Raw genomic sequence first — 243,793 nt, forward strand, 5'->3', positions numbered from 1 at the left:
ACAATATGGCACTTATGCCATGCTTCTGATACATAAAGTGACCTGGACTGTCCCTAGGCGGGACAGGAACCGCTGCTTCTAACAGACCTTTTCTGGTTTTTAACTGACGTAGTTTGGAAAACAAAGGCATGACTGAACTGTAATCTAGACACAAAACAATACACAATGAACACGATAATTACACCACTTTCATACCACGACATTAAAATACATGAATGACATTTAAAATAACAGTTCTGACAAAATACTACCTGGAATACTGTAAACAGAATACATGAATTTTCTCGAGAACAGAACTGACTAGAACAGAGACTAGATGCACTGCTGAAACAGTACGAAACTTACCGGTCTCATGAAGAGACACGTCAGGACCCGCATCCACCGGAGTGGACGCTTCGTGTTGGGTCTGTGTACCACCAAACCCACGGACCAGAGTCAATTAGATTGACCCTGTCTAGATACTACCCCAGCAACGGTACTCACCGGGCAGCAAGAACGGAAGGCCTCGGACTGGACTGGACTGCTTCGACGCCGGACGGACACACTTCGGACTTCTGTTACGGGTGGGCCTCCGGATACCTCGGACCTTGGACTCTCGGCTTGGGCTCTGGTCGGGACTCGCCGCGTTCCTCCACCGCCTCGTCTGGATGCTGGACCGCAACCTCCGTCTCCTCCGTGGGCCTGAGGGATACTTGAAGCAGAAATATCTGCACGTGCACGGTATGGTTCCGTCACGGCTGCAGAGGGTCAGGGGGCATACGTGGCTTCACCGGCGCGTGGGGAAAGGGCAAGTCCCTATTCGGGCGCCATTATGTGCCTTGACGCCCACTGGGCTAAGTTTGCGCATGACAAAACCCCCTTTACTTACTTACTTACTATATAAATAAATAATACCGGATCTATTTTTGACTGGACATAGTAATAACAGATAGCTCAATAAATAAGAGTCAAGATTCGAGGTAGTAGGAGTTTGCAGGTTTAATACAGCATAAGGACAGGAACAGGACAGCCTGCACAGGAATAGGATGGCAGCGCTGCCGGGGGCAGGATCGGAATCGGGACAACGGCGCTGGCGTAACATTTAATAACAGTGCACAAGTATATATACTAAAATAATTGCATTACAATACATACAATAGGCGGAGCAGTGGGTGTGGTCAATAGCAGTCGCGAAAGATAAGGGTGAAAAGAGGTGTAACAGAAGGCGTTTACATAGACATGTGATGTAAACGTAACAGAATATGTCATAAATGGGGCGGAAACATGGAGGGGGCTTATCTGAGGAGCCGGGACCTCTAACCTAGTGGTGCGCGCAAACTGACAATGACGTGTTACTAGGAGAAGCTGGGGGCTATGACTTCTGCGCTAGGAGCAGAGACTGAAGTCTGGAGAGTCAGGGCGACATGTACCTAAACACTATCTAGTATCTGATGTTTAGAGAACATGTTGATAGAATCCAGAAGTTATCGGGGTAAAGGCTAGCAGACTCTAAGACTGGTGCATGCATTATTCTACATGTAGTGCGTGTTGAAGAATATGAAATGACCATTAATACAGTATTTCTCTTACATGGAGACGTAAAGGCTAGACGATGACTGAAACTATTGATGCGATTCAGTAGCTTAGGAATGCAGAGAAGGAGGGCTGGACTGATAACTAGAATCATAACATACTCTTGGCAGACTGAGAGGCAGGGCCAGGCCGAGCCGGGCACTGTGAGGCAGGAAGTAAGTGAAGGGTCAGGAATACAGGTGGGGGCTGTATCGCTCCTTAGCGAGGGCTCAGGAGACAGGAGCTGAATCTGGTGTCCGGGCCCTTTTGAGGCCTAGAAACGGGGACTTTGCAATGAAATAATGAGCACACTGAGAAACGTGGCAACGTAACTTTACATAGGCCTAATACTCGTAGCTTTCACGAGAACTGGAAACTGGCATATTAGAGATGGACACAACTGTAATTGCGTCTTTAATCAAACATGGGGAATACATATGCATATTAATCATGCACACATAACATAAGATGGGGGACACGTAGGGACACAGAACATGGCAAAATTTACTTTTCCACAGAGGAGGTTGTGTCGGAGATGAGCGAAGCTGAGGTGATGGCGGCATAGAGGAGGTTGTGTCGGAGATGACCCATGCTGAGGTGATAGCCGGCATAGAGGAGATGTGTCGGAGATGACCCATGCTAAGGTGATAGCCGGCATAGAGGAGGTTGTGTCGGAGATGACCCATGCTGAGGTGATAGCGGCATAGAGGAGGTTGTGTCGGAGATGACCCATGCGAAGGTGATAGCGGCATAGAGGAGGTTGTGTCGTAGATGACCCATGCTGAGGTGATAGCCGGCATAGAGGAGGTTGTGTCAGAGATTACCCATGCTGAGGTGATAGCGGCATAGAGGAGGTTGTGTCGGAGATGACCCATGCTGAGGTGATAGCCGGCATAGAGGAGGTTGTGTCAGAGATGACCCATGCTGAGGTGATAGCCGGCATAGAGGAGGTTGTGTCGGAGATGACCCATGCTGAGGTGATAGCGGCATAGAGGAGGTTGTGTCGGAGATGACCCATGCTGAGGTGATAGCCGGCATAGAGGAGGTTGTGTCAGAGATGACCCATGCTGAGGTGATAGCCGGCATGGAGGAGGTTGTGTCGGAGATGACCCATGCTGAGGTGATAGCCGGCATAGAGGAGGTTGTGTCAGGTAGATTTGGGAGTATTACTGAGAAGGCCTGGAGGGGTGACCTGGAGAGTGATTCCTTGTTGAAATATGTTGGAAGAGGATGGCTGAAATTGATTCCTTATCGGAAGATTTCAGGAGAATTGGAAATTGAGGGAGATTTGATCTTTAGGCAGGGGAAGTGTAAACCTCTTGTGCATTTGAGAGATCACATTTTGTCAGTTGCGGGACATCTGGGTATGTCGTCTATGAAGAGACTTAAAAGGACTGTGTTCCGGTGGCCAGGTTTGGACAGGGTCGTGGACAGGGTAGTTAGGAAGTGTGTTGAGTGTGCCGATAGTGAATAGATGTTGACTTTGAACTCTGCACCTTTGGTTCCAGTGGACTGGCCTGAATTCTCATGGCAGAAAGTCGGATTTTACATCTCAGGTCCTTTTAACTTCCTGCCATGAGAGTGCAGGGTTGCCATGGGGCTCTTCGATTTTCACTCAAAATGGTCCAAGGTGAAGTTTGTGCCACAAGTCACCACTTCAAGTGTTATTGAGTTCTTCAAGGAACTATGGGTCATATTATCAAGGAGGTTTAATGCCGCTTTTTTGGCTTTAAAAGCCAAGAAAGCGGAGATAAAATAATCTCCCTATTACCTAGCTGTCGCTAACACCAGTTAGCGACAGCTAGTAGGAGATAGCGACCATCTTGGGCCCCACTTTGCATGTCAGTGATATTTATCACTAATGACATGCAAAGTGGGCGTGCCAAGATGTTAGCGACTGGAAACAGTCGCTAACATCGCTATCTCCTATTACCAACTTTTGGAGATATTCGTGCTTACCTGCCCCTGAGCAGTTCTTAGCCATGTTATCCAATGGGAGGTGGATAACATGGCTAAGAGCATTAGCTCGGTAATGCTTGAATATCGCTGACTTTTCAGCAATATTCATGCATTGCGGCCGATTTTTATCGCATTTGCGATAAACCTTGGTAATACCAAGGTTTTTCTGCAATAAAAATCCCCGCAGCTCAGCAGTAAATTTTTGTCTCTAACCAAGCAATAGCGATAATTATCGCTATTGCTTGATAATATGCCCCTAATTGCTAGAGAGGGGTATCCTTAAGTTCTCCTTACTGACAATGGGGTGCAATTGAAGTCTAAGGTGATGGGGCCTTTCCCCAAGTACTCCAACATTTGTCACAGACACGGGTGTGGCCGTGACGAGCTGAACTCGTCACGAGCACAGGGGTGCTGTGCGCGCACCCCCCAGCACAGCGGGGGAATCCGCCCCACAGGCAAGGGGTTAAAAGGAAGCAAAGTGAGCAGGATTGTGAAGAGGTTAGAAAAGAGTTAGCTGTGAGAGTAGAACAGAAACAATGTAAAGTTGAACATGTCTCTGAGGCCAGAGTGGGAGTCAAGCGCCTCGTTGGGTTGTAGGGGATTGGGTCATGATGCGTAGATCTGGTATAGTAGCCAAAGAGTTTCCAGGTATGGCAAACCTGTAGGGGACATCAAGGTTAATCTTACCAGTGTTGTCACGCAGGATGGTGAGATGTGGAATGTCCGGAACATGGCCAGGAGTGAGAGGTACTGAACAGCGCATCCAGGGTTAACATTGAAGCTCGCATGACATGGTGCCCTTGCAAGATCATGGATTATGTGCGACTGTCCTTGCGTTCTTCCTTCCTATATTGGTTCCGGTTGTATTTTGATATTATTGTTAGGAAGGGAGATGTGTTGCATTATGTATTATGTTGTGTTCCTTCCCTTTTCCATTCTGGCCCATGCCAGCTAATGCCAGCCCATGCCGGCCCATGTCAGCCCATGCCGGCCCATGCAGACCCATGCCGGCCCATGTTAGCCCATGCCGGCCCATGCAGGCCCATGCTTGCCCAGGTCAGCCCATGCCAGCTAATGCCAGCTAATGCCAGCCCATGCCGGCCCTTGTTACCCCATGCCGGCCCATGCAGGCCCATGCTTGCCCAGGTCAGCCCATGCCAGCTAATGCCAGCTAATGCCAGCCCATGCCGGCCCTTGTTACCCCATGCCGGCCATGCAGACCCATGCCAGCCCATGCTTGCCCAGGTCAGCCCATGCCGGCCCATGCCAGCTAATGCCAGCCCATGCCGTCTCATGCCAGCACATGCCGGCCCATGCAGACCCATGCCAGCCCATGCTTGCCCAGGTCAGCCCATGCCGGCCCATGCCAGCTAATGCCAGCCCATGCCGTCTCATGCCAGCACATGCTAGCCCATGCAGACCCATGCCGGCCCATGTTAGCCCATGCCGGCCCATGCTTGCCCAGGTCAGCCCATGCCAGCTAATGCCAGCTCATGCCGGCCCTTGTTACCCCATGCTAGCCCATGCAGACCCATGCCAGCCCATGCTTGCCCAGGTCAGCCCATGCCGGCCCATGCCAGCTAATGTCAGCCCATGCCGGCCCATGTCAGCCCATGCCGGCCCATGCAGACCCATGCCAGCCCATGCTTGCCCAGGTCAGCCCATGCCGGCCCATGCCAGCTAATGCCAGCCCATGCCGTCTCATGCCAGCACATGCCGTGCCCATGCTGGCCCATGCCGGCCCATGTTAGCCCATGCCGGCCCATGCTTGCCCAGGTCAGCCCATGTCAGCCCATGCCAGCTAATGCCAGCCCATGCCGGCCCTTGTTACCCCATGCTAGCCCATGCAGACCCATGCCGGCCCATGTCAGCCCATGCAGACCCATGCCGGCCCATGCTTGCCCAGGTCAGCCCATGCCGGCCCATGCCAGCTAATGCCAGCCCATGCCGGCCCATGTCAGCCCATGCCGGCCCATGCAGACCCATGCTTGCCCAGGTCAGCCCATGCCGGCCCATGCCGGCCCATGCCAGCTAATGCCAGCCCATGCCGGCCCTCGTCATCCCATGCTAGCCCATGCAGACCCATGCCGGCCCATGTTAGCCCATGCCGGCCCATGCAGGCCCATGCTTGCCCATGTCAGCCCATGCCAGCTAATGCCAGCTAATGCCAGCCAATGCCGGCCCTTGTTACCCCATGCCGGCCCATGCAGACCCATGCCAGCCCATGCTTGCCCAGGTCAGCCCATGTCAGCCCATGCCAGCTAATGCCAGCCCATGCCGGCCCTTGTCATCCCATGCTAGCCCATGCAGACCCATGCCGGCCCATGTTAGCCCATGCCGGCCCATGCAGGCCCATGCTTGCCCAGGTCAGCCCATGCCAGCTAATGCCAGCCCATGCCGGCCCTTGTTACCCATGCTAGCCCATGCAGACCCATGCCAGCCCATGCTTGCCCAGGTCAGCCCATGCCGGCCCATGCCAGCTAATGTCAGCCCATGCCGGCCCATGTCAGCCCATGCCGGCCCATGCAGACCCATGCCAGCCCATGCTTGCCCAGGTCAGCCCATGCCGGCCCATGCCAGCTAATGCCAGCCCATGCCGTCTCATGCCAGCACATGCCGTGCCCATGCTGGCCCATGCCGGCCCATGTTAGCCCATGCCGGCCCATGCTTGCCCAGGTCAGCCCATGTCAGCCCATGCCAGCTAATGCCAGCCCATGCCGGCCCTTGTTACCCCATGCTAGCCCATGCAGACCCATGCCGGCCCATGCTTGCCCAGGTCAGCCCATGCCGGCCCATGCCAGCTAATGCCAGCCCATGCCGGCCCATGTCAGCCCATGCCGGCCCATGCAGACCCATGCTTGCCCAGGTCAGCCCATGCCGGCCCATGCCAGCTAATGCCAGCCCATGCCGGCCCATGTCAGCCCATGCCGGCCCATGCAGACCCATGCTTGCCCAGGTCAGCCCATGCCGGCCCATGCCAGCTAATGCCAGCCCATGCCGGCCCATGTCAGCCCATGCAGGCCCATGCAGACCCATGCTTGCCCAGGTCAGCCCATGCCGGCCCATGCCAGCTAATGCCAGCCCATGCCGGCCCATGTCAGCCCATGCAGGCCCATGCAGACCCATGCTTGCCCAGGTCAGCCCATGCCGGCCCATGCCAGCTAATGCCAGCCCATGCCGGCCCATGTCAGCCCATGCCGGCCCATGCAGACCCATGCTTGCCCAGGTCAGCCCATACTCTGGGTACAGTTGCTGAGCTGCCTGGCTGCATGGGCCAGTTGTGTCCTAAAGACAGCCGTGGGACAGACAGACAGCTGGCTGCCTGGACACACCATTGGAGTAAACACTTCTGAACACGTATTCTTTACATATTGTAACTACTTTTAAAGAAACCACCTGGAATTCGTGACCAGAACCCAACAAATGACTCCGGTGGGTTCGCCCGAAGCACGTGGCCCTGCCTCTAACTTGAAGCCCTTGTTCTGTGAACGGGCACAGCGCTGATGCTTCCAGAAAGTTTTAATGGGACATAGATGCCTTCTGACGTCACCTGCATTAGTCATTTGCTAAACCCGCTCCGAGTTGCTAAGTGGTCACGTGGCCGCATTGTTTTCCGAGATCAAAGACGCCTGAAACTTAGGGTGACCAACCGTCCGTAAATTTCACGGACTGCCCGTTATTTGGGCCTCTTGTCCGTTGTCCGTCAGGAAGTCTTTCACGGACGCCTTATGTCCGTAATTCTGGGCGTTGGTGCAAGCTGTCCCCCCTGCAAGCGGCCTGAGAGTTCTCTAACTCTCCCTGCAGGGGGCCAGCTCGCACTGCTGTGAACTGAAAGACCTCCAAAAGCCCCTTGCGGCACAGATTGCTATCGGCCATTATCATTCTGTTGTCTGCCTGATTATCAAACACAGAATGATAATGGGACCGACCCTCTGTGCAGATACAGCATTTGCTGGGCAGTCTCCTGCCAGAGTAATTCATACAGTGAGTGCGCGCACCCCCTGGAGGTCTGTGACTGCAGTCCCAGGGGGGTGCAAATGCCTTAGCAAAGAAGTGTAAATGAAGAGGGCCTGGAAGTGTGGCCTTCTTTATTGGCGCAATTCCAGGCGTTTTTCATTTACAGACTTGAAGTGTAAAATATACAAATCGTGCTATGGGGTCTGGGTTCATTTGAAGTGGTGGCAGGGTCAAAGAGGTGGCTGAGAAGAACAAACTATTCTGTGAGGACTTTATTTCATATGCAGTTAGGAACGCAAAAAAGTAACACACTCACACAATGAAATAAAAAATAAATTCGGGTTTAAACCATGTTATTCTGGTAAATCCCTTAATCTCGGGTGCCTGCAAACTAATGTGACCTCGTGTAATGTAAGAGGTGCTCACGGCATCTGCTTTTGTTCAGAAACTAGTGATAAATGAAGGCGTCCAAAGGTATTAATGTAAGACGTCTGATATTTATCAGAAGATACTTCTACTATGTCACACCAGTAGGTACACTGAAAACACCTGGAAGAGTCCAGAAATATGCAAATGAAAAAATCCAAATTGGTATAACGTACATTATATTTGTGAACAGTGTGGCAAATTCAACAAATGCATATGCCAGGGTCAGTTCACCCAAACTGATTTAAGTGTTCCAGAGCGTCTGCATGATGCTGGTGTCTCATCTCTGCACAAGGGACAGGATTCCTCTCCGTTCATAACAAGTTGTGCCGCCGCCAATGGATGTACTCAAAACACAGCTTTGATAGACCTGGCTCTGGTCTAATACCACTGAGGTAGTTGAGCCTATGGATGAGTGTTCTCAAGTACATTTAAGAAACTTAGAATATTGGGTCAGTTTTCATTATTCGCCATAGTCCTTTCCAGATGCTGCAAAAGCGCTCCATTTTCCAAAGTCTTTTACCTTCATTTTATTAGGGACTTTTTCCGAAGTGTACACCACACCCAGAGCGGGGAAGGTGTCTTATTTTTGCTTTTACACTAGGTGGGCTGCCTGCTCTTCTGCCACTGTAAAATGCTGCCTCAGCAAATATAGGAGTCAATAACAAAGGTCCATTTTCACATGTTTTAAGCATATATGAATTTAATTTATGGTTTGCGACGGTGAGAGGTATGTGTGTTTGTGTTATTTTAGCAACTTGTGATGTCATTGGATTTATGTGAGTTCCTACTCTGTGCATATGATGTGGCATGTGTGCGTGATAGTCTGTGTGTGTATGTGAGGGTGCATCTTTATGTGATTATGTATGATGTAGGGTGACTAACCATCCATACATTTCTTGGTCCGTCCGTAATTTGGACATCACGTCCGTTGTCTGTGAGGATCCCTTTTACGGACGCCTTTTGTCCGCAATTTTGGCCGTCACAGCGAGCAGCACAGCTCCCTGCATGAAGCCTCAACTCCTTGATGCTGCCGCCTTGCACTCCTCCTCGGAGCACAAAAGCAGCCCCACCTGCCCATTGTCATTTTGATTGCTGGCTGATTGTCACATACAGAATGACAATAGTCCAGTCTAAGCTGGTAAAGCATGTGGTGGGCCTCCCCTAGGCTCTGTCTAGGGCAGGGCATTCTGTCAGACAGAAGAAATGTGCAAAAACGCCAATGTTTCTACATGAGAATTCACCTCAACAAAAGGAGCTGGTGAAAGAAGTTAAAAAGAAGTTGCTAGAGTTCTTTTCATTTTAGAACTGATGCATTTTCAATATTATATTCAAGGAAGCCAGATTGCTACTTTTTTATTTTATGCAACTAACAACCCTTGACAAAGCCAATCGTGCTGGCTTGTTGCAGGTGTAACGTTACTTGTTGTTATATATCTGGATACATTGACAGAAGAGGCAAAATACCAGTCAGGCAGCACACTATATCAAGCAAAGATTTTTAGCTTACTTGTTTTAAGCCACGCCCTTAATTACATTCAACACCCCCTTTGGAGAAACCCCCCGGTATTTTCATCCCACTTAAAGCCCTGGAAACAACACCATCTCAGTCACCTCAGGGCCTGGCACTGTGCATCATGCATGACCCATGAATTTCATGTTTTCAGATTTCCTATGTGCAGGGCATAGGGAACCCTACCCCCACCCAAGGCTTTAGGAACTACAACAAGGGTGGAATACTTGATGGGTCTCTTCTGTCTGCAATTCTGCAGACAAAGGCTCAGCTCATAATTAATATGAAAAGGTGGGCAAGTGAGTAAATGAAGGGATGGCTGGATAGATTAGTGAAAGGGTGAATGGATGAATGAAAGGGTGAATGGATGGATAATGATAGAAAGAATGTATAGATGTATGGATGAGTGAGTGGAAGGATGGATGCGAGAAACTAAAAATATTATTGTATGGGTGGAAGGGTAGATCAATGGCTAAAAGGGTGGATGGATGAGTGAAAGGATGGATGGATGAGTGAACGGGTGGGTGATGGGTGAGTTAATGGGTGGATGGATGAGTGAAATTATGGATGGATTGTTAAATTGATAAGTACAAGGGGTGAATGGCTGGATAGATGAGTGAGCTGGTGGATGTAAGGATGGATGAGGGAGGGTAGATGGACAAATGGATGGATAGATGAGTGAAGGAGTGAAAGGGTGGATGGATGACTGGTCAATGGATGGATTCATAAGTGGATGAGTAGATGGAGGGGTGGAAGGAAGGATGGCTAAGGGAACGGTCGGTGGAAGAAAGGGAGGATAGATTGATGACTGAAAGGGTGAATGGGTGGAAGGATGAGCGAATGGGTGGATGGAGGAGTGAGTGAAAGGATGGCTGGATGGGAGAAATGATAAAAGGCTGGATGGATGAGTGAATGGATGGGTGGATTGATTAAAGAGTGGAGTGTACTGTTGAATAGTATGAAAGGATGGATGGATGGATGAGTGAAAGGGTGGATGGAGGGATGGATGAGTGAAATGATGGATAGAAGAATACAAGAGGGATAGGTTTGCAAATGATTGAATATGTTTGGATATGGGTGGGCTTAATTATATTCTATTGCTCGACCTCCTGTGATGTGTCTGTAAAACGTACCTTTTTCCCCGGAGTTTTGTCCTGAATTTTGACCTCCTGTCCTGAATTTTTGTCCCGAATTTTGACCCTTTGTCCTGAATTTTTACACTCACTGTCCTGAATTTGCACCCATGTCAGTTGGTCACCCTACCTGAAACGTTTCGGCGGGAATGGAGCGGGCGAGGGAAGAGAGTAAGAATGAAACAAACAAGTCTTAAACCGGGAAGATCCCGCGCGAGGCTAATGGATGACTTGGAGCGGAGGCGGATCTGATCTCAGGGGCCCGATGCACCCCGGGGGGGCGTTCTGGCAAGAAAGGGGAGAGGCCTCATTCTTAAGGGTGTAAGCAAGCGCCTCCTGGTTTGAGGAAGGAGTTGGTGCAAAAAGAATAACAATTTGAGAAGAAAATCTTAAAGACGATATTGAAATAATTTTCAATTTTATTTGGAAGAACGAGGAGCCTTGCAGGGCTTGTAACGAGCTGTGTCTGAGGAGGACTGAAGGTAAAGATGCTGGGGACCTTCAGGGGGATATTCAGCACTTTTTTACCAATAAAGAAAATGCAAAGAAAACCAAAGCATTGAAACTTTCCTACCTAAAGTCACACAAAGGTCTTCAGAAGACCCAGGCTTGACTTAGATCTCGGCAGACGGACCACTCTGTCCCAACGGTGACGGATATCCCGTCCGCTGAAATATAAATCCCATCGGATAGAATTGGAGTTATATTTCGGCAGACGGGATATCCGTCTGTCCGCCGAGAGCTAAATCAGGCCCAGAGGGCCTCAGTCTTGGCAGATGGTTACTCCATCGCAAACGTGACGTATATCCCGTCCACCGTATTGTAAGTTCCGTAGGACATAATATTCTTCAGAACCAGTGGTGGAAGTGGGCAGGAACGGCAGGGCACGGCGTGCCCCTAGTTCTTTAATTCTGTAGATTCCGTTCCCCTACTTTTTTATTATAAACATGCGTCCCTGCACGTCAGAAATATTCTGTTCGTGGACAAGTGGAAGCTCTGCCTCCAGGCAGGAAACTCCGCCGACGTAAAGTTAGTAGTCCTAAAGAAAGCTATCCTAGTGGTAGCTGTGGAGAGCAGCCTTCAGGCTAAGTCTAGATGGAATGTAAAGCAGCTTCTTTTACCAGTCTATAATCTCTTGAATGATCAAATGAAAGGAGAACCACACCAGGTATATATATAAAATATATGTATTTATTCTAAACACATCCCTCTAGTCTCTTTATGAGGCTAGAGGCCAAAGTACAACACAAGGACTTAAATAGCACACAGTAAACTAGCACAGTATACGTTTTGCTCTAGGGCCATCACAAACCATATACTAAGAAAGTAGTATAAGAACCACATGAGGGATAGAAGTGAGGCCTAAGGCCTGTAGAACCACTGGGGCAACCAGGAACCACCCAAGGTAGGGACGCAGGAGACCCACGTGAGACGCATGCCGTGTCTAAACACAGCCGCGAATCACCATTGACTTCTTTGGAGAAAGTTTAAGTTACAAAGTTAAAGATTTAGGACACTTAGGAGTGGAATGTGAGGGAACCCCTTCAGTACTAGACACTTCAAGAGTCAAGACCCATGGGAGCACCGAAGTACTCGTGTTACCTCACCCAGGGAACCCGGGTGCATAGGTGTCTTTTCGTGTCGGGGTTTGTCGTCGATTCCTATGGAGAGCTGTAAAGAAGTGCTGCAGGCGACCAGGAGCAAAGTGTCCGGATGGATCCAAGGGTGGATCGGAGATCTGAAGAACCTGAAAGCAGAGGGGACAGAGTCTGGGTCACTAGCCAGTGACCAGGAAGGAACCAGGATGGAACCAGGCGATGTCGGGTGCTTTAAGGTGAAGTCGGTGAAGCTTGACTCTTCAGTCACGAGGTCCAGGAGGCGTCGACAATGACCAGGAGCTGGATTCGAGCTGTCCCACGTTGGATATCGAGTGCTGTGGTGTCGGTATCTGGATTGGACCCAACAAGCCTTGGCAACAGCAACACATGCAAAATGACAAGATTGGCTTCGGTGCAGACCAGCAAGGTCTGAAGGACTCACCCTTTGGAGGGGAGTCAGGGCACATCTGGCGCAACCAGGAAACTCCAAGAAACAAAAGATTGTCCTTCGTGGAGACCCACTATCCAATTGACTAGAGATCGCAAAGGAGCTCCAGCTGCGGTGAAGAAAGCGGCCCCACGGAACACTCGTGGAGTGTACGCCTCTCAGCTTCGGTGCAAAAGGTGCTAGGGGCAAGGGCAAAAAATAGCCCAGTGCACAACTTCAGCAAACCTTGGGAAGTAGGTGCACTTGCAAACTTGCAGGATATCCAGGAGTTCCGATCCCACGTCTCTCGTGATAGCTACAGGTCTCTTGTTTTGCTGGGAACTCGTGTCAGCCACTTAGCAGACAAGTCTAACAATCACTTTCTGTATAGAGTCTATGAGGCTTATTGGCCTATAATTACCTTTGTCACCTTTTTTATATATGGGAATTATCTCCGCCCGTGCCAGGTAGCTGGTAGTGGTGCACCTTGGGCTATAGCCTTAGCAAACAGTAATATATAATTAGTCCATCTTTGTCTATCATACAGAAAAACATCAGCAGAAATGCAATCTAGACCTGTTAAAGCAGTAAGTGCACCACTAACACCTGCCTCATTGAATACCCCACCAGCCGGGAAACAAAAGAAATTGGGAAAGGTGAGTTATCATCAGCTTCAGCATCGGGTTAGGTATGATTTTCCTGTGGGTGTTTAGGAGTTCAATGTGATTGACTATCCTGTTTACATGCTTATTCAGTCCTGATTACTATGAGTTATCGAGCAGATTGTAACACAATCCACAGATCACGTTTAAAGTCGATATGAGGCATAGCAATGTGATGTTGACTTACAGAGTATATTGTGTTGTTTTACATGATAGAGAGTGACTAATCTGGTCCTGTCTGATTTTCCTTCACAGACCCCTGACGAAGGGTCACGTTTGTTGGTTTGACCCGAAATGCATTGGGTGTATTGAAAAATGGATTATACATTGATTGTATGCATGACATAAGAAGGTTATTATGTCTGTTATAAACATCATGGATTATTTCACCAGAAAATTCGTTTCAAAATGAACATAAATCAATCAAATAAACTGAAGTAAACCAATCAGAAAACGTTGTTTTTCGTTGCAAATTTGGCGCCAAGTCTTGAGGCTAGTTCTCTAACCTCCACATTCACTTGTTATACTAGGCACGTTCTTTGACTACGTGCGACGGCTGAGGCACCAACCTCTAGAATCATAAAAACGGATAAACTCCACAGAAAACAGAGTGCTTAGGATAACAGTCCTTCTTTCCTGTGGGTGTGCCATCCCACCACTACCCCATTTTTCCACATTCCAGAACCATTTAGGGTTGTTACTATCACTGGTGCAGTTTAATTCCTGCCACCTTCTCTCATCCCGGACTTTTCTGACCCTATGTAGGGTAGCCTTATAGGTAGTCCGTGACCATACTCTCTCCACAGCACCGGTCTTCATTGCTTCTCCTAGCACCTTTCGAGCACGCCTACACTCATGTTTGTACCAATGATTTACGTTGGGCGTGGGAGCTTTCACCCTGGGCCTGCTCTGTTTCTTTCTCTCGCTTACTTTTATGTTCTCTCTTGAATTAAATCCTTTATTCCATTCATTCTCTCGCTTACCTTTATGTTCTCTCTCTTCTCTTTCATTAGATCCTTTATTCCTTCATTCTTTGTGTTGCTTACCTTTGTGTTCTCTCTCATCTCTTTCATTAGATCCTTTACTCTGTTCTTTTTCTCTCGCTTACCTTTATGTTCTCTCTTCTCTCTTTCAATAAATCATTTATTCTGTGCTTTTAATCTCTCGCTTACCTTTATGTTCTCTCTCTTCTCTATTTCATTAGATCCTTTATTCAATCATTCTTTGTCTTGCTTACCTTTATGTTATCTCTCTTCTCTCTCTCAATAATTCCTCAGGTCAGTACATGCTTTCTCTCGCTTATTTATTTATTTCCTTTATTTTCTCTCTCTTCTCTCTTTCATTAGATCCTTTATTCAATCATTCCTTCTCTGGCATATCTTTATGTTCTCTCTTCAATTTCAATACATAATTTATTCCGGTCTGTCTTTCCCTTGCATTACCTTTGTCTTCTCTCGCTTCTCTTTCAATAAATCCTGTATTCCTTCCATTCTTTCTCTTGCTCACCTTTATGCTCTTTCTATGCTGTAATTCTTTATCTTTTCTCTCGAATACTTTCACTTTCTTTCAACTCTTCCTGTTCTTTCTCTCCTCCTCCTAGATTCCATTGTCTCTCTTCATCTCATTATTTCATTTACTCAAGGTCTCCAAAGGAGCCATAAACTATAAAATGTTTCTGCCTCTCTTCCTTTCGTTCACATGTGCTCCTCCACAGACATCTTGCAAAACCAGGGCCAGCCACTGTTTTGAGTTTCCTGAAAATAAACCTTGACGAGGGCCAGATATATTAAGGACTTGCGTTGCCCTTGCATCACGCAAGGTGGCACAACCTTTAAATCAAGGGGCAGATCTACTAATACCGGATGTATGTTGTTACAACGCATGCTTTTTCCACGCATGCCTTTACAACGCAGGTTTTACAACGCAGGTTACAACGACTTGCGTTTGGGGGCGCTCGATAGTGAATAGTTTAATTTACTATTTCAACTCCAGTAGGGAAGGTGTTGGATAGTAAATTAAACTATTACCTATCCTACAGCGCCCCCCAGCATAATTCGTTGTAACGAATTGTGTTGTAAAAGTTGCGTGGTAAAGGTAGTGCGTGGTAAAAGTTGCGTTGTAAAGGCTGTTTACCACTAATACCAGGCCCAATTCAATGCAGCAAGACAACTGGCTGCGCTGCATCAAATGGAGAGGGCAGACTTATATCTACTAAGATACGGCACAATCCTGCTCTCCCTCTGCGCTGGTGCCTGAGTGCTGCCTAGCCCCAACGCAGGCACCCGTGCACCATGGTGCAAGGCGGCCTGCGTTGTAAGCAGGATTGTTTTTGTGCAGCAAGGGGCACCTTCCTGCACCAAACCCTCCTAAGAGGTGTTTTTCTTTTTCCGTGCGTGCTGCACAATGCAGCACATGTGGAAGAGGAACACATGAGGTGAAATAAACATGTTGCTACTCCTTGCGCCGCACCTGGGGAGGCGTAGCATTTTGTCGCATTCCCAGAATTCCCTGGAGGTTGACTCCATGGTCAATCTATATTCAGCCCAAGTCTCTGTCTCTCAATCAATATTCAGTCCATGCGTCCCTCTCTCTGGCATGTGATCTCAGCCTGTATTCATTCAGTGTCCTTCAAAGGTTCTTGCCAGTCACCAATGCCCTTCCAGTTATCCCAGGACACGATGACTGACAGCCTTTGTATAGAGCCGAGTGCCGCGTTTCAGGCTCTTGGCGCTGTATTCTCCCTTCCTCCTGGACAATCATGAATAAGAGTAGGGGGCTTAGGGGCCGACTTCCATCCAGCTCTGAGCTTGGCCCGAGCAGTGCTTTGAAGTTGAGGGTCAGGTGTCCAGCTTTTGAAAAACAGTGTGCGCCCGCTTTCTGTGCCCAAGGGTACTGTAGTATTACACAAGATGGCGACAGGCATGGCTCGCGGGGGAGGGAGGTTGCGGTATAGGAAATGTTACTTAAGATAATGGGTGCTACAAGGTGTAATTCTTTCATCCATCATTCAGTCTTTCACCATTCATTCTGTCCTTCCATCTGTGTGCCCATCTATATCCAAACATATTCAACCATTTGCAAACATATCCACCATGTATCCTTCCATCCATCATTTCACTCATCCATCCTCTCATCCACCCCTTCACTCATCCGTCCATATTTCATCCATCTACCCATTTCACCCCCTCCATCTGTACATTCATCCATCCACTCTTCCACCCATCCTTCTATTCACTCATCCATCCAGCCATTTACCCGCTCACCCATCCAGCCACCCTTTCACTAACTCATTCATCCACCCAGTCACTTATCCTTCCACCCATTCACCCTTTCAGTCATTTATCCTCCCTTTCTCTCTCCATCCCCTTTTTACTTGTCCTTCCACCCACACACCCACCTACTTATCCATTCATTAATCCATCAATTGACCCTATCACTCATCCATCCTTTCATTCATCCATCCATCCATCCGTTCTCTCATCCATCCACCCTTTCATTTCTTCACTCATCTATCCATCCTTTTGTCTGTCTACCCCTTTCACTCACTCCACAATCCTTACATCCACTGTTTCACTCATCCATCCATGCATTCATCCTTTCACTTATCAATTCATCAATCCATCCATCCTTTCACTCATCCCTAAATCCATTTATCCTTTCACTCATCCATCCACCCTTTCACTCATCCAGCCATCCTTTCACTCACTCTTCCACCCATACGTCCATCTATTTATCTTTTCTCTCATCCATCCATCCTTTTTCATTATCTATCCATTCACCCTTTCATTCATCCGTTCACTAATCCATCCAGCCATTCACCCATTCCTTCACTTATTCACTCACCCACATTTTCACATTATGAGCTGAGCCTTTGTCTGCAGAGTTGCAGACAGAAGAGGCCCATCTAGAACTTCACCCCTGCTGTAGTTCCTAAAGCAAGGGGTGGGGTGGGGTAGGGTGGGGGAGGGTTTACTATGCCCTGCACATAAACAACCTGAAAACGAGTCATGCATGATGCAAACCGCCAGGACGTGAGGTGACTGTGACATGGTGTTGTTTCCAGGACTTTAAGTGGGGTACAAAAACCTGGGGGTTTCTTCAAAGGGGTTGTTCGATGTAATAAAGTCATGGCTTATAACACCTGGCTTCCGGTGAAACAGCGCATTGACTTCAAAGTATGTTGTATAATGCATAAATGTATTTACGGATCCGGCCCTCAATACCTAAAAGACATATTTGTCCCCTACTTACCAGGTCGTGTCCTACGCTCCAGCAGCACTATGCTGCTTCAGGTTCCTAGGGTGACGAGAGCAAGACAGGGAGGACGTGCTATCTCACTTAAAGGCCCGATGCTCTGGAATTCTTTGCCCTCATTGCTGAGACACACCCCTAACCATCTGTCCTTTAGAAGAAAGTTAAAAACATTCCTTTTCTCACAAGATTGATGCTCCCCTTTGCACTCATTATAGTCTTATGTCCCTGGTTGTTCTATGATACCTATTCAGAAGCTACGCGCGGAGATACCCCTTCGGGGCTGATTCAGGCGCGAAATAAGCATATAAATAAATAAAAATAGGCTAAACATCTGTGCTTAGTATAGTGTTCCGCCTGATTGGTATTATGCTGTTTCGGTCATTGCATCCAGATATATAAGACAGCAAGTATCATTACACCAACAACAAGCCAGCACTTCGTCAATGGTTGTTAGTTGCTTAAAATAAAAAAGCAGCAAACATGGCTTTGTTGAATATAATATTGATTTTGACTTGTTTCACATGCTTCTTTATATTAACTGTATTCTCACGTTGTAACATGGGCGTTTTACCTTTTATCTATCTTACACAATACCCTGCTGTACGCTGAGGCAGGAGGAGGCCACCACAACAGCCCAGACTGCCCCATTGTCTTTCTGTATGGGGCAATCATCAGCCCCATACAGAATGACAATGGGCGGGTGGGGCTACTCATGTGCTCTTGTGCTCGGGGAGGAGTGCGAGGCGCCCCCATCACGGGGCTGAGGCTTCTCGCAGGGGAGCAGTGCTGCTCGCTGTGACGGCCATAATTACGGACAAAAGGCGTCCGTAAAAGGGATCCTCACGGACAACGGACATGAGATCCAATTTACGGACAGTCCGTGAAATTTACGGATGGTTGGTCACCCTACCCAGACACTCACGCACACACAGGCCCTTAAAGTTTATGGCGGGAACCCCAAAACAGCCACCTCCATTTTGTAGCCCCAGCTTCACTGTACCCTAAACAGCCCAGTGAGCAAATAATAAACAAGGTGGTAAGAACACAGACTTTGTATTTTGTATTCTTGAAACTTTAAAACTGATTTTTTCCTTTACCAGTTGCTGTTTAAATTTACCTTCTAGTTTCTGTGCAATTGCCAATTTGTACTTTAACACGGCAGATTTTTGTCTACGCGTGACTGTTTACGTTTCTCTTTTAGTTTTCCCCTATACTGTGGTAAGGTCTTTAGAATGCGCCCTCCCCCCTTTTTTGTACAAGGTAAAAAGGCAAATACACCTCAGAGGCTAGCCCTAGTGTGTTTATGAGACTCCGTCCTCAGTCTGCCTTATGGTTTAAACTGTGTTTGAAAAGTGCATGTAGCACTCATTTTTGGCTACAAACAGTGATTTGTTTAAGTGCGCAAAAAGGAGTATTTTCGGTGGTTTTAGATTTGGGGGGTCGAAGAGGAGCTGCAAAGTGTGCATTGAGCCGGTCTGTATCCAAGAAGATTCTGACTTCAGGAGTACTCCTTCCCCCTGCCCACCAGTTTGTGTTTAAGATGACATGCCCCTTAAATAGTTTCTTCCTGGTTGTTGTATCTGTTCTCTGGTTGGTTCCTAGATCTAGGGTTTCTATTGGACTAGGGCTTAGGCTTGGAGTTCTGATTGGTTAATAGGTCTGGTGTTCTGATTTGTTCATAGGGCTAGGCTTTCTATTGGACTTAGGGCTTAGGGTTAGAGTTCTGATTGTCTGATAGGTCTGGAGTTCTGATTGGTTCCTAGCGCTATGGGTTTCTATTGGACATAGGGCTTAGGGTTAAGCTTTTGATTGGTTTCTAGGGCTGTGATTGGTGGAAAGGGCCAGGTCTCCCATGGGTCCTAGGGCTGAAGTTCTGATTGATTAGGGTTAAGACTAGGGTTCTTATTAACCAAAGGTCACCTGGCCTTGGTTATTTAATCTTAGGGCTCAGGGCATATTTGCCTGGGCGGTGAGGCAAAAGGCAGGACAAGTGCAGTTTTCTGCTTCAGCCTGTTCATGCTAGGTCAGGCCTAGGGCCAGATATGTTGCCCTTTTTTTACTAGCAACCACCTTAAGCCATACTCATCCTAAAACATAATGACACAGTCTCAGCAAATGCACACTACTTGTTTACTACAAACAAACCCTATCCACATTTCAGTGTCTCAACAACTACTGCAAAACCCCACAAACAACACACAACACAAATAGCACACAACAACTACTGACAAACCCCACAAACAACACCTGTACACACTTCTACCCCAACTATCACACAATGGAACCTTCACTCTCACACAAAACACCACTTTGTCCTATCCTACTAACAAATCCGCAGATCACGAACACAATGTCACATTGTACATACCGTTAATCTAACTTTAATCTATCCAGACACACACACCCTGTTCATACAAGACACCAGCTCTGCCCTCTACGTACTCCTAACAGCCCCCTCTCTGTCACCACCAAACCTATACTCAGCCCTCCATTTCATCCACCTACACCCTCCTCCTCTTTTCACCAAAAACACAACAAACAATCCTTACACTCCCCTCCACCACACATATTACCTCCTCCAGACATCAAATCCAACACAAACACTCATCCCCTCTCACGCACCGCATACACTCTTTTCCATAACACATCGCCATTCACCACCCCTTTACCATTTAACTTCCACTCTCCAACAGTACTTTACATACAAATCCTTCTCTGAAAACTACCAGATCAACTTCTCCTTTCACAACCCCACAAAAACAAAACATAACACACACACGCTAGCACATCAAAATCTCACACGCATAGTTTCATAACATATTCCGTCACAAATTAGAAACATACACCCACTCCCACCCTCAAGACTAAACAAATAATACAGATCCTAAATTGTCTTTACTCACAAATGTTCTATCTTCACCAACACCTACCACAAATATGCCAACCAACAACTCTCATTCACCCACCTCTCGTCCAATGCACAATTTAGAGCCTTGAAACATAACCTACAAACTCCACTACCACCCCTAACCCATACACCTTCCACCCTAAACAGACACAAATTAAATAAACATCAAAAAAAGAGAGAGGGGTCCTACTCGCCAAAGGGACAGGACACCAAATGACACTAAGTCAGAAACAATTTCCCTTTGGAATTACTCAATAGCATACCACTGCTCACTACCGCATTCAAACTGTCACTCATTCATCAGAGAAAATTGTTAAAGCCAAAAATTTACCAATATACAAATGTTTATTAAATAAATCTGTTCAATACATTAAAATGTGTTTAAAATATGCAGTATTTCCTGTGACTAATAAAAACAACAATCTATACAAGTTCATAACATGTTATACATGAATTCAAGAACAGACATCACTATCTTCATTAACACATGATCAGAACAATTGCAACCACTGTTTATAACAGGTTCACCAAATATTCGTTTTTTTGTTCACAAGAACCCCTAAATAGTGGTGGGTCAACAATGGACCAAAAAGATAAACGTTTCAGTGGTATCAAGGGTCCAACCACCTTCTTCGGGCTTAATAAGTGATGTCTCCCAGCAGTCTTATCAAAAGCCGGGATTGTTGGATATTAAAAGTGGGGAGCTTGTTCCACCACTCAATATATCTCTAAGCTCCTCTCAATGTTTCAGGGAGCAGGACTGACATGTGTTCCAGATGTCGCCCCTATGTTGCTTAAAATTAAGACGGGACGGTCTGTGTCTCGAGGGTACACTGATCGCCCATAAATCTTAAAGATCTTCGGTGTCCAACTCTAATATCCGGACTGACATCAGAGAATTGTCATGCAGTAATGTCCTGATTTAGGAAGAAACCTCTACAACTTCCAAATGGTTCGCCTCAGATTAGCTGTAGCCAATGTGTGGAATCTCTTAGTAAACTTCAATCGGTGCCCCTCAGTCTTTGAGCCTCCTCAGATGGAGAAAGGAGAAAGCCAGGAGGCTGATTAGTCCCAGCAGTAAACTCCGCAGAAAGCCTGAGGGGCACCGAGCGAGTGAAGTCTACTAAGAGATTCAACACGATTGCTATCACCATACAGCTAATACCAGCGCTAATGACTCACCTCAAACAAAAATACTGCTCACTCTTCTAGAAAACAAAGTCACACAACCAGCAAAACACAATCTCTAAACTGCCAACTAATAAATGCTCAATCACTCTATAAAAGCAAGCACAACATCTATGACTTACCCACAGACACACAACTTGCTCTTCATAAGTGAATCATGGTTGGGAGAGGATATGGCTCGAGTGTTGCATGAAGCCATTCCTCGTGGCTATCAAACTCCTATACCAAATCTATAGGCAAAAGAGAGGGTGGCTTAGCTGTTGTATTCAAGGAAACATTCATTATCACTAAAGCTGACGACAACTCCGTTCAAGATTGTGAGGTCCTCTTCACCAGATGCTATCCTACACCGTCTTCCTCCTGTAACTTCCTGCTCCCTTACAGACCTCCACCTAGCAAGGCAAGGTTCCCAGACACACTTCTAGCCACAGTTTCAAACCTTATGACGCTACACTCCAACCTATGCGTTCTATGGGACCTCAACATTTGGTTGGACAAACCCAATATGCCCCATCTAAGAACTGGCCTTTCATCACTGGCCTAGACGCACTGAACATATATCCCATCATCCACAAACCTACAATTGTTGCTGGACAGATCCTAGATGTCATTTTTGCAAATCCAGAATCAATTACATTTCAAGGGATTGCTCCAATCACATGGCCAGACCACCATCTGGTAGCTTTAAAGCACAAAACACCACAACTCACTACACGTAATGCCAACTTACATGCAAACACAAATCGACCATGGAACAAACTCAATTTTGAATACTTAGAAACACACCACATAGAACACAGATCTAGACAAAATGAATCCAGTTTAAAAGCTCTATGCGGGGCTCCTGGGAGCACTTGATGTCAGAATAACACTAACACAACAACACAGGACAAAAGACAACAAGCACCTTGGATGAACGCAGAACTAAACAAGCATTTGCATTTACGCAAGACCTACTGCATTGCAAATGCTAGGCATCACGGACAATGGGAGGGAGGACGGGCAGTGGTGAGAAAGCACGAGTAATGGGAGGCAGGGTGGGTCGGGGGGGAGAAAGCACTGACAATGGGATGGCGGGGGGGAGAAGGCACTGACAATGGGAGGGGGGGAGTAAAGAAGGCACCAAAGCATGTCGGATCTGCAGTAAGAGAACCTCATTAAAGAAAATGGTGCTCACAGTTTAAATAACACATACCGTGTAACAACCAAAGTAAAGAGGCGAGTCGCCATGGGAGGAGACAAATGAAGAGGAGGTGGCACTAGGAGGGACTCACAAGCCGATTGACGGATCAGAAGCAAGCATTTAGGACGGAAAATGACACAAGCCAATGGCAAATATGGGCGGTGAGTGGGCGGGGCTTCTATTCACTACTCCTCTACAATAAGTCTCGTAGAGCAGAGCATGTTCGCTGGATCCAGGATTGACCTAAAAAGACAAAACAACCAATTGCAAAGCTGCAGCGCACCTGGCTCAAAACAAATAACACTTGACAAACTTCACCTCCTTAAGCGTAACAGGATATACAAGTCAACAATTAAATATGATTCTTTTAAAGTTACTATTCCAAAAAAATTCTAAATTCTAAATGTGCAAATAAAGAATTTGATAAAATTCTCACAGAATTCCATCAAACTAAATGCACAGAATTAATTTATCCAATTACTCCTAAATTTATTGACAAACTGGTCTATCATTACACAACCAAAGCAGACATGTTAGCATCCGATCTGAAACAAAGGAAAACCATCAGCACCAATCCATTTCCATCAATCCCCTCCAAGGAAAGGCTAACCCAGCCTCTGTATTCCTTCAAACAACCATCAGAACCTCAATTTATGGATCTTGTCAAAACAAGCAGGCCAGTCGGCTGCCCTTCTGACCCTTGTCCACCACAAATCTTCAAGAAGATTCTTTTCACTACCACTGCTGCCACACTAGTCAGAACAATCATCAATAATTCGTTAACAACAGGAGTCTGTCTAGAAGACTTAAAAAAGGCATTCATACGCCAATTATTAAAGAAAACAAATCTGGACCCATAAGACTTAAAGAACCACAGACCAATTACAAATGGATCTTTCCTGAGCAAACTGAGAAAGAGCAGCATTCGGCCAGATGACACAATTGATTGAAGATAATGCCATACTTTCCAACTTCCAAACAGGATTCCGCATGAGGAGATACACAGAATCAGCCCTCATCGACATTTGAGATTACTTTAAAAACAAAGTAGACCACAACGGGATTGCTGTACTACTTCTCTTGGACCTTTCAGCTGCCTATCACACAGTTCATCCTGACACTCTAATCCAGGGGTCTTCAAACTGGGGGCCTCAAGTGATCCCAAGGGGGGGCACCAGGTTATAGCAAATAGAAGCATTATGCTCATAACAGTGCTTCGTTTCAAGCAGAAAAAATGAGCGACAGTGAGTCGCTCTGTAATGGTCCATCACTAACATCTTTTGTCATTTATAACCTGGATGGGAGAAGGCGTCAAAAGGGAAAGGACTCCAAATATTCTTCTAAACCCCCAAACACATTTCTAATAATCACACTGTGGATACTTTTACATGTTAGTAAGGCCTGTCTGACCAGAACAATATGTTTGGCAATCATTTTTAAAACAGTAACTGAACTTCACTGCAATGTTTAAATAAGTCTAGACATATTTAAACATTGCCAGTATAATAGAATTGTGAAAACTTCCAAGGGGGGCCTGGCTGCTTTTTTTCCCCACTGTGGGGGGGCACAGCATTACAAAGTTTGAAGTTTGAAGGCATAGTGGGGACTGCCGTCAACTGGATCACATCCTACCTTCAAAACAGAACTAACATCGTCCATTCTCCACCTTTCTCATCCAAACCGTACTTCACAAAAGCAGGGGTCCCTCAAGGCTCTATCATCTCACCCATTCATTTCAGCATCTACATGAAGTCATTACTGGCACTGATCAATGAATTTCACCTCACGTGCTATAACTATGCAGATAGCACACAAATACTCCTGAAGACATTGGTTACTCAAAAAATCTTCAGTTGCCTCAGAGCCATTGATCAATGGATGACATGGAGCAATCTCAAACTGAATTCTTCCAAAACAGAAATACTCATGTGTGGCGATTGGAAACATTATGACCCTCTTCGCACCTGGCCTGACGATCTGGGCACACCCCCTAAAGTATCTACGGAAGTAACAAACATTGGTGTTACTATGGACTCTGAGCTATCAATGAATGCCCAAGTGGACAAACTAGCAAGATCCAGCTTTGTTACTATAAAAACTCTGTGATGCATCTTCCTCCACCTTACCAGGGTTTTGTAAAGAGCGCTCCGTTGGGGTTATTCGAAGAGCCAGGTCTTGAGGTCTTTCCTGAATTGGTGCAGTGTCGGGCTTCGCCGGAGGTGAAGGGGGAGGTCGTTCAGGTCTTGGCAGTGAGGTAGGAGAAGGACCTTCCACCAGCCTTGGTCCTGTAGAAGCGTGGGATGGTGGCTAGGGAGAGGTCAGCTGAGCGGAGGTTTCACTTGGGGGCATGGAAGGAGATGCGGTTGTTGAGGTATTGGGGACCGGTGTTGTGGAGGGCCCTGTAGGAGTGAGTGAGCAGCTTGAAGGTTATTCTTTTTGGATGGGGAGCCAGTGGAGGTTGCGGAGGTGTTGGGAGATGTGGCTGTCATGGGATGTTGAGGATTAGTCTGGCTGCGGTGTTCTGGACGGACTGGAGTTTGCGTAGGAGTTTTTTCTTGATTCAGGCATAGAGAGCGTTGCCGTAGTCTAGTCTGCTGGTGACAAATGCATGAGGAACTGTTTTCCTGGAGTCGGGGGAGGAGGATCCACTTGAATGTTTTGCATAGTATGCAAATGGTGTTGAAGCATGCAGAGGAGATGGTGTTGATCTGGCGATTTATGGTGAGTGGTGAGTCAAGTATGATTCCCAGGTTGCATGCATAGTCCATCTGGGAGGGTGGGTTTCCAAGGGTAGCGGGCCACCATGCGGAGGAGATGTAGCCGGGCAGGAGGACTTGAGTTTTCTCTGCTTTGAGTTTCAGGCCGCTCAGGTTGCGAATGCTTTCATCCCTTCTTGGAAGTTGTGCCTGGTGATGTCCGATTCCTTGGTCCGAGATAGGATAAGGTGGGTGTCATTGGCGTAGGAGACGATGTTGAGCCTGTGGTTTCTGGCAAAGATTGCAAGGGGGACATGTAGACGTTGAAGAGGGTGGGGCTGAGGGAGGATCCTTGAGGTACTCCGCATTTGGTGTCTTTTGTTTCTGACAGGAAGGGCGGGAATCTTATTCTATGTGTTCTGCATGTGAGTAATTAGCTTATCCAGTCCTGGGCCTTTCCTTAGAAGCGCAATTGTGGAGTCTGGTGGCTAGTGTACCATGGAAGACGGTGTTGAAAGCTGCTGACAGGTCCAGGAGGATGAGGGCTGCCGTTTGGCCTTGGTCGAGGAAGGCACAGATGTAGTCTGTGGCAGCGAGGAGGGCGGACTCGGTGCCGTGATTGCTGTGGAATCTGGATCGAGAGGTGTCTAGGATGTTGTTGGCTTCGATAAAGTGTGCTAGTTGGATGTTGACGGAATTTTCAATGACCTTGGCTGCTAAAGGAAGCAGTAAGAGGGGCCTGAAATTGGTGAGGACCATCAGGTTTTGCGGAGGGCTTGCTTAGGAGAGGGTTGGCTTCGGTGCACTTCCAGTTGTCGGGGAATGTGGCGGTCTCTAGGGAACAGTTGATGGTTAGACGTAGCTTGAGTGTGATGGATGTGGCCGCCCTGTGGAATATGTGTGGCGGGCAGGAGTCAAGAGGTGCTCCGGAGTGAATGCTCTCCATGGTCTTTAGGGTGTCTTCTGTCGTGAGTGGGGTCCAGGTGAGAAGGATCTGTTGGGTGGCAACCCTGGGGGTAGAGGTTGCAGCGGTGGCAAAGTCTTGGTGTTCATGGAAGTTGTTGTAGAGCGTCTTGATTTTGAGGTGTGTTAGAAAGGCGACCCCGGGGGAGGCAGAAGATGTCTGACTGACCACCCCTAGGTCCACCTCTCTGTCAAGAAGTAGCCGAGCGTTACTGAGAGGCCTCCTGGGTGAGGGCCCTCTCCTAGGATCGTACAGCAGAGTAACCACAACACTACAAATGGACACCACACCAGAGGTCGAGTTCGTAAGCTTTATCAGGAAATAAAGGTTGCTGGTTCTCAGCGATATGTACAAGTAGATCGAGGGGTCTGTAAAGTCTCGTAAAAGGGGGTCAGGGTAGCGGGACAGTCTCGGTTGGGGTGCAGGAAGGGATACCCTGCGCACAGCTCTCAATCCTTAGAGCCGGGGGTTCCGAGAGGTCGAGCCGCGGCAGCGCCAGCAGGCTCTCAAGATGGTTCGGCAAAGGTGGGCCGCGGCAGCGCCAGCAGGCTCTCAAGATGGTTCGGCAAAGGTGGGCCGCGGCAGCGCCAGCAGGCTCTCAAGATGGTTCGGCAAAGGTGGGCCGCGGCAGCGCCAGCAGGCTCTCAAGATGGTTCGGCAAAGGTGGGCCGCAGCAGCGCCAGCAGGCTCTCAGGGTATCCTCGGGTTACAGGGACAATGAGTTCTTCTGGTGTCTGCCGTGACAGCGTCAGTAGGGCTTTCCAGTCCAGGATACAACTGCCGTCCTACTCCGGGGCTGGCCCAGATATAGGACTGGAGTACTTTGATGTCCGGACCCTCGTGCCTGGGGGCCAGAGGGGCTGGGAAGATGGTGTCCAGACACCCAGCAGGGGGGTGGAGCCAGCACCCAGGGATGCCGGGGCGATCGATACCAGGCGTCCGGGGACGGCTGGAGGCCCATCGAAACTCCCCTTCCTCCGGGATCTGTCGAGTGGCCACTCGACCACCTGGGTAGATCTTGGCACCTCGATGTCGGGGCTTTGCTGGGGCCTGGGCCGGGGCCGAGGCCACGTGTCCGTGACGTGGTGGGCCCAAGATGGAGTCGGGCGAGGCCTCGGGCTCAGGACATGATGGGCCCATGATGGAGTCAGGCCGGTGTGGTGGCCCGTGGTGGTAACCGGACCGGTAGTGTTGGTGCGTGCAGGATCGGGCGGAAGGGGCCGCCCGGGGCTCTGTGGAGGGCCGATGTCATCCGGGGCCCGCCACGCGGGAGGGGTAGGACCACGCCACGAGGCCGGGTCCAACAAGGTGAAAGAAGGAGCTGAGTCTGTTGCAGAAGTCTTGGGATGGAGGACCTTCAGTTATTTCGCTGATGGGTTTGGCAAATTCCTGTATGATGGTGAAGAGTTCCTCGGAGTTATGGGCATTGGAAAAGATTTTGTCTTTGAGGAAGTTTTTCTTTGTGGTTTTGATGAGTTGGTGGTGTGCCATGGTGGCTGGTTTGTAGGCAGAGCTTCTGGAGTTTTGCTGTTTCTCCACGTCTTTTCCAGTCATCGGCAGGAGAGCTTGGATTCTTGGAGAGCCATTGTGAACCAGTTAGCTTTCTTGTTGTGGCGTCTCGTGGTGTTCTGGGGGTGGGGGCGAGTGTGTTGGCATAGTTGGCGATCCATGGGTGGAGGTTTCTTGCTGAGGTGTTGGCATCTGTTGTAATTGAGGATGGAGTGCAGGAGAGTGCAGAGGAGAGGTGTTTTTCAGAGACTTTGTTCCAGGTTCTGCGTGGGAGTTGCACGGATGCTTGTGTGCGGTGTGGTTACTAAAGAAGAAGTGGATGCAGTGGTGGTCAGTCCAGAACAGTTCTGTGGTGTGGCTGAAGAAGATGCTGTTTCTCCTGCTAAGACAGGTTGAGTGTGTGTCCCATTGTGTGAGTGGGGGTGGAGATGAGTTGCTTCAACCCTATGTTGATAAGGTTCTCTAGGATGGCGGTGGTGTTGGGGTCATTGAGATTGTCCAGGTGAAAGTTTAAGTCTCTGAGCACTACGTACTCTGTGGAGGCGAGGGCGTGGGGTGCGATGAGGTCAGCAATGATGTTGGTGAACAGAGTGCGGGGCCAGGCGGTCTGTAGGCAAGTGTTCTGTAGAGCGTCATTCTGGGGTTGGTCTGGATCCGGAAGTGGATGTGTTCCATGCGGGGCGAGGCACCATCCTAGTCAGTGGTTGTCAATGGGAGGGAGCTTTTGTGGATGATGGCGAGGCCTCCTCCAGGGTGGGTGAGGCGGTCTTTACTCAGGATCTTGCATCCGTCGGAGATGGCAGGTGTGATGTCGGGCACAGAGCTGGCGTTGGTCCAGGTCTTTGTGAGGAATGTGACGTCGGCCATGTGAGTGTTGAGGAGGTCCCTGATTTCTACGGCGTGTCTGTGCAGGGTGCGTACGTTGAGGAGGATGCAGTTTAGTTGCTTGTGTCAGCTGGCATCCGGTGGGCTGGGGGCTGCTGCTGGGCTCTAGCGGTGGGTGAAGTTATAGCGGCAGTGACGGCAGGAGCTCTGTCCATGGGTATTGCTCGGCACCTGGAGCTGGCAATTGTTACGTGGTGGGTGCTGGGGTAGTAACCGCGAGGTTTGGGGGACCAGGGTCCCTGGTGCTGGTCGAGGTTAGGTCACGGATGGGTGCAGACGGGCTTAGCCATGGCGCACCAGCAACACGCCCGCTGCACGCAGCTGCTGTCATTAAGTAGGGGTCAGGGGGAGGGCGATCTACTGGGAGGCAGGAGCGGGAGCGACACACTGAGGGGGAGGGTCCATGGGGGCAGCGGAGGGAAGAGGGGGAAGGCAGAGGGAAAAGAGAAAGCAAAAAGAGCAGGCTCTTCCACTAGACTACTGGGAATGAGACTCAGGCAAGAGTCTGCGGGTCGAGGAGGGCCTCAAACACCTACCTGAGAGGAGCTCGGACTGGAGCTTAAGGGCAGGCCCTTAATGGTGGAGCTGCGCGGGGAGAGCTGTTATTCTGATCAGATATGTATGTATTTAGATATGTGCATTTCTTTGTACAAACTTATATATTAATGGGTTAAAAATATATAGATATTCTTATAGGTCTGCTTAACAATGGATTCATTACTTATGATATATATATATATATATATATATATATATGTAAGCTAAGCAGTGACCTATATATATGTTAGGCATAAAATATATATAGATATTGGCATACATGTATATAGGTCACTGCTCAGCTTACATATAAGTTATTTGATCATATGCTTATTAGTCTCTGTTTTTATTTTATTATCACAATGTGTAATACGTTATATAAGTTAATTGAATATATGGTTATGGGTCTCTGTTTTATTTTATCTATCACAATGTGTAAATATGATCATAACAATTGTATTTAGAAGTGCTTCACTATTGAGGTATTGGGGAAAAATATAAAATATAAATAAATAAATAAATAAACTAAATTACCCCAGAAAAATTAATAAATATAAATACATTTTACCTTTATGTAGAGCAACACTTGAAAGTATGTGTTACTAAATATGTATCCATACATGTACATATGAGATTTTAAAGAATACAACTTCATAACTCTTTATTATTTCCACATACATATATACCTTTTTATGTAGTTATGCATCTATATATTTACTAGTTTACTCCCACTGTAGAAAGGAAAAAAATCTTCAACTCTCTCAAGCTCACTACTCTATGTCTCACCCTATATCTCTTTCAATATATCCTCTACCTCCACTCTCCAACTCACCCCAAACCTCATTTTATTATTATGACCTGGCAAATAACATCTTCTCAACACTTCCCTCTTCTATCCCTCCATTATCCTATTTAGGTCAACTAACAGACTCACTCGTCCAACGCTCCAATTAATACCTTCTATTTAAACACAATAATCCAGCACCAATCCACACTAGGTTTGAGAGTAGCGTGGTACTCGCCGAACAGCGCGTCAACGCCTTGTCTGGGGCAGTAAGCGCTATTGTTAGACTTGGCATCTTTTGGCGTGTTTACCCTGAGTTTTTGCTTTCTGACCTATGGGTTTTGACTCTGTTTTTGCTGGCGTAGTGTTTCGACGCACTTTTCTCACTGCTGATCAGTGGTAAAGTGCAAGTGCTCCTGTGGTAAATTGTGTTATGGATTGGTTTTTCCATGATTGGATATTTGATTTACTTGTTAGTCCCTAGTAAAGTGCACTGAGTGTACCAGGGCCTGTGAATCAAATGCTACTAGCGGGCCTGCTGCACTGATTGTGCCACCCACGTGAGTAGCCCTGAAAAGGTCATTCAGACCCGCCATTGCGGAGTCTGCGCGCAGTTTGTAACTGCTATGTCGACTTGGCCAGTGCACACACTTGCCAGTCCCTCCCCTTCCCTTTTCTTACATGTCAGCCACCCCTAAGGTAGGCCCAAGGTACCCCTGTGGGCCGGGTGCAGTGTATGTAAAAGGTTAGACATGCCTGGTGTGTGTGGCATGTCCTGATAGTGAATTACGGCCAATTTAGTTTTTCGTTATTGCAAGGCTACCTGCTCCCCATAGGACAGAATGGGGCATTTGTTTATAACATCCTATAAACATAACTGGCGCAGGAAATTATGATGGAAATAAAGTTTTGAATCCCTGAACTCAGAATCTAAAGATGCATCTTTTAGTGTAGGTGATTTTTACATTGCGTGTTTGAAAATACCACTTTTAGAAAGTAGGTATTTTCTTCCTCAGTCATCCCGTGTGCCTCTGCTGGAATGTGGATTGCCTGTCTGGGTTTTGGATGACAGAAGGCCGGGGAGCTAGAGTGGCTCCAGACAGTCCAAGGGGGTCAGGAAAGGGATGAATAGATTTGGGCTGCAATTGGGGAAGGTGGAGGTGATTTCCTTGCACCTCAAAGGGCCTGGTCTGCCTCTGACCATGCCGGCTCCACCTCCTGCCGGGAAGCCACACCAGAGAAGGCAGAACTGGTTCTGGCTGGGCACAGAGATCAAAGGATTTTGGGATATAAACACTGGGGCCCAGACCCCTGAACTTCAGAACTCTTTTGGATCAAGAAGACTGCCAAGAAGAAGAGCTGTAGAAGCTGTGAGGAGGAACTACCACTTTGCCGTGTTGGCCTGCAGTGGCTGCTTCTGTCTTGGCAGTGAAAGTACTGGATTGAACTTTCTGCAATCAACTTTTGTGAGTTTCTCCAAGGGCTTGAGGTAGAGCTTGCCCCCTGTTCACGAAGTCTCAGGAGCAGCAAAGACTTCAAGCTCTTCTGCCCTCAGCACTGGGCACTGTGTGTTTTGTGCTGCAACAGAGGAAAAATCTACCTGACGCCGTCTACGATGCCGCTGCGACTCCGTATTTTGAAGGCACCGCACGAGACACCGCCGCAACGCAGCACCTCGACCTTGTTCTCACCGATGATGCCTGCTTATGCCGCCACCGAGCCTCTGCTCGCACCGCGACCTGTGGGTACCACACTCCGCACCGCCTCGCTTCACGACGACGCCTTGGCCTCCGCGGCGACGACGCTCCACATTGAAATCGACACCACTGCTTGCGCCGTGGTTCGAGGGCACCACTTGTAAAGTTACAAGATGCACTGCCCTCATCCCGCACCGCAGCCTTGGCCTACCAACGCCGGTGCCATCGACTCCAGACGACTGCGCTCCAGCAACAAAGACGCCGCTGCTTGCACAGCGACCTGCCAGCACCGCAACGAGCACCCCATTCACTTCACACTGCGACCCTGGTCTCACCAACGACGCCATCTGACGCTGCCACTGAACCGCTGCTTGCACTGCTACCTGAGGGCACCACACGCCGCACGGCAGCACTTCGCCCCGCAGCACCCGACGCCTGTCAACGCGAGCGCTCCTGACTTCAACAGAGAGGAGTTCGATCTGCAACGCGTGTGACTTCGAGAGCCCCTAAGACTCCTGCACCGATCTCCGGAACAGACGCCTGCAGACACCGTGCTTTCAGAAGTTCAACAAGAGGTCGCAGCACCCTGCATTTCTAAAAGGCACTGTTTGTGGGTCTTCCAGACACCGTAGCTGGGATTGGACATATGCAAAAAGTTTACAAGCGTTGGGCAAAGTACAGTAGCTAGGATAGAACATATGAAGGAGTTTATAGGGGGTAGGCCAGGCATAGAGGATGGGATTTGACATATACATGGTGTTTACAAGGGGAGGGCGAGGACCAAGGAATGGTATTGGACAAATGGGGAGTTTAGAGGGAGTGTGGCTGTCTGTCTGGCTGTGTCTGCCTGTCCTGTATTGTACATGCTCCATGCCTGTCATGTCGCTCTAAGATCCATGTTTACAGGCTCACTTCAGATCTGTAACCCTGGCTTTATGAACCGTTGGAGGTCTTGCCTGGACAGGCTGGCCCTCGTTGTGTTGTATGTTTAACATTGCATCCGGGGCCTTGAGTACTTAAATAAACCGCCCTCCCGTTTATAAGTAGCGGGGCAAGGTACACAGGCTGGGATTGGACATCTGAAGGAGTTTGTAAGGGGCCGGGCAAGATTCAGAGAATAATTGGCCATATGGTGGAGTTTACAAGGGGTGTGGCAAGTTACAGAGGCTGGGATTAGACGCATGCAGGGAGTTTACAAGGGGCGGGGCAAGGTACACAGGCTGGAATTGGACATGTGGGTAGTTTTCAAGGGGTGGGGCAAGGTACAGAGGCTAGGATTGAACATATGAAGGAGTTTAAAAGGGGCAGGGCAAGGTACACAGGCTAGGATTGGACACAAGGAGAGTTCTTAAGGGGCGGGGCAAGGTACAGAGGCTGGGATTGAACATGTGAAGGAGTTTACAAGCTTGGGGCAAGGTACAGAGGCTGGGATTGGACATGTGGGGAGTTTACAAGGGGCGGGACAAGGTACAGAGGCTGGGATTGGACATGTGGGGATTTTACACGGGGCGGGGCAAGGTACAGAGGCTGGGATTGGACATGTGGGGAGTTTACACGGGGCGGGGCAAGGTACAGAGGATGGGATTGGACACATGAAGGAGTATACAAGGGCCGTAAGAAGTTACAAAGGCTGGGATTTGACATATGCAGGGAGGGAGTTTTGACAAGCTTGGGGCAAGGTACAGAGGCTGGGATTGGACACATGAGGAGTGTAGAAGTCTGTGTGTCTGTCTGTCTGTCCTGTCTTGTACATGCTGCATGCCTTTCATGTCACTCTAATATCAATGTTTACAGGCTCACTTCAGATCTGTGCTCTGAGCTTCATGAACTGTTGGAGGTCCTGCATAGACAGCTTGGCCCTGTTTGTGTTGTATTTTTAGGTCCCGCCTAGCATTGCAGCGCGCATGCACTGTTCGCTCGGCGAGACATATTATTAATGAGGAAATTTCAGAAGGGGACTTGAAGCCCTGCCCCTCTTTTCCATTGGCTGGCGTCACCGCTCATGCTAAATGGTAGCCTGCCATTGGAAATGAGGTTTTTTCCGCTTCTCATCCGGCCCATCCGAACAGGATCGTCTGCTTTGCGGCTGTCGCGAAGCACTTTCTTATCTTTAGGGGGGAGCATCTGGCCTTAGCACGGCCATGCTAATTAGAAACAGATGGCCCTGCGTGGCTCTCCACCGCTGAGCGTGCCTCGACTGGAGATGAGGTTCTGCAAATTACGAATTCGTTCGTGCTCAGCCTCCATTTTGTAATCGCCGCCATTTTGTGCTGCCCTCACTCAGGCAGCGCGGCGAACGCGATGTTTTTGTCGTTTCTGAATTCACGTGTCAGGTGGCTTCTTCGCTTATGTTTACCAACGAGTGTCAGGGTCTGGCCGAGTACACTAATTCCTGTCTGAGCTGATTAATCCCCGTCCGGACTATTTGTTGGCTCACACCATTCTTTCCTCTAGGTTATCTTATCTGCTGTCCTTCGCTACATGTCTCATGTATTCTCCTGTTTCACGACTATTCTAACACATACAGCTGTGTTTTCTCTGCTTGTAAACCGAATTGTGTGGATTCACTCGATATTTTACTTAAGGGGTCGAGTAACAAACACAACCGGGAAACTTGAGTTACTTTGGACTTAAGGCATTGTTTATAACATTTGTTTATGTCTCCTGCTCTCGTGTGATTGCATTTTGCATTGTATTGTACCATATATAAACTTGTGCGCCACGGAGGTAAGTGGCAGTCTCTTTTGAACCTCGTTGTACTGACGACTTCTAAGACCACTGTACTAGCTGCAGCTAATAAATATCATCTTCTACGCCAGATGAAGCGTCCGTGTCTCTCTATTTGACAAGGCAGGTGAATCCCGGGGATCTTAGGCGTACCCTGCGCCACCGGGCCTTAAGGCTGCGGTTCTCCAACTGGCGCCCAACGTTGGGCGACTTCAGAGGTAGCGGTTAAGCCCGAGGGTCGTGAGGAGCCCCGCAAGAAAATTCTGGAGGACGAGCACCACGTGATCGACCCCTGTATGTCGTAAGTGGACTGAAGGTCTTTGACAGCGCGGCTACTCCTTTCCAACGGCTACTGAAGACTGCTGCCCTGACTGTCGCCCTGCCTTGGACCCTTCTGATGATGTTTGGTAAAGCGAGACGATAGACGGACCTTCGCTGGTGTAGGACGATCCTTAGTTAAGTATTTGGTGGGTCGCTTCCACGATCCTTTGTTTTGCTTTGTTTTTGGGTTTTTTGATTCAGTTATTGCAATAACTGAAGCCAAGGGGTAAGTGCGTTTGTACTGTTTTTTTATTGATCTATACCCCTTGTTGTTTGTGATTAGCCTAGAGAAGTAACGATGCCTGGGTTAAGTAAGTTCAAAAGAATTTGCTGTTTAGGTTGTACGAGGGATTCCCAGTTGGAGGATTCATGTCTGATTCCTCCAGTTGGAACTCCCACTTATGAGCTCTATTCTAAACATGGTATTGGTCCCATTACCTTTAATGAGACATGGGTCCGATATACGAAAAATAGTGGAGTTTTGAAATGGCCCCAAAATGGTAGTTTTGACTCCGCCATACTAGATAATTTGGAAACGATTCTGTTAAGACGAAAAGCCCGGCCGGCAATGTTTGACTCTTTTCGCCTTTGGCGTAAGGAAGCCAAACAGAAAGAAATTAAGCAAGCGAAAAAGGATGAGAAAGACCAAAATATGTCGATTATAGAGGCTGCTCAGCAGTTTAAAAATAATGAAACGGATGGTGCGAATGATATATCAGGAAGACAACATTGCATGGCGATAGATAGATGCTATCCGGTGTTGCCTACTTCCTCCTCAGATAAAAGTAAGGAATTAGAAGAAGATTCTTTAATGTCTTGTTTATTGAATTCACCTCCGCCCTATGCCCAAAATCCTACTGCACCTTTGTTGCCCCCTCCTATTGCTCAACCAGTGGTTGCTCAATTGCCGATTATTCAACAACCGGTTCAGCCCATTAATGCTTCCCTGCCTGTTTCTGCTCTGTCTTTTCAGCCTACAATTCAGCCCCATCTCTACAAATCCTCACTCCTGTCCCTCAGTCGGCTCCATTTCAGTCTCCGTTACCTTCTGCGTCTGTATTGCCTCCCATTCTCTCGAGGGATTGCCCTACATCGCACAGGAGATTAGCTGATGCTGTCTCCAATTACTTTTCTCCTCTTCTCGGTTCTTTGAATCGGTCTCCAGCTTTCTCTAGATGACAATCTCGTTGTCAACTTCCTATGACAGACGAGAAAGTAGTTTTGGGTTCCCTCGCTCGTAAATGGATTGAGAGAGGATTAGACTATAGTACAGAAGATATTATGAGTTCTTTTCACCAATAGGTAGAGCCCACACAGAGATATGGTTTTAATGTCATGTGTCAGACTCTTATTAAAGGTTGGGAAGATATGGAGTTAGATATAGTCCCTTCTGAGCTATTGAAGTTGCAAGCCGACTTTGATAAAGGTTTTATTGTAGGGCCACGAGTCAAAGACGCGGTGAATAAACTCATTGCGTTTCGAACAATGTTTTTGTCTTTATCCCTCTCCGACACTGGTCCTGCCAAAACTAAATGCGTTAAGAATTATCCGATGCGTGAAGTTCCTCCCGTATGGAGGGACGCAATAGTTGGTCCACCTGCTATCCCTGCTCATTTCTAGCGTATATGGGTCCACGAACCCTGGAAAAGGTCTGAAGTATTGGCGCTTAAACAAACTCTTCCGGACCCTCGTAAAAATCCGGCTGGATATTATAAGGAACTGGCTCAATCAGTTGACGCTTGTATTATGAATTTGGCCGATATTGATATGTTGTTTGGGAATGTTGTTCCACAAGCACTGTGGGCACGAATTCGTAAGGAAAATCATAATGCTGAGTTAGGTGGTGATTGGGCTGCTATTAGAGCCGCTGATGCAGGTCAAGTGGGTGGTGCGAAACCCGACGATCTGATTACGGCCCTACCAGTCAGAATAATTGAATTGATTAAAACTATGATGCCCGCGGTACGAGTTAATTGGGATAAGCTAGCCACGTGCAAGCAAAAGAAAGACGAAAGTGTTTCGGATTTCTTCACCCGTTTTGAAGAGAAGTTTATTGATCATAGTGGTCAGGATTTGAGTACAGAGGGTGGCCAGCGGTTGTTTGTGGACAAGTTTGTATACAACTTGCTTCCTGAATTGTCGAATAAATTAAAGATTTCTGAGAGTGCATGGGCTGTCTCTTCCCCTGCTAAAATACTGGCTACTGCACAGTATTATGAGAACAGAGATAAGGAGGAGAAAGAGAAACAAGAGAAGAAAAATAAAGATTTGAAAACAACGGTTCTTTTACAGCAAGCTTATCCTCCGCGTTCTGCACAGCTTCAGTTTTCTTAACCCCCCCAGTTTCAGAAAGTGTTTCAGAAACCTGAGTACTTTACGCCACGTCTTCCGTTGGGCCCTAATCAATGTGCGTAATGTAGAGAAGAGGGACATTTCAAGAATAATTGTCCGGTTTTATTACAGCGTAATAATGGGATGTCTGCTCCGGAGGACGTGGAAATTCTCAGCCAGGATCTAGAGGTAGAGGACGAGGTGTGTCCTCTCAGGAACAGCGTTCTACTGTTCCATCTACTACGAATTATTTTGATCAACAGAGAGTTCAGTCCGCACAGTATTATAATGACGATTATTGTGAAGACAGGGCTGATGATTTTCAGATTAAATAGGACAGCCATGGACGAAGTGAGGGAGTTGTGTCGATTCCAGTAGATCAAAATGGGCCATATGTCATGATCAATACTATGGGTGTTTCAGAACCGTTTCTTTTGAATACTGGTGCGATGAGAAGTTCTATTATGCATACTAAACTCCCTGGGGCACCTTTGTCTGGCTTAATAAATACTTCTGTAGGATTTTCTGGCACCCCAGTTCGTAACCCGGTTTCTTGTCCTTTGCCTGTTTCGATTAGTCCCTATGATTTAAATGCTCCGCTTATTCTGACAACTGGTTGCGGCGAGAACCTGCTGGTTTTGGATTTGTTGAAAAGATTACATGCAACATTGTACTGTTCCCCTTCGGGTGTGCATCTTACATTGGGAAAGAAAATGACATCTTCCGTGTATCTGTCCCGGGACGAATTCCCATCTGAGTTGCTTTCTCTTCCTGAAAGTCTTTGGGCTACAGGCCCGAATGACGTGGGTTGTCTTGCTATCCCACCGTATGTTGTCACAATTAAAGAGAATGTGAGGATGCCACGCATTCCCCAATACCGTATCACCAGTGATGGAGAGAGAGCACTACTGGCTATTGTCGATGATTTCATTCAGAAAGGTGTGGTTGAAGAGACGAGAGGCAATACTTGTAACAGTCCTATCCTTCCGATCCTTAAAAGAACTGATCCTTCACAACCTCCTGTCTATCGATTTGTTATTGACCTTAGAGAGGTCAATAAAATTGTTGTGCCACAGTTTCCTGTTGTTCCGAAAATTACAGCTTTGTTGACGATGATTCCTGCTTCGGCAGTCTGGTTTTCAGTTATATGCTTTCTTTAGCATTCCTATTGCTGAAGAGAGTAGGGATATCTTTGGTTTCTCTCTAGGTGGCCGAAGTTTTAGATTTAAGAGAGCTCCCCAAGGCTGTTGTGAAAGTCCCTCTATCTATAGTAAGGTCCTTAAGTCACAACTGGATGCTTTTTCCTTGCCTCCTGGCGCTACGCTTATTCAGTATGTGGATGATTTGTTGGTGGCTGCTGATACGGAAGAGGTGTGTAAGGAAGTAACTGTTGCATTGTTGCATCATTTGTCTGCTCTACATCATAAGGTGTCTCCCTCTAAGTTGCAATATGCCCGCCAAGAGGTTACCTATTTAGGTAATCTCTTGTCGAAGGAGGGAAGGCGACCCCAGAACGTATTCACGCTATTTCACAGATGTCTGTACCCACTACACAGAGAGAAGCGAGTGCCGTTTTGGGTATCACTTCCTACTGTAGACAATGGATTCCTAATTTTTTCACTTTTGGCTAAACCATTGTTAGCATTAACGTTGAAAGATACGCCACATCCGCTCCCGTGGACGGATGAATGTCAGAAAAGCTTTGTCGACCTACGTGCTGCTCTATGTTCGGCTCCAGTGTTGGGTAACCCAGATTATAGCAAGTCCTTTACATTGTACGTTCATGAGAGAGAGGGTTGCGCATTGTGAGTTTTGACACAATTATTTGGAGATAAGCAGAGACCATGTGCCTACTTTTCTGCTACACTAGACCCAGTAGCTACAGCTTTGCCCAGTTGTCTCAGAGCCACAGCAGCTGCAGCAACTTCTATCAGACAATCTGCCGGATTAGTGTTGGATAACACACTCATTGTTATGGTTCCACACGCAGTGGATACCTTGTTGAACAGAACTAGAACACAGCATCTTATGAGTGCTCGTTTGTCTGGATACGAGCTGACACTTCTAGCGAGTCATGTACACATCAGACGATGTAACACGTTAAATCCAGCTACATTGTTGCCACTGCCAGATGAGAAAGATGTTCAGGAAAAACATGATTGTTTTCTTCGAACGGAAGAAGAAACGAAGGGTAGGATTGACTTGAAGGACACTCCGCTCAAGGACCCAGATGGGATCCTATGGGTAGACGGTTCCTGTTTCAAGCTTCCTAATTGAAGGACTGGGCTATTTAAGGCCCAGCGGTGCCAGGGAATAACACCTATAACCTTCGTGGGATACCTGTTTCGGCGCACAAATGACAGAGACACGGGAGACTTCCTTCGGCGCCAAAGATCAGAGTTTATTACTGCAGGGAGGCAAAAGTCACTAGAAGTACAACAGCGTGTAGGTTCTACGAGTCTTCTTCGAATTGCATATGTGGGTCGCTCTCTTTTATACAAGATTTTTCCATTGCACAACATGTGAACAAAAGGTTACAACCCAGTTCCCACAATAAACTTCAAGAAAGGGTCGCTTTCATGCTTTCAGAACCCCGGAACATAATCACAGTAACATTACCGGTTCCCAACTGTAAAAGCACATCTTCCCATCGTTAGGCACATTCCACTTGAGTTGTAAATGAGCAAGAGAAAAGAGACAAGGACAGCTGCTAGGAAGTCAGGCACACCTAGAGAAAAGAGTGTGGGGGTAATATTGGAAACATGATCATAGGATCAAAGAGCTTGATCCCAGCACATGCACGGCTGAAACAATAGGCCGGCACGGCAAGATTACCCTCAAGCTGAGCCATTTGCCTCTGCAGTGTCATTCCTCCGGTCATAAAGACGCATGAAAGGAATATGCGTCTTCCGTATGGCTTGGGAACTAAAGGGGTCATGAGGCGAACAGTTGCCTGCTCGCTGACTACGTGAGGGCAAGAAACAAAATGGATGCCGTATCTAAAATGGAACCCGAGGGTTCAGGTAAGAAACACGTAATTTAGGCGACCCGTGTCAAGTAGTGTAGCGAAAACGCGTACACTTACCGAACTCGCCATTTACGGTTCATAGATACCAAACTCGTCCATATTCGGCAATGCTCAAAACACCGTAACGATTTTCACGGAACCTCAGAATGGGGAGACTACTTCTGCTTATGCTGTTACCACCTTATGCACAATTGTTGAGGCGGCACGTATCGGACATAATTCAGCCCAAGCAGCTGAATTGATAGCCTTGACTAGAGCATGTGTGTTGGCAAAGGGAAAGAGACTGAATGTGTACACAGATAGTCAGTATGCTTTTGGCGTTGCACATAGCTTTGGTAGGTTATGGAGGGAGAGAGGATTCTTTACCTCTCACGGCACGAAGATTCAGCATGGCCAGTTTGTGACTGATCTTCTTGAGTCACTTACTTTACCTGCGCAAATAGCGATCATAAAGTGCAGCGCACGCAAGAAAGTTACAGATGATGTGGGTCGTGGAAATGCGTTTGCAGACGAAGTAGCAAGAGCTACAGCTAGAGATACAGCCAGTCGAATGTACGTGGCAGGTCCAGCAAACGGGGTTAGGGAAATTGGAATGTGTGAAGACACGATTGAAAGTGTGAAAACGATTCAGGGAGAAGCAACTGAGACAGAATTAAGAACGTGGAAAGAAAGTACGGGAATGTTAGACTCGGCGGGTTGTTGGACGGAATAGTCAGAACATCAGCGATGGTTATTACCGGATGCTTATGTATTGCCGGTTGTAACTATGGCTCATGGTCCAGCTCACATCAGTGCGAAAGGCATTTGTAAGCTCCTGGCTCCTGTATGGCAGAATGAGGGAATTCCAAAATGTGCAGAGAACGTGGTTAGGCATTATATTGTTTGTCTAATGCATAACCCAGGAAAGGGTACCCCAACTCCGGCAGGTCATTTTTCTCCCCCGTCATATCCTTTTGAAGTGTTGCAAATCGACTACATTCATATGGATCGATGTAACAACCTCAAGTATGTTCTGGTGGTGGTGTGTGCCTTTTCCCGATGGATAGAGGCCTACCTCTTGAAAGATAACACCGCTCTGTCAACTGCTAAGGTGTTACTTAAAGAGTTCTTCCCTAGATTTGGTTTGCCACGAATTGTCTGGAGTGACAATCGAAGTGAATTTGAGAGTCAAATTATGCAGAAAGTATGTTCTGGTCTTGGGATCAGACAAAAATTTCATGCGGCAAACCATCCACAGTCAGCAGGTTTGGTTGAGTGCTATAATGGTACACTCAAACTTAAACTAGCCAAGATTCCAGCCAGTACGGGTCTTGCTTGGCCAGACACCCTGCCTTTAGCTATCTTGTCAACCAGAACTACTGTACACTCTCGTATGGGACTTAGCCCATTTGAAGTGGTATTTGGAAGCCCAGCTAATGTTTGGGGTGTCCCCCCGCCCCAAGAGATATTCTGACATACCATATCCTTTGCTAGTTGACTATTTGCATGATTTGACTACTAAATTAAGTGTCATTCGTCAACAGGTACAGAGTGCTTTGCCAGAGGCCTCCACGGACCCAGGTCACACCATTCTGCCCGGTGACTGGGTCTGCAATAAGAACTTTCAACGGACTAAGAATCTGGAGCCTCGTTGGTCTACGCCTACGCAAGTTTTGCTCGTCACCCGCACGGCTGTGAAAGTGGTCGGCAAGCGAAATTGGGTGCCTGGCGTGCATGTAGGAAATTGCCATTGCCATTACCCTTTGACCAATGGATTTGCAGTGGTATAAGAGAATCGGATACTGCAGCAGTCCCTTGTTTTGTGCCCTTCAGTGATGCTCAAATCTATGGAACTCAGTTTGAGAAAGCAGATGACGACATTCTTCAAGCCGCTGTCACTGCGCACCTTCGAATAGACACTACGGATCCAAAAATATTGTTTAAGGACCAGACAGTGCCGAGCAAAACTCGCTACAACCTATGGTCGAGAGCTGACCAGAAGAACTGAATATTTTTAACACTTTTTCTCTTTGTTACTCAAAGATATATATGTATTTTTTTTAAATGAACAGATCTCTTGCCTCCTTGTTTTTGTGTGATATTTAGCATTAGATGTGCCATCCGTCTCCGTCGCAGGGTCACGGTAGGAGACTCAGACTGTAACCTGGTTTTTGTTCTTTTAGTAAGTGGCTAGCGCCTCAGGATATACAGAAGTACATAGCTGAGTGATTGAGGAAGATTGCCGTGAGCGAAATTTTTTTTAGATAAAGATGGATGGTACAACAACCATAGGTAGGGAAAATAGGAAACAAGAAATGAGATTGAAATACTGCAAATCATTGTGTAGTCGATTTGGCGTAACTTTGTGTATTTTTATGTTTTTGTGTATTTTATTAGCTTGCATAGGTTGGGTTATCCATGTTCTACACCCAAGAAATAATGCTAACTCTACAATTTATTTGCCCTCTCGTCTTTCTGTCTTTTCACATAAAATGCATGCTTTACCCCTTCACAAACAAATAAGGAGAGTTGAATACATGAATAATACATTCATTCAGTTGTTACACCAACATCAGTTGGCCATCAATATGACTGACTTTTGGGTGTGCGGTCTTATGCCACATAATACACAGAAGGGAATGCCTTATTTGGTCCTCCCTTTCTCATATGAAGGTTCAGCTTGGGCCTATCTGACTATGTTTTCGGCCGCATACCACAACAAGCTTAGAAATCCTGTAAAAACTTCTGGGACTGGATTGGATTTCAGCCACAGTTCCTTGATAAAAGGTATAGTGGTGATGGCTAAGATTGTAGAAAAGGGCAAAATTCCGTTAGATGAGAAGAGAGCTTATGATGGATGGAATGTCACCACTATGTTTCGAGTCTTGGTGACAAAACTAAAAAGGGTGAGTCCTCTCCAGTATGGACTGTACCCCATCAAGGTAATCGTTGTCTCCAAGTCAACAGTAAGAAAGCTGACAATAAGTAGAGTTGTTTACACACTTACATTTTCTCGTCCTCTGATTTCCCTCCATTGGTTCCATCTCAAGGAACATATTTTGTCTGTAAAGACAGAGCTTATACCTGGCTCCCTTCCAACTTTTCTGGAACCTGTTATGTAGCTTTCCTTCTTCCCCCTACATATTCTGCTCTGTTAGACCACCACAGAAGCAGATATAGCCGAGGTATATTTGATACCAAGGACACGTCAGCCCAAGAAGGAGGGGATTTCCTTAAAGGATTCCTCCCCTTTTGGGGTCCGATGATTAACAGCAGACACATCAGACAATTGGTTTGTGTGGTCGAGACCACTATCAATGTTACTGCAGGCGCAATAGGTAACATCACAGCAGAGCTTCAGGCTGATCGTCTTATGATGCTGCAAAATCGAATTGCGTTAGATGTGATCCTAGCAGACCGAGGAGGTGTCTGTAAATTGATCGGATCTAGTTGCTGTATTTATATTCCAGACGACGCTCCGGCAGTATATCAAGCCATTTCTAAATTGCATACCATATCCGAGTTGATTCATCAGGACGAAGGGGATTGGTCTTTCATGGGATGGTTTTGGAGAATATTGTGAACATGGGGATGGAAGATTTTGACGTTCCTGGGAGCAATTTTGGTCATCATATTCTCTTGTTGTCTGTGCATTCAATGTGGTCCCACAGTGTGTGGCCTGCTGGCTACTTTATGCGTCCCACGTCCTGCAACACAGAGGACAGAGAATATTAGGATGATGGTGCAGCAACAGCTTAAAGACTTTATGAACACCGATGCCGATTCCGACTCAGATTAGCATGAGTTGGTTTGTTCTTGCCTGAGTAATGGCAAAAGGAGGGTCTGAGGTTCTGTAAATTATGAATTCGTTCGTGCTCAGCCTCCATTTTGTAATCGCCGCCATTTTGTGTTGCCCTCACTCAGGCAGCGCGGCGAACGCGATGTTTTTGTCGTTTCTGCATTCACGTGTCAGGTGGCTTCTTCGCTTATGTTTACCAACGAGTGTCAGGGTCTGGTCGAGTACACTAATTCCTGTCTGAGCTGATTAATCCCCGTCCGGACTATTTGTTGGCTCACACCATTCTTTCCTCTAGGTTATCTTATCTGCTGTCCTTCGCTACATGTCTCATGTATTCTCCTGTTTCACGACTATTCTCCTAACACATACAGCTGTGTTTTCTCTGCTTGTAAACCGAATTGTGTGGAGTCACTCGATATTTTACTTAAGGGGTCGAGTAACAAACACAACCGGGAAACTTGAGTTACTTTGGGCTTAAGGCATTGTTTATAACATTTGTTTATGTCTCTTGCTCTTGTGTGATTGCATTTTGCATTGTATTGTACCATATATAAACTTGTGCGCCACGGAGGTAAGTGGCAGTTTCTTTTGAACCTCGTTGTACTGACGACTTCTAAGACCACTGTACTAGCTGCAGCTAATAAATATCATCTTCTACGCCAGACGAAGAGTCTGTGTCTCTGTATTTGACAAGGCAGGTGAATCCCGGGGATCTTAGGCGTACCCTGCGCCACCGGGCCTTAAGGCTGCGGTTCTCCAGAGACAAAGGCCTCCACAGCGTGATGCGTTCCACGGGAAGCAATCTCTCCAATCTACGACACTCCATTTTTATCATGATGCATGCACAGTTAAGAGTCTGAGAGTAGTGCTTGCACTTTGGAAAGTCCATGGAAAACAATGTCGAAAAGACGTATAGAAGCGACAAGGCGGCGCTAAACCAATGCCCTTGCCTCACCGGAAGATAAACTAAAAACTCAGGAACTGGCACATGTGCGGAAACCAATCTGCTGCAGATGGGCTCGCACCCCTGGAGAGACCGCCAATACATGCTATATTTTCGTGCTTGAGAGAGCATCGAGCAGGAAGACAGTAGATTATATGTCCTCGTTGCTTTGCATCACAATGAGCTGTATTATATGAGGAAAGTGCAATAGAAAGTTAAGAACCTTAGTTCTTAGATTTAAACATTTAACTAACAATTCTGGTGTCTGTGCCTTAGAGCTGGTCCGTGAATCAGTACCACACTGGGAGGCTTCCACCGCCCGAGGAACCAAAGCTGCCGGAGAGGCATCCACCACAGGTAGGCGTGCCCCCTGTTGCCTGTGCCCACCAGAGGTACACCCTCCCGCCTCACCAAGAGATCCTCACGCCGAGAGGCCATATTCACCAGGCCACTATTCTAAGGAGGCGTTTGAAACAACAGTTATGTATTTCAGAGGAAGAACCAGGTTCGAGTCTCTGCGCCGCTCAACATCCTGTGATTCTGGAAAAATCACTATCTCCCCCTGCCTCAAAAAACGATTGTGACCTCGTGTAATACAACTGGTGCTCATGTAAAGCGCTCCAGTACCTTCGGGTCCAGTTAGCGCTATATAAAACTACAAAAAAAAACAGAAGGAGAGGCAGGATGGGGTGCTGAAGGGATGGTGGGCAAAAAGTAATCTTATTACAGCGTGGAAGGATTACAGGGAGTTTTGGAGATAACCCTCCTAGTGCATCGTAATTTAAAGAAAGGTAAAAGGTGGAAATACTAAAGGGCACATTATATGGTGATTTGCTGGTATTTGCACAGGGCCTGGCTCTCATCAGGGTACACAAACAGGGAAGGATGAAGTAGCAGGCTAGCTGGCCTGCTGAAAGTCTGACGCCCACAAGGAAGGTTTGTGCATCGTGCAGCTAGGGTCCAAATGTTACTTGCGCGACAGAATGAGGAGAGTCTGGAGCTCTGGAGGTCGACGTTGTCATTATTCCATAAAGCAGCTTAAGTGCTTGAATACGAATGAGGGTGGGGTGTGGACCAGGGGTGTAACAGAGACCCCCTGCAGCTCCTGCAGGGTGGCAGCTCTTGTGGAGAAGTGTGGCTCACTGGTTAGAAGCGGCAGACCCTGAGGCAGAGGTCTGGCCCAGGACCAGGGTTCAATTCCCGACGCGGCAGGGTCTTGGGCTCAATGTCCACGGACTCAATAATTCTCGCCTCGGTGCCTACTCTAACCATGGGTCCCACTCTGCAACTATGGGCAATAGCTTGCTTAATCTCCACAACGGCCCCAACAGTGCTGGGATGCCTGGCTTCACCTTGGGGGTGCCCAGTAGGGGGCATCTCACAGGGAAAGGCAGGAAGGGTTCCACAGCGGTATACAGCGCCAGGATGCCCCGAGATGGGGCGGCAGTGCGCTTTACAAGTATACACACATTTACATTTAAGGGGGACCGAAGCCTTTCATGGGTGCCCCACTGAGGAGTCCAAGACCAATGCATTTCCTTCAGATATGGCAGACTCAGGGCCCCTTGTCTCATTCTGCAGGCGGCCCCGTTGTTTTGAGTTGTGCCCCTGGCATGGGCTACAGTCAACACCAGCTCAACGCTGCTCCCCAATTCGAAGTCTCATAAGATTGGGACCAGGGTCAATGCTGCAGGAGCTTGTAAATTGTTTCACGAAAACATTGTCTTTTAAGACACTGGAGAGATGACAAACAATAGGGATTGAAGTAGGGGTATAGAAAAGTGATGTATTAGCCACCCATTAAACAGAACACATAAATAGGACCACTTTGCTATGTTTGGAAATCTAAGTCATCTCTTTCTAATTAGCATAGCCTTAGCGCGGCCATGCTAATCAGAAACAGATGGCCCCCCTAAAGATAAGAAAGTCTGCAGGCACTACCCTGCACCCTGAGGCCCGAGCGAGCGAGCCCGCGTGGCTCTCCACCGCCGAGCGTGCCTCGACTGGACACACAGGCCTCCCCAGCGTGATGAGGTCCACGGGAAGCAATCTCTCCCATCTACGACACTCCTTTTGTATCATGATGCATGATGAATGCACAGTTCAGCGTGGAGAGTCCACAGAAAACAACGAGTAAATGAAAAGGGGTGGGGCCATGGGGGTGAGCTGTCAGAGAGAGAACGTGCACATTCGGATGTATATCTGTAAGAAAATAGTGCTCAAGTAGCTTTGAATGCAGAGTCTGAGCGACAGTGAAACCTAACGCACTGTGCAAGGTTTGCTTTTTCATGTTCAGTACATCCTATAAAGGCACTACAAATCTGGACTTATTGACAGCTAGGTTGGGCAAACACACCCTTGTGCCTTTCTTTGCTCGCCACAGCACCCCCAGTGTAGACCGAATGTTAGACGGGGACCTGGAGGGTCGGCCGAGCACAAGGGGAGAGGCCTCCGGTGAGGGCCGTCTCCAGCGATCGTACAGACAAGTAACTTCCCCCCCACAGATGGACACCACACGAAGATCAGATTAACACCTTTTATAGGCAGTTCTTGAAGTAAGGTAGTACGATACAAGGAGATCAGGACACGATGATCCTCTCAATTCTAGTCTCTAGTAGGGGAAGGGGGTAGCGGGACAGTCTTGGTACCTACGGGTACTGAGGTGAAACGGCGGTAGCTCACAATCCTCGAGCTCGGTGGTCGGACGGGTCGGACCGCGGCAGCGCCAGCAGGTCCCGAAGAGGTCGTAGGTGGCAACGGGCCGCGGCAGCGCCAGCAGGTCCCAACGAGGATGACGGTTACACCGGGCCGCAGCAGCGCCAGCAGGTCCCACGAGGATGGAAGTTACAACGGGCCGCGGCAGCGCCAGCAGGTCCCGCGAGGATGAAGGTTGCAGAAGGCCGCGGCAGCACCAGCAGGCAGGACGATGGTTCACAAGGCAGGGCTGCGGCAGCGCCAGCAGTCCGTCAAGGATGAGTTCTTCTCGGTGTCTGTCGACTCCAGGATACAACTGCCTTCCTGCTCTGGGGCTCCTCGGTTATAGGTCTGGCGCCCTTTGATGTCCGGACCCTCGCACTGGGAGGTCGGGAGGTCCGGGATGAGGGAGTCCAGACACCCAGCAGGGGGGTGGAGCCAGCACCCGGGGAGGCTGGGGGCGATCGGCACCTGGCGGGGGAGAGCCATCGACACTTCTTTCTCCCATTAGCCTGCCAAGTGGTCCGTTCACCTCCTGGATGGATGGTGGTGCCGGGATGGCGGGGCCTGGCCGGGCCCAGGGTTGGGGTCGAGCTGAGGCCACGCGGCCGCGTGGTGCAGTGTCCAAGATGGCGGCTGGGCCGGGCAATGGGGCTGACGGGGGCCCGGGCCCGTGACACAGAGATATCCGGGAGCAGGCGTCCCGGAGGGGACGGGTTGCGGGTTGCTTCTGCGGGTAGCCCCCGGAGAGCCGGTGTCTGGGCCCTGTCATGCGGGGAGGGAGCGAGCCCTTCGTGGGGCCTGTCCAACATGCGTCCCCCCCAGCTGAAGGCGGGGAGAGTCACCCATCCTCTTGGGGACTCTCCTCGTCGAGGCGGAAAAAGCGGGACAGGCCATCCGCGTTGGCGTGGTCTTGGCCAGGGCGATGCTCCACAGTGAAGTCCATCCCCTGCAGGGAGATGGACCATCGCAATAGTTTGGGGTTCTCCCCCCGCATTTGCATTAGCCATTGCAGGGGCCGATGATCTGTTTGTACCCGGAAGTGGGTTCCGAAGAGGTAAGGCCGGAGCTTCTTGAGGGCTCATACTACTGCGAAGGCCTCTCGCTCAATGGTGCTCCAGCGCTGGTTTCGGGGCAGGAGGCGTCTGCTGATGAAGGCCACTGGTTGGTCGACTCCCTCGGGGTTCAGTTGGGAGAGGACGGCCCCGATGCCATGGTCTGAGGCATCAGTCTGGACGATGAACTCACGGCTGTAGTCGGGGGCCAGGAGCACAGGAGCGGTGCACATGGCGGCCTTCAGCCTCTCGAAGGCCGCTTGACAGTCGGGAGTCCAGTTGACTGTTTTTGGGTTGGTCTTGGATGTGAGTTCCGTGAGGGGCCCCACAATGCTGCCATAGTCCTTTACGAACCGCCGATAGTATCCGGTGAGCCCCAAGAAGGCTCGGACCTCGGTTTGGGTTACGGGGGGGCGCCAGGACTGGATGGCAGTGATCTTGAGCTGGAGGGGGGCCACCAGACCGCTCCCCACTTGGTGTCCGAGGTAGGTCATGGACCCCTGGCCGATTTGGCACTTGCTGGCCTTGATTGTGAGGCCGGCCCGTTGGAGGGCCTGCAGGACCCCTCGGAGGTGGCGGAGGTGGTCTGACCAGTGGCGGCTATACACCGCGATGTCGTCCAGGTATGCGGCGCTGAACTCTTCGAGGCCCGCCAATACCTGGTTCACAAGTCGTTGAAACGTGGCTGGAGCGTTTTTCATGCCGAATGGCATCACTCTGAAATGGTAGTGTCCATCCGGGGTGGAGAAAGCGGATCGTTCTTGTGCCCTGGGGGTGAGGCCGATCTGCCAGTAGCCCGCCGTTAGGTCGAAGATGCTTAGGTAGCGGGCCGCCCCCATGCGGTCAACTAGTTCGTCGGCTCGGGGGATGGGGTGAGCGTCGGTTCGGGTGACAGCGTTCAGACCCCGATAGTCGACGCAGAACCGGAGCTCGGGTGTGGTGCCCGGGGCCGCAGCTTTGGGGACCAGTACAACCGGGCTGGCCCAGGGGCTATCCGAGGGTTCGATGACTCCGAGTGCGAGCATCTTGGAGACTTCTTCTTGGATGCAGGTGCGTACCCGATCTGGTACTCGGTACGGCCGGTGTCGGATAGGAGGACTGTCGCCAGTGTCCACGTCGTGCAGACACCAGGGGGTGACCCCGGGTGTGAGGGAGAATAGGTTTGCAAATTGCAGCAGGAGGGCCCGACAGTCTTGGCGCTGCTCCGGGGTCAGAGCCTCGGAGAGTTGGACCCCGTCCACTGAACCATCTTTTTCCCCGGCCCCCAGTAGGTCAGGGAGGGGCTCGGAGTCCTCTTCCGCCCCACTGTCTGTAGCCATCAGCAGGCTGAGCTCCGAGCGCACGAAGTGGGGTTTGAGTCTGTTGGCGTGGAGGACCCGGAGGGGGTTCCGGGGGGATCCCATGTCGATGAGGTAGGTGACGGGGCTCTTACGCTCGATCACCTTGAAGGGCCCCGTCCATTTGTCCTGTAAGGCACAAGGTTCGATGGGGGACATCACCCATACCTGCTGGCCAGGCTCGAATTCGATGGAGGAGGCATGTTGATCGTACCACTTCTTCATGTCCTCCTGACTGGCTTCAAGATTGGCTTTGGCGAGCTCTCTGAATCGCCGGGTCTGATTATGGAGGGTCAGGAGGTACTTGTAGACGTCTGGAGGGGTCTTCAGGGGGGCCATTTCCCACTCTTCTTTAACTAGGCTGAGAGGCCCGCGAACAGGGTGTCCGTACAGGAGTTCGAAAGGGCTGAAGCCGAGGGACTTCTCGGTAGGCGAAGAGGAGGCACGGTAGTAGCACGTCCCACTGGCGGCGTAGGGGTTCTTCCAGCCCCATGATCATCCCCTTGAGAGTGCGGTTGAATCGCTCGACCAGTCCGTTTCCTTGCGGGTGATAGGGGGTTGTGAATTGGTAGGTGACTCCGCACTGTTGCCATAGGGATTTCATATATTTTGAAATAAAGTTCATGCCCCTGTCGCTGACGACTTCCCTGGGGAAGCCCACTCGAGAGAAGATCCCCATTAAGGCTCGACCTACCACTGGTGCTGTTACAGTTCGAAGGGGAACCGCCTCAGGATAGCGGGTGGCGTGGTCCACCAGGACCAGGATGAATCGATGCCCTTGTGCTGTTCGGGGGTCCAGGGGCCCCACAATGTCTATTCCCACCCTTTCGAACGGGGTGGTCACAACGGGGAAGGGTTGCAGAGGTGCCTTGAGTTTGCGGCCGCTCTTCCCGCTGGCCTGGCAGGTCGGGCAGGACCGGCAGTGGGTGGAGACGTCATTTCTCATTTTCGGCCAGTAAAAGTGAGTCACCAGGCGGTTGTATGTTTTGTCTTGCCCCAAGTGTCCAGCCAGGGGGACATCATGGGCCAAGTTCAGAAGGAAGTCTCTGAAACGGAGGGGCACCACCAGCACTCGACTGGCCCCCAGCTCCGCTATTCTTTGTTCGCTGTACAGTAGGTCATTGTCCCAATAGATCCAGTGGGCCCCTGCGGGGTCTCCTGCGCCCTGGGCGAGCGCTTGCTGTCGCAGTCCCTCGAGGGAGGGACATGTCTTTTGCTCTTGCCGGAATTGTTCTTGGGTGGGCCCCCCTTCCTGACGCCACTGAGCCAGGTCCGGAAGGTCTTGGGGCTGAGCGGGCTCTTCGTGGGTTTGTTCCGGGTTGTCGGTAGGGAGGGAGTCTCCCTCTGGAGCGATCGGGGGAGGAGGTGCTGGCCATTCGGGTTCTTCAGATCTAGGGATGGTGTCGGCGGCCATGGACCGGGTTGTTACGCACGCCCATCCCGGGAGGCCTAACATCCCCAGGTGCTCTCTTCTTTCAACGGCTGCCCACGGGGAACTCTCGAGATCGTTCCCCAGGAGGCAGTCCACGGGGGCATCGTCGCGGACAGTCACTTTTAACATACCGGAGACTCCTCCCCATTCGAAGGGGACGCAGGCCATCCGACACAGGCTCTCCGAATTGTCGGCCGATCGGACGGGGCAAAGAACGTTTGGCAGAATTTGTTCTGGGGTCACCAGGTGACAACGGACGGCCGTCACACTGGCCCCTGTGTCACGCAGGGCTTCGGCCTTACGCCCATTTATGTTCACCCACTGGCTGTATTTCCTGGTGTTGGCTGGTAGGGGAGCCCGCGGGATCAGGTCTCTTCCCCCTAGGCAAGCCAGGGTCATGGCGGCAGGTTCCCACTCGGGCTGCTCCTGCTCATACTCTTCAGGCTCTTCGGAGACTTGCTCTTCTCCTAGGGCGGCGGCAGCCACCTGGCGGGGTCCGGGGGTCTGGTTCTTTGGGCAGGTCGGGTCACTGGCATAGTGGCCGACTCGCTGGCATCGATGACACGTAACGTTGGCTCGGAACCCCGGGCGCATCGGGGGGTTGCCCCGGCTGGCGGGGGGCGGGGTGTTGTTGGCGGGAGCGGCCGGGACGGCGTCTCTGCCCCGGCCCTGTCCTCCTCCTCCTCCTCGGGGACAATGATGACCTTGGTTGGTTCTGTTCTGCTCGTTTGGCCCACTCCGGGTCACTCGGGTGCTCTCCCATCGGTCAGCCGTGGGTCCGTCAATTTACTGTCGAGGAGGTGCTGCCTTAGCTCGACGAAGCAGTTGTTGGGGAGGTGCTCCCACACAATGAGGTTGAAGAGCTGTTCGTAGGTTGTTACGTTGCTACCCTTGATCCATCCCTCGAAGGCTCGGCTGAAATAGTTCACATATTCTATCCAGGTTGTACCCGGGATCCGGGTGCAGTTGCGGAACCTCTGGCGGTACATCTCGGGCGTCAGCCCATATCGACTGAGGAGGGCGGCCTTCATGTGGTCATAGGACGTCATTTGATGGTCCGGAAGCTGCAGCAGGGCATCCCGGCCTTCATTGACGAATCTCCCCCATAGACCGGCTCCCCAGTCACTTCGAGCGATCCGGTGGGCAGTCATGGCGATCTCGTAGGCCTTGAACCACTGCTGTATGTCGTCGTTCCGATAGTATTCACGGACCACATCCTTGGGGATGTGGACCTTCTGTTCGGTAGTACCTGGGGGGCGCGGTTGCTCGGGCACCCCTAGATCTTTTTTCTGTTTGCGCATTTCTATCTCCGCTAGCTTGCACTCGTGTTCGTATGCCAGTCTTTTTTCTTCGAGTTCTCTCTGTCTCTGCTTTTCCTCTCGCTCTTCTTGGAGCCGTAAGTGTTCTAAGTTCATCTTTTGTTCTGCCAGTTTCAATTCTCCGTCTAATTTGAGCCGTGCCAACTCTAACTCGTGTAGTCTATTTTTCTCTCGTTCTCGGATCTCTTGCCGGGAGAGATCCGTTCTCCTTTCTTCTGTCAGAGTGGTGTTTGTCTCCGGGGCTTCGGGGTCCCGGGGTCCGGCGATATTTGTCTCTGCCCAGGATTCTAGGGCGTGTTTGGAGTCCTCTTTCGTGCTCAGACCGGTGGTGGCAATGCCTAGTTCTATGCAAAATTGTTTTAGCTCTCGGTGGTTGTACTCTTCCAGTTTTTCCATCTGGAATTTCTCTGCAGATCCGCTCTCTCTGGTCGTCATTGTGGATTAGTCGTAGGGTGAGTTACTCTCTGTACGGTTACGCGTTGGTTCGGATCGCGCCGCTGGCCACCAATGTTAGACGGGGACCTGGAGGGTCGGCCGAGCACAAGGGGAGAGGCCTCCGGTGAGGGCCGTCTCCAGCGATCGTACAGACAAGTAACTTCCCCCCCACAGATGGACACCACACGAAGATCAGATTAACACCTTTTATAGGCAGTTCTTGAAGTAAGGTAGTACGATACAAGGAGATCAGGACACGATGATCCTCTCAATTCTAGTCTCTAGTAGGGGAAGGGGGTAGCGGGACAGTCTTGGTACCTACGGGTACTGAGGTGAAACGGCAGTAGCTCACAATCCTCGAGCTCGGTGGTCGGACGGGTCGGACCGCGACAGCGCCAGCAGGTCCCGAAGAGGTCGTAGGTGGCAACGGGCCGCGGCAGCGCCAGCAGGTCCCAACGAGGATGACGGTTACACCGGGCCGCGGCAGCGCCAGCAGGTCCCACGAGGATGGAAGTTACAACGGGCCGCGGCAGCGCCAGCAGGTCCCGCGAGGATGAAGGTTGCAGAAGGCCGCGGCAGCGCCAGCAGGCAGGACGATGGTTCACAAGGCAGGGCTGCGGCAGCGCCAGCAGTCCGTCAAGGATGAGTTCTTCTCGGTGTCTGTCGACTCCAGGATACAACTGCCTTCCTGCTCTGGGGCTCCTCGGTTATAGGTCTGGCGCCCTTTGATGTCCGGACCCTCGCACTGGGAGGTCGGGAGGTCCGGGATGAGGGAGTCCAGACACCCAGCAGGGGGGTGGAGCCAGCACCCGGGGAGGCTGGGGGCGATCGGCACCTGGCGGGGGAGAGCCATCGACACTTCTTTCTCCCATTAGCCTGCCAAGTGGTCCGTTCACCTCCTGGATGGATGGTGGTGCCGGGATGGCGGGGCCTGGCCGGGCCCAGGGTTGGGGTCGAGCTGAGGCCACGCGGCCGCGTGGTGCAGTGTCCAAGATGGCGGCTGGGCCGGGCAATGGGGCTGACGGGGGCCCGGGCCCGTGACACAGAGATATCCGGGAGCAGGCGTCCCGGAGGGGACGGGTTGCGGGTTGCTTCTGCGGGTAGCCCCCGGAGAGCCGGTGTCTGGGCCCTGTCATGCGGGGAGGGAGCGAGCCCTTCGTGGGGCCTGTCCAACACCGAAGTTAAGGGGGCGTAAGTACCTCTTCAACAGAGAAACGCAGGAGTTTGCTGCTCCCGGGGATGAAGCCAACACAGCTCTGGTTCTCGCAACGAAAGAACCGTTGAAGTTAAAAATCAATCTCCTTTTTTTTGTTTAATTTCTTTTGCTTCCAAATTAGGTTTGCACGTGAACGTGGAGCGTTTAGAGCATCCCATTGTCGGTTCATAAATGAAATAAACCCCAAACAGGTGCCCTCGCCGCGTCCACCTCACTTTGAGCAGCGCTTGTTGCTGGCTGCAGCCAGCCATATTGGGAGAATGTAAGCATTTAAATCCGATTGCATTTCCAGACTAAGGCTCTGAGGAGCAGATGCTTATCCATTGTACCCACACAGGATGCAGGGCTGTGTGCAAATGTTCTCTGTGGGCACTGCTTGTGGCATACGCAGTGGGTACTTATGTCTCTGTTGGCATAAAACACCACTCGATGGGCCTCGGCTTTCTAGACAATCAAGACTGATATTCTCTGTATAATCACTTTTATTTGCTTGATATTTCAAGACCGAACAGGGGAAATTGGAATGAATATCAAAAAAACTGAATACAATTATTCTGTGATGGAAGGACTCTTACTTATAAACAGTGCTTTAAATGGGTCGGGACTGTCCGGTATGCAGTACCGGCACTTTTTAGGTCTCGCCTAGCGATAGCAGCGCATGCGTTGCCCTCGCCATGCGAGGGCCTTTTGCGATCGATTCTGTGAAAGCTTTACATGCACGTGTAGGGATGGACAAAGATGGCTGCTCTCGCCATTCATCCAAACCTAACGACGTACGCGCATACGTACGGACAGTGGACAGTCCGACGCCATCTTGTGCCAAGCTTTCCATTGTCATGGCAACTAAGCTTCCCCTTCGCGTATGCAGCTTGCCGGAGGGCGCATTCTGTCCAGGACAACTGTGCGGCTGCGCCGGGTTCAGGGTTGCCCTGGGAGTAGTCGTCGCATGGTTCAAACTACAAAGTACACATGAAAAATAACAACCAAGGCAACAAATTCCTAACAATTGTAAAGTAAGAGACACAGGAGAAAGAAAAAAATACAATCCCAATGAACAAAAAAGGGTTCAATGGCTAGGAATTTATTAATACATCAAAACATGATTTCCTATTGCAATCAGTGAAATTACAAACATATCAATCAACACTATAAAATGCAGTAAACAAAAAACAAATATAATTTAAAAAGTGGCATATTGTTTTTTAATTTGTTTTTATTTTATTTATTTTTTATTATTTATTCCTGCTTTGCCCGAGCGCCCATCGGCTGCAGCTGGGACACATGTGCAGCTCCCTGCATGTTGAGGGGGTGGTGGTCCTTGCAGATAACGATAACTTTAGCTTACTGTAGCATACCTGCCAACTGCCTGCCTCCCCCCTCACCCCAGAAAAAACTTGCTTAACCTAGTGCCAACCTTAAAGGACATCGGCAGTTCAAAAGCTCTGAAAACGAGCTGGAAAAACACTATTTACTGTGGTTTTCAGCTCGTTTTCTCTGCCTCACAGTGACGCCTCCTCCACTAAGGCGGAGGAGCGTTGCCCCACTGCACACCAAGCATTAAAAATGCAATAGGTCTCGCCTTTCATTAAGTTACAGCCATTTGCTTTGCTTTATAATACCATTAGCAGAGCAAATGGCTTTAACTTAATCAAAGACAAGACCTATTACATTTTCAATGCTTGTTTCTTTTGGGAGGGAGAGTACCGCACTTCTCAAGAGAAATGCTATACTTTTAATTGGAGAGTACCAGTACTTCTCAGAAACAGGCAGGTACTCTGGTACAAAGTACCTGCACTTCTATTTTTCCATTTCATGCACTGCTTCTAAACAGAAAACCGTAATACTTGTAAGAGGAAAGGCCACAGCCCACTTTACCTACAATCTTAGAAATTCAACTCACACTATTTTCTTCAAAAGATGCTATAGCTTTTTAGTTGTGCTTTCATGTAACTCACCAAACAGCAATACCCCCTTTGTTCACAGAATGCGGGGGCTGACTTCACATCTCAGGCTGGCTCCAAATAACGTCTCCCCAGAAGGGGCGGTGCAGGGGGCGGTGCAGGGCGCGGTCAGGGCCAAGCAAAGGCCCGCGGCAGCTTGCCCTTCCTAGCTGGAATACATTCGAGCTTCATTGCCCTGTTTACAGAGGGCCGGTTGTTGGCCTTCTCAGGTCACCTTTAAGGCAGTCTGGGCTTCAAACAAACCTAGGCGATGAAAGCCCTCGCTCACCCACCTTCCTGCGGATGGGGTGCTAAATTCCGTCAAATGGCCACTCTCTCCTCATCGGTCTGAGAGGAGTCTGGAACAAAGGTCTGCAGGCCTCGTTCAAGAGCTCTAAGCTGAAAAGCATTGTATTTTAGACAAAAGTAGGGGTTTTAAAGGGCCCAGACACATTTCTTTCTCAGAGGGAGGTAGAAACCATAGCCATTTACAGTAGCTATCAACTGACATGAACCACGCGTTTGAGCAAAACTGTATTTTTTATTACATGAGGATTAGCTATGAGTTACAGTTTTTTTTAGTAGGTTAGTGCCCTTCCATGCCCATGTCCTCAAGTAATAGTTTTGTACAACATTATGCTTTGATATATCAACAATAGTTACTCGGCGGGGCAGGACTGGGAACAGAAACTGGACCTGGCAAACTGCTCCGCTGGCCCCCCTGGGGTGAGGGGGGAGTGCAGCTGTGCAGTTTGCAGGGCAGGTTTCGGGTGATTTTGTTACAGGGGGCCCATATTGCCGACCCCGGTAACAAAACCAGCCCCCACCCTAGCGGCCTACCGGGGAAACGCCCGATGCCCGCTATGGCCAGTCTGGCCCTGTTACTCAGAGATGAGAGCGTGAATCCAAGAGAAGGGTGTTGCGACCTCATGTTCATGTATTCCAGCATCGTCTCACTGGAATATAGAATGCTGATGTGACTCAAGTTGTAGATAATTCCATTTGTGTCAGTTACCTGTGGGCTGCAGAGGTTGTGGTTAACAAGCACAACCTAAGAAGATTTCACGTGTTAATCTCATAATTATCTTCTTTAACTACCACAATTTGGCGACGATTTAGCCCCAGCCAAGGACCTACGCTACAAGGATCCTCAGCCACTCATCTACCTTTGTTTCCACAACGGGGAGAAAACGATAATTAACTGTTTCATGGAACTACATAAGGCCAGTACCTTTAACTTTCTTTACTGAAAGGATTTTACCAACTTTTATTTAGACTCTCTACATTGCTCTACTTTGAAGTCAAGTAATCGCGTTTCACATCGGATGTTTGAAAGACGTTTAAAACCAAAAGAGAGATCAGTTTGTGAGAACGTGACTACTGAATACGCGTAGACACTTTGTCTATCCTTGTTGAATTTTGAACATTAGTCAAAATTTATAATAATCTTTCAGTCAACGTTCACATGAAGCGCTGTGTTTTCGTAGGTCAGTTTCCTACGGTCTGACTTTGAAACAAATCAAACACAGTTGGTTAAACGCGATCACAAAAAAGGTTTGTGACTGTTAACGTTGTTCTCTATTTATGTTTATTGGTGAAATTGAAGAGCGTTACTACATCGAAATACACATCATTTACAACAGAACGTTAATTCGAGCCGTGCACGTGCTTTCCCTCGCAGCTGAATCTCTCTGCCGCTCGAGCACTTTGGATGTGGATCGCAGCCTGTGACATTAAAGAATCACGCCGAGAGTGTCTTAATTGTTTGACCAGCATTCCAGCTTGTTTTTCACACGCTAGCTTTGCGTTGAGAGGGGAAGATTAATGTACTTATCCGGCAACATATCTCTGTTTCGTTCCGCATAGGTTTTCCTTCAGTTTCGAAGGGAGTGTCCAAAAACAGGAACTGAACAACTAGAACGCTAACCTGCAGTGTAACAAGTCAAGGGAAGTGCATAAATCTGGAGAGGAACAATTAGAATGCTAACCTGCATTGTTTCAAGTGAATGGGAGTGAACAAAAACTATAAAGGAACAACTGTAACTCAAACCTCCATTGAAGAAAACCCAGTGTTTACCTGAAATCGCATTTAATTTAGCAGAGGTCTCTCAGTGTCAGGTTAAAGGAAGAACCTATCTCAAGTAGTTTATTCTGCATTAAAAAACAAGTTGGATATAAGTTCCTTCAATACAATAAAGTGAATTTGCACATCCGGGATGTGCACATGCAGTCCAAGGTAACTCACTAACTAAGAGAATTCGCACGTCTGTGATGTGCACACGCAATTAATGAAGATTTGCACATCCGTGGTGTGCACACGCAGTTTAGGTCAACTGCTCACCATAGCACATTATGTATGAATCTATACTTGTTGTAAAAGAACATTTGTGACGTACACAAGCTTTAGTGTGGTATTGTTTATTTCACTGGTCTTACACGATCTATATTGATTGCACATTTATTTTCGCCATGGCTACCATGCAGATTGTGAATGCTCCATCACCTTTTCTTCAAACTCCTGGAGACCCTCCAGTATCTTGGAGAAATTGGTATAGGACGTTCACTGAGTACCTGGGAGCTATCGGCGGAAATAGGTATCGCCCAGAACGTAAGAGGTTTTTATTAAAACATAATCTTGGTTTTGAAGGGCAATCCATACATGCACATCTTCCACCATATCCCATTGTAAAGGGGCAAGATGAATTAGATGAGTATGAATTGGCAGTAAAACATTTAGAGAAGCAGTTTGACGTACAACCTAGTTTGATAGTCAACAGGCACAAGTTTTTTACTAGGGAGCAACTACGAGATGAGTCCATTGATACTTATATTGCTGTTTTACGTATGCTTGCTTCGGAGTGTCAGTTTGAGAACTTTACGGATCAACTTATACGTGACCAGATAGTGGTACGCTGTTGGGACAAAAAAGTACAAGAAAAACTCCTCACCATGAGAAATCCTAACTTATTAGAAACTATATATAGAGTACAAAGGTAGTTTTTTTCTCAAAAGAACATTTGTTTTAGGTGTGGTTATCCTAATCATGGTCTTAATGGTCGGCAATGTCCTGCAAAGAATGTAAAATGCAAGTTGTGTGGAAAAATTGGGCATTTTGCGACAGTTTGCCAGTCACATAGAGACAAGGTCAATGCAATTCCTGATGGTGATCTGTGTGATAGTTCCGATGAAGAACAAAATTGTATAAGAGGGGTGAGGGGTATGATTATTGTGGTACGAAATGGCAAATCTAATTGTATAGACCCTTATGAAAACATTGAAGTGGATGGTAAAATTCTCAAACTCCTTATTGATTCTGGTGCAAGAATGACAATGGTGACTGAAGAGTTATTTACAGAGATCTGGGGGAACTGAGAATTATTTCCACCCGACAGGTATCCAGTAACTTATGATGGGAGGAAGATAGAACTGTCTGGGTATTTTAAATGTCACCTTAAATTAAAAAACGGCACCATTTTTGGAGAAGTTTACGTTGCCAAAAAGGGAATTAATATCCTCGGATGGTACCACCATGGACTTTTTGGTATGACCATTAGCCCTGGGAAAGATGTTCAAGTTTCTCTTGCCACTGATTCTGAAGAGAGTAAGTCTTCTCAAGATACCATTAGTAACAATTCCAAATGGGTTAAGCTGTTTCCTACTGTTTTTCACGACCATCTTGGTAAAATTAAAGGGTTCAAGCACAAAAGTAAAACACAAGGTGATGTCAAACCAGTGAAACACAAATTAAGGAATGTACGTTTTAGTGTGCGTGAAGTTTTAGGCAAGGTTTTGAAGAAGATGTGTAATGATGGGGTAATAGAACCCATTGAATCCTCTTTATGGTTGTCACCTTTGGTGATTGCCAGGAAAAAGAATGGGCAATTGAGAGTCTGATTTGACCTCAGAAGCCTAAACAAGGCTATTTGGATTGACTACCACCCTCTTCCAAGAATTGATGACATCATCAGTACTTTTTCGGGTGCTAGGTTTTTCTCAAAGATCGACTTAGCATCCCCTTACCATCAGGTGGTACTTGATTAATCTTCACGGCATCTCACAGCATTCGTATAACCGATGGGCACCTATCAGTTCAAAAGGATGCCTTTCGGTCTTGCGTCTGCTGCTGCTGTTTTTCAGCGTGTACTTGAGAATGTTTTGGAAGGAATTTAGGGTGTTGTAACCTTTCAGGGTGACATTTTAATTGCGGGGGAAAATGTGTCTGTACATGACACACGTATGCGTGCAGTATTGGAAAGGTTACAAAAGTATGGAGTTGTTGCCAATCTTGGGAAATGTGAGTTCGTAAAAAACACCATTGAGTATCTAGGTCATGTAATCTCCGAAAAAGGGGTTCAACCCAGACCAGGATTAGTTGATGCTATCACCAGAGCTCCAATTCCCAAAAGTAAAGAGAATGTAGCTTCATTCTTAGGCCTTTGTGAATTTTATTCTAAATTCATCCAAAATATTTCTGCAAAAACTGTTTCTTTGCGTGAACTATTGAAGAAAGAAAAAAAATGTATCTGGGATAAAAATTGTCAAGAAAAATTTGAAGGTTAAAGAATGATATCACTTCAGCTGGTGTTCTTGCACCTTTTGAGTCTTCTAGTGAATGCATCATCACAGTTGATGCAAGTAATGATGGATTGGGAGCCACCATTGCCCAAATGAAGGGGAAGAATGAAGTTACAATTGGTTTTGCTTCAAGGTCTCTGACAACAAATGAAAAGGTTTTCTCTGTCATTGAGAAAGAACTTTTGGGTTGTTGTTGGGCAGTTGAACATTTTAATTGTTTTATTTGGGGGAGAAAATATGTTCTCAAGACAGATCATAAGCCTTTAGTTAGTATTTTAAGTGGTACTGTCATCAAAGATCATACGCCTAGGATAGCGAGATTGAGTTCTAAACACTTACAGTACAACTTTACAGTTGAACACATCCCTGGTGGTTAGAACATTAGGGCAGATTATTTTTCACGTTCACCCTGAAGCTTCACTGATTATACAGAAAACAATGATGAAAATGATGAGAAATGTCTTATTGCTAGCATTGATATTTGTCATTTTTTTTGTAAATATATTTTTATTGCAGAATCAGGAATAAACACATCCAACAGTCCAACCTATACACCAACGGCACCCAACATACAGTGCGATAGCAATACAATACACAGCCGATTAGCCCACATCCCGGAGGCTGGGCGGCGCTTCAATGAGTCAGTTCACTGGAGGTACCTCGGTGCGTGCCCTATTCGGGTCACAGGTCAAGTGTAACACTTCGTGTCTGCTTTTACCCCAGAACAACCAACCCACCCTCTCCATCTAGTCCTAGGCCATTCCAATGAGCATTGATATTTGTCATACTATTTTCTCAGAAAAGGAGTGGAATTCAGAATTAGATGTCAGATGTCGAATTAGAGGATGTGAGAAATATGTGATGAATGGGTGGCCAAAAGAAAACGGTTTACCTCAGGCCTTATAGCCTTACTTTAAAGTTTGTGACAAACTATCTATTGAGGAAAATGGGATGTTGGTACGAGGAGATAAATGTATCCCACCTGTCAGTTTGTGAGACCGGATTATCACATATGGACATGAGGGACATTTAGGCCAGACAATAAATAAGATGAAAATCAGGGACAATTATTGGTGGCCAGGGATGGATTCTGCCATTTTAGCTAGCGTCCGAGCGTGTATCATTTGTGCATCCAGTGATAAAGTGCTCAAGATCGAAGCTGTCCCTCTTCAACCTATCAGTTTACCAGAGTCCGTGTGGTCAAAACTGGCCATAAATTTCATTGGGCCTTTCAGTATTCTACCGAGGAAGTTTAAGTTTGCTATTGTGGGGGTTGACTACTATAGTAAATGGTGGGAAGTCAAATTTGTTGAAGAACCTAACACTTTTGAAGTTATCAAGTTCCTAAATAGTTTGTTTTTAAGGAAAGGTTATCCAAAAGAAATTGTCTCCGACAACGATGTCCAGTTTGTTTCTAAGGAGATGAAACGTTTTCTAGATGCCAATGATATCAAACATAAATGTGTTGCTTTATACCATCCTCAAGCTAATGGCTTAGTGGAAAAAATGAATTGGACCCTCATGGAATTCATACAATGGGCTGTTCAGAACAAGATTGAACTCTGTAAGGCTGTTGAAGAGATGCTTTGGTCTCACAGGTCATGTCCTAATGCTGTCTCCGGTCTTTCACTGTTTGAAATTCTGCGTTGACGGCCTCCTGCATCCAGATTGTGTCCTGCTTCGTTGCGAGAGTGTCAAACCAAGAATGATCGTATGTTAAGCGTGGACAGAATTGTTAGACCCAATGTTGAAAAATTTCAAGCTAAGATAAAGAGTCAGTATGACACTAAACATAGGGTCAAATCTACCGGAAGTGTTTTCCGTGTGGGTGATTGGATTTGTGTTAAAGACCCCAGTCATGTCCCAAAGGGAAAGCCAAAGTTCAAGCCACCTGTTAGAGTTGAAGTTGTGACCAAGAATGCAGTGAGTACTAGCAGGAATTAATGGTGATTTGCCTCAACGCGATCTTACTTCTCCTTCCAGTTCACACAAGCATCCTCACAATTTTCCTGCTTCTACCTCCTTTTCTGACATTTCTGAAGTGAGTCATTCCTACTCACATACTCTTGTTCCTGAACCAAGGAGAAGTGGTAGGAAAACGGTTAAGCCTCTAAGATTTCGTGATTGAATTTATTGTTTCTCTGTCCTATACGATTATATTGTAGTTCTTTATTACTTTGTTCTTTTTTTTCGCTTTTTTATTCCGTTATGCTGTTTCTTAGCCTTAGCCTTTGGTTATTATAAAGAAAGGGAGATCTTGGTGTGATCTCATGTTTCATGTATTCCAGCATCATCTCACTGGAATATAGAATGCTGATGTGACTCAAGTTGTAGATAATTCCATTTGTGTCAGTTACCTGTGGGCTGCAGAGGTTGTGGTTAATAAACACGACTTAAGTTGATTTCACATGTTAATCTCATCATTATCTTCTTTAACTACCACAAAGGGCCCAGCCTTGTCTGGCTGTAGAGCTCGGCTACCACCTTCCCCGACCAAGTTACATAATTCTGTGCACGTTGTCACCCTGCACCCCACTCCGCACCAGTGGTGGTATTTCACCCTGTTACGTTGAAACTACGTGCTCTCACCTGCACAGCACCATCCCTACTTACGAGATATGGAGAAGTGTGGCTCACTGGTTAGAGGAGGCAGACCTGGAAGCAGAGGTCAGCCCGGGACCAGGGTTCAATTCCCGGCTCGGCGGGGTCTTGAGTCCTAAAATGTCCATGGACTCAACAATTCTCGCTCCGGTGCCTACTCGATTCACGGGTTCACACTCTGCGACTCTGGGCAATAGCTTGCTTAATCTCCACAACGGCCCCTCGCGGTGGGATGCCTGGCTTTCACCTTGCGGATACCCTGCCGGGGTTATCTCACAGGGGAATACCAGGACGGGTTCCCTAAGCAAGCACTTAGAAACCGCTTGGTGATTTGCGCTATGTAAATTCCTGTACATTTACATTTACATGGTCAGTAACGGACACGCGCTATGCAATGCAATAGGTGTTGCTCTTGGTATTTTAAAAGGCACTGCCATTTACGGTGCCATAGCTCCAAAATTCGTAGTCGTGAGACCTATTGCTTGTTAACATTGCATCCGGGCGCTTGTGTATTAAATAAACATCCTTTCATTGCATGTGCTGTGTAATATTCAGTCAGACACTGAGGCCTCCACTGAGGACGGGTCAACGGCTGATGGACGCTGGAAACACGAGCCGAGGGTCAGAAACAGGCAGGAAATAAAAGAAATAAACAGGCAGCTGGGGGGGGGGGGGGGCGAGTCTGAACGCGCACACATCTGCGTGCAGTGATTTCATTAACATTAGGCGCTACACCGAGAGGGGTTTCCATGGCAACGCGAGTATATATGATTACATATCAAGGAGAACAAAACGGCGGTGTGAGCCGGGGATGGGAATGAAGGTGGCAGAGTGTGGGGGGGGGGGGGGGGGGGGGATGGGCTTCAGTGAGGACGGCAGAGCCCCCTCCCTGGCCCCCCACCTTACACACATTACAGCTGCGAGAGCGGCCGGTTACATAAACCTGCAGCTGGTAAAAGACAGGTTCTATGACCAGCTTTCGTATTACACATGAAGCCCTTTCTGTAACACCCGGGTGAGCACTGGCCTGGGGGCGGGGCCAGGAGGGGTGAATAAATATGGGGGGGCGAGGGGGGGCAGAGTGTAAGCAGTGTGAACACCCCTCATTAATCACAAGGAGCTACTTCCTTCAATCAGCCTCTACCTGTATTAACCTAAGGTGCTTAATTTCTCAGCACCGGTGATTATAGTACCAATTAAGGACACATTTATTTGGAAGGAAGGCAATTTTCTCAATCTTCAAAGGACGTTTAGCCATGCCGAGAGTCGAACCCGGTTCCCCAGCTCCGAAATCGGCAGCTCTGGTCATTACGCCAAGTCTTCTCCAGAATGTGAAATGCCAGCCATGGCTCTAGTCAGGAGGCAGTGTGCACGAGCGCATTTCTCCTGTTAGCTCCGCCTCCGGAGGAGAGCCCCAGCACCTTTTATTTTAATTATCCCGATTGTATTTGTAGCTTGTTGGTGTCAATCTCCTTTTCATAAAGTAGTTGGTTCTATTGTGAAGCGCTACGACACCTCTGGGTAAAGTCTGCGATATATAAAACTGCATTAAATAAATACATAGGGAGACAGGGAAAGGCAGACAGCATGTGTGTAGAGCCCACTAACCCAAGGGGTCCTTAACGCTTCTCTAACAAACATTGGCACAAACAACTGAGAGTCTTTATTCGAATTTGATGTGTGAGTCCCAGGCGGTGCGGTTGTGTTTATTGTGTGCATGACGCGGACAAAGTCGCGGTGCTGTGGTGAGGTGGCACACCTGGGCTTCCCCACTTGACCACACTACTTTACATCCTGGCAATGTTACGTCGCTCCCCACTACCTGTCCCCAGGTACCTTAACTCTTATATCGCCACAATCTAGAGCATTTAAATATAGGCTAGTCAGAAGCACCAGTTGAAACACTGAATGTCTGAGATGCCAAGGATGGTATGGGTGGTGTTTCCCCACACCATCTCAGTAGTGTTTGAGACAGAAATATAAAAGCGCAGGCACGCACTATTCCAGAGTACCTGTTTGCTACTGAGAAGTGCAGCTGTTTAAAGCTGAATGCAGGGAAGGCAGAGGTCTTGATGCTGAGGAAACAACCCAACACCTGGTCGATCTCCTTCGGCCATATTATGTATAGGGCGCACTTTCCATGTCTGCTCCCTGGGGGACCATAAAACAGGTGTGCAAGGCACAAACAGGGACAGTGCGCCCTATTACACAGAATGCGCTGCCCTGGGGGCAGCCGTGAGATCGTGCTGCCCTGGGGGCAGCCGTGAGATTGTGCTGCCCTGGGGGCAGCCATGAACTTGTGCTGCCCTGGGGGCAGCCATGAGATCGTGCTGCCCTGGGGGCAGCCGTGAACTCCTGCTGCCCTGGGGGCAGCCGTGAACTCCTGCTGCCCAGGGGGCAGCCGTGAACTCCTGCTGCCCTGGGGGCAGCCGTGAACTCCTGCTGCCCTGGGGGCAGCCGTGAACTCCTGCTGCCCTGGGGGCAGCCGTGAACTCGTGCTGCCCTGGGGGCAGCCGTGAGATCGTGCTGCCCTGGGGGCAGCCGTGAACTCCTGCTGCCCTGGGGGCAGCCGTGAACTCCTGCTGCCCTGGGGGCAGCCGTGAACTCCTGCTGCCCTGGGGCCAGCCATGAACTCGTGCTGCCCTGGGGGCAGCCGTGAACTCGTGCTGCCCTGGGGCCAGCCGTGAACTCATGCTGCCCTGGGGGCAGCCGTGAACTCGTGCTGCCCTGGGGGCAGCCGTGAACTCGTGCTGCCCTGGGGGCAGCCGTGAACTCCTGCTGCCCTGGGGGCAGCCGTGAACTCCTGCTGCCCTGGGGGCAGCCGTCAACTCGTGCTGCCCTGGGGGCAGCCGTGTACTCGTGCTGCCCTGGGGGCAGCCGTGTACTCGTGCTGCCCTGGGGCCAGCCATGAACTCGTGCTGCCCTGGGGGCAGCCGTGAACTCCTGCTGCCCTGGGGCCAGCCGTGAACTCATGCTGCCCTGGGGGCAGCCGTGAACTCCTGCTGCCCTGGGGGCAGCCGTGAACTCGTGTTGCCCTGGGGCCAGCCGTGAACTCGTGCTGCCCTGGGGCCAGCCGTGAACTCGTGCTGCCCTGGGGGCAGCCGTGAACTCGTGCTGCCCTGGGGGCAGCCGTGAACTCGTGCTGCCCTGGGGGCAGCCGTGAACTCCTGCTGCCCTGGGGGCAGCCGTGAACTCCTGCTGCCCTGGGGGCAGCCGTGAACTCCTGCTGCCCTGGGGGCAGCCGTTAACTCGTGCTGCCCTGGGGGCAGCCGTGTACTCGTGCTGCCCTGGGGGCAGCCGTGTACTCGTGCTGCCCTGGGGGCAGCCGTGAACTCGTGCTGCCCTGGGGGCAGCCGTGAACTCGTGCTGCCCTGGGGCCAGCCGTGAACTCGTGCTGCCCTGGGGCCAGCCGTGAACTCGTGCTGCCCTGGGGCCAGCCGTGAACTCGTGCTGCCCTGGGGGCAGCCGTGAGATCGTGCTGCCCTGGGGGCAGCCGTGAACTCCTGCTGCCCTGGGGGCAGCCGTGAACTCCTGCTGCCCTGGGGGCAGCCGTGAACTCGTGCTGCCCTGGGGGCAGCCGTGAACTCCTGCTGCCCTGGGGGCAGCCGTGAACTCGTGCTGCCCTGGGGGCAGCCGTGAACTCGTGCTGCCCTGGGGCCAGCCATGAACTCGTGCTGCCCTGGGGGCAGCCGTGAACTCGTGCTGCCCTGGGGGCAGCCGTGAACTCGTGCTGCCCTGGGGGCAGCCGTGAACTCGTGCTGCCCTGGGGGCAACCGTGAACTCGTGCTGCCCTGGGGGCAAGACAAGACAAGACGGAGGTCCTCATCCTGGGCTCCTCGCCCTCCGCCTGGGACGACTCCTGGTGGCCCCCCGCCCTGGGCACCGCACCCAAACCAACGGACCACGCACGCAACCTGGGCTTCATCCTGGACTCCTCCCTCTCCATGACCAGACAAGTAAACGCCGTCTCCTCGTCTTGCTTCAACATCCTGCGCATGCTACGTAAGATCTTCCGGTGGATCCCCACCGAGACGAGGAAGACGGTCACCCAGGCCCTCGTCACCAGCCGACTGGACTACGGCAACGCCCTCTACGCCGGAACCACCGCCAAGCTCCAGAAGAGACTCCAGCGGATCCAGAACGCCTCATCCTCGACATCCCCCGACGCAGCCACATCTCCGGACACCTGAGAGATCTGCATTGGCTCCCGGTCAACAAGAGAATCACCTTCCGTCTCCTCACCCACGCGTACAAAGCCCTACACGACCAAGGCCCGAGCTACCTCAACAACCGGATCAACTTCTACACCCCCAAGCGCCTCCTCAGATCAACCAGCCACGCCCTCGCCGCCGTCCCCCGCATCCGAAGAGCGACAACAGGAGGAAGGTCCTTCTCCCACCTGGCCGCCAAGACCTGGAACTCACTCCCGACCGACCTGCGCCTGACCCAAGACCACCTCTCCTTCAGGAAGAAGCTCAAGACCTGGCTGTTCGAGCAGTAACGGCACCCCCCCCCCACCCCAGCGCCTTGAGACCCTACGGGTGAGTAGTGCGCTCTATAAATGACCTGATTGATTGATTGATTGAACATAGGGAACACGTAGGCACATATGACATGGCAAAATTTACTTTTCCACATTCCCTCCTTGTGCCCTACGTTTCCATCAGGAAACATCTATATTCATGATACCATCTATCATTTCATACAGCATCATTTGCTCGTCTCGAATTGTCTTGGAACGGGACTTAGGACTAGGAATACAAGAGGTAGCACAAATGCCGCAAATCGCAGGGCCACATTGTATACATAGGCAGCAACTGAATATGATCATTACTGCAATACCCAGGAATGACAATACTTTCCATCCCCAGGCAGATATGATACTCCAGAGCCAACCGGACCATGTCCAGGTGCCTGGATTCTGGTGTAACTGATGGGCAATTTTATGAAGTCTGGTTATAGCTGAATAAACAGACGGCGCGTTATTAGGAATGAAAATGCAGCAACTAGATCCGATGACTCTACATGCTCCTCCTCTATCGGCCAGTATGACGTCAAGAACGAGACGATTTTGGAGCACGACAAATCTCATAGCAGATTGCTCTTCGGTTAAGTTACCTAGAGCAGAAGTAGTCTCATTCACTACTGCTTCAAGGGTTCTGGTTAACCTACGGATTGACTTACTATTCTGGACAGGGCCTATAAAGAAAAAGAAACCTCTATTGAAATCTGTATACTGTTCTAGAGCAGTTTCAGTTTGATCGACAATTGGGGACTCAATCTCCCTTCTATGTCTGACGTGTACTAGATGTGTGTTTCTGTGATAATCAGATGGGGCTAGAAAAACTGGTGGCAGTAGGAAGGCAATGTAACACGTTCCATCCCAATCGAGGGGCAGACGAACATATGCGGTCTGACCACAAACAAAATAAGAATGACGTGAAGCTTTGAAAATAGATTTCCCACTGTCACTATACTCGACAGTAGTAGTACAATCACTATGTCCTACATGTGCGGAACCATTATTTCTGACACATAATTCGCCTTTGACTGGTAGTACTGAAATAGCAGGTAAGTCTGGAGTAGTATCAGACTGAACATTCAGGACCATAAAATTCGAAGAATAATTACCTAAATTGTAAACTTCATTTTCTAGATCTAACCCTGTTCTATGGGGGAGACCTTGCTTGTCTGGAAAACATGTTCTATTCAGAAGGGACATATCATTTGAAGATGACGTTAACATGGACCATGCTCCACACGAACCATTATGTGAGAACGGATAAGGAAAGAGTGGCAGAACTCCCTTTGGTGTCTGGAAAGGGGGGAGTCGACCACACACCCAACAATTAGTAGCATTGCTGGTCTGGTGTGAATAATGTAACATTCTGATGAATGTATTATTTCTCATAGCAAGACGATAGGATAACTCGTGAGGAGGCAGATCACTAAATGTGTGCTCTACTGTAGCATTAGAAAACTTATTTACATGAGAAATTGGAAAACATAAATGCAATGCATAACTTGTGCAGGTAACCATCAAACTTAGAAATAATATAAAACTCAGAAAAACGATACATCGGATAGAGTTTTGACTAACTCTCTCACTATGGGGGTCTATCTTATACATGTCAGATACCTGTCTAAACCGAGAGGGACTTAGACAATTAAACTGGCTGACTTATTTTACTAGACCGGAGCTTTAACTTATACTCCTGTTGCGGAGTTTTCTCTAACAGAGGAACTTTCAGTTCAGGATTCAGATCAATGTCTGGTTTCAGGCAGTCTTTAGAAATGGAACAGTCTTTAGAAATGTCCTTTAAAAATGTCTTTTCTCGGACTCCATGGAACTTCTTGATATGGGACAGATGGACCCATCCCTTGCGGCCTTCCAACTTCACGGCCGTACGGGTGGTCAGGAGGACAAGTCGTGGCTCCTTCCAACGAGGCTCCAGCGGACTTGAACGATCAAAGTTCCTTACAAGGACCCCTGGAATGACCTCGTGCGGTTTCACTTCAGTATTGTCTGGAAATGCGGCGGCAACCTGTGAACGACAAGAGTGTAGGGCAGACATCAAGGAAGCTAGGTAATCTGTCAACATATTACTGGAAACATCTGTAATACTGCGGGGTCTAGGTGTACCCCACATGTTTGGGGGCGGCCGAATACGACCTCATAAGGGGACAGACCTGATCTGGAATGTGCGACCATTCGCATAAAGAATAAAGCAACTGGCAGGGCAACTAGCCAGTCTACACCTTTCTCTTTACATGTCTTGGCAATACGGATTTTCAGGGTCTGATTATGTCTCTCTACGAGACCGGCTGCTTCAGGATGGCGCACACAATGGAACTTCCACTGGTACCCTAACAAAAGGGAAACATGTTTCATTAACTCGGATGAGAATGGCTGGCCGTTATCAGAATACACGACCCTAGGGAGTCCATAACGGGGAAAGAATTCAAGAACCAACTGCTTGGCAGTGGTCGCTGCTGTGTAATCTGGAACTGGATATGCTTCTGTCCACCTGGACAAAGCGCATACAACTACAAGAACATACTTGAAACCTCAACATCGCTCCATCTGAATATAATCCATCTGGAGGACTTCGAAAGGGTGGTCAGGAGGTTGGAATCCACCTTGTTCCACCGGGACACTTTTACCTGGATTGAATTGACAACATATCATACAAGTACGAACTTTCTGCTTGGCTGCAGCTCGTAAGTGCTTGTTAAACCAAAGGTTCTGTATACTGTCTAACATGGCTTTTTCTACTAGGTGTGCTGGACTATGTGCAGTATTGATAATGACTTGAACCATAGAGTCGGGGAGAAACCATGTGGCTTTTCCCTTCGTCAACCATCCCTGATCTGTCTGGACCCCTCCTTGTTTGGACCATTTCTTGATTTCTTCAGGAGTAGCATGTAACTGTATGTCTATGACATCTTGTGTAGGGTCCTTAACTGTCATACAAGTAGTCGGAACTGGAGTGGATGTCTGTGTCTTGTTAACTGGAATGTCTGGTGTCTGAGCTGTAAGCTTGGCTGTTCGATCTGCTAGATCGTTACCTTGGGAAATGATGTCAGTAACTTTCGTATGTGCCTTGCACTTCATGATAGCGATAGCTGTCGGTAAATGTATTGCATCTAACAGAGCTTGAATGAGGAGACCATGCTGAATCTTGGTTCCATGAGAAGTCATGAAACCTCTCTCCTGCCAGAGCACTCCGAAGTCGTGTACAACTCCGAATGCGTAACGTGAATCTGTATATATGTTTACTTTCAGGTTCTTGGCACGTATGCAGGCTTGGGTCAGAGCAACTAGCTCTGCTGCTTGAGCAGACAGGGTGTCAATACGGTGTGTTTCAATAACTTCAGTGTCAGTAGTCACTGCATACGCGGCTACTAGTTCTCCTGTACTAGTTCTCATACATGAACCATCCACATAAAGTGTCAGGTCGGGATTAGGTAATGCAATGTCTGTCAGGTCTTGTCTTGGCTTAGTCATAGTGTTAATGACTTCCACACAGTCATGTGTGGCAGGATTTGAAGTAACTGACGGTAACAGAGTAGCAGGATTTAGAACTTTGCAGCGTCTGATTTCTATGTGTGGCTGGAACAATGTCAGTTCATAACCTGTTAGGCGTGCAATTGTCAAGTGCTGAGTCTGTGTTCGGTTTAAAAGAACTTCCATGGAGTGTGGAACTTGTACTGTCAGGGAGTGTCCTAATACTATGGAATCACTTTGTCTGATTGCTAGAGCTGTGGCTGCAACTGACTTGAGGCACGCAGGCAAAGCCTGGGCTACTGGATCTAATGTGCTCGAAAAATAAGCACAAGGCTTGTACTGTCCTGCTTGATCTTGTGTGAGAACAGATAATGCAGTACCATCACGTTCTGTGACAAAAAGTGTAAAAGGCTTACTGTAGTTCGGTGTAGCTAGAACAGGTGCTTGGCATAAGGCTTTCTTTAATTCATTAAAAACAAGTGTATGTTCAGATGTCCAAGGGAGGACAGTCGATACGGCTGCCTCCTGTGTCGTTAACTGTATCAGTGGCTTTGCTAGAAATGCATACTGAGGAATCCATTGTCTGCAATAAGAAGTGAGGCCAATAAAAGCACGTACCTCCTTCTGTGTCTTGGGCTGTGGAAGACTCGCTATTAACTGGATACGGTCTGGTGTCAACTGCCTACCCCACTTGGACAGTAACTGGCCTAAGTAGATCACTTGCTGGACACAGAACTGGAGCTTCGAAGGGGATAGCTTGTGCCCCATCTCGGCTAGGAAATACAGAACTGTAAGTGACGCTCGCTCGCAATTACGTTCAGAACGGGCTGTGATCAGTAGATCATCTACATACTGGAGCAGGGCAGTGTCAGTTGGCATGTGAATATTGTCTAGTTGTCTTTTAAGTGCTTGACTGTAAATACTAGGACTTTCTGTGAAACCTTGAGGAGCTCGTGTGAATTTATAGCTCCTTCCATTTAAACAAAAACCGAAAAGGTATTGGCTATCTGGATGAATCGGAACACTGAAAAATGCATTCTTGAGGTCTATAACAGTAAAAAATGTAGCTTCAGAATCAATAGCTGTCAATAGAGATGAAATATCTGGGACTACTGGATACTGGGGTATGATACATTTGTTAAGTTCTCGAAGGTCAATCACTAATCGATATACTGGAGGTGCATTTGGATCAGTACGTTTCATGACTGGAATGATAGGAGAATTACATACATTGGAGTCAGTTTCTACGACCACTCCTTGAGCAATGAGCTCGTCAATAATTTTAGATAAGGCTGCTACAGCCTCAGGTGGCAATCTGTACTGTCTGATTCGTGGCAAGACTATACCTTGCTTGAGGGTCACACGATGGGGTGTGATTTGCATAAAACCTACATCAGTTGGACCTTGCGCCCATAGATGCTGTGGAACATTGGACAATCTTGGATCAAAATCACGTAATACATAGTGACCTTTAAAGTCTCTTAAAAACAATCGGATTCCTTCTGGGGAGCAGCAAATAACTGCACCTAATTCTTTCAATGTTTTAATGCCTAACAAATTTTCTGGACATGATTTCGTAAGTAACAAATCAGTAGTTCGGGACAATGGACCAACTTCTAGAGTAACTGGCTTTGAAATCTCGTTAACAATAGGCTTTCCTGAAAATCCAAGGGAAACATTTCTAGAGCCTGAGAGCGGAGCCCCTGGAACCTCGTCATGACTGATAGTAGTCCTACTTGCCCCTGTATCAATCAAAAACTTTCTGTCTTTCCCTAATACTTGACTGTGTACATAGGGACCCTCTTGATCTACAGGTATCTCGATGAGAGGCAAGCCTACCTCCCTCTCTAGGCTGTTTCATGAATACTGTTGATACTCTGGATACTCTGTCTGGGCATACTGGTACATCTGCTGTGTAACATGCTGTGTTGCAGCAATAGGCTGCGGTGCTGGAACTGTCTGTTGTGCATTCTGGGGTGGCTGAGAAGTCTGTGAAACTTGCTCTTGTCTAGGCGGACGTGGTCTTTCTTTAGTCTTACCAGTAGCTATGTTGTGTTTCAGAACTGCACACTCGTTTATGAAATGACCTGGCTGTTTGCAATAATTGCATGTCCCTTTAACGGGAGCTGCAGGATGACTGGCTTGATTCGGACCCCTCTTCTGACTGTCTTGTGGAACAGATTGTGCAACTAGTACTTTCATTTTCGTGTCTTTCATACGTCTCCTTTCGTGTTCTTGCTCTTCCCTGATTCTATTCTGGTGATACTGGAGCATTTGGAGCATTTGTGACGGGGTACTAGCTTGCCAGGTACTTTCGACTTTCAGAACTCGATTTTTAACTTGTGGGCTTGAATTCTCAACTAGTTTAGTAACAAAAAGATGAGGGTATGACTCGCTACCTGTCTTCAAACCACTGTTAATAATAAAACATTTTTCAAATCTAGAATAAAAATCACTAGTATCTTCATCCTGTTTCTGTTGGCATGCTGAGATTGCATCCCAATCTTCCTTTTTCGTGGATAATAACCTTGGCAAAACTTGTATCAATAACTCGGGCAATTCTTTACTTTGTCCCCAAGACCGGTACCTGGTACTCGTATTTTATCTTCAGCTTCTAGAGCTGTCCAATCGATCTTTTTCTCTCCCACCTCCCATTCTTTTTCCTTGAGTTTTTCATATACCCCTGCGGGCAATAGGACCTTTAACATTTTAATGATATCTGGATACGTGTATTCTCCCATACGGAGCATGTCTTTTAATTCTCGATGGAACCCTGCTGGATCTTTGTTGTGACAGGGAATTAATTTCTTCATCTCTAAGAGTTCCATCTTTGTGATAGGGGTGTAAACAAATACTCGTTGCATTTCACCGCCCGTTGTCCTAACTGGGTGTACTTCTCGTAACGGATGCTGTCTATCTATGTACAATGGTTTACTTTCTGGAGGTGAGACGTGAACAAAATGCGGGTTCAGAAACGTTCTATATTTGTGGCGCTGTTCTAGAATGACACTAATTAAATCGGTACCTAAACCTTTCCATTTATACTGGAGTAACTCGTTCAGAACATCATGTAACGGACCTGGATCAGAATGTTGTCCCTCATACAGTGTAATGAGGTGCTGGATCATGTACATACCCACCAGTCGCTGCTCGGCTGGGGGCAGTTTCAGAAACATTTGTGCCACTATTTCGTCTGGAAAAGTGGTAGAATCAGTAATCCATCGGACTGCTGATCGGGCTAGTTCTTGTTCATGCATGGTACTAAGTTCACTATAACCGATTCGTGATTTCAGAAAATGATCGGTAGCTTGAAATACTTGTTCTAGAGAATCTTGTTCTGGTGCTGGAAGATGAAAAACTTTCTTGTGTTCTAGGCGTGAATGTCGGTCTGGAAATCTAGATTTACCTACATACGCTATTCTGGCGGTATTCTCGTCTTCTACTTCTTCAGTATCAGTGTTATCTTCTTTCTCGCTTACTTGTGCTGCTTTACGTTTCTCGTGTAACCTTATTATTTCCCTACGAATTTTCTTGTACATACTTTCTATACTACTGAGTGTCTTGTGTCTACCCTCGGCTATATGATCACTCCACCTTGTCAGAACTTTCATTTCGGTCGGATCTTTATCTGGATAATCTTGTTCCCTTATTAAACAATTAATTAGAAACTTTAATAGCATGAGCTGAGTCTCAGCTTTCCTTAGAGACATGATTTCGCCAATACTTTCTGGATCATCTCCTGTACGGATGAAACGATATATTCTGTCTAGATCTTCTTTCATATTCGGTAGGGTGTCCAAATACTCGGTCACCCGTCTTACGCGCAATTAATATATAACCATATTATCATCGCCCGGGACTGGATCATAACGGCATTCAGTAAGAGATCGCTTGATATCTGCAACGGACTGATGTTTGGGCGTACGCTGTAACGCACGTTCATGTAAGTCGACTAACGTTACACGTTTGTGTGGCGGCGGGGTACCAGGAGGACCTCCCCCCGCGGCCCCTAAACTGGAATCGTCGACTGATACTCTTCGTGCTGGCAGAGTGACCGATGTAGCGGGAACTTGTACTATGGGCTGGACCGGGGGTACCGTAACAGGTGCTGTAACAGGTGCCCCGGTGGCTGGAGGAACAGGAATTACATTATTTACAGGAGCTGGCGGAGCAGGATTCGCATATTCTGGGACTGTGTCGTCCAAATAGGACGAGAGAAAAATATCAGCAGCGGTCGGTTTGTGACGTAGCTTAATCGGAACTAATGGTGGCTGAAAATTACATGGTGCTTCCGGGGTTGCTTTTGGCAAGCCCTCGGCAAGAAGAGGATACATACCCTTAATGAGGGCATTTCTCTGTCTGTCTGACTGTTCGGCTTTAACTCGTTCACCTACTTCGATTAATTCCCTTTCTTGGGCTCTCTCTGAGGATTCCCTACTTAATTCTAACTTTCTGATTTCTTTTTCTGTTCTTTTATGAGATTCTTTGCGCCATAACTCGATGGCGTCTCTCTGGGACTGTCTGGCTTTCTTTTTCCATAATGCTTCTTCTACTCGCATGATGCACTCGGCATCCCACGTACCTGATACGGGCCATCTATACTTTTCCTCTAATTCCTTGGTGTACTCCACCCATAAATCTAGATATAATATGGCACTTATGCCATGCTTTTGATACATAAAATGACCTGGACTGTCCCTAGGCGGGACAGGAACTGCTTCCTCGAGCAGACCTTTTCTAGTTTTTAACTGACGTAACTTTGAGAACAGAGGCATAACTAGGCTGGAGTCTGGACACAATACAATACACGATAAACACAATAATAACTGAAAAACGAATCATTCATACCACGACATTGAAAACACATGAAATAACAATTTGGACAGAATATTACCTGAAATACTGAAAACAGAATACATGAATTTCTCGAGAACAGAACTTACTTAGAACAGAAACTTACTAGAATGACTAGATGCACTGCTAAAACAGTACGAAACTTACCGGTCCCATAAAGAGACACGTCAGGACCCGCATCCACCTAAGTGGACACTTCGTGTTGGATCTGTGTACCCAAACCCACGGACCAGAGACAAATCAATTGACCCTGTCTAAAAACTACCCCAGCAACGGTACTCACCGGGCAGCAAGAACGGAAAGCCTCGGACTGGACTGGACTGCTACGACGACGGACGGACGAATTTCGGACTTCAGTTACAGGTGGGCCTCCGGATACCTCGGACCTTGGACTCTCGGCTTGGGCTCTGGTCGGGACTCGCCGCGTTCCTCCACCGCCTCGTCTGGACGCTGGACCGCAACCTCCGTCTCCTCCGTGGGCCTGAGGGATACTTGAAGCAGAAATATCTGCACGTGCACGGTATGGTTCCGTCACGGCTGCAGAGGATCAGGGGGCCTGCGTGGCTTCTCCGGCGCGTGGGGAAAGGGCAAGTCCCTGTTCGGACGCCATTATGTGGTAAATAAATAATTAATTACCGGTTCTATTTTTCGGGATACTCATACAAACAGATAGCTCAATAAATAAGAGTCAAGATTCGAGGTAGCTAGAGTGTACAGGCTTTAATCAGGCATAGAAGGACAGGAACAGGACAGCCTGCATGGGAATAGGATAGCAGGGCCCGGCAGCTGCCGGGGGCAGGATCTGGGAATGATGCGCATAACTTTTAATAACAGAACATCAGTATATATAGTTAAACAAAATACATTGCATTCAATACAGTAGGCGTAGCAGTAGGCGGAGTTTGTAGCAGTCGCGAAAGATAAGGGTGAAATGAGGTAACAAGAAGGCGTGTACAGGGCGTATACATAGACATGTGATGTAAACGTAACAGAATATGTCATAAACAGGGCGGAAACATGGAGGGGGCTACCTGAGCAGCTGGGACCTCTAACCTAGTGGTGCGCGCAAACTGACAATGACGTGTTACTAGGGAGAACTGGGGGGCTATGACTTCTGCGCTAGAAGAGGAGACTAAAGTCTGGAGTGTCAGAGCGACATGTACCCAGGCATATCTAGTATCTGGTGTTTAGAGTACATGTTGATAGAATTCAAAAGTTATCAGAGTAAAGGCTAACAGACATTAAGACTGGTGCATACATAATTCTACATGTAGTGCGTGTGCGGGGAATATTCTATGAATATTAATACAGTATTTCTCTTACATAAAGACATAAAGGCTAGACCATGACAGAAACTATTGATGCGATTCAGTAGCTTAGGAATGCAGAGAAGGAGGGTTGGACTGATAACTAGAAACATAACATACTCTGGCAGACTGGGAGGCAGAGCCAGGCCGAGCCGGGCACTGCGAGGCATGAAAGTAAGCTAAGGGTCAGGGATACAGGTGGGGGCTGTATCGCTCCTCGGAGAGGGTTCAGAAAACAGGAGCTGAATCTGAGTCCAGGCCCTTTTGAGGCCTAGAAACGGGGATAATTCAATGAATTAACGTGCACACTGTAAAACGTGGCAACGTAGCTTTACATAGGCCTGATATTCGTTGTATTCACGAAAACTGGAAACTGACATACTAGAGATGGACACAACTGTAATTGCGTCTTTAATCGATCACAGGGGAATACATGCATATCAATCATGCACATATGACATAACATAGGGAACACGTAGGCACATATGACATGGCAAAATTTACTTTTCCACATTATTATGAGGGAGGGGACAAAGTGGGCATGGTTCTTGCTCGGCGATTACGGACACGTACGGCCAAAGCACACAAAGCCAATATTAAGTGTCCTGATGACACTCGAGCCACCACTGAGGCGGCTAAACTTAAAGCTTTCCATGCACATTACTCGTCTCTCTACGCTAAGGAGACGCCTCTCCCGGAGCAGATCCAGACTGTCCTGCCCCTGGTCTCCGATAAATATGTATCATGCGCAGCTACTGGAGGAACCGCTCTCCCAGAGCGAACTTGCTGGTGCTCTGAAGGATCTTCCTCTTGGAAAATCTCAGGGCCCGGACGGATTGCCACTTTCCTTCTATCGTGTCTTTCTTCCACAGCTTCAACCCCATCTTTTTCGACTTTTTAACTCTTTCACGGACACCACAGGTCCCTCTTCATCCGTGGGATTGGCTGAAATAGCCCTACTTCCTAAGCCAGGTAAAGATCCTGCACTCTGCTCTTCCTTTCGCCCTCTTGCGCTCCTCAACACAGATCTCAAAATATATACTGAAATCTTAGCCAAGCGCCTAGACCCCCATCTCCCAGGCCTCAGCGACCCCGACCAGGTCGGCTTTATTCGCCATCGGCAGGGGCAGATAATGTGCGTGGAGTTGCGCACCTTGTTGGGAAAGCCCATCACTGGAATTATACCTGCATGCCCACTATCCCTTGACGCAGAGAAGGCGTATGACTGCGCGGACTGGACCTTTCTCAGAGCGGTTCTATGCAAAATAGGCGTAGGCCCTCAGATGGTGCCCCACATCATGGCTCCCTATCTCTCCCCTACGACTCAGGTCCGGGTTAATGGTCATCTCACCAACCCCATCTCAATATACAGAGGCACACAACCGGGTTGCCCCCTCTACCCCCTCCTGTTCGCCCTTGTGGTGGAGCCTCTCGCCATCATGATTTGCCAGGCACCAGACATGCATGGCATTCTCCTTGGCGGCCAACAACATAAGGTAGCCTTGTTCGCAGACTACCTCCTCCTTACGTTATCCCAACCGCACGCATCCCTGCCCGCCCTCTATCATCTTCGGCGCTTATTCGAGCAAACTTGAGGCCTTAAGGTTAACCATGAAAAATCTTGGGCTCTGAACCTCTCCATTCCGATAGAGGAGCTTCCAACGCTCCAGGCGCTTGTCCCCTACCTTGGGCTCAATCTGACTCCTACTCTTGCCACCTGGTCGCAAGCCAACTGGCAGGAATGCAGATGGTCAGTGCTAGAGGATCTGGAAGCCTCTCTCCCTCTCGTGGCTGGGCCGTCTTCATGCCCATCTTACTGAAAATGTTGTACGTGTTTCAATCACTCCCTACCCCTATACCGCAACATCAGATGCAAAGCATGCAGCGTGAATTCACTAGGTTTATCTGGGGGGGGGGGGTCGTCAGCCGCGCTTTTCTCATAAAATCCTCATGCTACCCTGGGATAGGGGCGGCATGGTTTGCCCCAATTTGATAGAATACTATTGAGCATTGCACTTACGCTTCATTTCCGAATGGATGGCATGGGAAAGCGAGGTGGTGGGCACTCTATATGGAACCTACCATGGCAACTCCAGGCTTCTCGCTCCCACAGTGCGTACTTAGCTCTTCCTACCAAGACTGTCCTCGACATCTGGAACAAAGTAGCCGTGACCAAAGGTCTCACTACCTTTCCATCTCCCAACACTCCCATTGATCGCAACTCCCTCTTCCCACCTGCCCTACATCCCCCCATATTCATCGAGTGGTTAGATGGTGGATGTCAAACAATCAGGGAACTTTATGTAGTGGCTACCTTCAAGACTTTTGAACAATGTAAACAGGAGTTCCAACTCCCCGAAGGGGCTCAACTGCAATATTTGCAACTTCGACACTGGTTGCACACTAAGTCCGTTTTATACAGAGCAACTACTCGCCCTTATGGGTCTCAAGGCGCTTGGGGCCATTGTGGAAATTAAGTGAGCTATTGCCCAGTCACAAGGTGCTGAGCTGAGCTGTCGCCGGAGCCGGGGATCGAACCGTGACCCCTGTGCTCCAAAGTCAGCTGCCTTGGCCACTGCACCACACCGCACACTGAATCTCTGACGCAAGCAGCCACACACACTCTTACTCCCTTAGAGCGGCTTGTTCGCTCGTCTGATAACTCCAAGGCCTCATATCTTGTACGTATCATATTCCTCAGCACTCACTGCGAATAGCTCTGCATCCCTATCAGTCTCGATGGCAATCCGACCTGTCTACTGACTCTCTGGCGCAACATTCCAAAGGTCTATCAATGCATCTCTCAGCGGGAAACTGCTTATAAGGTTATGACCCAGTGGTACTACAACCCTCAAAGGCTACATAAAATGTTCCCTACATCCTCCCCTCTTTGCTGGCGATGCTCAAACTCTCCCATAGATTTCCTTCACATCTGGTGGACCCGCCTACTTCTGGCCACATACTGGAAAGAGATCCTCAGCCACATCAAATTGGTTCTTGGATTCCCCCTGCTTGAAACTCCAGCCACGGTTCTATTGGGTATCAAGCCTGATAATTTATGCGTGCTGACATGTAGAGACTGGCATATCTCTCTCCATATGTTGGGCGCAGCTAAACAACTCATAAGCCTGTATTGGAAAAAGGCGGAGACTCCTCCGGTCGCTATTTGGTTCACTCGCTTGTGGCATACCATGGAGATGGAACTACTCAATGCGCTTACAGTCCTGAGACACCCGCTTCACCAAACTCTGGCAACCTCTAATAGATCATTTCTGTAAACTTGATCATGCCAGTCTTCAGCCCCCGAAACTCCGGGCTCTATGCCTTTTTGAAGACGCATTACATCTCCCTGCCTCTGACACACTCCCTTGACTTTAATGTCGGTAGGCTGTGATTTGTCGTATTTGTCCGAAATTGCATGGAACTGCCCGTACACACTCCCAAATCCAACATTCCCCCACCCCGCCACTCCCTGTTCCAGTTCTCCCAGCTACGCTATCTGCAATAACCACCCCTTGTGTCATACCCTCCCTCTTTCTTTCTTCTCTTTCTCCTTTCCTATTCATTCTCTTTCTCTCTGCTTATTCTCTTTGCTAATTTCATAGCCTCTAAGAGTATTGGGGGCTCCTCCCCTCCTCCCATTTTTTTTCTTCTTCTTTCGCTTGTTTATTGTTCCGTGTTTGAGTTCATTTGTTTGCTATGGCGTTTCCCACTTGGAGGAGCTTTAGAACTTGCAACCGCCACACTTGACTGTCATACTAAGCAGCCGGCCCTGCTTGGGTTGTAGGCGACTTGCTGTGCAACTTAATAGTCCTGCATAGCCTCACAATGCCTCACCCCTGCTTTCAGATCGTTCACCTCACCACGCGGCCGGCCCGCCAAAGGGTTGTAGGTGACATGCTGTGTACATGCTGATTCTTCTTATATTCCTTAATAAAACAGATTTACAACAAAATACGAGCCCGTACAGGGTCTGTAAAAATATAATTGGCCTGGCACATCATGCCTTTAACATCACTAAAGATTGTGCTGTTCTAACTGATGTTCCTAAGGTCCCGAATAGAAAATCCTCCTCTAAGGATTCCTTATGAAGTGTGACCCCCGTGGTATGATGCTGCTCTGGAAATTAACTTCTGGTATGCTGTGTTGTCATCAGGGGGTGATGGCTTTGTAGGGTATAGGTCAGGATCATTATCCATTGGAGGATCGATATTTCTAATCATTGCCAGGATCTGTAGGTGGTCAACTATAATCACCTGTGTAATCAATATCTGGTTGTGTGGGCGGTGAACCCTGTGGTATAATATCCAAAGGGTTTGAGCCTGGTGGTGGTGAAGATGGTGGAGGGATCAGAATAGGGCTTGAAGCTATGTCCTCCTCCTTTTTCAGAGGGATTTTTTAACTTAAATCCTCGGAAGGAATGTTCTATTTAGAAGGAGTAATATGTTTAGCTGATATGTGTCCAGAGACTGGCTTAGTGTAGATTTTTTTTGCTTAGGATCCAACATTTCTTGCATAACCTCTAGCATCGGCTCTGGAGGTTTAGGATGAGCATCTTTTGCTTTCGGTGCCGAAAGTTTCAGTGCGGAGCTCGATTTGTCCTTTTCTTTTTTGCTTTGGGCCGAAGATTTCGGTGTCAAAGGAAGTTTTTCTCGACTCAGCCCCGAGCCGGAAGGCTGGACCGTTTCGGTGCTAAGCCAGAGGGTGGGGCGTTGAAAGCAGTGTCTCGGTGCCTACCATGGCCAGAACGATACAAAAGGGGATGATGGACGGAGCGTTGGTGGCCCAGAAGCCTTATGTTTGGTAGTAGTAATGTTGAGGGGCAAATGGGTTTTGGTACGCACTGCACCCTGTCCAGTCTTCAGACTCGTGCTCGATTTCCACTTTTGAATCAGATTCTTGCATATAGAAGGCCTCTTCCTCTTCCACTGCCGACGCCTCCATTTCTTCATGTTCGGTATTTTTTCCGAAGATATCAGGGGTGTGTTCGATGTTCTGCCGCTGCATGTCCCTTCGTCGAGCAAGACGGTCCCGCAAAGTCATTTTCGACTGGAACGATCGACAAACGTCACAGTGTTCTTCCTTGTGCTCCGGTGACAGGTTCAAGTTGCAGACTTTATGCAGGTCGGTGCGTGGATACTTGGAGTGGGACTGAGGACAGAACTGAAATGGAGTCTGTTCCATCGGCAGAAGACTAGATACTACGAAGCGGAGGTTAAGTCTACCAAAGCGGCAAGGCCCAAAGGCCACCAACCATGTGTTCTAAACGGAAGATTAAGTGTCTTTCTATTTTGGGAGACGCAGAGAATCTGAAACGCATACTAAACAATACTGACAAGGGTACAGTGTGTTGCGCACCGAGGGCATCCTAAAGAACGGAGTAGAACTGGAGCGCCGCAAAACACGCCTAAACCCGATGGCAGAAAGAAAACAATCTAACAATGGAGTCGATACCCATGCAGAAAGGCTGTCTTCATTGTCAGCATTTGTAGGGAGGCCTTATTGATGGGTTCAAAGGGCGCTTTCATAAGCTGCGTTAGGACTAAATTGAGTTCCATGCAGGTGGCGGCATCCTCTTAGGAGGTGCGATCCTTTTTGCCCCTTCCAGGAATCGCTTTACTACTTGTGATGTAAAGAAGCTCTTTCCTGTCTCTTCTCTTGTGTAGACTACTATCGCTGCTAGGTGTACACTTAGCGAGGATGAACTTAGTTTTGCTTTCAGCAGGTGTGTGAGGTATCTTAGCACCGTTGATTCCCTTGTCATCGTCTTGTGTAGCTTTTCCTTGCTGCACCATTGTGTGAACCTCTTCCATTTTGCCACATAGCACCTTCGTGTGGTAGGTCTCCTTGCCTCTCGCAGCACCCGCAGTGTGCTCTCAGGTAACCTTGGTGTGCAAACTCTAGGTCTTCAGGAGCCATGCAGCTAGGCTGAGTCTCTCTGGATCTGGGTGCAGTACTTCTCCGTTTTGCATGGAGAGTAAGTATTTTCTTTTCCCGAACTTGTGGGGTGGTCCCTGTGCCATTTCCATTATTTGTGAGTACCAGGTCTGCCTTGCACATGGTTGTGCCACCAGGATCAGTGTCATGTTGCAGGTCCTGCACTTGTTGAGTGCCCTGTGTTGGACCCGGCCTCATGGCGTGGTCCTACCCCTCCCGCATGGCGGGCCCAGGACGACATCGGCCCTCCATCGAGCCACCTACACGAACTACCGATGAGAGCAACCACCCTGGCAAACCACGGCTCTCCCCCCTGGAACATGGCGTACCCTGCACACCCCACCATTGCCGGTCCGGTTACCCCTCCGGATCACCCCTACAGGCCCGACTCCAGCGCGGGCCCATCACGTCCCGAGCACGTGGCCTCGCCCGACTCCATCTTGGGCCCACCACGTCCCGAGCACGTGGCCTCGGCCCCGGCCAAGGCCCCAGCGAAGCCCTGACATCGAGGCACCAAGATCCCCCCGGGTGGTAGAGTGGCCACTCAACGGATCTGAGAGGAGGGGAGTTTCAATGGCCCTCCAGCCGTCCCCGGACGCCTGGTATCGATCGCCCTCCGGCCTCCCTGGGCGCTGGCTCCACCCCCCTGCTGGGTGTCTGGAAACCACCATCCCAGCCCCTCTGACCCCCAGGCGCGAGGGTCCGGACATCAAAGGACTCCAGTCCTATATCTGGGCCAGACCTGGAGTAGGACGCCAGTTGTATCCTGGAGTCAAGAGCCCTGCTGACGCTGTCGCGGCTGACCCGAGAAGAACTCATTACCGTGAAGCCTGAACCATCTTTGGAGCCTGCTGGCTCTGCCGCGGTCCATCGTAGCTGAACCATCTTTGGAGCCTGCTGGCGCTGCCACGATCCATCGTAGCTGGACCATCTTTGGAGCCTGCTGGCGCTGCCGCGGTCCATCTTAGCTGAACCATCTTTGGAGCCTGCTGCCGCGATCCATCGTAGCTGGACCATCTTTGGAGCCTGCTGGCGCTGCCGCGGCCCATCTTCGCCGAAACCATCTCGAGGCCTGCTGGCGCTGCCGCGGCCCCCTCTCTGTAAAGACCATCTGTCGAGTTCTGCTGGCGCTGCCGCGACTCGACCCCTCGGAACCCCCCAGCTCGAGGATTGAGAGCTGTGCGCAGGGTATCCCGTCCTTCACCAGTACTGAGACTGTCCCGGTACCCTGTCCCTTATGTAAGAGACTTTTCAGATCCCTCGATCTGCCTGTACATATCGCTGAAGACAAGCAACCTTTATTCTTGATAAAGCCTAAGAACTTATCCTCTTGTGTGGTGTCCATTTGTAGTGGTGTGGTTACTCTGCTGTACGATCCTAGGAGAGGACCCTCACCCAGGAGGCCTCTCGATAACGCTCGGATACTTCTAGACGGAGGGGTGGACCTAGGGGTGGTCAGTCAGACATCTTCTGCCTCCCCCGGGATCGCTTTTCTAACATTGGTGGCAGGCGGTGCGATCCGAGCCAACGCAAATCGTACAGAGAGTGATTCACCCGCTACCGATAAAAACACACCACGACCATGACTACTCAAGAAACCAGACCGGTTGCAGAATTCCGGAAAAAGAAAATGGAAGAGTACAGTCATAAGGAATTGAAACAATTCTGCAAAGACCTGGGCATCGCTACCACTGGCCTAAGCACCAAGGAAGACTTTAAATCGGCCCTGCAAACATGGGTGGAGGCCGAAGACACGCCACCCCAGAATGAAGATAACCCGGGCCAGAACGGACGCCCGGAGACCGACGCGTCCCCGGCGGGGGAAAGACCCACAAACCTAGACACGGGCCTCCCCCACGAAGACGCCCGAGAACGAGAGAGGAACCGGCTCCACGAACTAGAGCTAGCCCGACTCGGGCTAGATGGAGAACTACAGCTGGCGGAAAGAAAAATAGCCCTCGAGCAACTACGGCTGGAAGGAGACCTGGAGGAGAAACGAAGACAAAGAGACCTCGAAGAAAAGAAACTCACGTTCGAGCATGAGCGTGGCTTAAAGGAACTAGAGATCAAGGCCAAGACGAATGAGGCCAGCGCCTCCGGGGGCAAGACCTCGCCCCCTCCTGTGGACACGAAGGTGCACATACCCAAGGATGTCGTCAAAGAGTACTATAAGAACGACGACATCCAACAGTGGTTCAAAGCCTATGAAGTAGCCATGACCGCCCATCGAGTACCCCTCAAGGACTGGGGCGCCGGCCTGTGGGGGAAGTTCGTCAACGAAGGGAGGGACGCCCTGCTAGAGCTCCCCGATGCCGAGATGACCTCGTACGAACACATGAAAACCGCCCTCCTCACTCGCTACGGACTCACCCCCGAAATGTACCGGCAGCGATTCCGAGACTGTAAAAAAATCCCCGGTACCACATGGGTGGAATACGTGAACTTTTATAGCAGAGCCATCGAGGGGTGGATCAAAGGCAGTCAGGTCACCACCTACCAGCAGTTGGTCGACCTCATTATATGGGAACATCTTTCCAACAACTGCTTCATCGAACTCCGGCAGCATCTCCTCGACAGAAAACTGACAGAGCCACGAAAACTCGCTGTCGAGGCTGATAGATGGGTGAGCACCCGAGTCCCCCGGAGTCCGATGGGAGACTACGGCCGGGGATCCCCGGGGAACCACCGACCACGAGGCGGCGGAGGAGGCCAGAGCAGAGGCCGAGACGCCCCCACGGGGTCCTCCCCTACCTCCACTTCGCCAGCCCTGGGCCGAAGGGGGGCCCCTCCAGCCCGACCGGGGCCCCGCCCGAACGTTACTTGCCACAGATGCCAGCGGCCGGGTCACTATGCTAATGATCCTCTCTGCCCGATGAACCAGCGACCCGGCACCACCGGTCCTCCAAACCGCCAGATCGCGGCCGCCGCCCTGGCTGAAGAAAGAGGCGAGGAAGCGGACGACGACCCCGAGCAGGCTGAGTGGGAGCCCGCCGCTATGTCCTTGGTGTGCCTGGGTGAAAGAGACATGATCCCCCGAGCCCCGATCCCAGGCAACACCCAAAAGTACTGCCAATGGGTCACCATTAATGGACACCGGGCCGAAGCCCTCCGTGACACTGGAGCCAGCGTGACGGCGGTCCGCTGCCATTTGGTGACCCCTGAACAAATTTTGCCCAACGTCCTGTGCCCAGTACACAGTCCCTGGGCCAGTCCCGTTGTCCTGGTCCCTAAAGCCGCCGCCCCCGGCGCACCCCCGGATCTCCGGTTCTGTGTCGACTACCGGGGGCTGAATGCCGTCACCAGGACCGACGCCCATCCCATCCCCCGGGCAGATGAACTGATCGATCGCCTGGGGGCCGCCAAGTATCTCAGCACCTTCGACCTCACGGCCGGTTATTGGCAGATCGGCCTCACCCCTGGTGCACAAGAGCGATCTGCCTTCTCGACCCCCGACGGCCACTTCCACTTCAAAGTGATGCCCTTTGGCATGAAAAACGCTCCGGCCACCTTCCAGAGACTGGTGAATAGGGTGCTGGCGGGGCTAGAAGAGTTCAGTGCCGCATATCTGGACGATATTGCGGTATACAGCCTCCACTGGGACGAGCACCTGACACACCTCTGGGAGGTCCCGACAGCCCTCCGACGGGCCGGACTGACAATAAAAGCCAGCAAGTGCCAGATAGGCCAAGGGTCCGTGACCTATCTGGGGCACCAAGTAGGGAGCGGCCAGGTGGCTCCCCTCCAGCCAAAGATTGACGCCATCCGGGCCTGGGAGCCCCCGGTCACCCAGACAGCAGTTCGTGTCTTCCTGGGGCTCACTGGATATTATTGGCGCTTCATAAAAGACTATGGGAGCATTGTGGGGCCCCTCACAGAACTGACCTCCAAAAGACTACCACAGAAGGTGCACTGGACCCCAGAGTGCCAAGCAGCCATCGAGACTCTAAAGACTGCCATGTGCACCACCCCTGTGCTCCAGGCCCCCAACTACAGCCGAGAGTTTGTGGTCCAAACCGACGCCTCGGAGCACGGCACTGGGGCGGTCCTATCCCAAGTAAACCCTGAGGGAGTCGACCTTCCCGTGGCCTTATTAGTCAGCGCCTGCTGGCTAGAGAACAACGATGGAGCACCATCGAGAGGGAAGCCTTCGCCGTCGTGTGGGCCCTAAAGAAACTCCGGCCCTACCTCTTCGGCACCCACTTCCGGGTACAGACCAACCACCGGCCTCTGCGGTGGCTGATGCAGATGCGGGGCGAGAACGAATAGTTTTCTTACCTGCCGGTGTAGTTTTGCAGCTTGAAGATCTTTCTGGATTCACTATGCTGTGCATTATTCCGCGGTCTTGTGGTTGGGTCCGGATTCGTAGTCTTTTCTTTGTTTTTTTTTTTTTTTTTCTTTGCCCAGGTGGGCGTCGGCGTCACACCCCCTTTGGGTGTATTTCCGGTGACGTCGGCATGCTTCCTGCGGAAGCTCCCACTCTTGGGCGCCATCTTCGGGTTCTTTTTTTCCGTGTTTCTTTCGTTTCCGAAGTAATGGCAATGTTCTTCTTAGTTTGTATTTACCGCTTTGTATTTTCAAAGTCTATTCTTTAGTTAACCACCTCTTCTCTCTCCAGCCTCATCTTTCTGGCGGAGGTGGGTGGGTTCGCTAGTGAATCCAGAAAGATCTTCAAGCTGCAAAACTACACCGACAGGTAAGAAAACTATTCGTTTTGCAGCGTGAATCTTTCTGGATTCACTATGCTGTGCATAGATTTTGTAGCGGTTTCTCATCTCTGTGGCGGCTGGGTGGAAGATGAGCGTTGGGTGTTGAATATGTGCTGTAGCACCTTCTGTCCCACTTGAGCTTCCTTGTTCATTTGTATGTCCACACAGTAGTGCTTCGTGAACGTGTGCACCGAAGCCCATGTTGCCGCCAGGCATATGTCCTCTATGGGTGTGTTAGCCAGGAAGGCTATTGTAGCGCCCTTCTTCCTGGTGGAGTGGGCACGTGTCCCCTCAGCCAGTTCCTGTCCTGCCCGTTTGTGGCAGAGTTGGATTGTTTGTGCGATCCATCGTGCAATGGTCCTTTTGGTTACTGCTTTGCCCATGAAGCTGTTTGCGAAGGACACAAAAAACTGTTTTGTTTTCCTGTGCCCCTTTGTCCTTTCAATGTAGTGCATGACTGCCCTTCTGGCGTCCAGGGTGTGCAGAGCTCTCTCTGCGCTGGTTGTGGGTTTTTGGAAAAAACTCGGTATCTGTATAGACTGGTTCATGTGAAAATTGGATACCACCTTCGGCATGAAGTGTGGGTCAGTCCTCATCACAACTCTATCGTTGTGTATTTGTATGTATGGTTCTTGTAGCGTCAGCGCTTGAAGCTCGCTTACTCTGCGTAAGGACGTTATCGCAACCAGGAAGGCTGTTTTCATAGTTAGCATCTTTAGGGAGGCCTTGTGAAGTGGTTCAAAGGGCTCTTTCATGAGTTCCGTTAGGACTGTGTTCAAGTTCCATGCAGGTGGCGGCACCCGCTTGGGTGGTGCGATCCTTTTCGCTCCTTCTAGGAATCTCTTCACCACCTGTGATGTGAAGAAGCTCCTGCACGTTTCTCCCCTTGTGTAGGCTACTATCGCTGCCAAGTGAACTCTTAACGAGGATGAGCTAAGGTTCTTCTCCAGTAAGTGCGTCAGGTACCTTAGCACTGTGGAGTCCCTCTTCATCTTATTGTGGAGTCTTTCCTGTCTGCACCATATAGTGAATCTTTTCCATTTCGCAACGTAGCACTTTCGAGTGCTGGGCCTTCGTGCCTCCCGAAGTACCCTCAGGGTGCTTTCTGGTAGTCTCAAATGTGCGAACTCTATGTCCTCAGGAGCCACGCTACTAGGCTCATGCTCTCTGGCTCTGGATGCAGTACCTCTCCGTTCTGCATGGACAGTAGATCTTTCCTCCTGCTGAATCTGTGGGGTGCACACTGTGTCATCTCCATGATCTGCGAGTACCAGGTCTGCCTCGCCCACTGCGGTGCGACCAGTATCAGTGTCATGTTGCTCGCTCTGCACTTGCTCAGTACTCTGTGCATCAGTGGTATCGGGGGAAAGGCGTAGGCAAATGTCCTTGACCAATCTATCCATAGGGCATTCCCCAGTGTCCCCTCCTCGGGCTGCCTGGATGCGAAGTTTTGGCATTTTGCATTCTGGCGTGTGGCAAACAGGTCCACCGATGGTGTCCCCCACCTGTCGAACAGGTATCTTGTCTCCTGAGCATTGAGCTCCCACTCGTGGGATGCCGATGTCTGCCTGCTGAGCCAATCGGCTTGTATGTTGTCCTTCCCTGGTAGGTGTATGGCTAGCAGGTCTATCTTGAGAGGGATGGCCCATCTCCATATCTCCTGCGCCAGCGTTGAAAGCGGTGCGGACTGTGTGCCCCCCTGCTTGTTGATGTAGAACATCGCAGTGGTGTTGTCTGTTTGTATCAATACCTTGTGCTTGTACAGTCTTGTTTGAAAGGCCTTCAGTGCAAGGAAGATTGTCTTCAATTCTAAGTAATTGATGTGCTTTGTGGCATCCGTCGGTGTCCACAGTCCCCTCACCTTGAGCTCCTCCATGTGAGCGCCCCATCCCTTCAGGGATGCGTCTGTGGTGATGGTCACTGTTGGCGTTGGGGGCGTTAGAGGCTTTCCCCTTGCTATGTTCTCCATGGTCCACCATGTCATCTCCTTCTGCACTGCGTGCGTTACAACCACTAGATCCTCCCAACTGCCTGTAGCTTGTGACCATTGCTCCTGTAGCCATTCTTGAATGGGTCTCATGTGGAGTCGTACATTCGGTACCAGGTGGATGCATGATGCCATCATCCCCATGATCTTGCTCGCCGTCCTCACTGTCCGAGCTTGTCCCTTCCGGTAGAGGCGAGTTTCCTTCACCAGCGCCCTCGCCCTCTTCTCGCTGGGGAACACCTTGCCCTGTAAGGTGTTGATCTGTGCTCCCAGGAAGATCTTCACTTGTTCCGGCTCCATTGATGATTTCTTCCAATGGATGGAGAACCCCAGGTTTATGAGCGTGCTGGTCACTGTATGTGCGTGCAGCTTGCATTTCTGGTATGAGTTTGCTTTCACCAGCCAGTCGTCCAGGTAAGGGTATACATGTATTCCCTGCCTTCTTAGGTGCGCTGCGACTGCTGCGAGGCACTTTGTGAAAACTCTTGGTGCCGATTTTAGACCGAAGGCCAGTGTCGTGAACTGGTAGTGGCTTTCTCCGACGGTGAACCTGAGCATGTGCTTGTGCTTCCTGTTCATTGGGATGTGCAGGTATGCGTCTTTGAGGTCTATAGTGACCATGAAGTCCCCGGTCTGCAACTGTGGGAGCACCTCTTGCAGGGAGGTCATTTTGAATTTTTGCGTTCTTATGAATTTGTTCACGAACCGTAAATCGAGAATGGGCCTCATTGTCTCGTCTACTTTTGGTACCAGGAAGTATGTTGAGTATACTCCTGTGTTTCTTTCCTTGAAGGGTACCCTTTCTATGGCCTGCTTCTGCAGGAGTTCTTTTGCTTCTTCCTGAAGGCACTGCAGCTGCTTGCTTGCTAGCGGCTTTCTTCTTGGTTTTCTGCTTGTTGGCCTCGCCTCCAACTCTATGCAGTATCCGAATTGGATAATGTTGAGGATCCATTTGTCTGATGTGATTCCTCTCCACTCCTGGAGGTGGAATCTTAATCTTCCTCCCACTGGTGTCCTGTGGTCGTAGGTGTCTAGTTTGTCTTGACCCATCTGTACGTGCTGCCCCCTGGGATCTTTTTTGTGGGTGGGCACACGGATTTTTTTGAAGTCACTTGGAGGTGGGCTGCTGGCCCCCTCTTCTATTTTGTCCCCGTCCATTTCTCCCTCGAAAGGACTGGCCTCTTTGTTGGTACTGCCAGGGCTGTTTCTGATGGCCCTGCTGACCCTGCGAGTCTGCCTGGTGCGTTTGCTGGAAAGCCTGGTGTGATGTACCTGGCTGGTTTCCGCCTCTTCCGCCGGGCCTCCGTGACGGGGTGCCCCTCTTGTTCCCTCTGAACTGCAATGCTCCCATGGATCTTGCTGTTTCGTTATCCTTCTTAAGTTGGCTGAGTTGCTCATCAACTGTTTGTCCGAAAAGCGTACTGCCGTTGAACGGTGTGTTCAGGATGCTGTGTTGCACCTCCGGTTTGAAACCGGATATCCTGAGCCAGGCGTGTCTCCTTTCCGTGACGCCCATCATCATGAGCCTGCTGGCGGTGTCTGCCCCATCCAGGGCCGTCTTAAGGCAAGAATTTGCAGCATTCTTCCCCTCTTCAATTAGCTTTTCGGCTTTCTGCTTGGCATCCTGGGGCAAGTCCTTCACCAACTGCCCCAGTCCCTCCATGATTTGGTACATGTGTCTGTTTACCAGGGCGTTGGAATTAGCCATGCGCCAGTGGGTCGCGGCATTCCGTTCGATCCTTCTGCCCACCAGATCCATCCTTTTGCTCTCTTTATCCGGTGGCGGGCCCGAGGTAGTGGGTACGTTAGCCCTCCTCCTTGCTGTGGCCGTGATAATGGAGTCTGCGGAGACCGTGCCCTGAATGTAGGCCGGGTCCTTTGCGGCATGCTTGTACTTCTTCTCAGTTCTGGGAGTTACTGCCTTGCATGTTGCGGGCTCCCTGAAAGCTTCCTTCCCCTGAGCCAAGACGCTCTCGAGCATCGGGAGGAACTGGCTCCTCGTTTGTGTTGGGAGCAATGTTTCCAGAAGGAAGTCTGCTTTCTGCTTCTCTTCGTCGAGCTTGAGCTTGAAAGCTGCTGCGGCAGATTGTATCACCGCGTTGTAGGCCCCGATGTCGTCCGGCGGCGAGGGCCTCGAGGGGTAGGTGTCGACCACCTCCTCCGGGCTGTCGGTGTCGACATCGATGTAATCTACCTCCTGAAGGTCATAGGGCGCCGACTCTGTGTCTGTCCTGCCCTCATCTTCCTCCCCATAGCTGTAGCTCTCGTGGGGATTCTCGTACTCCTCCTGGTCGTCGAACACCTCGACGTCCTGGTCTTGCTCGGTGACTTCGGCGACCTCTTCTATTTCCTCCTCGACCGCCTCCAGCACTGGTGGCTTGGTCTTGTGAGGGATCGTGAAGGCCTTCATCCTTGCGTCGAAATCTTTTTTCCGCTGCATGAAGTTCTCCATTTCTGCCTCGAGGCGCCTTCTTTTCTTTTCCATCTCGGCCGCGTGTTCCGCGTCGGATGGTTCCGCCGCTCTCTTCGACGGATGGCTCGTCGCCGTGCCTCTCGGAGTCGAAGTTTTCGACGTCGAACCGGATATCGGGTCTCTGGTCGTCGTCGACAGTTTCGGGTCTTTCTCCCTCGTCGATCGATCCTTTTCGGGGACGATTTTCGACGTCTTCTGCTGATCAGCAGCTCTCGGCGCCGGGGACTCCTTCTCTGAGGATCCGCTGGGCCTGGGAGTAGTCGCGGACGCCGCCTTTTTTGGCGTCGGCGCTTTCGGGGTCTTGCCCTCGATTTTTCGAGACTCAGAGTCTCTCGGGTTCTTGGGGGCCGAAGAGTCTCCTACCTTGTCAGAAGTCTTCGTGTAATCGGTCTCTACGACCGTGTAGCTGTCGTCTTCGGCGGCAGCGTTGTCTTCTTCCTCGGAGGACATCCCCAGCTCGTAGAGCGACGGGGTCGGGGCCTTCCCCTGCAGGGCGGCGTGTGCTACCCTCTGCCTCTCTCTCACACGAAGGGTCTTCGGGGTGAAGGCGGAACAGGCGTTGCAGTCTCCGCTTTCGTGGTCCACCGGTAGGCAAAGGTTGCATACCGGGTGCTGGTCCTTCTGCGCGTACTTGTGGTGGCAGTTACGGCAGAACTTGAACGGCGTGTTGTCCATCCTCGAGCGTCCAGGGCCTCTCTGGTCGCGTGTTCGTCGACGGTCGTCGAAGATCTGGATGGAAAACGCCTTATCTTTGCTTGTCTTTCGTCGGTGAAGTCCCCTGGAGTCTTCAGATGACTTCTCCTCGTCTTTTCTGTATTTTCTTTCTTCTTTCTCCAAAAATGTCTGGAGCCCAAACGGGAACGATCCAGACCCGACCGCGGAAAAAAAGAATCTGAAGATGGCGCCCAAGAGTGGGAGCTTCCGCAGGAAGCATGCCGACGTCACCGGAAATACACCCAAAGGGGGTGTGACGCCGACACCCACCTGGGCAAAGAAAAAAAAAAAAAAAACAAAGAAAAGACTACGAATCCGGACCCAACCACAAGACCGCGGAATAATGCACAGCATAGTGAATCCAGAAAGATTCACGCTGCAAAACCCGAAGCTACTGCGATGGTCCATCTCCCTCCAAGGGATGGACTTCACTGTGGAGCATCGCCCTGGCAACGACCAAGCCAATGCGGATGGCCTGTCCCGGTTCTTCCGCCTCGGCGAGGAGAACCCCCAAGAAGATGGGTGACTCTCCCCTGCCTTCAGCTGGGGGGGGGACGCGTGTTGGACCCGGCCTCATGGCGTGGTCCTACCCCTCCCGCATGGCGGGCCCAGGACGACATCGGCCCTCCATCGAGCCACCTACACGCAACTACCGATGAGAGCAACCACCCTGGCAAACCACGGCTCTCCCCCCTGGAACATGGCGTACCCTGCACGCCCCACCATTGCCGGTCCGGTTACCCCTCCGGATCACCACTACCGGCCCGACTCCAGCGTGGGCCCATCACGTCCCGAGCACGTGGCCTCGCCCGACTCCATCTTGGGCCCACCACGTCCCGAGCACGTGGCCTCGGCCCCGGCCAAGGCCCCAGCGAAGTCCCGACATCGAGGCACCAAGATCCCCCGGGTGGTAGAGTGGCCACTCAACGGATCTGAGAGAAGGGGAGTTTCGATGGCCCTCCAGCCGTCCCCGGATGCCTGGTATCGATCGCCCTCCGGCCTCCCTGGGCGCTGGCTCCACCCCCCTGCTGGGTGTCTGGACACCACCATCCCAGCCCCTCTGACCCCCAGGCGCGAGGGTCCGGACATCAAAGGACTCCAGTCCTATATCTGGGCCAGCCCTGGAGTAGGACGCCAGTTGTATCCTGGAGTCAAGAGCCCTGCTGACGCTGTCGCGGCTGACCCGAGAAGAACTCATTACCCTGAAGCCTGAACCATCTTTGGAGCCTGCTGGCGCTGCCGCGGTCCATCTGAGCTGAACCATCTTTGGAGCCTGCTGGCGCTGCTGCGGTCCATCGTAGCTGAACCATCTTAGGAGCCTGCTGGTGCTGCCGCGGTCCATCTTAGCTGAACCATCTTGGGAGCCTGCTGACGCGGCCCATCTTCGCCGAAACCACCTCGAGGCCTGCTGGCGCTGCCGCGGCCCCCTCTCCGTAAAGACCATCTGTCGAGTTCTGCTGGCGCTGCCGCGACTCGACCCCTCGGAACCCCCCCGGCTCGAGGATTGAGAGCTGTGCGCAGGGTATCCCGTCCTTCACCAGTACCGAGACTGTCCCGGTACCCTGTCCCTTATGCAAGAGACTTTTCAGATCCCTCGATCTGCCTGTACATATCGCTGAAGACAAGCAACCTTTATTCTTGATAAAGCCTAAGAACTTATCCTCTTGTGTGGTGTCCATTTTTAGTGGTGTGGTTACTCTGCTGTACGATCCTAGGAGAGGACCCTCACCCAGGAGGCCTCTCAATAACGCTCGGCTACTTCTAGACGGAGGGGTGGACCTAGGGGTGGTCAGTCAGACATCTTCTGCCTCCCCCGGGATCGCCTTTCTAACACCCTGAGTATCAGTGGTATCGGGGGAAAAGCGTAGGCAAATGTTTTCGACCAGCTTATCCATAGGACATTCCCCAGAGATCGTTCCCCTGGTTGCCTGGATGCGAAGTATCAGCATTTTGCATTCTATTGTGTTGCAAACAGGTCTATCGTCGGTGTTTCCCAACTCCTGAATAGCTTTTGCGTTTCTTGTGCATTGAGCTCCCACTCGTGGGATGCTGAAGTATGTCTGCTGAGACAGTCTGCTTCCACATTGTCCTTCGCTGGTAGGTGTATAGCTAGCAGGTCTATTTTGAGTGGGATGGCCCATCTCCAAATTTCCTGTGCTAGGTTGGATAGTGCGACTGATTGTGTTCCTCCCTGTTTGTTGATGTAGAACATCGTTGTTGTGTTGTCTGTATCAACACTCTCTGGTTGTACAGTTGTTTCGGGAATGCCTTCAGGGCGAGGAACACTGTCTTCAGTTCCAGGTAGTTGATGTGTCTGACCGCATCTGCTGGAGTCCACAGACCCCTTACTTTGAGTTTGTTCATGTGCACTCCCCATCCCATCTGAGATGCACGTGTGGGGATGGTCACCGTTGGGGTTGGTGGTGTTAAAGGCTTCCCTTTTGTTATGTTCTCCCTGTTCCACCACGTAATCTCCTCCTGCACTGCGTGTGTTACAACCAGTAGATCTTCCCAACTTCCTGTAGCTTGTGACCATTGTTGTTGCAGCCATTCCTGGAATGGTCTCATGTGTAGCCGTATATTGGGGACCAGGTGTATGCAGGACGCCATCATCCCCATGATCTTGCTCGCTGTCCTCACTGTCAGAGCTCGTCCCTTCTGGTAGCGGCGTGTCGCCTTCAGCAGGGCCAGTGTTCTCTTGTTGCTGGGGAATACCTTGCGCTTTATGGTGTTGATCTGTGCCCCCAGGAAGATCTTCACTTGCTCTGGTTCCATTGAGGATTTTTCCCAGTGTATGGAGAAACCCAGGTCTGTCAGTGTTTCTGTGACCCGTTCCTTGCATGTCCTGTGTGGACTTGCTTTTATTAGCCAGTCGTCGAGGTAAGGTTATACATGAATCCCTTCCCTGCGCAGGTACGCTGCCACGGCTGCAAGACATTTGGTGAACACCCTTGGTGCGGACTTTAGTCCGAAGGCTAGGGCTGTGAACTGGTAGTGTTCTTTGTTGATGGTAAATCTTAGTAGATGTCTGTGCTGCCTGTTCATGGGAATGTGCAGGTAGGTATCTTTGAGGTCTATGGTGGACATGAAGTCTCTGTCCCTTATCTGAGGAATGACCTCTTGTAGGGATGTCATCTTGAACTTTTGTGTCTTTATGTATTTGTTTAGGAACCTTAGGTCCCTTGTTCCTTTCCCTGAATGGAACTGGTTCGATGGCCTCCTTTCGGAGGAGTCCTTGTGATTTCTCTAGGAGTAGCGCTAGTTCTTTTCCTGAATGCGCCTTCCTTTTTGGTTTTCTGTTTGGTGGTTTCTTTTCCAGTTCTATGCAGTATCCGAACTGTATGATGTTGAGTATCCATTTGTCTGTAGTTATCTTCTTCCACTTCTGGAAGAAGTGTCTTAGCCTGCCTCCTACTGGTGTTACATGTTCGTCGATGTTTGGTCCGTGTAACCCCCTCTTGTTGACTTTATTGTGCCTCACCTCGGAGGGGTCGTGTGGGTGGGCACACTTTGCGTGACGGAGTCATTTTGAGGTGGGTTGTTGGCCCCCTCTTCTTGTTTGCCCTCGTCCATTCGCCCTCCCGCCAAAAAGGACTGGCCCGAGGCTGGTACTGCCAGGTTTGCTTTTGCTGTCCCTGCTGCGATTGATTGTCACCCTGGTGTGCCTGCTGGAAAGTCTGGTGGGACGTTCCCGGCTAATTTCCTCCCCTTCGTTTTATCTCCGTGTCAGGGTACCCCTTCTCATCCCTCTGAATTGTAAGGCCCCCATGGACCTTGCAGTTTCATTTTCTTTCTTGAGCTGGGTGAGTTTCTCATACACCAGTGCCCCGAACAGTGTCTCTCCATTGAAAGGAGTGCTCAGAATGTTGTTCTGTACTTCCGGCTTGAAGCCCGAGATCCAGAGCCAGGCCTGCCTTCTTTCTGTGATTCCTATCATCATAAGTCTGCTGGATGTGTTAGCACCACCCAAGGCCGTTTTCAGGCAAGCATTTGCTATATTTTTCCCTTCCTCCACCAGGTGTGATGCCCTTTGCTGGTATTCATCGGGGAGGTGCTTGAGCAGTTGTCCCATCTCGTCCCAGTGCTGGTACTGGTGTCTGTTCAGTAGGGCATTGGAGTTTGCCACGCGCCAGTGTACCGCTGCATTTCTCTCCATTTCTCATTTCTCTACGCTGCCAACCACCACTGGGTACTAAATGGTCCTTGGCATCTCCTGTCCGGCATTAAATCTGCTTTAATGTTCAGGATTTTATCATGGAAATTGGGTCTTTTGCCTGTTGTACCGTTTGCTAGTTTTATTCATAGCCTTTTGCACAATCCACAATTTGCGAAAGTATCAGGAGTTATAAATAGGTCTACAGAGGCATCCTTCGCTATTTGAATTTCATTACTTAGCTCTTTTTGCTTTCGTAACGCTGTCTTATATCGACTCCACAAGCTTTTTATGGCTCAGTGGTGGTCTTCGGACTTGTACTTGTGCCACTTCTACTGAAACCTTCTCATTTCTCACATCGCCGCAAGTCTGACGTGAAATGGCTATTAAGCTTGGCCATTGTTTTTATTTATATTTTATCAGGGAGCTACTTAGTCAATACAGCTTCTAAGAGCCTTCTTATAATGTGTGATATTTGCGTGCAGCTCACCCGTAACATGCATCGGATGAAACCCATTACCTCAAACTAGCTGCATTAAGATTTTTGAAATTGTGCAATCCAGTCAGTTTGTTGCTACGAGCAGAGTTCTTACTCAGCGAGTTCATCCTAAATAAAACAGAACTATGGTCAGTCCAATCAAGACTTACTATATGAGTGACCTGTGTCAATGGATGCTTTTAATTACCCAACCAACCATGGGACGTTTGTGTTTCATTTTTAGCCAAATTATTAAAGTCTAATTCTTAAAGAGTACACCAAACCTCAGTACCTAGCTTATCTACAGGGTTTGCAAACCTTAAGTTGAAAAATGGTGCAGTTAATGAGCTGCATAAAAAAAACTAATTACATTGTAGTCATCTCTTATGCAATCTTCGGCTGTGTTACGGTGAGCTGTATATTGAGACGTGATGCAATGTATGTAGGGAGAGGTCGTGGAATGCATGGTCTGGGGACTACCCATGCATGCTATGACATCACAGGATTCAGACCTATACTGAGAGTCTGCTGGGGCTGGAGGCGAAGCCTCTAGGCCTCTGAGCTCTTTCCAAGATTAAACTTCTGTCTTTCAACTTTGTCTACCTTCTCGTACAGGCAGGTCACTGCTGGTAGAGAGCATGTAAACATTGCACAATGCAGTCCTCTTTTTGTTGATAGACGATGAATCTTCTGCATCACAGATGTAAATGTCACGGATCTGGCCAAAGCCTTTTCATGGACACAGACTCACTTAAGGTAAAAACGCTCACATAGAAATGGTGTAAATTAAGAACAGTTTATTATTGAAATTTCTGTAATATAAATCGACATTTATTGAAAATGGTTTGCTTCGGTCATAGATAACACAAGGCATTTTACATTGGGAGGAACAAAATTCTTTTCAAATGATAAAAAGAGTACACACAGAACTCCTGGCACGCTGCACACATAGAGAAGTAGTGGGAGGGGCCAGAATGGGAGACAACTGCATGGTGGAGACTTGAGAATACATGTAGGTTAGGTTGAGGCTCCTTCAAATGATCAGAGCTACAGTGTAGGTGGTTGCAAACACCAACAGAGAGCCTGGTGAGACAAACCACCTCTCAACAGAGGCTACAGTCTTGAAAAGAGAGTGTGCATGTCTTACTTAATATACATGCAATTTGTCGCTCGAACTGATTACTCCAAACGGCTTTTCTTGATCTAACTCCCTCCCGTGCATTTCTCCCTCCTTATCTTCCGAATAGCCTCAAACAGGCAAGCACAGAAATTATTTGACAGATTGGAGTGCCACAGGAAACAACCAGCTTTCTTTTATTCCAGAATAAAAGCGGCTTTGCCTACATGAATCAAATATCTGAACTGCAATAATTAAAGTTTAAAAAAATGATTGAGGGATTTTTATGCTAGGTCAACCTAAACAAAACAGAAATCATTCAGCTGTAAACACTCAGTCAAAACCTCCTTTTGATTAGCCAATGAACAAACTGTGCCTGAGAGCGCCCAGGTCTGGCGACACCCACGTGCCACCTCCAAGCAGCTTTTCCTGCTCTCTACTGTAGCGACAAAGGAGTACTACAGGGGGCTACTTGGCATCAACACCTCTGTTCTGGGGCACGTGGCGGAAGTGGCAATTCTCTCCATTGGTGCAGCCAGTGTTGCGCCAAAAGTGACATTCCATCTCTGAGGGGAGTTTCACATACTCGCTAGAGAGAAAAAACAGGCACATTTAGAAAAGGTTGGCCACATTTAGAAAAGGTAGGTCACATTTAGATATGATGGGTCACATTTAGTTAAGGTAGGTCACATTTAGATATGATGGGTCACATTTAGATATGATGGGTCACATTTAGATAAGGTAGGTCACATTTAGATATGATGGGTCACATTTAGATATGATGGGTCACATTTAGATATGATGGGTCACATTTAGATAAGGTAGGTCACATTTAGATATGATGGGTCACATTTAGATATGATGGGTCACATTTAGATATGATGGGTCACATTTAGATAAGGAAGGTCACATTTAGATAAGGTAAGCAGAGCACATGGTATTGAGCGGAGGCAATGGAAACCCACAAGGCTCCCACCTAGCGGCATGTATCTACTAACAATAGAATTAAATGTACGTGCTACTTTATGGTGACAATGTCAAATGAATATGCTACTTACCAGTATGCATCTGTTCTTGGCATGTAGGGCTGCTAACATTCATATCTTAGCATTAGATCGCCGCCTAGTGTTGGGTCCGGATGATCGCACATTGTTGTCCTGGAAGAGTCTTCGAAGTATCCTGAGATAGGTGGCTCCTCCCCTGGACTACAGTGCGCATGGGCATCGGCTCCATCTCCAGATTGTTTTTCGCCATTGTGGCAGAAGATGGAGTGAAAATTGTAAAGGATGTCCATGCTAATAAGTGAATACAATAGTATATCTGCAGCTGCGACAGGCACCGGGTAGGAGGGTGGGCGATATGAATGTTAGCAGCCCTACATGCCAAGAACAGATGCATACTGGTAAGTAGCATATTCAGTTCGAGGCATGTGGGCTGCTAAATTCATATCTTAGCATAGAATACATAGCAGTCCCTCCATCAGCGGCGGTTGCCCGTGCCAGCTGCAGAAACCTGAAAAAGTGTCTTGAGAACAGCCTGTCCTACAGCAGCTTGCTGCTTGGAATGTACATCAACACAGTAGTGTTTTGTAAAGGTATGTGGTGTGCAAGAAGATGGCCGCCGGGCAGGAGCTCCCGTGAAGAGCTCCTGGTGCTGTGGATCCCATACTGGGCTTTATCCATGTTAGCACACCCCAGCTCGCCGGAACGCGAAGCTGAAAAGTAACTGGAGTAAAAGTAACTGGATTCAAGTAACTGGATTGCCCGAGGGGTCCTCTCACGGAGGTTGGAGCCTGAAGCTGCGGGTGCAGAGTCTGAACTGGGGATTGACGACTGAGGAGCCCCCGCGACCTGCCGAAGGACCCGTGCCTCCAGACACCCCATCGCGGCACGGCTGAAGCACCGAGGAGCCTGCTGAGCTGCCGAGTCGGCTCTGAGGACTGTCCCGTGTCCCGCGCTCACACCACCGCAGCAGAGGACTTCAAGTTACAACAGATCACCCCAGCAGCACCGGGGCCAAAGGGGACCGAGCACCGGACCCCTCCCCCCCCTCCCGATCAAAGGCAGAGGCTGGCTGCTCAACACTCGCAGCAACGGAGCACCAGGACGGACGGAGCACCGGACCCCTCCCGATCAAAGGCAGAGGCTGGCTGCTCAACACTCGCAGCAACGGAGCACCAGGACGGACGGAGCACCGGACCCCTCCCCCCCCTCCCGATCAAAGGCAGAGGCTGGCTGCTCAACACTCGCAGCAACGGAGCACCAGGACGGACGGAGCACCGGACCCCTCCCCCCCCTCCCGATCAAAGGCAGAGGCTGGCTGCTCAACACTCGCAGCAACGGAGCACCAGGACGAACACCGGACCCCGCCTCCACACACGAGGTGAAGCAGCGACCCCCCCACCCAGAAGACGCCGGTCGCGCACAGGGACGAGGCCAAGACAACACCCCCCACCCCCCCCCCCCTCTCCCGCCCGCTCCGCAGTGAAGGAACCCCAGCGGACTGGAGGGCTGAGAGGAGCGGGGGACGCCGGCTGGGTAGGCGGATGCAGACACTGGGGAGGCACAGGCTCTAACTTCGAAAAGAAGGTATTTATTGTATGCACATTTTCAGCCCTAATCTGCATTGCACAAGATGGCGGGCGCCTGAAAAACACAAAAAACTAAGGCCATAAATTACCTTCTGTGCCCATGAGGTTCCCTCGGGATGACAGTCTTCCCCACAGGGTGAAATCGAAACTGCTCTCCCTGCTCTCTAAGCATGAAAATAAAAAGAGGACTAATGTCTCTCAAAGCATGAAAATAAAAAGAGGACTAATGTCTCTCAAAGCATGAAAATAAAAAGAGGACTAATGTCTCTTCCCCCTCTGTGGCGGCCATTTTGGTAAAGTAAAGTCTCTCTCTCGGATCACCATCTTGGACTAGTCACTGTTGCTGGGCTATTCAATTTATCACTATCGGAGGTGCATCAAGAACTCACCTTTTTAGGCTAAGCCCAACTACTACCACTACTGTTCTCTGAAATACGGATCTGTGACCTATTGCACTCTGTTGCACACCTACCTGTTTCATCTAATAGACTACCTGCAGCTGCATTCGGCTCTACAAGTATTACACTCACTGTATATTATCTTTAGGTTTACCTGTTATCATAACTACTCCCCAATTGGGCACTGCTCTACTCTGCACAATCTCCCCTTTTATGACTGCACATATGCCTGGCGTTTCACTAGTGTATTTTCTGCCTGCTAGTGCCATCTCTGATCCTGATAACCTGTTGTGTGTGCATGTGCAGCGTGCTCCGGCATATTACTAGTGTTCGCCAACTCCTGCGCTATACTGCCACCATACCAACATGGAGCTCAGCGGCAAACACACATATAAAATTAACTACCCTCCCGTGCTCACCAAAAAAGCTACTAAACGCTTTAAACACAACTTCCTTAGGTCCCACCCAGAGACACCTACTTCTCATCGGCCAATGGACCCTTGAGCACCGACATCATTTTCCACACCACACGCAGAGCGCAATGGAAAAAAGTGTTCCTCACCCTATTCACCGTCTCCACCTCCAGGAAATCCGCACATGGCCTAACACTCTCCATTACATCGTCCCAACTCCTCCCAGGCAGAACCACCATCACTATATACAACAACGGGATTGTCTTAATTCAAGCGACAGACAGGAACCTGGAACTACTTGACAACATGTTCCCCTCTCTCAAAGAGCACCTTTCCAATCCTCGGACTTACACGCATATCACCCCCTGTCCTACCTCTCCTAACGTCACAGCTCCCACCCTGAACTCTCCTAACCCAGTTCAGCAGCAAGAAGACACGCACCGCACCTTCACACCCTGCTCCTCAATCAATCACCTGCCTGTCTCAGCTTCCCCTCCCCGCCCCTCATACACAGACATAGACCTGGTCCCTCCACACACCATTCGCTTTCCCAGCCCCCCTACTAACCTGCGTACCTCCGCTCAGCTTCCTGTCTCCTCCCCCACACTCTGCACTCCCGTACCTTCCCCCGCACATGTTTTCTCAGAGCACCCCTCCTCCCCCAATGGCACCCCTCACAACATGACTCTCCCTCCGACTTCCTCCCCCCCCACACTTAGCACTCCCGCCACACCTAGACTGCATCCCTCCTTCAACCTCCCACCCCCCTCGCTCACTCCTCAATATTCCACCTCCTCCCCCACAACAGCCAGCCATCACATCGCCCCCTTATTCCCTTCCCCCCCCAGCACGGATGCGCTTCCCAATAACACCTATCCTCTCGTTAACGCCCCCAACACCCACATCAGCTCCGCCTCTCCACTCGGACTGCCCCCTGTCAACATTACCGCCGGTTCAGCGCCAGTACCCTCCCCCAACTCCGCGCCCATCATCACCTTGGACATTATTATGTCCACCCTCCTCCAATTGAAAGAAGAATTTCATTCCATTAAAGAGTTGCTCTTCACACACCCCATCAGACACCTGCCCCCCATCACCACCCCTACCATACCTAACACCACGTCCCTCTCACCTCCTACTCGCCCTACCACACAACACTCCACACACCGGACCTCTATCCCCCCTCGCAATACCAACAGTCGCAATAACAATTGCAATACCAACAATCGCAATAACAATTGCATTCTCATTACTACCAAGCGCAATACTCCCCCTTCTTCTACACCTAACAACACCTCCTCCACACCTCCTACTCGCCTCATCACACATCGTTCCCCACATTGGACTTCTACCCCCTCTTGCAATACCACCAATCGCCCCAGACGCACCACCAACACGATCTCTGACCTTGACGTACACACCCTTCTCCACTCTTACGACCCGGCTCCCCAAAAGCCACTAGCTACCAACAACATGTCCATCCCTACGATTATATCTAACCACCTCAGACATCAAAAGGATAACAACAGAGGCGCTGTCCCCAACAACCTCACTAATGTACCCCTCGTTTTGGAATCATCCTCCACCCTTTGCACCCCTAGCCTTAAATGCATACTGCTCAACTGCAGATCGGCCCAAAGACATTCCACGCAGGTCGCTGACCTCATCATGTCCCTGGAACTGGACCTAGCCATTCTGACTGAAACATGGCTGTCTGATTCCTCTACACCTATACTGGATATCCTAGTCCCTCCTAACTACTGTATCATTAGACTTGACAGGGACAAAAAGATAGGTGGTGGAATTGCCTGCATCTACAGAAGCAACCTCTCAGTCTCCAAAGTGGCCGTCTCCTCACTTACTTCCTGTGAATACCTATGCCTTGATATCATCAGCGAAAGCAAACCGGTATGCTCACTACACATTATATACCACCCACCTGGGGACAATTTCTCCTTCGTCCAACAACTCATGGATACAATTACAGCCAACTCAGGACGGCAGCACACCCAAATTTTCCTTGGCGACTACAATCTCCACTGGAATGACAGCAGTGACGCAGTGGTAAACAGCCTCAAAAGCTTTCTAAACGCACTTGATCTCAACCAAATATGCAACAGCCCGACCCATAAGAGAGGTTCTACCCTTGACCTTATCATCTCCAAAGAGGGCGCTATTCAACTGGAGTCAATCCAACCCTGTGACTGGTCAGACCATCATATTGTCTCCTTCCTCATCAAGGAAAAAAACAGACTTAACTCAGTTCAACACACTAAGCACAAAGTGTGGAAAAGAGACCTGAGGAAACTCAACCCAAACTCCCTACCACCCAACAGTGGCAATAGGCTACTTCCCCCTCCCGGCGTTACAGACGTTCAACTTCTGACTGACCACTATCTAAATACTATGTCCACAATAATCGATGAGGTGGCGCCCATGCAACTAAAAAGAGTCTCGTCCAAGAAGACTTCCAACCCATGGTATGACGGAAGCCTCAATGAGGATAGACGGGCGATGCGAATGGCAGAGCGCACCTGGAGGTCAGCCCCCTCTGCAGTGCACCTAAAAAGTCTAAAGAAACAGAGAAACGCCTACTTCAGGAAAATAAAACGCTCAAAAAGAGACTTCTTCAGCCTCCAGCTCGCCCAAGCTAAAAACCGTCCTAGAAAACTGTTTGAGTTAGTCAGAACACAATCCAAAGAGCAACCCCAGACAATCAGGGCCATGGACGTTACTCCTTCCTGCGAAGACTTCTCTGCCTTCTTTATCCAAAAAACTGAGAGAATAAGAAGCGATCTCCTCAATGACGCTATCCTGTACTCCAACCCCCGACACACAGCAGTGCCTCAACCTAAGAACAATGCTACTTGGTCATCCTTTGACACTTACTCCGTAGAAGAAATTGGCAGACTGCTCAGCGCCCTGAAACCTTCCAATCACCTCTCTGACCCCCTTCCTGCTAACGCTGTAAAAGACTTTTCCCCCTGGCTTCTCCCACTCTGGTCTAAGATTATCAATAGCTCTCTTCAACAAGGATCCATCCCCAACGCCCTCAAAGTAGGGCAAGTCACACCGCTACTAAAAAAAACAACAGCAGACCCCACTGATCTAAACAATTACCGACCTATTACAAACATCCCCACTCTCGCTAAACTGTTGGAAAAATGTGTACAACTACAATTGACTAAACACATAGATAAGTTTGACCTCCTAAACGCTCATCAGTCAGGCTTCCGAGCAGGGCACAGTACTGAAACTGCCATGACTCACATAGTGGACGATGCCCTCCAAATCCTAGACCAAAACGATACCTGCCTCCTCATCCTTCTGGATCTCTCCTCAGCATTCGATACAGTTAAACATGAGAACTTACTCGAACTGTTAAACACAAGGATGGGCATATCTGGGACTGTTCTAAAGTGGTTCACCTCATTTCTACACAACCGGACACAAAGAATCAAAAGCAACAACCTGCTGTCCTCTCCGGTACCTGTATCGCTAGGCGTCCCTCAAGGATCCTCCCTCTCCCCAACACTGTTCAACCTAGTTATGGAACCTCTCACTACGTTGTTACAGGCTTCTAATGTGCACTTTCACATGTATGCCGACGACACCCAACTTTATCTCAAAATACAATCTCCCAAGGACATCATGCTGCTGAACACCACGATCAGAAACACCCAATCCTGGCTTGCTGAGAATCACCTCAAACTCAATGCTCTGAAGACCGAGTTCCTCCTGATCTCACCTCCCGCTAAAATATCCACGGCTCAAACATGGCTTAAGCAATTAACGGCTCTAAATGTACAGCCCATCGTAGTAGACTCAGCAAAATCTTTAGGCATAACACTTGACACCAATCTCAACATGCAGCAGCACATCAGCAAGGCAACCAAAGGAGCGAACTTCCAAATCAATACCCTGAGAAAACTTAAACCTTTCCTTCCTGCCAAAGACTTCCAAACTGCAGTTCAATCTATAGTCATCCCGCACATAGAATACGGGAGCAACGCCCTCTGCGGGCTCCCCCTAACTACAACGGCACCCCTACGAGCGTCCCTTAACGCCGCAGCGAGACTAGTCACAGGCTCAAAAAAACACTCGCATATCTCCCCGGACTTTAAATCACTGAACTGGCTACCTTTTGAAGCCAGAATTCAACTGAAAATTGCATGCATGACACACAAGGCTGTGCATCTGAATTCACCCGCCTACCTCACTCAAAAGTTGACAATTTCGGGTGGCTCCCGAACTACTAGGAGCACAAACAATCTTTTGCTGAAACCTCGAAGATTTCGGAAGGAAAAAACGTATAAACGTTCCTTTTCAGGAATGGCACCCAGGATCTGGAACTCACTCCCTCCTGAAACAAGACTCATCTCCTCCAATACAATCTTTAAGAAAGAAGTTAAAGCGATCCTCATGGCAAAATACACATGACCTATTACTCCGTATCACTCATAAATCTGCTCTGTAAGGCCTGTCCGACCTTGGCCTATTGTACCACCCGTATTATCGAATTACGTAATTGTATACGCTCACTCTTTGTATTTTGTTATAATGCTCGTTGCACCTGGTTGATTATGTATATTGTTATAGTGTTGACGCACCTGGTTGACTTTGCACACTTTACCCTCTCCACCTCAACGATCTTTACATCCCTTCTACTGTCGCACCTGTGGGACTATACATCCTGCACACACCCACCTCAACTTGGCCCACCTTTAAACTCTAAATACTCTAAACACGCTTAAGCAAGTATATGCTCCTTGGTATCGCACTTTATGCTATTGACGCAATTGTTTGTCTACTCTCAGTGTACCTACACTACCACACCTGTAACCTACCTCATGTCCTTTGACCTACCTATGTAACTAGCACCTTGTACCTAACTACCTCATATATTACTTTGTATATACGCTTTATTACTTTGTATTTCTACTTTGTATTTTTACTTGTAAAGCGCTCTGATATCTGCAAAGATCTTGTTCGCGCTGTATAAAACTCTCAAAATAAAAAAAAATAAAAAAATAAATAAAATAAACCCACGTGGCTGCTCTGCAAATGTCTTCTAAAGGAATGTTCCCCAGGAAAGCCATAGATGCCCCCAGTTTGCATGTGGAGTGCGCCCTTGGGGGTATCGTTAAAGTGCGCTTGGCCTTTTGATAACATATCTGGATGCACTTAACAATCCACCTGGCTATTCCTGCTTTGGAAATAGGGTTGCCTTTGTGTTGTGGTGCGAAGGCAACAAAAAGTTGTTTTGTCTTTCTAAAGGGTTGTGTCCTGTCTATGTAGTACATCAACGCTCTCCGTACATCTAAGGTATGGAGCATTCTTTCCGCTACAGTTTGTGGGTTTTGAAAGAATGCCGGCAAGTCAATAGTTTGGTTGAGATGAAACTGTGACACCACCTTCGGAAGGAATTTGGGGTTAGTGCGTAGCACTACCCTATTTGGATGAATTTGAATGAATGGCTCTTGGATTGTGAGCGCTTGTAGCTCACTAACACGCCTTAAAGACGTAATCGCTATAAGGAAAGCTACTTTCCACGTGAGGAACTGGAGTTCACACGAGTGCAGTGGCTCAAATGGTGGTCCCATCAGTCTGGTGAGGACCACATTGAGGTTCCACACCGGAGCTGGCGGTGTTCTTGGGGGAATGACTCGTTTCAGACCTTCAAGGAAGGCCTTAATGGCAGGCACCCTGAAGACAGAGAGATGCTGCCTGTTTTGAAGATAAGCCGCTATGGCGGATAGATGTATCCGAATGGAAGTGTACGCTAGATTGCACTTGTAAAGATGCAGCAGATAGCAAATGATGTTATGGATAGAAGCATCTAGCGGGTCGATGTCATTGGCAGTACAGTAAATGACAAAACGCTTCCATTTTGCAGCATAGCATGCTCTGGTAGTTGGCTTCCTTGCCTCCTTGATGATGTCCATGCATTCCGGAGGTAGGTTAAGGTATCCAAACTCTAGGACTTCAGGAGCCAGATCGCCAGGTTGAGCTGTTGCGGATCTGGATGCTGAATTTCTCCATGGTTCTGCGTTAAAAGACTGGGCGTGAGGCGCAGTCTTTGATGCGGCACCACTGAGAGTTCGAGGAACGTGGTGTACCATGCTTGGCGCGCCCACGTTGGAGCAACTAGGATGAGAGTCATCGCGTGCTGCTTTAGCTTTCTTGCGACCAGCGGTATCAGAGGGGCTGGCGGAAAAGCGTACGCAAATTTGCCTGACCAGTTCATCCATATCGCATTCCCCTGCGACTGTGGGTGAGGGAACCTGGCGGCAAAGTGTTGGCATTTTGCGTTTTCTTTTGTGGCAAACAGGTCTATCTCTGGATGACCCCACTGCTGGAAGTACGGGTGGAGGACAGATGGGTGTATCTCCCACTCGTGCATTTGATGGCTGTACCTGCTGAGCAGATCCGCCATCTGATTGTCCTTTCCCGGGAGGTGTTCTGCCATGAGGAAAATGTTCCTCTGAATGGCCCACTTCCACATGCTCTGAGCCAGATGAGACAGCTGTGGCGAGTGGGTGCCTCCCTGCTTTTGAATGTAGTACATCGCGGTCATGTTGTCCGTCCGGACTAACACTACCTTGTTGCACAGATGTACAATGAAGGACTTGATTGCCATGAAGATTGCCATCAGTTCCAGATAGTTGATGTGCATCTTCTGTTGCTGCGTCGTTCATAGTCCCTGCACTGTGTAAGTGAGCAGATGAGCTCCCCATCCCTGGAGAGATGCGTCCGTTGTCAGGATAATCTGCGGCACTGGCTCTTGGAACAGTCGGCCCTTGCAAAGGTTGTGTGGAGTCCACCAATGCAGAGAGTTGTATGCCCGACTGGTAACCAACACTAGGTCTGTCAATTGCCCCTGAGCCTGTGTCCACTGATTCGCTAAGCACTCCTGGAGCGGGCGCATATGTAACCGTGCGTGAGGGACTATGAAGATGCAGGATGCCATCATGCCTATCAACTGCATGAACACTCTCGCTGGAAGCGAGTGTTGTGGTCTGAACTTCTGGATTAGAGACTGCATGCTGTCTATCCTGACTTGGTTTGGTTGAGCTATGGCCGTCAGGGTATTGATCGTCGCACCTAGAAACTGCCGGACATGTGCCGGCTGAAGATGCGACTTTGGGTAGTTCAGCGAGAAGCCCAGATTGTGAAGGAGGTGAATGGTAGTCGACATGTCCGCGGCGCACTGTTGTTCCGACTTGGCTTGAACGAGCCAGTCGTCTAGGTAGGGGTAGACATGGATGTTCTGCCTCCTGAGGTGCGCGGCTACTGTCGCCAGACACTTGGTAAATACCCTTGGGGCTGTGGTGACTCCGAAGGGTAGGACTTTGAACTGGTAATGCTTGCCTTGAATAGTGAACCTGAGGTATTTTCTGTGGGACGGGTGTAGTGGAATGTGGAAATAAGCATCCTTGAGATCTAAGGTTGCTAAGAAGTCTTTTTGGTTTAGCAAGGGAAGAATCTGTTGCAATGTAAGCATATGGAAGTGTTCTGATAGTATGTACAGGTTGAGGGGACGTAGATCTAGAATGGGTCTGAGAGATCCGTCCTTCTTTGGAATAAGGAAGTACAGGGAATATACCCCTGTGCCTTCCTCTCCCACCGGCACGAGCTCGATTGCGCCTTTTTGCAGCATCACCACTACTTCCTGCTGCAATAAGTGCAAGTGCTCTGCGGACATAGGCCTTTGCCTTGGCGGGATGTTGGGTGGAGTGGATTTCAACTCTAGGCAATAACCGTACTGAACTAGTTGTCGCACCCACCTGTCTGTGGTGATGTTTCTCCAGACGGGCAGGAACTGCTGCAGTCTCCCCCCGACAGGTGTTAAGTGGTCGGGGGGCAGTGACAGAGAGTCACTGTTTGCTTGGGATAGAGGAGCGGGAGCTGTTGTTTCCTCTGCCGCGACCTCTGTTGCTGTTATTTCTGTAGCCTCCCTTGTTCTGTTTTGTGAACGAGGATTGTGCTCCACCTTTTGAGAATTGAGATTGTTGACCCATTTGTCCTCTGGTGACTCCACGTGCACCTGAGCGACGAAAATTGCTGCCACGAAACTGTTGTGACTGTAGGGCCCCCATGCACTTAGTAGTTTCTGAGTCCTTTTTTATCTTTGAGGGTGGTGTCAACATCTGGACCAAACAGTCGATCAGGATTGCCTGGCTGATTAAGGATGGTTGTCTGAATATCAGGTTTAAACCCTGATATGCGGAGCCAAGCCTGTCGTCTGAGCATGACGCTAGTGTTGATCGCCCTAGCTGCTGTGTCTGCGGCGTCAAGTGCACACTTGATGGCTGCGTTGGAGATCAATTTTCCTTCCTCAATAAGCAGTTTTGTGGCCTCTTGAAACTGCGGAGGCAGGTGTTGTACAATCTGCTCTAGGGTGTCATAATGCGCCCTATCGTAACGTGCTAAGAGTGCTTGTGTATTAGAAATACGCCAAAAGTTTGCAGCCTGTGCAGCTACTCTTTTGCCCCCTGCCTCTAGCACTTTGGACTCTTTATCTGGGGGAGGAGCTTCACCCGTTGTTTGGGAGTTGGCCCTTTTGCGGGCATTGGCGACCACCAGGGAGTCCAGCGGCAACTGTCCCCGAATGTATGCAGGGTCTGCAGGTGCTGGTCTGTACTTTTTTTCAATACGTGGATTGACCACTCTCGCCCTGGTAGGTTCTTTAAAGATGTCCGCAGCATGTTTGAGGACCCCCTTGAGCATAGGCAGTGTCTTTACAGTCCTCTCCGAGACTGAAAAGGTGTCAAAGAGAAAGTCTTCTTCAACCGGGTCAGCATGCATGTCTACGTCATGATTAGCAGCTGCCCTCTCGATGAGTGCATGAAAACCTGCAGAATCCTCTGTTGGGGATGCACGTGCACTGAAAGGTTGTGGGTCTTGCCCCACAGTCTGGGTGCCTTGGTCACCAATGTCATCATATGCATCTGGATGTGCATCTGGTTCATTGATGGGGAAGGTGTATTGGTCCTCTTCATCATATCCCTCACCTTCAGATTGTTCTGGTGAGGGAGTAGGGCTTCTTCTTGGAGGAGGCTGGATAGGCTCAATGAGGTTAGAAGCGTCCTGAGGAACCCTTTTTTTCTTTAGTGGGATGACATAGGAGTCCAGAGGCTCTGAAGTGATCCTCCTTTTGTATAGGGTTAATTTGCCTGTGTTGGCGTCGATGAAGTGCTCAGAATCATCTTCTCATTCGAGTTCTCGACCTGAAGGTGCTCCCGTCGTAGAAGAATCCGGCTTCTTTGGCGTCGATTTCGTGGAAAAGGCCTTCGGAGCCTCTTTCGGCGGCAGAAGGAAGAGAAGCTTACTTTTAGTCTTTGCCGGAGCGTCCTTCGACGTTTGAGGCGACGGCAACGGAGCCGACGTAGCAGCGGCCTTGTCCCTGATTCTCTGTAGCGAAGCGGCGATGGGGGACGCTTCACTCACAGTGGCTTTGGGCGCTGACGAGGATGTCTTGACCTTCCCCTCGGATCCGACGTCATGGTGGCCTTTCTTAGGTTTGGACGCCGATGCAGTTGTCGCTGACCCAGAGTCCTTGGATCGATGCGCAGATGTGCCAGCTGTCGATCCGTGCGCCTGTGTCGGATCCGTGTCCACTACGCGACCGACTAACTGAGTCCCAGGCGTAACCGGAGCCGTGCCGCTGGCCTTGGCGTGCTTAGACGGTGTCGTCGCGGTTGATCCGTGCCGACCACCCTTTTTAGAGGATCCCTCCTCTGGCGCCGATTTTGTCCCTGTGGGATCGACAGACTTCTTCGACTTCTGCGGACCGGAGGTCGACGGAGCCGATGCGGCGGCGGGTGCAGTAGTTTTATGTGGGCCGGTCGCCATTTTAGGGACGCTCGAGTCCATAAGTTTCGGTTTCGTTTTCGGTTCGGCCATTTTAGGTGTAGTCGACACCGTAGGTTTCGGTTTCGGTTTCGATCCTGCCTGCTCAGCAAGTATGTTCGTGGCCGGGCCTGATGGCGGGGCCGTGGCTTGCGGCACGGGGTCTTGGGTAAGGCCAAGTGGCGATCCCGTGACCCGATCGTGATCTTCGAAACCTTCGGGGCATAGCTCGTCCCCTGAGCTATCTGCCGCGGCCCCATAAATCTCTTCGACGTCCCCTACCTCGTCGACGTATTCAAGGCCTTGACCCACGACTCCGTCGTCGTCCACCGGATCCGCCTCGACCTCCGTTTCGGGTGGGGATATCTGGAGATGATGACCCTGTACATCTTCTTCTTGGTCGCCGAAGATGTTTTCTGGATCCGGGGCCGCTTGTCTGGCCTCCAGGCGCACCGCGCGCCGGAGCTTGAGAGTCTTCTTAGACCGGAATTGAGCGCAAGCCTTGCACTTGCCGTCGTCATGGTCCGGTGAAAGGCATTTGTTACACACCGGGTGCAGGTCTATATGTGGGTACTTAGACCCACAGAGCGGACAGTACTTAAACGGACTCCGCTCCATGCTGGAAAGTTATGGTCGTGTTGCGATGAGAAGGCCTCGACGTCCGAAGAGTGAAAAACTCCGCTGAATCCGACTCCAAGAGTTGGAAGAACTCGAGACCGTGCGCAAACAATACCGACGCTACAAAATATGAGGCCTTTTGGCCTTAAAAAGTGAGTTTTACTCGGGTCCGACAGAGAGAAGTCGAGACCGCATCCGAACCCAATGGCGGAAAAAAACAATCTGGAGATGGAGCCGATGCCCATGCGCACTGTAGTCCAGGGGAGGAGCCACCTATCTCAGGATACTTCGAAGACTCTTCCAGGACAACAATGTGCGATCATCCGGACCCAACACTAGGCGGCGATCTAATGCTAAGATATGAATTTAGCAGCCCACATGCCTCGAACTCCCATTTACATTCGTTAAAATAGGAATGAGATTCATACTGAAAAACTGTGGACTACAAGGAAAATGCTACTTACCCGTTACAATTGATTCACAGGCTCTAGTGTTGTAGATTCACATGCTTTCCCCAAATGGTTTCTTTGATGATACCTTTTCCTAAAAGCCCAGATGCCAGAACACAGGCTACGCCTTAGATTGTGAATCTCGCTGCTCCATCAGTGCCCTAAAAGTACTCCGCTTTAATTCGTTAATGTACCTCGAATTACATCAAACAAGCCAACCTGTTTTGATCAGGGCTGCTGTTAGAAAGGCGATCCCGGGGGAGGCAGAAGATGTCTGACTGACCACCCCTATGTCCACCCCTCCATCTAGAAGTAGCCGAGCGTTGTCGAGAGGCCTCCTGGGTGAGGGTCCTCTCCTAGGATCGTACAGCAGAGTAACCACACCACTACAAATAGACACCACACAAGAGGATAAGTTCTTAGGCTTTATCAAGAATAAAGGTTGCTTGTCTCCAGCGATATGTACAGGCAGATCGAGGGATCTGAAAAGTCTCGTAAACAAGGGACAGGGTAGCGGGACAGTCTCGGTACTGGTGAAGGATGGGATACCCTGCGCACAGCTCTCAATCCTCGAGCCGGGGGGTTCCGAGGGGTCGAGTCGCGGCAGCGCTAGCAGGACTCAACAGTTGGTCTCTACGGAGAGGGGGCCGCGGCAGCGCCAGCAGGCCTCGAGGTGGTTTCGGCGAAGATGGACCGCGGCAGCGCCAGCAGGCTCCAAAGATGGTTCAGCTAAGATGGACCGCGGCAGCGCCAGCAGGCTCCAAGGATGGTTCAGCTAGGATGGACCGCGGCAGCGCCAGCAGGCTCCAAAGATGGTTCAGCTAAGATGGACCGCGGCAGCGCCAGCAGGCTCCAAGGATGGGTTCAGGCTTCAGGGTAATGAGTTCTTCTCGGGTCAGCCGCGACAGCGTCAGCAGGGCTCTTGACTCCAGGATACAACTGGCGTCCTACTCCAGGTCTGGCCCAGATATAGGACTGGAGTCCTTTGATGTCCGGACCCTCGCGCCTGGGGGTCAGAGGGGCCGGGATGGTGGTGTCCAGACACCCAGCAGGGGGGTGGAGCCAGCGCCCAGGGAGGCCGGAGGGCGATCGATACCAGGCATCCGGGGACGGCTGGAGGGCCATCGAAACTCCCCTCCTCTTGGATCCGTTGAGTGGCCACTCTACCACCCGGGGGGATCTTGGTGCCTCGATGTCGGGGCTTCGCTGGGGCCTTGGCCGGGGCCGAGGCCACGGGCTCGGGACGTGATGGGCCCAAGATGGAGTCGGGCGAGGCCACGTGCTCGGGACGTGATGGGCCCAAGCTGGAGTCGGGCTTGGAGTGTGATCCGGAGGGGTAGCCGGACCGGCAGTGGTGGGGCGTGCAGGGTACGCCATGTTCCAGGGGGGAGAGCCGTGGTTTGCTAGGGTGGTTGCTTCTTGTCGGTAGTTCGTGTCGGGTCGTGCCCAGGGGGTGACCGTGGCTCGATGGAGGGCCGATGTCGTCCTGGGCCCGCCATGCGGGAGGGGTAGGACCACGCCAGGAGGCCGGGTCCAACAGCTGCCAAGTTTTCAACTGGCTTATGTCTGACATTGCCATATTGTAACTGTGCTTACTTGCGATATAAACACTTCTTTTGCAACAACAAAAAACTACATGACTACAGTTTAATGGATTTTTCTAATAAATCATGGCCAAACCGGCTTACAAACATACAGAGGAGATTGTAATAAAAAAAAAGCATAAATAACTGCAACACCGCAACTTGCAGTCAGTCCCATATATTCCTTCCGCACATCGCATACCCCCAGTAGATCCCACAATCAAGTTAAGCATTAGACACACATCCCAGTCTCTCTTGTTGTGGTGCCACAGTTGTGTATTTTGTCATCCAGCTAGGAATCGAGAGAGCGAACAGGAGGTAGGACTATACCCCCTATAACCATCCCATCTTTGCCACATTTTTGGGTGTTTTTTTTTGGGGGGGGGGGGGGCGGGGGGCTGCCCCTGGCCTGACACACCACTACTTCAAGGCTCATACTATGGTCCATCCCCCTCTTCCAGGTCCCGATTGAAGTTGGAGTGTCCACTTTCCACATTTTAGCTACATCTCTTTTCGCCAACGTATGTCAGGATCTGACTTTGCGCCTACCTGACTTTGAGCAGCAAACACTACATCCCCCATGATGCTTAGCTCCAGAACTACAATTCCCATGATTCCTAGCGGCGCAGCGTTATAGCGCGCCTTGGACAGGACGCGGGTGTACTTGATTCTTTCCGCATTTCCCGCGGAAGCTCTGGCGGTTCTCTGGCTTGTCCTGCTGAGATTCGGGAAGAATCCCTGACGGTGATTCCAACGTCCTGGTACAGTACCGCGCCATTTCCCTGTGGCGCTCTTGGCATTTGTAGCGTGTGAGCCCTGCTCACAGAAGTCAGACTTAGCCTTATCTGGGGCGTTTGTTTTGAAGCAGAAACTGTGGAGACAGTGAGTGGCTACTCACATATCTTTTGTTTACTGTGGGTTCTTCGATCTCGTCTAGTGGCGGAATGTAGAGGGGGGCTTTCCTTCACATTGCCGACACGAAAACATTGTTATATGGTTTGCACTGATTGTTGTGGAATACAGGTACCAAAGCGGAGGGCAGTAGTGCGGTAACTACACCTTGCCGTGTTTGGGGTACTGACTATTTTGTGTGGAAAGCTTACTAGTACCAAAGCGGAGGGTGGTGGTGCAGGAACTACGCCTTGCCGTGTTTGGGGTGACTAACTATTTTGTGTTAAAGACCTATATGTACCAAAGCGGAGGGTGGTGGTGCAGTAACTACGCCTTACCGCGTTTGGAGTACAGCCAATTGATATCAGGACCTTATCAGGATCTGTGGATGATGGAATCCACTTCTCAGGTCTGCTGTGACCTAGGATATTGATTGGAGCGGGTGGTTATTCCCCTTGGGGTAGGTTTCCTCCATCATCGATGTATGTCCCTATAACGGTATTTTATGCACACATACTAATGCTGGCATTCCTGTTGTACAGGGAAGGAGAGAAGAAGGAGTAGAGGTTGGCTGGACGTGCAAAGGGCAGCAACAGGCAGGTGGCTTTAGACTATTGTTTCAGTGAGAATTGAAAGAGAGTAGGGCTTTGTTACTTGTATTTAACCTGTGTACTTTTCTTTTCACAGCTTCCCTTTCCCAGCTGCTCCCTTCCTTTCCTTTCTCGGGTTTTTCCCCTTTTAGGGGTTTTTTCCCTCACCGTATCACTTGAACACCCTGTGCATTACTAATCAGGGTGTTTGGGAGGTCCGGAGGTGGAGCTTTATCACATCACAACGATCCTGCGGAGTGCAGACCTTGACAACGTAAGCCCTAGCAACAGCAACTGCCTTTTATACCAATTCCCTCCTCTGCCCTCTGTGCTATGGACAAGAATTCACTTGGGGTCAAAAAGGAACTTCCCAGGAAAGGACCTCCCTGACGCAGGATGTAAATGTAAATGTAAATGTAAATGTAGTTGAGCTTATATAGCGCACAGCTACCCGCAGTGGGTTTCCCGGCGCTTGCTTAGGGAACCCGTCCTGGTATTCCCCTGTGAGATATCAGGGTATCCACAAGGTGAAAGTCAGGCATCCCGCCGCGAGGGGCCGTTGTGGAGATTAAGCAAGCTATTGCCCAGAGTCGCAGAGTGTGAACCCGAGAGTCGAGGAGGCACCGGGGCGAGAATTATCGAGTCCGTGGAATTTTTAGCCCAAGACCCGCCGAGGCGGGGAATTGAACCCTGGTCCAGGACCGATCTCAGCTTCCGGGTCTGCTGCCTCTAACCCCTGAGCCACACTTCTAATACCCCACCAAGAAGAAGTTGATGCTACACAGTTCCAGACTGTATGGAGGCATGCACCCTCACCCGCCCACAGCAGAGGCACACAGGGGAACCAATCACACCCTTGCGCCAGAGGCAGCGCTGTGTAAATGAGGCTCTGTGTAGGTATTTTAGTTGTATCAAGCAGAGTCGGGGAGCTTCCAGAGCCTCCATCCTGACATCATCTAGTTTGTCGATGTCCGCCTTCCATGCCGCCCTTAATGCTGGCAGTGTGGTGGAACTGTTTGTGTTCGGGGACTGATATATTTTCGTGATATTTTGGGTGCCCAAGGCTCCCATCACGAGTTTGCCCTCAATGGGCCAAACTCTGGCAGCTCCTGGAGGTCCCTGAGATAAGGGGACATGGCGCGCTGAAACTCCATATATTGATAGAATTGGCTACGGTGCATTAAATAGTCACTTTGCATCTCTTGAAAGGATTTTCACACAATACCTCACATAACATCTCCTTGAGTGGATATTCCTATGGTATCCCATTTCTGGAAGCCACCCAAAAGGGCCACTTGAAGGATAGTGCTAGGCCACAAAAGAGTCCACTGTGTCAGTCTCCCCACTACCCGATCCACCGGAGGGAGCGTCTCCAGGTATCGATGACCGCCTGGGTTGCCAAAGGAAGAAGCCCCACCCTCCTCCCACTATAGAGGTAGTCAAGTACGGAGGTATCATCCATCTCCCCGACTCATACGCGGGCTCCTCCTGGGGGCCATAACACCAGTCGTTGATAATCAGTAGATGGGAGACGGCATAATGCAAACATACATCTGCGGCTGCAATACGTGCTGCCCCTCACCCACGCAAGGACCCGCTCAGGACCGCAGGACCTGTCTAAAGCATGATGTGGAATAGTATATGGGTAGTTTTGAAACCGGTATAGTAATCGGGGTAGGGAGACCATTTTAAAAATCGCCGATCTACCCAAGGACAGCAGCAACAAGGACCAGGCCCTTTCCTCCTCTTTGATGCGAGACAGCACCGAGGCTACATTATGGGTCCATGACAAGTCAGAGTCTGGAGAGAGCCTCCCCTCCCCACCCAACCCCTCCTTCCCGGTGGCCAGCATCAACCCCGACACCCACTCCAAGTCGCCAGCTCCACCTCCAACAGGAAACATCACAGACTTTGCAGCGTTCATGTAGGTCTTGCCAGAGATCGGCATGATCTGCAAAATGCGGAGTCCTGAGGCCACCAGGCTTGAGGAAGAATAGGACATCGTCCGTAGAGAGGGCTATTTGTGGCGGACAGAACGGTATAAGGCAAGCGCATATACAAATGGAATCTGGAGCCCAGGTTCACATGCTTAGAAGGACAAACAGCTACTCCCAGTTGGCTGAATCGAAAGCTTTATCTACATCCACTAGTAGTACCATTACTGGCCTCCCCAATCAGTCTGCCAGAGCCAAGGCATAGTACAAGCACCTAATATTCTGGCGTGTGGCTCGCTGAATGCAAAAAGAACAATTGATGGGCAGAATGCAGAACAATGTCATACATTCACCCCAGTACAGAGATCTGGGCCGAAATCCATCGTTTTTTTTGCTCACCATGCCATTCCAGTTTGAACCCAGCCATATGCAAATCACTCTTGACCTTGCACCCAATGGGAACAGTCCAGCCATAACTACCAAGCCTGGTCCTCCCTGGACTGGAAACAAGCAACCTAGGACTGGTTTCGGGGTTTCACCCCTCATCAGCCAGGATAGCTTGAATCCAGTGGCATGGAGAGCACGGGACACACGTCTGAGCATACCCGTCCCACTTGGGGTAACATATGCAAAAACAACAGTTGATGGACAGAATGCGGAACAATGTCATACATTCACCCCAGTACAGAGATCTAGGCCTGAATCCATCTTTTTTTGCTCATCATGCCACTCCATGCACACTGCCAGCTCCTTCATCACGACTTTCAAGGTGTTGACTTTTTGCCGTACGGTCGTGACCGAATCCTCGTCACCGTATACCCTGGCCTCCAATTTAAGTGATTGGCTCTACCGCTCTCCAGAGATCTTGACTGAGCAGGTTAACATCGGAGTCTTAGCTTCCGACATATCCTGGACTGCTTAATGGCCGCCAGCAGTGCTGCACTCTCCCATGCCCATATTAGCACATCTATACATGTTACTTTCTTAGGCCGTCGTAGAGGGTAGATCGTCTTTGGTCATGGTGAATGGCAGGCACACCCCCCAAACTGTAAATTCAAGGGTCGGCACGAGCGGTCAGCAATGGGAACCCTCGCTGTACAAACCACCACGGGCTGGGAGGGCGACAGCTTGCAGTGTGGATCTATGCTGGATGTGCTTCTCTGTGCCTCTGCCTGTACCCGGTCGCAAGCCTGACCGATTTCGCAACGAGGGCACCAGGTTGGAAGTTCAGCACCAAGGCAATCCATTCTCTCTAGCTCTGAAGGACACCGGGGCCACCTGAACGTCCGAACATAGAGTCCAAATGTCAGCTGTGGTACTGAAGGGGGTGCAGTTATGGCAGTGAGTGGGACTGCAAAGGGGCTGCTAGCGGTGCACGAGGATGCCCCGAGAGGGCAAGGCCCGTCCTCCCCAGCACAGATAGGGAGAGGACAGGCAATGGTCTCCGTCTTGTCACTGTTTGGAGCTGCCAAGCAATAGAGGCCCTCAGAGACTGCCAGGAACCTGCTTTTAATTAGCTGATTGTGCAAGAATCGTATGTCATTGTGAGGGTGCGGTAAAGACTAACAAATTGCATTAGTCTAACCTGACATGCATGGCATTTGAGAAATGTTTAATTAGTTGGACAGTGGGTGATGGAGGTTTTTTTTTGACTGGGGACAAGGAAGGAGTAGTGTATATATAGACTAGAGGTAGGGTAGTGTGTGTGGAGTTGGAGGCCAGGAACGGGCTGCTGCAGAGGCCGGTTTTAGGCCTCAGGGCTAGGAACAGGTACAGTTTTAGGGTTCAGGGCTGGGCATGGGGCAGTTTTGGTGCTCAGGGCTAGGGAAGCGTTGGAGGAAGGGAAGAGTGTCTGGAAGTAGGGTCTGGGAGCGGGGTTTTTTGAGGGCTGAGGGGTGTTGCGACCGGAATGGGTTTTAGGGCTCGGGTTGGGGAACGGGCAGTTTTTAGAGCTCGGGGTGCTTGTGGTGGAGGTGGGTGTTAGGGCTGGGGAAGGAAGATAGGAGTGGAGTAGGTAGGGTTGGTGTGTTTGAGGGTGGGGCAGAATAGGCTACCTGGTGTTTTAGGATTCAGGGTTGCGATGAGTGTTAGCCGCAGCTTGTTAGGGCTGAGGGTTAGCTGGAACTCAAAAGTGTCTTATATCACTCCAGAGAAAAATTATTGCAAGGCCAAACAGTCACCGGCTAATACACTGGTAAGACTTCACCGCTTCCTTTACAAGACACATATGAGTTAAATTGTGAAAGCCAAAAAGCAAGGGCTTTACTCGCCTTACTGAGGCAGAGCAAAGTAGACCCGATCTTACATTGCTTTGGAATCAAAGTAGAGAGACATATTCAGAGGCTATAACAGGAGGGTCTAAAGGGGATATTTAGAACGGTACTGACGACATCTTCTGAAAGGCGTGCGTTCCATTCCTTCATTCTCATCCTCAGGGGGGATCAAGCATTTATTTTGTTTTTATTTTTTATTTATTTATTTATTTTATTTATTTATTTATTTTCAGATGAGTGTGCTGCAACATCACCACAGAGGAGTCAAATGTGGAGCTATTATCTGACGAGAGAAGAACGCTGGGTGGTCCAGAGAGTTACCCATGAACAAGATCATCGAAGGTTTCATTTACAGCAGGAGGCGGTAAAGTGCCATAAGAGTAAGCCTGTAAGTCCCACCCCCCAAATTGAATATGCTACTTACCAGTATGCATCTGTTCTTGGCATGTAGGGCTGCTAACATTCATATCTTAGCATTAGATCGCCGCCTAGTGTTGGGCTCGGATGATTGCACATTGTTGTCCTGGAAGAGTCTTCGAAGTATCCTGAGATAGGTGGCTCCTCCCCTGGACTACAGTGCGCATGGGCATCGGCTCCATCCCCAGATTGTTTTTCGCCATTGTGGCAGGAGATGGAGTGAAAGTGTAAAGGATGTCCATGCTAATGAATAAATACAATAGTATATCTGCAGCTGCGACAGGCACCGGGGAGGAGGGCGGGCGATATGAATGTTAGCAGCCCTACATGCCAAGAACAGATGCATACTGGTAAGTAGCATATTCAGTTCGAGGCATGTGGGCTGCTAAATTCATATCTTAGCATAGAATACATAGCAGTCCCTCCATCAGCGGCGGTTGCCCGTGCCAGCTGCAGAAACCTGAAAAAGTGTCCTGAGAACAGCCTGTCCTACAGCTGCTTGCTGCTTGGAATGCACATCAACACAGTAGTGTTTTGTGAAGGTATGTGGTGTGACCCACGTGGCTGCTCTGCAAATATCCTCTAAAGGAATGTTCCCTAGGAAAGCCATGGATGCCCCCAGTTTGCGTGTGGAGTGCGCTCTGGGGGGTATTGTTAAAGTGCGCTTGGCTTTTTGATAACATATCTGGATGCACTTAACAATCCACCTGGCTATCCCTGCTTTGGAAATTGGGTTGCCTTTGTGTTGTGGTGCGAAGGCAACAAAGAGTTGTTTTGTCTTTCTAAAGGGTTGTGTTCTGTCTATGTAGTACATCAACGCCCTCCGTACATCTAAGGTATGGAGCATTCTTTCCGCCACCGTTTGCGGGTTTTGAAAGAATGCTGGTAAGTCAATAGTTTGGTTAAGATGAAAATGTGACACCACCTTAGGAAGGAATTTAGGGTTAGTGCGTAGCACTACCCTATTTGGGTGAATTTGAATGAACGGCTCTTGTATGGTGAGCGCTTGCAGCTCACTGACACGCCTCAGAGACGTAATAGCTATCAGAAAAGCCACTTTCCACGTAAGGAATTGGAGCTCACACGAGTGCAGTGGCTCAAATGGTGGCCCCATCAGTCTGGTGAGAACGACGTTGAGGTTCCACACCGGAGCTGGTGGTGTTCTTGGGGGAATGACTCTCTTCAGACCTTCAAGGAAGGCTTTAATGGCGGGCACTCTGAAGACAGAGAGGTGCTGCCTGTTCTGAAGATAAGCCGCTATGGCTGAGAGATGTATCCTAATGGAAGTGTACGCCAGATTGCACTTGTAGAGATGTAACAGATAGCAGATGATGTTGGGAATAGATGCATCTAGTGGGTTGATGTCATTGGACGTACAGTAGATGACAAAACGCTTCCACTTAGCAGCATAGCATGCCCCAGTAGTTGGTTTCCTTGCCTCCTTGATGATACTCATGCATTCTGGAGGTAGGTTAAGGTATCCAAACTCTAGGACTTCAGGAGCCAGATCGCCAGGTTGAGCTGTCGCGGATCTGGATGCTGAATGTCTCCATGGTTCTGCGTCAAAAGACTGGGCGTGAGGCGCAGTCTTTGATGCGGCACCACTGAGAGTTCGAGGAACGTGGTGTACCAAGCCTGTCGTGCCCACGTTGGAGCAACCAGGACGAGAGTCATGGAGTGCTGCCTTAGCTTTCTTGCGACCAGCGGTATTAGAGGGGCTGGCGGAAAAGCGTATGCAAATTTGCCTGACCAGTTCATCCATATCGCATTCCCCTGCGACTGTGGGTGAGGGAACCTGGCGGCAAAGAGTCGGCATTTTGCGTTCTCCTTTGTTGCGAACAGGTCTATCTCCGGATGACCCCACTGCTGGAAGAACGGGTGGAGAACAGAAGGGTGTATCTCCCACTCGTGCATCTGATGGCTGTATCTGCTGAGCAGATCCGCCATCTGATTGTCCTTGCCCGGGAGGTGTTCTGCCATGAGGAAAATGTTCCTCTGAATGGCCCACTTCCACATGCTCTGAGCCAGATGAGACAGCTGTGGCGAGTGGGTGCCCCCCTGTTTTTGAATGTAGTACATCGCGGTCATGTTGTCCGTCCGGACTAGCACGACCTTGTTGCTCAGATGTACAATGAAGGACTTGAGCGCCATGAAGATTGCCATCAGTTCCAGATAGTTGATGTGCATCTTCTGTTGCTGCGTCGTCCATAGTCCCTGCACTGTGTAAGTGAGCACATGTGCTCCCCATCCCTGGAGAGATGCGTCCGTCGTCAGGACAATCTGCGGCACGGGCTCGTGGAACAGTCGGCCCTTGCAAAGGTTGTGTGGAGTCCACCAATGCAGAGAGTCGTATGCCCGACTGGTAACCAACACTAGGTCTGTCAATTGGCCACGAGCCTGTGTCCACTGATTCGCTAAGCATTCCTGGAGCGGGCGCATATGTAACCGTGCGTGAGGGACTATGAAGATGCAGGAGGCCATCATGCCAATCAACTGCATGAACACTCTCGCTGGCAGGGAGTGTCTTGGTCGGAATCGTTGGATCAGTGACTGAATGCTGTCGATTCTGACTTGGTTTGGCTGAGCCATGGCTGTCAGGGTGTTGATCGTAGCACCCAGGAACTGCCGGACATGTGCCGGCTGAAGGTGCGATTTTGGGTAATTCAGGGAGAAACCCAGATCGTGAAGAAGGTGAATTGTAGTCGACATGTCTGCGGCGCACTGTTGCTCTGACTTGGCCTGCACGAGCCAGTCGTCTAGGTAGGGGTAGACATGGATGTTCTGCCTCCTGAGGTGCGCCGCCACTGTCGCTAGACACTTGGTGAACACCCTCGGGGCCGTAGTGACTCCGAAGGGTAGGACTTTGAACTGGTAGTGCCTGCCTTGAATTGTGAACCTGAGGTATTTCCTGTGTGACGGGTGTAGTGGAATGTGGAAATAAGCATCCTTGAGATCTAAGGTGGCTAAGAAGTCTCCCTGGTTTAGCAAGGGAAGAATCTGCTGCAGTGTAAGCATATGGAAATGCTCTGACAGTATGTACAGGTTGAGGGGACGTAGATCGAGAATGGGCCTGAGAGAACCGTCCTTCTTTGGAATAAGGAAGTACAGGGAATACACCCCTGTGCCTTCCTCCCCCACCGGCACGAGCTCGATTGCGCCTTTTTGCAGCATCGCCACCACTTCCTGCTGCAATAAGTGCAAGTGCTCTGCGGACATAGGCCTTTGCCTTGGTGGGATGTCGGGTGGAGTGGATTTCAACTCTAGGCAATAACCATACTGGATTAGTTGTCGCACCCACCTGTCGGTGGTGATGTTTCTCCAGACGGGCAGGAACTGCTGCAGTCTCCCCCCGACAGGTGTTAGGTGGTCGGGGGGCAGTGACAGAAAGTCACTGTTTGCTTGGAGTAGAGGTGCGGGAGCTGTTGTTTCCTCTGCCGCGACCTCTGTTGCTGTTATTCCTATAACCTCCCTTGTTCTGTTTAGTGAACGAGGATTGCGCCCCACCTTTGGAGAACTGGGATTGTTGACCCATCTGTCCTCTGGTGACTCCACGTGCACCTGAGCGACGAAAATTGCTGCCACGAAACTGTTGGGACTGCAGGGCCCCCATAGACTTAGCAGTTTCCGTGTCCTTCTTTATTTTCTCTAGGGTGGTGTCAACATCCGGACCAAACAGACTATCAGGATTGACTGGCTGGTTCAGAATTGTTGTCTGAATGTCCTGCTTAAACCCAGAGATGCGGAGCCAGGCTTGTCTTCTCAGCATAACGCTAGTGTTGATAGCCCTAGCAGCTGTGTCCGCAGCGTCAAGTGCACACTTGATGGCTGCATTTGATATTAGCTTTCCTTCCTCAATAAGCATCTTGGTGCCTTCTTGGAACTGTGGGGGCAGGTGTTGTATAACCTGTTCTAGGGTGTCGTAGTGCGCCCTATCATAACGCGCCAGGAGCGCCTGTGTATTTGCGATGCGCCAAAAGTTTGCCGCCTGTGCAGCCACTCTTTTGCCTCCTGCCTCAAGCACTTTGGACTCCTTATCCGGGGGAGGAGCTTCACCCGTTGTCTGGGAGTTGGCACGTTTCCTGGCATTGGCAACCACAAGAGAGTCCAGTGGCAATTGTCCCCGGATGTAGACGGGGTCCGCAGGCGCAGGCCTGTACTTCTTTTCAATGCGAGGGTTGACTCCTTAGGTGGCAAGAGAAAGAGGAGTTTTCCAGAAGGCTTTGCCGGAGTGTCCTTTTGCGGCTGCGGTGATGGCTTCGGAGCCGATGGAGCAAAGGCTTTCTCCCTGATCCACTGCAGTGACTCCGCAATGTTGGACGGTACACTGTCAGTGGTTTTCGTCGCCGACTTGAGCGGTCCCTCGGATCCGACTTCTTCGTGGGCCTTGTGCGGTTTGGGCGCGGAAACCGTCTTCGGCACCTCCGAATCCTGAGGCCGGGGCGCAGACTCCTTGTGCGTAGCCTCTTTGGAGCCGACCTTGGCGGGCTTGGACGGCGCCGTAGCCGCTGATCCGTGCCGACCATCTTTCTTGGAGGCCCCTTCCTCGGGCGTCGGTTTCGATTTTGGAGCATCGGAATCGACAGACTTCCTCGGCTTCTGCGGACCGGAGGTCGACGGAGCCGATGGGGTGACGGGCACCGATTTCTTCACTGGCACGGCAGCCATCTTAGGGACACTCGAGTCCTTAGGTTTCAGTTTCGATTTCGGGTCGGCCATTTTAGGTGTGGACGACCCCGATGGTTTCAGTTTCGGTTTCGAAACAGCGTGCCCAGCAAGTGAGTCCGTAGCCGGGCCTGAAGGCGGGGCTGTGGCTTGCGGCAACGGGTCCTGGGTAAGGCCGACAGGCGATCCCGTGTCCCGGTCGGTATCTTCGTAACCTTCAGGGCAGAGCTCGTCCCCCGAGCTGTCTGCCGCGGCCCCATAAATCTCATCGTCGTCTCCTACCTCTTCGACGTATTCGAGGACCTGACCCGCGACTCCGTCGTCGTCTCCCGGATCCGCCTCGACCTCCGTCTGTGATGGGGAGATTTGTAGATGGTGACCCTGGACCTCTTCTTCCTGGTCGCCGAAGATGTTCTCCGGATCCGGGGCCGCTTGCCTAGCTTCCAAGCGCACCGCGCGCCGAAGCTTGAGAGTTTTCTTGGAGCGGAACTGTGCACAGGCCTTGCACTTGCCGTCGTCGTGGTCCGGCGAAAGGCACTTGTTACACACGGGGTGTAGATCGATGTGTGGGTACTTGGACCCACAGAGCGGGCAGTACTTAAACGGGCTCCGCTCCATGTCCGTAAAGGCTTGCAGTCGTGTCGCGATGAGAAGGCCTCAAAGTTTAGAAAGCGAAGAAAACTCCGCTTATTCCGGCTTCAAGAGACGGAAGACTCGAGACCGAGCGCAGACAATACCGACGCAAGAAAATCGAGGCCTTTTGGCCGGTAAAAGAAAGTTTTACTTGGTTCCGACAGTAAGACGTCGAGACCACATCCGAACCCAATGGCGGAAAAAAACAATCTGGGGATGGAGCCGATGCCCATGCGCACTGTAGTCCAGGGGAGGAGCCACCTATCTCAGGATACTTCGAAGACTCTTCCAGGACAACAATGTGCAATCATCCGAGCCCAACACTAGGCGGCGATCTAATGCTAAGATATGAATTTAGCAGCCCACATGCCTCGAACTCTTTACTATCCCAACTTCCAGAACACCTAGTTGGGAGGGACTAGAGAGAATGGAGTCCTTCCCAACTATGCATGCATGCTTACTTTGACATTTGACTTCCATTGGCTGCCGCCACGCTAGGGGTAGCAAGCAGGGGGTCACTGTTCCGCACGAGTCTCCACCCCTCTCTCTCTCCCTCAATTCTTCACTATACCAGTTTCCAGTATTACTATTTGGGGAGCACTGGAGAGGACGGGGACCTCACAAACTATGGGTGCATACCTACTTTGGCCTTCCGCTGGTCGCTGCCACTGTAGGGGTTGCATGATCGGGATGGCGCAGCTGCAATACAAGCTTGGTTCCCTCTACCTCAGCCCCCTGCAGGAAAACCAAAAAAAAAGGAAGTGAGAAGCAAGCAAGAGTTTATTTAACATTTAAAAAGACATATCAATAGGAATGTAAGCAGCAACAAAAAGTATATTGTGGAAGGTTTACAAAATGCATATAAACACGTATTTATTTAAAAAAAAATGAAAATAACGGTGACAAAAGTGCAGAGAAATTGTTAAGGTACTCGCAGGTGAGAGATTATGGGTGGAAGTCAATGTATGTCCAGAGAACGAATAGTTTTCTTACCTGTCGGTGTAGTTTTGCAGCTTGAAGATCTTTCTGGATTCACTATGCTGTGCATTATTCCGCGGTCTTGTGGTTGGGTCCGGATTCGTAGTCTTTTCTTTGTTTTTTTTTTTTTTTTTCTCTTTGCCCAGGTGGGCGTCGGCGTCACACCCCCTTTGGGTGTATTTCCGGTGACGTCGGCATGCTTCCTGCGGAAGCTCCCACTCTTGGGCGCCATCTTCGGGTTCTTTTTTTCCGTGTTTCTTTCGTTTCCGAAGTAATGGCAATGTTCTTCTTAGTTTGTATTTACCGCTTTGTATTTTCAAAGTCTATTCTTTAGTTAACCACCTCTTCTCTCTCCAGCCTCATCTTTCTGGCGGAGGTGGGTGGGTTCGCTAGTGAATCCAGAAAGATCTTCAAGCTGCAAAACTACACCGACAGGTAAGAAAACTATTCGTTTTGCAGCGTGAATCTTTCTGGATTCACTATGCTGTGCATAGATTTTGTAGCGGTTTCTCATCTCTGTGGCGGCTGGGTGGAAGATGAGCGTTGGGTGTTGAATATGTGCTGTAGCACCTTCTGTCCCACTTGAGCTTCCTTGTTCATTTGTATGTCCACACAGTAGTGCTTCGTGAACGTGTGCACCGAAGCCCATGTTGCCGCCAGGCATATGTCCTCTATGGGTGTGTTAGCCAGGAAGGCTATTGTAGCGCCCTTCTTCCTGGTGGAGTGGGCACGTGTCCCCTCAGCCAGTTCCTGTCCTGCCCGTTTGTGGCAGAGTTGGATTGTTTGTGCGATCCATCGTGCAATGGTCCTTTTGGTTACTGCTTTGCCCATGAAGCTGTTTGCGAAGGACACAAAAAACTGTTTCGTTTTCCTGTGCCCCTTTGTCCTTTCAATGTAGTGCATGACTGCCCTTCTGGCGTCCAGGGTGTGCAGAGCTCTCTCTGCGCTGGTTGTGGGTTTTTGGAAAAAACTCGGTATCTGTATAGACTGGTTCATGTGAAAATTGGATACCACCTTCGGCATGAAGTGTGGGTCAGTCCTCATCACAACTCTATCGTTGTGTATTTGTATGTATGGTTCTTGTAGCGTCAGCGCTTGAAGCTCGCTTACTCTGCGTAAGGACGTTATCGCAACCAGGAAGGCTGTTTTCATAGTTAGCATCTTTAGGGAGGCCTTGTGAAGTGGTTCAAAGGGCTCTTTCATGAGTTCCGTTAGGACTGTGTTCAAGTTCCATGCAGGTGGCGGCACCCGCTTGGGTGGTGCGATCCTTTTCGCTCCTTCTAGGAATCTCTTCACCACCTGTGATGTGAAGAAGCTCCTGCACGTTTCTCCCCTTGTGTAGGCTACTATCGCTGCCAAGTGAACTCTTAACGAGGATGAGCTAAGGTTCTTCTCCAGTAAGTGCGTCAGGTACCTTAGCACTGTGGAGTCCCTCTTCATCTTATTGTGGAGTCTTTCCTGTCTGCACCATATTGTGAATCTTTTCCATTTCGCAACGTAGCACTTTCGAGTGCTGGGCCTTCGTGCCTCCCGAAGTACCCTCAGGGTGCTTTCTGGTAGTCTCAAATGTGCGAACTCTATGTCCTCAGGAGCCACGCTACTAGGCTCATGCTCTCTGGCTCTGGATGCAGTACCTCTCCGTTCTGCATGGACAGTAGATCTTTCCTCCTGCTGAATCTGTGGGGTGCACACTGTGTCATCTCCATGATCTGCGAGTACCAGGTCTGCCTCGCCCACTGCGGTGCGACCAGTATCAGTGTCATGTTGCTCGCTCTGCACTTGCTCAGTACTCTGTGCATCAGTGGTATCGGGGGAAAGGCGTAGGCAAATGTCCTTGACCAATCTATCCATAGGGCATTCCCCAGTGTCCCCTCCTCGGGCTGCCTGGATGCGAAGTTTTGGCATTTTGCATTCTGGCGTGTGGCAAACAGGTCCACCGATGGTGTCCCCCACCTGTCGAACAGGTATCTTGTCTCCTGAGCATTGAGCTCCCACTCGTGGGATGCCGATGTCTGCCTGCTGAGCCAATCGGCTTGTATGTTGTCCTTCCCTGGTAGGTGTATGGCTAGCAGGTCTATCTTGAGAGGGATGGCCCATCTCCATATCTCCTGCGCCAGCGTTGAAAGCGGTGCGGACTGTGTGCCCCCCTGCTTGTTGATGTAGAACATCGCAGTGGTGTTGTCTGTTTGTATCAATACCCTGTGCTTGTACAGTCTTGTTTGAAAGGCCTTCAGTGCAAGGAAGATTGTCTTCAATTCTAAGTAATTGATGTGCTTTGTGGCATCCGTCGGTGTCCACAGTCCCCTCACCTTGAGCTCCTCCATGTGAGCGCCCCATCCCTTCAGGGATGCGTCTGTGGTGATGGTCACTGTTGGCGTTGGGGGCGTTAGAGGCTTTCCCCTTGCTATGTTCTCCATGGTCCACCATGTCATCTCCTTCTGCACTGCGTGCGTTACAACCACTAGATCCTCCCAACTGCCTGTAGCTTGTGACCATTGCTCCTGTAGCCATTCTTGAATGGGTCTCATGTGGAGTCGTACATTCGGTACCAGGTGGATGCATGATGCCATCATCCCCATGATCTTGCTCGCCGTCCTCACTGTCCGAGCTTGTCCCTTCCGGTAGAGGCGAGTTTCCTTCACCAGCGCCCTCGCCCTCTTCTCGCTGGGGAACACCTTGCCCTGTAAGGTGTTGATCTGTGCTCCCAGGAAGATCTTCACTTGTTCCGGCTCCATTGATGATTTCTTCCAATGGATGGAGAACCCCAGGTTTATGAGCGTGCTGGTCACTGTATGTGCGTGCAGCTTGCATTTCTGGTATGAGTTTGCTTTCACCAGCCAGTCGTCCAGGTAAGGGTATACATGTATTCCCTGCCTTCTTAGGTGCGCTGCGACTGCTGCGAGGCACTTTGTGAAAACTCTTGGTGCCGATTTTAGACCGAAGGCCAGTGTCGTGAACTGGTAGTGGCTTTCTCCGACGGTGAACCTGAGCATGTGCTTGTGCTTCCTGTTCATTGGGATGTGCAGGTATGCGTCTTTGAGGTCTATAGTGACCATGAAGTCCCCGGTCTGCAACTGTGGGAGCACCTCTTGCAGGGAGGTCATTTTGAATTTTTGCGTTCTTATGAATTTGTTCACGAACCGTAAATCGAGAATGGGCCTCATTGTCTCGTCTACTTTTGGTACCAGGAAGTATGTTGAGTATACTCCTGTGTTTCTTTCCTTGAAGGGTACCCTTTCTATGGCCTGCTTCTGCAGGAGTTCTTTTGCTTCTTCCTGAAGGCACTGCAGCTGCTTGCTTGCTAGCGGCTTTCTTCTTGGTTTTCTGTTTGTTGGCCTCGCCTCCAACTCTATGCAGTATCCGAATTGGATAATGTTGAGGATCCATTTGTCTGATGTGATTCCTCTCCACTCCTGGAGGTGGAATCTTAATCTTCCTCCCACTGGTGTCCTGTGGTCGTAGGTGTCTAGTTTGTCTTGACCCATCTGTACGTGCTGCCCCCTGGGATCTTTTTTGTGGGTGGGCACACGGATTTTTTTGAAGTCACTTGGAGGTGGGCTGCTGGCCCCCTCTTCTATTTTGTCCCCGTCCATTTCTCCCTCGAAAGGACTGGCCTCTTTGTTGGTACTGCCAGGGCTGTTTCTGATGGCCCTGCTGACCCTGCGAGTCTGCCTGGTGCGTTTGCTGGAAAGCCTGGTGTGATGTACCTGGCTGGTTTCCGCCTCTTCCGCCGGGCCTCCGTGACGGGGTGCCCCTCTTGTTCCCTCTGAACTGCAATGCTCCCATGGATCTTGCTGTTTCGTTATCCTTCTTAAGTTGGCTGAGTTGCTCATCAACTGTTTGTCCGAAAAGCGTACTGCCGTTGAATGGTGTGTTCAGGATGCTGTGTTGCACCTCCGGTTTGAAACCGGATATCCTGAGCCAGGCGTGTCTCCTTTCCGTGACGCCCATCATCATGAGCCTGCTGGCGGTGTCTGCCCCATCCAGGGCCGTCTTAAGGCAAGAATTTGCAGCATTCTTCCCCTCTTCAATTAGCTTTTCGGCTTTCTGCTTGGCATCCTGGGGCAAGTCCTTCACCAACTGCCCCAGTCCCTCCATGATTTGGTACATGTGTCTGTTTACCAGGGCGTTGGAATTAGCCATGCGCCAGTGGGTCGCGGCATTCCGTTCGATCCTTCTGCCCACCAGATCCATCCTTTTGCTCTCTTTATCCGGTGGCGGGCCCGAGGTAGTGGGTACGTTAGCCCTCCTCCTTGCTGTGGCCGTGATAATGGAGTCTGCGGAGACCGTGCCCTGAATGTAGGCCGGGTCCTTTGCGGCATGCTTGTACTTCTTCTCAGTTCTGGGAGTTACTGCCTTGCATGTTGCGGGCTCCCTGAAAGCTTCCTTCCCCTGAGCCAAGACGCTCTCGAGCATCGGGAGGAACTGGCTCCTCGTTTGTGTTGGGAGCAATGTTTCCAGAAGGAAGTCTGCTTTCTGCTTCTCTTCGTCGAGCTTGAGCTTGAAAGCTGCTGCGGCAGATTGTATCACCGCGTTGTAGGCCCCGATGTCGTCCGGCGGCGAGGGCCTCGAGGGGTAGGTGTCGACCACCTCCTCCGGGCTGTCGGTGTCGACATCGATGTAATCTACCTCCTGAAGGTCATAGGGCGCCGACTCTGTGTCTGTCCTGCCCTCATCTTCCTCCCCATAGCTGTAGCTCTCGTGGGGATTCTCGTACTCCTCCTGGTCGTCGAACACCTCGACGTCCTGGTCTTGCTCGGTGACTTCGGCGACCTCTTCTTCTTCCTCCTCGACCGCCTCCAGCACTGGTGGCTTGGTCTTGTGAGGGATCGTGAAGGCCTTCATCCTTGCGTCGAAATCTTTTTTCCGCTGCATGAAGTTCTCCATTTCTGCCTCGAGGCGCCTTCTTTTCTTTTCCATCTCGGCCGCGTGTTCCGCGTCGGATGGTTCCGCCGCTCTCTTCGACGGATGGCTCGTCGCCGTGCCTCTCGGAGTCGAAGTTTTCGACGTCGAACCGGATATCGGGTCTCTGGTCGTCGTCGACAGTTTCGGGTCTTTCTCCCTCGTCGATCGATCCTTTTCGGGGACGATTTTCGACGTCTTCTGCTGATCAGCAGCTCTCGGCGCCGGGGACTCCTTCTCTGAGGATCCGCTGGGCCTGGGAGTAGTCGCGGACGCCGCCTTTTTTGGCGTCGGCGCTTTCGGGGTCTTGCCCTCGATTTTTCGAGACTCAGAGTCTCTCGGGTTCTTGGGGGCCGAAGAGTCTCCTACCTTGTCAGAAGTCTTCGTGTAATCGGTCTCTACGACCGTGTAGCTGTCGTCTTCGGCGGCAGCGTTGTCTTCTTCCTCGGAGGACATCCCCAGCTCGTAGAGCGACGGGGTCGGGGCCTTCCCCTGCAGGGCGGCGTGTGCTACCCTCTGCCTCTCTCTCACACGAAGGGTCTTCGGGGTGAAGGCGGAACAGGCGTTGCAGTCTCCGCTTTCGTGGTCCACCGGTAGGCAAAGGTTGCATACCGGGTGCTGGTCCTTCTGCGCGTACTTGTGGTGGCAGTTACGGCAGAACTTGAACGGCGTGTTGTCCATCCTCGAGCGTCCAGGGCCTCTCTGGTCGCGTGTTCGTCGACGGTCGTCGAAGATCTGGATGGAAAACGCCTTATCTTTGCTTGTCTTTCGTCGGTGAAGTCCCCTGGAGTCTTCAGATGACTTCTCCTCGTCTTTTCTGTATTTTTCTTTCTTCTTTCTCCAAAAATGTCTGGAGCCCAAACGGGAACGATCCAGACCCGACCGCGGAAAAAAAGAATCTGAAGATGGCGCCCAAGAGTGGGAGCTTCCGCAGGAAGCATGCCGACGTCACCGGAAATACACCCAAAGGGGGTGTGACGCCGACGCCCACCTGGGCAAAGAGAAAAAAAAAAAAAAAAACAAAGAAAAGACTACGAATCCGGACCCAACCACAAGACCGCGGAATAATGCACAGCATAGTGAATCCAGAAAGATTCACGCTGCAAAACAGTTCAATCACGGACCCAATAGGTCACCCCAAACTGAAACCAGTCACCAGCATATGTTACACGGCTTGTGCATCTGCCCACGATAGTCCATGAGGCTATATTTCAGTGCCCTCATCAGCATGCTATGTTGGCTTCAGACTTGTTTAAAACACTCATAAGCCACTCATCAACACCACAACTGTGTGGGATATTAACTGAGGTGGAAAGGCCTAAACGCTCTTTGGGCAAATCCTTGAGCCAAAAGTGAAGGGGAACAGCTGGGGGATGGATATGCTAGATTACCAAAGGACTCATTCATTAAACCCAACAAAAGAAGGTGAATTGTTTAATACCAAGTCACCCGTGGCACACTGTGCTGGGAGCACTAGTTAACTTATGCTTTGACTCTACAAATAGTCTTCTTACAGGGTTTCCTAAGCAGCCTTAAGCAACATAGGGGTCAAAATGACGGAGTGCTTCTAACGATCACCACATCGAGACAGGAACACATTTCAGAGCCTCACCAGTGTATTACCTGGCTGAAGGTTGTAGACTGGATACAATATCAAACATTGCGTATTACAGTAAAAATACAAAAAAACAGCAGGCTGTCAGGGCCAATTGCTCGCAAAATCCCCAAAATTAAAAATATCGTACCTGGTCACTTATGTGTCTCAGTGCCAAAAGTCAGTATTTGCTGCTTTCTTTATTTCCTCTCATGTACCCTTTTTTGAAATCTAAGTAATAATACATCTAAAATCCTATAACCCCAAAAAATCATCCTACGCAACCAGGTCACTCCACCTGTAAGAAACTCTTGGGTGTGACCTGTGTCATTGAGAGGCAGTCCTATCCACTAGTGTCCACAGTTCACTCTTGGGTGTGACCTGTGTCAGTCAGAGATAGTCCTATCCTCTAGTGTCCACAGTTCACTCTTGGGTGTGACATGTGTCATTGCGAGGCAGTCCTAACCTCTAGTGTCCACAGTTCACTCTTGGGTGTGACCTGTGTCAGTGAGAGGCAGTCCTATCCTCTAGTGTCCACAGTTCACTCTTGGGTGTGACCTGTGTCAGTGAGAGACATTCCTATCCTCTAGTGTCCACAGTTCACTCTTGGGTGTAACCTGTGTCAGTGAGAGGCAGTCCTATCCTCTAGTGTCCACAGTTCACTCTTGGGTGTGACCTGTGTCAGTGAGAGACATTCCTATCCTCTAGTGTCCTCAGTTCACTCTTGGGTGTAACCTGTGTCAGTGAGAGGCAGTCCTATCCTCTAGTGTCCAGAGTTCACTCTTGGGTGTGACCTGTGTCAGTCAGAGATGGTCCTATCCTCTAGTGTCCACAGTTCACTCTTGGGTGTGACCTGTGTCAGTGAGAGAGTCTCCTATCCACTAGTGTCCATAGTTCAGTTAAGAGCCCAACAATTCTTTTGATCGAGTCCATAGCAAGATAGTGGGGCCAGTTCACACTATGCAGAACATTACAAGTGCTACGGTGGTTTGGGATCCTAGACCAAAACTGTTTGTTTAGGGTTGAGAAGTATAAGGTAGGGTACTCACTAATGGATGTGATAAACCTCCCACTCCCACAATTTACCCCAGGCGTGTTTGAGCACCTCAGTCGAGACAAAATAACAAAATGGAAAATGTCCGGAAAATACAGGGACATGCAGTTATGGTGCTGATGCATCCAGTTTTCTCTTAGAATTTAATAACTTTGGAGTGTGAGGATGTGAAGGGAAGATGCAATGGATTCTCTAAAGTAAGGGAAACTACGGCAGAGGAAGCCCTAGTCCAGGAGATGGTGGTCATAGGGAGGGAAACCATGAGACAATGAAAGCGAAAACCCATAAGGTTTGGGCAAAAGCGCAGATGTCTGTCAGAAGGAGAGATGCTGCCAAAGTTACAGAAAATGAGAAGCAGAGAACATAAAGCTAAAGAAAATAAGAAACTAACATAAAAGTGGCAAAATACTGTGTAAAATGAAATAGAAAATGTACAAATCCGCATAAGAAAACCGATGCAGGGAAAATCAACATAAAAATACAACCACTGCACCGATATCAAGAAGCCGTCCAGAAAAATCTCTCACCTGCAGGGCTGAAAAGGCCGCTTCTGCTGCCTCTTTGCTTGGGAAGTTTACAAAGGCACAAGTTCTGTCGTAGAGAATCCGGACAGAGTGAATCGCGCCAAACCTACAGACAAGCAGCAGAAGAAAAAATTACTTTGTGTCTGAACTCTCCACCTCTCCTAAGAACTCTCTTCTTCATTTTAGAAAAAAACATTTAGTTGCAGCGGTCTTAAACAAGAGACAATTTATTTGCATAAAACAAGCGTTTTGCAGCTTGGAGCTCTTCTAGATCAATGTGCTGTTCATTATTCTGCCCTCCAGTGATTGGGTTTAGAAAGAGTCATGTTCCTGGTTTTTCCTTGTGGGTGCCAATCAGAGTCATGTGACCCCAAAATGACATCAAGCACAAGCCCACAATGCCCCATATTCCCATTGAAACCTCACTCCTAAGAAACCAGCCGCCCTTCACCGGGGAGGAAGGTGGTCTGCATGTGATTCCAAAAGCGTGCCAAGCTGCGAATTAAGGAAAATGCTACTTACCAGTAAGCATCTGTTCTTGGCATGTAGAGCTGTAGATTCGTATGCGTGTGCATAGATCGCCACCTGGTGTTGGGCTCGGATGTTTGCACTTTGTTTTTGTCTTGGAAGAAGTCTTTGTAGTCACGAGATAGGTGACTCCTCCTTAGGACGATAGTGCACATGGGCATCGACTCCATCTCCAAATTGTTGTGACGTGGAGGGTTATGATGGAGTTAGTAGGAAATAGAAAAGGATATTCATGTGTAATGTATCTAAGTAAGATAGTACTTGAACAGATAGAGGTATCCAGGGAGGTGGGTGGGCGTCTACAAATCTACAGCTCTACATGCCAAGAACAGATGCATACAGGTAAGGAGCATTTTCCGTTCGAGGCATAGGAGCTGTAGATCATATTCTTGTGCATAAACTATAAAGCAGTTACCTCCTTAGCGGTGGCTACCTGTATCTGTTGCAGTGGTTTGAAAAAGTGTTCTTAATACAGCCAGGCCCACACTACCTTGTTGTTTTGCTTGCACGTCTAACACAATAGTGTTTTGTGAACGTGTGTGTTGTAGACCAAGTTGCTGCTTTGCAGATGTCACCTAGGGGAATGTTCCCTAAGAAGCCCATAGCTGCCCCTAGTTTACGTGTGTACTGAGCTCTATGGGGAATGGATACGGTGTGTTTGGCTGTAGCGACAGCAGAGGATGCTCCTTTTCCCACCTCGCCACCAAGTCCAGAACGCCCTTCCTCTCCACCTCCGAACCGCACCCACGCTGACGGACTTCAGGAAGAGACTCAAGACCTGGCTCTTTGACTAGCCCAGCAACTCCGTGCCAGGTTACCCTCACAGGAGATCAGCTGCACTCCACAAGTACAGATTGATCGATTGCTTAATGGGTTGTGCTAGAACCAAAAAGTTAAGACTTCACCTAGGTGCTAGAAAGGAGCGTAGTAGGCAAATTATTTGACCTCTTCAAAGAATATTTTAAATTACTGGAGTGGTAAAATAAATTCTTTTTGGAAGCTTCTCTTGCCTATGCAACTTTATCGGACAGAAACAACAGCATAAACACGTAAACCTTTGAGGCTAAAAAGTGGATTGAGAGCTTAATAACTGTTGCATCACCTGTAAAGTGGTCTGAGAGACTTTCCTTCATGCATCACTGGACACATCCTATCCACTTTGCCACAAGGTCTTCTTGCCTCCCTGACAATATTCAGGGATCTTTGCGGTTTTCTTAAGTGACCGAATATTTAGTCCTCAGAACCAGGCCGATGCTTCAGGCTGGCATACTTTTCCCTCTGCAGTGTTAAAAGATTTGGGAATAGGGATACTTTGTATTAATTGGTTTCGATGCAATTACCGTTAGTTGCGAGTACCTTGTATGTCAGACCCACAGAGGAACTATTAATAGCAGTGTCATGTTTGCATATCTGTAGTTGTTGATTACCGGTGGAATGAGGGAAATTGGTGGAAAAGCATAAGCAAAGTTCCTTGACCAATTCATTGGCCGTCCATTTCCCTGCGACTAGTGCTTCAGAAATCTGGAGGCAGCATTTTGGAATGTTGCGTTTGCACGTGATCCAAAGTGGTCTATGCCTGGTATTTCGAAGGAATAGAACCGGATTTGACAAACCTTTAATCCAGGTCCCATTGGTGTCAGGTTCCTGCTCATCTGCTTGCCCATTTTGTTCTCCTGGTAAATATATTTCCACTACCAGGATGTTTCTTTGTGTTGAAAACATCCGGAAGCCTTGTGCTAACTGTGATGGTACCGATGACTCTGGGCCACGTTTGGGGATTGCACATATTTCTGTTATTCTGTTTGTATTTATAGTAAGTAAGACTTTTCTACTTTCTTTAAGTTAAAGACCGACAACATAAGAAGTGACCTCATCAATGACGTAAGCCGATACCCTAGCCACACCAGAATGTCTAACACTCAACCTAAGAATAACGCATCATGGTTGTCCTTCGACACCTACTCTGAAGAAGCATTACACAAAGTGCTCGGCACCTTGAAGCCCTCTAATCACCTCATAGACCCCCTACCTGCCAATGCTGTAAAAGACTTCATCCCCTTGCTCCTCCCACTTTGGACCAAAATCATCAACAGCTCCCTCCAACAAGGTCTCATCCCAGACTCCCTCAAGGTGGGGCAAGTCACGCCTATACTCAAGAAACCTACAGCTGACCCGTCTGACCTAAACAATTACCGCCCTATCACCAATATCCCCACCCTGGCCAAACTGCTGGAAAAATGTGTACAACTCCAGCTAACAAAACACATTGACCAGTTCGATCTCCTCAACCCTCATCAATCAGGCTTCCGAGCGAAACATAGCACGGAAACGGCTATGACGCACATAATTGATGACGCCCTCCAAATCCTTGATCGCAATGATTCCTGCCTCCTCATCCTTCTTGATCTCTCCTCAGCATTTGACACGGTCAAACACGAGAACCTACTGGAGTTGCTAAACACTAGAATGGGTCTATCTGGAACTGTTCTCAAATGGTTTACGTCCTTCCTACATAACCGGTCTCAGAGGGTCAAGATCAACAACGTGCTGTCCTCACCTGTGCCTGTAACTTTAGGCGTCCCACAAGGATGTTCCCTTTCCCCCACACTGTTCAACCTCGTCATGGAACCTCTCGCCGCCTTGCTTCAAGCATCCAATGTACAATTCCATATGTATGCTGATGACACACAACTCTACCTAAAGCTACAATCCCCGGAAGATATCAAACTTCTGAACTCCACACTTAGAAACACCCAATCTTGGCTGGCCGTTAATCACCTCAAACTAAATGCTCTGAAAACTGAGTTCCTACTGATTTCACCTCCTGCGAAAATTACTACCACCCAAATCTGGCTTAATCACCTTACAGCACTCAATGTCCAACCCACCATCGTGGATTCTGCGAAATCCTTAGGCATCACTCTTGACGCCAAGCTCAACATGCAGCAGCACGTTAGCAAAGCAACAAAAGAAGCTAACTTCCAAATCAACACATTGAGGAAACTTAAACCCTTCCTCCCGGCCAAGGACTTCCAAACTGCTGTACAAGCTTTAGTCATCCCTCGAATAGACTACGGAATTGTGGCCCTCAGCGGACTCCCGCTATCAACGACCGCACCCCTAAGAGCCTCCCTGAACGCTGCCGCGAGACTCATTACTGGCTAAAGAAAACACTCGCATATATCCCCAGACTTAAATTCCCTGAAATGGCTGCCTTTTGAAGCCAGAATACAGCTAAAAATTGCCGTTATGACACACTCGGCCATACACCACAAGGCACCCAACTACCTCGCTCGAAAGTTGTATATATCAGGAGGCTCGAGATACAACAGAAGTGCAAAAAGTCTACTCCTGAAACCTCGTAGATTCCGGAAGGCAAAAACATACAAACGCTCCTTCTCAGGAATGGCACCCAGGATCTGGAATGCGCTCCCTCCTGAAACCAGGCTTATCTCCTCCACTGCACTCTTCAAGAAAGAGGTGAAAACCATCCTTATGGCCAAGTTCACCTGAACTTTAAGGTTGTTGGATCAGAGACTCGGCATCACTTTTATTGGTTACCTGACTGTATATTGGCATTATATCCTTACTTGATTGTGACCCTTTTATGCTACTCTCCTACTACCGACCACTATATGGTACACACTAGTTTGTTTACTCACCCTCTTGATGCCCCCACCCATTGTTCTCTTTAATTCTAAGAAAATGGTATAAGCCATCCCTACAGCCAAAGTTTACCTGAACCCTATTGTAGCTGGATCAATGACTTTGCGCCGTCCTATATTACTGGCTACCAGATTGTTTATTGGTATCTTATCTGTACATGACTGCTATCCTAATATGCTTCTGATTATTATACTGTTCCCATTAGTCTGTTTAGTCACCCTCCTGTTGCCCCTACCTCTGTGAAGCGCTCTGATATCTGTAAAGATCTTGTTCGCGCTATATAAAACTTTGAATAAATAAATAAATAAGTTTCCTGTTACTTGTGCGAGATCGCCATAGCTTTCAGTTCCAACACATTTGTGAGTTTGCTGCCTCCTCCTACACCCACTGTCCTGATTTTAAGAGTCATTGAGCAGCACCCCACCGAGTGCTCTACGTTCTTGTAATGGTTGGGGTTGAAGTCCACATCTTTATTCAGGTTTAGTATAATTCGCCATTTTATTTTCTTCTTCAATTTGCCTGTAACAACCACTAGGTCATCGCAATCCACCAACACCCGGGACCACTAATTTGAAGAGCCACTGATGTATCCGTCTCGTAGGTTACCTGGCCAAGAGGGTGAATGGAACAAAATACCCCACTATTCCTAACACGTTCCTCACTGCCCTCTCAGTCAGAAATTGTGATACCTGGAAAAGGAGACCTTGCTCCTTCAGTGCATATAACCTCTGCTTGGCCAGTTCCAAATCCAGCTCACTCCCATGAAGCTTTTCTGTTGGTCCGGCCTGACTGGTGATTACTCCCAGCTGATGGATAATCCCTGGATGAACAGTATTTGATCATTTGATTTATTCTTTTCTGGCACCATAAGAACAAATTTGCATTCTCCAATCAGTCGTCTGGGAAGGGAGAGCTATGTATGCTCTGGCACATTCAGTGCACTGTAACGACTGCAACACATGCAGTCAACACTCCGCGAACACTTTGTTCCAAACTGTAACTCTTTGCACCAGTAGTGAACTTGCCCCATTACACACTGGAGGTGCTTTCTGTGACTCGTTGATGGGGATGTATGCAGACGTCCTTTCAATGAATGCTCACTATGCAGTCTCTCTTTAAAACCATTGTAAGTATTTTTTCATGTACTATTATTTTGAATTTCTGGCTTTTTACAAATCTCAGATCCATGATCAATTTTAAGATTAGGTATTTTGTTTGGTATTAGGAAGTAAGCTGAGTAAATCCCTTTCTTGTACTCATCTGCAACTACTTTTACTGCTCCCTTATTTGAGAGATCCTCAACAACTTCTTGCATAAGTCGGAGGTGCTCTTGTTTGTCCCAGTCTCCGCTTTGGTGGGACTTTAGCAGATGTTTTTAGAGTTACATGCACCCTGTTTAGTATCTTTTTCTCAGAGATCGTCTTATTCCATTCCTTTAAGAACCTGCCTACCTCAGCAGCTGTTGGATGTGGAGGGTGGTGTACATTGTAGTGCCTGATACCCTCTCGGGTGACTAGTGTGCCATACAACTCAACATACCATGACATACAATCCATTCAGTTATTTGGCTTAAGCCTCTTCGGCACTGAGTCTTTCTTTAGCCCTGGCTCGAAGGAATATCTGATCAGTCTGCATGGAAGCGCCTGATGGTTTTACTACTTTGAACTGTTACAGGTATTGAAAAGCTTAATGTGGTCTGTTATGTGGTGATGTTTTTCTAAATAATTCTCTAGCTTGTACAGACCCATGGCTCTTGCCATCTCATCGTCCATTTTTATTTGTAGCGTATGGTGTTTTTAACCATAGCCTGTACTTTGGATTTGAATCTAGAGATTCTAACCTAGGTGCGTCTTCTCCTGTCCCTACTCTTCATCGGAAAGTCCCAGGTCTAAATGAGAACTTCTTTGCTTAAGCCAAGAGTTCCCAACCTGGGGTGCCCCCATCCCCAGGGGGGTACGAGACTGTATTTCAGGGGGTTGCGACAAAGAGAGAAAGGTATGTACTGTATGCATAATAGGAATCTGGATACTCTTGTACGGGGTAAGAACCTTAATCAAACATTTCCTAGGGGCGCGGGCCATAGAAAAGGTTGAGAACTCCTGGCCTAAGCCATGGCATAGTGTGTCCAGCAATGTTTTTCCTGTACTTCCAAAGTTCTGGATACGAAAGATTTGCACACCTTGAAACCTTCACACCCAAGGTGTTTCTGCAAGTATCGAGTACAGACCTTGCGTGTATCCTTTTGTGCTAGTTTGTGGTCACACTTTACTGGGAGGACTAGAAAGCACAGAATTTAGATTGAGGGTAATGAACCACCAAAGAGAACCTGGAAATACAGTTGACCCCTGGCTAAGCATGCTTCAATCCCCTGTGGTTGAAGCAGAGTTACAAAAGAAGCTGCCTCCCTTAGGTCTTCAACGCTGTCCTTTCAGCATCCTGGTGTTGTGGTCGTCTAATTCCATTCACCAGCATTTATTTCCAATGCGGTCTTACAGTTACAGTGGTTCCAACTCCTATCTTGCAGAATACTAATAAATACTCAACATTGGCAATGCCCATTCTGTTCCCACCCCGATCTCTTGCCAGAGGGCTCCATCCCAAGGCAAATTCTCATTTTTATGTATCGCCCGGGGGAGAACTCCGAGATTTTAGTGTTCCGTTCCACCAGTATGCAGACAACACTCAGGAGTACTTCAAACTAGATTACTCTGAATCTATCATAAAGTGAAAATTGATCTCAAATGTAAAGTGATGAATACTGAATTTCTACTCCTCATACCCTTCACCCAATCCCACCACAGACCTCTAGCTACAATCCCTAAAATGGGAAGGAATCACACCACAGCTGGCTACCTTTGCTAAATCTACGGGATTCTTTCTCAACGTAATTTCAATCTTTAAATCCACACCCAAGCAAAGGCTAAATATGCCACCTTTCACCTTCATGAACTTAAGAAACTGATATAAATTCTCTCCTTCCAGGATCTGAAGTCAGTATTCTGCGCTCTGGTAATCTCTCGTCTGGATTATGGTTCCTCCCGTCATACCAGCCGGCCAAAAAATGTTTCTGTACTTTAACCTTATTAACATGCAATTCAGACCTCTATTGCTCATAAGACCTTCATTGTGACCAATGGGGTCACTTGCAAATGGCAAAATTATTCTTCGTATATATTTATGGCTGTGATACGGTTTAGATGCTAAGAGTACCGACAGGCCGTTCTACATCTCCCTCCTCACTTGCGCACCCAGCATCATTCCAGGTCTGTGCCCCTCATGTTGACGCCTTTGATTGCCACTGCACACTAACTTTTGACATTTCAATTACTAAATATTCTTTACTTAGTTACACCTACCAGTATTTTATGTGCCTTTGGACAGCAATGCTTTGAAATTATCAAAAACTGCACTGTAACAACTTTAGTGCATGATTAAAGACCATCATACACCAGAAAACATCTGAAAATCACGGAAACACCATACTGATGATACTATTTGCTTTGTTAGGTTTCCAAAGAGCACTAAGTTGTTTTATAGATGGTCTTCTCACAACTCACTTATTCACGGCGCTCTCAAACCCTGCAGGGTGGAGTTCGCGCTCACTTATGCCCATCGCTCTCAAACTCTGCAGGGTCGAGATCACGCTCACTTATGCACAGTGCCCTCAAACTCTGCAAGGTAGAGTTCATGCTCACGTATTCTCAGCGCACTCAAACTCTGCAGAATGAAGTTTGCGTCACTTATGCACAGCGCTCTCAAACCCTGCAGGGTGGAGTTCACTCTATGCTACAAAAACAACAAACTTCTGAACAATGAATTTCTTCACCCAGAGTAGGTTACTGACAGGATCCCATTCTAATATGGAGATATTTGTTGTTATCAACTATCTGTGAACAGTACAAATACAGTACTGGATAAAAAGAAGCACTCACCAAACCTGCTGAAAAGTAACTGATCAAACCAATGAGAGTTTAAGAGAAATTCCTCTTGTCCAATCGGGAAGAACAGAAGGTGAGGAGGGGGCTCTCTTGAAGTGGAGAACATACTGTGCTCTGAGGGTTAGCCATGAGGAGACAGCCTCCTCACACTAGCAAGCACAGCTGTAGCTAAAGAGGGGGAGACAGCCAACCAGCCAGGCATCAACCAATGCACAACAGACATACAATCGATATGCCACATTCACTAACAAACCAAAGCAGCGAGACTATTTAAATGGTATGAAAGGCCTTACCGCTGGAAATGAGACAGGATGATTTCCCCGGTAATCCTGGGGGTGACATTACCCACCCAGATGGGGTACAGCTGGCTGCAAAGATTTAAAAAGACATCTGAGACCAATAACAGGACATTCAAATTACTGTTTTCCAACTTGAGTTCAAACAAGGCTAATGCAATGAGAAAGTCGCGCACACTGGGAGCGCGTGTAATCAGATGCTGCTACAGAACAAGAAGCTCTCAAGTCCATGATACAAGCACAGACGGTGAGAGATAGAGGTACCAACTATGGACCAGACTTTAGGAATGAGAGTGATTGAACATTAAGAAAGTTATTAAAAGTACACACTACTTGGCCAAGTTAGCCTCACTTAAGTACAAGAAACATATCCATTTCTTACAAGATTCTGTACACTATTCCCACGGAGAGAGAAAGTAGGACGATCCCATTTGGGACGGTTCCCCTTTGAGAGCTGAAGGCTCTTCGTACTATGTTGCAGTCTACTTTAGAATGCGGCGACTGCTAAAGGAGGAGATGGAAACCTGAAAACAGTTATTCTGATGTCCGCCTTTCTATTCTACGAAAGACTTCACCCTATTAACTGGTGGCCGTCACAAGCCTAATGGCATTACTTTGTGTTTGTCAAAACTGAGATTATATGGTGGGGACTTCTATTATTGAGAGGGTTTTCTTATTCCTTTTTTACTTTTAAATACTGTGATGTAGCAATTATTAAAGTATGAACACTGCTTTATGTACATTTCACAATATTGTTATATAAATTACAAATAAATGTACAAATACAAAAAAGTAACAAACACTCTGGCAACCTGCTCCACATCTCTGGATTATTTAAGCACGTTGTGCCATATATCTGCACAAGCTTCTTTTTACAACCCTTGAGATTTGTAAAGCTCTCTATCCCTCTTCACTCAGCATCCCAGCCCTCGTGGCGGACGCACTTTCCTCACCTGGGTGTAAACGCAGTTTTTGACTGAGGGGCAGCGCGTGCTGGCTCGGTGTTCTTCAGCGGATTCTGTGCTGCAGCCAGAACCATTGGCTTCTGGCTAGAGGTAGTTATAAATACAGCCCCATCTCGTCCCAGAGAGCTTGAACGAGAACCGTTTAGACTAAGACCACCTAGAGCCATCTCCATCTTAGCGTATTCTTTTTGTTCCACTGCAGAACACAAAAAAGGAAAATAATTACAAATATGTAAGCAGCGGTCTCACCCTCGCAGATTAGCAGATACACATGTTGCAAAATCTGACTTTTCCGGAGAAGAATGTCCTTCTTCTACAAATCTTGGAGAAATACACAGGCAAAATAGCACATATGCTAAGGTCACACATTGTGTCATCGGTTATAGCAAGCAAGGACTGTGATTTAGGTTGTTTTTTACAATTACAAAATCCAAACCAATTTTTAACTGATCCCCACAGAATCGTGCAAGAAGTTTCCACATACCAGATGAAGGCAGACGAAAATCTTGAGGCACTAAATCCGGCATTTTAAATTTGTTTCCACTATTCACCCTGGCCTGCAAAATGGAGAGAGGGATAAGACGTTAGAGAGCATAGTATGAAGTTTGAGAATTCAACACAAACAGTTTTGCCTTGATTTCCACTTTTACTTTTTCCAAATAGAGAAATTACTAATCCCATTCACAAATTTGAGCAAGAAGGAAGTAGGTACTAGGTGCACTTTGTGCTTTACTCGAAAGGGCGCTAACGGTGTAGCATTTATGAAACAGTAAGCTTGGGCTCTTCACAGCACTGAAGGTGAACAGTGTACAGTGCTTACAAGAGGCCTCCAACATAAGCAAAGCTTGCTTAAGAACTGAAGTCATGTCAATGTGTACAATCGCAGAGAGGAAGGGATCGCAGCAGAGAATCACCCAAGACTTACTGCTTTTCATTAGGCTTACATTTTAAATATGGTGTACAAAATGGGTCTTCAGGTCCCAGAAGGATGAAATGGTTGGTGCAAGATGGCAAGTTTTGTAGTCTGATAGAAAATAAATAAATGGGGATACCCTGCGGTCCACAGCGCCCAAAAGGCCTGCATCCCACTCTTCTGCTTTTCCATCATTACAGTTATTAATCACTTTGCACTAGTCTTTGCAGTATCCATGTTTATCTGGCAACACCAAGGTGCTTCCGTTAGACCTCACTAATTCACAGTCCAAATTTTACACTGTCTTTTCTTCATCCTACCACTTTAAATCTTGACCTAGTCACTTGTTGGAGACAACTAGAGAGATACCGACAAATTGTCTAAAATACTGTTAACTGTTTTGTCTAGTTTGTAATAAAACTTTACAATATCAAGAAAAATGTAATCACTCAATTAATGGGAAGGAAAATGCTACTCAGCAGTAAGCATCTGTTCTTGGCATGCAGAGCTGCAGAATATCACACTTTTGCATAGATCGACATCTGGTGTTGGGCTCGGATGCTTGCACCTTGTTGTTGTCTTGGAAGAAGTCTTTTGTAGTCACGAGATAGGCGACTCCTCCCTTGAACGATAGTGCGCATGGGCATCGACTCCATCCTCACATTGTTTTTCGCCATGATGGGAAATGATGGAGTTTGTAAGAAACAGAAAAGATGTCCATGTGAATGTGTCTAAGTAGGATAACACTGGAACAGATACAGGTTCCGGGGCGGTGGGTGGACGTATGATATTCTGCCGCTCAATATGGCAAGAACAGATGCATACTGGTAAGTAGCATTTTCCGCTCAAGGCATATGAGCTGTAGAATTCATACTTGTGCATGGACTGTTCAGCAGTTTCTTCCCTAGCGGTGGTCACCTGTATCTGTTGCAGTGGTTTGAAAAAGTGTTTTAAGAACAGCCTGGCCTACAGAAGCCTCTTGCTTCGCCTGCACATCTACACAATAGTGTTTGTGTAATAACTGTTAATTTTAGAGACATGGCTGCGGTGGAATATATATGTAATGCACCGTCCTCTGGAACGAATACCCAGATCTACCCCCTACATCTTTCATACTTCTATCCATCTATGCACCAAAGGCAAATATCAAGAAATCGAATTCCCATGAGTAGAGGGTACCAGCAAGTGTTCCAACAAAGGACCCCTCAATGGCAATCCCCCTTGCAAGGTATCCATAATTTTGACCCTTTTCTAACACAGTATGCACACTGGAATAGGTTCTGCACACTAGATGAGGTGGATTGACTCAAATCTGAGGGAACGAACATTCTGTCACTGGACCAGAGGTTAGTTACGGAAGGGGTTATTCCTATGGAAAATACAACTGCACCCCCCCCCCCCATTCACACAATAGAAACCAATGAAGTCTTGATTAAATTCACTCCAGTGCATGAGCCCCCAAGTGAGGCTTTGACTCCCTGCAAAAACAAAAATAACAGCCATGGTCCTAAGGGTGCACTAAGGATCCTTAGCTGGAATCTAGCAGGTATCCATCGGAAATTGGGGTCACCCGAGTGGAATGCCTTGGTACAGGCACATAAAATCTGCCTGTTTCAAGAGACCTGGAGCTTCGAGCCTCTCCATCGTATTGGCTATGTCACATACTTTGTGCCTGCGATAAAACAAAAAAATGGTAAGGGACGCCCCTCGGGAGGTCTGCTTACCTGGGTTAGCATCTCCCTTAACTGTTGCATAAAATCCAAACAGATCAACTCTCCAGATATTTTAGGGCTGTCCTTAAAAGGTCCGCGCAGGGGGCCAACACTTGATTTGTTGAACATCTATGTTAGAGGCACCAAGCATGGGTCCATGTCCCCAATTGTAACCATCCTTGAAACCGAACTAAGGGAAAATTCTAAGGGAGCTCAAACCCTAGTTGCAGGAGACTTCAACTGCACCTATGAGCCACTATCATCAGATGATATTCTGGATATGGGTGAGGATGACATCAGAAGGGGCATTCCAGCCTTAACTATTCCCCCGATCAAAAGATGGACTCAAAGTGCGATTCAGTTGAATGCTCTGACATTGGAGTTTGGACTAAGAGCTGTAAACGGCCGCACTCCATCAGATCTTCTGGGTGCCGCCACATATAATAGAGCTAACCATACTTCGAGGATCGACTACATTTTGTTAGATCTCGAGCTATGGGGACTTGTTCAAGACATGGTAGTCCTACCCACGGTAGAAAGCGACCATAACTCGCTTTCTCTAACGTTAACAAACCTTTGGCCTAATGAATCAGCTGAAAATCCCCCCAAACATTCTCATAAAATTTCTGTTTCTACCTGTGGGAGACGTTTAAAGTGGAACAAAATCTCCACCGATGAAGTCCAACTTAAAACGATAACAGAAATACTTGTGACTACCCAAATGGAACTGGATACCATTGACCCATCCCAGATAACAGGAAGGGTGACACCCATTTTTGAAAATACTCTTAGGTCCATAGGGGACATATTCCTAAAAAAGGGGTGTGAGGGAAAGAACACAGTATCCCGTAGCTCGAGGGGCAAACATGATTGGTATACACCTGCTTGCAGGCATGCAAAATCATTATTGATTGAGGCCGTTAAAGGTAAATCCCAATCAAAGATACAGGAAGCCAGGAAAGAGCACAAGCGAGCCTTGACCAGAGCAAAAAAGGAGTGGGAAGAAGTGTTCTGGTGCACTTTAAAAGAGGCAAGTGCTAAGAAAGACCCAAGGTGTTTCTGGGACACAATCAGAGCCAGAAACCGACCAGATAGTGACTTAACATGCAATATCACAAGTCAAGCATGGGTCAATCATTTTTCCAAATTATATACCCGCCAATTCGGTGATAACATCTTAGATAGTTCTAGGGAAGATCAGAGATGCGAAGTGGCTTCCATTGAGACCCAAAAGGCTAGGGATGTAGTCCCAATGGACCCCGACTTCTCGATAAAAGAAGTGGAGTCTGCCATTGTTACTATCCTGCCTCAAAAGGCACCTGGTCCCGATGGCATCCCAGGGGATCTCATGCGATCAGACATCCCGTTATGGGGGAGGTTTATTCACTGTCTACTTATTGCCATCTGCAGGGGTGCGCCAATCCCTACATCTTGGAAAGGGGCGGAGGTCGTCCCTATCTTTAAAAAGAGCGCTAGGGACGACCCATCTAATTATAGGCCTATAAGCTTGTTGGACATAAGCCAAAAGGTGGTTGGAAAGGTACTGCTGATTAGAATATTGGATTGGATAAATGACAACAATATCCTCTCTGATTATCAGGCAGGCTTTAGAGTTGGTACTGGCACAATTGAGCAAGCATTTAGATTGTTGCTAGTATACTGGAAGGTGGTGGTTATAGGCAAGGGCAGTCTTTATCTCGCATTCATCGATTTAAAGACTGCCTTTGACCTTGTGCCTAGAGAGACCCTTTGGAGAGTTCTTGTTGATTTGGGGATACCGCCTTATATCTTATCACTACTTGTTAGGCTTCATGACAACAGCTTTGCCCAGATTAGATGGGGTACAGGGGGGGGAAAAAACCAGCAGCATTCCAGTGGAGAGAGGGGTCCGCCAGGGATGTGTTCTAGCTCCCACCCTTTTTTTCCCTATATATCAACGGAGTGGTTGAGCATCTGCTGAAAGATCCTTCAGATAAAACATCCCTGGCGGGGGAGCGTATCCCCACCCTCCTCTTTGCTGATGACACGCTCTTCCTGTCTAAATCCCCTATGGGCCTCCAAAAACTCCTCAACTTCCAGACCTTCTGTGTAGAACGGGGCCTGGTAATCAACACCGATAAAACCAAATATCTTGTAATGTATCCCCCCAAAAAGACCGTACGCCCACCCAAGTTGAATGGAATATCCTTGGGGAGGGTGGACGTATTTGATTACCTAGGCATCCGTTTGTCGCACAATATGCATTGGGCTCCCCACATAGATAAAATGCTGCTAGCCCATAAAAGGGTAACTGGGGCCCTTTTGAAGGAACAACGATCTTGTGCCATAAGACCTATAGCTCCTGTCTTCGATATTTACACAGCAAGGGGAGTAAGCTCTGCTCTCTACGGGGCAGAACTATGGGGCTCATGTAAAATTAATGAACTGACAAGATCCGAGAGGAAGTTTTGTAGAGCAATTATGTCACTTCCCCAAGGCACGCCCATGACCCCACTAATGCTCGATTTTGGCTGCCGTCCTATTGAAGACTTAGCAAGGTTCCGGCCCCTTCTTTTATGGGCCCGGTTGTGGCGAGTTCCGGAGCTCGCCAATTACGTGAAAGGTCTTTCTGAAATAATGTCCCTACAAGGTTGGAATAATATTAAGTGGTTAAGAGATATGAAATCCCTCCTCTATGATTTGGGCCTGAGTGAATCCTGGATTAACAAGACATCTCCGCCAAAGGCAGCACTCAAGACCCTGTATTGGAACTGGATTATGAACAAAAGAAACAATAATCACACACTGGGCAGACTGACTGAGGATTTCTTGAGATTCAAGGACCTGCCGATCCGGGAACTATACTTAGACATCATCGAGAAACCATTCGACAGGTCTTTGTACTTCAAATTTAGAACTGGAACCCTGCCTCTGCGCACTTTTACATCTCGGTGGAAAACGCTAGCTCAGACCACAGAGCTCTGCCCCTCGTGTCCGCTCAAACGGGAGACATTGGCCCATTTCATGTTTGAGTGCCAGGAGTATGCCCGCCCAAGACGAAAATGGCTTAAACAACTGTGCCGCATGCTGGGGACTAGACACTATGCCGAGGCACTGCGCATTCTGACATCAGATTCACGTCCATTGTATGCATGCACCCTTTCTAAATTTTTATCCTGGGCTTGGTGTATCAGATGCAAAAGGCTTAATGAAAATGTTTAATTCTTTTTTTTAACTAAATATCTTTGATATGATTATCTTATTTGATTAACTGAAACCTTTTTAAATTTGATATAACTAAATCATTGTATTTCTTAATACTTTTTAATGAATTTGTGTACTTCATATGAAGCTTTTATGGTAAACTTTTATCGAAATAAAGCCTTTTTGACTTGACTTGACAATAGTGTTTGGTGAAGGTGTGTGTTGTAGACCATGTGGCTGCCTTACAAATGCCTTCTAGGGGAATGTTCCCTAAGAATGCCATGGAAGCCCCTAGTTTGCGTGTTGAGTGCGCTGTAGGGGGAATTGTTAATGTGCATTTTGCCTTCTGGTATAATATTTGAATGCATTTGACTATCCACCTGGCAATTCCAGCTTTGGAGATGGGGTTTCCTTCATGAGGTGGAGAGAAAGCTACAAACAGTTGGTTTGTTTTTCTAAAATGTTAAGTCCTGTCAATGTAATAAAGTATAGCTCTTTTGACATCAAGTGTGTGAAGAGCTCTCTCTGCTACGGAATCTGGGTTTTGGAAAAACATCGTTAACTCTACAGATTGATTAAGATGAAAAGCAGAGATTACCTTGGGAAGGAATTTTGGATTTGTTCTAAGAACCACCTTGTAACGATGTATTTGTAAGAATGGTTCCTGTATGGTTTTAGCCTGGATCTCACTCACTCGAGAGAGAGAGAGAGAGAGAGAGAGGGATTGCGACAAGGAAAGCTACTTTCCATGTAAGGAACTGCAGTTCGCATTTGTGTAGAGGTTCAAAAGGGGAACCAAGAGCCTAGTAAGGACAATGTTTAGATTCCACACTGGAGAGGGTGGCAGTCTGGAAGGAATTATCCTTTTAAGGCCTTCCATAAAGGCTTTGATACTGGATACTCTGAACAGTGACAAATGTCGGTTTTGCAGGTAGGCGAGGGCCGCCAGATGTAATCTTATGGATGAGCATGTAAGATTACATCTTTCTAGCTGCAGCAAATAGCAATTGAAGTTTGAATTGAAGCATCAAGAGGGTCAATTCTGTTGTTATTGCAGTAAATAACAAATCTTTTCCATTTGGCTGCATAGCAAACTCTAGTAGTGGGGCGTCTGGCTTCTTTGATAATGTTCATAAAGTCTGGTGGGAGGTTAAGGTAACCGAACTCTAGGACTTCAGGAGTCAGATTGCTAGATTCAGTTGAGCTGGATCTGGGTGCCTTATGTCTCCCTGGTTCTGCGTCAGCAGCTTTGGGGAGGGACGTAGTTTTTGGTGTGGAACTACTGAGAGTTCGAGGAGTGTTGTGAACCATGGTTGACGTGCCCATGTGGGAGCAATTCGGATCATCTTGAGAGACTGTTGCTTGAGCATGCGTACTACTAGCGGAATGAGTGGGAGTGGCGGAAAAGCGTACGCAAATCTGCCTGACCAGTTCATCCAGATCGCATTGCCCTTGGACGATGGGTGTGGAAAACTGGCGACGAAGGTTGGGCATTTTGCGTGTGTGGCGAACAGATCTGGGTGGCCTCACATTTGAAGAAATGGTTGAAGAACTGGAGGATGAAGTTCCCATTCGTGTATCTGCTGTGTACGACGACTTAGCAGATCCGCAATGTGATTGTGCACTCCTGAAAGATGTTCTGCCAGAAGATATGTTTTGCGGAATGGCCCATCTCCATATGCTTTGCCCGAGATGAGACAGCTGCAAAGAGACTGGGTTCCCTCCTTGTTTCTGTATGTAATACATTTGTCGAGATGTGGTTGGAATGACTTTAACGCTAGAAATATTGCTAGTAATTCTAGGTGATTGATGTAGAGCACTTTTTGTTGAGTGGTCCACCTGCCCTCAACTGTGTGGTTTAGGAGATGGGCCCTCAAGCCGGTGAGTGATGCGTCCACTGTTAGCACTATCTGTGGAACTGGCTCTAGGAACGGCAGCCATCTGGAAAAGTTTTGTGTGTGCCACCACTGCAGAGAGCGATGTGTGCGGCTGTCCACCAACACCAAATCTGTAAGCTGCCTTGAGCCTGGTTCCACTGACGTGCTAAGCATTCCTGTAAAGGTCGCATCTGAAGTCTTGAGTGAGGTACAATGAAAATGCAAGAGGCCATCATTACTATGAGCTGCATAAACACTCGAGCTGGGGGGAGTGTTGGGGTTGAAATTTTGTGATGAGGGTTTGCATACTGGCTATCCTGGCTGGATTGGCGTATGCCAGAGCTTTGGAAGTGTCTATTGTGGCCCCTAGATACTGATGAAGGAAGGAGGGCTGTAGATGCGACTTGGTGTGGTTTATTGTGAACTCCAAGTGGTGTAGCAGCTGAATTGTTTGGTGAGTGTGTTGAACATACTGGTTTTATGACTTAGCTTTTATGAGCCAGTCGTAACAGGTATGAAAACACATGAATTTGCAGTCTTCGCGAGTGTGCGGATACTACCGCAAGACACTTTGTGAAGACCCTGGGTGCTATGGTCACTCCGAATGGGAGGACTTTGAACTGATAGTTTTGGCCGTCCACTGAAAACATTGGGTATTTCCTGTGAGCAGGGTGTATGGTAATATGGAAGTGGGCATCCTTGAGGTCTAATGTGGCAAGGAAGTCGCCTTGTTGAGTCAGTGGAAGGACTTGTTGAAGAGTGATCATGTGAAAGTGATCTGACTGTATGTAGAACTTGAGAGGTCTGAGGTACAGTATTGGCCTGAGAGTACCGTCCTTTTTGGAGATTAGAAAATACAGGGAGTAAACCCCTGTCCCTTGATTCTTTAGGGGAACTGGTTCCATTGCATGCTTTTGAAGCAGTGAGAAAACTTCCTGTTTGAGGAGCGTTAAATGTTCCGTGGACATGGGACTCTGCTTGGGCAGTTTGTTTGGGGGGGTGGGGGGAAGTTGCAGTAAGTTCCAGGCAGTAACCATACTGGATAATTTGTCTTACCCACTTGTCTGTTGTGATGGAATTCCAGACAGGTAGGAACTATGAGAGTCTCCCTCCGCCCGGAGTGGAATGGTCTGGAGGCAGTGGAGGGAAGTCACTGTTTGTTAGTGAGGGAGGCGAGAGTGTCGTTACCTCTGCCTCTCCCTTTGTTATTTCCCATGTACCCACCCCTGAAATATCCCTTGTTGGGGGATGTTTGTGTCGGGCTCTTATAGGAGGAGGAAGCTGTGTCCGTGCGGATGTTCTTGGATGCGCCTCTATAAAAGGAGATGCGAAAGGAGCCTTGTGTGGATGAAGACTGTAGTGCTCCCATGGATTTTGCAGTCTGTGTCTTTTTTCATTTTCTCTAAAGCTGGGCCAAAAAGTTGTTCCTGATTGAACGCCCGATTCAGGAAAGTAGTCTGCACCTCCTGTTTGAACCCAGAAATGCGTAACCATGCATGCCTGCATAATAACACTAGTGTTGATTGATCTAGATGCAGTGTTTGCTGCATCGAGGGCACATTTAATGGATGAGTTTGTAATTAACTTGCCGTCCTGAATCAAATCATTGGCTTTGGCCTTGTATTGGTCAGGCAAACGCTACATTAGGCCCTCAAGCTCATCGTAGAGAGTCCTATCGTATCTGGCAAAGTAATGCTTGTGCATTAGCTATCCGCCAGTGATTAGCTGCCTGGGAGGCAACTCGTTTGCCGGAAGAGTCTAGTAACTTAGACTCTTTGTCTGGAGGTGGAGCATCACAGGAGGTTTGAGAGTTGGTACGCTTCCTAGCTTTGGTCACTAGCAGTGAATCTAAGGGGAGTTGACATTTGATGTGGTGGGATCATTAGGGGAGGGTTTATATTTTCTATCAATCCGAGGATTGAGAAGCCTGGTCCTGACGGGGTCTTTGAAGATGTCTGGAGCATGTTTAATGACACCTTTCAGCATGGGTAATGTTTGCACTGTCTTTTGTGACTCTGCAAAAGTGTCTACCAGCAAGTCTTCCTCTGTGGGGTCTGAATGCATTTCAACACCATGAGTTTGGGCAGCTCCATCAATGAACTGACTAAAGCCAATGCTGTCATCTGGGGGAGATGGCCTTGTGGGGTATGCATCTGGATCAGGAAGGTCTGGAGGCTCTACAGGGTTATCATAGTCACCCCATATGTCCTGTGGTATGCTAGTGTCGTCATCAGGATCATTGAAGGGGTCCGTATGAGGCCCCCCACCCCCTAGGTAATCATCATCCTGTGGTGGTGGTGAGTATGGAAATAGTATGGGAGACTTTGGAAGAGAGAAAGGCTTAGCAGGAAGAACAGGAGAAGAGGGTCTTAAAGGTGAAGTTGCACAGTCTCTTTTCTTCAAAGGCACCTCAGGAATGTGTGGGGTGTCGAATTTCCTCTTATTCTTTGGGATACTGACAATATGACCTGTTTTAGGGTCCATATGCAGTATTTTCTGTTTCGGATCTATGGGATCTAGTAGAAACAGTTCTTCCTCGTTGGCGTGTGGTTTCGGACAATTTTTACGGTTCCGAACGTTGTTAATGATTTGTGTTCTGGAGCCTTAGAAGGGGTCTTTGGTTCCTTCGGTTTTGGTGTCGAGCCAGAAATGTTCTTCGGTTCCTAAGGTTTTTTTAGGTGTCTTCGGGTCCCTTGGGTGCCGAAGTGCTTGGTGCCGAGGCCTTTTTGGGGACAGCGGGAGTAGGATGTGTTCCCGCTTTCGGCACCGACATGCGGCTTGCTCGGTCCCAAGCTTCCGGAAGGCTTCTCTTTTGTCTTTGGAGTCGGGCCCGGGGGCGGGGCTTCTGAAGTTTTCTTTGGGTCGTGACTAAGGCCTTGAGGCTTGACCGGAGCCTTCTTTTTTTCAGGTGGGGTTGGGGCAGGGGCAGGTGTACTCACTCGCTGACCTGGAGTGATGTGATCGTTGGAGTCTTTTGCTTCGGAAATAATGTCGAGATCCTCTGAATCCTCTGCCTCTGGAACGTCGGGCCTTCATCGAAGATGTCTTCTGGCACTGGTGCAGCCCGTTGCGCCATTACGTTCATCAAGCCCGGCGACCACGTATAGTCTTCTTGGACCGGAAGGAGGTGCATGCTTGCCAATTTTTTGCTTCGTGCTTGGGCGAGACACAAAGGTTGCTGACCTTGTGTTGGTCGCTGTGTAGAAATTTAGCTCCACAATGGGGACATTTTTTGAATGGAGTTCTTTTCATTAGCCGTAGACCCGAATGGCGTCAATAGGCCCAGCGGCCCACGTCGACGACCGGAAGAGAGTATTTGAGTTTGTGCGTCGAAAGGCACGCAAACAAAAAACAATACCGTAGAGTTTGCGCGTCGAAAAGGTTTGGAAAATACGGTACCAAACCAGAGAGCTGAAGTTACATCCAAACCCGATGGGGGAAAAAAACAATCTAAGGATGGAGTCGATGCCCATGCGCACTAGCATCCAAGAGAGGTGTCGCCTATCTCCTGACTACAAAATACTTCTTCCAAGACAACAACAAGATGCAAGCATCCAAGCCCAACACCAGATGGCGATCTATGCAAAAGTATGAATTCTGCAGCTCATATGCCTCAAACATATGGTTTCTTACAAGAACAGGCTTTTCCTCCTGGTCATACATTTGAGATGCAATAGTACACTGTGAATTAAAGGTATTCCTTAGAACAGCTCTAGAGGCTCCAAAGAGCATCAGTAAAAACTGCTTAGCCTTTCAATTATCAAAAAGTAAACACAGGAACTTTCCCAAATATTAAGATTTCTAGAGTGATACAAAAGGCATCAACAGGACTACAGAAGCATTAAAAGGACAAAGCCTGATATACTCCATGCACGAAGACATATTATACGCTGTAAGTAGAAATGTTAAACACACTTTGCTGAACTGTCCACAAATCGACATACATCATGACCGGGTAACACTGGCAAACCCAATTCTTGCAGCTTAATATCTGAATGCGTTACCTGGGTGGTGGTGCCCCACCCGCATAGTACTGCTGCACACATCCTAGATTTCGGCACTTCACTTGTGTCTCCTTCCAAAAGGTGCTGCCATGTTCACTTGATAAATGCGTGTAAGCCATACCATTTACTGGCATCAGAGGCGAGCTAGGCCCACTGCCTAAAAGTTGCCAACTGACTTATTTTTACAGGTGCTGTACGTACGATGCTGAATATCAACCTAAATTCGTGGGAGAAACCATTCACCACTACTACGCTATCATGTATTATATAAGGAGAATGCTCCTACTCTGCAAGCTTCTGTTCGTAGCGTGTACTGCTGTAGATTTGCATGCTTAGCACACTCCTGCCATCTAGAATAGGGCTTGGATGTTTGCCCATTGTTTTTGTTCGCAGAAGTCAGTTGAGTCGTGAGTTTTGAAGAAGATGCAGGTGGCACTTGGTAGAGTTTACCCTCTCGTTAGCGCCCTTTTCTAGGAGGGCATGCCCTGGTTCATGGAGGAGGAAGAGGTCCTTGTTGCTGAGTGTGTACATATGAGGGGTGGGATGTCGAAAGAGGCTGTGTGTAGTTTGAGGCAGCAGCTGTGTTGCACTATGTCTAGAACCTAATTATCGGGTGTGATATCTTCCCAGAGCAGAGAGAGGGGAAGTTGTGTATCCTTCCCACGACAGGTGAAGAGTGTAGTTCGTGGAGAGCAAATCACTGTTTTGAGGTAGCAGCTCACATGCTGAGGCCATCTTTGCCCCCCCCTCCACACCACAACATTGTTGCACCCAGGGAACTCTATTGTACCTCCCTCCCAGCTTTCTGGTGGGTACTGTGCTCACCGTACCACTGGAATAAAGCTGCACCTCAGACTCCCAAGCCTTTTGCCAGTCCTGATTATAGCCTGAAGGTAGCGGAGGCTCATGACTTGCCTTCTCAATGCATCCATGGCTCAATGCCAGACGCTCTCAGAAGTGGTGCTCTACCTTGGAATGGGACCTTTTGTTGGAGGTCCGGCTTGCTAATATGAGCCTCGGGGGCAGAGTTATACTCAAGGCCCCGAGTGTGGTCTTCGGTGCCGGTTCGATATCCTCCATCTCCTGCTCGCCAGTGGACGCCAAATACCCCTGACTGGGTGCCGGTTATGTGACCGGTAGACCAGACTGGCCAGCCTCTTCCTGTTCTTCGGCGCTGAGGGGGATCTTAGCTGAAGATGTCTTGGGTGTCTGGGGTGTCCTGCCGATGCATCATCCTGTGCACCCAATGTCATTTGCTTCTGTACCAATGCGTCTTCTTGCATCAGAAGGCGATGCACAACGGAGAGATGGCATTACTGTGGTTGGGGAACAGGCAGAGAGATTGCCCACCTCTTGGTCTACCGGGGGATGTTTCTAGTGGCAGCAAGGTCACTTCTGAAAGTCAGTTCTATCAGCAACCAAGCATTCTTGAGTAGACAAAAACACCAGAGCTTAAACGATTCAGACTTGGTGGGATGGAAAGGAAAAATACAATCTAACATGCATGGAGTCTGTACTCGTATGCAAAGTACACCAAGAGGAGGACTCACACCACATCTTGGGACTTGAGACTTCTTCAAACAAAAACAACTTGCAAACCTCAGATCTCAACACTAGACTGCAGATGTGTGCTAAGCATGTGTAACTAGAGCCACACATGCTTCAAACTCTGCTGTATGCTCCATTATATTTTCTGTATATTGCCTTTCACATGTCAAAAACCTCCGCTAGTTGCATAGAACCTTCGTTCGGGGAATCCCTCTGCTAATCCGGCCTGGCACCGGCATTTCCCTATCTGGACTTTGCTTGGCTGCAACTATTCTTGCTGCAGGGTACAACAGAGATTGTGTCGATGGCACAGCTTTATCGTTTTACTTTTCTGTACAAGAAGGAAGTCTCATAACCAATCATGTTAATCACGGTGGCAAGTTTGTCAGTGCTTCCGACACACTTTTGTCTGCCTGGCACAAAAAATATCAAAGTAAAAAAACGAAACAAAAAAACTGCCCACAAACACGGATTAGCTGGCAATTTAGTTTTCAGACATGGGAGGAGCACCAGCATCCATGATCTTGGACCTGCCTCCATTCGCCCACTTCTCCAACTTCAGCTACCGCCTCCAAACAACCACCCAAAGGATGCATGGTCTTAGTTTCTCCCATGCAACGCATGGCCGCCTCCAAACATAACACAAAGGATGCATGGTCTTAGCTGCTCCCATGCAAGGCATGGCCACCTCCAAATATAACCACCCAAAGGATGCATGGTCTTAGCTGCTCCCATGCAACGCATGGCCGCCTCCAAACATAACACAAAGGATGCATGGTCTTAGCTGCTCCCATGCAACGCATTGCCGCCTCCAAATACAACCACCCAAAGGATGCATTGTCTTAGTTGCTCCCATGCAACGCATGACCGCCTCCAAACATAACCACCCAAAGGATGCATGGTCTTAGTTGCTCCCATGGAACGCATGGCCGCCTCCAAACATAACACAAAGGATGCACGGTCTTAGCTGCTCCCATGCAACGCATGGCCACCTCCAAACAGAACCACCCAAAGGATGCATGGTCTTAGTTGCTCCCATGCAACGCATGGCCGCCTTCAAACTTACCATTTGTATAAGACGTTCACAATTCTTCAGCTCTACAGCAGCATCCGTGTGAGTGCTATCCTCCTGAAGGATGTGTTTAAAAGCAAGAATGGCGTTTGTATAATTCTGTAGGAAAGAATGATCGGATCAGAGCAGCGAGGACAGCACCGTGATTTTACTCATTCAAACAGCACTCTTAGATACCTTTATCCTTTTATACAATATTAAAATCATGAATTTTAACTGTTTGTGACCATTGTACAGCCATCATCTTCACACACAGCGTTCAATCTACAAATCACGCTCAAGAAATGGGGACTCTCTTTCACACTGTGTTCTGTACTACACAACCTCAGAAGTACAACTAAGGAGGAAATGTGGGTGTCTGTGTGTCTGACACCAGGCAAGAAGAATGATCATAGAATCTTTCTTACTCATAATCACACCAAAGAGCAATGTGCAAGCCTCTACGGTCCCCACCGCAGCCCATAGTATTCACAATTTACAACAATGACTTCCTATTTTAGTCTTCCATACCCTTCACATTTAGCACACACTACAGATTCTCGTTGTAAGGTCAGATGACACAATATTCTTTAAGAAAGGAAAAGCTTGTGACCTCATCTTGCACATTCCTTGACACACCTACGACTCCTGAGAATGCAGCTGACCCAGTGAAACCACCCTTCAGGCGCTCAGGTGTATGGATTCCAATGGCACTGGACATCTGGAAACTCTTGAGTAAAAACTAATATTTACTCAACTGAGTAAACCGGAGCTTCGAATTGGACCGGCTTATCCACTATTTAAGGGCAGTATGTGGGTGATCTATGTTTTCCTGGTGCTGAAGGATAGCAGTGGTGCAAGGAAGGGTTACGCGCATGAATAGAGCAAAGTTTCCAGGTTTTTTTTTTTCGGAACAGAGGTGTAGATTCAATGTTTCTCAGATGGAGAGGCAGTTTGTTCCCAGGGATGGTCCAAGGCAGGAAAGAGCCTTACCCCCTGTCCCAGCCTCTTTAATACGGGCGATGTTGGCTAGCAGCATCTTGGAGGAACTGAGCTTTCTTTGTGGGGCATAAAGTGAAATCTTACGTTTGAGATACCCTGGTCCTGACCCATGTTGGGCTTTCTGGGTAACAAGCAGCGACTTAAAGGGAACTCTTTTCCTTACCTGGTCACGGAATAACAGCAGGTTTTCAAATTTGAACTTCAAGTTTTTTGCCACCAAGTTGTTTGCCGTGGGGGTAGAAGCATCAGCTTGACAGAAGACAAATGCACTCTGTCTCTGCATCCTTGCCAAAAAAGAGTAGCCGTCTTTCCTGCATTACATTTCAACTAGTTCGCAACCAACCATCTGAAAACAGCTGAGGGGCAGAAACTAATTAACACACCAGGACAGGGCTCGTTTTTCTTCCATGTAAACAGCAGCTGCGTATCATCTGCATAGTACACAATTGTGGCCCCCAACGATTCACCCATCGCAGCCCGGGGTGTGAGGTAGATGTTAAACAAGGTGGGACTCAAGGCTGAACCCTGTGGGACACCAAACTTTAATACACGAGATGAGGCTGAATAGGAATGGCACCAGACCTCCTGTCCCCGCCCCTCGAGAAAAGATGCCAGCCATTTCCAGGCCAATTCGCTGATGTCAATTGAGTGGAGCAGAGTCAGGAGCATCTGGTGAGAGACCGTATCGAAAGCGACCTGTAGGTCTAACAAGATCAGCAATGCTCTCTCGCCTGCCGCTCCACCTCCAGTTTCCGTGCTGTGGTTAGGGCGAAAGCCCGACTGGCTAGGGTGAAGTAGGCATTCTTTTCAAGAAAGAAGGATAGCTGCTGGTTTGTTTCTCTAGGACCTTTGAGAAGGCAGGGAGAAAGGCCTATAGGTGGCAGGGTGAGAGGGATTAGCCTGGCCTTTTTTAGCAATGGAATTACCTTTGCCTGTTTCCATGTCCGTCGATCATTTAGGTGGGTTCAAGTGTCCGAACTATGTGTCCACACTACATGTCCTCAGGATCCAGGCCGCTACGCTCAGGCTGCTCGCTTCTTGAATCTTCCTTGCCTGCACTGGTCATGAGTTTCTGGGAACTTTTTCACATATCCCTGCACCACTTTCACCAGGTCTCAGAAACCAACTTGTCTTGCCCACTGTGGGGCGTTTAGGATCACTGACATTTGTGACAGCTTGCACTTGTTTATCACTAGAGGTATGAGGGGATTGGTGAAAAGACGATGTAAATGTCCTTGTCCAGTCTACAGACAGGGCATTCCCCTGGGATCAGTGGTGTGGGTGCTTGGATGCCAATTCTGGGCATTTTGCATTATCTGGGGTGGCAAAAAAGTCGATATCTGGTGTCCCCACCTGTGGAAGACATCTTAGAGCACTAGGTCATTGAGTACCCATGTGTGAGTTGGATTCTTGTCTTAGGTCTGTCTACCTCCTAGTTTTCTACGCCAACGGGTATAATGTTATTCTCTATGGATGGCCAATCCCCAGATCTCTGGGCTAGTTTGGACTGCACGTGTGACCTTGTTCATCCGGGCTTGCTTAGGCAAAACATTGTGGTTGTGTTGTCTGTCAGGATTAGCTCTGTCCTTCTCTTTAACTGCCCCTGGTAAGCCTTTAGGGCTAGGAAGACCATCTTTAGCTCCAGGACATTTATGTGCTAGATTGCTTCCTCCACCTTCCATAGTTCTCCGATTTTCAGTTCCCCATGTGCACGCCCCACCTTGGTGATTGTCACGGTCTGCCCTACGTTATGTTGTGTTGTGTATGTTATGTTGTCCACGTCCACACTGTCATTGTCTCCTGCGCTCTGCGGTACAGCCACTAGATCTTTCCAACTCCCGTGGCCTATGCCCACTGGTTCTGGATGCATTCTTGTAGGGGTCTCATGTATGGTCTTGCATGGAGGATGAGTGAGATGCATGAGGCCATCCCGCCCATCACCTTCCCCTCAGCTCTCACGGTCAGAGACTGACCCCTGCGGCAGAGGCGAGCATGCTCTGTTATTGCTTGAATCTTCTAGAGGATGAGGAAGGCTCTCACCTTCACCGTGGGGATTCTTGCTCCTAGGAAAATCTTCTCTCTTTCAGGCTTTGTTAAAGACTTTTTCAGGTTTATTGTGAAACCCACGATCCCGGAGTTCTTTTCGCATTGTGAGTAAGAGCTTGCTTTTATCAGCCAGTCATCTAGGTATGGGTACATGTGTATTCCCTTTCTCCTCAGGTGGGCCGCCACGGTCGGGGGGCTCTTTGCGAACACTCTGGGTACTGCCTAGAGTCCGAGGGGTAGCACCCTGAATTAATAAAGGTCTCTGTTGACTACGAACTGCAGCCATTTCTTGTGTTTGTGTTTTGTGATTCACAGGAAAGTGTAGGTAGGCGTCTGAGGTCTATGGTTATCATGTAGCCCTTTTCTCAAACTTTAAAAAAAAGCTTAGGTCGAAGGGACTTGTCCCATTTTAGGACGAGAAAGCATGTGGAGTAGCCTCCTTGACTGATTCCTGCTATGGGCACTCTCTCAATCGCATTCTTTTCTAGGATCTTTTTGCTGCAGGTGGCGTCTCTCTTCCTCGCTGTGATCTTGTTTATGGTCTGGTGTCCAGTGGGCTCTTGTTGAGTTCTATGCAGTAACTGCGTTGGACGATGCAGAGTATCCATTTGTCTGAGGTGACCGTCCACCATTCGTGCAGGAAGGCCTGTATTCTGCACCCCAGTGGTATGTGGTGGTAGGTGGAGTGACTCGCTGGAGCAGCTTGCTCCTCTGGAAGGCTGTCCAGTTCCTCTGCTGTGCCCTGAAACGGCTGACATTACATTGGTTGGAATTGCCTCTGTTGCTTGAACCCTTGTTGTGGAGCTGTCTGCTGGTAAGATGGCGGAGTTGTGCTTTGGCAGCCTAATCGGCCTGTGGCGCTTCTTATTGGGTTCGCTCCTCTTCTGGGTTGCCCCCATACCCATGGCCTTTGCTGTATCAGTGTCCTCATTTATCTGTTGAGGAGTGTCATCATCAGCCGTTCCAAGCCGGTTCTCTCCTGTGAAGGGAGTATTTATGTTGTTCGCTTGCACTTCATTCAGAAGTCCGGACCCCCACAGCCACGTTTGCCTCCTCATGGTTGTTCCTGTTACCATCTGTCTGCTGGCCGTCTCCACTGCATCCAAATCACAATTTAAGCAAGTATCCGCTATTTTTTTTGCTTCGGGCCTCAGCATCTTCAGAACAGCTCATTCTTTGCTCAGCAGCCACGACACCGTATTCATGGATTGGGGGGGGGGGGGGGGGGGGGGGGCGCAGTAAGACCTTGTGAGGCGGTAGCTTAGACGGGCAGTCTCGCTTTGGGAACCCTGGAAAGGGTCAATGACTAGGCAGGAGCTCAGCACAGACATCACTGCAGTGGTCGTGTCTGGACACGATGAATGCTGGTACCAGGGAGAGCTCTTGGCAGCCAAGTGTGAAGAGGCGATCTGCATGCCAGAGCCTGGTCAGTGTCTGCGGTCCGTCCGAGATTTAAAGACTGGATGCTGTGGCGGCGCTAGGGCAATGGTGATCAGCCTCATCGAGTGAAGAAGCGTGGTTTCACCGCACTTAGGAGCAGGACCTTCCTCTTAAAACCATTTAGACCTAGGCAATCTGCCATTCACCTATGTCGGCATAAGAAGGATTCTTTGCTCCCCGCTAGTGCCCTCCAGCGGCTATAATAGGTAAATGCTCAGAGGGCACAAAAGGAACTTGCGCCTATTTCTGGTGCCTCCCTGGATACCTCCATGGGAGACACTTGTGAAGCCCCTCCGGTGATACAGATCAGCGCCTGCTCAATCTCAATGGAGAGTCATCTCAAATGTATCTGGAGCTTGCCGATGTCATTGGCCGAATGCCTGCCCAGAATTGTTGCCCAGCGGCAGAACGAATAGTTTTCTTACCTGTCGGTGTAGTTTTGCAGCTTGAAGATCTTTCTGGATTCACTATGCTGTGCATTATTCCGCGGTCTTGTGGTTGGGTCCGGATTCGTAGTCTTTTCTTTGTTTTTTTTTTTTTTTTTTTTCTTTGCCCAGGTGGGCGTCGGCGTCACACCCCCTTTGGGTGTATTTCCGGTGACGTCGGCATGCTTCCTGCGGAAGCTCCCACTCTTGGGCGCCATCTTCGGGTTCTTTTTTTCCGTGTTTCTTTCGTTTCCGAAGTAATGGCAATGTTCTTCTTAGTTTGTATTTACCGCTTTGTATTTTCAAAGTCTATTCTTTAGTTAACCACCTCTTCTCTCTCCAGCCTCATCTTTCTGGCGGAGGCGGGTGGGTTCGCTAGTGAATCCAGAAAGATCTTCAAGCTGCAAAACTACACCGACAGGTAAGAAAACTATTCGTTTTGCAGCGTGAATCTTTCTGGATTCACTATGCTGTGCATAGATTTTGTAGCGGTTTCTCATCTCTGTGGCGGCTGGGTGGAAGATGAGCGTTGGGTGTTGAATATGTGCTGTAGCACCTTCTGTCCCACTTGAGCTTCCTTGTTCATTTGTATGTCCACACAGTAGTGCTTCGTGAACGTGTGCACCGAAGCCCATGTTGCCGCCAGGCATATGTCCTCTATGGGTGTGTTAGCCAGGAAGGCTATTGTAGCGCCCTTCTTCCTGGTGGAGTGGGCACGTGTCCCCTCAGCCAGTTCCTGTCCTGCCCGTTTGTGGCAGAGTTGGATTGTTTGTGCGATCCATCGTGCAATGGTCCTTTTGGTTACTGCTTTGCCCATGAAGCTGTTTGCGAAGGACACAAAAAACTGTTTCGTTTTCCTGTGCCCCTTTGTCCTTTCAATGTAGTGCATGACTGCCCTTCTGGCGTCCAGGGTGTGCAGAGCTCTCTCTGCGCTGGTTGTGGGTTTTTGGAAAAAACTCGGTATCTGTATAGACTGGTTCATGTGAAAATTGGATACCACCTTCGGCATGAAGTGTGGGTCAGTCCTCATCACAACTCTATCGTTGTGTATTTGTATGTATGGTTCTTGTAGCGTCAGCGCTTGAAGCTCGCTTACTCTGCGTAAGGACGTTATCGCAACCAGGAAGGCTGTTTTCATAGTTAGCATCTTTAGGGAGGCCTTGTGAAGTGGTTCAAAGGGCTCTTTCATGAGTTCCGTTAGGACTGTGTTCAAGTTCCATGCAGGTGGCGGCACCCGCTTGGGTGGTGCGATCCTTTTCGCTCCTTCTAGGAATCTCTTCACCACCTGTGATGTGAAGAAGCTCCTGCACGTTTCTCCCCTTGTGTAGGCTACTATCGCTGCCAAGTGAACTCTTAACGAGGATGAGCTAAGGTTCTTCTCCAGTAAGTGCGTCAGGTACCTTAGCACTGTGGAGTCCCTCTTCATCTTATTGTGGAGTCTTTCCTGTCTGCACCATATTGTGAATCTTTTCCATTTCGCAACGTAGCACTTTCGAGTGCTGGGCCTTCGTGCCTCCCGAAGTACCCTCAGGGTGCTTTCTGGTAGTCTCAAATGTGCGAACTCTATGTCCTCAGGAGCCACGCTACTAGGCTCATGCTCTCTGGCTCTGGATGCAGTACCTCTCCGTTCTGCATGGACAGTAGATCTTTCCTCCTGCTGAATCTGTGGGGTGCACACTGTGTCATCTCCATGATCTGCGAGTACCAGGTCTGCCTCGCCCACTGCGGTGCGACCAGTATCAGTGTCATGTTGCTCGCTCTGCACTTGCTCAGTACTCTGTGCATCAGTGGTATCGGGGGAAAGGCGTAGGCAAATGTCCTTGACCAATCTATCCATAGGGCATTCCCCAGTGTCCCCTCCTCGGGCTGCCTGGATGCGAAGTTTTGGCATTTTGCATTCTGGCGTGTGGCAAACAGGTCCACCGATGGTGTCCCCCACCTGTCGAACAGGTATCTTGTCTCCTGAGCATTGAGCTCCCACTCGTGGGATGCCGATGTCTGCCTGCTGAGCCAATCGGCTTGTATGTTGTCCTTCCCTGGTAGGTGTATGGCTAGCAGGTCTATCTTGAGAGGGATGGCCCATCTCCATATCTCCTGCGCCAGCGTTGAAAGCGGTGCGGACTGTGTGCCCCCCTGCTTGTTGATGTAGAACATCGCAGTGGTGTTGTCTGTTTGTATCAATACCTTGTGCTTGTACAGTCTTGTTTGAAAGGCCTTCAGTGCAAGGAAGATTGTCTTCAATTCTAAGTAATTGATGTGCTTTGTGGCATCCGTCGGTGTCCACAGTCCCCTCACCTTGAGCTCCTCCATGTGAGCGCCCCATCCCTTCAGGGATGCGTCTGTGGTGATGGTCACTGTTGGCGTTGGGGGCGTTAGAGGCTTTCCCCTTGCTATGTTCTCCATGGTCCACCATGTCATCTCCTTCTGCACTGCGTGCGTTACAACCACTAGATCCTCCCAACTGCCTGTAGCTTGTGACCATTGCTCCTGTAGCCATTCTTGAATGGGTCTCATGTGGAGTCGTACATTCGGTACCAGGTGGATGCATGATGCCATCATCCCCATGATCTTGCTCGCCGTCCTCACTGTCCGAGCTTGTCCCTTCCGGTAGAGGCGAGTTTCCTTCACCAGCGCCCTCGCCCTCTTCTCGCTGGGGAACACCTTGCCCTGTAAGGTGTTGATCTGTGCTCCCAGGAAGATCTTCACTTGTTCCGGCTCCATTGATGATTTCTTCCAATGGATGGAGAACCCCAGGTTTATGAGCGTGCTGGTCACTGTATGTGCGTGCAGCTTGCATTTCTGGTATGAGTTTGCTTTCACCAGCCAGTCGTCCAGGTAAGGGTATACATGTATTCCCTGCCTTCTTAGGTGCGCTGCGACTGCTGCGAGGCACTTTGTGAAAACTCTTGGTGCCGATTTTAGACCGAAGGCCAGTGTCGTGAACTGGTAGTGGCTTTCTCCGACGGTGAACCTGAGCATGTGCTTGTGCTTCCTGTTCATTGGGATGTGCAGGTATGCGTCTTTGAGGTCTATAGTGACCATGAAGTCCCCGGTCTGCAACTGTGGGAGCACCTCTTGCAGGGAGGTCATTTTGAATTTTTGCGTTCTTATGAATTTGTTCACGAACCGTAAATCGAGAATGGGCCTCATTGTCTCGTCTACTTTTGGTACCAGGAAGTATGTTGAGTATACTCCTGTGTTTCTTTCCTTGAAGGGTACCCTTTCTATGGCCTGCTTCTGCAGGAGTTCTTTTGCTTCTTCCTGAAGGCACTGCAGCTGCTTGCTTGCTAGCGGCTTTCTTCTTGGTTTTCTGCTTGTTGGCCTCGCCTCCAACTCTATGCAGTATCCGAATTGGATAATGTTGAGGATCCATTTGTCTGATGTGATTCCTCTCCACTCCTGGAGGTGGAATCTTAATCTTCCTCCCACTGGTGTCCTGTGGTCGTAGGTGTCTAGTTTGTCTTGACCCATCTGTACGTGCTGCCCCCTGGGATCTTTTTTGTGGGTGGGCACACGGATTTTTTTGAAGTCACTTGGAGGTGGGCTGCTGGCCCCCTCTTCTATTTTGTCCCCGTCCATTTCTCCCTCGAAAGGACTGGCCTCTTTGTTGGTACTGCCAGGGCTGTTTCTGATGGCCCTGCTGACCCTGCGAGTCTGCCTGGTGCGTTTGCTGGAAAGCCTGGTGTGATGTACCTGGCTGGTTTCCGCCTCTTCCGCCGGGCCTCCGTGACGGGGTGCCCCTCTTGTTCCCTCTGAACTGCAATGCTCCCATGGATCTTGCTGTTTCGTTATCCTTCTTAAGTTGGCTGAGTTGCTCATCAACTGTTTGTCCGAAAAGCGTACTGCCGTTGAATGGTGTGTTCAGGATGCTGTGTTGCACCTCCGGTTTGAAACCGGATATCCTGAGCCAGGCGTGTCTCCTTTCCGTGACGCCCTTCATCATGAGCCTGCTGGCGGTGTCTGCCCCATCCAGGGCCGTCTTAAGGCAAGAATTTGCAGCATTCTTCCCCTCTTCAATTAGCTTTTCGGCTTTCTGCTTGGCATCCTGGGGCAAGTCCTTCACCAACTGCCCCAGTCCCTCCATGATTTGGTACATGTGTCTGTTTACCAGGGCGTTGGAATTAGCCATGCGCCAGTGGGTCGCGGCATTCCGTTCGATCCTTCTGCCCACCAGATCCATCCTTTTGCTCTCTTTATCCGGTGGCGGGCCCGAGGTAGTGGGTACGTTAGCCCTCCTCCTTGCTGTGGCCGTGATAATGGAGTCTGCGGAGACCGTGCCCTGAATGTAGGCCGGGTCCTTTGCGGCATGCTTGTACTTCTTCTCAGTTCTGGGAGTTACTGCCTTGTATGTTGCGGGCTCCCTGAAAGCTTCCTTCCCCTGAGCCAAGACGCTCTCGAGCATCGGGAGGAACTGGCTCCTCGTTTGTGTTGGGAGCAATGTTTCCAGAAGGAAGTCTGCTTTCTGCTTCTCTTCGTCGAGCTTGAGCTTGAAAGCTGCTGCGGCAGATTGTATCACCGCGTTGTAGGCCCCGATGTCGTCCGGCGGCGAGGGCCTCGAGGGGTAGGTGTCGACCACCTCCTCCGGGCTGTCGGTGTCGACATCGATGTAATCTACCTCCTGAAGGTCATAGGGCGCCGACTCTGTGTCTGTCCTGCCCTCATCTTCCTCCCCATAGCTGTAGCTCTCGTGGGGATTCTCGTACTCCTCCTGGTCGTCGAACACCTCGACGTCCTGGTCTTGCTCGGTGACTTCGGCGACCTCTTCTTCTTCCTCCTCGACCGCCTCCAGCACTGGTGGCTTGGTCTTGTGAGGGATCGTGAAGGCCTTCATCCTTGCGTCGAAATCTTTTTTCCGCTGCATGAAGTTCTCCATTTCTGCCTCGAGGCGCCTTCTTTTCTTTTCCATCTCGGCCGCGTGTTCCGCGTCGGATGGTTCCGCCGCTCTCTTCGACGGATGGCTCGTCGCCGTGCCTCTCGGAGTCGAAGTTTTCGACGTCGAACCGGATATCGGGTCTCTGGTCGTCGTCGACAGTTTCGGGTCTTTCTCCCTCGTCGATCGATCCTTTTCGGGGACGATTTTCGACGTCTTCTGCTGATCAGCAGCTCTCGGCGCCGGGGACTCCTTCTCTGAGGATCCGCTGGGCCTGGGAGTAGTCGCGGACGCCGCCTTTTTTGGCGTCGGCGCTTTCGGGGTCTTGCCCTCGATTTTTCGAGACTCAGAGTCTCTCGGGTTCTTGGGGGCCGAAGAGTCTCCTACCTTGTCAGAAGTCTTCGTGTAATCGGTCTCTACGACCGTGTAGCTGTCGTCTTCGGCGGCAGCGTTGTCTTCTTCCTCGGAGGACATCCCCAGCTCGTAGAGCGACGGGGTCGGGGCCTTCCCCTGCAGGGCGGCGTGTGCTACCCTCTGCCTCTCTCTCACACGAAGGGTCTTCGGGGTGAAGGCGGAACAGGCGTTGCAGTCTCCGCTTTCGTGGTCCACCGGTAGGCAAAGGTTGCATACCGGGTGCTGGTCCTTCTGCGCGTACTTGTGGTGGCAGTTACGGCAGAACTTGAACGGCGTGTTGTCCATCCTCGAGCGTCCAGGGCCTCTCTGGTCGCGTGTTCGTCGACGGTCGTCGAAGATCTGGATGGAAAACGCCTTATCTTTGCTTGTCTTTCGTCGGTGAAGTCCCCTGGAGTCTTCAGATGACTTCTCCTCGTCTTTTCTGTATTTTCTTTCTTCTTTCTCCAAAAATGTCTGGAGCCCAAACGGGAACGATCCAGACCCGACCGCGGAAAAAAAGAATCTGAAGATGGCGCCCAAGAGTGGGAGCTTCCGCAGGAAGCATGCCGACGTCACCGGAAATACACCCAAAGGGGGTGTGACGCCGACGCCCACCTGGGCAAAGAAAAAAAAAAAAAAAAAAACAAAGAAAAGACTACGAATCCGGACCCAACCACAAGACCGCGGAATAATGCACAGCATAGTGAATCCAGAAAGATTCACGCTGCAAAACCATAACTCCGCTTTTACCTGTGCTTTTGTCAGTGTGTGTTTTATATTTAAGTGCTCTGAGGTTCCGGGAATAGGCAGGACAACTGAGAGCTTAGACTATAACGAAGAGTGCCCTGCATGAGAACCAGAACTGCAGGTGAGTGACCATTCATTCTTATTCATTCAGAAGCTTTGGGGACGAGGTTCTTTTGTATCAGAGCTTGGAGCTCTTATGAATCGCTAAGATGTTTCCCCTGCCACAAGCCGGGCTGGCTTCATTTTCCTATGACTTCAAAAACAAAGGCAGGAGTTCTCACTAAATCTACAATGCACATGCAAGCAGTCACAATTCCGACTGTACACATGCGCACAACACCCACCACACGCACAACATGACACATGCACACACAACACACATGCGCGCACACAAAACACATGTGCGCACCGGCACACACAAACACTCTTCCATTACCTGCATTCCCATTAGTGACTTTCCTTTGCGGAAATAGCCCTTTAGGAACTGGGGGTAAAGCCCTATAGACACCTCTGCATCCCCCAGTGCTTCGTTAAAACGACCCATGCGTTCCCAGCAGTAAGACCTGTTCCCAAACAGCCTGTGGAAAAAAGAAAATAGGACATATATTATGTTAGCGGAAGGACAGCTACGCCGGTTCAATCAAGAGGTTACATCCGAGGAGATAAATGATTAACTACCGTTTTCTTTAGGTTTCCCAAAGGATTATCTTTATTCTCAATAAAATAAAACCTCATTAACAAACAAATAAAACAACCTAATGCAACCCTTAGACTAAAAGTCTTACAATAGAAAACAAAGCAACTTGAAAATCATGAACCTTTCTCGTATCCGGACCAGTTCCTGGACATTAATCAGCACCTCTGCAGGTTATAACTGATGTGAACAAATACCATCCAACGCTCAAGACACTACAGGCAGTTCCGGCTGCGCATCAAAACCATTCTCTTGACTCAAAAGCACAGAAACCCACTTGCCATGAAACTGTAGGGGGGACACCGTCCATGCCATAGACCCTCCTGACAACCAAGCCTGGGTAAACCACAGACCATGAGCTAGAAACAAAGGCACTGCCCCCACCCCACCACCATAAATTCTTTGGTCCGACCCTCACCACAGGCCACTGAAATCTGTGCTCTTTGCTTTTATCACCAATCAGCATTGGTATAGCGCAGCACTATCACCCCTAGGGGTATCTGGGCGCTGTGGATGCGACGTCTCTGAAGAAGAGCCAGGTCTTGAGTTTTCAGTGTGCTGGGGGGGAGGGTGGAGCAATGGGTAGTAGGAGGAGAAAAACGAGCAGAAAGAGGCTAAATAAAGGTCAGAAACGAGCAGAGAAAGGAAAATAAAGGTCCAAAAACTAACAGAAAAGAGCTGAATAAAGGTAAAAAAAAGTAGCAGAAAAAGGGTGACATCCCCCATCTGGTTCAACAAAGTAACCTTCAAAAACACCTGGCTGCAACAAGACTTGGGTGGCAAGACCCGGAGTAAGCCTAAGGCATACCCCTCAATGAAATACCATTAAAGGCAACAAGAGAACTCACCTGTAGTCCCGAGGGTTTAATTTTATAGCTTCAGTAAAATAAACAACAGCCGCCGCAAAGTGACCTCCACTCGCCATCTTATTACCTAAATCTGAGAGAAGAAATGAAACAGAAGCAGTCAGTGATGGGACAGCAGAAAGGTGCAAGAGACGACAGAGTCCGGAAATCTGGTGACAGACTGAGAAGGAAGATTGAGCCAGGAATTTGGCAGCAGGGAACTTTAAATGAAACAATGAATTGTAGGAGAATTGCAGGAGTAAATCAAAACGATCAGCGAGGCTTACAGGAGGCGGTCTATAGGCATAGCAGGGTAAAAACAAGCTGTGATGTAAACACGTGCAACTTTTTATTAAAAGCTTTTTAGAGAGCAAAAAGCAATGAAATACACCCAAAACTGTAAAGTCAAGACAAACTGTAGTACTGTAAGCATTGCCATCACAACTTTGTGGGGGGGGGGGGGGAGAAGCAGTCTCAAACAGAGGCACCGGCGGGCGAGCAGACCCAACCAGAGGCACCGGCGGGCGAGCAGACCCAACCAGAGGCACCAGGGGGGCTAGTAGACCCAACTAGAGCCACGGGGGTAGCAGACCAAACCAGAGGAACTGGGTCAATTTCCATGTCCATTAGATACTTAGAAGGGAACATCTTACAAACACAGCAAGAAGATTTAGAAGATGGGTATAGAAAATAAATACACAGAAAGTGCGGCTCATCTGCACAGATCTTCCACAGGGAGATGTTTTCAAGAGCTCCAACATCCATCTTCAAAGGAAGCGACACCACTGTTTTCGTGTCAAAACAGCCTTACTGGCTACTTAATGGTGGCCACAGCACAGACGCGTTGCTTGCACGCCAAAGGCAGGCATGTTTGAGCCAGTCCATGCCTGGACTGCACACAGCGCTTGGACTCTGGCCCTTCCTCTACCCATCAATACTCTGCCGTGCTCTTCGGAGCTCTCAACACCAGCCGCTGCTTGCCACATTTATGCCACACCACAACATGGATTGAGCATTCACCTACAAGTTCTCAAAAGCCGGTATTTTATTTCATGCACTCTTCCCACACCCTAGGACCACCATTCCCGCATGAACCTCACACAGCACCCCACTCACTCAAACTAACACACAAATCAGACACCTGCTCACACAGACCAACCACCACCCACGCAACACTAGCACTTTCACTCTCCAAACACCCCACATAGATATAGGACCTACTGCAAAACTATGCTACGGACCTGCTCTCCCTCACAGAAACATGGCTAAACCCAAAGTACACCAGACATTGCTACAGCCATCCTGCCAGCTACAAGATCACTAGGCAAGACCATCAGCACAAGCGCAGAAGCGGAGGCCACCATCATATTCAAAGACATCATCAGCTGCAGCACCTACATGGACACCCCCACCAACTACCGAACACCTCGCGATTAAGATTCACATCGCAGCCAACTTCTCCCTGGACAGAACCATCATATACAAACCACCAGGACCCGCACCAATTCAGTCAATGACATCATGGACTTCCTTGCACCCCTCATCAACGCCAGCAACTTCATCCTCCTCCGAGACCTTAACTTTCATCTGGAAGACCAGACCGATCCATACTCTTCGGCACTTCCAAAACCACTCTGCCTCACCCATCACGTTACAGACACCCTCCCACATGGTCAGAAACCACTGGACCGAATCAGCAACCTCACAGTGAACAAACCAGCAACTATGACCTGGACAGACTACGCCCATGTCAGTTTCAGCCTACTCATACCACACCACTACAAACCTAAAACTACCATACCCGCCTGCCGTAGCTCAAGAAGAATCGCAGAAAAAGACTGGGCTTCTGCTCTCTCCGTGTACCAGCCCGAGCCCACCAGCAAATGACAAAAAGCCATCAAAAACCTCAATGGCTAGATCACTGCATGCACCAACATCCTGCTCCCCAATGGTCAGAGTCCGGATTCAAACCCAACCACAGCAGAAAAGCGGTAGCCTTCACAACCACAGCAGACATCCACATGATCCTTGACAGAGGAGACATGTCAGCCCGCATTCTCCTGGACCTCCCTGCAGCATTTGACACTGTCTCACACCCCATCCTCATGAGGTGCCTGCACGAGATTGGCACTCAAGGGCCTGCTCTCTGCTAGAAGTAAAGCTGTCAGCCTGGCAAACTCATCTTCGGAATGTCTCACGGTTCACTGATCAGCCCCACCCTCTTCAATGCATTATAATTGATCCCACTGGACAAAATCATCCACGCACACAGTATCAACATCCTTTCCTATGTCCTCGACACACAATTCATACTCGCCCTCATGGACAAGACCCCCAAGGCAAGATACAAGTTTATCACCTGCCTGACCAAAGTCGCTAACTGGATAAAAAACAACTCTCTCAAGCTCAATACTGACACGACAGAAGTAGTGATCTTCGGCAACAACACCTTGCTATGGTATTTTTACCGGTGGCCGGAAAAATTTGAACCTAAACCCAGCACCCACGCCAGGAATCTCTGAAACTCCATTTTACAATAAACTGGATAGGATCACACGAGTCAATGCCGTCACTGCATCCTTTCTCCACACCTTGATGAGCGAGAAAGATCTTCAAATGGCACCCGAGCAACAACCGAAAAAATGTCACTCATGCCATCGTCACCAGCAAGTTGACTACGGGAACAACCTATATGCCTGAATCACCAAGCAACTCACTCAGGGAGCTCCACTGGCTTCTGAAACACATACTGCTCATTTCAAATTCCTCTCACACACATTTAAGGACCTACACAACCTAGGCCCCACCTACCTGAACAGCCACATCTGGTTCCATCAACCACTTCCTCTTGACTCATACTCGCACAAATCCCACGCATACACAGAACAAGATCAGGACGACGGGCCTTCGCTTACATCACTTCCAAAGTGTGGAATGACTTCTCACTCCACATCACAGCCGCCTCCTCACTTCTTGAATACCAGGAGAAGCTGAAAACCTGTCTGAATTTGAAACCATAAGTGATCCACATTAGGTGTCTCTCACATCTTCCAGAGATCGATGCGAGACACCCAATACCTCTCTTTTCACATCTCGCATTTTTTATTTCATAGCACGTGTCCTTTCTAAAGGTAGGAGGTATTTTTAAACCTTATTTCCTAACACAGTGGATCCCATATGGTTTCAGATTCAAGAGACAATCCCTCCTGGTGGAGGAAAAGACCCAATGATGTAACAATCAGCGGCTAAGTACGCCAACGGGAATCATGTCTTTGGGGGAAGAACACTATTGAGGGTCTCAACAAGTTTGGTGTTGCGCCCGTCAACCCAACCCCGTCTCAACACAGCTCTTTCACTCCTTTTGATTTTACATTTTCATTTAAGGGAAGCTGAGTGGAACTTTATCTTCTCCCTCCCTCTTTTGATTCTCGAGTTTTCAATCAACCAACCTACCCTAGGCAGGGCTAGACACACACCTGCTCAGTATCAGGATACTCTCGTGGGCGATAGTGTGCTTTACAGATACACATAACATATCCATCCTACTATACGCAGGGCAAGGCACGCACACTTGTTGATACTAGGGTACCTTTGCGAGTAATAGTGCGCTTTGTAAATACAAGTAACATAACAGAAGTCTTCTCCTTACTGCCATGATGGCAGTTCTTTCCGTGGGCCTGAAAAGATATAAAAACACCCTGGAAACAATTCCCATTTGAGTGGAGCGGAGCCTGGGGCTCATTGTAATCAGGGAAGATCAAGTAGAATTCGAAAAGCTGATCAAACATCAGGTTAGAAAGTAAAGAGCTCTTTCTGGCGACTCTTCACCCACAGCATTGCAATAGTGGCTTCAAGGAGGGGAAGGGAGTGGAAAGTTCAGTACTTCCACCTTGATGGCTGAACACTGAGCTGTTTCAAATAAAGTAGTTGTGCTACTAAACAAACAAGATAGCTATTAGCCCAAACTTAACTGTTTATTGCCATTTTAAAAGTACTGGGGATTCTCAGCCTGGAAACAGATGATTCAAGCATGTGAATCTATGAAAGATTCCATGTCGAAGAATGATCAATACTATTAGATAGGTTCACCACCACATCTCTGTTTTGGAAATCACAGATCTAAACCTAGATGGACGTCTGCAATACAACCTGTATGAGGCCATACAAACATAACTCAACGCCTGCATATCTAAAAGCAAGCAGCCAGGCTCTGCAGCCAGCCACATTTTCATTTCTGTGGAGAGTGTACAAGGCGAGCCATATTCTGAAGAGATGATGAAGCACAGAGATAAATCAGTGGTTTTGGCCCGTGTTTGTGAGCATCTTGGACCACACCAAAAGCTGAGACGCGACACCCACCTTTAAAGATGTCTGAAAGACAATACTCATCAAGTAATCAACCCGCTAAATGCTACTTTACTGACTAAGTGGTATCCCCCCTTCCCCATCACTGGCCACCACCATTCATACAAATAACTATCCCAAGACCCAATAACTACAGAGTGCGGTCCTCTCGTCCCGGCCCACTGGCTGGAGCTACAGTCTACACACCTGGTGAGCGCTGCAATGGGGAGGCACGGCAAAACAACCCGTCTGCATTCACACGAGAAGAAGGAACTAGATACTTATGACTCTGGAACATGTAGAAGGCAGACTCAAAAATATAATTTGCATTTATATTGTTTGAAGGGGGACCTTCAGGATAACTTTATAACTGAGTGGAGGGAGCATGTCCTGCAACAGCTTTAGTTTGGGACCTGTGCCTAAGGATTGCATGGCCCTTAGAGGTGAAAGAAAATGTGGGTTGTTTCAGCTAAAGCAAATATTTAATATGAAAGTCAATAGGGCATTAGAAGAAAAGATAGGACCAGAAGATATTGCCCCCCTTAGGTGGTCATATAAGCGGTAAGTGAGCAAAGGTACAGATGTATTAAATCTCAGAAAAGAGTAAACAATACGTTGCCAAATTGGCACCATAAGTAATTATCCTTTTAGGGACACTATGAAACAATGTTAAAGAACAAGAACACTTACCAGCAAATTGTATGCACTGCTGCATGGGGTTAATTCCCTCGACGGTCTAAAAAACAAGAACAATGTAAATATTAAATACTCAACAAAATTAAAAGTGAATAGTCCTCATAAGAGGCTGAAAGGTAGTAAATGATGGAACTGTTCTTGCACACAGCCCTGAGGCACACCAACCACATTCTCCATCTCAGAGAAACTATCATTACCAGCAAAGGAACCACAAACTAACACACACCAATCAAAGGCGTCTGCAAACTACCATCCATCACAGAACAGAACTCGCAAGATATTGTTCACAAGCAAAGAGAGCCACAAACTAGCATTGACCAGCTAACAAAGCCCACAAGAGATGGTTGATTAACTTTAAGAGTAATTTTGCCTTGAGCCTCTGTACTGCTGGGCCACATTATTTCCTTGTTTTCCCCAAAAAAATATATATGGGTTTTTTCATATAATGTTGTGTATATTAAGACTGTTCCCACTTGGCTATAGACCTTTTTCAAAGTATAATTATTTCCCTATGTATAGCAAGTGTATCACTAGCATATAGGGGTCCCCTTTTTCGAAACTGTTCAGCACCTTCTGTTCAGACTGTGCTAGCCTGTTTCACAAAAATGCTTCATGAAGGAATGTACAGAGGACCACATGGCGGCTGCACGGAAGTCAATGACAAACACAGCCAGCATTGCTCCCTTTTCCCTTGTAGAGCGAGCCTTTGGTTTCCCCCCGTTCTCCTCCTATCAACCTGCAAAATGCTGGTACTGTCTTGACTAGCAATCCTGCAACTATCTCTTTTGAAACTGGTGAGTACTTAGTTGTAGGTGCAAAGATGATGGCTCCCATTTCCAATTGGTTTTGTTTCCTGCAGGCGATAAGTAACTGCACGTTTGGCATCTAATGTGTGGAGGGACCTTTCTGCGTGTGATTGTCTGCTTGGAATAAGGCTGGTAACCGTACAGTCTGGTTACTGTGAGATGTTTTAAGCACCTTGGGTAGAAACTAGGTCGGTCCTCAAGACCACTTTGTCTTTGTGGATTTTTAAATAGGGTTCCAGTGGTATTGTTAGCGGTTGCAGTTCGCAAACTACATAATGATGTGACCAACTCAAAAGGCAGTTTTTTGGTTAAATATTTGAGTGCTGTCCTGAGCATACTACAGACTATAGGCTACACACAGCAATAAGAAATTATCAGTGCAGCTACATTCCAACCAAGAAAAGGCCTAAAAAAAAGAGGGGGACTTAAGGACACTCACACAAGGCCCCAGCAGGTTAACAACATGGGAGACTCAGGCCTGAATAAGGAAGATTGAAAAACCTGCATGAGAGAATGCAGAGAAGACATGAAAACCTCTTGATCAGGAATTGGACTCCAGGAAAAAAAAAAATTCAATAAATAAAATAATCTGAGACAAGAACGGATCATCCGGGCGCTAAAGTAATGGAGGTAGTAACAACACTTGAAGGTATCACTGTACAAAGATGTCTTCTTGAAAAGTAACACATCCAGAATTGCAAATGAATTGCAAAGAACAAGAGAACAGGGAGAGACAAAAACATTTGTATCTAGAACACCAGAGAAGAAGCTGGCGTGCCAGATATAGCTTCATATGTCCAAGTAACCTCTGGTCATGTGTTAGGCCTTAAAGAGGGGGAGTTGATACCATTTGAAAGAGCGGCTTCGATGGGTCCGAGGCGAAACATCCAAGAACAGGAAACCAATAGACATACTTGTTAAAATGTCAACCCTTCTCACAAAAGAAACAAGTAGTCAGAGAGGCCAGGAGACCAGCCCCAGCGGTGTACAAAGAGAGCTCAATTATACTGCTATGTGATCTAGCACAAGGGAAAAACTGAAGTTACCAAAACGAAGGAAAGAGGCCCTGAACAAAAAGAAAAGATGCTTAAAATAGACTTTCCTATGGGGATGGCCTTTCAGTTGAGCACCACCATGCATCACACAACACTGACATAAAAAGGCTTCAAGCGGTTAGGACAAGAACCCCAATGCTGTTGGGAAGCAGTGTAGAAATGGGTCGAGAAATCGAAGCAAGAGGAAGGTCCCCTCTAAATAGGAGCATACATGAGAATCTCCTTGAAGATGGACAATATTAGGAAGTGGCTGTAGGACAGCGGACAGGTTAACAGTAAGAAACAAGGTCTTTCCTGAAAAGACTTACAGCCACAAAAAGATCAGTAGCACTCGAGGCAGAAACAAAGATGAGAAAACGTAAAGGCGGAAGTGGGGAAATTCTTCATGTTGAGGTTATCACAGTGTTAGGGACGTCTTCTTATACAAGGGAGTACCATACAATCAAACACAGACCAGACTCGTACAGCAATTCCACATACAGAGGAAATAAGTTGCAGGCACTCCGTCTCTTAATGTGAAGAGGTGTAACTTTCGTTCTAAAAGGAAAAAAGATCCACGTCTTCCTAGTCGAGCAAAGTGCGGACATAGAGTCGCTTCAAGAGACATGTAAAGAAAGAAGATACAACATGACTGAAGTCAAAACAATACACAACAGTTTCCCTCCTTGGCCCACAATACAACCCGATTGCAACAAACAGGGGCATCCCTGTAACCCAAACCTGGGGCTAATAAACAATATGAACACAACAGTGGTTCAGGAAGATATTAACAAGATAGATAACAGGTATAACATGATGATTCATTCAAAGAACAGTGATTTAAGTGATTAAAACCAACACGCGGCTTGGAACCCGGAGGTTTCGGTGACAATTCCTTTGAAAATCTTTATGCCACTTCATACCTCAATTGTCTTGCGTAAATTATATTTTGGATTGATCGTAGCGGCAGGTCTCTCATTGATTTCATGCTTGAGACTGAAACAGCATTGCTTGAATATTTGATGGTTGCTCTATACATTAAATCCTAATGATGACCTGATAAATTAGCAAAGTCAAAACGCCATCGACGCCTTCCTTAGCAAAAAATCAAGAGGAAGCATTTATAGTGTTTTGTTTTTGTCATTTGATAAACTGGTCTCTGTATTTTTTCATTTGCCGTTGATTTTGTTTACACTTAGGTTTGTCCTTTTTTTAGTTATATATGTGTGTGGAACCTTGTCCGCACCATTGTATTATTGTATATTGGAGTATTTTATATCTTTATTATTAACAAATGATTTTTTGATATATGTTTGTGGGTACTTCATTATTCATATATGTGTTCTTTGAATGGATACTCATAACTGTTGTCCTTCTATTTAATTAGTTCCCGAACCACTGTTGCGTTTATACCACAACACAACCTCAGCAATGGGCACACTAAAGCTGCTCGGAGGCTGCTGCTGGAGCTATAGGGGTCTGGGTGGTTCACTGTCCCCATGCACCTGCATACTGCTGCTAGATCCACTTCCCAGAGATGACTTGGGTGCCTGGAGTTGGGGTAGTATTTAGGGCACTACCGATAAATAAAACCCCTGGCAGTGCCTCAAAAGGAGCAACATTATTGGAGACACTGCCATGAGGGTGTGGAAAGAGCCAGGGGGCATGCTGTGACTCTACTTCTTTAAAGGCTCTAAGGCGGCGTCGGCATCTTGTCTAACAGGCGAGGCCTGTCAAAAGGCACATCCATGAGTGAAAACTGGACATAACCGGAGAAGTCTGTGGTTCTTATCCACACATGCTGCGAAGAACCACACTGGCTCAAACTACTCTACATAAACAGTCTGTTGTGTCCAGGCAGGACAGTATTGCAGATTTGCACGTACTAACCATACTGAATGCAAAGTGAGCGCAGAATTCCTCTGGGACTTTCGACAAGATTTCTGCGACCATCACCCATAATGTATTGAGTACATAATCCGATAAAAGCTGGCGTTGACTAACCGAAGGGTAAAGCTAGCTAATGAGAACTTCCTTTTTCCAAGTGCCTCAAGACTCCATCTGGGGGGATGGAAAGGAAAGAATTAGTATCAATCCTGCTCGTAAATGCCATAACGATCAGGCTCTTGGGAGTAGGGTGCCTTTTCGGAAGGTAGGATTTATCCCAAGTACCCATGCAGGTGTCAATCAGGGCTTTGTTGAACAGAGTTAGGACTCAGATAAGTTACAACAGCACAGGTGCACCACAGTTTTTCACATTTTGTTCACAAATTTCAATGAATCACGGAAAGTGTGGTTCCTCATTTTCATTTCTTTATTTCAACACAAGGGGAATGAAGCACCATACAGCCAACACGTTTCGTCACGGAAAAGGGACTTCTTCAGGGCTTCTACAGGTGAAGAGAAATTCCAAATGATGATTGGAGGTAGTGGCTCTATATAATTAGAACCGTAGGAAGCGCGAGAAGTGATCCAATAGATTAAGATCAAGGCTTCCAAGTGAGTATGTCTGGTCAGTGTAACCGCTGATTCACACGTGTATAATGGAGAATAGGAACTGTGGGTCCAGAGACTTGATGTTACTGCGTGTGGCAATAATTTAGATCCATCCGTTAATCTTTGGAAATGTAAGCTCCAGCAGCACCCCGTCTATGGTTAGGTGTGGTGGGTAGAGTACCCCAATCGGAATCCGATAAGTCCGACCAGTAAAGTCTTTTCCCCAGCGGAGACCCCGGCGCGTCCTTAGGACTCAGATAAGGTCTGTCTTAATAGTAAGACTTTAGTAATGATGCTGGTTTTCCCCTCAGAAGGCAATTGTAAACCCACACCTCAGTCATAAGGAATTCTGCAAAGCACCATGTACCTACTTTTAAAGAACCCACCAGCCTGCTACAAGTAGTACCTTTGAGACTATAAGCAATTGAGTCTAAGTATCTAAAAGCAGCTTCCCTTGGCATACTAAAGTGCAGTAACCCCCCTCCGCCCCTCCTTTACAATCAGTACAGAAAAGAGCATTACAACTTACACGTACAGGTGCCGCAGTCTTCTCGTCTTTCGATTTCACAGGTAATTTGCCAGGGCTTTTCTCCGATATTGGCCTTTCCTTTTTAATATTTTTTTCTCTTTTCTCTAATTTCGGCTTACTTTCTACCTTACGCCACACTTGATTAACAAAAGAGCTGTCCATATCCAACTCTGCCTAAAATGGAAATATAAAAGTTAGTTTGACATGAACTGGAGAGGAAATGAACAGCTTGAGACAGACAGAAGTGTAGGAAGGTCAGGAGGTCAGGAGGTGCATGTTAGAGCAAAAGCAGAGTTGAATCCCATCAGCAAACAGACAAGCACGTTAATATGCTAACTAGCATAGAATGCTATCTCGTATAAAATATGGCTTGAACGGACATATGATTTAACGCATAAATAGAGTCCCCACAAATATAGCATAAAAACCTGTGTGATGTCACTGAAAATTGTCTGATGCTCTGAGGGGTGCCCCGGTAGATGTGGTCGATGAAGAATTCCCAAGAGCACCGAGAGTGCCAATGAATAACGCCCCTAGCCCATGTTGTACAACTGGAGAAAGCAGGAGAGCCTGTGAGGTTATGTTATGTTATGTTAATATATATTTATTAAGCGCTCGTACGCCCAGGGGCTTCATGGCGCTATCGAAAGGAACACAACACAGATATGAAGTAAAATACAACTCAGCAGTAGGCCTGCATGAACAACCAGGTTTTAACAGAGTGTCTGAAGCTGAGAAGGTCTCCACTCAATTTCAAATGCAAAGGAAGCGAATTCCAGAAGGTGGCTGCAAGATGGTCGAAGCAGCAGCCATCAAGACGTTTCTTTTTAAAAGAAGGAACAATCAATAGAGATTTTTGAGCAGAACGAAGATTTAATGATGGGTTGTATTTAGAGACAAGATCTTTTATGAACTTTGGGCCTGTATTTTGTAAGGTTTTAAAAATAATACACCCGGTCTTAAATGCAATTTGCTGCATAACAGGTAACCAATGCAATTGTTTCAAACCAGGTCTAATAGATTGCCACTTTGTAAGTCCCAGAATAAGTCTAGCGGCCTGATTCTGGAACAGCTGAAGTCTTTCTTGCACGCCCGCTGGAAGCCCCAAATAGAGACTATTTGAGAAATCCAGTCGAGACAGGACAAGGGCAATGATGACCTGAGTGAGAGCAGCCTGCGTAAGAAAGTGAGCTATCTTCCTTATTTTCTTAAGTTGAAAAAAGCTGGCAGATACCACAGTACCTACTTGCCTCTTCAAAGAAAGGTCCTCACTTAATGTTACTCCTAAGCTTTTAACCGAGGACGTGAGGTGCGACTGATGATGGTTTGTGAGAATCTGTGATGCAAATGGAAATGGTCTGAAGCCTGCGGCGTGGTGCCACTAAGCAGTCCTCCATTGTTTCATTCAAGTTAACTAACGCATGCACCTTGGTGGCACCACTGAACATTGTAGAATAGTGTGGATGAGACATTACTCTGAGGAAGGCCCCTATTTCTGTTGGATACCATAAACAGAATCTCAATTAGCCATGCTCCCTCCACAAAAAATGTACCTCCAATTCGTCTTGATCAAAATCCTCTTCTTGCTCGCTCTCCTCCGTCTCTTCACTACAAGTTGACTCGAGTTGAGGGGTCACCGACGCTATACTGCTATTTTTGGACAGACTTTTGTGTTGGGCATCCGGAGGTGGCCCTTTCTCGGAAGATATACTAACACCTTGCTTCTTTTTCTCTATCTCCAACTCCTTTATAGCACTAAAATCCCCAGAACCTTTTTCCTATAGGTAAAAAAACAAAATACATGCTCAATTACGCTACACTCCTTCATATGGGATCACACACAAAAGCTACGAACCTAGTGGTTCAAGGGAAAAATGGTTAAGTTGAACAGGGATCACAATTTTTAAAACAATTTAAGTTTAAATGTTGCACAGTGATTAAAATGCAGAACACAGCCAGAAGAATTGGCATTCAATGTCATGGTTCGATTCCAAGTCAGAATTCATAAGAGTCTACACGCACAGATCTATGGCACAAGTAACAGCTTTTCACTTATCTGGTGTTGAGTCTCTGGAATGACAAAAGCAGGGAATTATGACAAAATAGAAAACCTATCACTGTGGAGAATGTTTCCCAAACAAAAAAAATCTTCATCTTAAAGATTCGTAAACCAATCTTTCATCCTACGGTCAACTATTTTTTTGCTATTTATTGTTTCTAAATATTTATGAAAACAGAATCTTTAACCTGTTTACCGCGGCGGGTATTCCGCCGCGTTGCGGGCGTTTGATGAAGAAGGCGAGGCTGCGTCGGCCGTTCGCAGCACTAGTGAGCACGCAAGGGGTTAAATGGATTTATGTTTGTTCTAGATTTGCTGTTAATCAAGAGAGACAGATTTTGTGGTTTACCTCTGAACTTGGTTAACATATTCTTACTGGATAATAATAATAATAATCATAATCCACATGTGTAAAGTGCGAACAAACATCCGTATGGGTCTCCAGGCGCTGGGGGCTGTTGGGAATATTAAGCAAGATATTGCCCAGTCACATGGTGCTTTCCTAACCTGCCGCCGGCGATCGAACCGTGATCCCCAGATTCCAGTGTCAGCCGCCCTGGCCGCAGCGCCACACCTCTCCCACTTTTACCCTTAACAGCAATATGCAGATGAGTCCTCGAGTTTTAACTAGGCAATACAAAATATTTGAGGTAATCTAATCAATTTTGTTCGACTTTGGCTCGCTTTATCCGGGTCTAGCCACATTCAAGCAATCCATCTCCAGATGAATAGATTCTTGCATTGACCTTTACTACAGGGCAACAAACCGGTCCTTGAGAAACCAAGAGCTCACTCAGCAAGTGAAAACAAAGCAACCTGGCTGAGAAACGTAACAGTGTCAGACCAGCTGTAAAGAAGCTGCATGGACTCTAGTCATGGTATCTCCAAACATTATGGTGCAAATTTAGATTCTAGAATGGACACAATAAAGGCTCGGGCTGCCTCCAGAACAGTTCTTGGTTTAGTTATCTTTGCCTAATATTCAGAGAAATGGAATGGAATGCTAAACCTAGAAACCTCAGTGTGCCTGGAGCCAAGTTTGCATCGAGCCAAGCATACTATTCTACGTTAATGACATTCAATGAAGATCCTACAATCTAACTTTAAACCTTTGCTCTGCATCCTAGGATTCCTATTAAAGTCATGAACAACCCCCCACTGCTCTCAATCACTATTTTTCAACAGCGAGGGGTTCTTCAGTTGAGGATACATTGGCATAAGCTGTTCAAACAGAACCGAGGCGGTCGCGCAACTTCCATAGGGATTCTTGGATATGAGAGTTGGTGGCTCGTTAATGTAAGAAACCATGCTTTCATTGACGCCGCATTATGCCTCATGCTACTGTTTCCTTCTATTCCCCTTTACTCCCCATTGGATATTCTTGGTGCAGAAGTGAAAAGAGTTGTTGTTGGAAAACGGTCTTAGGTGTAAAAGTAGAATTTCTGACTGGTTTGGTTGGGGGCAGATTGGCGTCAGACAATGCTCGCATGTTTGCTAATGTTATCTCCTTCGGAAAAAAGTACAAATCCCCACTTGCAGCATTGTCTTTAGATGCTGAAAAAGCATTCGGTCGCATAAATTGGCAATTCATGTTCAACACACTGAAATGGTTTGGTTTTGGTAAAAAATTTATTTCTTATGTTAAATTGTTATATTCTGGTCCTCGAGCAAGTATTTTTGTTAACAATCATTTTTCTAAATACTTTCCATTATATAGAGGTGCACGCCAAGGATGTCCCCTTTCTCCCTTGCTCTTTGTATTATGTCTCGAACCTTTCCTTGAGCGGATTCAAATTAATTCAGGTATCTCTGGCTTTTCACATAATGCTATAGAAACCAAACTGTTAGCGTACGCTGATGATACCCTGGTATATATGTCTGATCCTAATTCTTCCCTCCCACCCTTTTTGGAGGAAGTTCGGCTATACTCCAGTGTCTCTGGATATAAGTTGAACTTTTTAAAACCGAGGTTTTGCCCTTAAACTCTACTTGTTATCAATACATGTTTAATAACACTAACTTTACTTGGTGTTCCACAAAAATTAAATACCTCAGTATTTGGTTTTCTTCTACATTATCTTCCATCATTAGTAATACGTTTAATGTTCTAATTACCAAAATACAATCACTATTTCTCTCTTGGTACCCCCTTTTTTTTATCCCGATGGGGTGGATTAGACACTATTCACAATGATGATTATATCTCATGTCCTTTTTACACTATCCATGTTACCTTTCAGAGTCCCTGCTTCATATTTTTCACAGATTAACTATTTGTACAAAGTTTTAATGGAATAATAAAACCCTCAGCATTGCTCTTATGAAAATCTTAAACGTCCCAAAACAAAAGGAGGTGTAGGCTTTCCAGATTTTAAATCTTATCATTTTGCATTTTTAATTCGTACATTTTTTTCTTTAACTCATGATTTTGTTGATATCCCTCTCTCTCGTTGGATTGTCTTTGAACGTTCTCTATTAAAATACTTTTCTTTTCGAGATATAATATACATGTCCAATTGCTCCTTCTTATCAGATAATCCTATTTTAAAAATACTCCCGACTATTATATAGTATTTTTTCTCAGGGTTTAGATACATACCAATGTTTTCTATCTTCCACTATTTGGTATAACAAGTTTGTCAAATATAAACTTAAATCATTTTATTACCAGCATTGGAAGGAGAAGGGAATTATTTTTATCCATCAATTAATCCAACATAATTCTGTTATTCCCTTCCTGGAATTACAGTCTCAATATAATTTACCTGATTAGTTTCCTAATGAATACCTTCTAATATCAACAGCTTTGCAGTCTTATTTATCTTCCAATAATTTCCCCTTAACCTCTCCATCGCTCACTTCACCATTATATAGAGTTTCTCAAGAGCAAAGACCTAAGGCTGCTTTCATTTATAAGTTGTTGTTATCTCATGCGACTGAACGACCTAAATCCCGTTGAATTACTCTGGGAAGCAGACTTATCTATGTCACCCCCTATCTCTTCTTGGGATAAATTATGGCTCAAACTCTTTAAAACCTCTACTGCTGCACGTTTTACTCAATCCATGTACTTCATTTATAGTAGAGCTGGTATTACCCCATTTCATATATCCAAGTTTTCCCCTACTTCCTCATCCCTTTGCTGGTCCTGCCTTGAATTTACTGGGACTTTTCTTCATCAACTTTATGAATGTTCGAATGTTCTAAAGTTCTGGCACTCTATTTGGTCTAAATGTATGATACTATTTCAATGCAATATTCATTAACAATGCTAAATGTTTTTCTTGGTTCCTACTCACCTGATTTTGATATTACTAATCATATTACTCTGATGTATTCATTTCTATTAAAGTGATGTTATCCTGTTGGAAAGATAACTCTAAATTATCATTATTATCTAGGTGGAACTTTGTTTGCAATGAACACAGAATTGCTACTGCTTCTTCTCTTACTCTCTCTCTCAGAAAATCAAATCCGACCTACTTTGGTTACCCTTTACTTCATATCTTTCTACACATGAACCTGCACCTTAATTCTTAGTCTTTCTTAATCTCTAATTCTCTTATTCCTCCTCTTCTTCTTTCCTTTCTATCTCTTCTTTTTTCTATTACTTTAGTTTTTTCTCTTCTTTTGAATTTCCTGCTCATATTTTTATTTTTAATTAATTGTTGTATTTTATTCATAATGTGTTCATTTGATTGTCATATGTTCTCTTTTTCTGAAAACGTAATAAAAAATTATTGAAATAAAAAAAAGATTTGTCGACCAGTCTTCCATCCTAAGGCCAACTTATTTTTTTGCTGTGCATGGTTTCTAAATATTTATGAAAACAGAATCTTTAAATGCATTATTTTAAGACGGCATGAAAAACAGTTGACATTTTTTCCGCAAGGATTGACCTCGGGTAGGTTTGTTCTAATTAATCAAGAGTGACAGATTTTGTGGTTTACCTCTGAACTTGGTTAACATATTCTTACTGGATTACATATACCCTTAACAGCAATATGCAGATGAGTCCTCGAGTTTTACCTAGGCAGAACCAAACATTTGAGGTAATCTAACCAATTTTTGTTCAGCTTTGGCTCGCTTTGTCTGACTCTAGCCACATTCAAGCAATCCATCTCCAGATGAATAGATTCTTTCATTGACCTTTACTACTGGGCAACAAACCTGTACTTGAGAAACCAAGAGCTCACTCAGCAAGTGAAAACAGAACAAGTGTGGCTGGCTGAGAAACATACCAGTGTCAGACCAGCTGTAAAAAAGCTGCATGGGACTCTAGTCACAGGATCTAGAATCTAGAATGGACAAACTAAATGGTGGGGCTGCCCCCAGATCAGTTCTCGGTTTAGTTGTCTTTGCCCATTATTCAAAGAAATGGAATTCCTTCACCGTGTATAAACCTAGATACCTCAGTTTGCTTTGAGCCAAGCTTACTAATCCATTCTAAGTTAATGACATTCAATGAAGATCCTGCAACCTAACTTAACCTTTGTTCTTCATCCTAGGATTCTTAATTGAAGTCACGAACAACCCACCTCTGCTCTCAATGACTATTTGCAACAGCGAGGGGTTCTTCAGTTGAGGATACATTGGCATAAGCTGTTCAAATAGAACCTAGGCTGTCGCTCAACTTCCAGAGCGGTGCTTGGATATGAGAGTTGGTGGCTCGTTAAAGTAAGAAACCATGCTTTCATTGACGCCGCATTATACCTCATGCTACGGTTTCCTTCTATTCCCCTTTACGTTACCCCCCTAGAGATTCTTGGTGCAGAAGTGAAGAGAGTTGTTGTTGGAAAGCAGTCTAAGGTGTAAATTTAGAATTTCTGAAAAGATTGCCTGCACGGGCTGTAGCGATTGTTTCTGCATTTCAAAATACCAGTTCTCCCCTCTTAATTGCACATTCTACCATGAATTTTCTGTGTTTACAGGCAGGAATATTCTAAGAGCATGACTTGAAAAAGATGCTCACGAAGCAGAAGTTGTTTATGCTGGTACAAGGAGATACAGTAGTTTACATCATCACACAACTTAAGTGCACAAGTGGAGAGTATGGCCTATGTCTCTTGGTTCAAAGTCGACCACCTGACCACAGTTCTACCCTGCTATCCATTATTGGCAGTCCAATCCTAACTCTCCGGTCATGCTCCTCCCGGTCTCTACCCATGATAAGAATGTCATTTTGTAAGAAAACAGCAGTTCCAGCTGAAGTCAGACATGTGCTTCGACTGAAAACACGTGAAAGGTGTGATCAAGGTGGTCCCAGGCTTATTTTTTTTAGATAAAAGACCACTTGATGGAATACTGAAGTTAGAACAAGTGATGTAAACCACTGAACACTCTTGACCGTTGTCAGTATCTCACTGAATTTGGGAAGTAGAAATGTATTGATAAAATATTTGTCAAGGTTACATAAATCTATTCAAAGCCTGACTATGCCATTGGCACCCCGGGTCACCACTAAAGGGGATAACCATTCACTTTCCTCAGTGCTTTCAATAATACCTTCACTGGATAGTTTTTCAAATTCATGCTTAACTTCATTCCTGATAAAAAAAGAAATATTTCTTACTTAGTGGTTAACAGGGGTATGATTTGCTTTCAACACAATCTTATGCCCCAGTTATTCTCCATCCTCTCCAGAAAACACTTTAGGGAACTCATTGCACATTTAATGTGAAAAATAATCCTCTTTATATAAAAATAAAATCTGTTCTGGTCTATTGGGATTAGAGGAATGAATAGATTTGTCTGATCTAACCACCCCTATACGGATGGTCCCTTCTCTGCTACACAGTTTCCCTATCGAGTCCCTGCCCTTGATTTCAAACTGGACTAAATGAGAAGCCACAACAGGTATCAGTTCACCAATAAAACTTTATCGGTGTACGCCAGAGAGAACCAAATCATCTCCCAAAGTAGATGCTGAAGCTCTGTCATCTCCTCTCATTGTAAGTGATGATACCTGCAAAGCAGAGCGTTGGAGTTGGTCAGTTAGTGGCTGACCCCACTGCAATTCTCTTCCAAACAATGTTGGTATGCTTGCTTTCTTTGCTGGGGAGGCCCCTCTCTACCGCCTTGCACAAATGATATCTTCTGGGCTATGAGTACAACCGTACAGTCTGGTAGAAAATGCCAAAGTTATAGAACGAGCATTGAGTGGTCGCCATATATGTGCAGTCCACCCTGGGGTTTAAGCAGACTGCACTGTTTGTTTTGCTCAAGACAAAGGTTTCAGTGAGAAAGTCACTCTTTCGACTGTAGAGCCAAGTTGAGCAGCAGCTCATTGCATAACAGGGTGGTATGCTGACATCACGTCAGGTGGGGAGGGCTTGATGGAGGCTGGTGCAAAGGCTCATCACTGTCAGAGTCCAAAATAGAATTGTCCAATGCATCTTCCTTGTGTGGGGTGAGCTTGCTATGTTCAGCGCCATTCGGCACAGTGGTGTCCCCTGTGGCGTAGGTGGCTCTGTTGTGACATTTTATTTCTTTGGTATTCTGTACGAGAATAGTTCTACAGAAATTGCTTCCTTAAAATATATAGATTTCTTTTTGTGGAGTCTTTTCAAGTGGACTGTGTCTTGAGGGATTACCGGAAGTGTCTTTCTGGGGAGGTGAAAATATTTCGGTCTAGTACTGTCTCACAGTGGAGAAACAACAATGCGGATCTAGGCACAGATATTTTTGCCGTATATCTAGACTATAAAAGTGTGTCATCGTGAGAAGGTTTCAAGAGTCAAAGGCCAGTAGGCAGTCCTCCAGTTGCAACTGAGTACTCCAATTTAGTTCCAAATCCAATGGGGGGAAAAAAATCCCAACAAAATAAAACATGTGCCATTTAGATTGGTGAATTTAAAAAAAATACACTAAGTATATTAAAGAGTTTTTGGGGAGGGCTGGCAGAAGTTTCCATATATAAATAGAACCACATAGGAAAGCGTGGGGACTGGGGAGGGAGTAAAACAGGGAGGAGCTTGAAAACACATACACTGATGGGAGTGGTTAACCAAAAAGCAGTTCCACAAAGGTGAGCAGTGGTAGGACAAATTAGCTTGTCAAGAGAATGGTAAAGAGGCTATGCTCCGGTGGGAGGGACAAACTAGCTTGTCAAGAGAATGGTAAAGAGGCTATGCTCCGGTGGGAGGGACAAACACAAAAATGGACAAGAAAGTAATTAAACAAGAAGCAAAGAAATAAGAGTAGCAATAAAGCCAAGCAATGGGTGTTCTAAGCCCTTCATAGTAAGTTTACAATAGATGGTTTTGAAACCAGTTTATGCTGTCTAGTAGGCTTGACCTAAAAACACCATGCTCAACTGGCTTTCGTGACATAACTGGGTAAACCCGAAAACAAAAAACAGAACAAGCCTTAATACAACAGAAGCTACTCACCGGTTCATTTCCCTTTACACTTTTAATTTCTTTTTTTTTATTCTTTAATTCTTCTTCTAATTTTTGTTGACGTTTACGATCCTTCTGCCTCTGTAATATAAAAGAGAATTCAAAATGGTGGTCTGTGGCCAGCTGAAAGTACTAAGTGAACAACAGTGGCATTGCAGGACAGAAAACCGAAGCACTGTGTGCTGTAGTATATGAACACTTGAGTCGGACTTCCCAAGAAATGCCATACCCAGAGCCAAACAAGCACTGGCAATGAAGCATCCTGTGCGAAGGGATACAGACGTCCATGCCAGTTGGTCCAAGACGCATGGTAAGTAGTGGCAAAGGGCGCACTTGCTGGACAGTGAAAGAAGTGGTGTGCTGCAGCAAACGGACACTTGAGCCAGACAGCCCACGATGTACCACTGGCAATGAAGCATCATACGCGGCTGGATACAGATGCTCATGCCACATGGTCAAAGAAGCACAATAAACAGTAGCACAGGCTGCTCATGCTGGAAGGGGAAAGAAACAGTGGGCGAGACGGCGTATGTACACACAACCCTGACAGTCGGAGAAGTGTCATACAGGGTACCAAAACTGACACAAGAAATGAAGCATTGTGTGCAGTGGCATAGGCCGCTCATGCTGGATGGTGAAAGAAGAGCCCTGTGAAGTGACTTCTGGACACAAGTTGAAAGAGGGAACCAATTACCTGCTTCTTAAGTTTCTTCTTTTCAGCTTTATTTTTCATTCTTTCTTCTTCATCAACCAGCTCACGGGCAATCCTTTCTGCTTCCTGAAAATGAAGAGAACATTTCATGATGTTACAAACACTGTTCTCTGTCAGACGACAAAGCTAAACTTCTGCAAACGTGAGCCTCCTACAGAAAATAAAACAAGTGTCAGTATCCGGACAGCCATTTTCACTACTTGTAATATATTTTCATGTCATAGAAGTTTACCAACAATGCCCCTATGCTGTGATTAATGCGGTCCACCAATCCCTGCAAACAGTCTACAAGAAACCCTGACCAATGTGAGAATGATTTTCAAAACTGCAAAATTCAATCGGACTCTCTAGCACCTGCAAAGGATACAGTGCACGTAAGAAGAGGAACCTATAAAGGAGATTTTGAGAGCAGCTTTAAGGATGACAGGGACAATGCAAGGAGATACGAAGTACAAAGCCTTCCCAGAGATCAGAATAAGAGTCAAGTGACAACGAAGAACAGTTTCAGCTCACACAGAAGGCTGACTCCCTTCATGACAGCAACCACTCTTTACAACTGATGTTAAACAGCAAAATACCACTGCAGGTGCGTCTGAAGGGCAAGTACCTAAAGCTAGAGCCAGGATAGTCCGGATGCAGGCAGGACGCTGGTAATTATGTGCCGTCGCAGCTTTTTAACATAGCTTGGGACCTTGAGACATGGTTGCTCGACCACCACGGGCCAGGTGAGTAAGTACACAGAAGCAAATGAGGTACTGATGGATGCTTCCCCCCCCCTCTTAGAACCAGGATTCAATGAACAGTCCATGCAGCCATACATGAACACGAATCAAGAACAGGATGTTACAGGCGGGACCAAAACTGCATAGGGGGGACATTGCAAGGAACACTCTCTGGTGAGATACCTAATCACCAGGTACAAGTTTACCAACCTAGAAAAAATGGAAAATCAAGGAGACCGCCCCAGATTTCAGACTTGTGACCTAAGTCTTAATGTGTCAGTGGGGAGTGTTTAACGGAGCCATCCTGTAGTGACAACTTAGAAATCATGATCTAGCAAGGCTTCGCCAATAGGATGAAACCTTTTCAACCAAAACAAAATAAGGATTTCCAGCAGTCGACAAGGCACACTCACCTCAGGTGTAACTTTATGTTGCAGGGGCATGGTAAAATTAAGGAAGGGGTTGCTGGATGCTGGTTTTGGATGAGTCTGAGAGGACAGGAAGGCTCGCTGAAGTCCGCAGTAAGTATTTGTGCTGAAATCATGCGAGTCATCCTCATCATCAAATTCATCAGAGATATCTAAATATTCATCGTCGTCGTCATCATCATCATCATCCGCTTCATAATAAGGGTATCGCTGGCCATGATCTAGAAGAAAGGATACAGCCCGTTAATGCAACAATTCATATTCTAACTTCTGAAGTGAGGCTGCCGAGGAGGTGCACAAGGTCAGAGGTGAGTCACAAAAACGCAAAGAGCTGTTTGTATGTGTAATTCACCTGAAAGTTACATACATACAGTCCTAGCTTTTCATTATAAATATTCACAATCTACATTTGTGGTCCCTAGATATATACAAAATATATATATTTTATTTTTTTGTGCATATTTTATTTTTTTCTTATGGCTGGGTCTGAACTGGGGTAGTGAAGTCATCTAAAGAACAATGATCTATTCAACCCAGATCTGTGACAGGGGGTGAGTGTCTTAAAAGTTTCAGCGCTCCCTCCATCATGTCCTTGTGTTTGTTTTATTTTAAAATCAAACTATCAACAATACTGCTTTGTGGATTCTGCATGTTTTTGCCTATAATCTGGAGCATTCTGTATTGCAAGTAGTTCGAAAGGTTCCATTTAGTGAGCATTGTACATATTTGTATACTAGTACCACTATAAGAGTGAGATTAGCTCATTCATGCCCTAGGCGTGTTCACCATTTAATGAACCATAAATAAAAAATGTAATAGCTTACTAGTCATCTCTCCTAGAGCCATACTGTGGTACTCCACACTGGCAGCTAAAGGGTTTGGATCTACGTGGCCTGTGGACAAAAACAGTTCTCTCTCTCTCTCTCTCTCGTTCTCTCTCTCTCTCTCGTTCTCTCGTTCTCTCTCGTTCCCGTTCTCTCTCGTTCCCTCTCTCTCTCGTTCTCTCTCTCGTTCCCTCTCTCTCTCGTTCTCTCTCTCGTTCCCTCTCTCTCTCGTTCCCTCTCTCTCTCTCTCTCGTTCTCTCTCTCTCTCTCTCTCGTTCTCTCGCTCTCTCTCTCTCGTTCTCTCGCTCTCTCTCTCTCGTTCTCTCGTTCTATCGCTCTCTCTCGTTCTATCGCTCTCTCTCGTTCTATCGCTCTCTCTCGTTCTATCGCTCTCTCTCGTTCTATCGCTCTCTCTCGTTCTATCGCTCTCTCTCGTTCTATCGCTCTCTCTCGTTCTATCGCTCGCTCTCGTTCTATCGCTCGCTCTCGTTCTATCGCTCGCTCTCTCTCGCTTTCTCTCTCTCTCTCTCTCTCTCTCTCTCTCGTTTTCTCTCTCTGTCGTGGCTACAGCCTAAGTGCATTCCACCCACAAAAACAGGTCACTTCTTCCAATTTAACAGTCAAGTTCAGATAGACATTTTTGTAGAGAGATTAAGACTTTCTTTATGTAAAGTGTTGCGAGGCCATCGCCACATACACAGGCTGAGATATTCAGGTGCTTATTAATCTTAACATCCCCGCTCTGGATGAGGCAATGTGTGCTCAGCCAAGAGGAGGCCTGGGTCAGCATTGTGGGGTTACATCACAGAAGACTCAACTTACCCAACTTTGTCATAATCTCGGCTAATCCAGGTGAATTTCCTTGAGACAACTGTTGGAACCTCTCAGGGTCGTTCATGATCATCTGTTTAACGATATCCATCATATTCTGGAAGAAGAGCAGAGCAGCAAGTGAGAGGCGCAAACCTTTCCGTAGCCAAGCCAGAGGCTCAAGTCAATAGCAAGCGGGGAAACAACGGAGACAGGGCAGAGCAACTAGTGAGAGGCGCAAACCTTTCCGTAGCCAAGCCAGAGGCTCAAGTCCATAGCAAGCGGGGAAACAACGGAGACAGGGCAGAGCAACTAGTGAGAGGCGCAAACCTTTCCGTAGCCAAGCCAGAGGCTCAAGTCAATAGCAAGTGGGGAAACAGCGGAGAATGGGCAGAGCAACAAGTGAGAGGCGCAAACCTTTCCGTAGCCAAGCCAGAGGCTCAAGTCAATAGCAAGCGGGGAAACAACGGAGACAGGGCAGAGCAACTAGTGAGAGGCGCAAACCTTTCCGTAGCCAAGCCAGAGGCTCAAGTCAATAGCAAGCGGGGAAACAACGGAGACAGGGCAGAGCAACTAGTGAGAGGCGCAAACCTTTCCGTAGCCAAGCCAGAGGCTCAAGTCAATAGCAAGCGGGGAAACAGCGGAGAATGGGCAGAGCAACAAGTGAGAGGCGCAAACCTTTCCGTAGCCAAGCCAGAGGCTCAAGTCAATAGCAAGCGGGGAAACAACGGAGACAGGGCAGAGCAACTAGTGAGAGGCGCAAACCTTTCCGTAGCCAAGCCAGAGGCTCAAGTCAATAGCAAGCGGGGAAACAACGGAGACAGGGCAGAGCAACTAGTGAGAGGCGCAAACCTTTCCGTAGCCAAGCCAGAGGCTCAAGTCAATAGCAAGCGGGGAAACAGCGGAGAATGGGCAGAGCAACAAGTGAGAGGCGCAAACCTTTCCGTAGCCAAGCCAGAGGCTCAAGTCAATAGCAAGCGGGGAAACAACGGAGACAGGGCAGAGCAACTAGTGAGAGGCGCAAACCTTTCCGTAGCCAAGCCAGAGGCTCAAGTCAATAGCAAGCGGGGAAACAGCGGAGAATGGGCAGAGCAACAAGTGAGAGGCGCAAACCTTTCCGTAGCCAAGCCAGAGGCTCAAGTCAATAGCAAGCGGGGAAACAACGGAGACAGGGCAGAGCAACTAGTGAGAGGCGCAAACCTTTCCGTAGCCAAGCCAGAGGCTCAAGTCAATAGCAAGCGGGGAAACAGCGGAGAATGGGCAGAGCAACAAGTGAGAGGCGCAAACCTTTCCGTAGCCAAGCCAGAGGCTCAAGTCAATAGCAAGCGGGGAAACAACGGAGACAGGGCAGAGCAACTAGTGAGAGGCGCAAACCTTTCCGTAGCCAAGCCAGAGGCTCAAGTCAATAGCAAGCGGGGAAACAACGGAGACAGGGCAGAGCAACTAGTGAGAGGCGCAAACCTTTCCGTAGCCAAGCCAGAGGCTCAAGTCAATAGCAAGCGGGGAAACAGCGGAGAATGGGCAGAGCAACAAGTGAGAGGCGCAAACCTTTCCGTAGCCAAGCCAGAGGCTCAAGTCAATAGCAAGCGGGGAAACAACGGAGACAGGGCAGAGCAACTAGTGAGAGGCGCAAACCTTTCCGTAGCCAAGCCAGAGGCTCAAGTCAATAGCAAGCGGGGAAACAGCGGAGAATGGGCAGAGCAACAAGTGAGAGGCGCAAACCTTTCCGTAGCCAAGCCAGAGGCTCAAGTCAATAGCAAGCGGGGAAACAACAGAGAAGGGGCAGAGAAGCAAGGGAGGAAAAAGCACCTTTTGGAAAATAAAGCAGCAATAACTATGGGGCCTTCCAAACAAATGTAATTTATTTTCAGGACTGCCAGGGTTAGCAGGGCAACAGAGGAACGGGTGAGGAGCAGGGGCCAGGTGTAGAGCAAGCATCAGATGGAGGGTATTTGAGGGGGTAATCAGCATGAGAGAGCAAGAAAACGAATTCACTCACAGATTCCAAAACGAAAATGGAAATAGTTCCCTAAATGCGAGCAGTGGAAGGATACAAGTCAGCCAATCAAGAGGACGGTAAAGAAGCTATGCTCCAAGGGAGCAGAAGACAAGCCAATGAATAAGCAAGCAAATAAGAATGGCACTAAAGCCAACCAATGTTGAGCAATAGCCGGCCTGTAAGCCTGCATATGTCCTTCATATGATCCACTAGAGGCCTTGCACAGAGAACTTTGACATACAGACATGCAAGAGCTGTCTTTAGTCTAGACCTAAAAATGGCCATTATATCAGAGACAGATCCTCTTTTTTAGCCGGCGAGGAGGAGCCACAGAAACGCAACAGTTGTCACCTGAATGTGCAGTTCTGAGATGTTGGTTACTCAATAAAAGTGTTGGTGAATCAAGCTCCCTCTGCTGTCGAGAGGGTTGTGGGTTGCAGTCCTCGCCACTCCACGCACCATGGTTTCACCACGCTGCCAGTATTGCTCCTCCTATGCCAGCCAAGCACAACTGGCTCTGGTCTTCCTCAACAAAGCTGTTGTAGAGGGTCTCTGAAAGAGAGGCCAGGGCAAATCGGCAGGCAGGGATCTCCCACAAGAGGCGAAATGAAGTTTCTCTTGCAGAGTAGGAGGGCACAGAGGATCAATACGGGCCAGGCTGCCGGTTCACGACATGCAGCATAAGGACACTGATGGCTACCGTCTCAATGACAAAATACCATTTCGATTTTAGTGTTTATGTTTAATATAGCGCAAACGTCAGCCAGCAGGGTTTCACAGTATGGCACAGTGGCCAATCTCACACTGACAGAAGGCGTAACAGATTAAATGCGATTTACAGTACGGTGTGTGTTCGAGGTTTACAGAGGATTTCAGTACAAGAGTGTATGGGGTAGAAAGAGAGGCACTTAGAAGGAGCCCAACATTTAGACTGCAACAACGACAGTGTTGGCCACTGCATGCAGATCTGAGACTGGATGCCTCAGTCTGAGGCCACCTCTGTTCCTGGAGCGATGCAAGCTGTAGTGCTTGCATGCTTTGGCTGATTCATGGCCCTGAAAATAACTATTGCCAGATGTAGGCAATCCACCTTTTCTGAGTGGCCTCCTTGGATTTTAGGTCTTTTGCTGGAACATATACTTTTGCTGGGTTTAGACCTGTATGCAGTTTAACCTCCTAACCAGTAGTAAAGTGCCTGTGCTCTCCCCTTGACCATGGGTAAAGCTGGCTTAATCCTAATAGGAACTTTTAATGTGCTCATAAATCCTCAAGTATATGCTGTTGAAAGTGCACCCACGGCCTGGAAGTTAATGTGCCACTTGAGGGGTTGCAGCACCTATTGAGCCATCTACTACAGCGGCAGTGGTAGTAAGGCTTCAGGCCCATCCTGTGTAGCCCTAGTGCTGCAGTGTAACCAGTTAAATACCCGTCCTTGACAGGTAAAAACCTCCCTTTTAAATAAAGTAAATTATTCCCATATAGCCCACAAGGTAGGGCGTACGGTAGTTAAAAGTGGGGCAAATGGAAAATTTGTACTCTCCTGTTTCTACAGTGACATGGCCTAAAAGCTATTATCACTGAGGCAGGCCTAGCTGTCCTACGTAAAACATCAGGTTGCAGATTAAAATACCAATACTGTATCTATGAAATGAGAGCATGTAGTTATTCAAAATCCAACAAAATGGTGAATACATATTTTTAATAAATACCTGGGAAGAGTAACTTTAAGAAAGTTACCGTTACTCTAACGGATGCTGATGGAAGCTATATTGAATTACCTTTTCAGCAACTTGGCCTGAAATTCTTCCAGGAGCTACGTAATAGGACACACTGATTGGCAGGTTGAGCCGAGTGAGTAGGGATGACTCCTCTGAGCTCAGCAGAATATTCAGGGTAGGAGATGTGAAAGGGACCAAACAGTACAAGGGAACAATTATTGTGCTTCTCCTGTCTGGGCAAGGAGGGGCCCTGCTTTGTTTCAATAGACTTCTGTCTCTTGGTTTGTCATTGGTCCAGGGTCGGCTTCAAATTGGATTTTAGTTAACACTGGGCGGTGAACTCTGCTCGTGGAGTTTGCCGAGTTTGTGTCACTCCACATAACGCGCAGCTCGCTTAGATCCGAAAAACTCCGACCCGCGTAGCGGAACAGAGTTTTTTTCCTCGCTCGTGTTTGTCAACGTCAAGTTGGCGAGCAAGGAAAATCAACCCGGCGAGATTTTTCCTCCTTCATGATAGTCAACATCAAGTTGGCGAGCGCGGAAAATGAACCTCCTGCCGAGATTTCTCGGCGCGTGCGGGGCGGGGGGGGGGGGGGGGGGTCAGGTTTCTCATTGCGAGTGGTCGCGTTTGCTCGCGACCGCTCGGGTTGAGAAACTGCCCGTTCGAGTTGAGAAAGCTTCAGCTCTAGTAAAAATCTACTCGAGCTGCAGAAAAGGAAAGCCTGAGCTGTGCATGGTGATATTCGCACTGATTGCACAGTGCGGACAAGCATCCGGCGCTGTGCAATCACAGCAAACTGCATTTTTCTACCACACTCTGCCGCTGGCGGAGCTCTGCGTAATGCGGCGGAGTTTTTTCTGCACTTCACGGTGTTCCGTGTAGCACAACACCTCGAACTTCGCCCAGATATAATTGTAGTGCTATATGTGGAAGGACACTGGTGACTTCTCTTTGACACTCCTATACATGCCCAGCCCTCGGAGCCCAAGTTTAGAGTGGCCGATGATTTCTGCCATTCTGAAAATGCACAGACAAATGGCATTTTGGGCCTTTTTGCAGTAAGACAGACAGTAACGTCTGAAAAAGTGCATAGGGTTGCCCCCTGGTACTTTCACTCCATTGATTAGGAAGTGTCCAGGAGTGGACAGAAATGGAGATGTGCTGGAAGCACTGGCTGGCAGCATGGAGTCCTTTCGAGACAATGAGCACTCAAAGGGGCTAGCTAGTCCATTGTGAGGCCGATTCGAGCCAACAGGCAAGTTTACTTTGCACCAACATTCACTGCGCCGCTGTGAGTCTTGAAATTGTTGTTCATTAGCACCTTTAAATATATTTTATTAGCCATTCGTTTTTTTGCATTTAAAGTACTGTTACTAGGGCCCAGCCTGCTCTTTGTTAAAGCTTTGTAAATAATGCAGCTGGTTTTGAAGGCGGTGCAGACGGGCAAGGGGAGCCATTGGAGTTTCATCAGGGTGAGGGTGATGTGATCATTTTTCTTCACGCCATAGCATGCCAAGACCTCTCTTAAATCCTGGCATTGATCAATACCGTGCTTGTAGCATACCCAGATCGAGCCTCCCCTTCCCACCGTCATTCTGGCATCGATCAATACCCTGCTTCTAGCATACCCGTGTTCAGTCCTCTCTTCGCCACCCTTACTTTCTGGCATTGCTCATACGGTACTTCTGGCATAGCAGGGTTGAGCCCTCTTACCAACCCTACATCTTGGCATCACTCATAACCCTGATTCCAGCAAATCCAGATCTAGCTCTCCCCTATTTTACTTCCTGCCATCGCACATTACTCCGCTTCTAACATACCCAGACACAGCTTTTCATTCGCCCACTCACTTCCTGGCATTGAACAAAACCCTGCTTCTGGCATAGCCAGGTTCAGCCCTACCCGTGCCACCCTTAGCTAGTGGCATAGTCATTAGTATGCTTCTACCATACTTGGATCCAGCCCTCATCTCGTCACCCTTAGTTTCTGGCTTCACTAACTACCCAACTCCTTGTATACCAGGTATATCCTTGCTGTCACCTTGTTTCCTGGCATTGTCCTTTTCCTACTTCTAGCAGCCCAGGATCAAACCATTCTGTTGCCACCCCTATTTAAGGCAACACTAATTACCTTACTTCTAAGATGTCCGGAGCCAGCTCTCCCCTCACCATCCTCACTTTCAAGCACTGCTCATTACCATGCATCTAGCATACCCAAATACAGCCCTCCCATCACCACCCTTACTTCCTGGCACTCATTACCTTGCTTCTAGAATACCCAGCTTCAGCTCTTCCCTTACCGCCCTTACTTAATGTTATAGTTCCTTACCATGCTTCTACCAAACTTAGATCTAGCCTTCTTCTCGTCCTGCTTAGTTTCTGAAATGACTCAGTACCAAACTTGGAGGATACCCAGGTACAGCCTTCCTCTGACCACCCCTACTTCCCTGCATTGCTCTTTACCTTAGTTCTAGGAGTGATTCAGACCTTCTTGTGCCATTGCTTCTGCCTGGCATTGCTAGTTACCTTTCTTATAGCATTACTGGGGTTAAACCCTGTTTGCCAACCTTACTTCAAGGCATCCCAAATTACCTTACTTCTAGCATACCAAGATCCAACGATCCCCTCAGTACCCTTACTTTTTAGACATTACCCTGCTTCTAGCATAGCCAGATTCAGGCCTTCTCTTGTCCTCTACCTCCTTGCATCGCTTATTATCGTACTCTAGAACAACCCGGTCCCACCCCCCTCTCGCCATCCTTACTTCCTGGGATCGTTCATTACCCTAGGTCTAGCCATCCCTGGATCTCGCCATCCCTTCGGAACCCTCACTTCCTAGAATCATTCATTACCCTGCTTCTAGCTTACCTGGTTCATTTCTCCTATTTCCACCCTTACTTCCTAGCACCACTCATTACCATGCTCCTTCATACCCAGATTCAGCCCTTCCTTCACCCCTCTATCCTGGCATCCCTCACTACCCAACTTGTAGCATACCCAGATCCCGCAATCCCCTCACCTTTACCCTTACCTCCTGGCATCGCACATTACCCTGCATTTAGAGTACCCAACTCCAGCCCTCCCACGCCCCCAAACTTCCTGGTATCACCCATTACCTTGCTTGTAGCATACCCACTTGTTCACCCTCACTTCCTCGCATCGCTTTTTACCCTGCTTCTAGCGTACCCACATCAAACCCTCTCTCGCCACCCAACTTTCTGGAATTCTCCTGTTTCTAGCATACCTACATCCAGTACTCCCCTCGCCCCCCTCACTTCCTGGCATATCACTACCCTGCTTCTAGCATACCAGAACCCAGCCATCCCTGGCCACCCTCACTTCCTGGCAACACCCATTACCCTGCTTCTAGCATACCCACATCCTGGCCTCCCCTCACTCCCTGGCATTTGTCATTCCCCTGCTTCTAGTGTACCCGGACCCTTCCCTCCCTCGCCACCTTTACTTACTCCTCTCAAGCATTACTCCTGCATCCAGCCCTCCCTCCCCTCGCCCACCCTGTTTCTGGTACACCCGGACCCCGCCATTTCTACACTCCTGTAGACCTGCCAAAGATCACACGGGCTGGCAGAGCAGAAGAAGAGACTCACGTGGGGGGCTGCGCGGTCCGGCGGGTCCTCTCGCCTCCAGACTGCAAACTGCCCTGGGGGCACATAGGGCGAGCGGGCATCTCCTGCGGAGGAAAGAGGCAAGTGTTGGAGAAGGCACAGGGAGCAGAGAAACGAAAGTGAAGGGGCCGCTCTCGGGCACCAAGGAAGGGAACCTCCCCCAGGAGCTGAGAGCCCTGCCCTCCCCTAGGAGCCGAGAGCCCTGCCCTCCCCTAGGAGCCGAGAGCCCTGCCCTCCCCTCCTGCCCTCCCCCAGGAGCCGAGAGCCCTGCCCTCCCCTCCCCTCCTGCCCTCCCCCAGGAGCCGAGAGCCCTGCCCTCCCCCAGCCGCTCGGAGCCCTGCCCTCCCCCAGCCGCTCGGAGCCCTGCCCTCCCAGGGTAATGTGGGTGTTTCTTGTAACTCACTGTTTGCTCCTCTCACATGTGGTTTGCTTTGATACTTGCACAAGCGCCACCTTTGCCTACGTAACGTTCGTTCTTGTGCTGGAGTGTCTGCCATCTTTTGCAGTATTTTACCTCTACTTGTACTTTATACGCTTTTGTAACCTGCACACACGTCACCCTTTCCTCCTGTAAGGCACCGTTTGCTCCTCGTGTATTTTGATTGCTCATAATTGTCACTTTTGCCTCATGCAACCTAATATTTGCTTTTGTAATTTGTTCACTTGTAATTTTCTCCTCATGTATCAGTTCTGTTCCTATTGTGAAGCGCTCTGACACCTTCGGGTAAAGTCCGCGCTCATCCAGCACCATGCATCCTGAGAGCCCCACACCCTCCTCCCCAGGGCCCTGTCCCTTCAGAACCATGCACCCGGAGAGCACCTGCCCTTCGCCCTAGGTGCCCTGCCCCTCCAGCACCAACCACATCCAGGCATCCGTAGAGCCCTGGATACTCTGACCCAGGGGCCCTGCCCCTTCAGCACCATCCAGAACCAGGCATCCGGAGAGCCCTGGATACTCTGACCCAGGGGCCCTGCCCCTTCAGCACCATCCAGAACCAGACATCCGGAGAGCCCTGGATACTCTGACCCAGGGGCCCTTCAGCACCATCCAGAACCAGGCATCCTGAGAGCCCCACACCCTCCTCCCCAGGGCCCTGTCCCTTCAGAACCATGCACCCGGAGAGCACCTGCCCCTCCAGCACCAACCACATCCAGGCATCCGGAGAGCCCTGGACACTCTGACCCAGGGGCCCTTCAGCACCATCCAGAACCAGACATCCGGAGAGCCCTGGACACTGACCAAGGGGCCCTTCAGCACCATCCAGAACCAGGCATCCAGAGAGCCCTGCACCATCTGACCTAGGGGCCCTGCTCCTCCAGCACCATCCAGAATCAGGCATCCGTAGAGCCCTGGACACTCTGACCCAGGGGCCCTGCCCCTTCAGCACCATCCTGAACCAGACATCCGGAGAGCCCTGGATACTCTGACCCAGGGGCCCTGCCCCTTCAGCACCATCCAGAACCAGGCATCCGGAGAGCCCTGGACACTCTGACCCAGGGGCCCTTCAGCACCATCCAGAACCAGGCATCCGGAGAGCCCTGGACACTCTGACCCAGGGGCCCTGCCCCTTCAGCACCATCCAGAACCAGACATCCGGAGAGCCCTGGATACGCTGACCCAGGGGCCCTGCCCCTTCAGCACCATCCAGAACCAGGCATCCGGAGAGCCCTGGACACTGACCAAGGGGCCCTTCAGCACCATCCAGAACCAGGCATCCGTAGAGCCCTGGATACTCTGACCCAGGGGCCCTGCTCCTCCAGCACCATCCAGAACCAGGCATCCAGAGAACCCTGCACCATCTGACCCATGGGCCCTGCCCCTTCAGCACCATCCAGAACCAGGCATCCGGAGAGCCCTGGACACTGACCAAGGGGCCCTTCAGCACCAGGCATCCAGAGAACCCTACACCATCTGACCCAGGGGTCCTTCAGAACCAGGCATCCAGAGAACCCTGCACCATCTGACCCAGGGGCCTGCCCCTTCAGCACCATCCAGAACCAGGCATCCGGAGAGCCCTGGACACTGACCCAGGGGCCCTTCAGCACCACCCAGAACCAGGCATTCAGAGAGCCCTGCACCATCTGACCCAGGGGCCCTTCAGCACCACCCAGAACCAGGCATCCGTAGAGCCCTGAATACTCTGACCCAGGGGCCCTGCTCCTCCAACACCATCCAGAACCAGGCATCCGGAGAGCCCTGGATACTCTGACCAAGGGGCCATGCCCGTTTAGTACCATGCATCCTAAGAGCCCTGCAGCCTCCAACAAGGGCACCTTTCTCACTATCCCCACCCGCAGCCTCCCTCCCAAACAGCCAGGACCAAAGGGCCCCATCCGGACCGAGGTTATTTTTTTTATTTATTTATTTCTTTATTTCGGCCACCTGGGCCATAAAAGACACATATATATACATACATAAAACATAGGATCATAACAATATACACATTCAGGAGATTTTTAGGGCTCGGACTCCTCCCCCTGGGGGAGGAGTTAGAGAACTAATGTTAAAGGAGAAAAAAAAGAAGAAGAGGGCCTTGGAGAGAGAAATTCCAGACATTCCTTAGCGTTTTCTGTCATCTGGTCAGTGATTCGTCTTCCTTGTGTTTTCGTTTTAAAAGGCTTGAAGTGATAGGGTAAATGTAGTTTTGTTCCGCCATTTTGAGGCATATTTCGTGCGTGCTTGCGCAAAGAAGTACATAAATTGTAATTAGGAGCTGTCAGGGTGCCTCCGTTAGTGAATGCAGATGGCCGGGCGCGTTCACAATTCTGCAGCGCTCAGCGCGCAGCTTCCTTGTTAGGTCCCGGAAGCACTTTTTTTTCTGGATATTTTTGTTTTGGATCCATTTCACGTGACTTCAGAGCTGCGCAGTGTTTGCAGTCCGCGCCCGAGCAGCGCCCCCGGTTTCCGCGCAGCGCACATCTCAGTAAAGGTGGCCCGGGAACGGTTTCGAATGCAGATCGCATCCAGATACTCGGGCCTCCTCCCCCCCCCCCCCGTCATCAGCAGCTTCCCCAGGACCGTCTGGCTGCGAGACTGGACCCCAGCAGCAATCAGGGCCCATTGTTAGCTGTACATGCCGAGAAAGGCTGAACACTTCTGACTTCTGCAGACAAAGCTTCGTAACGCAGAAAAGGACACAGTACTCCGAGCAGAGCTGCGTGGGGTTCAGGAGCTGCTGTGTCTGTTCCCTGAATACAAGTTATTATTAGTTATTTATTTATTTTAATTTATGAAATGTTATCAAAAGAAACACAAAAAGCCAGCATGGTGTTACAGCAACACAGATAATTTAGCAGTCGTGGTCAATATATTACAAAATGTAGGTAATGGCATTGAGTGAGTCGCCGACACCACACAGCGACACAGGTACAGTGTCAGCAACTTCGGGCATCGACCTACAGCACAGAGCTGAATACAAGTTACTTAAAGTGGCCCCGCGCGCAGGAGGTCCGGGGTGTGCAGGGATGTAAAACAGATTACATACAAGCAGGTCATGCAATGACCCGTCAGTCCACGGGTGGGGTTGAAGGCGGTGGGGGCCCTCACTCGGGATGCTTTTTAAATCCCACTCTTTGCTGTCAGCAGCGCCTCTTTCTCGGCCCCCTGCAGGCTGCAGGGCTGTCAGCTAGAAGTGGAAAGCCGAGAAGCAAGGCGCTTGACGGCGCAGACCACCGCGGGGATGGAAGTAGGGGGGGGGGGGGAGACTGAGGGGAGGGGTCAAAGGAGGAGCCAGTATCGTTCCATGGATATCATTGGGCCTGGTGCAAGGAACATAGCACCAATTATCAGTGCTAAATGGCTCCAAGGCTCTGGGACCGGTGCCACTGCACCTGCTGCACCAATAGAAGATACGCCTCTGGGCTCCACGTTTCAGCTCTCCGTCAGAGTCCACTGAAGAGGTGACAAAAGGAAATAGCCGTGTGTGCTCTCTGCCTCCTGATATGTGAATCAGTAGGTGCAACTCAGCTCTTCATCATACTGAGGTCGGCAAAAAAAAGCATCCCTGAGCAATCCAGCTCGCATTATTTTTTAAGATTCATTTTGCATATAAGGACTTAGAAGCAGTCTGGCTTGCGCAGGCACTAAAGGGGGTCAAAATTAATAAAATGAAAGAACGGGCCATTACAACGTCAGTCTTGGCACGAGCAGCGCCCACGGGAGCACAGTCCACGCACGACTTTTGTTTGTCGTGAGAAACGAAATCGGACCTCCTTGTGAGGCTTGCGGCAGAGGAAGCTGCTTTAGCTTCATATTTATATAATCTTTATTAAAGCGGTTCTGCTTTCAAAGAGGCGGCGGCACCTTTAGTGTCTGGTAACATCACCCCCATGTGTTTACCGTGCCCTGAGGCGGGTGCCAGGAGAGGACATCTCCACTGTAAACAAACATCCCCTTGCAGTGTTCGAGGGCATTGTGCGTGAAAGTGTCACACGAACTATCCGCGCTTTGATCCGCAGCCACTGTAGCTCAGCGGGCTGCTGCACCTGCTGCTGCGTTCTGCGTGCGATCTACCTGGCGCTGCGTCCAGCGCAGCCTTTCATCTTCCAGTGGTTGATGAAAGTACGGCTAGTGGGCTGCGAAAGGGTAATGCTGCTACTGGCAGTGCTTCCACGCTGCAGCCGCTAATTAAAACACGATCAATTAGCCAAGGTCCTTCCCATCAACACCCAGCGCTAAAGCAACGAAGCCTCGTCTCTTCTGCAAACAGGACCCGACAGAGGACAGAAGACACAAGCGCCGTTTGCAAACCAACAACATTGTGATTGTGTAAATGTGTGCTGACAGTTGAGCTGCTCCACAGCACAGTGCGTGACACATTAACACGCCTTCTGCATTTGAGAATGAGTGCGTGTACCTTCAATAATGCGCCAGCCACCCCCTTTCAACTACTTCGGAGCGCTTTACGCAAGTTGACACAGCCGAGTTAATTATTCAGCGTAGATGTCTGGAGCACTGAGCTCTCCGAAGTCTGCAAGGTCAAGTACAAAGAAAGCGAGATAGTTTGCACAGGATCACACGGTTTGTTCAAGTGGGCGAATTAAAATATGAGGCAATATGGGCTTGCACCGAAGGCCACCACTTTTCAGCTAAAATACAACGGTCTCTGAAATCACAGACTGGCATCCCAGCCGATGTCTGACCACACCAGACAGTACGTGCGTAAAAAGAACAATTTTGAAGAAAATCCTGTCAATATAGCGCCTAGACAGACGCATCGCTGAGGTACAGACCACACACAGATGCAAGAGGGCACTTACAAGCTTCCTGGGGTACATTTTGGGGTGAGGGGAAGCAGTGTGCCCCGCCTCACAGATCCTCATGTAAGTATGTATAGACAGATCAGCAGGTGGCAGGAACGGCGGAAGAGCACACAGCGGGACAGCGGGATGCGCCGGGAGAGGATGCGTGGCGGAGGGAAGGAAGGGTCTTTTTAAAGAGACGGTCTCCTCAGTGGCCTCCAGACTGTCAGTCAGTGCGCAAATACGCACCCAGGAGGGACGCCGGAGCTCACAATTACACCTTAGATCACCTACAAGCCTGCACAACAAACATTGGTTTATTCCCAGTAAAAAAGGACGACAAAATGAACTTTTCCAGCTGGTTTCACAACACGACCAATAAAATGTTCATTAAAGGCAGACTTACCCAAAAGGACTAAGAACAGAAAGTAGCCAGGCTCCCTCATGGCGCCCACTCGGTACAATCCGCGCGTGTTCCGTGAAAGGGGCGAGTGTGCAATAAGTGAGCACGAGTGCCTGGTGGGAAGTCCACCTTTGGGTGTGCACAGCCGTAGTGAGTAGAGTAGTGAGTAGAGTAGTGAGTAGAGTAGTGAGTAGAGTAGTGAGTAGAGTAGTGATTGGAGTAGTGAGTGCAGAGTAGTGAGTAGTGAGTGCAGAGTAGTGAGTAGTGAGTGCAGAGTAGTGAGTAGTGAGTAGAGTAGTGAGTAGAGTAGTGAGTAGAGTGGTGAGATCACTGGCAGTACACACCACATGAACACACTCCACAACACATAGCAACAATACATTGGCATTTATAATGCCATTAGCTCAAACTCAAATAAATCCGAGCCCGATTGCATTTCTAATGCTTGTTTTTAAAAGCGATTATCTCTTAAAATACAAAGTTCATTTCTGTCATCCTCATTGAAAAACACTAAGTGCTTCAGTTCATTTAGCAGCTGGAATCTAAGCATGTATAAAGTTGCTACTCAGAGTACTTGACCAAATTTCCTGCGAACAATATACACAGAATGCAAAAACCTACTGATAGTAAAAACAATAGGCTGAAAAGTATTGGTTTTAATGATCCTATACGCCGTGATACAAGATCTTGTTCCTAAAACGGTGCACATGGGTTTAATCCATCTTTTTCGTGCTTTCGAGTATGCTTTACAGATAAACAGCATATGGACCTCATCCTCCATACATGAATCTGAACACACAGAACATTTCCCATGTATAACACTTGAACATTCCAGTTTTTTCTTAGACCAACGTTCTATATTGGAATTCAGCATAAGATTCCCGTACCTGAATTTCAGAAATAGAGACTTCGCAAGGGGAGGCTCTATTTCGTCTAAGAAGACTTCAAAGGATGGTTCATCTTTAAAGGTTAAGAATTCTTGGGTTAAAGACCCAGTTCTATTTCCATTTACTAACCTATTAGTTGTATAGGACCACAAAGCTCGTTTCACCATAGACTTGGCGAATGGTGGTAAGTTATCTGGATTCTCCCACAACTGAGGCAGGCCCAAAATTAAGAGCCATTTTTTAATATGTCTGAGCCATAAAATAGAATGGAAAGAATCTAAATCCAATATCTCTTGAAGGCCCTTCCTGTAGTCGGCTAATTCTGGGGTAGACCATATCCTTATCCAGAACATTAATGGTCTAATGAGTATAAGATTATCAGTTCTTTTAAAATTCAGATCAAGTTGAAGAGGGATCAACGGCGTACTAGTGGGTACCCTTACAATTGTTCTCATAAATTTATTATCCAAACCATGGAAGCTATCCCTTGCCCAAGGTCCCCATATCTCAGCCCCGTAAAGGGCAGCAGATTGGATTTTAAATTTAAAAAGTTCAAGCACAGGAGTCACACTCTTACTTATACTAGCATTAAATTTGCTAATAACTGGCTTGACATTATGGGCATAGGATACTTTGCTTTTCTCAATTTGAGCCTTCCATGTCAGATTTGAGTCAAGTACAACCCCCAAATAGGAAAAGTTATCAACGGTTTCTAAAATTTGACCATTCAGATTCAGAGTCCCTCTATCCGGTTTGCAAGGATTCAATGCCATACACTTGGTTTTGTCAATGTTTATCTATAAACCCTTTTTCACGCAATAAATACTAAAGGAGTTCAAGAGTGCCTGGAGTCCTTTCTTAGTTTGGGATATTAAGATGGTATCATCCGCGAAAAGCAACGCAGGCACCCTTTCTCCATTTAGCTGAGGTGAATCATTAGCACAACCGTTCAAATGGTCAGGGATATCATTGACAAATAGTAAAAATAAGGTGGGGGCCAGGACGCATCCTTGACGGACACCGCGCTCAATAGGAATATTACGCGTCAGTTCACCATTTGGTCCCCACCTAATGTTGGCATGATTCCTAGCATGCAACTCTACTATTTGAACCAAAAGACACCCTGGCAGACCAGCTTCACTTAGAGATCTCCAGAGTAAGTTGCGAGGGACAAGGTCAAATGCCGCTCTCAGATCTATAAAGGCTACGTACAAATGACCTTTCCTAATGTGTACATATTTCCAATATATACAACAGAATCTGAAGACCTGGTCTATGGTGCTGGTCTTGCCCCTAAACCCGGCTTGAAACTTTGTAAGTATTGTTTTTTCCTCCAGCCAGTCATTTATCCGAAATAATAAATGCTTGGCATATAGTTTTTGCAGGGTGTCCATTAGACTAATTGGTCTATAGTTCGATGGCACAGATCTATTTCCCTTTTTAAAAATTAAAACAACTTCTGCTGCGCGCCAGCTATCGGGAAATTGACAGTTATTAGATAGAGCGTTGAACAGACGGTTTATATATGGAGCCCAAACTTCAGTTTCGTGTTTATACAAGTCACCCGGTATTTTATCGGGGCCAGGAGCTTTACTACTTTTTAATTCACTGATGGCCCTTTTCGTTTCATCTAGTGTGAAATCAAGACATTCAATCGGTGGGGGCAACCATAAAGTCTCATCAAAGCCACTGTTGTATTGCTTATAAAGAGTTGTGAAGTGTGTCACCCAAGTCAGTTCATCTAAAAAGGTGTCCTTCACAGCTCTACCTGCGTGGCCATCATTTGCAACCAGCCTCCAAAAACCAACATTGTCCTTAGATTTGGCCGCAACCAACATATCCGCCCAAATTGATTCTTCCCATAGCTTTTTTGAAGTCCTTTGGGTGTGCTTATATGCTTCCCTTGCTAGTCTGACATCATCCTTTGGTTTGTTTTTAATAGCAAACAGGAGCTCCCTCTTAGCCAACCTACATGAATGGTCATACCATAGTTTACCATGACATCCGACTCTTACATTTTGATGCTTTTTCTTTGGCATTTTAGACAAACAGGTTTTTAGCTCGTCAAAAAATATCTTATGTAATGTAACAAAATGATCATAATGATCAGGTGTGAAGGGTTGACCAACTATAGGCCCGAACATTGTGTCAAAGAGTGAATATACCAATGCTAAGGCCTTACCTTGGGCTAGAATGTACGGCCATTTTAATGCACGTCTGTTATTGTTAACATGTACCTGATCATAAAAATTGAGTTTGGGAGCCTCGATAGAAGTTGAGGCAGAAGGGTCACCAAACATGAGTGCATCAATATAAAGTTCAAGGGGATAGTGGTCGCTCTCGTCCCCGTTTACCACCTTAAGATCAACCATAAAATGCCAAATGCTCAATGAAACAAGTATGAAGTCCAGGTTGCTTACGGACTTCGCAAAAGTTGGATGTTTTGTTAAATCAGAGGGGAGACGGCCGTTGCATGCTCTGAGACCATGGTCTGCAGTTAGCCTCATTAGTTGGACAGCCAGGGCCGAACATTTAAAATTTGAAGTCTCAAGCTGGGGAATGTTATATGCTTGATCTTCATCCTCAAAGACATCAGTAAGCCCTAAGACGGGTTCAAAATTGCAGTTTAAGTCACCACCCAAAATCAATGGGGCATCGCCAACCACCCTTTTCAAGAAACTATCCAAGGTTTCCAGAGTAGGAGAGACTTTGGAATGACCAAGCGGTCTATTATAGACATTAATAATATAACATTCAGCTCCATTAAGACTTACAGATTTTAATACCAAAATGTCAGGGGTTCCTGTATCTATTAATTCAACCTTAATTTTCAGTGAGATTTTGACCCATATGATCAGTCCCCCAGACGGCCTCCCCCTATTAGACCGAACTGCTTCCGTACCAAAAGTTTTGTACCCTATCCTGTGGGGAATATCCATCGCCCATGTCTCTTGCAATAGGCAGAGATCGCTGGAGTCAATATAATCAGCCCAATCTGGGTCCCTCAGATTTTTATTGACTCCTGCAATGTTCCATGACAAAACGAGTAACGGTGGAGTAACTTCACTACCAGGACAGGTGGAATCATCAATGGCCAATACTGGTTCCACCGATAGTTTCTCACCATCTAGCAACAAATCGCCCACAATTTGGCTCTCAAATTGAGAGACCAAATCCCCTGCTACATTGTTGGTTTCATCACCAGGACAACCCTCTTCCACTCTGGAACACGATAGGTTCGCTACAATAATATGTACATTATTCTCTGTATCCCTCGTTCTGCAACAGTTTTTGCCTCCCTCTCCCTCATTCTTTAGTTTCTCACTATTTCCGTACCTGGGGGAGAAATTCCCGTCACCGGGTGGATGGTAGGTGCCATGTGAGTTGAAAGTGCAATTTCGCAAGGTCTCAAGTCAGTCAACTCCATCTAGACTGCTAAACCTGTTGAAAGTGGGAATTCCATTCCACACATTTCGAGCATCCTGTCTACTCAAATCGGGGCCATATCCGGAATGATGTTTAACCGTATTCCAATTAACCCCATAGTTGGGGCGCCTCGGTGGGGGGTAGAAGAAAGATAAGGGCCTAGCTTCAATAGATGAAGTGGCTGCATATGATTTCCATGTGCATATCTGTTGGGCACTATGGGGTTCCTCAAAAGAAATGACAACACAATCACCCGGAATTGATTTGGCTATAGGACCAACCCAAGGTACCCTGCGAACCATGAGGATTCTACTTTTCATATGGTTTGGAACAGGTTTGTTTGAGTTTAGCCAGTAGATCACCTTATTTTTTAAAGACAAAAAATGTTCTTCAGATTGATTGTCTAGTTCTGGGACCCCAGTAAGTACAGCTACAAAGGGACTTGCATCAGGAGGCAGATCTATAAATCCACCCTTAAAGTTGTTATAAGCATAGGGTGTTTGAAGGTTATGTTTATGCGTACTGTTTGCAGAGGATCTATCAGCCAAAGACTTATTTGGACCCAGGGTTGTGTGTATAAGAGGAAGTGTGTCAGCTGATGATTTTTTTGGGCCGGGGGCTTTAAGGGCAGGGGAGTGAGTATCGACAACATTTACTATCTGTGATTTCTTACTTTGTACAGGCCACTTCAAAGATGGTTTACTAGCAGAGTTACAAATTAGCGGATTCGAAGGTGTTGCATTTGGATTTACTGCGACACTCATTGTCTGGATTGCATTTATGTTTTTTACTGCACCCTTTTTCAAGGGCTGTATATTAGATGGATTTGTTTTTAAAGATATCAAAGGGGCCATGGTAGGAGCCAATGTGGAACTTGCAGGTACATCACTTCCATTAAGACTTATGCTGGATAAAGTGATAATACTTTTTTCCACCTCAAGTAGCTGATTTTCAATGCAAGTTAAAACTTAACTTCTAGCGGCCTGAGAAGTTTTTTTAGTGTCTCCCATACAAGTTTCAGAAACTCTTCTTTACCCCCCTCTGACTCAACCATGGATGTGGTAATTTTCTCGCCCTCGACAACAGGGTGGGCGACTCTTAAATCTAGGTTTGATGATTCCATATTGTCATTACTATTAAGTGTTTGCGCTATTGAAAGCGTCTGGTTGGACTTACTGACTGCAGTAGCTGGCTGGGAGCCCCCCCCCCCCCTGTAAAGCACTGACTTATGGCTACTTTTGCCTTTTTCCTAGCATACACAGACATATTTTTCCGTTTTCTTTTTAGTTTGGGCATTGCCTTGGTGTCTCCCTGGTTATTTTTAGACTCTTCTTTCCCCTGGGCTTTCTCCCCCTTAACATCCTCTAATAGTGAATCTGAAATAGTTATGTTTTCAAATACACTACTGATAGATAATTTATGTAAGTGGTCTAAGTTAGAGTCAACAGAGGTAGCTATTTCCTCGGGAACAGGATGCACTTCGGCCAGGGTAATGATAGGTGTAGGGCCTGTAGTGCGCTCAGGAGATTTTCGATAAGGCAATGCTACCTAACGATGATTTTTTCCTTAGTGCTATATCTATAGACTGTCTTCTAGCTGCCTCCAACTCTAGGGACACTCTATGCTGCAGTTTTGTAATCTCATTGTCAATGGTTATATTAGTCCTTGTAATAAAATCGTCCAGTGTCCCTGTGGCCTTTTTCATGGGCTTTGCAGACCTACTCCGAGTTTCACGCAAGGACGTCATAATATAAGTAGTTGGGGAAATTTAGAACACAGTAAAGCTTGTTACCGTGACTGTGTCGCTCAGTCAAGCAGGCAAGAGATAAGGCCCGGTCCGGTCTTAATCGGTCTGAAACGGCCTGAAACGGCCTGAAACGGCCCGCTCTTCGTCCCGCGCTGCGGGAGATTAAGCCTTTGATGTAGGGGGCGTTGAGGGCGGTGGGCGGGACAACAGGGAGAGCGGACCGGAAGCTGACACTCGGTCACGCAGGGACTCCTGGGCAATGGAGTCCCTGCTACGCTCGCAGCCCCGCTGTTTGCCTCAACCCTTTTCCGACGTCAGTCTCTTCCCTCCAGGTCCGACGTGCAGCCCCTCGTAAAAGCGGACGATGCGGCACCCGCGAAGCGGGTGCGGCGAGGTCCGGTGGCAGAAGCAGACAAGTTCTCCTGTAAATGGTTTTCTCCTGGCAGTTAGAGTCTTGTGATGATCCCACGGAAGCTGGGAGGATAGAGATTTAAAAAGCCCTCCAGTGGGCGGTGGGCGGGACAACAGGGAGAGCGGACCGGAAGCTGACATTCGGTCACGCAGGGACTCCTGGGCAATGGAGTCCCTGCTACGCTCGCAGCCCCGCTGTTTGCCTCAACCCTTTTCCGACGTCAGTCTCTTCCCTCCAGGTCCGACGTGCAGCCCCTCGTAAAAGCTGACGATGCGGCACCCGCGAAGCGGGTGCGGCGAGGTCCGGTGGCAGAAGCAGGCAAGTTCTCCTGTAAATGGTTTTCTCCTGGCAGTTAGAGTCTTGTGATGTTATGTTTCATTAATGTTACAAGATTTCTTTTCTACTTATCTTTGCACCCCAAACCCACCTCCCAACTATGCACCATCTACAAAAGGAACCTCTGCCACAAACCAGGGGGTCTCCATCGTCCTGGGGTGAACATAATGATCTGTGTCCCTCCCTTCCCGCCATCACACTGGGAGTAGAGTCAGGAATCTCCAGGAGTTTCTCCCATTACAACGGGAGTAGACCCAGGACTCTCCCGTTAGACTGGGAGCAGAGCTATGCCTTTCAATGTCTCTCCTCTGATCTTATTGTGATAGGAGACAGACCTAGCGATTCCCGGCTCTGCTCCCAGTGTGGCAGACCCAGCACTCTCCGCTACCACACTGGGAGCAACGCTAGGAATTTCTAGGACTCTTTCTAATCACGACACCCTCTGCAGCACCCTCGTCAACAGACCTCCCGGACCCCACTCCCCCTTCAGTGAATTCATAGAAGATTTCATTGCTCACCACACTCTTGCCTCAACGGAATACATCCTCCTCGGCGACCTCAATTTCCACCTGGACATCCTCGACGACCACAACACATCATCCCTACTAGAAAGCTTCACCAACATCGGACTGAAACAACTGGTCTCCTCACCAGCAACACTCAGCAGGACACACCCTCTCCGCAGGCAACAACATCTCTGTTAGCCGCACCTCTGAACTACATTGGACAGACCACCAGTGTCCACTTCTCCATCAAGTCCATCGAACATCACCACGCACGCACAGAAATTGGAACAAGGTCTCCAAAGACCAACTTGCCACCTCCCTCAGCAAAGCCCAGCCGCCGACCACCACGAACGACAATGCCTTAGCATGCAACTTCAACAGATGGATCACTGTCAGCGCAGACACAATGGACGCCCTTAGTAAGCACGCAGGCAAGCAGCTCTCTGGGAAAGCCAGTTTGTTCTCCCCCACCCACCAAGAGTCCAGGAGCACCGCAGACTCCTCAAAAGAAGATGGAGGAGCAGCAAGACCTCTACACGCCACGCAGTCTTCAAAACGGCTGTCACTGCACCACACCACCACCACCTCATTGAAACAAAGAAAACTGCGATACAGGAATGCATCAATGCCAATGCACACAACAGCAAAGAACTCTTCACCGTTATCACAAAAATTAGCCAAACCCTGCACAGACACCACAGATGGCTCCCCCCAAGCTCTCAGCGACAACTTCGCCACCTTTTGCCACTGCAAGATCCTAGATATCTACGACAACTTCGGAATCCAGGAATGTTCCCACCGCACCCAAATTATCATAATAAGTGACGACATCTCTAAAAATTACTCTAATATACAAAGACCACCAGAAACCCCCTCGGGTTGGAAATATCACAGAAATCAAGAAACCGTAAGACACTTCTCACAGCCCGAAGAAGTTGCAGGGTAATCCCATGTAACAGCGACGAAACAAAACTAAGTGAAGTACAGAACGGACTTCACTCACAGGACTCAAATAAATCACCTTGAGATAGACAAGAAAGACAAACTGTGATGGGTTCATAAACCTTTATATGTAAATTCTAGAGTGTGCAGAGGATTTGTATTTTTAGCTGAGTGGCTTTCGACCACAAACTTGGGGATCTGGTGGGTTATCCCTACCTCATGCGGTACAAAAGGGGGTGGTGATGGACGGAGCATCTGAACCAATCAAACACTCACACCCAGTTAAAAGATCTGGGTTTAATCCATCACCGTTCTTTAGCCCACTGCCACCCCAGTTCAGACATGGCTATATGCAAATCAGTCTGACCCTGTGCCTCATGGGAAAAGTCCAGCCCGAACTGCCAAGCCATGCCTTCCCTGGACCGGAAACAAACTTCCGAGGACCGGCTTCTGGCATTAGAGCCGTCTTCCGCCCGGCTTGCCTGAATCCAGTGGCAAAGTGAGCAAGGGACTCAAGTCTGAGCAAACCCTGCCACACTTATGGCGGCCAAAAGCGGTACAAAAGGGGGTGGTGATGGACGGAGCATCTGAACCAATCAAACACTCACACCCAGTCAAAAGATCTGGGTTTAATCCATCACCGTTCTTTAGCCCACTCTGCCACCCCAGTTCAGACATGGCTATATGCAAATCAGTCTGACCCTGTGCCTCATGGGAACAGTCCAGCTCGAACTGCCAAGCCATGCCTTCCCTGGACCGGAAACAAACTTCCGAGGACCGGCTTCTGGCATTACAGCCGTCTTCCGCCCGGCTTGCCTGAATCCAGTGGCAAAGTGAGCAAGGGACTCACGTCTGAGCATACCCTGCCACACTTATAGCGGCCAAAAGGGGGTGGTGATGGACGGTGCATCTGAACCAATCAAACACTTACACCCAGTCAAAAGATCTGGGTTTAATCCATCACCGTTCTTTAGCCCACTCTGCCACCCCAGTTCAGACATGGCTATAGGCAAATCAGTCTGACCCTGTGCCTCATGGGAACAGTCCAGCCCGAACTGCCAAGCCATGCCTTCCCTGGACCGGAAACAAGCTTCCGAGGAACGGCTTCTGGCATTACAGCAGTCTTCAGCAGGGTATGCTCAGACCTGAGTCCCTTGCTCACTTTGCCACTGGATTCAAGCAAGCCGGGCTGAAGACGGCTGTAATGCCAGAAACTAGTCCTCGGAAGCTTGTTTCCTGTCCAGGGAAGGCATGGCTTGGCAGTTCGGGCTGGACTGTTCCGAGGCACAGGGTCAGACTGATTTGCATATGGCCATGTCTGAACTGGGGTGGCAGAGTGGGCTAAAGAACGGTGATGGATTAAACCCAGATCTTTTGACTGGCTGTGAGTGTTTGATTGGTTCGGATGCTCGTCCATCACCACCCCCTTTTATCCCTACCTCATTGCACCGTACCAGATTTCATACTGTAACCCAGTTTATATGTGATAAAACCATAGAGCGCCATTTTCCTATTATCCACCACCAGTTCTGTATCCGGAATTATTATGGTTCAATTCTTCGCCACCTAGGGTGCATCAAAGGTGGCAACCAACACAAAAAACATTCAATACAAAAGTAACATGTGACATTTCATGAAACAAAATAACTATATGTTGGCTTTAATCCAGAGAAATAACAATCCACCAGTGTATTAACTTGAACATATGCCGTTGAAAATCAATATTTCACCCCTATTGCATCTACACAGCTTTTCATTATTATTATCACATAAGATCAATGGCACTGGAGATACTTTTTGCTAGTGAACCAATCGGGCCTCTAGCAGTTATCACTGGCTTGTTACCATAACCAACTGAGGCCTCCAGTACCTAGCGTAAGCTTAACCACAAGGTAACCATCAGGCATTAAATTGCAAATGTATACAAAATTACAGTTAAAAAAGCAAACTACTACTTCTCCTAAAGGGGTTTAACAACGATTCCCACAATCTTCTATAAACATGGTTTGTCAGAGGGGATAACCGACATCAACCAAATCCCTACCTTCAGGCTTTAGCATGGTGTAACAACAATCTAACCGTAAAAGACTTGCCTTTAACACATGCTTTGCACAAGTAAGCACCCCCTTGCTTTCTCAAAACATACAAGATTATATGAAAAGAATGCACTGTTCAAGGTCTACTGCCTTTACCATATGTTTTTCACAATGAATCAGTCCAAATGCCTTTGTCATATTGACTTAACTTTTTGCTGACTGGAACTGGTGGTAACTGACTGACTGACCCTAGGCTCTGTTTAACCAGGCCCAGTGCCAAGCTAAAAGGAACACATTAGAATACAGTTAAGGCATCAAACATACACTAGGGTACACTATGGTATGGTGGGGTACACCCTGTAATTGGCATGACCTACCCCATAAGCCCCTAGTATGTAATAGGGCAGGGGATTGAAACTACCTAGAAGCCTCCAGTATCCGGGGGCATGGCAGTTTAGAGGCCAGCAGATTTTCTGCACTTGCATGTGTGCACTGCTGAAGCCTGAGGTCAGTTTAAAAGCAGAACTGGTGGCCAGGACAGCTTTTAAACCTCGAATTGTGTCCAAACTCGACTTTGGGGTTAGGGGCACTTAAAAATGAAAAACCTACCATGTTTTTGCATATTAGGGACCCCCAGGGTCACCCCTAGGTATCCCAGGGGTGGGTGGTCCGTTATCTATAAGGAGGGCCCTTATAAAAATGAAGTTTTATATGCCTGGGTAAAGTGACATTTTACATTTCACTCCCCACATTGTATTAAAGAGCTGCTCAAATTCGACTTTGATGCTAGAAGAATTGGGTATGGATGATCTGCTATATTTCTGCAGATTCAGAACCCCTGAAGTCTCCCCTAGTTGCACAGGGGGTGGGGGTCCTGTAGAAATTAGGGAAATACTTATTAAATATGGTTTTATAAGCCCTGATTCTTGAAAAGTGGCCCCGGTCATTTTCCCTATTGCAAACTCCATGGCCCATAGGTTAACATGGTAGGAAGTGATTGATTAATAAATATTGATAGGAGAGGACTAGCCGGACCATTCAAAGACTTCCCCAGAATGGTAGTAGTAAATCCAACAATATTATAGTGTTAAATTTCTCCTAAAGTGTACATACAATAAGTTATGAGACTTTCTTGTTTGTAAGTCCAAATTCAGCCTTTCATTGGTCTGCCCTGATTGATCAGAGTTAAGTGGATTAGCCAGGTTGCTGGGAGGGCAGTGTGTTGTTCAATAGGAATGCCAGGCCAGGAGGTGGCATCGTAAACTACGCTCTTCAAAGGTAAGAGGGGAGGCCTGGGTTTTAGTCCACTATCACAGTTGTGACCCAGAGTCAGGGCTAGGCTTAAGGAAGGTATGTGCAGATGGTAGGGGGATGGTTCATGGAAATGAGATATCCCAGGGGGTGTGTTTAGCCAGCTCTTACCTCCTTGCTGGAAAATCAGCCATTATGGATTTGGAAGAATGATGCACTCTGGGACAAACTAATGCCACACTCCACAGGATGTGGTCATAACTATGAGGAGTTGCCCTGCTCTCATTGGTCAGCAGTGACCTGGTGCTTGACCCAGAGAATTTTGAACAAGTATCTGAGAGGGGCAAAGCCCTCCAGATCTGCTGCTTGAAACTGAATAAAGCAAGAAGTGCCCTGCTGAAGTTTGCTGTGCAAAGAACTCTAAGGCCTGACCTATGAAGACTGCACCATTTGAAACTACAGCCCTGTGGATTACCTTGCTGCCAAAAGACTCAAGAGTGGAAACTCCCTGTAAGCTACAGGTTAACGGAGCTCACCTGGACAGCCCCACAAAGAATTCAAAGCCTGAAGTACCAGTGGATTTGTAAGGGTTTTGTTCAATTGGATTGCGGAATTTAAGTTTCACACTTCCAAGGACCCTCTTGGAGATTCCAGAACCTTGGATTGCGTGTTGGATACTTTGGGACCCGCAAGCAGAACTCCAGGAAGGTGTTCTAACTGGACCCCGCTTGCTGAAGAAGGCGCCCACTACAGTGGTGAGAATTCTTCAGAACAATTTATAAAGGTGTGTCCATGACAGAGAAAACGAAATGACTTAAAAGGGGCGCTGTTGGTTTCTAAGCACTAGAAAGTGACTAATCTTTAGAAATTCATATCTCTGGTTTCCCTACAGTGGATTATTTTCGTTTTGGTGTCATTTAAAAGATATACATATTCCTCATTTTTATAAATTGGTGTTGGATTTTTATTTTGTGCTGTGTCTTAATTGTTTACTGAAATGGTGTTTTAAAATGCTTTACATACCGGTCTTTGAAGTTAAGCCTGTCTGCTCGCAGCCACGTTATCACGGGTTGAGCAAAGGAATAATTTTCTAAGACCTATGCTGAGTCTTATCATGTGTTAGTGGCCTTATTGCCAGTGGCAGACCTACATTTGCCCCTACCAATAACCCACTTTCCAACAAACCAGCCGTACCTATGGGATATGTCATAACATTCCCTGCATATGAATAACGCCGACAGTTGTGTCTATTGGCTTGTCACCACAGGCCTACTGAATCAAGCATTCATTTCTAGTCTAACAAGGTGTCAGACATAGGGTCATAAAATTGAAAATGTACACAAAATTAAACATGAAAAGGCAAAATACCACCTCTCCAAACAAGGATTCTCACAGTGCAAATCTTCTACATTCCTACTTGGTCAATGGCGGTAACAAACACCAAAACAATTGCCTACTAAGGTAACCGTAGAGATCCCACGTGACAAAAAAAAAACTATCAGACTTTGATTCAGAGTATTTAAAATCCACCCTTAAATGATTACTGACCGTAAAACACGCTTTTCACAATCAATATGTCGGACCTACTGCCTTCATTGTAACAGAGAAAATAAGCAAGCCTTTATAAGTGGATTGTTACCTACCCAACTCAAGCATTCACATACAATCATAAAAGTACAAATGTATACAAAATTATAGTTGGAAAAGCATAATACCAGCTCTCCTGAGAAAGCCTAACAAGGTTTATTGTAGATGTTGGAAATGGGATCCCCGGCTGGCCAGGGCTTTCGCCAAAGTCAGTCAGAGACCACCACACCCAAGTCAGGGCAAGGGAGTTACACGCCAAGATAACCCCTACTCACCCTCTAGGTAACGTGGCGCGAGCAGCAAGGCTAAACTTGGAGGCGATGTAGGTTAAGTATTTGCGCACGCACCCCAGCAACAACAACCAAAGGCCCACCACAAAGGAAACTCCACACAAGGTTATGTAAAAATAGCCTTTGTATTATAATAAATATACATCAGATAAAACACACATCTTGTTACACTGTGCCAACAGGCACGGGCGGAATTTACAAGGGATATTGCACAGGACAGGGCCACTTGGACCACTGTCAGGGGTATCAGCACTTTTAGAACTTAGCACTTGTAGAAAGAAAAATCAGTGTAGCACACAATATAAAAATAGAGCACACAACCAGTCACTACTGGTAACAGGACCTCACTAGCACCACCTGTACTAGGGAGAAAACAACCACCTATGTATTACAATACCTGTAGGGGTGTAAGAGGAAAACACATGATGCAATGCATAACATTCATTCAGAGGTGTAAAGGCACATGACGCATAAAAACACATTCAGAGGTGCAGGGGAAGGAAACACATGATGCAGAACCTACATTCAGCGGTGTAAAAGCAAAGCACATGACGCATAAAAACACATTCAGAGGTGCAGCACAAGAGAACACATGATGAATAAACTACCCATTCAGAGGTGTATAGAAAGTACAATTGCGCCAAACTCACGTAAGTCACCACCTGTGACTGTCCCTAGGCCCTCTGGCCTTGTTGGGGCTAGGACGCCCTGTGTCCCAAGTGTCAGGGTCCTAAACGTGGCAGTTGCCCACAAAGTGCTGGGCAACTGGTTCAGGGAAAGTTAGGGCAAAGTTGGAGCCTCTCTGGGCTCAAGAACCACCACTGTGGCACTGCGGAGCCTCACTGGACTCCCAGAACAAATGGGCAAGGAGCCTCTCTGGGCTCACAAAGCAATCTGCCACCTCGAGCCTCTCAGGGCTCTAGGCAAAGGACTTGCACCAACTTTGGAGTCCCCCCTCTGGGGACTTGAAATTAATAACTGCCCCCTTGAGCCTCCCTGGGCTCCTGAAGCAGAAATGACTGTGGCAATGAGCCTCGCCGGGCTCTCAATGAACAAATGGCCCCCAGGAGCCTCGGGCTCCTAAATCAATATGCCACGTTGGAGTCCCTCACGGGGGACTCGAGAACAGGTAATGCCCTGAGCCTCTCGGGGCTCGCAAGAACCAATGCGGGCGGGTGGAGCCTCTATGGCTCACAAACAAATGTGCCCCAGAGCCTCTCGGGCTCTAAATATTCACGGGCGCGAGGTCGCGCTACGGGGGAGGGGCGGACACCGACAATGTGTCCCGACGCCCCTCTCCCTTCTCCAGGCACTCACCGGCTGTTCTGCTGGCGGGACGGCTCCTCTGCCACTCCGGGGCTCTCCTCTCAATCGGGAGCCTCGGGAAGACGCGCCGGCCGCTTCCTGCTCCTTTGGCCTGGCGCCGTCCTGCTGTAATCCGCCTGACTTCCTCTGGGGCCGCCAATGGCAGCGCGGCCCTGGAGGTCAGGAGGCGGGACTTCCGGGTCGCCGCGGGCAGCGCGGCGGCTCGTACTAGGCAGGCAGGCGGGCTCTAAGTACCCGAGGAGTGGGCTCCCTCGTGGTAATTTCCAAAATCCAAGTACGGGGCAATGCCGGGTGGCACCGGCCTTAAATAAAATATAAAGCGAGGTAGGCACTCGCGATGCGCCGCAAATCGGCGAAATCAGGCGGGCAGATGCCGGGTAGGCACCGGCTGCATACAGCGCGCTCCCAAGCGCTTAGGGGCCACAGAAAGCGCGCCTAGCGCTAAAAATAGAAGCAAAGCGCTATTGAGCGCTGGGGCATCAGGAAAGCGCGCCTAGCGCTATAAATCAAATAAGAGCGCCTCCAGGCACTCTAAGCAAAAGCAAAAGCTCCAGCAGGGACTGGAGGCAGGCAGAGGGGCAGGGCAGGGCCAGAGCCAGCACACTGGGTCTCCAGGCAGGGAGACAAGCCAAGTGGCGGTCCTCTTGGCCCCAGCAGCAGCAACAGCCCCCTCTGGCAAGGATCCAAAAGTAGAACAACTTCTGTGGGGACACAGCCCCATTTTTATACAGCGAATTCCTTTGTTAGGAGGTGCAGGGTGGGGGGAAACCAGTTGCAGCTGGCTTGGGAGTACCCTTGATGGCCCAATCACCCCTTTCATTCACTGGGGAGGCTAGGGTCGTTAGACACACCACAGGGGGGCGGAGCCCGCATTGTGTGGGGAAAACCCAGCCCATCCAGGACACAGGTACACTCCTCCCACACATCACTCATGCTAATCTCCCACTCACCACCGGGCAGACCCATCCAGACTTCCTGGAGCCTGGCATGCCAGCCAGCTCCAGCCAATCACGCTCCATCACCCTCACAGCACATGCACACATATCTCAATGTCCAGAAGTAACACTTCCCTTCTAGACACATACAAGCCGCACATACCATTGCGCAGCATTCACTCTCACGAGTTCATACATACTAAACTCGAGCCTGCACTCCCCACACATCAGGAACTACCAGGGCACACACATTCCCCATGCATTCCTATGGGAGGGCAGGCCAGCCATACTACACGCACGCACTTTCACTCTGGGACCCAGGGGAAAGTGCGCAGAGACCCAAAAATCACTGACACAGGGTCACACATAAGGCAAAAAGTTTAGGGGCGAACCTGCCCTGCGGGCCAAGTCCAACACAACCCCCTTCCAGCCAAAACGCAGGGGAGAACAATCACCACCGTGATGGACTTCCCTGCTTGGGGCGATAGAACACGGACGCAGGCCCGCCACTGCCGGGACACCCTCCTGTTCTATGCCACGGTGAACCCCTAGGGTTCCTTCTAAAGCTACCGTAAGGACCAGCTGGGCTACCCCACTGGTACTCCTCAGCTGTTTGCGGCCAGGACCAGGCCCTAGGCCACCCAGGTGCCACTGGTTCCTGCCTACTCACGAAGTGGGGGGTAGTAACCCCAGGCCCATAGTAGCCATTCTCCACTCCTCCTGTCTGCAAGACAGGGCTAGACTGCCACTGGTTCTCCAGCCTAGGGTCTACAACCTCAGGTGGACCAGGAGTCTCAGGGAAGGCTCTCCTCCCCTTACCTCTTCTTTTAGGGTTCCTCCTCCCCGTGCGAGGGGGACACCTAGAACGCCATTCCAACCTAGGGTTTAACCCCTCAGGTTGCACCGGGGTCAGAGGTGGGCTCTCCCACCCTCTGCACCCCCTTCCAGAGGTCTGCCTTCTCCCACCTGGAGAAGTTCCTCTGGAAGAAGAACCGGTCAGGACACTGGTTACAGTCGTCCTACCCTTCAGGTCAGGCTGATCCTGAACCTGGCCATCCAACCTCCGGTCTAAAACCTTTGGTGGAACAATTGCCTGGCACTCCAGGACTTCTGGGGATTCACACGCAATCCCCCTGAGGTTAACAACTGACACATCTGTTGTGTGACTGTCTGTCTGGCGCAGATCTCCCGCCCTCTGTCCACCTGACAGTGCGGGACGATCCCCCAGACCAGAAGTGGTGCCACCCGGGTCCCTCCAAGAAGATCTAGCCCAACTGGCTAGTCTCTGGTCCCCTGGTGCATCCACTGGGAAACTCATCCCCCAATCACTCCTCACGCTGGACTCCTGTACCCTCCCTACCGGAGCGGTACTGCCAGCCTCTAGAACCACAGGAGCTCTGGTTACAGACGCTCCAGGTCCTCTACTCACTAGGAGATCCTCCTCGAATGGGCTAACAGGACAGCCTAGGTCCCCAACCTGGTGTTCCCTCAAGAAACCACCCAGGTTCTGAGACAGGGCTTCGGGCCTCTGGGGGCTCTCAGCCACCCACTGACTCCTGCTCCACTGAGCCAGGTAGTCAGCCCCTACACCCTCCTCGCTATCCTGGGACCTAGCTGGGCTACACTGAGCCTCTTCCACCACGCTGGGCTGGAAGATACCTGAACCACTACTTTCGGAGTCACTCACCAATGACTCTACAGATCCTCTGGTCCCTTCCCAGCGGTCTGCTTCCTCTGCCAGCTCATAAGGATCAAAGCATTCCAACCTCAACAGGTGCTGGCGCAACTCTGGACACAGAATACTGAGGAACTGCTCTTTGAGAACCATGTAGATCACTCCAAGCCACTCCTGTTGCGGGTTAACCTCTAACCAATCCATCAGTGCATTACTACAGTAATCCACATAATTTCCCCAGACCCGGTGAGACGGCTTCCTCCTACTGTTCCTGAATGTCAACCTATATTCCTCCTCTTGGGAAACAGGTACCATACTCGGGGCACTGGGAGTGGGACTTCCTATACTGGAACCTAAATAGCTGCCACCACTGGACTCAACCCTCCCTGGGGGATCCAGAACATTATGACTGCGGTCAGGGGATAACCTACACTCTAGGGCTATCTTCTCCCTGGCCAAGGCCCTCTCAGCCTCTGCAGTCCGCTCATTCACACCCAGCTGCGCCATCTCTCTGGCATACTCTAACCGGAGCTTCTCCATGGCCAGCTGGTGCTCCCTCTCTTCTCTCCTATCTACCCACTCCTCTGGGGACAGGGAAAGGGATGGGGTGCTACACCTGACACTGGACCCAGCAAGGGACTCCCTATCTAGGGGGTACTCACTCTCTGCTGGCGCCCATCCACTGTCACACTCACTCTCCACATCAGACTCTTCAGGGCTCCCCTCAGACCCACCACCCTCATGGTGTGCGGTCCGGGCCCTCTCCCTCTCACTGTGCTCACGCTCCCAGTCACTCTTCTGCCACAGGATCATGTTATCCCTAAGCTTGGACTGGGTGTCTGACTCACTCACTGGGATGTCTCTCTCCTTACATAACCGTACCAACTCATGCACACTGTACTTAAACAGGCCACAAAGGTTAAAAGGAGATTCCATCTTGACAGGATGCTCACAGACACGTGCAACACAAGGGATCTAGCAATCTGAAGTAGGAGTACACAATTCCAAAACTTCCACACTCTCCTTAAAAAAAGAACTCACTCATGCGTCCAGGGAAACACACCATTCATCCACACACACCCTCCCCTCGGATCGGTAAGGCAGTTTCTACCACCCCTGACTTCTCAACCTGACCAAAAGTGACACAGGTACCAAACTCTGGAAGCAGGGCGGGGGACAAATGTACTGAACACAATTATAAAATGACACTCTTCAGGAGAAGAAACAATGGAATTTCACCAAAAACAATAATCCCCAAAATGTGGTTATCTAACAAATGTAGAGCTTTGAAGTGCGGCCAGCTGCTACTGTGGTACAACGCAAACACAAATCCTTATCCCACCGCTTGCCGCCAATGTTGGAAATGGGATCCCCGGCTGGCCAGGGCTTTCGCCAAAGTCAGTCAGAGACCACCACACCCAAGTCAGGGCAAGGGAGTTACACGCCAAGATAACCCCTACTCACCCTCTAGGTAACGTGGCGCGAGCAGCAAGGCTAAACTTGGAGGCGATGTAGGTTAAGTATTTGCGCACGCACCCCAGCAACAACAACCAAAGGCCCACCACAAAGGAAACTCCACACAAGGTTATGTAAAAATAGCCTTTGTATTATAATAAATATACATCAGATAAAACACACATCTTGTTACACTGTGCCAACAGGCACGGGCGGAATTTACAAGGGATATTGCACAGGACAGGGCCACTTGGACCACTGTCAGGGGTATCAGCACTTTTAGAACTTAGCACTTGTAGAAAGAAAAATCAGTGTAGCACACAATATAAAAATAGAGCACACAACCAGTCACTACTGGTAACAGGACCTCACTAGCACCACCTGTACTAGGGAGAAAACAACCACCTATGTATTACAATACCTGTAGGGGTGTAAGAGGAAAACACATGATGCAATGCATAACATTCATTCAGAGGTGTAAAGGCACATGACGCATAAAAACACATTCAGAGGTGCAGGGGAAGGAAACACATGATGCAGAACCTACATTCAGCGGTGTAAAAGCAAAGCACATGACGCATAAAAACACATTCAGAGGTGCAGCACAAGAGAACACATGATGAATAAACTACCCATTCAGAGGTGTATAGAAAGTACAATTGCGCCAAACTCACGTAAGTCACCACCTGTGACTGTCCCTAGGCCCTCTGGCCTTGTTGGGGCTAGGACGCCCTGTGTCCCAAGTGTCAGGGTCCTAAACGTGGCAGTTGCCCACAAAGTGCTGGGCAACTGGTTCAGGGAAAGTTAGGGCAAAGTTGGAGCCTCTCTGGGCTCAAGAACCACCACTGTGGCACTGCGGAGCCTCACTGGACTCCCAGAACAAATGGGCAAGGAGCCTCTCTGGGCTCACAAAGCAATCTGCCACCTCGAGCCTCTCAGGGCTCTAGGCAAAGGACTTGCACCAACTTTGGAGTCCCCCCTCTGGGGACTTGAAATTAATAACTGCCCCCTTGAGCCTCCCTGGGCTCCTGAAGCAGAAATGACTGTGGCAATGAGCCTCGCCGGGCTCTCAATGAACAAATGGCCCCCAGGAGCCTCGGGCTCCTAAATCAATATGCCACGTTGGAGTCCCTCACGGGGGACTCGAGAACAGGTAATGCCCTGAGCCTCTCGGGGCTCGCAAGAACCAATGCGGGCGGGTGGAGCCTCTATGGCTCACAAACAAATGTGCCCCAGAGCCTCTCGGGCTCTAAATATTCACGGGCGCGAGGTCGCGCTACGGGGGAGGGGCGGACACCGACAATGTGTCCCGACGCCCCTCTCCCTTCTCCAGGCACTCACCGGCTGTTCTGCTGGCGGGACGGCTCCTCTGCCACTCCGGGGCTCTCCTCTCAATCGGGAGCCTCGGGAAGACGCGCCGGCCGCTTCCTGCTCCTTTGGCCTGGCGCCGTCCTGCTGTAATCCGCCTGACTTCCTCTGGGGCCGCCAATGGCAGCGCGGCCCTGGAGGTCAGGAGGCGGGACTTCCGGGTCGCCGCGGGCAGCGCGGCGGCTCGTACTAGGCAGGCAGGCGGGCTCTAAGTACCCGAGGAGTGGGCTCCCTCGTGGTAAATTCCAAAATCCAAGTACGGGGCAATGCCGGGTGGCACCGGCCTTAAATAAAATATAAAGCGAGGTAGGCACTCGCGATGCGCCGCAAATCGGCGAAATCAGGCGGGCAGATGCCGGGTAGGCACCGGCTGCATACAGCGCGCTCCCAAGCGCTTAGGGGCCACAGAAAGCGCGCCTAGCGCTAAAAATAGAAGCAAAGCGCTATTGAGCGCTGGGGCATCAGGAAAGCGCGCCTAGCGCTATAAATCAAATAAGAGCGCCTCCAGGCACTCTAAGCAAAAGCAAAAGCTCCAGCAGGGACTGGAGGCAGGCAGAGGGGCAGGGCAGGGCCAGAGCCAGCACACTGGGTCTCCAGGCAGGGAGACAAGCCAAGTGGCGGTCCTCTTGGCCCCAGCAGCAGCAACAGCCCCCTCTGGCAAGGATCCAAAAGTAGAACAACTTCTGTGGGGACACAGCCCCATTTTTATACAGCGAATTCCTTTGTTAGGAGGTGCAGGGTGGGGGGAAACCAGTTGCAGCTGGCTTGGGAGTACCCTTGATGGCCCAATCACCCCTTTCATTCACTGGGGAGGCTAGGGTCGTTAGACACACCACAGGGGGGCGGAGCCAGCATTGTGTGGGGAAAACCCAGCCCATCCAGGACACAGGTACACTCCTCCCACACATCACTCATGCTAATCTCCCACTCACCACCGGGCAGACCCATCCAGACTTCCTGGAGCCTGGCATGCCAGCCAGCTCCAGCCAATCACGCTCCATCACCCTCACAGCACATGCACACATATCTCAATGTCCAGAAGTAACACTTCCCTTCTAGACACATACAAGCCGCACATACCATTGCGCAGCATTCACTCTCACGAGTTCATACATACTAAACTCGAGCCTGCACTCCCCACACATCAGGAACTACCAGGGCACACACATTCCCCATGCATTCCTATGGGAGGGCAGGCCAGCCATACTACACGCACGCACTTTCACTCTGGGACCCAGGGGAAAGTGCGCAGAGACCCAAAAATCACTGACACAGGGTCACACATAAGGCAAAAAGTTTAGGGGCGAACCTGCCCTGCGGGCCAAGTCCAACAGTAGTGCAATATCTTCTATCCCCAAGGTTTGTTAAGGTGAATCACCAACACCCTTGACTAACACGAACTGTGAAATTCCATGTAATAAAATACTTGCCTACAAGCTATACACTGTAGTAACAATCCACCCTATACATTGTATTATCTTTAAAACATGTTTTCCACTGTTAGCAGGGCTGCCATAATGTTTTTTTTTCAAAATAACATTTCATAATAAACACACCAAACCTATAAAATGTGGCATGACTTCTTCCAATGAACTAATAAGGCATATTACCTTTACCACTGGATTTCCAGTTTACCCAATGCCGGCCTATTTAAGTGCATGTAAACTGGTAAACTTTATGCACACCCCAGGGACACTAGAATTATGTGGCAGGAGAGGCATGGGTTGAGTAAATTATGCAGCAAGAAAAGGCAGATTATGTGGTATAATGCAGCATATTTTGTAGCATTACTTAATTACTTTGTCATTTTTAAACTTTGTAAAACTGTCTGGGCATTGGTTGGACCTCATTAATACCAGTTTAACACCCAAATATAACATAAGCAACAGAAAGGTGCCCAGTCGAGAATGTGCAAAGAGCCTCTCACTGCCCAGAAACATGTGTTGCTGCAATGATAGTAACTTTTCAACCCTTTGAGCTAGAAGCAAAACTTTGTTAAATTGGGAGATGATGGATGATGATGGATTATGTGGCAAATGTATAATTATGCGAAAATACCAGCAGACGCACAATTGTATAATTCCAGTGGCCCTGGCATATGTATAAAATGAAAAATATGTGGAAAAACACAGCTTGCAAAACACACAACCCCTCCCAACAGGGCTTAAGATGCATCATCACAGTGAAACCACCAAGGTCTGTCAGAGGGGTTTACCCAGTCTTAATGAACGAAAATTAAGTGATTAAAATCGATTAGTGGACTTCGATTGAAAAAAGGGTCGTAACAGAATGATGCCCCCTCCCAGCTCCACAGGACTTCATCTGCCAGGCACTAGTACACCACACACAGGGGAAGCCCCAGCACACCCTGGGGAGCCCCCCACTCTGTGCAGGTGTCTCCATTCTGTAACCCCACCACACTGGGGAGAACCCCCAGAACACTTCTGGGTAGCCCACAACCCCGGCGCCCCCCTCTGTAACCCCACCCTGACCACCAGACACGCGAGAAGCCCCAGACCCCAACACACCCCTGGGGAGCCCAACTCCGGCCCATGGGTGCTCCCCTCTGTGACCCTAACCTGACTCCACTTCACAGGGAAGAAGCCCCTGGCCCCAGCACACCTCTGGGGAGCCCACCTCCCTGGTCCAGGTGCACCCCCCTCTGCCCCCCCCCCTGGCCCAGGTGCACCCCCTCTGTGCCCCCTCCCTGGTCCAGGTGCACCCCCTCTGTGCCCCCTCCCTGGTCCAGGTGCACCCCCCTCTGCCCCCCCCCTGGCCCAGGTGCACCCCCTCTGTGCCCCCTTCCTGGTCCAGGTGCACCCCCCTCTGACACCCTAACCTGACTCCACTTCACAGGGCAGAAGCCCCTGGCCCCAGCACATCTCTGGGGAGCCCACCTCCCTGGTCCAGGTGCACCCCCCTCTGGCCCAGGTGCACCCCCTCTGTGCCCCCTCCCTGGTCCAGGTGCACCCCCCTCTGACACCCTAACCTGACTCCACTTCACAGGGCAGAAGCCCCTGGCCCCAGCACACCTCTGGGGAGCCCACCTCCCTGGTCCAGGTGCACCCCCTCTGTGCCCCCTCCCTGGTCCAGGTGCACCCCCCTCTGACACCCTAACCTGACTCCACTTCACAGGGAAGAAGCCCCTGGCCCCAGCACACCTCTGGGGAGCCCACTTCCCTGGTCCAGGTGCACCCCCCTCTGCCCCCCCCCTGGCCCAGGTGCACCCCCTCTGTGCCCCCTCCCTGGTCCAGGTGCACCCCCCTCTGACACCCTAACCTGACTCCACTTCACAGGGAAGAAGCCCCTGGACCCAGCACACCTCTGGGGAGCCCACCTCCCTGGTCCAGGTGCACCCCCCTCTGCCCCCCCCCTGGCCCAGGTGCACCCCCTCTGTGCCCCCTTCCTGGTCCAGGTGCACCCCTCTGACACCCTAACCTGACTCCACTTCACAGGGCAGAAGCCCCTGGCCCCAGCACACCTCTGGGGAGCCCACCTCCCTGGTCCAGGTGCACCCCCCTCTGCCCCCCCCTGGCCCAGGTGCACCCCCTCTGTGCCCCCTTCCTGGTCCAGGTGCACCCCTCTGACACCCTAACCTGACTCCACTTCACAGGGCAGAAGCCCCTGGCCCCAGCACACCTCTGGGGAGCCCACCTCCCTGGTCCAGGTGCACCCCCTCTGTGCCCCCTCCCTGGTCCAGGTGCACCCCCCTCTGACACCCTAACCTGACTCCACTTCACAGGGAAGAAGCCCCTGGCCCCAGCACACCTCTGGGGAGCCCACTTCCCTGGTCCAGGTGCACCCCCCTCTGCCCCCCCCCCTGGCCCAGGTGCACCCCCTCTGTGCCCCCTCCCTGGTCCAGGTGCACCCCCCTCTGACACCCTAACCTGACTCCACTTCACAGGGAAGAAGCCCCTGGACCCAGCACACCTCTGGGGAGCCCACCTCCCTGGTCCAGGTGCACCCCCTCTGTGCCCCCTCCCTGGTCCAGGTGCACCCCCCTCTGACACCCTAACCTGACTCCACTTCACAGGGAAGAAGCCCCTGGACCCAGCACACCTCTGGGGAGCCCACCTCCCTGGTCCAGGTGCACCCCCCTCTGCCCCCCCCCCCTGGCCCAGGTGCACCCCCTCTGTGCCCCCTCCCTGGTCCAGGTGCACCCCCTCTGTGCCCCCTCCCTGGTCCAGGTGCACCCCCCTCTGACACCCTAACCTGACTCCACTTCACAGGGAAGAAGCCCCTGGCCCCAGCACACCTCTGGGGAGCCCACCTCCCTGGTCCAGGTGCACCCCCCTCTGCCCCCCCCCCTGGCCCAGGTGCACCCCCTCTGTGCCCCCTCCCTGGTCCAGGTGCACCCCCCTCTGACACCCTAACCTGACTCCACTTCACAGGGAAGAAGCCCCTGGACCCAGCACACCTCTGGGGAGCCCACCTCCCTGGTCCAGGTGCACCCCCCTCTGGCCCAGGTGCACCCCCTCTGTGCCCCCTCCCTGGTCCAGGTGCACCCCCTCTGTGCCCCCTCCCTGGTCCGGGTGCACCCCCTCTGTGACCCTAACCTGACTCCACTTCACAGGGAAGAAGCCCCTGGACCCAGCACACCTCTGGGGAGCCCACCTCCCTGGTCCAGGTGCACCCCCCTCTGCCCCCCCCCCTGGCCCAGGTGCACCCCCTCTGTGCCCCCTCCCTGGTCCAGGTGCACCCCCCTCTGACACCCTAACCTGACTCCACTTCACAGGGAAGAAGCCCCTGGACCCAGCACACCTATGGGGAGCCCACCTCCCTGGTCCAGGTGCACCCCCCTCTGCCCCCCCCCCTGGCCCAGGTGCACCCCCTCTGTGCCCCCTCCCTGGTCCAGGTGCACCCCCTCTGTGCCCCCTCCCTGGTCCAGGTGCACCCCCTCTGTGACCCTAACCTGACTCCACTTCACAGGGAAGAAGCCCCTGGACCCAGCACACCTCTGGGGAGCCCACCTCCCTGGTCCAGGTGCACCCCCCTCTGCCCCCCCCCCCCTGGCCCAGGTGCACCCCCTCTGTGCCCCCTCCCTGGTCCAGGTGCACCCCCCTCTGACACCCTAACCTGACTCCACTTCACAGGGAAGAAGCCCCTGGACCCAGCACACCTCTGGGGAGCCCACCTCCCTGGTCCAGGTGCACCCCCTCTGTGCCCCCTCCCTGGTCCAGGTGCACCCCCCTCTGACACCCTAACCTGACTCCACTTCACAGGGAAGAAGCCCCCGGACCCAGCACACCTCTGGGGAGCCCATCTCCCTGGTCCAGGTGCACCCCCTCTGTGCCCCCTCCCTGGTCCAGGTGCACCCCCCTCTGACACCCTAACCTGACTCCACTTCACAGGGAAGAAGCCCCTGGACCCAGCACACCTCTGGGGAGCCCACCTCCCTGGTCCAGGTGCACCCCCCTCTGCCCCCCCCCTGGCCCAGGTGCACCCCCTCTGCCCCCCCCCTGGCCCAGGTGCACCCCCCTCTGACACCCTAACCTGACTCCACTTCACAGGGAAGAAGCCCCTGGACCCAGCACACCTATGGGGAGCCCACCTCCCTGGTCCAGGTGCACCCCCCTCTGCCCCCCCCCTGGCCCAGGTGCACCCCCTCTGTGCCCCCTCCCTGGTCCAGGTGCACCCCCTCTGTGCCCCCCTCCCTGGTCCAGGTGCACCCCCCTCTGACACCCTAACCTGACTCCACTTCACAGGGAAGAAGCCCCTGGACCCAGCACACCTCTGGGGAGCCCACCTCCCTGGTCCAGGTGCACCCCCCTCTGCCCCCCCCCCCTGGCCCAGGTGCACCCCCCTCTGTGCCCCCTCCCTGGTCCAGGTGCACCCCCCTCTGACACCCTAACCTGACTCCACTTCACAGGGAAGAAGCCCCCGGACCCAGCACACCTCTGGGGAGCCCATCTCCCTGGTCCAGGTGCACCCCCTCTGTGCCCCCTCCCTGGTCCAGGTGCACCCCCCTCTGACACCCTAACCTGACTCCACTTCACAGGGAAGAAGCCCCTGGACCCAGCACACCTCTGGGGAGCCCACCTCCCTGGTCCAGGTGCACCCCCCTCTGCCCCCCCCCTGGCCCAGGTGCACCCCCTCTGCCCCCCCCCCTGGCCCAGGTGCACCCCCCTCTGACACCCTAACCTGACTCCACTTCACAGGGAAGAAGCCCCTGGACCCAGCACACCTATGGGGAGCCCACCTCCCTGGTCCAGGTGCACCCCCCTCTGCCCCCCCCCTGGCCCAGGTGCACCCCCTCCCTGGTCCAGGTGCACCCCCTCTGTGCCCCCCCCCTGGCCCAGGTGCACCCCCCTCTGACACCCTAACCTGACTCCACTTCACAGGGAAGAAGCCCCTGGACCCAGCACACCTCTGGGGAGCCCACCTCCCTGGTCCAGGTGCACCCCCCTCTGCCCCCCCCCTGGCCCAGGTGCACCCCCTCTGTGCCCCCTCCCTGGTCCAGGTGCACCCCCTCTGTGCCCCCCCCCTGGCCCAGGTGCACCCCCCTCTGACACCCTAACCTGACTCCACTTCACAGGGAAGAAGCCCCTGGACCCAGCACACCTCTGGGGAGCCCACCTCCCTGGTCCAGGTGCACCCCCCTCTGCCCCCCCCCCACCGGTCCAGGTGCACCCCCCCTCCCTGGTCCAGGTGCACACCCTCTGTGCCCCCTCCCTGGTCCAGGTGCACCCCCTCTGTGCCCCCCCCCCGGTCCAGGTGCACCCCCCCCCCACCGGTCCAGGTGCACCCCCCCCCACCGGTCCAGGTGCACCCCCCCCCACCGGTCCAGGTGCACCCCCCCTCTCTGGCCCAGGTGCACCCCCTTCTGCCCCCCCAGGTCCAGGTGCACCCCCCCTCCCTGGCTCAGGTGCACCCCCCCCCCTGGCCCAGGTGCACCCCCCCTCTTTGGCCCAGGTGCCCCCCCCCGGCCCTGGTGCCCGCCCCCGGCCCTGGTGCACCCCCCCTCCCTGGCTCAGGTGCCCTGTTGTGCCCCTCCCTGGCTCCACCTCCCCCAGAGCCCCCGGGCCGGCCTCACCTGCCCCCTCCATGGCCCCGGGTCTCAGCGCTCCCTCCTGCGGCTCATCCCGGCCAGCGGCTGGGCATGGAATGCAGGAGGACCAGTCCTGCGACCGTCACTTCCGGCCGGAACCACAGGGGCCAGCGCACCACTTCCGGGGCACAATCAAGATGGCGCTCTCATTCGCCTCGCAGACCGCGCAGCCGCAGTCTGGAACCGTCGCCTGGCCGCTCCTCCTCGCAGATGACGTGTGAATGCGGCGACCATGTCTAAGAAGAGCGTGTGAACATGGCGGCCATGTCTGAATGGGGCGTGTGAAGGCGGCGGCCATGTCTGAGAGGGGCATGTGAACGCGGCGGCCATGTCTGAGATAGGCTGTGTGAATGGGGCGGCCATGTCTGGGAGGGGCTGTGTAAACGCGGCGGCCATGTCTGAGAGGGTCTGTGTGAATGGGGCGGCCATGTCTGGGAGGGGCTGTGTAAACGCGGCGGCCATGTCTGAGATGGGCTGTGTGAATGGGGCGCCATTTATTTATTCATTTTATGCATTTTTATAAAGCGCGGACTTTACCCGAAGGTGTCAGAGCGCTGTACAATAGAACCACTTACGTTACATGAGAGAATTGTTACAAAAATAGAACAAACAAAAATAGCAGGTCATAGAATCATTAAAACACAGGCAAAAGGAACACGGTATCAAACACAGCAAGCACAGAATGTACAAACAAAAATATAAATATACTAGCAGCCCGTCCCAACGTTGTCCGGGAGCAATTAGGCTTCAGGGCCCCCGCCTGCCCCGGGCGTTGTCCGTGGGTCCCCAGGAGCCTTCCTCCATATATTGCAGTATTATACCTCTATGTTTACTTTGTACGCTTTTGTAGCAGCCCGTCCCATGTTGTCTGGGAGCAATTAGGCTTCAGGGCCCCCACCCGCCCCGACGTTGTCTGTGGGTCACACGTAACTTTTTCCTCCAGTAATGCACCGTTCGGCTCACTTTTGTAATGCTCCGTTTGTTTCCTCTTGCTCACGATTTTCATTTTTGCTTCATTTTTCCGCCGCTCACCGCTCCTAAAAAAATAAATAAGTTAATAACCTACCTCATCCGCCGCTCACTGCTCCTCCCCGCCTGTCCGCCGCTCTTCACCACCTGTCCGCCGCTCCTCACCGCTCCTCCCCGCACCATGTCCGCCGGTCCTCCTCGCGCTTCTGGACGCCGCTCCTCCCCGCGATCCTCACGTCGGGCACGCACGTCGTGGCCGGCGCTTCTTCCAAGGGACTACTTTTTTTTCCGGTAAATTTTTTAAATAACGTATATTTATTACGTTTATATAGCCTATGTCCATCTGCACACCCTGACGATTACAACGATGTATCGGGTGTGTGGATTGGCGCTGTGGTTCCCGAGTTTACCCGCCTCAAAGGTTCAAAGTTCTTCCTTTATAATAGTAGTATAGATATGACAAATTTACGACTAAAGAACTTCCTGGCGCACAATAGCAGGCCATAGAATCAAAACAACGCAGGCAAAAGGTACCCAATATCAAACGCAGCAAACACAGGATGTACAAACAAAAAGATGAATATTTGTGACAAATTTACAATGACTAAAGAACTTCCTGGTGGGGTCTGAGAAGGAGGGAATTAGTTCTGAAAGTATCTTTGGAATAGAAGAGATGTGAGGTCCGCTTTGAAGATCTGGATGGAGGTGATGCCACGGAGCAAAGGAGGAAGCGAGTTCCAGGTTCTCACCGCATTACCTGAGAACGATTGCGCCATCAATTTTTCCCTTTTGAAGGAGGGGGCTCAAGCAGGAACTTTTCCTCATTCTGAGAAGGTCTTGAGCCTCCAGACAGTTTCAGTTTATTCGCCAGATAGCGAGGGGAGGAAGAGTGCAAAGCTTTGTGGGTGATGCATGCCGTTTGGTAGATAGCTCTAGCTTCGATGGGAAGCCATCGGAGAGAAGACAGGATAGGAGTGATGTGGTCACTTTGTTTGGACCCTGAAATGAAGCGAGCTGCTGAATGTAGGACGGATTTGTGGGGGGGCTGGGGGGGGGGGGGGGGGAGGTGAGATTTGGGAAGGCCAGCCAGAAGAGAATTACAATAATCCAGTCTAGAGAGATCTAGCGTTTGGACCAAGGTTTTTAGGCCATTTTCCGGGAAGAACCGACGAATCCCCCATAGAAGGCGCAGCTGATAACATGCGCTCTTGGCAATGGAGTTGATGTGTGAGATTAGGTTGAGTCTTTTGTCAAGAATAACACCTAAGGATTTAGCGCAGTCAACAATGACGGGTTTACTGTTGAGTAAATTCAACTGATCCATCCAGGTCTGAGAGGGGCTGTGTGTACGAGGCGGCCATGTCTGAGCCAATCTTACATTTTCATAACCGTAGCATTGTCTATTTGGCGAGAGGCACAAGTTGAAGCATCCATGGCGGCATCAATTAAGGAAGCTGAAACCTGTTCTCCATTCTTCACAATATTTTTTGCCCTGGATTTGTGTTCTACTGGTAGTTTTTAGGTCTCGCTGTTTTAGCGCATGCACTACTCTGCTAGACATTTTGTAGTGTTCTTTTAAAAGTGCTTCCCCAGAGTCTGCTGGCCTAGCACTGGCGGTCACGTGCGCGTGCACGCGACCAGCCGCCAGCTTGCTCCATGTTACTCTCTCCGTTAGTTTGCTTCCCTTCGCAACACCCACCGTGTTGCTCCCCTTCCCCCCCCCATTCCCTGCCCTCTGATGCTTCCGCCGCTCTCCTATTGCTCCCCTCTCCTGTGGCGTTTGTACTCCTGCCCCCTGCGTTGCCCCCTCGCCCTCCACTGTGCTCGCGTCTTTTTATTTTTATTTTTCACTCCCATCATTTCCATTTACTGTAAACTTCCTCTTATCTGCACACTGCTTTTTCTTGAGGTCAGGCACATCACTGTTTATACACATCTACATTCAATTGTCTTTTTTAGTAGTGTGAGTTTGCTCTCACTTATGATCCTAATTCGCCAGCAAAATAATGAATAATGTCGTGCGTCTAAACCTTCACTGCTGCCAACATTGATTTTCTAAATTCTCTACGGGGAAAGAAGGGCGACCGCTGTAACTGGTCAGTAAAATGTTGTTTAGTTGTTCCGTGTTGCAGCGTTTCCATAGCTGGGCGGCACAAAGTAGAGGCAGGTAAATAAATACAGGTACCCTTTCTTTAAGCCCCGGGTGGAGTCACTCCAACTCTGCACGAGGAGAGCTGTTTGCAAAGTGTTTATTTCTTTAACAGCAAATTTCCAAAATAAGATTTTTGCTAACCATTCCCCTTTGAACTGCGAGGTTGACCTGGAAATAATGCTCAGTGCAATATTTTATCCTCTTTGACTCTGCCTTCTAGCAGCCACTGAGCTAATTACAGGCTAGTAGTACCACCAGTTGAAATGGTTCTACTTATTTATTTTCCATTATTTGGTCTTTGTCATTTTTTTGTAATTCTTCCTTGTGAATACCGTTCCTATATATTAGCCCAGTACAAGAATTTAACAGTCACTTTATACATATTTGCTTGTCTCTCTTCATCCTCTGAAAACGGAAGCATTATAAATGACAAATAAGAATCTACTTTTTTTTTATTTTATTTTTAAGTACAGCAAAGCTTGGTGATTGGAATCATGTCAACGTCTGAATTACCTGCAGCAGGATGTACAGGGCACACTGGGGATAAATCGAGAATGCAACTGTAATTATGGCTTCAACATCACTCTCTGCCGGGGATCTTTCGCTCTCTCTGTTAGACTCTTCTTTCTCCGCAATACTTAGTCATCCTTCTTTTTACTCTCTTACTTGATCTCAAGCTTTCAGTTCTGAGCCGCTCCTCTCTGCCCACCTTTGTTTTCACTCTGTTTTCTTCTCTTCTGTCTTTCTTTCTTTGATACTTTCCAGCTTTCACTTTTCTTCTCTTATGTCCTAGTCTATCTTGCATCAGCCCTTCTTCTCGGTCTCTCCGCTCCTGCTTCTCACTGCCTCTCACTTTTTGCTGCCCTCTCTTCTCTCGATCCCTTTATTCCTTTGCCATTACTTCACTAAGTTCCATGTGTCTCGTTCCCCTCCCTTACTTTTCTTTTTTCTTTTTTAATTTTCTTTTCTCACTTTAATTACGATTATGTTCACCTTTCTTACATCACCATTTCCCTCTCTGTGTTTCCGATGTCAGTCTTCAGTTCTCTCTGTCTCTCTTCTTCCTGTCTCTTTTTTTTAGCTTCTCTTTCTCGTTTCTTTCTTGCCCTCCTAGCTTCTCTCCGGTCCCTTTTTTCCGACTCTTCTTTTTCCTTCGTCTTTAGGGCCCCATTCCGTTTTTTAGGCACTTGTCTTTCCGTCACGCTCTTCTTTTCATCTATTCCTTATCACTTTCTTTTCTATCTTTCTTCTATTTCTCCTCTCCTTTCCCATGATTCTTTCTGTCTCTATAGCTCAGAATTGTTAACTTCTCCACCTCTCTAGCCCTTCTCTCCTGTAGTGTTTCACCTATTTTAATTAGGGAAACAGCCACTACAACGCAGCCGTTTCCACGCATAACCTTAACCACACATGCATTACAACGCATGCATGGTTACCATGTATAGCCTTTCCACGCATTCCTTTACTATGAGATATGTAGTAAAGGAATGTGTGTTAAAGGCTACAAGTAACAAGCATTGGCATAGCCAATAGGTCTCGCTTTTGGGACCTTATAAGTATTTAGTTATGCAGCACAATGTTCTTGGTACAACAACATCAACCGTTGCATTGCTAAACACTTATAAGGTCCCAAAGGCGAGACCTATTATCTTGTTCTAGTAATGGAGCTATTTCACCACAAATGCAGCTCTCACGCTGACCCTTTTTCGCATTTGCGTCCCTTTGTCCAGGGGCACTGAACATTTAGTCAAAGGGTTGTGTGATCCCCGTTGCACAGCAGTGGAACCACTGAGTCAACTGGTTCAATTCACAAGGTGGTGCAATACCCGTGGCCTTGCATTTCCTTCAATTGTTGACAGATTTACTGTAGCAGGGTTTTGCGACTAATCTATCATCCCATAGGTTCTCCACAATCAGGATAGATCTGGCACGTCTTTGTTCCATTTCCTTGAAATCAAAAAAGAAACAGGATTTTTTCATGACTGTGGTTGAATAACTAAAACGCTGAGATACTTTCTCAATCAGTGCATCACATTCCTGAATGTCATCAGGCTTCAGATCTGAGCTTGCACTCTCTTGAATTACAAAATCATTCCAATCTGAGTCCTGCGTAGGTGTTTGGAGTATCTTGTGGAGTTGCGTTATCACCATCATCATCAAATGTGTAGGAAAGAGGACAGTTTCCTCTGTCTGTGTCATTTGGAACATCAACGGCCACATGCATCATTGTAGGATTTTGCATTTCCTAAATTGCGAAAATTAAGGAATCGCAATTTAGGAATTGCAAAATCCTATGCATCAAGAAATCCTAATTTTTTTTAGGATTTCTTAATTTTTGGAATTTGCGATTCCTTAATTGCTAATCGCAATTAAGGAATGGCATTACATTGATTCCTATGGGCCTAGAGGCCCATAGGAATCAATGCCGTTTTGCATTTCTTTTTTTTGGAATTCGCAATTTGTTGATTCTGCAGAGGGGGGTCCAAAGGATCCCCCCCCTGCACCCCTGAAATGTATTTTAAAGTGCATGTTTCACACACACATGTCCTAAGGACATGTGTGTGTGTAACATGACACTTTCCAAAATGCATTTTTGTGCTTTTTTAAAGATTTTCGCAAATTAACACGAGGGCCAACCTCGTGTTAATTTGCACTTTCTATTTCAAAATTCGCATTTTTAAAAAAAATTGATGCATTGCATTTAAGGAATCGCACAAATGCGATTCCTTAAATGCATTCGCATTTTTAGGAAATGCAAAAAAAGCGAATTTTGAAAAATTATTACATGCATCCCAAAAACGTATTTAGGAAGTGCAAACGGCCGAATTTACCGATTCGCACCGTTTGCACTTCCTAAATAGGTTGATGCATGTGGCCGCAAATGCCCATGAAGGCAGTGGTCGTTCATCTTCTGAAGAAGGCACATCACCCTCAGTGTCTGTGGACAGTTTAATGGATGAAGCTAACGTTTTAGTCAAATCCCGTTGTCATTGAGACTTGGCTTTTGAAGACGTTCAGTAAAGTTGGAGCTGAATCGACGGGTAATAGATTTGGTGGCTGCGGAGTTGACAGTGTTTGTCAAAAAGCCTCAAAGAAGGTGGATCTCTTTAATAAATATCTTTGACCATCTCCTGTAGATCACTGAACACCTCCCATGGTATTGGCACCATCTGTGATGCAGTTTGCTCCAAACTACAACCATACTGCTGATAGTTCGATATTCTTGGTGAACTCAGCTCTCGGGTTTTGTGATACAGAGTACATGGTTCCTTCTCACTGTCTGAAACATATTTTTAAACCAGATGGTCTAACAGTCTCCTCATCAGTGTCACAATCTTTCTCACTGAAAAATGCCAGTATTTCTTCCAGGTTTGGATCACATTCTAAGTCTGGACCTGAAGAACCATCTTGGAGTAATTCTCTTGGTGGAATTAGTAGTACCAGTGAAATTAAGGGGTATGAAGTCAGTGCCAGTGCTTGTTCTGTTAAAGGTTCCTTTAACTTCGTCCAAAGTTAAGGAGGAAATGCCATCATAGGGAACTGTTTCATTCGTGTTGTCGATGATAATACAGTCATCAATGATATAGTATTGAATGCTAATTCTTTGAATATTGTTGGCGGCTTTGCTTCTTTTAAATCAGTCGACAAGTGCTTAGATGGTGCTGTCGTCGATGGATGTTTTGTCACTAGCGGTTGTCTGCATTGTCAACAAAGAGATCACCGTCAACTGTACCGTTGCAGTTGACTATCCTGCATCAACAAGTTTTTTTGGTCTACACTGATAAAGTCATGTCCCTCACAGCAGATATTTAGTTACCATCATCTTCGAGGTAAAGGAAACAGGTGGCCCACCTGGCTGTCATAATTTGTGCTCCGCTAACTTCTTTTGAATGACCAACTTCAGTTTTTGTCATCGATTCCTAGCCCAACTCAGCCTTCCTTTTAGTTTTTTTCAGTATGTTTCTTAGGTTTGTGAATCGTTTCCAAAGAAGTGGGGGGCAGCGTTTGAGTAGTTGTCTGACCCTTGGAAGCAGAGTCAGAGGGTACTTTAGCCAGCTTAGAAGTCTTGCTGACTTCAGTGACTGAGCCCCAGTATCTTTCTCCTTACCTGATGGTGTGACCTTGTTTACCTTCTCTTCTAAAACAGCTAACGCCAATCTTACTGCTCTGTCCTTGAGAGTCTTGGAAAAACGGAAGGCAGATCTTACATGTTTTAGGATTATTGCTTGGATGGAGGCAGTAGAGGCATCCATCTGGATCTCGTTCTTCTTATAGACCTAAAAATCAGAAATCTCGGATAGAGAACCTAGCAGTGAAAATCGATTTTCACTCAGTGTGAGGCAGAAAATCTGGCACAAAAGTAAAAATTTCCTTTCTTGAGTCCCCTCACTCACCGGGGTTTCCCCACAGTGACATGCTTCCTCATAGGGGCCATCTCAACCCGCTGCGGGTTGAGGCGTGCTACGACTTGCGGAATTACGTAGGAGCACTGTTGTGAGGAACTGTGTGTGGTGCAGTGGTGTATATGGAGTGGAGTGAGTTAAAAAAATCTAACTAGTGGGCGAAATAACTTTATTCTTGCTCCTAGTTGATATGTTAAAAACGGGGTGGGTCTCTAGGGTGCCTGGTTTCAATGAGTCAGGAGTCCCTAGTAGAGGTCAACATGTTTCGAGCTTCCCCAATGCTCTTCTTCAGGACAACACAGGGTCCAGCCCTGTGTGTACCACTCCAAAGTGAGGTGAAATGTGATACAAAAATGCTACCTAACAAGCATAAGTTTAACAATACATCCAACACTTATAAGTCATGTTATATCTGAAATAAAGAAAAAGAACATTTGTTAAGGATAACAGCCTGCCCTAATAGGGTAGGTTCTTAAATCAACGCAATTCCATGATGCTCCTCACGATGTGTTCCAGAGTATGGTACGCCCGCACTGTGGTGTCAGAAAAAATGTGGCTTGCCCATTCTAGTGACAATTAAGTTCATGAAGGTTCTTATCTTGAGGACTGGCCCCACAGGTTGTTATCATTCAGACCATGGCTGTCTGTGCGTAATTTGAACACCCAATACTGCTCCTTCTCAAGGAGTCTTTGTTCAAGATTGTCACTGATTTTGATATGTTCGAGGATCACCCATTTCATATCGTTGGGGGTGTGTTGTTTCTCAATAAAGTGTGACGTCATTTTTGTGGTTGTCCTCTTGCACCTGATGCTACTGCGGTGTTCGACAATCCTGGTACTTACTTTCCTGGTGGTCATCCCTACGTAATGCAGGTTGCAGGTACAGGTGATCAGATATACAACACCGGATGTGTTGCAATTCATGAAGTTGCGTATTTCCAAGGTCATTTGATTGTTAAATTCAACCTTTTTGGTCGCTGAGGTCAGGTGGCATACACTGCAATTACTGCACGGGTAGTGTCCATTAGGTAATGTATGTAAGGTTTTCCGACCATCTGTTCTGGTTGTGTTCTTAGGGCGAGTGTGGACAAAGTAATTTCTTAGATTTTCCCCTTTTCTGTGGCTGAACATAGGCCTTTGTATGTCTAGATTGCCACTGTTCAATGTCCGCCAGTGTTTCTTGATGATCTTGGTCTCTTTGTCTTATGCAATGTTATAGGTGGTAATGCAAATTGGTCTTTTATCCTGTGCCAATCTTTCCTTTTCTATGGGTTCTAGGAGCGCCTCTCTGTGATTGTTTGCGGCTCTCTTTTTGGCGGTAGAGATTCGGTGTTTTGGATAGTGTCTTGCTTTTCATTTTTCTGAGAAGTATTTTGCTTGAACGTTGTAGTCTTCTCTTT

At 48.9% G+C, this 243,793-nt stretch overlaps 1 protein-coding gene across 4 annotated transcripts; it reads right to left on the reverse strand.

Moving 5' to 3' along the window:
- Nucleotides 1-98,962: 98,962 nt before the first annotated feature.
- TTC31 (tetratricopeptide repeat domain 31) lies at nucleotides 98,963-234,994 on the reverse strand. 4 transcript variants are annotated; one of them, XM_078678784.1, is made up of 18 exons: nucleotides 234,855-234,994; nucleotides 201,981-202,063; nucleotides 194,668-194,773; nucleotides 193,007-193,242; nucleotides 191,854-191,937; nucleotides 191,151-191,240; nucleotides 183,254-183,478; nucleotides 181,707-181,874; nucleotides 176,830-176,875; nucleotides 171,799-171,889; nucleotides 170,693-170,834; nucleotides 159,349-159,453; nucleotides 145,530-145,602; nucleotides 145,034-145,241; nucleotides 144,078-144,152; nucleotides 135,656-135,758; nucleotides 127,244-127,335; nucleotides 98,963-99,886 (listed from the first exon to the last, which is right to left on the reverse strand). In XM_078678784.1, exons 1-18 carry the CDS (start codon nucleotides 234,865-234,867, stop codon nucleotides 99,766-99,768), a joined length of 2,061 nt encoding a protein of 686 aa, XP_078534910.1. In that variant the 5' UTR covers nucleotides 234,868-234,994; the 3' UTR covers nucleotides 98,963-99,765. The 4 variants fall into 4 exon arrangements, with proteins under 4 accessions (XP_078534910.1, XP_078534912.1, XP_078534908.1 ...); XM_078678786.1 differs by having other exon boundaries at nucleotides 127,240-127,335; XM_078678782.1 differs by having other exon boundaries at nucleotides 181,701-181,874.
- Between the last annotated feature and the right edge of the window lie 8,799 nt (nucleotides 234,995-243,793).

This window comes from Lissotriton helveticus, chromosome 2_2, assembly GCF_964261635.1.
Source record: "Lissotriton helveticus chromosome 2_2, aLisHel1.1, whole genome shotgun sequence".
Taxonomy (NCBI): Eukaryota; Metazoa; Chordata; class Amphibia; order Caudata; family Salamandridae; genus Lissotriton; species Lissotriton helveticus.

Coding starts and splice junctions, on each gene's coding strand:
- TTC31 (XM_078678782.1), bottom strand. Junction 194,774..201,980: donor CGGACCGCGCAGCCCCCCAC/GTGAGTCTCTTC, acceptor CTCTTCTTCCAG/AATATGATGGATATCGTTAA. Junction 159,454..170,692: donor AGTCACTAATGGGAATGCAG/GTAATGGAAGAG, acceptor TCTTTCCTACAG/AATTATACAAACGCCATTCT.